Here is a 288,358-nt window from a genome sequence, read left to right as displayed (position 1 = left end):
AGGCTCATGCAATCGCATATTTCGCATTCTTCTTGGCCAGAACCTAGTCCTTTTTTGGATTGTATCACGTAGTAATGTGGTACCACACTGATAGAGTCGATTAATCCTGGTTTCGATCAATATTTTAGAGGATAACGCATGTTAGGTCTAGGTTAGGTCTGGGATTTGCCCTCATCAGGCTCATGCAATCGCATACTTCGCATTCTTGTTGGCCAGATCCTGGTCCTTTTCTGGATTGTATCGCGTAGTAATGTGGTACCACACTGAAAGAGACGATTAAGCCTTGTTACGATCAATATTTTAGAGGATAACGCATGCTAGGTCTGAGTTAGGTCTGGGATTTGCCATCATCAGGCTCATACCTTCGCATATTTCACATTCTTGTTGGCCAGATCCAGGTCTTCTTCTGGTTTGAATCACTTAGTAATGTGGTACCACACAGAAACAGTCAATTAAACCTGGCCACGATCAATATTTTGGAGGATAACGCATGCTAGGTATGAGTTAGGTCTGGGATTTGCCATCATCAGGCTCATACCTTCGCATATTTCGCATTCTTGTTGGCCAGATCCTGGTCCTTTTCTGGATTGTATCGCGTAGTAATGTGGTACCACACTGAAAGAGACGATTAAGCCTTGTTACGATCAATATTTTGGAGGATAACGCATGCTAGGTCTAGGTTAGGTCTGGGATTTGCCCTCATCAGACTCATACAATCGCATATTTCGCATTTTGTTGGCCAGATCCTGGTCTTCTTCTGGTATGAATCACGTCGTAATGTGGTACCACACAGAAGCAGTCAATTAAACCTGGCCACGATCAATATTTTGGAGGATAACGCATGCTAGGTCTGGGTTAGGTCTGGGATTTGCCCTCCTCAGACATATACATTCGCATATTTCACATACTTGTTAACCAGATCCTGGACTTCTTCTGGTTTGAATCACGTAGTATTGTGGTACCACACACAAACAGTCCATAAAACCTGGCCATGATAAATATTTTAGAGGATAACGCATGTTAGGTCAAGGTTAGGTCTGGGGTTTGCACTCATCAGGCTCATACAATCGCATATTTCGAATTTTGTTGGCAAGATCCTGGTCTTTTTCTGGATTGTATCACGTACTAATGTGGTACCACACTGAAAGTGTCGATTAAACCTGGTTTCGAACAATAATTTAGGGGATAACGCATGTTAGGTCTAGGTTAGGTCTGGGAGTTGCTCTCATCAGGCTCATACTTTCGCATATTTCGCATTCTTGTTGGCAAGATCCTGGTCTTTTTCTGGGTTGTATCACGTAGTAATGTGGTACCACACTGAAACAGTCGATTAAGCCTGGTCTCGATCAATATTTTAGAGGATAACGCCTGTTAGGTCTAGGTTAGATCTGGGATTTGCTCTCATCAGGCTCAAACTTTCGCATATTTCGCACACTAGTTGGCCAGATCCAGGGTTTTTTCTGGTTTGGATCAGGTCGTAATGTGGTACCACACTGGAGCAGTCGATTAAACCCGGTTTCGATGAATATTTTAGAGGATAACGCATGTTAGGTCTAGGTTACGTCTGGGATTTGCACTCATCAGGCTCATGCAATCGCATATTTCGGATTTTGTTGGCCAGATCCTGGTCTTCTTCTGGTTTGAATCACGTAGTATTGTGGTACCACGCAGAAACAGTCAATTACACCTGTCTACGATCACTATTTTAGAGGATAACGCATGTTAGGTCTAGGTTAGGTCTGAGATTTGCCCTCATCAGACTCATACAATCGCATATTTCACATACTTGTTAACCAGATCCTGGTCTTCCTCTGGTTTGAATCACGTAGTAATGTCGTACCACGCAGAAACAGTCAATTAAACCTGTCTACGATCAATATTTTAGAGGATAACGCATGCTAGGTCTGAGTTAGGTCTGGGATTTGCCATCATCAGGCTCATACCTTCGCATATTTCACATTCTTGTTGGCCAGATCCTGGTCTTCCTCTGGATTGAATCACGTAGTAATGTGGTACCACACAGAAACAGTCAATTAAACCTGGCCACGATCAATATTTTGGAGGATAACGCATGCTAGGCCTGGCTTAGGTCTGGGATTTGCCCTCATCAGACTCATACCATCGCATTTTTCACATACTTGTTAACCAGATCCTGGACTTCTTCTGGTTTGAGTCACGTAGTATTGTGGTACCACACAGAAACAGTCAATAAAACCTGGCCACGATAAATATTTTAGAGGATAACGCAGTTAGGTCTAGGTTAGGTCTGGGATTTGCCCTCATCAGGCTCATACTTTCGCATTCTTCACATACTTGTTGAACAGATCCTGGGTTTTTCTGGTTTGGATCACGTAGTAATGTGGTACCACACTGAAACAGTCGATTAAGCGTGGTATCGATCAGTATTTTAGAGGATAACGCATGTTAGGTCTGTGTTAGGTCTGGGACTTGCCCTCATCAGGCTCATACTTTCGCGTTCTTCACATACTTGTTGAACAGATTCTGGACTTCTTCTGGTTTGAATCACGTAGTATTGTGGTACCACACAGAAACAGTCAATAAAACCTGGCCACGATAAATATTTTAGAGGATAACGCATGTTAGGTCTAGGTTACGTGTGGGATTTGCACTCATCAGGCTCATACAATCGCATATTTCACATACTTGTTGGCCAGATCCTGGTTTTCTTCTGGTTTGAATCACGTAGTATTGTGGTACCACGCCGAAACAGTCAATTAAACCTGTCTATGATCAATATTTTAGAGGATAACGCATGCTAGGTCTGGGTTAGGTCTGGGATTTGCCCTCATCAGACTGATACAATCGCATATTTCACATACTTGTTAACCAGATCCTGGTCTTCCTCTGGTTTGAATCACGTAGTATTGTCGTACCACGCCGAAACAGTCAATTAAACCTGTCTACGATCAATATTTTAGAGGATAACGCATGCTAGGTCTGAGTTAGGTCTGGGATTAGCCATCATCAGGCTCATACCTTCGCATATTTCACATTCTTGTTGTCCAGATTCTGGTCTTCTTCTGGATTCAATCACCTAGTAATGTGGTACCACACACAAACAGTCAATTGAACCTGGCCACGATCAATATTATAGAGGATAACGCATGCTAGGTCTGGGTTAGGTCTGGGATTTGCCATCATCAGGCTCATACCTTCGCATATTTCGCATTTGGTTGGCCAGATCCTGGTCTTCTTCTGGTATGAATCACGTAGTAATGCGGTACCACACAGAACAGTCAATTAAACCTGGCCACGATCAATATTTTAGAGGATAACGCATTCTAGGTCTGGGTTAGGTCTGCGATTTGCCCTCATCAGGCTCATGCAATCGCATATTTCGCATTCTTCTTGGCCAGAACCTAGTCCTTTTCTGGATTGTATCACGTAGTAATGTGGTACCACACTGATAGAGTCGATTAATCCTGGTTTCGATCAATATTTTAGAGGATAACGCATGTTAGGTCTAGGTTAGGTCTGGGATTTGCCCTCATCAGGCTCATGCAATCGCATATTTCGCATTCTTGTTGGCCAGATCCTGGTCCTTTTCTGGATTGTATCGCGTAGTAATGTGGTACCACACTGAAAGAGACGATTAAGCCTTGTTACGATCAATATTTTAGAGGATAACGCATGCTAGGTCTAGGTTACGTGTGGGATTTGCACTCATCAGGCTCATACAATCGCATATTTCACATACTTGTTGGCCAGATCCTGGTTTTCTTCTGGTTTGAATCACGTAGTATTGTGGTACCACGCCGAAACAGTCAATTAAACCTGTCTATGATCAATATTGTAGAGGATAACGCATGCTAGGTCTGGGTTAGGTCTGGGATTTGCCCTCATCAGACTGATACAATCGCATATTTCACATACTTGTTAACCAGATCCTGGTCTTCCTCTGGTTTGAATCACGTAGTATTGTCGTACCACGCCGAAACAGTCAATTAAACCTGTCTACGATCAATATTTTAGAGGATAACGCATGCTAGGTCTGAGTTAGGTCTGGGATTAGCCATCATCAGGCTCATACCTTCGCATATTTCACATTCTTGTTGTCCAGATTCTGGTCTTCTTCTGGATTCAATCACCTAGTAATGTGGTACCACACACAAGCAGTCAATTAAACCTGGCCACGATCAATATTATAGAGGATAACGCATGCTAGGTCTGGGTTAGGTCTGGGATTTGCCATCATCAGGCTCATACCTTTGCATATTTCGCATTTGGTTGGCCAGATCCTGGTCTTCTTCTGGTCTGAATCACGTAGTAATGCGGTACCACACAGAACAGTCAATTAAACCTGGCCACGATCAATATTTTAGAGGATAACGCATTCTAGGTCTGGGTTAGGTCTGCGATTTGCACTCATCAGGCTCATGCAATCGCATATTTCGCATTCTTCTTGGCCAGAACCTAGTCCTTTTCTGGATTGTATCACGTAGTAATGTGGTACCACACTGATAGAGTCGATTAATCCTGGTTTCGATCAATATTTTAGAGGATAACGCATGTTAGGTCTAGGTTAGGTCTGCGATTTGCCCTCATCAGGCTCATGCAATCGCATATTTCGCATTCTTCTTGGCCAGAACCTAGTCCTTTTCTGGATTGTATCACGTAGTAATGTGGTACCACACTGAAACAGTCGATTAAGCGTGGTATCGATCAGTATTTTAGAGGATAACGCATGTTAGGTCTGTGTTAGGTCTGGGACTTGCCCTCATCAGGCTCATACTTTCGCGTTCTTCACATACTTGTTGAACAGATTCTGGACTTCTTCTGGTTTGAATCACGTAGTATTGTGGTACCACACAGAAACAGTCAATAAAACCTGGCCACGATAAATATTTTAGAGGATAACGCATGTTAGGTCTAGGTTACGTGTGGGATTTGCACTCATCAGGCTCATACAATCGCATATTTCACATACTTGTTGGCCAGATCCTGGTTTTCTTCTGGTTTGAATCACGTAGTATTGTGGTACCACGCCGAAACAGTCAATTAAACCTGTCTATGATCAATATTTTAGAGGATAACGCATGCTAGGTCTGGGTTAGGTCTGGGATTTGCCCTCATCAGACTGATACAATCGCATATTTCACATACTTGTTAACCAGATCCTGGTCTTCCTCTGGTTTGAAACACGTAGTATTGTCGTACCACGCCGAAACAGTCAATTAAACCTGTCTACGATCAATATTTTAGAGGATAACGCATGCTAGGTCTGAGTTAGGTCTGGGATTAGCCATCATCAGGCTCATACCTTCGCATATTTCACATTCTCGTTGTCCAGATTCTGGACTTCTTCTGGATTCAATCACCTAGTAATGTGGTACCACACACAAACAGTCAATTAAACCTGGCCACGATCAATATTATAGAGGATAACGCATGCTAGGTCTGGGTTAGGTCTGGGATTTGCCATCATCAGGCTCATACCTTCGCATATTTCGCATTTGGTTGGCCAGATCCTGGTCTTCTTCTGGTATGAATCACGTAGTAATGCGGTACCACACAGAACAGTCAATTAAACCTGGCCACGATCAATATTTTAGAGGATAACGCATTCTAGGTCTGGGTTAGGTCTGCGATTTGCCCTCATCAGGCTCATGCAATCGCATATTTCGCATTCTTCTTGGCCAGAACCTAGTCCTTTTCTGGATTGTATCACGTAGTAATGTGGTACCACACTGATAGAGTCGATTAATCCTGGTTTCGCTCAATATTTTAGAGGATAACGCATGTTAGGTCTAGGTTAGGTCTGGGATTTGCCCTCATCAGGCTCATGCAATCGCATATTTCGCATTCTTGTTGGCCAGATCCTGGTCCTTTTCTGGATTGTATCGCGTAGTAATGTGGTACCACACTGAAAGAGACGATTAAGCCTTGTTACGATCAATATTTTAGAGGATAACGCATGCTAGGTCTGAGTTAGGTCTGGGATTTGCCATCATCAGGCTCATACCTTCGCATATTTCACATTCATGTTGGCCAGATCCAGGTCTTCTTCTGGTTTGAATCACTTAGTAATGTGGTACCACACAGAAACAGTCAATTAAACCTGGCCACGATCAATATTTTGGAGGATAACGCATGCTAGGTATGAGTTAGGTCTGGGATTTGCCATCATCAGGCTCATAGCTTCGCATATTTCGCATTCTTGTTGGCCAGATCCTGGTCCTTTTCTGGATTGTATCGCGTAGTAATGTGGTACCACACTGAAAGAGACGATTAAGCCTTGTTACGATCAATATTTTGGAGGATAACGCATGCTACGTCTAGGTTAGGTCTGGGATTTGCCCTCATCAGACTCATACAATCGCATATTTCGCATTTTGTTGGCCAGATCCTGGTCTTCTTCTGGTATGAATCACGTCGTAATGTGGTACCACACAGAAGCAGTCAATTAAACCTGGCCACGATCAATATTTTGGAGGATAACGCATGCTAGGTCTGGGTTAGGTCTGGGATTTGCCCTCCTCAGACATATACATTCGCATATTTCACATACTTGTTAACCAGATCCTGGACTTCTTCTGGTTTGAATCACGTAGTATTGTGGTACCACACAGAAACAGTCCATAAAACCTGGCCATGATAAATATTTTAGAGGATAACGCATGTTAGGTCAAGGTTAGGTCTGGGGTTTGCACTCATCAGGCTCATACAATCGCATATTTCGAATTTTGTTGGCAAGATCCTGGTCTTTTTCTGGATTGTATCACGTAGTAATGTGGTACCACACTGAAAGTGTCGATTAAACCTGGTTTCGAACAATAATTTAGGGGATAACGCATGTTAGGTCTAGGTTAGGTCTGGGATTTGCACTTATCAGGCTCATACCATCGCATATTTCGAATTTTGTTGGCAAGATCCTGGTCTTTTTCTGGATTGTATCACGTAGTAATGTGGTACCACACAGAAACAGTCAATTAATCATGGCCACGATCAATATTTTAGAGGATAACGTATGCTAGGTCTGGGTTAAGTCTGGGATTTGCCCTCATCATACTGATACTTTCGCATTCTTCACATACTTGTTAAACAGATCCTGGGTTTTTTATGGTTTGGATAACGTAGTAATGTGGTACCACACTGAAACAGTCGATTAAGCCTGGTGTCGATCAATATTTTATAGGATAACGCATGTTAGGCCTAGTTTAGTTCTGGGAGTTGCTCTCATCAGGCTCATGCTTTCGCATATTTCGCATTCTTGTTGGCAAGATCCTGGTCTTTTTCTGGGTTGTATCACGTAGTAATGTGGTACCACACTGAAACAGTCGATTAAGCCTGGTCTCGATCAATATCTTAGAGTATAACGCCTGTTAGGTCTAGGTTAGATCTGGGATTTGCTCATATCAGGCTCAAACTTTCGCATATTTCGCACACTAGTTACCCAGATCCAGGGTTTTTTCTGGTTTGGATCACGTAGTATTGTGGTACCACGCAGAAACAGTCAATTAAACCTGTCTACGATCACTATATTAGAGGATAACGCATGTTAGGTCTAGGTTAGGTCTGGGATTTGCCCTCATCAGACTCATACAATCGCATATTTCACATACTTGTTAACCAGATCCTGGTCTTCCTCTGGTTTGAATCACGTAGTAATGTCGTACCACGCAGAAACAGTCAATTAAACCTGTCTACGATCATTATTTTAGAGGATAACGCATGCTAGGTCTGAGTTAGGTCTGGGATTTGCCATCATCAGGCTCATACCTTCGCATATTTCACATTCTTGTTGGCCAGATCCTGGACTTCTTCTGGTTTGAGTCACGTGGTATTGTGGTACCACACAGAAACAGTCAATTAAACCTGGCCACGATAAATATTCTAGAGGATGACGCATGTTAGGTCTAGGTTAGGTCTGGGATTTGCTCTCATCAGGCTTATACTTTCGCATATTTCGCACACTTGTTGGCCGGATCCTGGGTTTTTTTCTGGTTTGGATAAGGTAGTAATGTGGTACCACACTGAAAGAGTCGATTAAACCTGGTTTCGATCAATATTTTAGAGGATAACGCATGCTAGGCCTGGCGTAGGTCTGGGATTTGCCCTCATCAGACTCATACAATCGCATATTTCTCATTTTGTTGGCCTGATCCTGGTCTTCTTCTGGTATGAATCACGTAGTAATGTGGTACCACACAGAAACAGTCAATTGAACCTGGCCACGATCAATATTTTGGAGGATAACGCATGCTAGGTCTGGGTTAGGTCTGGGATTTGCCCTCCTCAGACTCATACAATCGCATATTTCACATACTTGTTAAACAGATCCTGGACTTCTTCTGGATTGAATCACGTAGTATTGTGGTACCACACAGAAACAGCCAATAAAACCTGGCCACGAAAAATATTTTAGTGGATAACGCATGTTAGGTCTCAGGTTAGGTCTGGGATTTGCTGTCATCAGGCTCATACTTTCGCATATTTCGCACACTAGTTGGCCAGATCCTGGGTTTTTCCTGGGTTGGATCAGGTAGTAATGTGGTACCACACTGGAACAGTCGTTTAAACCCGGTTTCGATGAATTTTTTAGAGGATAACGCATGTTAGGTCTAGGTTACGTCTGGGATTTGCACTCATCAGGCTCATACAATCGCATATTTCACATACTTGTTGGCCAGATCCTGGTCTTCTTCTGGTTTGAATCACGTAGTAATGTGGTACCACACAGAAACAGTCAATTAATCCTGGCCACGATCAATATTATAGAGGATGACGCATGTTAGGTCTAGGTTAGGTCTGGGATTTGCTCTCATCAGGCTTATACTTTCGCATATTTCGCACACATGTTGGCCAGATCCTGGGTTTTTTCTGGTTTGGATAAGGTAGTAATGTGGTACCACACTGGAACAGTCGATTAAACCCGGTTTCGATAAATACTTTAGAGGATAACGCATGCTAGGTCTGGGTTAGGACTGGGATTTGCCTTCATTTGGCTCATACTTTCGCATTCTTCACATACTTTTTGAGCAGATCCTAGGTTTTTTCTGGTTTGGATCACGTAGTAGTGTGGTACCACACTAATACAGTCGATTATGCCTGGTCTCGATCAGTAGTTTAGAGGATAACGCATGTTAGGTCTGTGTCAGGTCTGGGACTTGCCCTCATCAGGCTCATACTTTCGCATTCTTCACATACTTGTTGAACAGATCCTGGGTTTTTCTGGTTTGGATCACGTAGTAATGTGGTACCACACTGAAAAAGTCGATTAAGCCTGGTCTCGATCAATATTTTAGAGGATAACGCATGTTAGGTATAGGTTAGATCTGGGATTTGCTCTCATCAGGCTCATACTTTCGCATATTTCGCACACTAGTTGGCCAGATCCTGGGTTTTTCCAGGTTTGGATCAGGTAGTAATGTGGTACCACACTGAAACAGTCGATTAAGCCTGGTATCGATCAGTATTTTAGAGGATAATGCATGTTAGGTCTGTGTTAGGTCTGGGACTTGCCCTCATCAGGCTCATACTTTCGCGTTCTTCACATACTTGTTGAACAGATCCTGGACTTCTTCTGGTTTGAATCACGTAGTATTGTGGTACCACACAGAAACAGTCAATAAAACCTGGCCTCGATAAATATTTTAGAGGATGACGCATGTTAGGTCTAGGTTAGGTCTGGGATTTGCTCTCATCAGGCTTATACTTTCGCATATTTCGCACACTAGTTGGCCAGATCCTGGGTTTTTTCTGGTTTGGATCAGGTAGTAATGTGGTGCCACACTGGAGCAGTCGATTAAACCCGGTTTCGATGAATATTTTAGAGGATAACGCATGTTAGGTCTAGGTTACGTCTGGGATTTGCACACATCAGGCTCATACAATCGCATATTTCACATACTTGTTGGCCAGATCCTGGTCTTCTTCTGGTTTGAATCACGTAGTATTGTGGTACCACACAGAAACGGTCAATAAAACCTGGCCACGATAAATATTTTAGAGGATAACGCATGTTAGGTCTATGTTAGGTCTGGGATTTGCCCTCATCAGACTCATACTTTCGCATTCTTCACATACTTTTTGAGCAGATCCTAGGTTTTTTCTGGTTTGGATCACGTAGTAGTGTGGTACCACACTAATACAGTCGATTATGCCTGGTCTCGATCAGTAGTTTAGAGGATAACGCATGTTAGGTCTGTGTCAGGTCTGGGACTTGCCCTCATCAGGCTCATACTTTCGCATTCTTCACATACTTGTTGAACAGATCCTGGGTTTTTCTGGTTTGGACCACGTAGTAATGTGGTACCACACTGAAAAAGTCGATTAAGCCTGGTCTCGATCAATATTTTAGAGGATAACGCATGTTAGGTATAGGTTAGATCTGGGATTTGCTCTCATCAGGCTCATACTTTCGCATATTTCGCACACTAGTTGGCCAGATCCTGGGTTTTTCCAGGTTTGGATCAGGTAGTAATGTGGTACCACACTGGAACAGTCGATTAAACCCGGTTTCGATGACTATTTTAGAGGATAACGCATGTTAGGTCTAGGTTACGTCTGGGATTTGCACTCATCAGGCTCATACTTTCGCATATTTCACATTCTTGTTGGCCAGATCCTGGTCTTCTTCTGGTTTGAATCACTTAGTAATGTGGTACCACACAGAAACAGTCAATTAAACCTGGCCACGATCAATATTTTGGAGGATAACGAATGCTAGGTATGGGTTAGGTCTGGGATTTGCCATCATCAGGCTCATACCTTCGCATATTTCACATTCTTGTTGGCCAGATCCTGGTCTTCTTCTGGTTTGAATCACGTAGTAATGTGGTACCACACAGAAAGCGTCAATTAAACCTGGCCACGAGCAATAATTTAGAGGATAAGGCATGCTAGGTCTGGGTTAGGTCTGGGATTTGCCCTCATCAGACTCATACAATCGCATATTTCACATACTTGTTAACCAGATCCTGGACTTCTTCTGGTATGAATCACGTAGTAATGTGGTACTACACAGAAACAGTCAATAAAACCTGGCCACGATAAATATTTTAGAGGACAAGGCATGTTAGGTCTAGGTTAGGTCTGGGATTTGCCCTCATCAGACTCATACAATCGCATATTTCGCATTTTGTTGGCCAGATCCTGGTCTTCTTCTGGTATGAATAACGTCGTAATGTGGTACCACACAGAAACAGTCAATTAAACCTGGCCACGATCAATATTTTGGAGGATAACGCATGCAAGGTCTGGGTTAGGTCTGGGATTTGCCCTCCTCAGACACATACATTCGCATATTTCACATACTTGTTAACCAGATCCTGGACTTCTTCTGGTTTGAATCACGTAGTATTGTGGTACCACACAGAAACAGTCCATAAAACCTGGCCATGATAAATATTTTAGAGGATAACGCATGATAGGTCTGCGTTAGGTCTGGGACTTGCCCTTTGTCAGGCTCATACTTTCGCATTCTTCACATACTTGTTGGCCAGATCCTGGGTTTTTTCTGGTTTGAATCACGTAGTAATGTGGTACCACACAGAAACAGTCAATTAAACCTGGCCACGATCAATATTTTGAAGGATAACGCATGCTAGGTCTGGGTTAGGTCTGGGATTTGCCCTCCTCAGACACATACATTCGCATATTTCACATACTTGTTAACCAGATCCTGGACTTCTTCTGGTTTGAATCACGTAGTATTGTGGTACCACACAGAAACAGTCCATAAAACCTGGCCATGATAAATATTTTAGAGGATAACGCATGTTAGGTCTGCGTTAGGTCTGGGACTTGCCCTTTGTCAGGCTCATACTTTCGCATTCTTCACATACTTGTTGGCCACATCCTGGGTTTTTTCTGGTTTGAATCACGTAGTAATGTGGTACCATACAGAAACAGACAATTAAACCTGGCCACGATCAATATTTTAGAGGATAACGCATGCTAGGTCTGGGTTAGGTCTGGGATTTGCCCTCATCAGACTCGTACTTTCGCATTCTTCACATACTTGTTGGCCTGATCCTGGGTTTTTTTCTGGTTTGGATCAGGTAGCAATGTGGTACCACACTGGAATAGTCGATCAAACCCGGTTTCGATCAATATTTTAGAGGATAACGCATGCCAGTTCTGGGTTAGGTCTGGGATTTGCCATCATCAGGCTCATACTTTCGCATATTTCACATTCTTGTTGGCCAGATCCTGGTCTTCTTCTGGTTTGAATCACGTAGTAATGTGGTACCACACATAAACAGTCAATTAAACCTGGCCACGATCAATATTTTAGAGGATAACGCATGCTAGGTCTGGGTTAGGTTTGGGATTTGCCCTCATCAGACTCATACAATCGCATATTTCACATACTTGTTAACCAGATCCTGGACTTCTTCTGGTTTGAATCACGTAGTAATGTGGTACTTCACAGAAACAGTCAATAAAACCTGGCCACGATAAATATTTTAGAGGATAACGCATGTTAGGTCTAGGTTAGGTCTGGGATTTGCCCTCATCAGACTCATACTTTCGCATTCTTCACATACTTGTTGAACAGATCCCGGGTTTATTCTGGTTTGGATCACGTAGTAGTGTGGTACCACACTAAAACAGTCGATTATGCCTGGTCTCGATCAGTAGTTTAGAGGATAACGCATGTTAGATCTGTGTTAGGTCTGGGACTTGCCCTCATCAGGCTCATACTTTCGCGTTCTTCACATACTTGTTGAACAGATCCTGGACTTCTTGTCGTTTGAATCACGTAGTATTGTGGTACCACACAGAAACAGTCAATAAAACCTGGCCACAGTAAATATTTTAAAGGATGACGCATGTTAGGTCTAGGTTAGGTCTGGGATTTGCTCTCATCAGGCTTATAGTTTCGCATATTTCGCACACTTGTTGGCCAGATCCTGGGTTTTTTCTGGTTTGGATAAGGTAGTAATGTGGTACCACACTGGAACAGACGATTAAACCCGGTTTCGATAAATACTTTAGAGGATAACGCATGCTAGGTCTAGGTTAGATCTGGGATTTGCTCTCATCAGGCTCATACTTTCGCATATTTCGCACACTAGTTGGCCAGATCCTGGGTTTTTCCTGGTTTGGATCAGGTAGTAATGTGGTACCACACTGGAACAGTCGATTAAACCCGGTTTCGATGAATATTTTAGAGGATAACGCATGTCAGGTCTAGGTTACGTCTGGGATTTGCACTCATCAGGCTCATACAATCGCATATTTCACATACTTGTTGGCCAGATACTGGTCTTCTTCTGGTTTGAATCACGTAGTATTGTGGTACCACGCAGAAACAGTCAATTAAACCTGTCTACGATCAATATTTTAGAGGATAACGCATGCTAGGTCTGGGTTAGGTCTGGGATTTGCCATCATCAGGCTCATACTTTCGCATATTTCACATTCTTGTTGGCCAGATCCTGGTCTTCTTCTGGTTTGAATCACGTAGTAATGTGGTACCACACAGAAACAGTCAATTAAACCTGGCCACGATCAATATTTTAGAGGATAACGCATGCAAGGTCTGGGTTAGGTCTGGGATTTGCCCTCATCAGACTCATACAATCGCATATTTCACATACTTGTTAACCAGATCCTGGACTTCTTCTGGTTTGAATCACGTAGTAATGTGGTACTCCACAGAAACAGTCAATAAAACCTGGCCACGATAAATATTATAGAGGATAACGCACGTTAGGTCTAGGTTAGGTCTGGGATTTGCCCTCATCAGACTCATACTTTCGCATTCTTCACATACTTGTTGAACAGATCCCGGGTTTATTCTGGTTTGGATAACGTTGTAGTGTGGTACCACACTAAAACAGTCGATTATGCCTGGTCTCGATCAGTAGTTTAGAGGATAACGCATGTTAGGTCTGTGTCAGGTCTGGGACTTGCCCTCATCAGGCTCATACTTTCGCATTCTTCACATACTTGTTGAACAGATCCTGGGTTTTTCTGGTTTGGATCACGTAGTAATGTGGAACCACACTCAAACAGTCGATTAAGCCTGGTATCGATCAGTATTTTAGAGGATAACGCATGTTAGGTCTGTGTTAGGTCTGGGACTTGCCCTCATCAGGCTCATACAATCGCATATTTCGCATTTTGTTGGCAAGATCCTGGTCTTTTTCTGGGTTGGATAAGATAGTAATGTGGTACCACACTGGAACAGTCGATTAAACCCGGTTTCGATAAATACTTTAGAGGATAACGCATGCTAGGTCTGGGTTAGGACTGGGATTTGCCCTCATTTGGCTCATACTTTCGCATTCTCCACACACTTTTTGAGCAGGTCCTAGGTTTTTTCTGGTTTGGATCACGTAGTAGTGTGGTACCACACTGAAACATTCGATTAAGCCTGGTCTCGATCAATATTTTATAGGATAACTCATGTTAGGTCTAGGTTAGGTCTGGGACTTGCTCTCATCAGGCTCATACTTTCGCATATTTCGCATTCTTGTTGGCAAGATCCTGGTCTTCTTCCGGTTTGAATCACGTAGTATTGCGGTACCACACAGAAACAGTCAATAAAACCTGGCCACGATAAATATTTTAGAGGATAGCGCATGTTAGGTCTAGGTTAGGTCTGGGATTTGCCCTCATCAGACTCATACTTTCGCATATTTCGCACACTAGTTGGCCAGATCCCGGGTTTTTTCTGGTTTGGATCAGGTAGTAATGTGGTACCACACTGGAACAGTCGATTAAACCCGGTTTCGATAAATACTTTAGAGGATAACGCATGCTAGGTCTGGGTTAGGACCGGGATTTGCCCTCATTTGGCTCATACAATCGCATATTTCGCATTTTGTTGGCCAGATCCTGGTCTTCATTTTGGTTTGAATCACGTAGTAATGTGGTACCACACAGAAACAGTCAATTAAACCTGGCCACGATCAATATTTTGGAGGATAACGCATGCTAGACCTGGCTGAGGTCTGGGATTTGCCCTCATCAGACTCATACAATCGCATATTTCGCATTTTGTTGGCCAGATCCTGGTCTTCTTTTGGTATGAATCACGTAGTAATGTGGTACCACACAGAAATTGTCAATTAAACCTGGCCACGATCGATATTTTGGAAGATAACGCATGCTAGGTCTGGGTTAGGTCTGGGATTTGCCCTCCTCAGACTCATATAATCGCATATTTCACATACTTTTTAACCAGATCCTGGTCTTCTTCTGGTTTGAATCACGTAGTATTGTGGTACCACGCAGAAACAGTCAATTAAACCTGTCTACGATCAATATTTTAGAGGATAACGCATGCTAGGTCTGGGTTAGGTCTGGGATTTGCCATCATCAGGCTCATACTTTCGCATATTTCACATTCTTGTTGGCCAGATCCTGGTCTTCTTCTGGTTTGAATCACGTAGTAATGTGGTACCACACAGAAACAGTCAATTAATCCTGGCCACGATCAATATTATAGAGGATGACGCATGTTAGGTCTAGGTTAGGTCTGGGATTTGCTCTCATCAGGCTTATACTTTCGCATATTTCGCACACATGTTGGCCAGATCCTGGGTTTTTTCTGGTTTGGATAAGGTAGTAATGTGGTACCACACTGGAACAGTCGATTAAACCCGGTTTCGATAAATACTTTAGAGGATAACGCATGCTAGGTCTGGGTTAGGACTGGGATTTGCCTTCATTTGGCTCATACTTTCGCATTCTTCACATACTTTTTGAGCAGATCCTAGGTTTTTTCTGGTTTGGATCACGTAGTAATGTGGTACCACACTGAAACAGTCGATTAGACCTGGTTTCGATCAATATTTTAGGGGATAACGCAAATTAGGTCTAGGTTAGGTCTGGGATTTGCCCTCATCAGCCTCATACTTTCGCGTTCTTCACATACTTGTTGAACAGATCCTGGACTTCTTCTGGTTTGAATCACGTAGTATTGTGGTACAACACAGAAACAGTCAATAAAACCTGGCCACGATAAATATTTTAGAGGATGACGCATGTTAGGTCTAGGTTAGGTGGGGGATTTGCTCTCATCAGGCTTATACTTTCGCATATTTCGCACACTTGTTGGCCAGATCCTGGGTTTTTTCTGGTTTGGATAAGGTAGTAATGTGGTACCACACTGGAACAGTCGATTAAACCCGGTTTCGATAAATACTTTAGAGGATAACGCATGCTAGGTCTGGGTTAGGACTGGGATTTGCCTTCATTTGGCTCATACTTTCGCATTCTTCACATACTTTTTGAGCAGATCCTAGGTTTTTTCTGGTTTGGATCACGTAGTAATGTGGTACCACACTGAAGCAGTCGATTAGACCTGGTTTCGATCAATATTTTAGGGGATAACGCAAATTAGATCTAGGTTAGGTCTGGGATTTGCCCTCATCAGGCTCATGCAATCGCATATTTCGCATTCTTGTTGGCCAGATACTGTTCTTCTTCTGGTTTGAATCACGTAGTAATGTGGTACCACACAGAAACAGCCAATTAAACCTGGCCACGATCAATATTTTGGAGGATAACGCATGCTAGGCCTGGCGTAGGTCTGGGATTTGCCCTCATCAGACCCATACAATCGCATATTTCGCATTTTGTTGGCCAGATCCTGGTCTTCTTCTGGTATGAATCACGTAGTAATGTGGTACCACACAGAAACAGTCAATAAAACCTGGCCACGATAAATATTTTAGAGGATAACAGATGTTAGGTCTAGGTTAGGTCTGGGATTTGCCCTCATCAGGCTCATACTTTCGCATTCTTCACATACTTGTTGAACAGATCCTGGGTTTTATCTGGTTTGGATCACGTAGTATTGTGGTACCACACAGAAACAGTCAATAAAACCTGGCCACGATAAATATTTTAGAGGATGACGCATGTTAGGTCTAGGTTATGTCTGGGATTTGCTCTAATCAGACTTATACTTTCGCATATTTCGCACACTTGTTGGCCAGATCCTGGGTTTTTTCTGGTTTGGATATGGTAGTAATGTGGTACTACACTGGAACAGTCGATTAAACCCGGTTTCGATAAATACTTTAGAGGATAACGCATGCTAAGTCTGGGTTAGGACTGGGATTTGCCCTCATTTGGCTCATGCAATCGCATATTTCGCATTCTTGTTGGCCAGATCCTGGTCTTCTTCTGGTTTGAATCACGTAGTATTGTGGTACCACACAGAAACAGTCAATTAAACCTGGCCACGATCAATATTTTGCAGGATAACGCATGCCAGGCCTGGCTTAGGTCTGGGATTTGCCCTCCTCAGACTCATACAATCGCATATTTCACATACTTGTTAACCAGATCCTGGACATCTTCTGGTTTGAATCACGTAGTATTGTGATACCACACCGAAACAGTCAATAAAACCTGGCCACGATAAATATTTTAGAGGATAACGCATGTTAGGTCTAGGTTAGGTCTGGGATTTGCCCACATCAGACTCATACTTTCGCATTCTTCACATACTTGTTGAACAGATCCCGGGTTTTTTCTGGTTTGGATCACGTAGTAGTATGGTACCACACTAAAGCAGTCGATTATGCCTGGTCTCGATCAGTATTTTAGAGGATAACCCATGTTAGGTCTGTGTCAGGTCTGGAACTTGCCCTCATCAGGCTCATACTTTCGCATTCTTCACATACTTGTTGAACAGATCCTGGGTTTTTCTGGTTTGGATCACGTAGTAATGTGGTACCACACTGAAACAGTCAATAAAACCTGGCCACGATAAATATTTTAGAGGATGACGCATGTTAGGTCTAGGTTAGGTCTGGGATTTGCTCTCATCAGGCACATACTTTCGCATATTTCGCATTCATGTTGGCAAGATCCTGGTCTTTTTCTGGATTGTATCACGTAATAATGTGGTACCACACAGAAACAGTCAATTAAGCCTGGTCTCGATCAGTATTTTAGAGGATAACGCATGTCAGGTCTGGGTTAGGTCTGGGATTTGCCTTCATCAGGCTCATGCAATCGCATCTTTCGCATTTTTGTTGGCCAGAACCTGGTCCACTTCTGGTTTGAATCACGTAGTAATGTGGTACCACACAGAAACAGTCAATTAAAACTGGCCACGCTCAATATTTTAGAGGATATCGCATGCTAGGTCTGGGTTAGGTCTGGGATTTGTCGCCATCAGACTCATACAATCGCACATTTCGTATTTTGTTGGCCAGATCCTGGTCGTCTTCATGTTTGAATCACGTAGTATTGTGGTACCACACAGAAACAGTCAATTAAACCTGGCCACGATCAACATTTTAGAGGATAACGCATGTTAGGTCTAGGTTAGGTCTGGGATTTGCCCTTATCAGGCTCATGCAATCGCATATTTCGCATTTTGTTGGCCAGATCCTGGTCTTCTACTGGTATGAATCACGTAGTAATGTGGTACCACACAGAAACAGTCAATTAAACCTGGCCACGATCAATATTTTGGAGGATAACGCATGCTAGGTCTGGGCTAGGTCTGGGATTTGCCCTCCTCAGACTCATACAATCGCATATTTCACATACTTGTTAACCAGATCCTGGACTTCTTCTGGTTTGAATCACGTAGTATTGTGGTACCACACAGAAACAGAAAATTAAACCTGGCCACGATAAATATTTTAGAGGATAACGCATGTTAGGTCTAGGTTAGGACTGGGATTTGCCCTCATCAGACTCATACTCTCGCATTCTTCACATACTTGTTGAACAGATCCCGGGTTTTTTCTGGTATGGATCACGTAGTAATGTGGTACCACACTGAAACTGTCGATTAAGCCTGGTATCGATCAGTATTTTAGAGGATAACGCATGTTAGGTCTGTGTTAGGTCTGGGACTTGCCCTCATCAGGCTCATACTTTCGCATTGTTCACATACTTTTTGAGCAGATCCTAGGTTTTTTCTGGTTTGGATCACGTAGTAATGTGGTACCACACTGAAACAGTCGATTAAGCCTGGTATCGATCAGTATTTTAGAGGATAACGCATGTTAGGTCTGTGTTAGGTCTGGGACTTGCCCTCGTCAGGCTCATACTTCCGCGTTCTTCACATACTTTTTGAGCAGATCCTAGGTTTTTTCTGGTTTGGATCACGTAGTAATGTGGTACCACACTGAAACAGTCGATTAGAGCTGGTTTCGATCAATATTTTAGAGGATAACGCATGTTAGGTCTAGGTTAGGTCTGGAATATGCCCTCTTCAGGCTCATGCAATCGCATATTTCGCATTCTTGTTGGCCAGTTCCTGGCCTTCTTCTGGTTTGAATCACGTAGTAATGTGGTACCACACAGAAACAGTCAATTAAACCTGGCCACGATCAATAATTTGGAGGATAACGCATGCTAGGCCTGGCTTAGGTCTGGGATTTGCCCTCCTCAGACTCATACAATCGCATATTTCACATACTTGTTAACCAGATCCTGGACTTCTTCTGGTTTGAATCACGTAGTATCGTGGTACCACACCGAAACAGTCAATAAAACCTGGCCACGATAAATATTTTAGAGGATAACGCATGTTAGGTCTAGGTTAGGTCTGGGATTTGCCCTCATCAGACTCATACTTTCGCATTCTTCACATACTTGTTGAACAGATCCGGGGTTTTTTCTGGTTTGGATCACGTAGTAGTATGGTACCACACTAAAACAGTCGATTATGCCTGGTCTCGATCAGTATTTTAGAGGATAACCCATGTTAGGTCTGTGTCAGTTCTGGAACTTGCCCTCATCAGGCTCATACATTCGCATTCTTCACATACTTGTTGAACAGATCCTGGGTTTTTCTGATTTGGATCACGTAGTAATGTGGTACCACACCGAAACAGTCGATTAAGCCTGGCATCCATCAGTATTTTAGAGGATAACGCATGTTAGGTCTGTGTTAGGTCTGGGACTTGCCCTCATCAGGCTCATACTTTCGCGTTCTTCACATATTTGTTGAACAGATCCTGGACTTCTTCTGGTTTGAATCACGTAGTATTGTGGTACCACACAGAAACAGTCAATAAAACCTGGCCACGAAAAATATTTTAGACGATGACGCATGTTAGGTCTAGGTTAGGTCTGGGATTTGCTCTCATCAGGCTCATGCAATCGCATATTTCGCATTCTTGTTGGCCAGAACCTGGTCCTTTTCTGGATTGTATCACGTAGTAGTGTGGTACCACACAGAAACAGTCAATTAAGCCTGATCTCGATCAGTATTTTAGAGGATATCGCATGCTAGGTCTGGATTAGGTCTGGGATTTGCCCCCATCAGACTCATACAATCGCATATTTCGTATTTTGTTGGCCAGATCCTGGTCGTCTTCATGTTTGAATCACGTAGTATTGTGGTACCACACAGAAACAGTCAATTAAACCTGGCCACGATCAATATTTTAGAGGATAACGCATGTTAGGTCTAGGTTAGGTCTGGGATTTACCCTTATCAGGCTCATGCAATCGCATATTTCGCATTTTGTTGGCCAGACCCTGGTCTTCTTCTGGTATGAATCACGTAGTAATGTGGTACCACACAGAAACAGTCAATTAAACCTGGGCACGATCAACATTTTGGAGGATAACGCGTGCTAGGTCTGGGTTAGGTCTGGGATTTGCCCACCTCAGACTCATACAATCGCATATTTCACATACTTGTTAACCAGATCCTGGACTTCTTCTGGTTTGAATCACGTAGTATTGTGGTACCACACAGAAACAGTCAATAAAACCTGGCCACGATAAATATTTTAGAGGATGACGCATGTTAGGTCTAGGTTAGGTCTGGGATTTGCTCTCATCATGCTTATACTTTCGCATATTTCGCACACTTGTTGGCCAGATCCTGGACTTCTTCTGGTTTGAATCACGTAGTATCGTGGTACCACACCGAAACAGTCAATAAAACCTGGCCACGATTAATATTTTAGAGGATGACGCATGTTAGGTCTAGGTTAGGTCTGGGATTTGCTCTCATCAGGCTCATACTTTCGCATATTTCGCATTCTTGTTGGCAAGATCCTGGTCTTTTTCTGGATTGTATCACGTAATAATGTGGTACCACACAGAAACAGTCAATTAAGCCTGGTCTCGATCAGTATTTTAGAGGATAACGCATGTCAGGTCTGGGTTAGGTCTGGGATTTGCCCTCGTCAGACTCATGCAATCGCTAATTTCACATACTTGTTTGCCAGACCCTGGTCTTCTTCTGGTTTGAATCACGTAGTATTGTGGTACCACGCAGAAACAGTCAATTAAACCTGTCTACGATCAATATTTTAGAGGATAACGCATGCTAGGTCTGGGTCAGGTCTGGGATTTGCCCTCATCAGACTCATACAATCGCATATTTCACATACTTGTTGGCCAGATCCTGGTCTTCTTCATGTTTGAATCACGTAGTATAGTGGTACCACACAGAAACAGTTAATTAAACCTGGCCACGATCAATATTTTAGAGGATAACGCATGCTAGGCCTGGGTTAGGTCTGGGACTTGCCCTCATCAGGCTCATACTTTCGCATTCTTCACATACTTGTTGAACAGATCCTGGTCTTCTTCATGTTTGAATCACGTAGTATAGTGGTACCACACAGAAACAGTTAATTAAACCTGGCCACGATCAATATTTTAGAGGATAACGCATGCTAGGCCTGGGTTAGGTCTGGGACTTGCCCTCATCAGGCTCATACTTTCGCATTCTTCACATACTTGTTGAACAGATCCTGGGTTTTATCTGGTTTGGATCACGTAGTATTGTGGTACCACACAGAAACAGTCAATAAAACCTCGCCACGATAAATATTTTAGAGTATGACGCATGTTAGGTGTAGGTTAGGTCTGGGATTTGCTCTCATCAGACTTATACTTTCGCATATTTCGCATTCTTGTTGGCAAGATCCTGGTCTTTTTCTGGATTGTATCACGTAATAATGTGGTACCACACAGAAACATTCAATTAAGCCTGGTCTCGATCAGTATTTTACAGGATAACGCATGTCAGGTCTGGGTTAGGTCTGGGATTTGCCTTCATCAGGCTCATGCAATCGCATATTTCGCATTTTTATTGGCCAGAACCTGGTCCACTTCAGGTTTGAATCACGTAGTAATGTGGTACCACACAGAAACAGTCAATTAAAGCTGGCCACGATCAATATTTTAGAGGATATCGCATGCTAGGTCTGGGTTAGGTCTGGGATTTGCCCCCATCAGACTCATACAATCGCATATTTCGTATTTTGTTGGCCAGATCCTGGTCGTCTTCATGTTTGAATCACGTAGTATTGTGGTACCACACAGAAACAGTCAATTAAACCTGGCCTCGACCAATATTTTGGAGGATAACGCATGCTAGGCCTGGCTTAGGTCTGGGATTTGCCATCCTCAGACTCATACAATCGCATATATCACATACTTGTTAACCAGATCCTGGACTTCTTCTGGTTTGAATCACGTAGTATCGTGGTACCACACCGAAACAGTCAATAAAACCTGGCCACGATAAATATTTTAGAGGATAACGCATGTTAGGTCTAGGTTAGGTCTGGGATTTGCCTTCATCAGGTTCATACTTTCGCATTCTTCACATACTTGTTGAACAGATCCTGGGTTTTTCTGATTTGGATCAGGTAGTAATGTGGTACCACACTGAAACAGTCGATTAAGCCTGGTATCGATCAGTATTTTAGAGGATAACGCATGTTAGGTGTAGGTTAGGTCTGGGACTTGCCCTCGTCAGGCTCATACTTCCGCGTTCTTCACATATTTGTTGAACAGATCCTGGACTTCTTCTGGTTTGAATCACGTAGTATTGTGGTACCACACAGAAGCAGTCAATAAAACCTGGCCACGATAAATATTTTAGAGGATGACGCATGTTAGGTCTAGGTTAGGTCTGGGATTTGCTCTCATCAGGCTCATACTTTCGCATATTTCGCATTCTTGTTGGCAAGATCCTGGCCTTTTTCTGGATTGTATCACGTAATAATGTGGTACCACACAGAAACAGTCAATTAAGCCTGATCTCGATCAGTATTTTAGAGGATAACGCATGTCAGGTCTGGGTTAGGTCTGGGATTTGCCTTCATCAGGCTCATGCAATCGCATATTTCGCATTCTTGTTGGCCAGAACCTGGTCCTTTTCTGGATTGTATCACGTAGTAGTGTGGTACCACACTGAATGAGTCGATTATACCTGGTTTCGATCAATATTTTAGAGGATATCGCATGCTAGGTCTGAGTTAGGTCTGGGATTTGCCCTCATCAGACACATACCATCGCATATTTCGTATTTTGTTGGCCAGATCCTGGTCGTCTTCATGTTTGAATCACGTAGTATTGTGGTACCACACAGAAACAGTCAATTAAACCTGGCCACGATCAATATTTTAGAGGATAACGCATGCTAGGCCTGAGTTAGGTCAGGGATTTGCCCTCATCAGACTCATACCTTCGCATTCTTCACATACTTGTTGAACAGATCCTGGGTTTTTTCTAGTTTGGATCACATAGTAATGTGGTACCACACTGAAACAGTCGATTAAGCCTGGTCTCGATCAATATTTTAGAGGATAACGCATGTTAGGTCTAGGTCAGGTCTGGGATTTGCCCCCATCAGACTCATACAATCCCATATTTCGCATTTTGTTGGCCAGATCCTGGTCTTCTTCTGGTTTGAATCACGTAATAATGTGGTACCACCGAGGAACAGCCAATTAAACCTGGCCACGATCAATATTTTAGAGGATAACGCATGCTAGGTCTGGGTTAGATCTAGGATTTGCTCTCATCAGACTCATACAATCGCTAATTTCACATACTTGTTGGCCAGATCCTGGTCTTCTTCTGGTTTGAATCACGTAGCATTGTGGTACCACGCAGAAACAGTCAACTAAACCTGTCTACGACCAATATTTTAGAGGATAACGCATGCTAGGTCTGGGATAGGTCTGGGATTTGCCATCATCAGGCTCATACCTTCGCATATTTCACACTCTTGTTGGCCAGATCCTGGTCTTCTTCCAGTTTGAATCACGTAGTAATGTGGTACCACACAGAAACAGTTAATTAAACCTGGCCACGATAAATATTTTGGAGGATAACGCATGCTAGGCCTGGCTTAGGTCTGGGATTTGCCCTCATCAGACTCATACAATCCCATATTTCGCATTTTGTTGGCCAGATCCTGGTCTTCTTCTGGTTTGAATCACGTAGTAATGTGGTACCACCGAGGAACAGCCAATTAAACCTGGCCACGATCAATATTTTAGAGGATAACGCATGCTAGGTCTGGGTTAGATCTAGGATTTGCTCTCATCAGACTCATACAATCGCTAATTTCACATAATTGTTGGCCAGATCCTGGTCTTCTTCTGGGTTGTATCACGTAGTAATGTGGTACCACACTGAAACAGTCAATTAAACCTGGCCACGATCAATACTTTAGAGGATATCGCATGCTAGGTCTGGGTTAGGTCTGGAATTTGCCCACATCAGACTCATACAATCGCTAATTTCACATACTTGTTGGGCAGATCCTGGTCTTCTTCTGGTTTGAATCACGTAGCATTGTGGTACCACGCAGAAACAGTCAATTAAACCTGTCTACGACCAATATTTTAGAGGATAACGCATGCTAGGTCTGGGTTAGGTCTGGGATTTGCCCTCCTCAGACTCATACAATCGCATATATCACATACTTGTTAACCAGATCCTGGACTTCTTCTGGTTTGAATCACGTAGTATCGTGGTACCACACCGAAACAGTCAATAAAACCTGGCCACGATAAATATTTTAGAGGATAACGCATGTTAGGTCTAGGTTAGGTCTGGGATTTGCCTTCATCAGGCTCATACTTCCGCGTTCTTCACATATTTGTTGAACAGATCCTGGACTTCTTCTGGTTTGAATCACGTAGTATTGTGGTACCACACAGAAACAGTCAATAAAACCTGGCCACGATAAATATTTTAGAGGATGACGCATGTTAGGTCTAGGTTAGGTCTGGGATTTGCTCTCATCAGGCTCATACTTTCGCATATTTCGCATTCTTGTTGGCAAGATCCTGGCCTTTTTCTGGATTGTATCACGTAATAATGTGGTACCAAACAGAAACAGTCAATTAAGCCTGGTCTCGATCAGTATTTTAGAGGATAACGCATGTCAGGTCTGGGTTAGGTCTGGGATTTGCCTTCATCAGGCTCATGCAATCGCATATTTCGCATTCTTGTTGGCCAGAACCTGGTCCTTTTCTGGATTGTATCACGTAGTAGTGTGGTACCACACTGAATGAGTCGATTATACCTGGTTTCGATCAATATTTTAGAGGATAACGCATGTTAGGTCTGGGTTAGGTCTGGTATTTGCTCTCATCAGACTCATGCAATCGCATATTTCGCATTTTGTTGGCCAGATCCTGGTCCACTTCTGGTTTGAATCACGTAGTAATGTGGTACCACACAGAAACAGTCAATTAAAACTGGCCACGATCAATATTTTAGAGGATATCGCATGCTAGGTCTGAGTTAGGTCTGGGATTTGCCCTCATCAGACACATACCATCGCATATTTCGTATTTTGTTGGCCAGATCCTGGTCGTCTTCATGTTTGAATCACGTAGTATTGTGGCACCACACAGAGACAATAAATTAAACCTGGCCACGATCAATATTTTAGAGGATAACGCATGCTAGGCCTGAGTTAGGTCAGGGATTTGCCCTCATCAGACTCATACCTTCGCATTCTTCACATACTTGTTGAACAGATCCTGGGTTTTTTCTAGTTTGGATCACATAGTAATGTGGTACCACACTGAAACAGTCGATTAAGCCTGGTCTCGATCAATATTTTAGAGGATAACGCATGTTAGGTCTAGGTCAGGTCTGGGATTTGCCCCCATCAGACTCATACAATCGCTAATTTCACATACTTGCTGGCCAGATCCTGGTCTTCTTCTGGTTTGAATCACGTAGCATTGTGGTACCACGCAGAAACAGTCAACTAAACCTGTCTACGACCAATATTTTAGAGGATAACGCATGCTAGGTCTGGGATAGGTCTGGGATTTGCCCTCATCAGGCTCATACCTTCGCATATTTCACACTCTTGTTGGCCAGATCCTGGTCTTCTTCCAGTTTGAATCACGTAGTAATGTGGTACCACACAGAAACAGTTAATTAAACCTGGCCACGATAAATATTTTGGAGGATAACGCATGCTAGGCCTGGCTTAGGTCTGGGATTTGCCCTCATCAGACTCATACAATCCCATATTTCGCATTTTGTTGGCCAGATCCTGGTCTTCTTCTGGTTTGAATCACGTAGTAATGTGGTACCACCGAGGAACAGTCAATTAAACCTGGCCACGATCAATATTTTAGAGGATAACGCATGCTAGGTCTGGGTTAGATCTAGGATTTGCTCTCATCAGACTCATACAATCGCTAATTTCACATACTTGTTGGCCAGATCCTTGTCTTCTTCTGGGTTGTATCACGTAGTATCGTGGTACCACACCGAAACAGTCAATAAAACCTGGCCACGATAAATATTTTAGAGGATAACGCATGTTAGGTCTAGGTTAGGTCTGGGATTTGCCTTCATCAGGTTCATACTTTCGCATTCTTCACATACTTGTTGAACAGATCCTGGGTTTTTCTGATTTGGATCACGTAGTAATGTGGTACCACACTGAAACAGTCGATTAAGCCTGGTATCGATCAGTATTTTAGAGGATAACGCATGTTAGGTCTGTGTTAGGTCTGGGACTTGCCCTCGTCAGGCTCATACTTCCGCGTTCTTCACATATTTGTTGAACAGATCCTGGACTTCTTCTGGTTTGAATCACGTAGTATTGTGGTACCACACAGAAACAGTCAATAAAACCTGGCCACAATAAATATTTTAGAGGATGACGCATGTTAGGTCTAGGTTAGGTCTGGGATTTGCTCTCATCAGGCTCATACTTTCGCATATTTCGCATTCTTGTTGGCAAGATCCTGGCCTTTTTCTGGATTGTATCACGTAATAATGTGGTACCACACAGAAACAGTCAATTAAGCCTGGTCTCGATCAGTATTTTAGAGGATAACGCATGTCAGGTCTGGGTTAGGTCTGGGATTTGCTCTCATCAGGCTCATGCAATCGCATATTTCGCATTCTTGTTGGCCAGAACCTGGTCCTTTTCTGGATTGTATCACGTAGTAGTGTGGTACCACACTGAATGAGTCGATTAAACCTGGTTCCGATCAATATTTTAGAGGATAACGCATGTTAGGTCTGGGTTAGGTCTGGTATTTGCTCTCATCAGAGTCATGCAATCGCATATTTCGCATTTTGTTGGCCAGATCCTGGTCCACTTCTGGTTTGAATCACGTAGTATTGTGGTACCACACAGAAACAGTCAATTAAACCTGGCCACGATCAATATTTTAGAGGATAACGCATGCTAGGCCTGAGTTAGGTCAGGGATTTGCCCTCATCAGACTCATACCTTCGCATTCTTCACATACTTGTTGAACAGATCCTGGGTTTTTTCTAGTTTGGATCACATAGTAATGTGGTACCACACTGAAACAGTCGATTAAACCTGGCCGCGATCAATATTTTAGAGGATAACGCATGCTAGGTCTGGGTTAGGTCTGGGATTTGCCCTCATCAGACTCATACAATCGCATAGTTCGCATTTTGTTGGCCAGATCCTGGTCTTCTTCTGGTTTGAATCACGTAGTATTGTGGTACCACACAGAAACAGTCTATTTAACCTGGCCTCGATCAATATTTTAGAGGATAACGCATGCTAGGCCTGGGTTAGGTATGGGACTTGCAGTCATCAGGCTCATTCTTTCGCATTCTTCACATACTTGTTGAACAGATCCTGGTCTTCCTCTGGTTTGAATCACGTAGTAATGTGGTACCACACAGAAACAGTCAATTAAACCTGGCAACGATCAATATTTCAGAGGATAACGTATGCTAGGTCAGGGTTTGGTCTGGGATATGCCCTCATCAGACTGATACTTTCGCATTCTTCACATACTTGTTAAACAGATCCTGGGTTTTTTCCGGTTTGGATAACGTAGTAATGTGGTACCACACTGAAACAGTCGATTAAGCCTTGTCTCGATCAATATCTTAGAGGATAACGCATGTTAGGTCTAGGTCAGGTCTGGGACTTGCTCTCATCAGGCTCATACTTTCGCATATTTCGCATTCTTGTTGGCAAGATCCTGGCCTTTTTCTGGGTTGTATCACGTAGTAATGTGGTACCACACTGAAACAGTCAATTAAACCTGGCCACGATCAATACTTTAGAGGATATCGCATGCTAGGTCTGGGTTAGGTCTGGAATTTGCCCACATCAGACTCATACAATCGCTAATTTCACATACTTGTTGGGCAGATCCTGGTCTTCTTCTGGTTTGAATCACGTAGCATTGTGGTACCACGCAGAAACAGTCAATTAAACCTGTCTACGACCAATATTTTAGAGGCTAACGCATGCTAGGTCTGGGTTAGGTCTGGGATTTGCCCTCCTCAGACTCATACAATCGCATATATCACATACTTGTTAACCAGATCCTGGACTTCTTCTGGTTTGAATCACGTAGTATCGTGGTACCACACCGAAACAGTCAATAAAACCTGGCCACGATAAATATTTTAGAGGATAACGCATGTTAGGTCTAGGTTAGGTCTGGGATTTGCCTTCATCAGGTTCATACTTTCGCATTCTTCACATACTTGTTGAACAGATCCTGGGTTTTTCTGATTTGGATCACGTAGTAATGTGGTACCACACTGCAACAGTCGATTAAGCCTGGTATCGATCAGTATTTTAGAGGATAACGCATGTTAGGTCTGTGTTAGGTCTGGGACTTGCCCTCGTCAGGCTCATACTTCCGCGTTCTTCACATATTTGTTGAACAGATCCTGGACTTCTTCTGGTTTGAATCACGTAGTATTGTGGTACCACACAGAAACAGTCAATAAAACCTGGCCACAATAAATATTTTAGAGGATGACGCATGTTAGGTCTAGGTTAGGTCTGGGATTTGCTCTCATCAGGCTCATACTTTCGCATATTTCGCATTCTTGTTGGCAAGATCCTGGCCTTTTTCTGGATTGTATCACGTAATAATGTGGTACCACACAGAAACAGTCAATTAAACCTGGCCACGATCAATATTTTAGAGGATAACGCATGCTAGGTCTGGGTTAGATCTAGGATTTGCTCTCATCAGACTCATACAATCGCATATTTCACATACTTGTTGGCCAGATCCTGGTCTTCTTCATGTTTGAATCACGTAGTATAGTGGTACCACACAGAAACAGTCAATTAAACCTGGCCACAATCAATATTTTAGAGGATAACGCATGCTAGGCCTGGGTTAGGTCTGGGATTTGCCCTCATCAGACTCATACAATCGCATAGTTCGCATTTTGTTGGCCAGATCCTGGTCTTCTTCTGGTTTGAATCACGTAGTAATGTGGTACCACACAGAAACAGTCAATTAAACCTGGCAACGATCAATATTTCAGAGGATAACGTATGCTAGGTCTGGGTTTGGTCTGGGATATGCCCTCATCAGACTCATACAATCGCATAGTTCGCATTTTGTTGGCCAGATCCTGGTCTTCTTCTGGTTTGAATCACGTAGTAATGTGGTACCACACAGAAACAGTCAATTAAACCTGGCAACGATCAATATTTCAGAGGATAACGTATGCTAGGTCTGGGTTTGGTCTGGGATATGCCCTCATCAGACTGATACTTTCGCATTCTTCACATACTTGTTAAACAGATCCTGGGTTTTTTCTGGTTTGGATAACGTAGTAATGTGGTACCACACTGAAACAGTCGATTAAGCCTGGTCTCGATCAATATTTTAGAGGATAACGCATGTTAGGTCTAGGTCAGGTCTGGGACTTGCTCTCATCAGGCTCATATTTTCGCATATTTCGCATTCTTGTTGGCAAGATCCTGGTCTTTTTCTGGGTTGTATCACGTAGTAATGTGGTACCACACTGAAACAGTCAATTAAACCTGGCCACGATCAATACTTTAGAGGATATCGCATGCTAGGTCTGGGTTAGGTCTGGGATTTGCCCACATCAGACTCATACAATCGCTAATTTCACATACTTGTTGGGCAGATCCTGGTCTTCTTCTGGTTTGAATCACGTAGCATTGTGGTACCACGCAGAAACAGTCAATTAAACCTGTCTACGACCAATATTTTAGAGGATAACGCATGCTAGGTCTGGGTTAGGTCTGGGATTTGCCATCATCAGGCTCATACCTTCGCATATTTCACACTCTTGTTGGCCAGATCCTGGTCTTCTTCTGGTTTGAATCACGTAGTAATGTGGTACCACACAGAAACAGTTAATTAAACCTGGCCACGATCAATATTTTGGAGGATAACGCATGCTAGGCCTGCCTTAGGTCTGGGATTTGTCCTCATCAGACTCATACAATCGCATATTTCGCATTTTGTTGGCCAGATCCTGGTCTTCTTCTGGTTTGAATCACGTAGTAATGTGGTACCACAGAGGAACAGTCAATTAAACCTGGCCACGATCAATATTTTAGAGGATAACGCATGCTAGGTCTGGGTTAGATCTAGGATTTGCTCTCATCAGACTCATACAATCGCATATTTCTCATACTTGTTGGCCAGATCCTGGTCTTCTTCATGTTTGAATCACGTAGTATAGTGGTACCACACAGAAACAGTCAATTAAACCTGGCCACGATAAATATTTTAGAGGATGACGTATGTTATGTCTAGGTTAGGTCTGGGATTTGCTCTCATCAGGCTTATACTTTCGCATATTTCGCACACTTGTTGGCCAGATCCTGGTCTTCTTCATGTTTGAATCACGTAGTATAGTGGTACCACACAGAAACAGTCAATTAAACCTGGCCACAATCAATATTTTAGAGGATAACGCATGCTAGGCCTGGGTTAGGTCTGGGACTTGCCCTCATCAGGCTCATACTTTCGCATTCTTCACATGCTTGTTAATCAGATCCTGGGTTTTTTATGGTTTGGATAACGTAGTAATGTGGTACCACACTGAAACAGTCGATTAAGCCTGGTCTCGATCAATATTTTATAGGATAACGCATGTTAGGTCTAGGTTAGGTCTGGGACTTGCTCTCATCAGGCTCATACTTTCGCATATTTCGCATTCTTGTTGGCATGATCCTGGTCTTTTTCTGGGTTGTATCACGTATTAATGTGGTACCACACTGTAACAGTCGATTAAGCCTGGTCTGGATCAATATTTTAGAGGATAACGCCTGTTAGGTCTAGGTTAGATCTGGGATTTGCTCTCATCAGGCTCATACTTTCGCATATTTCACATTCTTGTTGGCCAGATCCTGGGTTTTTTCTGGTTTGGATAAGGTAGTAATGTGGAACCACACTGGAACAGTCGATTAAACCCGGTTTCGATAAATACTTTAGAGGATAACGCATGCTAGGTCTGGGTTAGGACTGGGATTTGCCCCCATTTGGCTCATACTTTCGCATTCTCCAGATACTTTTTGAGCAGATCCTAGGTTTTTTCTGGTTTGGATCACGTAGTAATGTGGTACCACACTGAAACACTCGATTAGACCTGGTACCGATCAATATTTTAGAGGATAACGCATGTTAGGTCTAGGTTAGGTCTGGGATTTGCCCTCATCAGGCTCATGCAATCGCATATTTCGCATTTTGTTGGCCAGATCCTGGTCTTCTTCTGGTATGAATCACGTAGTAATGTGGTACCACACAGAAACAGTCAATAAAACCTGGCCACGATAAATATTTTAGAGGATAACGCATGCTAGGTCTGGGTTAGGACTGGGATTTGCCCTCATCGGGCTCATGCAATCGCATATTTCGCATTCTTGTTGGCCAGATCCTGGTCTTCATTTTGGTTTGAATCACGTAGTAATGTGGTAGCACACAGAAACAGTCAATTAAACCTGGCCACGATCAATATTTTGGAGGATAACGCATGCTAGGCCTGGCTGAGGTCTGGGATGTGCCCTCATCAGACTCATACAATCGCATATTTCGCATTTTGTTGGCCAGATCCTGGTCTTCTTCGGGTATGAATCACGTAGTAATGTGGTACCACACAGAAACAGTCAATAAAACCTGGCCACGATAAATATTTTAGAGGATAACGCATGTTAGGTCTAGGTTAGATCTGGGATTTGCCCTCATCGGGCTCATGCAATCGCATATTTCGCATTCTTGTTGGCCAGATCCTGGTCTTCATTTTGGTTTGAATCACGTAGTAATGTGGTACCACACAGAAACTGTCAATTAAACTTGGCCACGATCAATATTTTATAGGATAACGCATGTTAGGTCTAGGTTAGGTCTGGGATTTGCCCTCATCAGACTCATACAATCGCATACTTCACATACTTGTTGGTCAGATCCTGGTCTTCTTCATGTTTGAATCACGTAGTAATGTGGTACCACACCGAAACAGTCAATAAAACCTGGCCACGATCAATGTTTTAGAGGATAACGCATGCTAGGCCTGGCTTAGGTCTGGGATTTGTCCTCATCAGACTCATACAATCGCATATTTCGCATTTTGTTGGCCAGATCCTGGTCTTCTTCATGTTTGAATCACGTAGTATAGTGGTACCACACAGAAACAGTCAACTAAACCTGGCCACAATCAATATTTTAGAGGATAACGCATGCTAGGTCTGGGTTAGGTCTGGGATTTGCCATCATCAGGCTCATACTTTCGCATATTTCACATTCTTGTTGGCCAGATCCTGGTCTTCTTCTGGTTTGAATCACGTAGTAATGTGGTACCACACATAAACAGTCAATTAAACCTGGCCACGATCAATATTATAGAGGATGACGCATGTTAGGTCTAGGTTAGGTCTGGGATTTGCTCTCATCAGGCTTATACTTTCGCATATTTCGCACACTTGTTGGCCAGATCCTGGGTTTTTTCTGGTTTGGATAAGGTAGTAATGTGGTACCACACTGGAACAGTCGATTAAACCCGGTTTCGATAAATACTTTAGAGGATAACGCATGCTAAGTCTGGGTTAGGACTGGGATTTGCCCTCATTTGGCTCATACTTTCGCATTCTTCGCATACTTTTTGAGCAGATCCTAGGTTTTTTCTGGTTTGGATCACGTAGTAATTTGGTACCACACTGAAACAGTCGATTAGACCTGGTATCGATCAATATTTTAGAGGATAACGGATGTTAGGTCTAGGTTTGGTCTGGGATTTGCCCTCATCAGACTCATACAATCGCATATTTCGCATTTTGTTGGCCAGATCCTGGTCTTCTTCTGGTATGAATCACGTAGTAATGTGGTACCACACAGAACCAGTCAATTAAACCTGGCCACGGTCAATATTTTGGAGGACAACGCATGTTAGGTCTGGGATTTGCCGTCATCAGGCTCATACAATCGCATATTTCACATACTTGTTAACCAGATCCTGGACTTCTTCTGGTTTGAATCACGTAGTATTGTGGTACCACACAGAAACAGTCAATTAAACCTGGCCACGATCAATATTTTGGAGGATAACGCATGCTAGGTCTGGGTTAGGTCTGGGATTTGCCCTCCTCAGACTCATACATTCGCATATTTCACATACTTGTTAACCAGATCCTGGACTTCTTCTGGTTTGAATCACGTAGTATTGTGGTACCACACAGAAACAGTCCATAAAACCTGGCCACGATAAATATTTTAGAGGATGACGCATGTTAGGTTTAGGTTAGGTCTGGGATTTGCCTTCATCAGACTCATACTTTCGCATTCTTCACATACTTGTTGAACAGATCCCGGGTTTTTTCTGGTTTGGATCACGTAGTAGTATGGTACCACACTAAAACAGTCGATTATGCCTGGTCTCGATCAGTATTTTAGAGGATAACGCATGTTAGGTCTGTGTCAGGTCTGGGACTTGCCCTCATCAGGCTCATACTTTCGCATTCTTCACATACTTGTTGAACAGATCCTGGGTTTTTCTGATTCGGATCACGTAGTAGTATGGTACCACACTAAAACAGTCGATTAAGCCTGGTACCGATCAGTATTTTAGGGGATAACGCATGTTAGGTCTGTGTTAGGTCTGGGATTTGCCCTCATCAGGCTCACACAATCGCATATTTCGCATTCATGTTGGCCAGATCCAGGTCTTCTTCTGGTTTGAATCACGTAGTATCGTGGTACCACACAGAAATTGTCAATTAAACCTGGCCACGATCAATATTTTGGAGGATGACGCATGCTAGGTCAGAGTTAGGTCTGGGACTTGCCCTCATCAGGCTCATAATGTCGCATTCTTCACATACTTTTTGGCCAGAAACTGGGTTTTTTCTGGTTTGGATCAGGTAGTAATGTGGTACCACACTGGAACAGTCGATTAAACCCAGTTTCGATCAATATTTTAGAGGATAACGCATGCTAGGTCTGAGTTAGGTCTGGGATTTGCCCTCATCAGGCTCATACTTTCGCATTCTTCACATACCTGTCGAACAGATCCTGGGTTTTTTCTGGTTTGGATCAGGTAGTAATATGGTACCACACTGGAACAGTCGATTAAACCCGGTTTCGATCAATACATTAGAGGATAACGCATGTTAGGTCTGGGTTAAGTCTGGTATTTGCCATCATCAGGCTCATACTCTCGCATTTCTCGCATTCTTGTTGGCCAGATCCTGGGCTTTGTATGGTTTGAATCACGTAGTATTGTGGTACCACAGAGAAATGGTCAATTAAACCTGGCCACGATCAATATTTTAGAGGATGACGCATGCTTCTCTTCTTCTGGTTTGAATCACGTAGTATTGTGGTACCACACAGAAATAGTCAATTAAACCTGGCCACGATCAATATTTTAGAGGATGACGCATGCTAGGTCTTAGTTAGGTCTGGGATTTGCCATCATCAGGCTCATACAATCGCATATTTCACATACTTGTTAACCAGATCCTGGACTTCTTCTGGTTTGAATCACGTAGTATTGTGGTACCACACAGAAACAGTCAATAAAACCTGGCCACGATAAATATTTTAGAGGATGACGCATGTTAGGTCTAGGTTAGGTCTGGGATTCGCTCCCATCAGGCTTATACTTTCGCATATTTCGCACACTTGTTGGCCAGATCCTGGGTTTTTTCTGGTTTGGATAAGGTAGTAATGTGGTATCACACTGGAACAGTCGATTAAACCCGGTCTCGATAAATACTTTAGAGGATAACGCATGCTAGGTCTGGGTTAGGACTGGGATTTGCCCTCATCGGGCTCATGCAATCGCATATTTCGCATTCTTGTTGGCCAGATCCTGGTCTTCATTTTGGTTTGAATCACGTAGTAATGTGGTAGCACACAGAAACAGTCAATTAAACCTGGCCACGATCAATATTTTGGAGGATAACGCATGCTAGGCCTGGCTGAGGTCTGGGATGTGCCCTCATCAGACTCATACAATCGCATATTTCGCATTTTGTTGGCCAGATCCTGGTCTTCTTCTGGTATGAATCACGTAGTAATGTGGTACCACACAGAAACAGTCAATAAAACCTGGCCACGATAAATATTTTAGAGGATAACGCATGCTAGGTCTGGGTTAGGACTGGGATTTGCCCTCATCGGGCTCATGCAATCGCATATTTCGCATTCTTGTTGGCCAGATCCTGGTCTTCATTTTGGTTTGAATCACGTAGTAATGTGGTAGCACACAGAAACAGTCAACTAAACCTGGCCACGATCAATATTTTGGAGGATAACGCATGCTAGGCCTGGCTGAGGTCTGGGATGTGCCCTCATCAGACTCATACAATCGCATATTTCGCATTTTGTTGGCCAGATCCTGGTCTTCTTCGGGTATGAATCACGTAGTAATGTGGTACCACACAGAAACAGTCAATAAAACCTGGCCACGATAAATATTTTAGAGGATAACGCATGTTAGGTCTAGGTTAGATCTGGGATTTGCCCTCATCGGGCTCATGCAATCGCATATTTCGCATTCTTGTTGGCCAGATCCTGGTCTTCATTTTGGTTTGAATCACGTAGTAATGTGGTACCACACAGAAACTGTCAATTAAACTTGGCCACGATCAATATTTTATAGGATAACGCATGTTAGGTCTAGGTTAGGTCTGGGATTTGCCCTCATCAGACTCATACAATCGCATACTTCACATACTTGTTGGTCAGATCCTGGTCTTCTTCATGTTTGAATCACGTAGTAATGTGGTACCACACCGAAACAGTCAATAAAACCTGGCCACGATCAATGTTTTAGAGGATAACGCATGCTAGGCCTGGCTTAGGTCTGGGATTTGTCCTCATCAGACTCATACAATCGCATATTTCGCATTTTGTTGGCCAGATCCTGGTCTTCTTCATGTTTGAATCACGTAGTATAGTGGTACCACACAGAAACAGTCAACTAAACCTGGCCACAATCAATATTTTAGAGGATAACGCATGCTAGGTCTGGGTTAGGTCTGGGATTTGCCATCATCGGGCTCATGCAATCGCATATTTCGCATTCTTGTTGGCCAGATCCTGGTCTTCATTTTGGTTTGAATCACGTAGTAATGTGGTAGCACACAGAAACAGTCAATTAAACCTGGCCACGATCAATATTTTGGAGGATAACGCATGCTAGGCCTGGCTGAGGTCTGGGATGTGCCCTCATCAGACTCATACAATCGCATATTTCGCATTTTGTTGGCCAGATCCTGGTCTTCTTCGGGTATGAATCACGTAGTAATGTGGTACCACACAGAAACAGTCAATAAAACCTGGCCACGATAAATATTTTAGAGGATAACGCATGTTAGGTCTAGGTTAGATCTGGGATTTGCCCTCATCGGGCTCATGCAATCGCATATTTCGCATTCTTGTTGGCCAGATCCTGGTCTTCATTTTGGTTTGAATCACGTAGTAATGTGGTACCACACAGAAACTGTCAATTAAACTTGGCCACGATCAATATTTTATAGGATAACGCATGTTAGGTCTAGGTTAGGTCTGGGATTTGCCCTCATCAGACTCATACAATCGCATACTTCACATACTTGTTGGTCAGATCCTGGTCTTCTTCATGTTTGAATCACGTAGTAATGTGGTACCACACCGAAACAGTCAATAAAACCTGGCCACGATCAATGTTTTAGAGGATAACGCATGCTAGGCCTGGCTTAGGTCTGGGATTTGTCCTCATCAGACTCATACAATCGCATATTTCGCATTTTGTTGGCCAGATCCTGGTCTTCTTCATGTTTGAATCACGTAGTATAGTGGTACCACACAGAAACAGTCAACTAAACCTGGCCACAATCAATATTTTAGAGGATAACGCATGCTAGGTCTGGGTTAGGTCTGGGATTTGCCATCATCAGGCTCATACTTTCGCATATTTCACATTCTTGTTGGCCAGATCCTGGTCTTCTTCAGGTTTGAATCACGTAGTAATGTGGTACCACACATAAACAGTCAATTAAACCTGGCCACGATCAATATTATAGAGGATGACGCATGTTAGGTCTAGGTTAGGTCTGGGATTTGCTCTCATCAGGCTTATACTTTCGCATATTTCGCACACTTGTTGGCCAGATCCTGGGTTTTTTCTGGTTTGGATAAGGTAGTAATGTGGTACCACACTGGAACAGTCGATTAAACCCGGTTTCGATAAATACTTTAGAGGATAACGCATGCTAAGTCTGGGTTAGGACTGGGATTTGCCCTCATTTGGCTCATACTTTCGCATTCTTCGCATACTTTTTGAGCAGATCCTAGGTTTTTTCTGGTTTGGATCACGTAGTAATTTGGTACCACACTGAAACAGTCGATTAGACCTGGTATCGATCAATATTTTAGAGGATAACGGATGTTAGGTCTAGGTTTGGTCTGGGATTTGCCCTCATCAGACTCATACAATCGCATATTTCGCATTTTGTTGGCCAGATCCTGGTCTTCTTCTGGTATGAATCACGTAGTAATGTGGTACCACACAGAACCAGTCAATTAAACCTGGCCACGGTCAATATTTTGGAGGACAACGCATGTTAGGTCTGGGATTTGCCGTCATCAGGCTCATACAATCGCATATTTCACATACTTGTTAACCAGATCCTGGACTTCTTCTGGTTTGAATCACGTAGTATTGTGGTACCACACAGAAACAGTCAATTAAACCTGGCCACGATCAATATTTTGGAGGATAACGCATGCTAGGTCTGGGTTAGGTCTGGGATTTGCCCTCCTCAGACTCATACATTCGCATATTTCACATACTTGTTAACCAGATCCTGGACTTCTTCTGGTTTGAATCACGTAGTATTGTGGTACCACACAGAAACAGTCCATAAAACCTGGCCACGATAAATATTTTAGAGGATGACGCATGTTAGGTTTAGGTTAGGTCTGGGATTTGCCCTCATCAGACTCATACTTTCGCATTCTTCACATACTTGTTGAACAGATCCCGGGTTTTTTCTGGTTTGGATCACGTAGTAGTATGGTACCACACTAAAACAGTCGATTATGCCTGGTCTCGATCAGTATTTTAGAGGATAACGCATGTTAGGTCTGTGTCAGGTCTGGGACTTGCCCTCATCAGGCTCATACTTTCGCATTCTTCACATACTTGTTGAACAGATCCTGGGTTTTTCTGATTCGGATCACGTAGTAGTATGGTACCACACTAAAACAGTCGATTAAGCCTGGTACCGATCAGTATTTTAGGGGATAACGCATGTTAGGTCTGTGTTAGGTCTGGGATTTGCCCTCATCAGGCTCACACAATCGCATATTTCGCATTCATGTTGGCCAGATCCAGGTCTTCTTCTGGTTTGAGTCACGTAGTATCGTGGTACCACACAGAAATTGTCAATTAAACCTGGCCACGATCAATATTTTGGAGGATGACGCATGCTAGGTCAGAGTTAGGTCTGGGACTTGCCCTCATCAGGCTCATAATGTCGCATTCTTCACATACTTTTTGGCCAGAAACTGGGTTTTTTCTGGTTTGGATCAGGTAGTAATGTGGTACCACACTGGAACAGTCGATTAAACCCAGTTTCGATCAATATTTTAGAGGATAACGCATGCTAGGTCTGAGTTAGGTCTGGGATTTGCCCTCATCAGGCTCATACTTTCGCATTCTTCACATACCTGTCGAACAGATCCTGGGTTTTTTCTGGTTTGGATCAGGTAGTAATATGGTACCACACTGGAACAGTCGATTAAACCCGGTTTCGATCAATACATTAGAGGATAACGCATGTTAGGTCTGGGTTAAGTCTGGTATTTGCCATCATCAGGCTCATACTCTCGCATTTCTCGCATTCTTGTTGGCCAGATCCTGGGCTTTGTATGGTTTGAATCACGTAGTATTGTGGTACCACAGAGAAATGGTCAATTAAACCTGGCCACGATCAATATTTTAGAGGATGACGCATGCTTCTCTTCTTCTGGTTTGAATCACGTAGTATTGTGGTACCACACAGAAATAGTCAATTAAACCTGGCCACGATCAATATTTTAGAGGATGACGCATGCTAGGTCTTAGTTAGGTCTGGGATTTGCCCTCATCAGGCTCACACAATCGCATATTTCGCATTCATGTTGGCCAGATCCTGGTCTTCTTCTGGTTTGAATCACGTAGTATCGTGGTACCACACAGAAATTGTCAATTAAACCTGGCCACGATCAATATTTTAGAGGATGACGCATGCTAGGTCTGAGTTAGGTCTGGGATTTGCCCACATCAGACTCATACTTTCGCATATTTCGCATACTTGTTGCCCAGATCCTGGGATTTTTCTGGTTTGGATCACGTAGTAATATGGTACCACACTAAAACAGTCGACTAAACCTGGTCTCGATCAATATTTTAGAGGATAATGCATGTTAGGTCTGGGTTAAGTCTGGTATTTGCCATCATCAGGTTCATACTCTCGCATTTCTCGCATACTTGTTGGCCAGACCCTGGGCTTTGTATGGTTTGAATCACGTAGTATTGTGGTACCACACAGACATGGTCAATTAAACCTGGCCACGATCAATATTTTAGAGGATGACGCATGCTTGGTCTGGGTTAGGTCTGGGATTTGCTCTCATCAGGCTCATACTTTCGCATTCTTCGCATCCCTATTGAACAGATCCTGGGTTATTTCTGGGTGGATCAGGTAGTAATATGGTACCGCACTGGAACAGTCGATTAAACCCGGTTTCGATGAATATTTTAGAGGATAACGCATGCTAGGTCTGAGTTAGGTCTGGGATTTGCCCTCATGAGACTCATACAATCGCATATTTCGCATTCATGTTGGGCAGATCCTGGCCTTCTTCTGGTTAGAATCACGTAGTATTGTGATGCCACACAGAAATAGTCAATTAAACCTGGCCACGATCAATATTTTACAGGATGACGCAAACTAGGTCCGGGTTAGGTCTGGGATTTGCCCTCATTAGGCTCATAATGTCGCATTCTTCACATACTTGTTGGTCAGATCCTGGGTTTTTTCTGGTTTGGATCACGTAGTGATATGGTACCACACTAAAACAGTCGACTAAGCCTGGTTTCGATCAATATTTTAGAGGATGACGCAAGTTAGGTCTGGGTTAAGTCTGGTATTTGCCATCATCAGGCTCATACTCTCGCATTTCTCGCATACTTGTTGGCCAGATCCTGGGCTTTGTATGGTTTGTATCACGTAGTAATGTGGTACCACACTGAAACAGTCGATTAAGCCTGGTCTCGGTCAATATTTTAGAGAATAACGCAAGCTAGGTCAGGGTTAGGTCTGGGATTTGCCCTCATCAGGCTCACACAATCGCATATTTCGCATACTTGTTGCCCAGATCCTGGGCTTTTTCTGGTTTGGATCACGTAGTAATATCGTACCACACTAAAACAGTCGACTAAACCTGGTTTCGATCAATATTTTAGAGGATAACGCATGTTAGGTCTGGGTTAGATCTGGGATTTGCTCTCATCAGGCTCATACTTTCGCATTCTTCACATACATGTTGAACAGATCCTGGTCTGCTTCTGGTTTGAATCACGTCGTAACGTGATACCACACAGAAGCAGTCGACTAAACCGGGTCTCGATCAATATTTCAGAGGATAACCCATGCTAGGTCTGGGTTAAGTCTGGGACTTGCCCTCATCAGGCTCATACTTTCGCATTTCTCGCATACATGTTGGCCAGATCCTGGGTTCCTTCTGGTTTGGATCAGGTAGTAATATGGTACCACACTGGAACAGTCAATTAAGCCTGGCCACGATCAATATTCTAGAGGATAACGCATGCTAGGTCTGGGTTAGATCTGGGGCTTCCCCTCATCAGGCTCATAATGTCGCATTCTTCACATACTTGTTGGTCAGATCCTGGGTTTTTTCTGGTTTGGATCACGTAGTGATATGGTACCACACTAAAACAGTCGACTAAACCTGGTTTCGATCAATATTTTAGAGGATAACGCAAGCTAGGTCTCGGTTAGGTCTGGGATTTGCCCACATCAGACTCATACAATCGCACTCTTCGCATACCTGTTGAACAGATCCTGGGTTATTTCTGGCTTGGGTCAGGTAGTAATATGGTGCCACACTGGAACAGTCGATTATACCCGGTTTCGATCAATATTTTAGAGAATAACGCAAGCTAGGTCAGGGTTACGTCTGGGATTTGCTCTCATCAGGCTCATAATGTCGCATTCTTCACATACTTGTTGGCCAGATCCTGGGTTTTTCTGGTTTGGATCAGGTAGTAATGTGGTACCACACTGGAACAGTCGATTAAACCTGGTTTCGATCAATATTTTAGAGGATAACGCAAGCTAGGTCTGGGTTAGATCAGGGATTTGCCCTCATCAGGCTCACACAATCGCATATCTCGCATTCATGTTGGCCAGATCCTGGTCTTCTTGTGGTTTGAATCACGTAGTATTGTGGTACCACACAGAAATAGTCAATTAAACCTGGCCACGATCAATATTTTAGAGGATGACGCATGCTAGGTCTGAGTTAGGTCTGGGATATGCCCTCATCAGGCCCATACTTTCTCATTCTTCACATACCTGTTGAACAGATCGTGGGTTTTTTCTGGTTTGGAACAGGTAGTAATATGGTACCACACTGGAACAGTCGATTAAACCCGGTTTCGACCAATATTTTAGAGGATAACGCTTGTTAGGTCTAGGTTAGGTTTGGGATTTGCTCTCATCAGGCTCATAATATCGCATTCTTCACATACTTGTTGGCGAGATCCTGGGTTTTTTCCGGTTTGGATCAGGTAGTAATATGGTACCACACTGGAACAGTCGATTAAACCTGGTTTCCATCAATATTTTAGAGAATAACGCAAGCTAGGTCAGGGTTAGGTCTGGGATTTGCCCTCATCAGGCTCACACAATCGCATATTTCGCATACTTGTTGCCCAGATCCTGGGCTTTTTCTGGTTTGGATCACGTAGTAACATGGTACCACACTAAAACAGTCGACTAAACCTGGTTACGATCAATATTTTAGAGGATAACGCATGTTAGGTCTGGGTTAAGACTGGTATTTGCCATCATCAGGCTCATACTCTCGCATTTCTCGCATACTTGTTGGCCAGATCCTGGTCTTCTTCTGGTTTGTATCACGTAGTAATGTGGTACCACACTGAAACAGTCGATTAAGCCTGGTCTCGATCAATATTTTAGAGGATGACGCATGCTAGGTCTGGGTTAGGTCTGGGATTTGCCCTCATCAGGCTCATACTTTCGCTTTCTTCACATACCTGTTGAACAAATCCTGGGTTTTTTCTTGTTTGGATCAGATAGTAATATGGTACCACACTGGAACAGTCGATTAAACCCGGTTTCGATCAATATTTTAGAGGATCACGCATGTTAGGTCTAGGTTAGGTCTGGGATTTGCTCTCATCAGGCTCATAATACCGCATTCTTCACATACCTGTTGAACAGATCCTGGGTTCTTTCTGGTTTGAATCACGCACTATTGTGGTACCACACAGAAATAGTCAATTAAACCTGGCCACGATCAATATTTTAGAGGATGACGCATGCTAGGTCTGGGTTAGGTCTGGGATTTGCCCTCATCAGGCTCATAATGTCGCATACTTCACATACTTGTTGGTCAGATCCTGGGTTTTTTCTGGTTTGGATCAGGTAGTAATATGGTACCACACTGGAACAGTCGATTAAACCCGGTTTCGATCAATATTTTAGAGGATAACGCATGCCTAGGTCTGAGTTACGTCTGGGATTTGCCCACATCAGGCTCATACAATCGCATATTTCGCATACTTGTTGCCCAGATCCTGGTCTTCTTCTGGTTTGAATCACATAGTATTGTGGTACCACACAGAAATAGTCAATTATACCTGACCACAATCAATATTTTAGAGGATGACGCATGCTAGGTCTGGGTTAGGTCTGGGATTTGCCCTCATCAGGCTCATAATGTCGCATTCTTCACATACTTGGTGGCCAGAACCTGGGTTTTGTATGGTTTGAATCACGTAGTATTGTGGTACCACACAGAAATAGTCAATTAAACCTGGCCACGATCAATATTTTAGAGGATGACGCATGCTAGGTCTGAGTTAGGTCTGGGATTTGCCCTCATGAGACTCATACAATCGCATATTTCGCATTCATGTTGGGCAGATCCTGGCCTTCTTCTGGTTTGAATCACGTAGTATTGTGATGCCACACAGAAATAGTCAATTAAACCTGGCCACGATCAATATTTTACAGGATGACGCAAACTAGGTCCGGGTTAGGTCTGGGATTTGCCCTCATCAGGCTCATAATGTCGCATTCTTCACATACTTGTTGGTCAGATCCTGGGTTGTTTCTGGTTTGGATCACGTAGTGATATGGTACCACACTAAAACAGTCGACTAAACCTGGTTTCGATCAATAGCTTAGAGGATACCGCATGTTAGGTCTGGGTTAAGTCTGGTATTTGCTCTCATCAGGCTCATACTTTCGCATTCTTCACATACCTGTTGAACAGATCCTGGGTTTTTTCTGGTATGGATCAGGTAGTAATATGGTACCACACTGGAACAGTCGATTAAACCCGGTTTCGATCAATATTTTAGAGGATAACGCATGCCTAGGTCTGAGTTAGGTCTGGGATTTGCCCACTTCAGGCTCATACAATCGCATATTTCGCATTCATGTTGGCCAGATCCTGGTCTTCTTCTGGTTTGAATCACATAGTATTGTGGTACCACACAGAAATAGTCAATTATACCTGACCACAATCAATATTTTAGAGGATGACGCATGCTAGGTCTGGGTTAGGTCTGGGACTTGCCCTCATCAGGCTCATAATGTCGCATTCTTCACATACTTGGTGGCCAGAACCTGGGTTTTGTATGGTTTGTACCACGTAGTATTGTGGTACCACACAGAAACTGTCAATTAAACCTGGCCACGGTCAATATTTTAGAGGATAACGCATGCTAGGTCTGGGTTAGGTCTGGGATTTGCCCTCATCAGGCTCATACTTTCGCATATCTCGCATACTTGTTGACAGATCCTGGGCTTTGTATGGTTTGTACCACGTAGTATTGTGGTACCACACAGAAACTGTCAATTACACCTGGCCACGGTCAATATTTTAGAGGATAACGCATGCTAGGTCTGGGTTAGGTCTGGGATTTCCTCTCATCAGGCTCATAATATCGTATTCTTCACATACTTGTTGGCCAGATCCTGGGTTTTTTGTGGTATGGATCAGATAGTAATGTGGTACCACACCGGAACAGTCGATTAAACCCGATTTCGATCACTATTTTAGAGGATAACGCATGCTAGGTCGAGGCTAGGTCTGGGATTTGCCCTCATCAGACTCAAAATTTCGCATTCTTCACATACTTGTTCAACAGATCCTGGTCTTCTTCTGGTGTGAATCACGTAGCAACGTGGTACCACACTGAAACAGTCAATTAAGCCTGGCCACGATCAATATTTTAGAGGATAACGCATGCTAGGTCTCGGTTAGGTCTGGGATTTGCCCACATCAGACTCATACAATCGCACTCTTCGCATACCTGTTGAACAGATCCTGGGTTATTTCTGGCTTGGGTCAGGTAGTAATATGGTGCCACACTGGAACAGTCGATTATACCCGGTTTCGATCAATATTTTAGAGAATAACGCAAGCTAGGTCAGGGTTAGGTCTGGGATTTGCTCTCATCAGGCTCATAATGTCGCATTCTTCACATACTTGTTGGCCAGATCCTGGGTTTTTCTGGTTTGGATCAGGTAGTAATGTGGTACCACACTGGAACAGTCGATTAAACCTGGTTTCGATCAATATTTTAGAGGATAACGCAAGCTAGGTCTGGGTTAGATCAGGGATTTGCCCTCATCAGGCTCACACAATCGCATATCTCGCATTCATGTTGGCCAGATCCTGGTCTTCTTCTGGTTTGAATCACGTAGTATTGTGGTACCACACAGAAATAGTCAATTAAACCTGGCCACGATCAATATTTTAGAGGATGACGCATGCTAGGTCTGAGTTAGGTCTGGGATATGCCCTCATCAGGCCCATACTTTCTCATTCTTCACATACCTGTTGAACAGATCGTGGGTTTTTTCTGGTTTGGAACAGGTAGTAATATGGTACCACACTGGAACAGTCGATTAACCCCGGTTTCGACCAATATTTTAGAGGATAACGCATGTTAGGTCTAGGTTAGGTTTGGGATTTGCTCTCATCAGGCTCATAATATCGCATTCTTCACATACTTGTTGGCGAGATCCTGGGTTTTTTCCGGTTTGGATCAGGTAGTAATATGGTACCACACTGGAACAGTCGATTAAACCTGGTTTCCATCAATATTTTAGAGAATAACGCAAGCTAGGTCAGGGTTAGGTCTGGGATTTGCCCTCATCAGGCTCACACAATCGCATATTTCGCATACTTGTTGCCCAGATCCTGGGCTTTTTCTGGTTTGGATCACGTAGTAACATGGTACCACACTAAAACAGTCGACTAAACCTGGTTACGATCAATATTTTAGAGGATAACGCATGTTAGGTCTGGGTTAAGACTGGTATTTGCCATCATCAGGCTCATACTCTCGCATTTCTCGCATACTTGTTGGCCAGATCCTGGTCTTCTTCTGGTTTGTATCACGTAGTAATGTGGTACCACACTGAAACAGTCGATTAAGCCTGGTCTCGATCAATATTTTAGAGGATGACGCATGCTAGGTCTGGGTTAGGTCTGGGATTTGCCCTCATCAGGCTCATACTTTCGCTTTCTTCACATACCTGTTGAACAAATCCTGGGTTTTTTCTTGTTTGGATCAGATAGTAATATGGTACCACACTGGAACAGTCGATTAAACCCGGTTTCGATCAATATTTTAGAGGATCACGCATGTTAGGTCTAGGTTAGGTCTGGGATTTGCTCTCATCAGGCTCATAATATCGCATTCTTCACATACCTGTTGAACAGATCCTGGGTTCTTTCTGGTTTGAATCACGCACTATTGTGGTACCACACAGAAATAGTCAATTAAACCTGGCCACGATCAATATTTTAGAGGATGACGCATGCTAGGTCTGGGTTAGGTCTGGGATTTGCCCTCATCAGGCTCATAATGTCGCATACTTCACATACTTGTTGGTCAGATCCTGGGTTTTTTCTGGTTTGGATCAGGTAGTAATATGGTACCACACTGGAACAGTCGATTAAACCCGGTTTCGATCACTATTTTAGAGGATAACGCATGCCTAGGTCTGAGTTACGTCTGGGATTTGCCCACATCAGGCTCATACAATCGCATATTTCGCATACTTGTTGCCCAGATCCTGGTCTTCTTCTGGTTTGAATCACATAGTATTGTGGTACCACACAGAAATAGTCAATTATACCTGACCACAATCAATATTTTAGAGGATGACGCATGCTAGGTCTGGGTTAGGTCTGGGATTTGCCCTCATCAGGCTCATAATGTCGCATTCTTCACATACTTGGTGGCCAGAACCTGGGTTTTGTATGGTTTGAATCACGTAGTATTGTGGTACCACACAGAAATAGTCAATTAAACCTGGCCACGATCAATATTTTAGAGGATGACGCATGCTAGGTCTGAGTTAGGTCTGGGATTTGCCCTCATGAGACTCATACAATCGCATATTTCGCATTCATGTTGGGCAGATCCTGGCCTTCTTCTGGTTTGAATCACGTAGTATTGTGATGCCACACAGAAATAGTCAATTAAACCTGGCCACGATCAATATTTTACAGGATGACGCAAACTAGGTCCGGGTTAGGTCTGGGATTTGCCCTCATCAGGCTCATAATGTCGCATTCTTCACATACTTGTTGGTCAGATCCTGGGTTGTTTCTGGTTTGGATCACGTAGTGATATGGTACCACACTAAAACAGTCGACTAAACCTGGTTTCGATCAATAGCTTAGAGGATACCGCATGTTAGGTCTGGGTTAAGTCTGGTATTTGCTCTCATCAGGCTCATACTTTCGCATTCTTCACATACCTGTTGAACAGATCCTGGGTTTTTTCTGGTATGGATCAGGTAGTAATATGGTACCACACTGGAACAGTCGATTAAACCCGGTTTCGATCAATATTTTAGAGGATAACGCATGCCTAGGTATGAGTTAGGTCTGGGATTTGCCCACTTCAGGCTCATACAATCGCATATTTCGCATTCATGTTGGCCAGATCCTGGTCTTCTTCTGGTTTGAATCACATAGTATTGTGGTACCACACAGAAATAGACAATTATACCTGACCACAATCAATATTTTAGAGGATGACGCATGCTAGGTCTGGGTTAGGTCTGGGACTTGCACTCATCAGGCGCATAATGTCGCATTCTTCACATACTTGGTGGCCAGAACCTGGGTTTTGTATGGTTTGTACCACGTAGTATTGTGGTACCACACAGAAACTGTCAATTAAACCTGGCCACGGTCAATATTTTAGAGGATAACGCATGCTAGGTCTGGGTTAGGTCTGGGATTTGCCCTCATCAGGCTCATACTTTCGCATTTCTCGCATACTTGTTGACAGATCCTGGGCTTTGTATGGTTTGTACCACGTAGTATTGTGGTACCACACAGAAACTGTCAATTAAACCTGGCCACGGTCAATATTTTAGAGGATAACGCATGCTAGGTCTGGGTTAGGTCTGGGATTTCCTCTCATCAGGCTCATAATATCGTATTCTTCACATACTTGTTGGCCAGATCCTGGGTTTTTTGTGGTATGGATCAGATAGTAATGTGGTACCACACCGGAACAGTCGATTAAACCCGATTTCGATCAATATTTTAGAGGATAACGCATGCTAGGTCGAGGCTAGGTCTGGGATTTGCCCTCATCAGACTCAAAATTTCGCATTCCTCACATACTTGTTCAACAGATCCTGGTCTTCTTCTGGTGTGAATCACGTAGCAACGTGGTACCACACTGAAACAGTCAATTAAGCCTGGCCACGATCAATATTTTAGAGGATAACGCATGCTAGGTCTGGGTTAGGTCTGGGACTTGCCCTCATCAGGCTCATAATGTCGCATTCTTCACATACTTGTTGGCCAGAACCTGGGTTTTTTGTGGTTTGGATCAGGTAGTAATGTGGTACCACATAGGAACAGTCGATTAAACCCGATTTCGATCAATATTTTAGAGGATAACGCATGCTAAGTCGAGGCTAGGTCTGGGATTTGCCGACATCAGACTCATACTTTCGCATATTTCGCATACTTGTTGGCCAGATCCTGGTCTTCTTCTGGTTTGTATCACGTAGTAATGTGGTACCACACTGAAACAGTCGATTAAGCCTGGTCTCGATCAATATTTTAGAGGATGACGCATGCTAGGTCTGGTTTAGGTCTGGGATTTGCCCTCATCAGGCTCATACTTTCGCTTTCTTCACATACCTGTTGAACAAATCCTGGGTTTTTTCTTGTTTGGATCAGATAGTAATATGGTACCACACTGGAACAGTCGATTAAACCCGGTTTCGATCAATATTTTAGAGGATCACGCATGTTAGTTCTAGGTTAGGTCTGGGATTTGCTCTCATCAGGCTCATAATGTCGCATACTTCACATACTTGTTGGTCAGATCCTGGGTTTTTTCTGGTTTGGATCAGGTAGTAATATGGTACCACACTGGAACAGTCGATTAAACCCGGTTTCGATCAATATTATAGAGGATAACGCATGCCTAGGTCTGAGTTAGGTCTGGGATTTGCCCACATCAGGCTCATACAATCGCATATTTCGCATACTTGTTGCCCAGATCCTGGGCTTTTTCTGGTTTGGATCACGTAGTAATGTGGTACCACACTGAAACAGTCGACTAAACCGGGTTTCGATCAATATTTTAGAGGATAACGCATGCTAGGTCTGGGTTAAGTCTGGTATTTGCCATCATCAGGCTCATACTTTCGCATTCTTCACATACATGTTGAACAGATCCTGGTCTGCTTCTGGTTTGAATCACGTCGTAACGTGATACCACACAGAAGCAGTCGACTAAACCGGGTCTCGATCAATATTTCAGAGGATAACCCATGCTAGGTCTGGGTTAAGTCTGGGACTTGCCCTCATCAGGCTCATACTTTCGCATTTCTCGCATACTTGTTGGCCAGACCCTGGGTTCTTTCTGGTTTGGATCAGGTAGTTTTGTGGTACCACACTGAAACAGTCGATTAAGCCTGGTCACGATCAATATTTTAGAGGATAACGCATGTTAGGTCTAGGTTAGGTCTGGGACTTGCCCTCATCAGGCTCATACTTTCGCATTTCTCGCATACTTGTTGGCCAGACCCTGGGTTCTTTCTGGTTTGGATCAGGTAGTTTTGTGGTACCACACTGAAACAGTCGATTAAGCCTGGTCACGATCAATATTTTAGAGGATAACGCATGTTAGGTCTAGGTTAGGTCTGGGACTTGCCCTCATCAGGCTCATAATGTCGCATTCTTCACATACTTGTTGGCCAGATCCTGGGTTTTTTCTGGTTTGGATCAGGTAGTAATGCGGTACCACACTGGAGCAGTCGACTAAACCCGGTTTCGATCAATATTTTACTGGATAACGCATGCTAGGTCTGGGTTAAGTCTGGGACTTGCCCTCATCAGGCTCATACTTTCGCATTTCTCGCATACTTGTAGGCCAGATCCTGGGTTCCTTCTGGTTTGGATCAGGTAGTAATGTGGTACCACACTGGAACAGTCGACTAAACCGGGTTTCGGTCAATATTTCAGAGGATAACGCATGCTAGGTCTGGGTTAAGTCTGGGACTTGCCCTCATCAGGCTCATACTTTCGCATTTCTCGCATACTTGTTGGCCAGATCCTGGGTTCCTTCTGGTTTGGATCAGGTAGTAATATGGTACCACACTGGAACAGTCAATTAAGCCTGGCCACGATCAATATTCTAGAGGATAACGCATGCTAGGTCTGGGTTAGATCTGGGGCTTCCCCTCATCAGGCTCATAATGTCGCATTCTTCACATACTTGTTGGTCAGATCCTGGGTTTTTTCTGGTTTGGATCACGTAGTGATATGGTACCACACTAAAACAGTCGACTAAACCTGGTTTCGATCAATATTTTAGAGGATAACGCAAGCTAGGTCTGGGTTAAGTCTGGTATTTGCCATCATCAGACTCATACTTTCGCATTCTTCACATACATGTTGAACAGATCCTGGTCTGCTTCTGGTTTGAATCACGTCGTAACGTGATACCACACAGAAGCAGTCGACTAAACCGGGTCTCGATCAATATTTCAGAGGATAACCCATGCTAGGTCTGGGTTAAGTCTGGGACTTGCCCTCATCAGGCTCATACTTTCGCATTTCTCGCATACTTGTAGGCCAGATCCTGGGTTCCTTCTGGTTTGGATCAGGTAGTAATATGGTACCACACTGGAACAGTCAATTAAGCCTGGCCACGATCAATATTCTAGAGGATAACGCATGCTAGGTCTGGGTTAGATCTGGGGCTTCCCCTCATCAGGCTCATACAATCGCATATTTCGCATACTTGTTGCCCAGATCCTGGGCTTTTTCTGGTTTGGATCACGTAGTAATGTGGTACCACACTGAAACAGTCGACTAAACCGGGTTTCGATCAATATTTTAGAGGATAACGCATGCTAGGTCTGGGTTAAGTCTGGTATTTGCCATCATCAGACTCATACTTTCGCATTCTTCACATACATGTTGAACAGATCCTGGTCTGCTTCTGGTTTGAATCACGTCGTAACGTGATACCACACAGAAGCAGTCGACTAAACCGGGTCTCGATCAATATTTCAGAGGATAACCCATGCTAGGTCTGGGTTAAGTCTGGGACTTGCCCTCATCAGGCTCATACTTTCGCATTTCTCGCATACTTGTTGGCCAGACCCTGGGTTCTTTCTGGTTTGGATCAGGTAGTTTTGTGGTACCACACTGAAACAGTCGATTAAGCCTGGTCTCGATCAATATTTTAGAGGATAACGCATGTTAGGTCTAGGTTAGGACTGGGATTTGCCCACATCAGACTCATACAATCGCACTCTTCGCATACCTGTTGAACAGATCCTGGGTTATTTCTGGTTTGGGTCAGGTAGTAATATGGTACCACACTGGAACAGTCGATTATACCCGGTTTCGATCAATATTTTAGAGAATAACGCAAGCTAGGTCAGGGTTAGGTCTGGGATTTGCTCTCATCAGGCTCTAAATGTCGCATTCTTCACATACTTGTTGGCCAGATCCTGGGTTTTTCTGGTTTGGATCAGGTAGTAATGTGGTACCACACTGGAACAGTCGATTAAACCTGGTTTCGATCAATATTTTAGAGGATAACGCAAGCTAGGTCTGGGTTAGATCAGGGATTTGCCCTCATCAGGCTCACACAATCGCATATCTCGCATTCATGTTGGCCAGATCCTGGTCTTCTTCTGGTTTGAATCACGTAGTATTGTGGTACCACACAGAAATAGTCAATTAAACCTGGCCAAGATCAATATTTTAGAGGATGACGCATGCTAGGTCTGAGTTAGGTCTGGGATATGCCCTCATGAGACTCATACAATCGCATATTTCGCATTCATGTTGGGCAGATCCTGGCCTTCTTCTGGTTTGAATCACGTAGTATTGTGATGCCACACAGAAATAGTCAATTAAACCTGGCCACGATCAATATTTTACAGGATGACGCAAACTAGGTCCGGGTTAGGTCTGGGATTTGCTCTCATCAGGCTCATAATGTCGCATTCTTCACATACTTGTTGGCCAGATCCTGGGTTTTTTCCGGTTTGGATCAGGTAGTAATATGGTACCACACTGGAACAGTCGATTAAACCTGGTTTCCATCAATATTTTAGAGAATAACGCAAGCTAGGTCAGGGTTAGGTCTGGGATTTGCCCTCATCAGGCTCACACAATCGCATTTCTCGCATACTTGTTGGCCAGATCCTGGGCTTTGTATGGTTTGTATCACGTAGTAATGTGGTACCACACTGAAACAGTCGATTAAACCTGGTCACGATCAATATTTTAGAGGATGACGCATGCTAGGTCTGGGTTAGGTCTGGGATTTGCCCTCATCAGGCTCATAATGTCGCATACTTCACATACTTGTTGGTCAGATCCTGGGTTTTTTCTGGTTTGGATCAGGTAGTAATATGGTACCACACTGGAACAGTCGATTAAACCCGGTTTCGATCAATATTTTAGAGGATAACGCATGCCTAGGTCTGAGTTAGGTCTGGGATTTGCCCACATCAGGCTCATACAATCGCATATTTCGCATACTTGTTGCCCAGATCCTGGGCTTTTTCTGGTTTGGATCACGTAGTAATATGGTACCACACTAAAACAGTCGACTAAACCTGGTTACGATCAATATTTTAGAGGATAACGCATGTTAGGTCTGGGTTAAGACTGGTATTTGCCATCATCAGGCTCATACTCTCGCATTTCTCGCATACTTGTTGGCCAGATCCTGGGCTTTGTATGGTTTGTACCACGTAGTATTGTGGTACCACACAGAAACTGTCAATTAAACCTGGCCACGGTCAATATTTTAGAGGATAACGCATGCTAGGTCTCAGTTAGGTCTGGGATTTGCCCTCATGAGACTCATACAATCGCATATTTCGCATTCATGTTGGGCAGATCCTGGCCTTCTTCTGGTTTGAATCACGTAGTATTGTGATGCCACACAGAAATAGTCAATTAAACCTGGCCACGATCAATATTTTACAGGATGACGCAAACTAGGTCCGGGTTAGGTCTGGGATTTGCCCTCATTAGGCTCATAATGTCGCATTCTTCACATACTTGTTGGTCAGATCCTGGGTTTTTTCTGGTTTGGATCACGTAGTGATATGGTACCACACTAAAACAGTCGACTAAGCCTGGTTTCGATCAATATTTTAGAGGATGACGCAAGTTAGGTCTGGGTTAAGTCTGGTACTTGCCATCATCAGGCTCATACTCTCGCATTTCTCGCATACTTGTTGGCCAGATCCTGGGCTTGGTATGGTTTGTATCACGTAGTAATGTGGTACCACACTGAAACAGTCGATTAAGCCTGGTCTCGCTCAATATTTTAGAGAATAACGCAAGCTAGGTCAGGGTTAGGTCTGGGATTTGCCCTCATCAGGCTCACACAATCGCATATTTCGCATACTTGTTGCCCAGATCCTGGGCTTTTTCTGGTTTGGATCACGTAGTAATATCGTACCACACTAAAACAGTCGACTAAACCTGGTTTCGATCAATATTTTAGAGGATAACGCAAGTTAGGTCTGGGTTAGGTCTGGGATTTGCCCTCATCAGGCTCATACTTTCGCATTCTTCACATACCTGTTGAACAGATCCTGGGTTTTTTCTGGTTTGTATCACGTAGTAATGTGGTACCACACTGAAACAGTCGACTAAACCGGGTTTCGACCAATATTTTAGAGGATAACGCATGCTAGGTCTGGGTTAAGTCTGGTATTTGCCATCATCAGACTCATACTTTCGCATTCTTCACATACATGTTGAACAGATCCTGGTCTGCTTCTGGTTTGAATCACGTCGTAACGTGATACCACACTGGAACAGTCAATTAAGCCTGGCCACGATCAATATTCTAGAGGATAACGCATGCTAGGTCTGGGTTAGATCTGGGGCTTCCCCTCATCAGGCTCATAATGTCGCATTCTTCACATACTTGTTGGTCAGATCCTGGGTTTTTTCTGGTTTGGATCACGTAGTGATATGGTACCACACTAAAACAGTCGACTAAACCTGGTTTCGATCAATATTTTAGAGGATAACGCAAGCTAGGTCTGGGTTAGGTCTGGGATTTGCCCACATCAGACTCATACAATCGCACTCTTCGCATACCTGTTGAACAGATCCTGGGTTATTTCTGGCTTGGGTCAGGTAGTAATATGGTGCCACACTGGAACAGTCGATTATACCCGGTTTCGATCAATATTTTAGAGAATAACGCAAGCTAGGTCAGGGTTAGGTCTGGGATTTGCTCCCATCAGGCTCATAATGTCGCATTCTTCACATACTTGTTGGCCAGATCCTGGGTTTTTCTGGTTTGGATCAGGTAGTAATGTGGTACCACACTGGAACAGTCGATTAAACCTGGTTTCGATCAATATTTTAGAGGATAACGCAAGCTAGGTCTGGGTTAGATCAGGGATTTGCCCTCATCAGGCTCACACAATCGCATTTCTCGCATACTTGTTGGCCAGATCCTGGTCTTCTTCTGGTTTGAATCACGTAGTATTGTGGTACCACACAGAAATAGTCAATTAAAACTGGCCACGATCAATATTTTAGAGGATGACGCATGCTAGGTCTAGGTTAGGTCTGGGATTTGCTCTCATCAGGCTCAGAATATCGCATTCTTCACATACCTGTTGAACAGATCCTGGGTTCTTTCTGGTTTGAATCACGCACTATTGTGGTACCACACAGAAATAGTCAATTAAACCTGGCCACGATCAATATTTTAGAGGATGACGCATGCTAGGTCTGGGTTAGGTCTGGGATTTGCCCTCATCAGGCTCATAATGTCGCATACTTCACATACTTGTTGGTCAGATCCTGGGTTTTTTCTGGTTTGGATCAGGTAGTAATATGTTACCACACTGGAACAGTCGATTAAACCCGGTTTCGATCAATATTTTAGAGGATAACGCATGCCTAGGTCTGAGTTAGGTCTGGGATTTGCCCACATCAGGCTCATACAATCGCATATTTCGCATACTTGTTGCCCAGATCCTGGGCTTTTTCTGGTTTGGATCACGTAGTAATAAGGTACCACACTAAAACAGTCGACTAAACCTGGTTACGATCAATATTTTAGAGGATAACGCATGTTAGGTCTGGGTTAAGACTGGTATTTGCCATCATCAGGCTCATACTCTCGCATTTCTCGCATACTTGTTGGCCAGATCCTGGGCTTTGTATGGTTTGTACCACGTAGTATTGTGGTACCACACAGAAACTGTCAATTAAACCTGGCCACGGTCAATATTTTAGTGGATAACGCATGCTAGGTCTGAGTTAGGTCTGGGATTTGCCCTCATGAGACTCATACAATCGCATATTTCGCATTCATGTTGGGTAGATCCTGGCCTTCTTCTGGTTTGAATCACGTAGTATTGTGATGCCACACAGAAATAGTCAATTAAACCTGGCCACGATCAATATTTTACAGGATGACGCAAACTAGGTCCGGGTTAGGTCTGGGATTTGCCCTCATCAGGCTCATAATGTCGCATTCTTCACATACCTGTTGAACAGATCCTGGTTTTTTTCTGGTTTGGATCAGGTAGTAATATGGTACCACACTGGAACAGTCAATTAAGCCTGGCCACGATCAATATTCTAGAGGATAACGCATGCTAGGTCTGGGTTAGGTCTGGGATTTCCTCTCATCAGGCTTATAATATCGTATTCTTCACATACTTGTTGGCCAGATCCTGGGTTTTTTGTGGTTTGGATCAGATAGTAATGTGGTACCACACTGGAACAGTCGATTAAACCCGATTTCGATCAATATTTTAGAGGATAACGCATGCCTAGGTCTGAGTTAGGTCTGGGATTTGCCCACATCAGGCTCATACAATCGCATATTTCGCATACTTGTTGCCCAGATCCTGGGCTTTTTCTGGTTTGGATCACGTAGTAATATGGTACCACACTAAAACAGTCGACTAAACCTGGTTACGATCAATATTTTAGAGGATAACGCATGCTAGGTCTGGGTTAGGTCTGGGACTTGCCCTCATCAGGCTCATAATGTTGCATTCTTCACATACTTGTTGGCCAGAACCTGGGTTTTTTGTGGTTTGGATCAGGTAGTAATGTGGTACCACACAGGAACAGTCGATTAAACCCGATTTCGATCAATATTTTAGAGGATAACGCATGCTAGGTCGAGGCTAGGTCTGGGATTTGCCGACATCAGACTCATACTTTCGCATATTTCGCATACTTGTTGGCCAGATCCTGGGTTTTTTCTGGTTTGAATCACGTAGTATTGTGGTACCACACAGAAACAGTCAATTAAACCTAGTTTCGATCAATATTTTAGAGGATAACGCATGTTAGGTCTAGGTTAGGTCTGGGATTTGTTCTCATCAGGCTCATAATGTCGCATTCTTCACATACTTGTTGGCCAGAACCTGGGTTTTTTCTGGTTTGGATCAGGTAGTAATGTGGTACCACACTGGAACAGTCGATTAAACCCGGTTTCGATCAATATTTTAGAGGATAACGCATGCTAGGTCTGGGTTAGGTCTGGCATCTGCCCTCATCAGGCTCATACAATCGCATATTTCGCATTCATGTTTGCCAGATCCTGGTCTTCTTCTGGTTTGGATCACGTAGTATTGTGGTACCACACTGGAAGAGTCGATTAAACCTGGTTTCGATCAATATTTTAGAGGATAACGCATGTTAGGTCTGGGTTAAGTCTGGTATTTGCCATCATGAGGCTCATACTTTCGCATTTCTCACATACTTGTTGGCCAGATCCTGGGCTTTGTATTGTTTGGATCACGTAGTAATGTGGTTACACACTGAACCAGTCGATTAAGCCTGGTCTCAATCAATATTTTAAAGGATAACGCATGCTAGGTCTGGGTTAAGTCTGGTATTTGCCATCATCAGACTCATACTTTCGCATTCTTCACATACCTGTTGAACAGATCCTGGGTTTTTTCTGGTTTGGATCAGGTAGTAATATGGTACCACCCTGGAACAGTCGATTAAACCCGGTTTCGAGCAATATTTTAGAGGATAACGCATGTTAGGTCTAGGTTAGGTCTGGGATTTGCTCTCATCAGGCTCATAATGTCGCATTCTTCACATACTTGTTGGCCAGAACCTGGGTTTTTTCTGGTTTGGATCAGGTAGTAATGTGGTACCACGCTGGAACAGTCGATTAAACCCGGTTTCGATCAATATTTTAGAGGATAACGCATGCTAGGTCGAGGCTAGGTCTGGGATTTGCCCAAATCAGACACATACTTTCGCATATTTCGCATACTTGTTGCACAGATCCTGGTCTTCTTCCGGTTTGAATCACGTAATATTGTGGTACCACACTGGAACAGTCGTCAAACCTGGTTTCGATCAATATTTTAGAGGATAACGCATGTTAGGTCTGGGTTAAGTCTGGTATTTGCCATCATCAGACTCATACTTTCGCATTCTTCACATACTTGTTGAACAGATCCTGGTCCTTTTCTGGATTCTATCACGTAGTAATGTGGTACCACACTGAAAGAGTCAATTAAATCTGGTTTCGATTAATAGTCTAGAAGATATCGCATGTCTGGCCTAGGTATGGTCTGGGATTTGCCTCATCAGGCTCATACAATCGCATATTTTGCATTCTTGTTGGCCAGAGCCTGGTCTTCTTCTGGTTTGAATCACGTAGTATTGTGGTACCACTCTGAAATAGTCACCTAAACCTGGCCACGATCAATATTTTAGAGGATGACGCATGCTAGGTCTGGGTTAGGTCTGGGATTTGCCCTCTTCAGGCTCATAATGTCGCATTCTTCACATACTTGTTGGCCAGATCCTGGGTTTTTTCTGGTTTGGATCAGGTAGTAATGTGGTACCACACTGGAACAGTCGATTAAACCCGGTATCGATCAATATTTTACAGGATAACGCATGTTAGGTCTAGGTTAGGTCTGGGATTTGCTCTCATCAGGCTCATAATATCGTACTCTTCACATACTTGTTGGCCAGATCCTGGGTTTTTTCTGGTTTGGATCAGGTAGTAATGTGGTACCACAGTGGAACAGTCGATTAAACCCGGCTTCGATCAATATTTTAGAGGATGACGCATGCTAGGTCTAGGTTAGGTCTGGGATTTGCCTCATCAGGCTCATACAATCGCATATTTCGCATTCTTGTTGGCCAGATCCTGGTCTTCTTCTGGTTTGAATCACGTAGTATTGTGGTACCACTTTGAAATAGTCACCTAAACCTGGCCACGATCAATATTTTAGAGGATGACGCATGCTAGGTCTGGGTTAGGTCTGGGATTTGCCCTCATCAGGCTCATAATGTCGCATTCTTCACATACTTGTTGGCCAGATCCTGGGTTTTTTCTGGTTTGGATCAGGTAGTAATGTGGTACCACACTGGAACAGTCGATTAAACCCGGTTTCGATCAATATTTTACAGGATAACGCTTGTTAGGTCTAGGCTAGGTCTGGGATTTGCTCCCATCAGGCTCACAATGTCGCATTCTACACATACTTGTAGGCCAGATCCTGGGTTTTTTCTAGTTTGTATCAGGTTGTAATGTGGTACCACACTGGAACAGTCGACTAAACCCGGTTTCGATCAATATTTTAGAGGATAACGCAAGCTAGGTCTGGGTTAGGTCTGGGATTTGCCCTCATCAGGCTCACACAATCGCATATTTCGCAGTCATGTTGGCCAGATCCTGATCTTCTTCTGGTTTGAATCACGTAGTATTGTGGTACCACACAGAAATAGTCAATTAAACCTGGCCACGATCAATAATTTAGAGGATGACGCATGCTAGGTCTGAGTTGGGTCTGGGATTTGCCCTCACCAGGCTAATACTTTCGCATTCTTCACATACCTGTTGTACAGATCCTGGGTTTTTTCTGGTTTGGATCAGGTAGTAATATGGTACCACACTGGAACAGTCGATTAAACCCGGTTTTGATCAATATTTTAGAGGATAACGCATGTTAGGTTTAGGTTAGGTCTGGGATTTGCACCCATCAGGCTCATAATGTCGCATTCTACACATACTTGTTGGCCAGATCCTGGGTTTTTTCTGGTTTGTATCAGGTAGTAATGTGGTACCACACAGAAGTAGTCAATTAAACCTGGCCACGATCAATATTTTAGAGGATGACGCATGCTAGGTCTGGCTCAGGTCTGGGATTTGCCCTCATCAGCCTCATAATTTCGCATTCTACACATACTTGTTGAACAGATCCTGGTCTTCTTCTGGTGTGAACCACGTAGCAACGTGGTACCACAGAGAAACAGTCAATTAAGCCTGGCCACGATTAATATTTTAGAGGATAACGCATGCTAGGTCTGGGTTAGATCTGGGACTTCCCCTCATCAGGCTCATAATGTCGCATTCTTCACATACTTGTTGAACAAATCCTGGGTTTTTTCTGGTTTGGATCAGATAGTGTTATGGTACCACACTGGAACAGTCGATTAAACCCGGTTTCGATCAATATTTTAGAGGATAACGCATGCTAGGTCTAGGCTAGGTCTGGGATTTGCCTCATCAGGCTCATACAATCGCATATTTCGCATTCTTGTTGGCCAGATCCTGGTCTTCTTCTGGTTTGAATCACGTAGTATTGTGGTACCACTCTGAAATAGTCAACTAAACCTGGCCACGGTCAATATTTTAGAGGATAACGCATGCTAGGTCTGGGTTAGGTCTGGGATTTGCCCTCATCAGACTCATACTCTCGCATTTCTCGCATACTTGTTGGCCAGATCCTGGGCTTTGTATGGTTCGTATCACGTAGTATTGTGGTACCACACAGAAATGGTCAATTAAACCTGGCCACGATCAATATTTTAGAGGATGACGCATGCTAGGTCTGGGTTAGGTCTGGGATTTGCCCTCATCAGGCTCATAATGTCGCATTCTTCACATACTTGTTGGCCAGATCCTGGGTTTTTTCTGGTTTGTATCAGGTAGTAATGTGGTACCACACAGAAGTAGTCAATTAAACCTGGCCACGATCAATATTTTAGAGGATGACGCATGCTAGGTCTGGGTTAGGTCTGGGATTTGCCCTCATCAGGCTCATAATGTCGCATTCTTCACATACTTGTTGGCCAGATCCTGGGTTTTTTCTGGTTTGGATCAGGTAGTAATATGGTACCACACTGGAACAGTCGATTAAACCCGGTTTCGATCAATATTTTAGAGGATAACGCATGCTAGGTCTAGGCTAGGTCTGGGATTTGCCTCATCAGGCTCATACAATCGCATATTTCGCATTCTTGTTGGCCAGATCCTGGTCTTCTTCTGGTTTGAATCACGTAGTATTGTGGTACCACTCTGAAATAGTCAACTAAACCTGGCCACGGTCAATATTTTAGAGGATAACGCATGCTAGGTCTGGGTTAGGTCTGGGATTTGCCCTCATCAAACTCATACTCTCGCATTTCTCTCATACTTGTTGGCCAGATCCTGGGCTTTGTATGGTTCGTATCACGTAGTAATGTGGTACCACACTGAAACAGTCGATTAAGCCTGGTCTCGATCAATATTTTAGAGGATAACGCATGTTAGGTCTAGGTTAGGTCTGGGATTTGTTCTCATCAGGCTCATAATGTCGCATTCTTCACATACTTGTTGGCCAGAACCTGGGTTTTTTCTGGTTTGGATCAGGTAGTAATGTGGTACCACACTGGAACAGTCGATTAAACCCGGTTTCGATCAATATTTTAGAGGATAACGCATGCTAGGTCTGGGTTAGGTCTGGCATCTGCCCTCATCAGGCTCATACAATCGCATATTTCGCATTCATGTTTACCAGATCCTGGTCTTCTTCTGGTTTGGATCACGTAGTATTGTGGTACCACACTGGAACAGTCGATTAAACCTGGTTTCGATCAATATTTTAGAGGATAACGCATGTTAGGTCTGGGTTAAGTCTGGTATTTGCCATCATGAGGCTCATACTTTCGCATTTCTCGCATACTTGTTGGCCAGATCCTGGGCTTTGTATTGTTTGGATCACGTAGTAATGTGGTTACACACTGAACCAGTCGATTAAGCCTGGTCTCAATCAATATTTTAAAGGATAACGCATGCTAGGTCTGGGTTAAGTCTGGTATTTGCCATCATCAGACTCATACTTTCGCATTCTTCACATACCTGTTGAACAGATCCTGGGTTTTTTCTGGTTTGGATCAGGTAGTAATATGGTACCACACTGGAACAGTCGATTAAACCCGGTTTCGATCAATATTTTAGAGGATAACGCATGCCAGGTCTGAGTTAGGTCTGGGATTTGCCCTCATCAGGCTCATACTTTCGCATTCTTCACATACCTGTTGAACAGATCCTGGGTTTTTTCTGGTTTGGATCAGGTAGTAATATGGTACCACACTGGAACAGTCGATTAAACCCGGTTTCGAGCAATATTTTAGAGGATAACGCATGCTAGGTCGAGGCTAGGTCTGGGATTTGCCCAAATCAGACTCATACTTTCGCATATTTCGCATACTTGTTGCACAGATCCTGGTCTTCTTCTGGTTTGAATCACGTAATATTGTGGTACCACACTGGAACAGTCGATTAAGCCTGGTCTCGATCAATATTTTAGAGGATAACGCATGTTAGGTCTAGGTTAGGTCTGGGATTTGCTCTCATCAGGCTCATAATGTCGCATTCTTCACATACTTGTTGGCCAGAACCTGGGTTTTTTCTGGTTTGGATCAGGTAGTAATGTGGTACCACACTGGAACAGTCGATTAAACCCGGTTTCGATCAATATTTTAGAGGATAACGCATGCTAGGTCGAGGCTAGGTCTGGGATTTGCCCAAATCAGACTCATACTTTCGCATATTTCGCATACTTGTTGCACAGATCCTGGTCTTCTTCTGGTTTGAATCACGTAATATTGTGGTACCACACTGGAACAGTCGATTAAGCCTGGTCTCGATCAATATTTTAGAGGATAACGCATGTTAGGTCTAGGTTAGGTCTGGGATTTGCTCTCATCAGGCTCATAATGTCGCATATTTCGCATACTTGTTGGCCAGATCCTGGTCTTCTTCTGGTTTGAATCACGTAGTATTGTGGTACCACTCTGAAATAGTCACGTAAACCTGGCCACGATCAATATTTTAGAGGATGACGCATGGTAGGTCTGGGTTAGGTCTGTGATTTGCCCTCATCAGGCTCATAATGTCGCATTCTTCACATACTTGTTGGCCAGATCCTGGGTTTTTTCTGGTTTGGATCAGGTAGTAATGTGGTACCACACTGGAACAGTCGATTAAACCCGGTTTCGATCAATATTTTACAGGATAACGCATGTTAGGTCTAGGTTAGGTCTGGGATTTGCTCTCATCAGGCTCATAATATCGTACTCTTCACATACTTGTTGGCCAGATCCTGGGTTTTTTCTGGTTTGGATCAGGTAGTAATGTGGTACCACAGAGGAACAGTCGATTAAACCCGGCTTCGATCAATATTTTAGAGGATAACGCATGCTAGGTCTAGGTTAGGTCTGGGATTTGCCTCATCAGGCTCATACAATCGCATATTTCGCATTCTTGTTGGCCAGATCCTGGTCTTCTTCTGGTTTGAATCACGTAGTATTGTGGTACCACTCTGAAATAGTCACCTAAACCTGGCCACGATCAATATTTTAGAGGATGACGCATGCTAGGTCTGGGTTAGGTCTGGGATTTGCCCTCATCAGGCTCATAATGTCGCATTCTTCACATACTTGTTGGCCAGATCCTGGGTTTTTTCTGGTTTGGATCAGGTAGTAATGTGGTACCACACTGGAACAGTCGATTAAACCCGGTTTCGATCAATATTTTACAGGATAACGCATGTTAGGTCTAGGTTAGGTCTGGGATTTGCTCTCATCAGGCTCATAATATCGTACTCTTCACATACCTGTTGAACAGATCCTGGGTTTTTTCTGGTTTGGATCAGGTAGTAATGTGGTACCACACTGGAACAGTCGATTAAACCCGGTTTCGATCAATATTTTACAGGATAACGCATGTTAGGTCTAGGTTAGGTCTGGGATTTGCCCTCATCAGACTCATACTCTCGCATTTCTCGCATACTTGTTGGCCAGATCCTGGGCTTTGTATGGTTCATATCACGTAGTAATGTGGTACCACACTGGAACAGTCGATTAAACCCGGTTTCGATCAATATTTTAGAGGATAACGCATGTTAGGTCTAGGTTAGGTCTGGGATTTGCTCTCATCAGGCTCATATTTTAGCATATTTCGCATACTTGTTGCCCAGATCCTGGGCTTTTTCTGGTTTGGATCACGTGATAATATGGTACCACACTAACACAGTCAATTAAACCTGGTTTCGATGAATACTTTAGGGGATAACGCATGTAAGGGCTATGTTAGGTCTGGTATTTGCCATCATCAGGCTCATACTTTCGCATTTCTCGCATACTTGTTGGCCAGATCCTGGGCTTTGTATGGTTTGGTTCACGTAGTAATGTGGTACCACACTGAAACAGTCGATTAAGCCTGGGCTCGATCGATATTTTGCGGGATAACACATGTTAGGTCTGGGTTTGGTCTGGGACTTGACGACATCGGACTCATGCTTTCGCATTCTTCAGATACTTTGTGAACAGATCCTGGGTTTTTTCTGATTTGTATCACGTAGTAATGTGGTACCACACTGAAAGTGTCAATTAAACCTGGTTTCGATTAATATTTTAGAAGGTAACGCATGTTAGGTTTAGGTTACGTCTGGGATTTGCCCTCATCAAGCTCATACAATCGCATATTTCGCATCCATGTGGTCCAGATCCTGGTCTTCTTCTGGTTTGGGTCACGTAGTATTGTGGTACCACTCAGAAATAGTCGATTAAACCAGGCCACGGTCAATATTTTAGAGGATAACGCATGTTAGGTCGAGGCTAGGTCTGGGATTTGCCCACATCGGACTCATAATGTCGCATTCTTCACATACTTGTTGAACAGATCCTGGGTTTTTTCTGGTTTGGATCAGGTAGTAATATGGTACCACACTGGAACAGTCGATTAACCCCGGTTTCGACAAATATTTTAGCGGATAACACATGTTAGGTCTAGGTTAGGTCTGGGATTTGCTCCCATCAGGCTCATAATGTCGCATTCTACACATACTTGTTGGCCAGATCCTGGGTTTTTTCTGGTTTGTATCAGGTAGTAATGTGGTACCACACTGGAACAGTCGACTAAACCCGGTTTCGATCAATATTTTAGAGGATAACGCAAGCTAGGTCTGGGTTAGGTCTGGGATTTGCCCTCATCAGGCTCACACAATCGCATATTTCGCAGTCATGTTGGCCAGATCCTGATCTTCTTCTGGTTTGAATCACGTAGTATTGTGGTACCACACAGAAATAGTCAATTAAACCTGGCCACGATCAATATTTTAGAGGATGACGCATGCTAGGTCTGAGTTGGGTCTGGGATTTGCCCTCATCAGGCTAATACTTTCGCATTCTTCACATACCTGTTGTACAGATCCTGGGTTTTTTCTGGTTTGGATCAGGTAGTAATATGGTACCACACTGGAACAGTCGATTAAACCCGGTTTTGATCAATATTTTAGAGGATAACGCATGTTAGGTTTAGGTTAGGTCTGGGATTTGCTCCCATCAGGCTCATAATGTCGCATTCTACACATACTTGTTGGCCAGATCCTGGGTTTTTTCTGGTTTGTATCAGGTAGTAATGTGGTACCACACAGAAGTAGTCAATTAAACCTGGCCACGATCAATATTTTAGAGGATGACGCATGCTAGGTCTGGCTTAGGTCTGGGATTTGCCCTCATCAGACTCATAATTTCGCATTCTACACATACTTTTTTTTTTTTTTTTTTTTTTTTTTTTTTTTGTCGTGGGGAAAATCTTCGAAAGACTCCCTCCCACCTCCTTGGGGAGAGGTGGGAGGGGTGTGTGGGATTCCCCGCGCCCGTACAACGACAGGCGCGGGACCTACCCACTAAAAACCCCACGGTGACCCTTCGGCACGCTTTGGGAGGATACCGGGAATCGCTCGAAGCATTCTTCCGGTATCCTCCCCGTGCCCGCGCTTTCGCGCCCATCCCCCGGGGGGACAATCGGTCCCACCAGTAGACACACTGCCTCATAGCGGCGGGACGGGGCCACTCCATCACGCCGCTATCCGTCCCGGGGCCGCGTTTAGTGGCGGCTGCGAGCCCCAACTCGCAACCGCCCGCGACCCCGTTTCCACCCCTCGGCGGCCGGGCGTTCATGGCCGCACCAGACCGCCGAGGGTGCCTCCCCTTGCGTTGGACCGGTAGGGGGAGGAACTCCTACCCCCAACCGGTCCGACCCGGCGCCGCCTGGCGGGAGGAGGGTCCCCTCAGGACCCCCCTCCCAGCCTAGGTCATCCGCCACGCCGAGGCGGCCGCCCGCGACGCCTCGCGACCGGGCGACGGCCTCGGGCCACCGCACGAGCGCGAGCTTCAGCGCGCCGCTGAAGCTCGCGCTCCCTCCCCGCGGCCTCCTTCTGCAACATTACGTTCTCGCAGAAGGAGGCCACGGCCCTCCACTTCTCCTCGCTGCCGAGCATGGCGCGCACCACGCCCGGCAGCGAGACATCCCGCCCGACAACGCCGACCAGGACACGGCGCTCCCCCTCCCACGCGGGGCATACCTCCAGGGTATGATCCGCCGTGTCCTGCTCCGCGTCGCAGTGGCAGCAACGCGCCGTCGGCTCCTTCCCTATCCGGCACAGGTATCTTCCGAAGCTGCCATGCCCGGAAAACACCTGTGCCAGCCGGTAGGTGAGGCTGCCATGGCCTCTGTCCAGCCACTCCTTCAGGAGCGGCCGAACAGCCCCGACAGTACGGTGCCCCGCGGTTGGCAGAGCCAGCCGCTCCTGCCACGCGAGCAACACGGACTGCCGGGCCTGGCGCTTCAAATCGCCCCAAGCAGGTTCCTGCCCGCCCGGGACCGCCCCCACCCCCGCGCGACGGTCGACGCGGTGCCGGTACATCACCGCGTGCGACCGCGCGAGCAGGTCCATGGGCGGCATCCCCGCTAGAACCGGCGCCGCCTCATGTGACATGGTCCGATACCCGCGGACGACCCTGAGCGCCATGCGCCTCTGCACCCGACGCAGCATAGTCATGCTGCGCCGGGAGGCAGCCAGGTCGTCCGCCCAGACGGGGGCCCCGTATAGGGCCACCGACTGGACCATTGCCACATAGAGGCGACGAACTCGGCCCGCCGGGCCCCCCAGGTTGGGCAGGATCCGGCCCAGAGCCGCAACCATCCTTTCCAACCGGGGGACCAGGCAGCGGAAATGCTTCTCGAAACGCCAGTGGCTATCGAGGATCAGCCCCAGATACCTGATCTGGGGCTTCACCTCGATGTCAGCCCCACCCACCCGAATCAGAGGGGGTGGCGGATCTTGCCGAGGTGAATGAAACGCAATCACCTCGGTCTTATGGACCGCCACCGTCATCCCCATCCCCCTGATCCGGTCGACGACGCGTTGCGACCCCTCCTCCGCGCGACGCATGGCCCTCCCCCAGTGCGCCCCGACGGCCAGCACCAGTGTGTCATCCGCATAACACACCGTGCTGACGCCGTCGGGGAGGCCGGCCCGCAACACCGAGTCGTACGCGATGTTCCACAGGAGTGGCCCGAGGACCGACCCCTGCGGAACACCGCAGTACACCTCCCTCCGCATATCACCATCCCGGACCGGATACTCGATCCACCTGCCGCGGAGATAATCCCCGACGACCGCCCTGAGACAAGGGGGGACTCGATGATATTCGAGCCCCCTCCTTATCTCTTCCCAGGGGAGGGTGTTAAAGGCATTGGCAATATCCAAGGATATTGCCAATGCCACCCCGCCCCGGGAGACGGCCGCCTCCGAGAGGGCCCTCACACGACCTATCGCGTCGATAGTCGATCGGCCCACCCGGAAACCGAACTGGCAGTCGGCCAGACCGGGATCACCCCGCGACAGGTGCTCGACGAGGCGGGCAGCAATCACACGCTCGAAGAGCTTGCCCACCTCGTCGAGGAGACAAATGGGCCGGTATGCGGAGGGAGACTCCGCGGGCCGTCCCTCCTTCCGGAGGAGGACCATCCTCGCCACCTTCCAACTGGGGGGGAATCGCCCGTCCCTCAGGCAGCGGTCGAACAACCGCCTGAGGTCGGCCCCAAGGACGCCTTGGGTCAAGACCCAAACCCGGCCGGGCACACCATCCGGACCCGGGGCCGTGTTACGAACCCCGAGCCGTCTGATGGCCGCTGCCAGCTCCTCCTGCGTGACCCCCAGCTCGGCCGTCCACTCCACTGGGACAGCCGCCGCCGCCGGAGGACGCGGTCCCCTCTCCCCAATTGGGAAGAGTGTATTGACCACGTCCTCCAGCAGCCGGGGGTCAAGACCCTCGGTGACGGGGGGCGCCCACGGGCGGAGCTTATTCAGCACCACTTTATATGGGCGCCCCCATGGATCGTCATCAAGGGTCTGGAGGAGCTCCTTCCATGCCTGGGTCTTGGCCCGTTTGATGGCGACCTGCAGAGCAACCCGCGCCACGCGGTATGCTCCATACAGGTCATCAGCTGCCCTCGCTCGCGCCACGCCGTCGCCTGTACGTTGACGACGGCGCGCGCGGGTGTACTGGCGTCGGGCGCGGACAGTCGCGACTCGCAACTCCGCGATCGCGTCCGACCACCAGTACACCGCCCGGCGAGGAGAAGCCCGCCCGACCCGAGGCATCGCCGCGTCGCAAATACCCGCGACCAATGCTCCGAGCCGGGCGACCTCCTCCTCTATGCTCGGCAACTCGGCCGCTCCCTGCGGCCAAGTTGCAGCGAGGGCAGCTGCCATCAGGGCGTCCTTGTCCAGGCGCCGAAGCGCCCAGCGGCGTGGTGGGGTGCCACGCAGGCGGCCGTGTCGGGATGCACTCGCGGCGGCAGAGACCTCCATCCGGATGTACCGGTGATCGGAGAGTGTCTCTGCCCCCGCGACCACGTGCCAACCCGACACCATGCGCACGGCGTTGGGGGTCGCGAATCCAACATCCACGATGGACCCCCCATATCGCCGCACGCATGTGTGCTCCGACCCCCGGTTCAATACCCGGAGGTCGAGCCCCGCCGCCCAATCGCCCAGGATCCCGCCGCGAACGGAGGTCCTGGGGGATCCCCAAGCCACCGACTTGGCATTAAAATCCCCCAGGACCAGCACCGGCCGGGCCGCGTAGCGCTGCACGCATGCCGCGACCTCGGCCAAGTACAGCTCGAACGCAGCGTGACCGCTACGGGGCGAAATGTAGCACCCCACCACAGCGACTCCCCCCCAGTCCACGGCGACGAATCCCCGACCGCGCTCCAACAAGGAGAACGGTGGGGACCCGTCGCCCCCTCCCCATACCGTCGCCACCAAGCCGTCCGCGTCGCCCACCCAATGAGGGTGATCAGGGACGCGGTACGGCTCGGCGGCGACCGCCAGGCCAACCCCCCACTCCGCGAGGACTTGGGACATCAAGTCCTGTGCCGCGCGGCAGTGGTTGAGGTTGGCCTGGAGGAGGAGGCGGGGCGGCATTAATTAATGGCCGCGCCAGCCTCCTCCCGGCCGTCCGTCCCCGTAGCACCGTCCACCTCCATGGAGGACGATGCCACCGCCCTCGGCACCGGAGCCGGTGCAGCCCGCCTCTTCCTCTCCTTCCGGGAGGGGGGGGAGCACTTCTTGCTCCCCACCCTGTGATCGGCTGGCCTCCCCATGTCCGCACACAGCGGGCAGTGGGGGGCCGCCGAGCACTGGCTCGCACGGTGCTCTTTGGCACCGCAGCGGTAACACTGACCGCTGCGGTCCACCGGCGAGGTGCACCACTGCCTCACGTGCCCCAATTCGAGGCAGCGGTGACACTGGAGCGGGCGCGGCGCGAGGATTTCCACTCGCGCCGAAACCCACCCCACCAACACCCTCCCGGATTCCGCGGCGGCGGAGAGGGGGCACCGGGCCCACACCGACCCGAGGCCGGAGGGCGACCTGCGGATCTCTCCGATCCGCAGGTCCTCCACAGGACAGTCCCCCGCCCTCGCAAGGGCACGGGACACATCCTGTGCGCTGACGGAGTCGTCCAGCCCACAAACGCGCATCTCCGTGCGCTTCGTGGGCCGGGCGACCCGGACACCTCGCTCGCCCAGCTGCTCCCGGAGCCTCTGGGCGAGACGATCCGCCTTCGCGCCGCCTTCTGCACCGGGGATCTCCAGCAAGAGACCCCCGGTCACGGCCCTCTTCGCCCTCACGGAGGCGATGCCCAGCTCTTCCAGGGAGATATTCTCCCTGGCGAGCCGCATCGCCTCCGCGAGGGTCAGGTCGCCCCCCTGCGCAACGGTCAGCGTCACCGCTGCCGTTTTTGGGGGACGACCTGGTCGTGCCTTCCCGACCTTCGCGGCCTTTACCTTGGCCGCCGGCGGCGGAGGCGGAGGCCGCGGTTGCGAGGCCTTCCTCGCCGCCCGCTTCGCCTTCCGCCCCACCACCTCACTCCACGCCACCCCCCCTTGGGAGGGTGCTGTGGAGGACGCGACCACCGCGACCACGGGTACACCACCCCCCTTGGGGGTCGCGACCCGGGGCCCTGGTGCCGCAACGCTGGGCGGAGCCTTCACTCCGCCCTTCTTTGCCTTCCCCGACTGTACCGGAACAGGTCGGGGAGGCACCGCCTTCCTGCTGACCGCTCTTCCGGCGAGGAGCTCCTCCCGGAAGGCGGCCAGCTTGCCATCAATCATGTCCCCAATCCTCCTCAGAAGATCGTCTTCTGAGGAGGACGGGGACTTCTTCACGGGCGGAGTGCGGGTGGAGGGCCCCGCGGTGCCCCGCACCACTGCCGCCGCACTCCGCTTATTTACCTCCGCCGAGGGACGCGGCGGTGGAGGAGGAGGGAGGATGGGAGGGAGGGCCGCGCTGTTCCACAGCGCCTCTGCCCTCCTCCTCCCCTGTCGCTCCTCCTCCAACAGGAGCTGCAGACGGGCGTTCCGCCCTCTGAGCTCCCGCGCCGCCTCCCTCATTTCCTCCGCCGCGGCCTTCAGGGCCTCCGCGCCACCGCTTTTCTGCCCCTTAAAGGCGCAGGCAGCGGCGACTTTCTCCACCCGCCTCAGGGACGAGGAGATCCTCTCCGATATCTCCTCGGTCACCTCGTCCCTGAGGCAACTCAGCCTCACCGACGGGCTCATCGCCCCGCCCACCTCGACGACGGCCTGCCCCGTCCTCTTCCTCTTAGAGCCTATGTGGCTCGTGCTGGAGGAGAAGGACGAGACCGACGCCGTCTCGTCGTCCTCCTCCACCCTCCACGAAGCCGGACCTGGCGCTGAGTGGGGCGCGAGCGCCGCCACCCTAACCCCAACCCCGTCTCCGTCCTCCCCAACCGACAAAACCCGCCCCATCCCCATTTTATTTTCTGTGTCCATAATAGTCCCACGAGATGGTCGGAAATAAAGGTCCACCCGGGCAGAGCCGCCTTACCCGGGTAAGCCTAATACTCCGGGGGTTCGGCAGGTTCCCCGGAGGTGGTCGCTTGGGATTGGGCCTTCTCCCCCAACCATGCATCCCATCGCCGCGCACCATAGCTTAGGATTGGAGGGCGATTTTATAGAGTCGCCATACTCGTGGCCCAGGCGGTTAAGCCAAGACCCCCGTTCCTCCTGCCGTCACGTACCATTCACAAAACCAATAGGGAATTGTGAATGGGTCGTTGTGACGACCAACAGGAGGCTTACGGTGTGTGTATGACTCGGGTACCCCGGGTTCGTTAAGCCCGTACTGCAGCTGAAAGGCTGGCAGCCCCTGAGGGAATTCTACACATACTTGTTGAACAGATCCTGGTCTTCTTCTGGTGTGAACCACGTAGCAACGTGGTACCACAGAGAAACAGTCAATTAAGCCTGGCCACGATTAATATTTTAGAGGATAACGCATGCTAGGTCTGGGTTAGATCTGGGACTTCCCCTCATCAGGCTCATAATGTCGCATTCTTCACATACTTGTTGAACAAATCCTGGGCTTTTTCTGGTTTGGATCACGTAGTAATTTGGTACCACACTAAAACAGTCGACTGAACCTGGGTTCGATCAATATTTTGGAGGGTAACGCATGCTAGGTCTGGGTTATGTCTGGTATTTGCCATCATCAGACTCATACTTTCGCATCCTTCACATACTTTTTGAACAGATCCTGGACCTTTCCTGGATTGTATCACGTAGTAATGTGGTACCACACTAAAACAGTCGACTAAACCTGGTTTGGATCAATAGTTTAGAGGATAACGCATGTTAGGTCTGGGTTAAGTCTGGTATTTGCCCTCATCAGGCTCATACTTTCGCATTCATCACATACTTGTTGAACAGATCCTGGTCTTCTTCTGGTTTGAATCACGTAGTAATGTGGTACCACACAGAAACAGTCAATTAAGCCTGGCCACGATCAATATTTTAGAGGATAACGCGTGCTAGGTCTGGGTTAGGTCCGGGATTTGCCCTCATCAGACTCATACTTTCGCATTCTTCAATTACTTGTTGAACAGGTCCTGGGTTTTATCTGGTTTGGATCAGGTAGTATTGTGGTACCACACTGGAACAGTCGATTAAACCTGGTTTCGATCAATATTATAGAGGATAACGCATGTAAGGTCTAGGTTAGGTATGGGATTCGCTCCCATCAGGCTCATACTTTCGCATATTTCGCATAGTTGTTGCCCAGATCCTGGGCTTTTTCTGGTTTGGATCACTTAGTATTATGGTACCACACTAAGACAGTCGACTAAACCTGGTTTCGATCAATATTTTACAGGATAACGCATGCTAGGTCTGGGTTAAGTCTGGTATTTGCCATCATGAGACTGATACTTTCGCATTCTTCACATACTTTTTGAGCAGATCCTGGTCCTTTTCTGGATTGTATCACGTAGTAATGTGGCACCACACAAAAAGAGTCAATTAAGCCTGGCCACAATCATTATCTTAGAGGATAACGCATGCTAGGTCTGGGTTAGGTCTGGGATTTGCCCTCATTTGACTCATACTTTCGCATTTTTAACAAACATGTTGACCAGAACGTGGGTTTTTTATGGTTTGGATCACGTAGTGATATGGTACCACAATGAAACAGTCAATTAATCCTAGTATCGATCAATATTTTAGAGGATAACACCGGTTTGGTCTGGGTTAGGTCTGAGTTATAACCGCATCAGACTCATACTTTCGCAATCTTCACATACTTTTTGACCAGATCCTGGGTTTTCTCTGGTTTGTATCACGTAGTAATGTGGTACCACACTGAAACAGTCAATTAAACCTAGTTTCGATCATTATTTTAGAGGATGACGCATGCTAGGTCTGTGTTAGGTCTGGGATTTGCCCTCATCAGACTCATACTCTCGCATTTCTCGCATAGTTGTTGGCCAGATCCTGGGCTTTGTATGGTTCATATCACGTAGTAATGTGGTACCACACTGGAACAGTCGATTAAACCCGGTTTCGATCAATATTTTAGAGGATAACGCATGTTAGGTCTAGGTTAGGTCTGGGATTTGCTCTCATCAGGCTCATATTTTAGCATATTTCGCATACTTGTTGCCCAGATCCTGGGCTTTTTCTGGTTTGGATCACGTGATAATATGGTACCACACTAACACAGTCAATTAAACCTGGTTTCGATGAATACTTTAGGGGATAACGCATGTAAGGGCTATGTTAGGTCTGGTATTTGCCATCATCAGGCTCATACTTTCGCATTTCTCGCATACTTGTTGGCCAGATCCTGGGCTTTGTATGGTTTGGTTCACGTAGTAATGTGGTACCACACTGAAACAGTCGATTAAGCCTGGGCTCGATCGATATTTTGCGGGATAACACATGTTAGGTCTGGGTTTGGTCTGGGACTTGACGACATCGGACTCATGCTTTCGCATTCTTCAGATACTTTGTGAACAGATCCTGGGTTTTTTCTGATTTGTATCACGTAGTAATGTGGTACCACACTGAAAGTGTCAATTAAACCTGGTTTCGATTAATATTTTAGAAGGTAACGCATGTTAGGTTTAGGTTACGTCTGGGATTTGCCCTCATCAAGCTCATACAATCGCATATTTCGCATCCATGTGGTCCAGATCCTGGTCTTCTTCTGGTTTGGGTCACGTAGTATTGTGGTACCACTCAGAAATAGTCGATTAAACCAGGCCACGGTCAATATTTTAGAGGATAACGCATGTTAGGTCGAGGCTAGGTCTGGTATTTGCCCACATCGGACTCATAATGTCGCATTCTTCACATACTTGTTGAACAGATCCTGGGTTTTTTCTGGTTTGGATCAGGTAGTAATATGGTACCACACTGGAACAGTCGATTAACCCCGGTTTCGACAAATATTTTAGAGGATAACGCATGCTAGGTCGAGGCTAGGTCTGGGATTTGCCGACATCAGACTCATACTTTCGCATATTTCGCGTACTTGTTGGCCAGATCCTGGGTTTTTTCTGGTTTGAATCACGTAGTATTGTGGTACCACACAGAAACAGTCAATTAAACCTAGTTTCGATCAATATTTTAGAGGATAACGCATGTTAGGTCTAGGTTAGGTCTGGGATTTGCTCTCATCAGGCTCATAATATCGTACTCTTCACATACTTGTTGGCCAGATCCTGGGTTTTTTCTGGTTTGGATCAGGTAGTAATGTGGTACCACAGTGGAACAGTCGATTAAACCCGGCTTCGATCAATATTTTAGAGGATGACGCATGCTAGGTCTAGGTTAGGTCTGGGATTTGCCTCATCAGGCTCATACAATCGCATATTTCGCATTCTTGTTGGCCAGATCCCGGTCTTCTTCTGGTTTGAATCACGTAGTATTGTGGTACCACTTTGAAATAGTCACCTAAACCTGGCCACGATCAATATTTTAGAGGATGACGCATGCTAGGTCTGGGTTAGGTCTGGGATTTGCCCTCATCAGGCTCATAATGTCGCATTCTTCACATACTTGTTGGCCAGATCCTGGGTTTTTTCTGGTTTGGATCAGGTAGTAATGTGGTACCACACTGGAACAGTCGATTAAACCCGGTTTCGATCAATATTTTACAGGATAACGCTTGTTAGGTCTAGGTTAGGTCTGGGATTTGCTCCCATCAGGCTCACAATGTCGCATTCTACACATACTTGTTGGCCAGATCCTGGGTTTTTTCTGGTTTGTATCAGGTTGTAATGTGGTACCACACTGGAACAGTCGACTAAACCCGGTTTCGATCAATATTTTAGAGGATAACGCAAGCTAGGTCTGGGTTAGGTCTGGGATTTGCCCTCATCAGGCTCACACAATCGCATATTTCGCAGTCATGTTGGCCAGATCCTGATCTTCTTCTGGTTTGAATCACGTAGTATTGTGGTACCACACAGAAATAGTCAATTAAACCTGGCCACGATCAATAATTTAGAGGATGACGCATGCTAGGTCTGAGTTGGGTCTGGGATTTGCCCTCACCAGGCTAATACTTTCGCATTCTTCACATACCTGTTGTACAGATCCTGGTCTTCTTCTGGTGTGAACCACGTAGCAACGTGGTACCACAGAGAAACAGTCAATTAAGCCTGGCCACGATTAATATTTTAGAGGATAACGCATGCTAGGTCTGGGTTAGATCTGGGACTTCCCCTCATCAGGCTCATAATGTCGCATTCTTCACATACTTGTTGAACAAATCCTGGGTTTTTTCTGGTTTGGATCAGATAGTGTTATGGTACCACACTGGAACAGTCGATTAAACCCGGTTTCGATCAATATTTTAGAGGATAACGCATGCTAGGTCTAGGCTAGGTCTGGGATTTGCCTCATCAGGCTCATACAATCGCATATTTCGCATTCTTGTTGGCCAGATCCTGGTCTTCTTCTGGTTTGAATCACGTAGTATTGTGGTACCACTCTGAAATAGTCAACTAAACCTGGCCACGGTCAATATTTTAGAGGATAACGCATGCTAGGTCTGGGTTAGGTCTGGGATTTGCCCTCATCAAACTCATACTCTCGCATTTCTCTCATACTTGTTGGCCAGATCCTGGGCTTTGTATGGTTCGTATCACGTAGTAATGTGGTACCACACTGAAACAGTCGATTAAGCCTGGTCTCGATCAATATTTTAGAGGATAACGCATGTTAGGTCTAGGTTAGGTCTGGGATTTGTTCTCATCAGGCTCATAATGTCGCATTCTTCACATACTTGTTGGCCAGAACCTGGGTTTTTTCTGGTTTGGATCAGGTAGTAATGTGGTACCACACTGGAACAGTCGATTAAACCCGGTTTCGATCAATATTTTAGAGGATAACGCATGCTAGGTCTGGGTTAGGTCTGGCATCTGCCCTCATCAGGCTCATACAATCGCATATTTCGCATTCATGTTTGCCAGATCCTGGTCTTCTTCTGGTTTGGATCACGTAGTATTGTGGTACCACACTGGAACAGTCGATTAAACCTGGTTTCGATCAATATTTTAGAGGATAACGCATGTTAGGTCTGGGTTAAGTCTGGTATTTGCCATCATGAGGCTCATACTTTCGCATTTCTCGCATACTTGTTGGCCAGATCCTGGGCTTTGTATTGTTTGGATCACGTAGTAATGTGGTTACACACTGAACCAGTCGATTAAGCCTGGTCTCAATCAATATTTTAAAGGATAACGCATGCTAGGTCTGGGTTAAGTCTGGTATTTGCCATCATCAGAATCATACTTTCGCATTCTTCACATACCTGTTGAACAGATCCTGGGTTTTTTCTGGTTTGGATCAGGTAGAAATGTGGTACCACACTGGAACTGTCGATTAAACCCGGTTTCGATCAATATTTTAGAGGATAACGCATGCTAGGTCGAGGCTAGGTCTGGGATTTGCCCAAATCAGACTCATACTTTCGCATATTTCGCATACTTGTTGCACAGATCCTGGTCTTCTTCTGGTTTGAATCACGTAATATTGTGGTACCACACTGGAACAGTCGATTAAGCCTGGTCTCGATCAATATTTTAGAGGATAACGCATGTTAGGTCTAGGTTAGGTCTGGGATTTGCTCTCATCAGGCTCATAATGTCGCATATTTCGCATACTTGTTGGCCAGATCCTGGTCTTCTTCTGGTTTGAATCACGTAGTATTGTGGTACCACTCTGAAATAGTCACCTAAACCTGGCCACGATCAATATTTTAGAGGATGACGCATGCTAGGTCTGGGTTAGGTCTGGGATTTGCCCTCATCAGGCTCATAATGTCGCATTCTTCACATACTTGTTGGCCAGATCCTGGGTTTTTTCTGGTTTGGATCAGGTAGTAATGTGGTACCACACTGGAACAGTCGATTAAACCCGGTTTCGATCAATATTTTACAGGATAACGCATGTTAGGTCTAGGTTAGGTCTGGGATTTGCTCTCATCAGGCTCATAATATCGTACTCTTCACATACTTGTTGGCCAGATCCTGGGTTTTTTCTGGTTTGGATCAGGTAGTAATGTGGTACCACAGTGGAACAGTCGATTAAACCCGGCTTCGATCAATATTTTAGAGGATAACGCATGCTAGGTCTAGGTTAGGTCTGGGATTTGCCTCATCAGGCTCATACAATCGCATATTTCGCATTCTTGTTGGCCAGATCCTGGTCTTCTTCTGGTTTGAATCACGTAGTATTGTGGTACCACTCTGAAATAGTCACCTAAACCTGGCCACGATCAATATTTTAGAGGATGACGCATGCTAGGTCTGGGTTAGGTCTGGGATTTGCCCTCATCAGGCTCATAATGTCGCATTCTTCACATACTTGTTGGCCAGATCCTGGGTTTTTTCTGGTTTGGATCAGGTAGTAATGTGGTACCACACTGGAACAGTCGATTAAACCCGGTTTCGATCAATATTTTACAGGATAACGCATGTTAGGTCTAGGTTAGGTCTGGGATTTGCTCTCATCAGGCTCATAATATCGTACTCTTCACATACCTGTTGAACAGATCCTGGGTTTTTTCTGGTTTGGATCAGGTAGTAATATGGTACCACACTGGAACAGTCGATTAAACCCGGTTTCGATCAATATTTTAGAGGATAACGCATGCCAGGTCTGAGTTAGGTCTGGGATTTGCCCTCATCAGACTCATACTCTCGCATTTCTCGCATACTTGTTGGCCAGATCCTGGGCTTTGTATGGTTCGTATCACGTAGTAATGTGGTACCACACTGAAACAGTCGATTAAGCCTGGTCTCGATCAATATTTTAGAGGATAACGCATGTTAGGTCTAGGTTAGGTCTGGGATTTGCTCTCATCAGGCTCATAATGTCGCATATTTCGCATACTTGTTGCCCAGATCCTGGTCTTCTTCTGGTTTGAATCACGTAGTATTGTGGTACCACACAGAAATAGTCAATTAAACCTGGCCACGATCAATATTTTAGAGGATGACGCATGCTAGGTCTGTGTTAGGTCTGGGATTTGCCCTCATCAGACTCATACTCTCGCATTTCTCGCATACTTGTTGGCCAGATCCTGGGCTTTGTATGGTTCATATCACGTAGTAATGTGGTACCACACTGGAACAGTCGATTAAACCCGGTTTCGATCAATATTTTAGAGGATAACGCATGTTAGGTCTAGGTTAGGTCTGGGATTTGCTCTCATCAGGCTCATATTTTAGCATATTTCGCATACTTGTTGCCCAGATCCTGGGCTTTTTCTGGTTTGGATCACGTGATAATATGGTACCACACTAACACAGTCAATTAAACCTGGTTTCGATGAATACTTTAGGGGATAACGCATGTAAGGGCTATGTTAGGTCTGGTATTTGCCATCATCAGGCTCATACTTTCGCATTTCTCGCATACTTGTTGGCCAGATCCTGGGCTTTGTATGGTTTGGTTCACGTAGTAATGTGGTACCACACTGAAACAGTCGATTAAGCCTGGGCTCGATCGATATTTTGCGGGATAACACATGTTAGGTCTGGGTTTGGTCTGGGACTTGACGACATCGGACTCATGCTTTCGCATTCTTCAGATACTTTGTGAACAGATCCTGGGTTTTTTCTGATTTGTATCACGTAGTAATGTGGTACCACACTGAAAGTGTCAATTAAACCTGGTTTCGATTAATATTTTAGAAGGTAACGCATGTTAGGTTTAGGTTACGTCTGGGATTTGCCCTCATCAAGCTCATACAATCGCATATTTCGCATCCATGTGGTCCAGATCCTGGTCTTCTTCTGGTTTGGGTCACGTAGTATTGTGGTACCACTCAGAAATAGTCGATTAAACCAGGCCACGGTCAATATTTTAGAGGATAACGCATGTTAGGTCGAGGCTAGGTCTGGGATTTGCCCACATCGGACTCATAATGTCGCATTCTTCACATACTTGTTGAACAGATCCTGGGTTTTTTCTGGTTTGGATCAGGTAGTAATATGGTACCACACTGGAACAGTCGATTAACCCCGGTTTCGACAAATATTTTAGCGGATAACACATGTTAGGTCTAGGTTAGGTCTGGGATTTGCTCCCATCAGGCTCATAATGTCGCATTCTACACATACTTGTTGGCCAGATCCTGGGTTTTTTCTGGTTTGTATCAGGTAGTAATGTGGTACCACACTGGAACAGTCGACTAAACCCGGTTTCGATCAATATTTTAGAGGATAACGCAAGCTAGGTCTGGGTTAGGTCTGGGATTTGCCCTCATCAGGCTCACACAATCGCATATTTCGCAGTCATGTTGGCCAGATCCTGATCTTCTTCTGGTTTGAATCACGTAGTATTGTGGTACCACACAGAAATAGTCAATTAAACCTGGCCACGATCAATATTTTAGAGGATGACGCATGCTAGGTCTGAGTTGGGTCTGGGACTTCCCCTCATCAGGCTCATAATGTCGCATTCTTCACATACTTGTTGAACAAATCCTGGGCTTATTCTGGTTTGGATCACGTAGTAATTTGGTACCACACTAAAACAGTCGACTGAACCTGGGTTCGATCAATATTTTGGAGGGTAACGCATGCTAGGTCTGGGTTATGTCTGGTATTTGCCATCATCAGACTCATACTTTCGCATCCTTCACATACTTTTTGAACAGATCCTGGACCTTTCCTGGATTGTATCACGTAGTAATGTGGTACCACACTAAAACAGTCGACTAAACCTGGTTTGGATCAATAGTTTAGAGGATAACGCATGTTAGGTCTGGGTTAAGTCTGGTATTTGCCCTCATCAGGCTCATACTTTCGCATTCATCACATACTTGTTGAACAGATCCTGGTCTTCTTCTGGTTTGAATCACGTAGTAATGTGGTACCACACAGAAACAGTCAATTAAGCCTGGCCACGATCAATATTTTAGAGGATAACGCGTGCTAGGTCTGGGTTAGGTCCGGGATTTGCCCTCATCAGACTCATACTTTCGCATTCTTCAATTACTTGTTGAACAGGTCCTGGGTTTTATCTGGTTTGGATCAGGTAGTATTGTGGTACCACACTGGAACAGTCGATTAAACCTGGTTTCGATCAATATTATAGAGGATAACGCATGTAAGGTCTAGGTTAGGTATGGGATTCGCTCCCATCAGGCTCATACTTTCGCATATTTCGCATAGTTGTTGCCCAGATCCTGGGCTTTTTCTGGTTTGGATCACTTAGTATTATGGTACCACACTAAGACAGTCGACTAAACCTGGTTTCGATCAATATTTTACAGGATAACGCATGCTAGGTCTGGGTTAAGTCTGGTATTTGCCATCATGAGACTGATACTTTCGCATTCTTCACATACTTTTTGAGCAGATCCTGGTCCTTTTCTGGATTGTATCACGTAGTAATGTGGCACCACACAAAAAGAGTCAATTAAGCCTGGCCACAATCATTATCTTAGAGGATAACGCATGCTAGGTCTGGGTTAGGTCTGGGATTTGCCCTCATTTGACTCATACTTTCGCATTTTTAACAAACATGTTGACCAGAACGTGGGTTTTTTATGGTTTGGATCACGTAGTGATATGGTACCACAATGAAACAGTCAATTAATCCTAGTATCGATCAATATTTTAGAGGATAACACCGGTTTGGTCTGGGTTAGGTCTGATTTATAACCGCATCAGACTCATACTTTCGCAATCTTCACATACTTTTTGACCAGATCCTGGGTTTTCTCTGGTTTGTATCACGTAGTAATGTGGTACCACACTGAAACAGTCAATTAAACCTAGTTTCGATCATTATTTTAGAGGATAACACAGGTTTTGTCTGGGTTAGGTCTGGGTTATGCCCGCATCAGACTCATACTTTCGCATTCTTCACATACTTGTTGAACAGATCCTGGTCTTCTTCTGATTTGAATCACGTAGCAACGTTGTACCACACAGAAACAGTCAATTAAACCTGGCCACGATCAATATTTCAGAGGATAACGCATGCTAGGTCTGGGTTAGGTCTGGGATTTGCCCTCATCAGGCACATACTTTCGCATTCTTCACATACCTATTCAACAGATCCTGGGTTTTTTCTGGTTTGGTTCAGGTAGTAATATGGTACCATACTGGAACAGTCGATTAAGCCTGGTTTCGATCAATATTTTAGAGGATGACGCATGTTAGGTCTGGGTTAGGTCTGGTATTTGCCATCATCATACTCATACTTTCGCATTTCTCGCATACTTGTTGGCTAGATCCTGGGCTTTGTATAGTTTGGATCACGTAGTAATGTGGTACCACACTGAAACAGTCAATGAAATCTAGTTTCGATCAATATTATAGAGGATAACCCCGGTCTGGTCTGGGTTAAGTCTGGGATTTGCCATCATTTGGCCCATAGATTCGCATTTTTCGAATACTTGTTGGCCAGATCCTGGGTTTTTTCTTGCTTGGATCAGGTAGTAATGTGGTACCACACAGGCACAGTCGATTAAATCTGGTTTCGATCAATATTTTAGAGGATAACGCATGTTCGGTCTGGGTTAGGTCTGGTATTTGCCATCATCATACTCATACTTTCGCATTTCTCGCATACTTGTTGGCTAGAACCTGGGCTTTGTATAGTTTGGATCACGTAGTAATGTGGTACCACACTGAAACAGTCAATGAAATCTAGTTTCGATCAATATTATAGAGGATAACCCCGGTCTGGTCTGGGTTAAGTCTGGGATTTGCCATCATTTGGCCCATAGATTCGCATTTTTCGAATACTTGTTGGCCAGATCCTGGGTTTTTTCTTGCTTAGATCAGGTAGTAATGTGATACCACACTGGCACAGTCGATTTAATCTGGTTTCGATCAATATTATAGAGGATAACGCATGCTATGTCTGGGTTAGGTCTGGGATTTGCCCTCATTTGGCTCATGCATACAAATTTTTCGCATACGAGTTGGCCAGAGCATGGGCTTTTTCTTGTCTGGATCATGTAGTAATGTGGTACCACACTGAAACTGTCGTTTAAACCTGGCCCCGATCAATATTTTAGAGGACAACGCATGTTAGGTCTGTGCTAGGTCTGAGATATGACCTCATCGGGCTCATACTTTCGCATTTTTAACATACATGTTGACCACATTGTGGGTTTTTTCTGGTTTGGATCACGTAGTAATGTGGTACTACACAAAAACAGTCGATTAAGCCTGGTGTCGATCACTATTTTAGAGGATAACGCATGTTAGATCTGGGTTAGGTCTGGGATTTGCCCTTATCAAGCTCATACTTTCGCACTCTTCACATACTTGTTGAACAGATCCTGGGTTTTTTCTGGTTTGGATCACATAGTAATGTGGTACCATATTGAAACAGTCGATTAAGCCTGGTCTCGATCAATATTTTAGAGGATAACGAATGTTAGATCTGGGTTAGGTCTGGGATTTGCTCCCATCAGGCTCATACTTTCGCATATTTCGCATACTTGTTGGCCAGATCCTGAGCTTTGTATGGTTTGGATCACGTAGTTATGTGGTACTGCACTGAAGCAGTCAATTAAGCCTGGTCTCGATCAATATTTTAGAGGATAACGCATCTTAGGTCTGGGCTATGTCTAGTATATGCCCTTATCAGGCTCATACTTTCGCATTTTTCGCATACTTGTTGGCAAGATCCTGAGCTTTGTATGGTTTGGATCACGTTGTAATGTGGTACCACACTGAAACAGTCGATTAAACCTGGCCACGATCAATATCTTAGAGGATAACACATGCTAGGTCTGGGTTAGGTCTGGGACTTGCCCTCATCAGGCTCATAATGTCGCATTCTTCACATACTTCTTCACAGAACCTGGGTTTTTTCTGGTTTGGATCAGGTAGTAATGTGGTACTACACTAAAACAGTCGATTAAGCCACGTCTCGATCAATATTTTAGAGGATAACGCATGTTAGGTCTGGCTTAAGTCTGGTATTTGCCATCATCAGGCTTATACTTTCGCATTTCTTGCATACTTGTTAACCAGATCCTGGGCTTTGTATGGTTTGGATCACGTAGTAATCTGGTACCACACCGAAACAGTCAATTAAGCCTGGTTTCGATCAATATTTGAGAGGAGAGCGCATGTTTGGTCTAGGCTACGTCTGGGATTTGCCCTCATCAGGCTCATACAATAGCATATTTGGCATTCTTGTTGGCCAGATCCTGGTCTTCTTCTGGTTTGATTCACGTAGTGTTGTGGTAACACACAGAAACAGTCAATTAAGCCTGGTCTCGAACAATATTTAGAGGATAACGCATGTTAGGTCTGGCTTAAGTCTGGTATTTGCCATCATCAGGCTTATACTTTCGCATTTCTTGCATACTTGTTAACCAGATCCTGGGCTTTGTATGGTTTGGATCATGTAGTAATGTGGTACCACACTGAAACTGTCGTTTAAACCTGGTCCCGATCAATATTTTAGAGGATAACGCATGTTAGGTCTGGCTTAAGTCTGGTATTTGCTTCATCAGGCTCATACTTTCGCATTTCTTGCATACTTCTTAACCAGATCCTGGGCTTTGTATGGTTTGGATCACGTAGTGATCTGGTACCACACCGAAACAGTCAATTAAGCCTGGTCTCGATCAATATTTTAGAGGATAGCGCATGTTTGGTCTAGGCTAGGTCTGGGATTTGCTCTCATCAGGCTCATACAATCGCATATTTGGCATTCTTGTTGGCCAGATCCTGGTCTTCTCCTGGTTTGAATCACGTAGTATTGTGGTAACACACAGAAACACTCGATTAAGCCCTGTCTCGAACAATATTTTAGAGGATAACGCATGTTAGGTCTGGCTTAAGTCTGGTATTTGCCATCATCAGGCTCATACTTTCGCATTTCTTGCATACTTGTTAACCAGATCCTGGGCTTTGTATGGTTTGGATCACGTAGTAATCTGGTACCACACCGAAACAGTCAATTAAGCCTGGTTTCGATCAATATTTGAGAGGAGAGCGCATGTTTGGTCTAGGCTACGTCTGGGATTTGCGCTCATCAGGCTCATACTTTCGCCTTTTTCACTTACTTGTTGGGCCGAACCTGGGCTTTTTCTGGTTTGTATCACGAAGTAATGTGGTACCACACTGAAAGAGTCGATTTAACCTGGTTTCGATCAATATTTTAGAGCATAACACCGGTTTGGTCTGGGTTTGGTCTGGGTTATGCCCGCATCAGACACATACTTTCGCAATCTTCACATACTTTTTGAGCAGATCCTGGGTTTTTTCTGACTTGTATCACGTAGTAATGTGGTACCACACTAAAACAGTCGATTAAACGTGGTTGCGATCAATATTTTAGAGGATAACGCATGTTAGATCTGGGTTAGGTCTGGGACTTGCCCTCATCGGTCTCATACTTTCACATTCTTCACATACTTGTTGAACAGATCCTGGGTCTTTTCTGGTTTGGATCACGTAGTAATGTGGTACTACACTGCAGCAGTCGATTAAACCTGGTTTGGATCAATATTTTAGAGGATAGCGCATGTTAGGACTAGGCTAGGTCTGGGATTTGACCTCATCAGGCTCATATAGTCGCATATTTCGCATTCTTGTGGGCCAGATCCCGGTCTTCTTCTGGTTTGGATCACGTAGTATTGTGGTAACACACAGAGACAGTTGATTAAGCCGTGTCTCGAAAAATATTTTAGAGGATAACGCATGTTATGTCTGGGTTAGGTCTGGGACTTGCCCTCATCAGGCTCATACTTTCGCTTTCTTCACATACTTGTTGAGCAGATCCTGGGTTTTTTCTGGTTTGTATCACGTAGTAATGTGGTACCACACTGAAACTGTCGATTAAGCCACGTCTCGATCAATATTTTAGAGGATAACGCATGTTAGGTCTGGGTTAACTCTGGTATTTGCCATCATCAGGCTCATACTTTCGCATTTCTTGCATACTTGTTAACCAGATCCTGGGCTTTGTATGGTTTGGATCACGTAGTGATCTGGTACCACACCGAAACAGTTAATTAAGCCTGGTCTCGATCAATATTTTAGAGGATAGCGCATGTTTGGTCTAGGCTAGGTCTGGGATTTGCCCTCATCAGGCTCATACAATCGCATATTTGGCATTCTTGTTGGCCAGATCCTGGTCTTCTTCTGGTTTGAATCACGTAGTATTGTGGTAACACACAGAAACACTCGATTAAGCCGTGTCTCGAACAATATTTTAGAGGATAAGGCATGTTAGGTCTGGGTTAGGTCTGGGTTATGCCCGCATCAGGCTCATACTTTCGCTTCCTTCATATACTTGTTGAGCAGATCCTGGGGTTTTTCTTATTTGAATCACGTAGTAATGTGGTACCACACTGAAAGAGTCGATTAAACCTGGTTGCGATCAATATTTTAGAGGATAGCACATGTTAGGTCTAGGCTAGGTCTGGGATTTGCCCTCATCAGGCTCATACAATCGCATATTTCGCACTCTTGTTGGCCAGATCCCGGTCTTCTTCTGGTTCGAATCACGTAGTATTGTGGTAACACACAGAAACAGTCGATTAAGCCTGGTCTCGATCAATATTACAGAGGATAACGCATGTTAGGTCTGGGTTAGGACTGGGACTTGCCCTCATCAGGCTCATACTTTCGCCTTTTTCACTTACTTGTTGGGCCGAACCTGGGGTTTTTCTGGTTTGTATCACGAAGTAATGTGGTACCACACTGAAAGAGTCGATTAAACCTGGTTTCGATCAATATTTTAGAGGATAACGCATGCTAGGTCTGGGTTAGGTCTGGGATTTGCCCTCATTTGGCTCAAACATTCGCATATCTAACAAACATTTTGACCAGATCGTGGGTTTTTTCTGGTTTGTATCACGTAGTAATGTGGTACCACACTGACAGAGTCGATTAAACCTGGTTGCGATCAATATTTTAGAGGATAGCGCATGTTAGGTCTAGGCTATGTCTGGGATTTGCCCTCATCAGGCTCATACAATTGCATATTTCGCATTCTTGTTGGCCAGATCCCGGTCTTCTTCTGGTTTGGATCACGTAGTATTGTGGTAACACACAGAAACAGTCGATTAAGTCTGGTCTCGATCAATATTTTAGAAGATACCGCATGTTTGGTCTGGGTTAGGTCTGGGTTATGCCCGCATCAGACACATTCTTTCGCAATCTTCAGATACTTCTTGAGCAGATCCTGGGTTTTTTCTGATTTGTATCACGTAGTAATGTGGTACCACCCTAAAACAGTCGATTAAACCTGGTTGCGATCAATATTTTAGAGGATAACGCATGTTAGGTCTAGGTTAGGTCTGGGATTTGCCCTCATCAGGCTCATGCAAGCGCATATTTCGTATTCTTGTTGGCCAGATCCTGGTCTTTTTCTGGATTGTAGCACGTACTAATGTGGTACCACACAGAAACAATCGACCAAGCCTGGTCTCGATCAATATTTTAGAGGATAACGCATGTTAGGTCTAGGTTAGGGCTGGGATTTGCCCTCATCTGGCTCATGCTTTCGATTTTTCATACTTGTTTGTGAGATCCTGGGTTTTTTCTGGTTAGGAAAACGAGGTACTACGGTACCTCACTGTCACAGTAAATTGAACCTGGTTCCGGTCGATATTTTGCCGGATAACACCGGTTAGGGCTGGGTTATGTCTGGGTTATATCCGTGTGTGGTTGATGCTATTTCGTTTTTCGCATACTTGTTGGCTAGATCATGTGTTTTCTCTGTATTCAATAACATAATAATGTGGTACCACACTGAAACTGTCGACTAAACCTGCCCTCGATCAATATTTTAGAGGATAACTGATATCAGGTCTGGGTTAGGTTTGGGATTTGCCCACATCTGGCTCGTACTTTCGCATTTTTCGCATATTTGTTGGCCAGATCCTGGGCTATCTCTGATATGGACCACGTAGTAATGTGGTGCCACACTGAAACAGTCGATTAATCCTGGTCTCGATCAATATTTTACAGGGTAACGCGTGTTAGGTCTGGGTTCGGTCTGGGATTTGCCCTCATCTGGCTCGTACTTTCGCAGTTTTCGCAGACTTGTTGGCCAGATCCTGGGTTTTCTCTGTATTCAATAACATACTAATGTGGTACCACACTAAACCGGTCGACTAAACCTGTACTCGATCAATATTTTAGAGGATAACGGACGTTAGGTCTGGGTTAGGTTTGGGATTTGCCCTCATCAGGCTCATACTTTCGCATTTTTCGAATACTTGTTTGCCAGATACTAGGCTTTCTCTGTTTTAGATAGCGTAGTATTGTGGTACCACACTGAAACAGTCGATTACAGCTGGTCTCGATCAATAGTTTAGTGGGAAACGCAAGTTAGGTCTGTGTTAGGTCTGGGTATTTGCCCTCATCTGGCTCGTACAGTCGCATTTTTCGCATACTTGTTGGCCAGATCCTGGGCCTTTTTCTAGTTAGGAAAATGTGGTACTGCGGTACCACACTGAAACAGTGGATTAATCCTGGTCTCGATCAATATTTTAGATAATGACGCCGGTTACGGCTTGGTTAGGTCTGGGATTTGCCCTCATCAGGCTTATACTTTCGCATTTTTCATATACTTATTTTCCAGACCCTGGGTTTTTCCTGGTTTGGATCACGTACTAATGTGGTACCACACTGAAGCAGTCGTTGTAACCTGGGTTCGATAAATATTTTAGAGGGTAACGCGTGTTAGGTCTGGGTTTGGTCTGGGATTTGCCCTCAGCTGAGTCATACTTTCGCCTTTTTCGAATACTAGTTGGCCCGATCCTGGGCTATCTCTGATTTGGACAACGTAGTAATGTGGTGCCACACTGAAACAGTCGATTAATCCTGGTTTCGATCAATATTTTGGAGGATAACGCATGTTAGGTCTGTGTTAGGTTTGGGATTTGCCCTCATCTGGCTCGTACTTTCGCAGTTTTCGCAGACTTGTTGGCCATATCCTGGGTTTTCTCTGTTTTCAATAACGCACTATCGTGGTACCACCCAAAAACGGTCGACTATACCTGGTTTCTATCAATATTTTAGAGGATAACACATGTTAGGTCTGGGTTAGGTCTGGGATTTGCCCTCATCAGGCTTATACTTTCGCATTTTTCATATACTTATTTTCCAGACCCTGGGTTTTTCCTGGTTTGGATCACGTACTAATGTGGTACCACACTGAAGCAGTCGTTGTAACCTGGGTTCGATAAATATTTTAGAGGGTAACGCGTGTTAGGTCTGGGTTTGGTCTGGGATTTGCCCTCATCTGAGTCATATCTTCGCCTTTTTCGAATACTAGTTGGCCCGATCCTGGGCTATCTCTGATTTGGACAACGTAGTAATGTGTTGCCGCACTGAAACAGTCGATTAATCCTGGTTTCGATCAATATTTTAGAGGATAACGCAAGTTAGGTCTAGGTTAGGTCTGGGATTTGCTCTCATCAGGCTCATACTTTCGCATTCTTCACATACCTGTTGAACAGACCCTGGGTTTTTTCTGGTTTGGATCAGGTAGCAATATGATACCACACTGGAACAGTCGATTAAACCCGGTTTCGATCATTATTTTAGAGGATAACGCATGTTAGGTCTAGGTTAGGTCTGGGATTTGCTCTCATCAGGCTCATAATATCGCATTCTTCACATACTTGTTGGCCAGATCCTGAGTTTTTTCCGGTTTGGATCAGGTGGTAATGTGGTACCACACTGGAACAGAAGATTAAACCCGGTTTCGTTCAATATTTTAGAGGATAACGCAAGCTAGGTCTGGGTTAGGTCTGAGATTTGCCCACATCAGGCTCATACAATCGCATATTTCGCATTCATGTTGGCCAGATCCTGGTCTTCTTCAGGTTTGAATCACATAGTATTGTGGTACCACACAGAAATAGTCAATTAAACCTGGCCGCGATCAATATTTTAGAGGATGACGCATGCTAGGTCTGAGTTAGGTCTGGGATTTGCCCTCATCAGGCTCATACTTTCGCATTCTTCACATACCTGTTGAACAGATCCTGGGTTTTTTCTGGTTTGGATGAGGTAGTAATATGGTACCACACTGGAACATTCGATTAAACCCGGTTTCGATCAATATTTTAGAGGATAACGCAAGTTAGGTCTGGGTTAGGTCTGGGATTTGCTCTCATCAGGCTCATACTTTCGCATTTTTCACATACCTGTTGAACAGATCCTGGGTTTTTTCTGGTTTGGATCAGGTAGTCATATGGCACCACACTGGGACAGTCGATTAAATCCGGTTTAGATCAATATCTTAGAGGATAACTCATGCTAGGTCTGAGTTAGGTCTGGGATTCGCCCTCATCAGGCTCATACTTTCGCATTCTTCACATACCTGTTGAACAGATCCTGGGTTTTTTCTGGTTTGGATCAGGTAGTAATATGGTACCACACTGGAACAGTCGATTTAACCCGGTTTCGATCAATATTTTAGAGGATAACGCATGCTAGGTCGAGGCTAGGTCTGGGATTTGCCCTCATCAGACTCATACAATCGCATATTTCGCATTCTTGTTGGCTAGATCCCGGTCTTCTACTGGTTTGAATAACGTGGTATTGTGGTAACACACAGAAACAGTCGATTAAGCCTGGTCTCGATCAATATTTCAGAGGATAACGCATGTTAGGTGTGGGTTAGGTCTGGGACTTGCCCTCATCAGGCTCATACTTTCGCATTTTTCATATTTTTATTTTCCAGACCCTGGGTTTTTCCTGGTTTGGATCACGTACTAATGTGGTACCACACTGAAGCAGTCGTTGTAACCTGGGTTCGATAAATATTTTAGAGGGTAACGCGTGTTAGGTCTGGGTTTGGTCTGGGATTTGCCCTCATCTGAGTCATACTTTCGCATTTTTCACATATTTATTGTCCAGACCCTGGGTTTTTCCTGGTTTGCATCAGGTAGTAATGTGGTACCACACTGAAACAATCGACCAAGCCTGGTCTCGATCAATATTTTAGAGGATAACGCATGTTAGGTCTGGGTTAGGTTTGGGATTTGCCCTCATCTGGCTCGTACTTTCGCAGTTTTCGCATACTTGTTGGCCAGATCCTGGGCTTTTTCAGGTTTTGACCGCGTAGTAATGTGGTACCACATTGAAACAGTCGATTAATCCTGGTTTCGATCAATATTTTAGAGGATAACGCATGTTAGGTCTGGGTTAGGTTTCGGATTGGCCCTCATCTGGCTCATACTTTCGCAGTTTTCGCAGACTTGTTGGCCAGATCCTGGGTTTTCTCTGTTTTCAATAACGCACTAACGTGGTACCACCCAAAAACGGTCGACTATACCTGGTTTCTATCAATATTTTAGAGGATAACGCATGTTAGGTCTGGGTTAGGTCTGGGATTTGCCCTCATCAGGCTTATTCTTTCGCATTTTTCATATACTCATTTTCCAGACCCTGGGTTTTTCCTGGTTTGGATCACGTACTAATGTGGTACCACACTGAAGCAGTCGATTAAACCTGGTTTCGATAAATATTTTAGGGGATAACGCATGTAAGGGCTATGGTAGGTCTGGGTTTTGCCCTCATCTGAGTCATATTTTCGCATTTTTCGCATACTTGTTGGCCAGATCCTGGGCTATCTCTGATTTGGACAACGTTGTAATGTGGTGCCACACTGAAACAGTCGATTAATCCTGGTTTCGATCAATATTTTAGACGATAACGCATGCTAGGTCTGGGTTAGGTTTGGGATTTGCCCTCATCTGGCTCGTACTTTCACAGTTTTCGCATACTTGTTGGCCAGATCCTGGGCTTTTTCAGGTTTTGACCGCGTAGTAATGTGGTACCACACTGGAACATTCGATTAAACCCGGTTTCGATCAATATTTTAGAGGATAACGCAAGTTAGGTCTGGGTTAGGTCTGGGATTTGCTCTCATCAGGCTCATACTTTCGCATTTTTCACATACCTGTTGAACAGATCCTGGGCTTTTTCAGGCTTTGACCGCGTAGTAATGTGGTACCACATTGAAACAGTCGACTAAACCAGGTTTCGATCTATATTTTAGAGGATAATGCATGTTAGGTCTGGGTTAAGTCTGGTATTTGCCATCATCAGGCTCATAATCTCGCATTTCTCGCATACTTGTTGGCCAGATCCTGGGCTTTGTATGGTTTGAATCACGTAGTATTGTGGTACCACACAGAAATGGTCAATTAAACCTGGCCACGATCAATATTTTAGAGGATGACGCATGCTTGGTCTGGGTTAGGTCTGGGATTTGCCCTCATCAGGCCCATACTTTCGCATTCTTCGCATACCTGTTGAACAGATCCTGGGTTATTTCTGGGTGGATCGGGTAGTAATATGGTACCACACTGGAACAGTCGATTAAACCCGGTTTCGGTCAATTTTTTAGAGTATAACGCATGTTAGGTCTAGGTTAGGTCTGGGATTTGCTCTCATCGGGCTCATAATGTCGCATTCTTCACATACTTGTTGGCCAGATCCTGGGTTTTTTCTGGTTTGTATCAGGTAGTAATGTGGTACCACACTGGAACAGTCGATTAAACCCGGTTTCGATCAATATTTTAGAGGATAACGCAAGCTAGGTCTGGGTTAGGTCTGGGATTTGCCCTCATCAGGCTCACACAATCGCATATTTCGCATTCATGTTGGCCAGATCCTGGTCTTCTTCTGGTTTGAATCACGTAGTATTGTGGTACCACACAGAAATAGTCAATTAAACCTGGCCACGATCAATATTTTAGAGGATGACACATGCTAGGTCTGAGTTAGGTCTGGGATTTGCCCTCATCACGCTAATACTTTCGCATTCTTCACATACCTGTTGAACAGATCCTGGGTTTTTTCTGGTTTGGATCAGGTAGTAATATGGTACCACACTGGAACGGTCGATTAAACCCGGTTTCGATCAATATTTTAAAGGGTAACGCAAGTTAGGTCTGGGTTAGGTCTGAGATTTGCCCACATCAGGCTCATACAATCGCGTATTTCGCATTCATGTTGGCCAGATCCTGGTCTTCTTCTGGTTTGAATCACATAGTATTGTGGTACCACACAGAAATAGTCAATTAAACCTGGCCGCGATCAATATTTTGGAGGATGACGCATCCTAGGTCTGGGTTAGGTCTGGGACTTGCCCTCATCAGGCTCATAATGTCGCATTCTTCACATACTTCTTCACAGAACCTGGGTTTTTTCTGGTTTGGATCAGGTAGTAATGTGGTACCACACTGGAACAGTCGATTAAACCCGGTTTCGATCAATATTTTAGAGGATAACGCATGCTAGGTCTGAGTTAGGTCTGGGATTTGCCCTCATCAGGCTCATACTTTCGCATTCTTCACATACCTGTTGAACAGATCCTGGGTTTTTTCTGGTTTGGATCAGGTAGTAATATGGTACCACACTGGAACAGTCGATTAAACCCGGTTTCGACCAATACATTAGAGGATAACGCATGTTAGGTCTGGGTTAAGTCTGGTATTTGCCATCATCAGGCTCATACTCTCGCATTTCTCGCATACTTGTTGGCCAGATCCTGGGCTTTGTATGGTTTGAATCACGTAGTATTGTGGTACCACACAGAAATGGTCAATTAAACCTGGCCACGATCAATATTCTAGAGGATGACGCATGCTTCTCCTCTTCTGGTTTGAATCATGTAGTATTGTGGTACCACACAGAAATAGTCAATTAAACCTGGTCACGATCAATATTTTAGAGTATGACGCATGTTAGGTCTAGGTTAGGTCTGGGATTTGCTCTCATCAGGCTCATAATGTCGCATTCTTCACATACTTGTTGGCCAGATCCTGGGTTTTTTCTGGTTTGTATCAGGTAGTAATGTGGTACCACACTGGAACAGTTGATTAAACCCGGTTTCGATCAATATTTTAGAGGATAACGCAAGCTAGGTCTGGGTTACGTCTGGGATTTGCCCTCATCAGGCTCATACAATCGCGTATTTCGCATTCATGTTGGCCAGATCCTGGTCTTCTTCTGGTTTGAATCACATAGTATTGTGGTACCACACAGAAATAGTCAATTAAACCTGGCCGCGATCAATATTTTAGAGGATGACGCATGCTAGGTCTGGGTTAGGTCTGGGACTTGCCCTCATCAGGCTCATAATGTCGCATTCTTCACATACTTCTTCACAGAACCTAGGTTTTTTCTGGTTTGGATCAAGTAGTAATGTGGTACCACACTGGAACAGTCGATTAAACCCGGTTTCGATCAATATTTTAGAGGCGAACGCAAGTTAGGTCTAGGTTAGGTCTGGGATTTGCTCTCATCAGGCTCATAATGTCGCATTCTTCACATACTTGTTGGCCAGAACCTGGGTTTTTTCTGGTTTGGATCAGGTAGTAATATGGTACCACACTAACACAGTCGGCTAAACCTGGTTTCGATGAATATTTCAGAGGATAACGCATGTTAGGTCTGGGTTAAGTCTGGTATTTGCCATCATCAGGCTCATACTCTCGCATTTCTCGCATACTTGTTGGCCAGATCCTGGGATTTGTATAGTTTGAACCACGTAGTATTGTGGTACCACACAGAAATGGTCAATTAAACGTGGCCACGATCAATATTTTAGAGGATGACGCATGCTTCTCTTCTTCTGGTTTGAATCACGTAGTATTGTGGTACCACACAGAAATAGTCAATTAAACCTGGTCACGATCAATATTTTAGAGTATGACGCATGTTAGGTCTAGGTTAGGTCTGGGATTTGCTCTCATCAGGCTCATAATGTCGCATTCTTCACATACTTGTTGCCCAGATTCTGGGCTTTTTCTGGTTTGGATCACGTAGTAATATGGTACCACACTAAAACAGTCGACTAAACCTGGTTTCGATGAATATTTCAGAGGATAACGCATGTTAGGTCTGGGTTAAGTCTGGTATTTGCCATCATCAGGCTCATACTCTCGCATTTCTCGCATACTTGTTGGCCAGATCCTGGGATTTGTATGGTTTGAACCACGTAGTATTGTGGTACCACACAGAAATGGTCAATTAAACGTGGCCACGATCAATATTTTAGAGGATGACGCATGCTTCTCTTCTTCTGGTTTGAATCACGTAGTATTGTGGTACCACACAGAAATAGTCAATTAAACCTGGCCACGATCAATATTTTAGAGGATGACGCATGCTAGGTCTGAGTTAGGTCTGGGATTTGCCCTCATCAGGCTAATACTTTCGCATTCTTCACATACCTGTTGAACAGATCCTGGGTTTTTTCTGGTTTGGATCAGGTAGTAATATGGTACCACAATGAAACAGTCGATTAAACCCGGTTTCGATCAATATTTTAGAGTATAACGCAAGTTAGGTCTAGGTTAGGTCTGGGATTTGCTCTCATCAGGCTCATAATGTCGCATTCTTCACATACTTGTTGGCCAGAACCTGGGTTTTTTCTGGTTTGGATCAGGTAGTAATGTGGTACCACACTAGAACAGTCGATTAAACCCGGTTTCGATCAATATTTTAGGGGATAACGCATGCTAGGTCGAGGCTAGGTCTGGGATTTGCCCACATCAGACTCATACTTTCGCATATTTCGCATACTTGTTGCCCAGATCCTGGGCTTTTTCTGGTTTGGATCACGTAGTAATATGGTACCACACTAACACAGTCGGCTAAACCTGGTTTCGATCAATATTTTAGAGGATAACGCATGTTAGGTCTGGGTTAAGTCTGGTATTTGCCATCATCAGGCTCATACTCTCGCATTTTTCGCATACTTGTTGGCCAGAACCTGGGCTTTGTATGGTTTGAATCACGTAGTATTGTGGTACCACACAGAAACAGTCAACTAAACCTGGCCGCGATCAATATTTTTGTGGATAACGCATGCTAGGTCGGGGTTAGACCTGGGACTTCCCCTCATCAGGCTCATAATGTCGCATTCTTCACAAACTTGTTGAACAGATCCTGGGCTTTTTCTGGTTTGGATCACGTAGTAATTTGGTACCACACTAAAACAGTCGGCTAAACCTGGTTTCGATCAATATTTTAGAGGATAACGCATGTTAGGTCTGGGTTAAGTCTGGTTTTTGCCATCATCAGGCTCATACTTTCGCATTTCTCGCATACTTTTTGGCCAGATCCTGGGCTTTGTATGGTTTGGATCACTTAGTAATATGGTACAACACTGGAACAGTCGATTAAACCCGGTTTCGATCAATATCTTAGAGGATAACGCATGTTATGTCTAGGTTATGTGTGGGATTTGCTCTCATCAGGCTCATAATGTCGCATTCTTCATATACATGTTGGCCAGAACCTGGGTTTTTTCTGGTTTGGATCAGGTAGTAATGTGGTACCACACTGGAACAGTCGATTAAACCCGGTTTCGATCAATAGTCTAGAGGATAACGCATGCTAGGTCTGGGTTTGGTCTGGGACTTTTTTTTTTTTTTTTTTTTTTTTTTTTTTTTTTTTGTCGTGGGGAAAATCTTCGAAAGACTCCCTCCCGCCTCCTTGGGGAGAGGTGGGAGGGGTGTGTGGGATTCCCCGCGCCCGTACAACGACAGGCGCGGGACCTACCCACTAAAAACCCCACGGTGACCCTTCAGCACGCTTTGGGAGGATACCGGGAATCGCTCGAAGCATTCTTCCGGTATCCTCCCCGTGCCCGCGCTTTCGCGCCCATCCCCCGGGGGGACAATCGGTCCCCCCAGTAGACACACTGCCTCATAGCGGCGGGACGGGGCCACTCCATCCCGCCGCTATCCGTCCCGGGGCCGCGTTTAGTGGCGGCTGCGAGCCCCAACTCGCAACCGCCCGCGACCCCGTTTGCACCCCTCGGCGGCCGGGCGTTCATGGCCGCACCAGACCGCCGAGGGTGCCTCCCCTTGCGTCGGACCGGTAGGGGGAGGCACTCCTACCCCCAACCGGTCCGACCCGGCGCCGCCTGGCGGGAGGAGGGTCCCCTCAGGACCCCCCTCCCAGCCTAGGTCATCCGCCACGCCGAGGCGGCCGCCCGCGACGCCTCGCGACCGGGCGACGACCTCGGGCCACCGCACGAGCGCGAGCTTCAGCGCGCCGCTGAAGCTCGCGCTCCCTCCCCGCGGCCTCCTTCTGCAACATTACGTTCTCGCAGAAGGAGGCCACGGCCCTCCACTTCTCCTCGCTGCCGAGCATGGCGCGCACCACGCCCGGCAGCGAGACATCCCGCCCGACAACGCCGACCAGGACACGGCGCTCCCCCTCCCACGCGGGGCATACCTCCAGGGTATGATCCGCCGTGTCCTGCTCAGCGTCGCAGTGGCAGCAACGCGCCGTCGGCTCCTTCCCTATCCGGCACAGGTATCTTCCGAAGCTGCCATGCCCGGAAAATACCTGTGCCAGCCGGTAGGTGAGGCTGCCATGGCCTCTGTCCAGCCACTCCTTCAGGAGCGGCCGAACAGCCCCGACAGTCCGGTGCCCCGCGGTTGGCAGAGCCAGCCGCTCCTGCCACGCGAGCAACACGGACTGCCGGGCCTGGCGCTTCAAATCGCCCCAAGCAGGTTCCTGCCCGCCCGGGACCGCCCCCACCCCCGCGCGACGGTCGACGCGGTGCCGGTACATCAACGCGTGCGACCGCGCGAGCAGGTCCATGGGCGGCATCCCCGCTAGAACCGTCGCCGCCTCATGTGACATGGTCCGATACCCGCGGACGACCCTGAGCGCCATGCGCCTCTGCACCCGACGCAGCATAGTCATGCTGCGCCGGGAGGCAGCCAGGTCGTCCGCCCAGACGGGGGCCCCGTATAGGGCCACCGACTGGACCATTGCCACATAGAGGCGACGAACTCGGCCCGCCGGGCCCCCCAGATTGGGCAGGATCCGGCCCAGAGCCGCAACCATCCTTTCCAACCGGGGGACCAGGCAGCGGAAATGCTTCTCGAAACGCCAGTGGCTATCGAGGATCAGCCCCAGATACCTGATCTGGGGCTTCACCTCGATGTCAGCCCCACCCACCCGAATCAGAGGGGGTGGCGGATCCTGCCGAGGTGAATGAAACGCAATCACCTCGGTCTTATGGACCGCCACCGTCATCCCCATCCCCCTGATCCGGTCGACGACGCGTTGCGACCCCTCCTCCGCGCGACGCATGGCCCTCCCCCAGTGCGCCCCGACGGCCAGCACCAGTGTGTCATCCGCATAACACACCGTGCTGACGCCGTCGGGGAGGCCGGCCCGCAACACCGAGTCGTACGCGATGTTCCACAGGAGTGGCCCGAGGACCGACCCCTGCGGAACACCGCAGTACACCTCCCTCCGCATATCACCATCCCGGCCCGGATACTCGATCCACCTGCCGCGGAGATAATCCCCGACGACCGCCCTGAGACAAGGGGGGACTCGATGATATTCGAGCCCCCTCCTTATCTCTTCCCAGGGGAGGGTGTTAAAGGCATTGGCAATATCCAAGGATATTGCCAATGCCACCCCTCCCCGGGAGACGGCCGCCTCCGAGAGGGCCCTCACACGACCTATCGCGCCGATAGTCGATCGGCCCCCCCGGAAACCGAATTGGCAGTCGGCCAGACCGGGATCACCCCGCGACAGGTGCTCGACGAGGCGGGCAGCAATCACACGCTCGAAGAGCTTGCCCACCTCGTCGAGGAGACAAATGGGCCGGTATGCGGAGGGAGACTCCGCGGGCCGACCCTCCTTCCGGAGGAGGACCATCCTCGCCACCTTCCAACTGGGGGGGAATCGCCCGTCCCTCAGGCAGCGGTCGAACAACCGCCTGAGGTCGGCCCCAAGGACGCCCTGGGTCAAGACCCAAACCCGGCCGGGCACACCATCCGGACCCGGGGCCGTGTTACGAACCCCGAGCCGTCTGATGGCCGCTGCCAGCTCCTCCTGCGTGACCCCCAGCTCGGCCGTCCACTCCACTGGGACAGCCGCCGCCGCCGGAGGACGCGGTCCCCTCTCCCCAATTGGGAAGAGTGTATTGACCACGTCCTCCAGCAGCCGGGGGTCAAGACCCTCGGTGACGGGGGGCGCCCACGGGCGGAGCTTATTCAGCACCACCTTATATGGGCGCCCCCATGGATCGTCATCAAGGGTCTGGAGGATTGGTCTGGGACTTGCCCTCATCAGGCTCATAATGTCGCATTCTTCACATACTTGTTGGTCAGATCCTGGGTTTTTTCTGGTTTGGATCAGGTAGTATTGTGGTACCACACTGGAACAGTCGATTAAACCCGGTTTCGATCAATATTTTAGAGGATAACGCATGTTAGGTCTAGGTTAGGTCTGGGATTTGCTCTCATCAGGCTCATAATGTCGCATTCTTCACATACTTGTTGGCCAGAACCTGGGTTTTTTCTGGTTTGGAACAGGTAGTAATGTGGTACCACACAGAAATAGTCAATTAAATCTGGTTTCGATCAATATTTTAGAGGATAACGCGTGTTACGTCTGGGTTAAGTCTGATATTTGCCATCATCAGGCTCATACTCTCGCATTTCTCGCATACTTGTTGGCCAGATCCTGGGCTTTGTATGGTTTGAATCACGTAGTATTGTGGTACCACACAGAAATGGTCAATTAAACCTGGCCACGATCAATATTTTAGAGGATGACGCATGCTTCTCCTCTTCTGGTTTGAATCACGTAGTATTGTGGTACCACACAGAAATAGTCAATTAAACCTGGCCACGATCAATATTTTAGAGTATGACACATGTTAGGTCTAGGTTAGGTCTGGGATTTGCTCTCATCAGGCTCATAATGTCGCATTCTTCACATACCTGTTGAGCAGATCCTGGGCTTTTTCTGGTTTGGATCACGTAGTAATATGGTACCACACTAACACAGTCGGCTAAACCTGGTTTCGATCAATATTTTAGAGGATAACGCATGTTAGGTCTGGGTTAAGTCTGGTATTTGCCATCATCAGGCTCATACTCTCGCATTTTTCGCATACTTGTTGGCCAGAACCTGGGCTTTGTATAGTTTGAATCACGTAGTATTGTGGTACCACACAGAAACAGTCAACTAAACCTGGCCGCGATCAATATTTTAGTGGATAACGCATGTTAGGTCTGGGTTAAGTCAAGTTTTTGCCATCATCAGGCTCATACTTTCGCATTTCTCGCATACTTTTTGGCCAGATCCTGGGCTTTGTATGGTTTGGATCACATAGTAATATGGTACCACACTGGAACAGTCGATTAAACCCGGTTTCGATCAATATCTTAGATGATAACGCATGTTATGTCTAGGTTATGTGTGGGATTTGCTCTCATCAGGCTCATAATGTCGCATTCTTCATATACATGTTGGCCAGAACCTGGGTTTTTTCTGGTTTGGATTAGGTAGTAATGTGGTACCACACTGGAACAGTCGATTAAACCCGGTTTCGATCAATATTCTAGAGGATAACGCATGCTAGGTCTGGGTTAGGTCTGGGATTTGCTCTCATCAGGCTCATACTTTCGCATTCTTCACATACCTGTTGAGCAGATCCTGGGTTTTTTCTGGTTTGGATCAGGTAGTAATATGGTACCACACTGGAACAGTCGATTAAACCCGGTTTCGATCAGTATTTTAGAGGATAACGCATGTTAGGTCTAGGTTAGGTCTGGGATTTGCTCTCATCAGGCTCATAATGTCGCATTCTTCACATACTTGTTGGCCAGAACCTGGGTTTTTTCTGGTTTGGATCAGGTAGTAATGTGGTACCATACTGGAACGGTCGATTAAACCCGGTTTCGATCAATATTCTAGAGGATAACGCATGCTAGGTCTGGGTTAGGTCTGGGATTTGCCGTCATCAGGCTCATACCTTCGCATATTTCACATTCTTGTTGGCCAGATCCTGGTCTTCTTCTGGTTTGAATCACGTAGTATTGTGGTACCACACAGAAACAGTCAATGAAACCTGGCCACGATCACTATTTTAGAGGATAACGCATGCTAGGCCTGGGTTACGTCTGGGATATGCACTCATCAGGCTCATACAATCGCATATTTCACATACTTGTTGGCCAGATCCTGGCCTTCTTCTGGTTTGAATCACGTAGTATTGTGGTACCACGCAGAGACAGTCAATTAAACCTGTCTACGATCAATATTGTGGAGGATAACGCATGCTAGGCCTAGCTTAGGGCTGGGATTTGCCCTCATCAGACTCATACAATCGCATATTTCGCATTTTGTTGGCCAGATCCTGGTCTTCTTCTGGTGTGAATCACGTAGTAGTGTGGTACCACAAAGAAACAGTCAATTAAACCTGGCCACGATCAATATTTTAGAGGATAACGCATGCTAGGTCTGGGTTAGGTCTGCGATTTGCCCTCATCAGACACATACAATCGCATATTTCGGATTTTGTTGGCCAGATCCTGGTCTTCTTCACGTTTGAATCACGTAGTATTGTGGTACCACACAGAAACAGTCAATTAAACCTGGCCACGATCAATATTTTAGAGGATAACGCATGCTAGGTCTGGGTTAGGTCTGGGATTTGCCCTCATAGGGCCCATACAATCGCATATTTCGCATTCTTGTTGGCCTGATCCTGGTCCTCTTCTGGTTTGAATCACGTAGTATTGTTGCACCACACAGAAATAATCGATTAAACCTGGCCACGATCAATATTTTAGAGGATAACGCATGCTAGGTATGGGTTAGGTCTTGGATTTGCCCTCATCAGACTCATACTTTCGCATTCTTCACATACTTGTTGAACAGATCCTGAGTTTCTACTGGTTTGGATCACGTAGTAATGTGGTACCACACTGAAACAGTCGATTAAGTCTGGTCTCGATCGATATTTTAGAGGATAGCGCATGTTAGGTCTAGGCTAGTTCTGGGATTTGCCCTCATCAGGCTCATACAATCGCATATTTCGCATTCTTGTTGGCCAGAACTTGGTCTTCTCCTGGTTTGAATCACGTAGTATTGTGGTACCACACAGAAACAGTCAATTAAACCTGGCCACGATCCATATTTTAGAGGATAACGCATCCTAGGTCTGGGTTAGTTCTGGGATTTGCCCTCATCAGACTCATACTTTCGCATTCTTCACATACTTGTTGAACAGATCCTGGGTTTTTTCTGATTTGGATCACGTAGTAATGTGGTATCACACTGAAACAGTCGATTAAGCGTGGTCCCGATCAGTATATTAGAGGATAACGCATGTTAGGTCTGTGTTAGTTCTGGTACTTGCCCTCATCAGACTCATACTTTCGCATTCTTCACATACTTGTTGAACGGATCCTGGGTTTTTTCTGGTTTGGATCACGTAGTAATGTGGTATCACACTGAAACAGTCGATTAAGCCTGGTCCCGATCAGTATATTAGAGGATAACGCATGTTAGGTCTGTGTTAGTTCTGGTACTTGCCCTCATCAGACTCATACTTTCGCATTCTTCACATACTTGTTGAACGGATCCTGGGTTTTTTCTGGTTTGGATCACGTAGTAATGTGGTACCACACTGAAACAGTCGATTAAGCCTGGTCTCGATCCATATTTTAGAGGATAACGCATGCTAGGTCAGGGTTAGTTCTGGGAATTGCCCTCATAGGACTCATACAATCGCATATTTCGCATTCTTGTTGACCAGATCCTGGTCTTCTTCTGGTTTGAATCACGTAGTATTGTGGTACCACACAGAAACAGTCAATTAAACCTGGCCACGATCAATATTTTGGAGGATAACGCATGCTAGGTCTGGGTTAGGTCTGGGATTTGCCCTCATCAGGCTCATACAATCGCATATTTCGCATTCTTGTTGGCCAGAACTTGGTCTTCTCCTCGTTTGAATCACGTAGTATTGTGGTACCACACAGAAACAGTCAATTAAACCTGGCCACGATCCATATTTTAGAGGATAACGCATTTTAGGTCTGGGTTAGTTCTGGGATTTGCCCTCATCAGACTCATACTTTCGCATTCTTCACATACTTGTTGAACGGATCCTGGGTTTTTTCTGGTTTGGATCACGTAGTAATGTGGTACCACACTGAAACAGTCGATTAAGCCTGGTCTCGATCAGTATATTAGAGGATAACGCATGTTAGGTCTGTGTTAGTTCTGGTACTTGCCCTCATCAGACTCATACTTTCGCATTCTTCACATACTTGTTGAACAGATCCTGAGTTTCTTCTGGTTTAGATCACGTAGTAATGTGGTACTACACATAAAACAGTCGATTAAGCCTCGTCTCGACCAATATTTTAGGGGATAACGGATGTTAGGTCTGAGTTAGGTCTGGGATTTGCCCTCATCCGGCTCATACGTTCGCATTCTTCACATACTTTTTGAACAGCTCCCGGGATTTTTCTAGTTTGGATCACGTAGTAATGTGGTACCACACTGAAAGAGTCAATTAAACCTGGTTTCGATCAATATTTTAGAGGATAACGCATGTTAGGTCTAAGTTACGTCTGGGATTTGCCCTCTTTACGCTCATGCAATCCAAAATTTCGCATTCTTGTTGGCCAGATCCTGGTCGTTTTCTGGATTGTATCACGTAGTAATGTGGTACCACACTGAAAGAGTCGATTAAACCTGGTTTCGATCAATATTTTAGAGGATAACTCATGTTAGGTCTAGGTTAGGTCTGGGATTTGCCCTCACGAGGGTCATGCAATCGCATATTTCGCATTCTTGTTTGCCAGATCCTGGTCCTTTTCTGGACTCTATCGCGTAGTAATGTGGTACTACACTGAAAGAGGCGATTAAACCTGGTTACGATCAATATTTTAGAGGATAACGCATGTTAGGTCTAGGTTAGGTCTGGGATTTGCCCTCATCAGGCTCATGCAATCCAATATTTCACATTCTTGTTGGCCAGATCCTGGTCTTCTTCTGGTTTGAATCACGTAGTATTGTGGTACCACACAGAAACAGTCAATTTAATCTGGCCACGATCCATATTTTAGCGGATAATGCATGCTAGGTCTGGGTTAGGTCTGGGATTTGCCCTCATCAGACTCATACTTTCGCATTCTTCACATACTTGGTGAACAGCTCCCGGGATTTTTCTAGTTTGGATCACGTAGTAATGTGGTACCACACTAGAACAGTCGATTAAACCCGGTTTCGATCAATATTTTAGGGGATAACGCATGCTAGGTCGAGGCTAGGTCTGGGATTTGCCCACATCAGACTCATACAATCGCGTATTTCGCATTCGTGTTGGCCAGAACCTGGTTCTTTTCTGGATTGTATCGCGTAGTAATGTGGTACCACACTGAAAGAGTCGATTAAATCTGGTTACGATCAATATTTTAGAGGATAACGCATGCTAGGTCTGGGTTAGGTCGGGGATTTGCCCTCATTTGGCTCATACAATCGCATATATCTCATTCTTATTGGCCAGATCCTGGTCTTCTTCTGGTTTGAATCACGTAGTAATGTGGTACCACACAGAAACAGTCAATTAAACCTGGCCACAATCAATATTTTAGAGGATAACGCATGCTAGGTCTGGGTTAGGTCTGGGATTTGCCCTCATCAGGCTCATACAATCGCATATATCGCATTTTGTTGGGCAGATTCTGGTCTTCTTCATGTTTGAATCACGTAGTATTGTGGTACCACACAGAAACAGTCAATTAAACCTGGCCACGATCAATATTTTAGAGGACGACGCATGCTAGGCCTGGGTTAGGTCTGGGACTTGCCCTCATCAGGCTCATACTTTCGCATTCTTCACATACTTGTTGAACAGATCCTGGGTTTTTTCTGGTTTGGATCACGTAATATTGTGGTACCACACAGAAATAGTCAATTAAACCTGGCCACGATCAATATATTAGAGGACGACGCATGCTAGGCCTGGGTTAGGTCTGGGATTTGCCCTCATCAGGCTTACACTTTTTTTTTTTTTTTTTTTTTTTTGTCGTGGGGAAAATCTTCGGAAGACTCCCTCCCACCTCCTTGGGGAGAGGTGGGAGGGGTGTGTGGGATTCCCCGCGCCCGTACAACGACAGGCGCGGGACCTACCCACTAAAAACCCCACGGTGACCCTTCGGCACGCTTTGGGAGGATACCGGGAATCGCTCGAAGCATTCTTCCGGTATCCTCCCCGTGCCCGCGCTATCGCGCCCATCCCCCGGGATCAGGCTTACACTTTCGTATATTTCGCATTTTGTTGGGCAGATCCCGGTCTTCTTCATGTTTGAATCACGTAGTATTGTGGTACCGCACAGAAACAGTCAATTAAACCTGGCCACGATCAATATTTTAGAGGATAACGCATGTTAGGTCTAGGTTAGGTCTGGGATTTGCCCTCATCATGCTCATGCAATCGCATATTTCGCATTCTTGTTGGCCAGAACCTGGTCCTCTTCTGGATTGCATCGCGTAGTAATGTGGTACCACACTGCAAGTGCCGATTAAACCTGGTTTCGATCAATATTTTAGAGGATAACGCATGTTAGGTCTAGGTTAGGTCTGGGATTTGCACTCATCAGGCTCATACAATCGCATGGTTCACATTCTTGTTGGCCAGATCCTGGTCTTCTTCTGGTTTGAATCACGTAGTATTGTGGTACCACACAGAAACAGTCAATTAAACCTGGATACGATCAATATTTTAGAGGATGACGCATGCTAGGCCTGTGTTAGGTCTGGGACTTGCCCTCATCAGGCTCATACTTTCGCATTCTTCACATACTTGTTGAACAGATCCTGGGTTTTTTCTGGTTTGGATCACGTAGTAATGTGGTACCACACTGAAACAGTGGATTAAACCCGGTTTCGATCAATATTTTAGAGGATAACGCAAGTTAGGTCTGGGTTAGGTCTGGGATTTGCCCACATCAGGCTCATACAATCGCGTATTTCGCATTCTTGTTGGCCAGATCCTGGTCTTCTTCTGGTTTGAATCACATAGTATTGTGGTACCACACAGAAATAGTCAACTAAACCTGGCCGCGATCAATATTTTGGAGGATGACGCATGCTAGGTCTGGGTTAGGTCTGGGACTTGCCCTCATCAGGCTCATAATGTCGCATTCTTCTCATACTTCTTCACAGATCCTGGGTTTTTTCTGGTTTGGATCAGATAGTAATATGGTACCACACTGGAACAGTCGATTAAACCCGGTTTCGATCAATACCTTAGAGGATATCGCATGTTAGGTCTGGGTTAAGTCTGGTATTTGCCATCATCAGGCTCATACTCTCGCATTTCTCGCATACTTGTTGGCCAGATCCTGGGCTATGTATGGCTTGAATCACGTAGTATTGTGGTACCACACAGAAATGGTCAATTAAACCTGGCCACGATCAATATTTTAGAGGATGACGCATGCTTCTCCTCTTCTGGTTTGAATCACGTAGTATTGTGGTACCACACAGAAATAGTCAATTAAACCTGGCCACGATCAATATTTTAGAGTATGACGCATGTTAGGTCTAGGTTAGGTCTGGGATTTGCTCTCATCAGGCTCATAATGTCGCATTCTTCACATACTTGTTGGCCAGATCCTGGGTTTTTTCTGGTTTGTATCAGGTAGTAATGTGGTACCACACTGGAACAGTGGATTAAACCCGGTTTCGATCAATATTTTAGAAGATAACGCAAGCTAGGTCTGGGTTAGGTCTGGGATTTGCCCTCATCAGGCTCATACAATCGCGTATTTCGCATTCATGTTGGCCAGATCCTGGTCTTCTTCTGGTTTGAATCACATAGTATTGTGGTACCACACAGAAATAGTCAATTAAACCTGGCCACGATCAATATTTTAGAGTATGACGCATGTTAGGTCTAGGTTAGGTCTGGGATTTGCTCTCATCAGGCTCATAATGTCGCATTCTTCACATACTTGTTGGCCAGATCCTGGGTTTTTTCTGGTTTGTATCAGGTAGTAATGTGGTACCACACTCGAACAGTTGATTAAACCCGGTTTCGATCAATATTTTAGAAGATAACGCAAGCTAGGTCTGGGTTAGGTCTGGGATTTGCCCTCATCAGGCTCATACAATCGCGTATTTCGCATTCATGTTGGCCAGATCCTGGTCTTCCTCTGGTTTGAATCACATAGTATTGTGGTACCACACAGAAATAGTCAATTAAACCTGGCCGCGATCAATATTTTAGAGGATGACGCATGCTAGGTCTGGGTTAGGTCTGGGACTTGCCCTCATCAGGCTCATAATGTCGCATTCTTCACATACTTCTTCACAGAACCTGGGTTTTTTCTGGTTTGGATCAGGTAGTAATGTGGTACCACACTGGAACAGTCGATTAAACCCGGTTTCGATCAATATTTTAGAGGATAACGCATGCTAGGTCTGAGTTAGGTCTGGGATTTGCCCTCATCAGGCTCATAATTTCGCATTCTTCACATACCTGTTGAACAGATCCTGGGTTTTTTCTGGTTTGGATCAGGTAGTAATATGGTACCACACTGGAACAGTCGATTAAACCCGGTTTCGATCAATACATTAGAGGATAACGCATGTTAGGTCTGGGTTAAGTCTGGTATTTGCCATCATCAGGCTCATACTCTTGCATTTCTCGCATACTTGTTGGCCAGATCCTGGGCTTTGTATGGTTTGAATCACGTAGTATTGTGGTACCACACAGAAATGGTCAATTAAACCTGGCCACGATCAATATTTTAGAGGATGGCGCATGCTTCTCCTCTTCTGGTTTGAATCACGTAGTATTGTGGTACCACACAGAAATAGTCAATTAGACCAGGCCACGATCAATATTTTAGAGTATGACGCATGTTAGGTCTAGGTTAGGTCTGGGATTTGCTCTCATCAGGCTCATAATGTCGCATTCTTCACATACTTGTTGGCCAGATCCTGGGTTTTTTCTGGTTTGTATCAGGTAGTAATGTGGTACCACACTGGAACAGTTGATTAAACCCGGTTTCGATCAATATTTTAGAGGATAACGCAAGCTAAGTCTGGGTTAGGTCTGGGATTTGCCCTCATCAGGCTCATACAATCGCGTATTTCGCATTCATGTTGGCCAGATCCTGGCCTTCTTCTGGTTTGAATCACATAGTATTGTGGTACCACACAGAAATAGTCAATTAAACCTGGCCGCGATCAATATTTTAGAGGATGACGCATGCTAGGTCTGGGTTAGGTCTGGGACTTGCCCTCATCAGGCTCATAATGTCGCATTCTTCACATACTTCTTCACAGAACCTGGGTTTTTTCTGGTTTGGATCAGGTAGTAATGTGGTACCACACTGGAACAGTCGATTGAACCCGGTTTCGATCAATATTTTAGAGGAGAACGCATGCTAGGTCGAGGCTGGGTCTGGGATTTGCCCACATCAGACTCATACTTTCGCATATTTCGCATACTTGTTGCCCAGATCCTGGGCTTTTTCTGGTTTGGATCACGTAGTAATATGGTACCACAGTAAAACAGTCGACTAAACCTGGTTTCGATGAATATTTCAGAGGATAACGCATGTTAGGGCTGGGTTAAGTCTGGTATTTGCCATCATCAGGCTCATACTCTCGCATTTCTCGCATACTTGTTGGCCAGATCCTGGGATTTGTATGGTTTGAACCACGTAGTATTGTGGTACCACACAGAAATGGTCAATTAAACGTGGCCACGATCAATATTTTAGAGGATGACACATGCTTCTCTTCTTCTGGTTTGAATCACGTAGTATTGTGGTACCACACAGAAATAGTCAATTAAACCTGGCCACGATCAATATTTTAGAGGATGACGCATGCTGGGTCTGAGTTAGGTCTGGGATTTGCCCTCATCAGGCTAATACTTTCGCATTCTTCACATACCTGTTGAACAGATCCTGGGTTTTTTCTGGTTTGGATCAGGTAGTAATATGGTACCACACTGGAACAGTCGATTAAACCCGGTTTCGATCAATATTTTAGGGGATAACGCATGCTAGGTCGAGGCTAGGTCTGGGATTTGCCCACATCAGACTCATACTTTCGCATATTTCGCATACTTGTTGCCCAGATCCTGGGCTTTTTCTGGTTTGGATCAAGTAGTAATATGGTACCACACTAACACAGTCGGCAAAACCTGGTTTTGATCAATATTTTAGAGGATAACGCATGTTAGGTCTGGGTTAAGTCTGGTATTTGCCATCATCAGGCTCATACTCTCGCATTTTTCGCATACTTTTTGGCCAGATCCTGGGCTTTGTATGGTTTGGATCACTTAGTAATATGGTACCGCACTGGAACAGTCGATTAAACCCGGTTTCGATCAATATCTTAGAGGAGTTCGCATGTTATGTCTAGGTTATGTGTGGGATTTGCTCTCATCAGGCTCATAATGTCGCATTCTTCATATACATGTTGGCCAGAACCTGGGTTTTTTCTGGTTTGGATCAGGTAGTAATGTGGTACCACACTGGAACAGTCGATTAAACCCGGTTTCGATCAATATTTTAGAGGATCACGCATGTTAGGTCTAGGTTAGGTCTGGGATTTGCTCTCATCAGGCGCATAATGTCGCATTCTTCACATACTTGTTGGCCAGAACCTGGGTTTTTTCTGGTTTGGATCAGGTAGTAATGTGGTGCCACACTAGAACAGTCGATTAAACCCGGTTTCGATCAATATTTTAGAGGATAACGCATACTAGGTCGAGGCTAGGTCTGGGATTTGCCCACATCAGACTCATACTTTCGCATATTTCGCATACTTGTTGCCCAGATCCTGGGCTTTTTCTGGTTTGGATCACGTAGTAATATGGTACCACACTAACACAGTCGACTAAACCTGGTTTCGATCAATATTTTAGAGGATAACGCATGTTAGGTCTGGGTTAAGTCTGGTATTTGCCATCATCAAGCTCATACTCTCGCATTTCTCGCATACTTGTTGGCCAGATCCTGGGCTTTGTATGGTTTGAATCACGTAGTATTGTGGTACCACACAGAAATGGTCAATTAAACCTGGCCACGATCAATATTTTAGAGGATGACGCATGCTTCTCCTCTTCCGGTTTGAATCACGTAGTATTGTGGTACCACACAGAAATAGTCAATTAAACCTGGCCACGATCAATATTTTAGAGTATGACGCATGTTAGGTCTAGGTTAGGTCTGGGATTTGCTCTCATCAGGCTCATAATGTCGCATTCTTCACATACCTGTTGAGCAGATCCTGGGTTTTTTCTGGTTTGGATCAGGTAGTAATGTGGTACCACACTGGAACAGTGGATTAAACCCGGTTTCGATCAATATTTTAGAAGATAACGCAAGCTAGGTCTGGGTTAGGTCTGGGATTTGCCCTCATCAGGCTCATACAATCGCGTATTTCGCATTCATGTTGGCCAGATCCTGGTCTTCTTCTGGTTTGAATCACATAGTATTGTGGTACCACACAGAAATAGTCAATTAAACCTGGCCACGATCAATATTTTAGAGTATGACGCATGTTAGGTCTAGGTTAGGTCTGGGATTTGCTCTCATCAGGCTCATAATGTCGCATTCTTCACATACTTGTTGGCCAGATCCTGGGTTTTTTCTGGTTTGTATCAGGTAGTAATGTGGTACCACACTCGAACAGTTGATTAAACCCGGTTTCGATCAATATTTTAGAAGATAACGCAAGCTAGGTCTGGGTTAGGTCTGGGATTTGCCCTCATCAGGCTCATACAATCGCGTATTTCGCATTCATGTTGGCCAGATCCTGGTCTTCCTCTGGTTTGAATCACATAGTATTGTGGTACCACACAGAAATAGTCAATTAAACCTGGCCGCGATCAATATTTTAGAGGATGACGCATGCTAGGTCTGGGTTAGGTCTGGGACTTGCCCTCATCAGGCTCATAATGTCGCATTCTTCACATACTTCTTCACAGAACCTGGGTTTTTTCTGGTTTGGATCAGGTAGTAATGTGGTACCACACTGGAACAGTCGATTAAACCCGGTTTCGATCAATATTTTAGAGGATAACGCATGCTAGGTCTGAGTTAGGTCTGGGATTTGCCCTCATCAGGCTCATAATTTCGCATTCTTCACATACCTGTTGAACAGATCCTGGGTTTTTTCTGGTTTGGATCAGGTAGTAATATGGTACCACACTGGAACAGTCGATTAAACCCGGTTTCGATCAATACATTAGAGGATAACGCATGTTAGGTCTGGGTTAAGTCTGGTATTTGCCATCATCAGGCTCATACTCTTGCATTTCTCGCATACTTGTTGGCCAGATCCTGGGCTTTGTATGGTTTGAATCACGTAGTATTGTGGTACCACACAGAAATGGTCAATTAAACCTGGCCACGATCAATATTTTAGAGGATGGCGCATGCTTCTCCTCTTCTGGTTTGAATCACGTAGTATTGTGGTACCACACAGAAATAGTCAATTAGACCAGGCCACGATCAATATTTTAGAGTATGACGCATGTTAGGTCTAGGTTAGGTCTGGGATTTGCTCTCATCAGGCTCATAATGTCGCATTCTTCACATACTTGTTGGCCAGATCCTGGGTTTTTTCTGGTTTGTATCAGGTAGTAATGTGGTACCACACTGGAACAGTTGATTAAACCCGGTTTCGATCAATATTTTAGAGGATAACGCAAGCTAAGTCTGGGTTAGGTCTGGGATTTGCCCTCATCAGGCTCATACAATCGCGTATTTCGCATTCATGTTGGCCAGATCCTGGCCTTCTTCTGGTTTGAATCACATAGTATTGTGGTACCACACAGAAATAGTCAATTAAACCTGGCCGCGATCAATATTTTAGAGGATGACGCATGCTAGGTCTGGGTTAGGTCTGGGACTTGCCCTCATCAGGCTCATAATGTCGCATTCTTCACATACTTCTTCACAGAACCTGGGTTTTTTCTGGTTTGGATCAGGTAGTAATGTGGTACCACACTGGAACAGTCGATTGAACCCGGTTTCGATCAATATTTTAGAGGAGAACGCATGCTAGGTCGAGGCTGGGTCTGGGATTTGCCCACATCAGACTCATACTTTCGCATATTTCGCATACTTGTTGCCCAGATCCTGGGCTTTTTCTGGTTTGGATCACGTAGTAATATGGTACCACAGTAAAACAGTCGACTAAACCTGGTTTCGATGAATATTTCAGAGGATAACGCATGTTAGGGCTGGGTTAAGTCTGGTATTTGCCATCATCAGGCTCATACTCTCGCATTTCTCGCATACTTGTTGGCCAGATCCTGGGATTTGTATGGTTTGAACCACGTAGTATTGTGGTACCACACAGAAATGGTCAATTAAACGTGGCCACGATCAATATTTTAGAGGATGACACATGCTTCTCTTCTTCTGGTTTGAATCACGTAGTATTGTGGTACCACACAGAAATAGTCAATTAAACCTGGCCACGATCAATATTTTAGAGGATGACGCATGCTGGGTCTGAGTTAGGTCTGGGATTTGCCCTCATCAGGCTAATACTTTCGCATTCTTCACATACCTGTTGAACAGATCCTGGGTTTTTTCTGGTTTGGATCAGGTAGTAATATGGTACCACACTGGAACAGTCGATTAAACCCGGTTTCGATCAATATTTTAGGGGATAACGCATGCTAGGTCGAGGCTAGGTCTGGGATTTGCCCACATCAGACTCATACTTTCGCATATTTCGCATACTTGTTGCCCAGATCCTGGGCTTTTTCTGGTTTGGATCAAGTAGTAATATGGTACCACACTAACACAGTCGGCAAAACCTGGTTTTGATCAATATTTTAGAGGATAACGCATGTTAGGTCTGGGTTAAGTCTGGTATTTGCCATCATCAGGCTCATACTCTCGCATTTTTCGCATACTTTTTGGCCAGATCCTGGGCTTTGTATGGTTTGGATCACTTAGTAATATGGTACCGCACTGGAACAGTCGATTAAACCCGGTTTCGATCAATATCTTAGAGGAGTTCGCATGTTATGTCTAGGTTATGTGTGGGATTTGCTCTCATCAGGCTCATAATGTCGCATTCTTCATATACATGTTGGCCAGAACCTGGGTTTTTTCTGGTTTGGATCAGGTAGTAATGTGGTACCACACTGGAACAGTCGATTAAACCCGGTTTCGATCAATATTTTAGAGGATCACGCATGTTAGGTCTAGGTTAGGTCTGGGATTTGCTCTCATCAGGCGCATAATGTCGCATTCTTCACATACTTGTTGGCCAGAACCTGGGTTTTTTCTGGTTTGGATCAGGTAGTAATGTGGTGCCACACTAGAACAGTCGATTAAACCCGGTTTCGATCAATATTTTAGAGGATAACGCATACTAGGTCGAGGCTAGGTCTGGGATTTGCCCACATCAGACTCATACTTTCGCATATTTCGCATACTTGTTGCCCAGATCCTGGGCTTTTTCTGGTTTGGATCACGTAGTAATATGGTACCACACTAACACAGTCGACTAAACCTGGTTTCGATCAATATTTTAGAGGATAACGCATGTTAGGTCTGGGTTAAGTCTGGTATTTGCCATCATCAAGCTCATACTCTCGCATTTCTCGCATACTTGTTGGCCAGATCCTGGGCTTTGTATGGTTTGAATCACGTAGTATTGTGGTACCACACAGAAATGGTCAATTAAACCTGGCCACGATCAATATTTTAGAGGATGACGCATGCTTCTCCTCTTCCGGTTTGAATCACGTAGTATTGTGGTACCACACAGAAATAGTCAATTAAACCTGGCCACGATCAATATTTTAGAGTATGACGCATGTTAGGTCTAGGTTAGGTCTGGGATTTGCTCTCATCAGGCTCATAATGTCGCATTCTTCACATACCTGTTGAGCAGATCCTGGGTTTTTTCTGGTTTGGATCAGGTAGTAATATGGTACACACTGGAACAGTCGATTAAACCCGGTTACAATCAATATTTTAGATGATAACGCATGTTAGGTCTAGGTTAGGTCTGGGATTTGCTCTCATCAGGCTCATAATGTCGCATTCTTCACATACATGTTGGCCAGAACCTGGGTTTTTTCTGGTTTGGATCAGGTAGTAATGTGGTACCACACTAGAACAGTCGATTAAACCCGGTTTCGATCAATATTTTAGAGGATAAGGCATGCTAGGACGAAGCTAGGTCTGGGATTTGCCCACATCAGACTCATACTTTCGCATATTTCGCATACTTATTGCCCAGATCCTGGGCTTTTTCTGGTTTGGATCACGTAGTAATATGGTACCACACTAACACAGTCGGCTAAACCTGGTTTCGATCAATATTTTAGAGGATAACGCATGTTAGGTCTGGGTTAAGTCTGGTATTTGCCATCATCAGGCTCATACTCTAGCATTTCTCGCATACTTTTTGGCCAGATCCTGGGCTTTGTATGGTTTGGATCACTTAGTAATATGGTACCACACTGGAACAGTCGATTAAACCCGGTTTCGATCAATATCTCAGAGGATAACGCATGTTATGTCTAGGTTATGTGTGGGATTTGCTCTCATGAGGCTCATAATGTCGCATTCTTCATATACATGTTGGCCAGAACCTGGGTTTTTTCTGGTTTGGATCAGGTAGTAATGTGGTACCACACTGGAACAGTCGATTAAACCCGGTTTCGATCAATATTCTAGAGGATAACGCATGCTAGGTCTGGGTTAGGTCTGGGATTTGCTCTCATCAGGCTCATACTTTCGCATTCTTCACATACCTGTTGAGCAGATCCTGGGTTTTTTCTGGTTTGGATCAGGTAGTAATATGGTACCACACTGGAACAGTCGATTAAACCCGGTTTCGATCAGTATTTTAGAGGATAACGCATGTTAGGTCTAGGTTAGGTCTGGGATTTGCTCTCATCAGGCTCATAATGTCGCATTCTTCACATACTTGTTGGCCAGAACCTGGGATTTTTCTGGTTTGGATCAGGTAGTAATGTGGTACCATACTGGAACGGTCGATTAAACCCGGTTTCGATCAATATTTTAGAGGATAACGCATACTAGGTCGAGGCTAGGTCTGGGATTTGCCCACATCAGACTCATACTTTCGCATATTTCGCATACTTGTTGCCCAGATCCTGGGCTTTTTCTGGTTTGGATCGCGTAGTAATATGGTACCACACTAACACAGTCGACTAAACCTGGTTTCGTTCAATATTTTAGAGGATAACGCATGTTAGGTCTGGGTTAAGTCTGGTATTTGCCATCATCAGGCTCATACTCTCGCATTTCTCGCATACTTGTTGGCCAGATCCTGGGCTTTGTATGGTTTGAATCACGTAGTATTGTGGTACCACACAGAAATGGTCAATTAAACCTGGCCACGATCAATATTTTAGAGGATGACGCATGCTTCTCCTCTTCTGGTTTGAATCACGTAGTATTGTGGTACCACACAGAAATAGTCAATTAAACCTGGCCACGATCAATATTTTAGAGTATGACGCATGTTAGGTCTAGGTTAGGTCTGGGATTTGCTCTCATCAGGCTCATAATGTCGCATTCTTCACATACCTGTTGAGCAGATCCTGGGTTTTTTCTGGTTTGGATCAGGTAGTAATATGGTACCACACTGGAACAGTCGATTAAACCCGGTTTCGATCAATATTTTAGATGATAACGCATGTTAGGTCTAGGTTAGGTCTGGGATTTGCTCTCATCAGGCTCATAATGTCGCATTCTTCACATACATGTTGGCCAGAACCTGGGTTTTTTCTGGTTTGGATCAGGTAGTAATGTGGTACCACACTAGAACAGTCGATTAAACCCGGTTTCGATCAATATTTTAGAGGATAAGGCATGCTAGGACGAAGCTAGGTCTGGGATTTGCCCACATCAGACTCATACTTTCGCATATTTCGCATACTTGTTGCCCAGATCCTGGGCTTTTTCTGGTTTGGATCACGTAGTAATATGGTACCACACTAACACAGTCGGCTAAACCTGGTTTCGATCAATATTTTAGAGGATAACGCATGTTAGGTCTGGGTTAAGTCTGGTATTTGCCATCATCAGGCTCATACTCTCGCATTTTTCGCATACTTGTTGGCCAGAACCTGGGCTTTGTATGGTTTGAATCACGTAGTATTGTGGTACCACACAGAAACAGTCAACTAAACCTGGCCGCGATCAATATTTTAGTGGATAACGCATGTTAGGTCTGGGTTAAGTCTGGTTTTTGCCATCATCAGGCTCATACTTTCGCATTTCTCGCATACTTTTTGGCCAGATCCTGGGCTTTGTATGGTTTGGATCACTTAGTAATATGGTACCACACTGGAACAGTCGATTAAACCCGGTTTCGATCAATATCTCAGAGGATAACGCATGTTATGTCTAGGTTATGTGTGGGATTTGCTCCCATCAGGCTCATAATGTCGCATTCTTCATATACATGTTGGCCAGAACCTGGGTTTCTTCTGGTTTGGATCAGGTAGTAATGTGGTACCACACTGGAACAGTCGATTAAACCCGGTTTCGATCAATATTCTAGAGGATAACGCATGCTAGGTCTGGGATAGGTCTGGGATTTGCTCTCATCAGGCTCATACTTTCGCATTCTTCACATACCTGTTGAGCAGATCCTGGGTTTTTTCTGGTTTGGATCAGGTAGTAATATGGTACCACACTGGAACAGTCGATTAAACCCGGTTTCGATCAGTATTTTAGAGGATAACGCATGTTAGGTCTAGGTTAGGTCTGGGATTTGCTCTCATCAGGCTCATAATGTCGCATTCTTCACATACTTGTTGGCCAGAACCTGGGTTTTTTCTGGTTTGGATCAGGTAGTAATGTGGTACCATACTGGAACGGTCGATTAAACCCGGTTTCGATCAGTATTTTAGAGGATAACGCATGTTAGGTCTAGGTTAGGTCTGGGATTTGCTCTCATCAGGCTCATAATGTCGCATTCTTCACATACTTGTTGCCCAGAACCTGGGTTTTTTCTGGTCTGGATCAGGTAGTAATGTGGTACCATACTGGAACGGTCGATTAAACCCGGTTTCGATCAATATTTTAGAGGATAACGCATGCTAGGTCGAGGCTAGGTCTGGGATTTGCCCACGTCAGACTCATACTTTCGCATATTTCACATACTTGTTGCGCAGATCATGGGCTTTTTCTGGTTTGGGTCACGTAGTAATATGGTACCGCACTTAAACAGTCGACTAAACCAGGTTTCGATCAATATTTTAGAGGATAATGCATGTTAGGTCTGGGTTAAGTCTGGTATTTGCCATCATCAGGCTCATAATCTCGCATTTCTCGCATACTTGTTGGCCAGATCCTGGGCTGTGTATGGTTTGAATCACGTAGTATTGTGGTACCACACAGAAATGGTCAATTAAACCTGGCCACGATCAATATTTTAGAGGATGACGCATGCTTGGTCTGGGTTAGGTCTGGGATTTGCCCTCATCAGGCTCATACTTTCGCATTCTTCGCATACCTGTTGAACAGATCCTGGGTTATTTCTGGGTGGATCGGGTAGTAATATGGTACCACACTGGAACAGTCGATTAAACCCGGTTTCGGTCAATATTTTAGAGTATAACGCATGTTAGGTCTAGGTTAGGTCTGGGATTTGCTCTCATCGGGCTCATAATGTCGCATTCTTCACATACTTGTTGGCCAGATCCTGGGTTTTTTCTGGTTTGTATCAGGTAGTAATGTGGTACCACACTGGAACAGTCGATTAAACCCGGTTTCGATCAATATTTTAGAGGATAACGCAAGCTAGGTCTGGGTTAGGTCTGGGATTTGCCCTCATCAGGCTCACACATTCGCATATTTCGCATTCATGTTGGCCAGATCCTGGTCTTCTTCTGGTTTGAATCACGTAGTATTGTGGTACCACACAGAGATAGTCAATTAAACCTGGCCACGATCAATATTTTAGAGGATGACACATGCTAGGTCTGAGTTAGGTCTGGGATTTGCCCTCATCACGCTAATACTTTCGCATTCTTCACATACCAGTTGAACAGATCCTGGGTTTTTTCTGGATTGGATCAGGTAGTTATATGGTACCACACTGGAACGGTCGATTAAACCCGGTTTCGATCAATATTTTAGAGGATAACGCAAGTTAGGTCTGGGTTAGGTCTGAGATTTGCCCACATCAGGCTCATACAATCGCGTATTTCGCATTCATGTTGGCCAGATCCTGGTCTTCTTCTGGTTTGAATCACATAGTATTGTGGTACCACACAGAAATAGTCAATTAAACCTGGCCGCGATCAATATTTTGGAGGATGACGCATCCTAGGTCTGGGTTAGGTCTGGGACTTGCCCTCATCAGGCTCATAATGTCGCATTCTTCACATACTTCTTCACAGAACCAGGGTTTTTTCTGGTTTGGATCAGGTAGTAATGTGGTACCACACTGGAACAGTCGATTAAACCCGGTTTCGATCAATATTTTAGAGGATAACGCATGCTAGGTCTGGGTTAAGTCTGGTATTTGCCATCATCAGGCTTATACTCTTGCATTTCTCGCATACTTGTTGGCCAGATCCTGGGCTTTGTATGGTTTGAATCACGTAGTATTGTGGTACCACACAGAAATGGTCAATTAAACCTGGCCACGATCAATATTTTAGAGGATGGCGCATGCTTCTCCTCTTCTGGTTTGAATCACGTAGTATTGTGGTACCACACAGAAATAGTCAATTAAACCAGGCCACGATCAATATTTTAGAGTATGACGCATGTTAGGTCTAGGTTAGGTCTGGGATTTGCTCTCATCAGGCTCATAATGTCGCATTCTTCACATACTTGTTGGCCAGATCCTGGGTTTTTTCTGGTTTGTATCAGGTAGTAATGTGGTACCACATTGGAACATTTGATTAAACCCGATTTCGATCAATATTTTAGAGGATAACGCAAGCTAAGTCTGGGTTAGGTCTGGGATTTGCCCTCATCAGGCTCATACAATCGCGTATTTCGCATTCATGTTGGCCAGATCCTGGCCTTCTTCTGGTTTGAATCACATAGTATTGTGGTACCACACAGAAATAGTCAATTAAACCTGGCCGCGATCAATATTTTAGAGGATGACGCATGCTAGGTCTGGGTTAGGTCTGGGACTTGCCCTCATCAGGCTCATAATGTCGCATTCTTCACATACTTCTTCACAGAACCTGGGTTTTTTCTGGTTTGGATCAGGTAGTAATGTGGTACCACACTGGAACAGTCGATTAAACCCGGTTTCGATCAATATTTTAGAGGAGAACGCATGCTAGGTCGAGGCTGGGTCTGGGATTTGCCCACATCAGACTCATACTTTCGCATATTTCGCATACTTGTTGCCCAGATCCTGGGCTTTTTCTGGTTTGGATCACGTAGTAATATGGTACCACACTAACACAGTCGGCTAAACCTGGTTACGATCAATATTTTAGAGGATAACGCATGTTAGGTCTAGGTTAGGTCTGGGATTTGCCCTCATCAGGCTCATGCAATCGCATATTTCACATTCTTGTTGGCCAGATCCTGGTCTTCTTCTGGTTTGAATCACGTAGTATTGTGGTACCACACAGAAACAGTCAATTTAATCTGGCCACGATCCATATTTTAGCGGATAATGCATCCTAGGTCTGGGTTAGGTCTGGGATTTGCCCTCATCAGACTCATACTTTCGCATTCTTCACATACTTGGTGAACAGATCCTGGGTTTTTTCTGGTTTGGATCAGGTAGTAATGTGGTACCACACTGGAACAGTCGATTAAACCCGGTTTCGATCAATATTTTAGAGGATAACGCATGCTAGGTCTTGGTTAGGTCTGGGTTTTGCCGTCATTTGGCTCATACTTTTGCATTCTTCACATACTTTTTGAGCAGATCCTGGGTTTTTTCTGGTTTGGATCACATGGTAATGTGGTACCACACTGAAACAGTCGATTAAACCTGGTTTCGATCAATATTTTAAAGGATAACGCATGTTTGGTCTGAGTTAGGTCTGGGATTTGCCCTCTTTACGCTCATGCAATCCAATATTTCGCATTCTTGTTGGCCAGATCCTGGGCTTTTTCTGGTTTGGATAAGGTAGTAATATGGTACCACACAAAAACAGTCGTCTAAACCTGGTTTCGTTCTATATTTTAGAGGATAAGGCATGTAAGGGCTGGGCTAGGTCTGGGATTTGTCATCATCAGGCTCATACTTTCGCATTCTTCACATACTAGTTGAACCGCTCCCGGGTTTTTTCTAGTTTGGATCACGTAGTAATGTGGTACTACACTGAAACAGTCGATTAAGCCTGGTCTCGATCAATGTTTTAGAGGATAACGCATGTTAGGTCTAGGTTAGGACTGGGACTTGCCCTCATTTGGCTCATACTTTCGCATTTCTAACAAATATGCTGACAAGATCGTGGGTTTTTTTCTGGTTTGGATCACGTAGTAATGTGGTAACACACAGAAACAGCCAATTAAACCTGGCCACAATCAATATTTTAGAGGATAACGCATGCTAGGTCTGGGTTAGGTCTGGGATTTGCCCTCATCAGGCTCATACTTTCGGGTTCTTCACATACTTGTTGAACATATCCTGGACTCCTTCTGGTTTGAATCACGTAGTATTGTGGTACCACACAGAAACAGTCAATTAAACCTGGCCACGATCAATATTTTAGAGGACGACGCATGCTAGGCCTGGGTTAGGTCTGGGATTTGCCCTCATCAGGCTTACACTTTCGTATATTTCGCATTTTGTTGGGCAGATCCTGGTCTTCTTCGTGTTTGAATCACGTAGTATTGTGGTACCACACAGAAACAGTCAATTAAACCTGGCCACGATCAATATTTTAGAGGATAACGCATGTTAGGTCTAGGTTAGGTCTGGGATTTGCCCTCATCATGCTCATGCAATCGCATATTTCGCATTCTTGTTGGCCAGAACCTGGTCCTCTTCTGGATTGTATCACGTAGTAATGTGGTACCACACTGCAAGTGCTGATTAAACCTGGTTTCGATCAATATTTTAGAGGATAACGCATGTTAGGTCTAGGTTAGGTCTGGGATTTGCACTCATCAGGCTCATACAATCGCATGGTTCACATTCTTGCTGGCCAGATCCTGGTCTTCTTCTGGTTTGAATCACGTAGTATTGTGGTACCACACAGAAACAGTCAATTAAACCTGGATACGATCAATATTTTAGAGGATGACGCATGCTAGGCCTGTGTTAGGTCTGGGACTTGCCCTCATCAGGCTCATACTTTCGCATTCTTCACATACTTCTTGAACAGATCCCGGGTTTTTTCTGGTTTGGATCACGTAGTAATGTGGTACCACACTGAAACAGTCGATTAAGCCTGGTATCGATCAGTATTTTAGAGGATAACGCATGTTTAGTCTAGGTTAGGTCTGGGATTTGCCCTCATCAGGCTCATGCAATCGCATATTTCGCATTCTTGTTGGCCAGAACCTGGTCCTCTTCTGGATTGTATCACGTAGCAATGTGGTACCACACTGAAAGTGTCGATTAAACCTGGTTTCGATCAATATTTTAGAGGATAACGCATGTTAGGTCTAGGTTAGGTCTGGGATTTGCACTCATCAGGCTCATACAATCGCATATTTCACATTCTTGTTGGCCAGATCCTGGTCTTCTTCTGGTTTGAATCACGTAGTAATGTGGTACCACACAGAAACAGTCAATTAAACCAGGCCACGATCAATATTTTAGAGGATAACGCATGCTAGGTCTGGGTTAGGTCTGGGATTTGACCTCATCAGACTCATACAATCGCATTTCTCCCATAATTCTTGGCCAGATCCTGGGTTTTTTCGGGTTTGGGGCAGGTAGTAATTTGGTACCACACTGAAACAATCGATTTAGCCTGGTCTCGATCAATATTTTAGAGGATAACACATGTTAGGTCTGGGTTAAGTCTGGGATTTGCCATCATCAGGCTCATACTTTCGCATATCTCCCATACTTGTTGAACAGATGCTGGGTTTTGTGTGGTTTGAATCACGTAGTACTGTGTTGCCACACTGAAAGAGTCGATTAAACCTGATTTCGAACAATATTTTACAGGGCGACGCATGTTAAGTCTAGGCAAGGTCTGGGATTTGCCCTCATCAGGCTCATACGTTCGCATTCTTCACATACTTTTTGAACAGATCCCGGGATTTTTCTAGTTTGGATCACGTAGTAATGTGGTACTACACTGAAACAATCGATTAAGCCTGGTCTCGATCAATGTTTTAGAGGACAACGCATGTTAGGTCTGGGTTAGATCTGGGACTTGCCCTCATCAGGCTCATACTATCGCATTCTTCACATACTTGTTGAACCGATCCTGGGTGTTTTCTGGTTTGGATCACGTACTAATGTGATACTACACTAAAACAGCCGATGAAGCCTGGTCTCGACCAAAATTTTAGAGCATAGCGTATGTTAGGTCTGGGTTACATTTGGGACTTGCCCTCATCAGGCTCATGCAATCGCATATTTCGCATTCTTGTTGGCCAGATCCTGGTCTTCTTCTGGTTTGGATCGCGTAGTATTGTGGTACCACACAGAAACAGTCAATTAAACCTGGCCACGATCAAGAGTTTAGAGGATAACGCATGCTAGGTCTGGGTAAGTCTCGGATTTGACCTCATCAGACTCATACTTTCGCATTCTACACATACTTGTTGAACAGATCACGGGTTTTTTCTGGTTTGGATCACATAGTAATGTGGTACCACACTGAAACTGTCTATTGAACTTGGTTTCGATCAATATTTTAGAGGATACGCATGTTAGGTCTAAGTTAGGTCTGGGATTTGCCCTCTTTACGCTCATGCAATCCAATATTTCGCATTCTTGTTGGCCAGATCCTGGTCCTTTTCTGGATTGTATCACGTAGTAATGTGGTACCACACTGAAAGAGTCGATTAAACCTGGTTTCGATCAATATTTTAGAGGATAACGCATGTTAGGTCTAGGTTAGGTCTGAGATTTGCCCTCATCAGACTCATACTTTCGCAATCCTCACATACTTGTTGAACAGATCGTGGGTTTTTTCTGGTTTGGATCACGTAGTAATGTGGTACTACACTGAAACAGTCGATTAAGCCTGGTCTCGATCAATGTTTTAGAGGACAACGCATGTGAGGTCTGGGTTAGGTCTGGGTTTTGCCGTCATTTGGCTCATACTTTCGCATTCTTAACATACTTTTTGAGCAGATCCTAGGTTCATTCTGGTTTGGATCACGTAGTAATGTGGTACCACATTGAAACAGTCGATTAGACCAGGTTTCGATCAATATTTTAGAGGATAACGCATGTTAGGTCTAGGTTAGGTCTGGGATTTGCCCTCATCAGGCTCATGCAATCGCATATTCGCATTCGTGTTGGCCAGAACCTGGTCCTTTTCTGGATTGTATCGCGTAGTAATGTGGTACCACACTGAAAGAGTCGATTAAACCTGGTTACGATCAATATTTTAGAGGATAACGCATGCTAGGTCTGGGTTAGGTCGGGGATTTGCCCTCATTTGGCTCATACAATCGCATATATCACATTCTTGTTGGCCAGATCCTGGTCTTCTTCTGGTTTGAATCACATAGTAATGTGGTACCACACAGAAACAGTCAATTAAACCTGGCCACGATCAATATTTTAGAGGACGACGCATGCTAGGCCTGGGTTAGGTCTGGGACTTGCCCTCATCAGGCTCATACTTTCGCATTCTTCACATACTTGTGGAACAGATCCTGGGTTTTTTCTGGTTTGGATCACGTAATATTGTGGTACCACACAGAAATAGTCAATTAAACCTGGCCACGATCAATATTTTAGAGGACGACGCATGCTAGGCCTGGGTTAGGTCTGGGATTTGCCCTCATCAGGCTTACACTTTCGTATATTTCGCATTTTGTTGGGCAGATCCTGGTCTTCTTCATGTTTGAATCACGTAGTATTGTGGTACCACACAGAAACAGTCAATTAAACCTGGCCACGATCAATATTTTAGAGGATAACGCATGTTAGGTCTAGGTTAGGTCTGGGATTTGCCCTCATCATGCTCATGCAATCGCATATTTCGCATTCTTGTTGGCCAGAACCTGGTCCTCTTCTGGATTGTATCACGTAGTAATGTGGTACCACACTGCAAGTGCCGATTAAACCTGGTTTCGATCAATATTTTAGAGGATAACGCATGCTAGGTCTAGGTTAGGTCTGGGATTTGCACTCATCAGGCTCATACAATCGCATGGTTCACATTCTTGTTGGCCAGATCCTGGTCTTCCTCTGGTTTGAATCACGTAGTATTGTGGTACCACACAGAAACAGTCAATTAAACCTGGATACGATCAATATTTTAGAGGATGACGCATGCTAGGCCTGTGTTAGGTCTGGGACTTGCCCTCATCAGGCTCATACTTTCGCATTCTTCACATACTTCTTGAACAGATCCTGGGTTTTTTCTGGTTTGGATCACGTAGTAATGTGGTACCACACTGAAACAGTCGATTAAGCCTGGTATCGATCAGTATTTTAGAGGATAACGCATGTTTGGTCTAGGTTAGGTCTGGGATTTGCCCTCATCAGGCTCATGCAATCGCATATTTCGCATTCTTGTTGGCCAGAACCTGGTCCTCTTCTGGATTGTATCACGTAGTAATGTGGTACCACACTGAAAGTGTCGATTAAACCTGGTTTCGATCAATATTTTAGAGGATAACGCATGATAGGTCTAGGTTAGGTCTGGGATTTGCACTCATCAGGCTCATACAATCGCATATTTCACATTCTTGTTGGCCAGATCCTGGTCTTCTTCTGGTTTGAATCACGTAGTAATGTGGTACCACACAGAAACAGTCAATTAAACCTGGCCACGATCAATATTTTAGAGGATAACGCATGCTAGGTCTGGGTTAGGTCTGGGATTTGCCCTCATCATGCTCATGCAATCGCATATTTCGCATTCTTGTTGGCCAGAACCTGGTCCTCTTCTGGATTGTATCACGTAGTAATGTGGTACCACACTGCAAGTGCTGATTAAACCTGGTTTCGATCAATATTTTAGAGGATAACGCATGATAGGTCTAGGTTAGGTCTGGGATTTGCACTCATCAGGCTCATACAATCGCATATTTCACATTCTTGTTGGCCAGATCCTGGTCTTCTTCTGGTTTGAATCACGTAGTAATGTGGTACCACACAGAAACAGTCAATTAAACCTGGCCACGATCAATATTTCAGAGGATAACGCATGCTAGGTCTGGGTTAGGTCTGGGATTTGCCCTCATCATGCTCATGCAATCGCATATTTCGCATTCTTGTTGGCCAGAACCTGGTCCTCTTCTGGATTGTATCACGTAGTAATGTGGTACCACACTGCAAGTGCTGATTAAACCTGGTTTCGATCAATATTTTAGAGGATAACGCATGTTAGGTCTAGGTTAGGTCTGGGATTTGCACTCATCAGGCTCATACAATCGCATGGTTCACATTCTTGTTGGCCAGATCCTGGTCTTCTTCTGGTTTGAATCACGTAGTATTGTGGTACCACACAGAAACAGTCAATTAAACCTGGATACGATCAATATTTTAGAGGATGACGCATGCTAGGCCTGTGTTAGGTCTGGGACTTGCCCTCATTTGGCTCATACTTTCGCATTCTTCACATACTTTTTGAGCAGATCGTAGGTTTTTTCTGGTTTGGATCACGTAGTAGTGTGGCACCACACTGAAAGTGTCGATTAAACCTGGTTTCGATCAATATTTTAGAGGATAACGCATGTTAGGCCTAGGTTAGGTCTGGGATTTGCACTCATCAGGCTCATACAATCGCATATTTCACATTCTTGTTGGCCAGATCCTGGACTTCTTCTGGGTTGAATCACGTAGTAATGTGGTACCACACAGAAACAGTCAATTAAACCTGGCCACGAACAATATTTTAGAGGATAACGCATGCTAGGACTAGGTTAGGTCTGGGATTTGCCCTCATCAGGCTCATGCAATCGCATATTTCGCATTCTTGTTGGCCAGTACCTGGTCCTTTTCTGGATTGTGTCACGTAGTAATGTGGTACCACACTGAAAGTGTCGATTAGACCTCGTTTCGATCAATATTTTAGAGGATAACGTATGTTAGGCCTAGGTTAGGTCTGGGATTTGCACTCATCAGGCTCATACAATCGCATATTTCACATTCTTGTTGGCCAGATCTTGGTCTTCTTCTGGTTTGAATCACGTAGTAATGTGGTACCACACAGAAACAGGCAATTGAACCTGGCCACGATCAATATTTTAGAGGATGACGCATGCTAGGTCTGCGTTAGGCCTGGGACTTGCTCTCATCAGGCTCATACTTTCGCATATTTCGCATTCTTGTTGGCAAGATCCTGGTCTTTTTCTGGATTGTATCACGTAGTAATGTGGTACCACACAGAAACAGTCAATAAAACCTGGCCACGATAAATATTTTGGAGGATAACCCATGCTAGGCCTGGGTTAGGTCTGGGATTTGCCATCATCAGGCTCATACTTTCGCATATTTCACATTCTTGTTGGCCAGATCCTGGGTTTTATCTCGTTTGGATCACGTATTAATGTGGTACCACACAGAAACAGTCAATAAAACCTGGCCACGATAAATATTTTAGAGGATAACGCATGCTAGGCCTGCGTTAGGTCTGGGACTTGCCCTCATCAGGCTCATACTTTCGCATATTTCACATTCTTGTTGGCCAGATCCTGGTCTTCTTCTGGTTTGAATCACGTAGTAATGTGGTACCACACAGAAACAGTCAATTAAGCCTGGCCGCGATCAATATTTTAGAGGATAACGTATGCTAGGTCTGGGTTAGGTCTGGGACTTGCCCTCATCAGGCTCATACTTTCGCATTCTTCACATACTTGTTAAACAGATCCTGGGTTTTTTATGGTTTGGATAACGTAGTAATGTGGTACCACACTGAAACAGTCGATTAAGCCTGGTCTCGATCAATATTTTAGAGGATAACGCATGCTAGGCCTGGGTTAGGTATGGGACTTGCTCTCATCATACTCATACCTTCGCATATTTCACATTCTTGTTGGCCAGATCCTGGTCTTCATCTGGTTTGAATCACCTAGCATTGTGGTACCACACAGAAACAGTCAATGAAACCTGGCCACGATCAATATTTTAGAGGATAACGCATGCTAGGCCTGGGTTACGTCTGGGATTTGCACTCATCAGGCTCATACAATCGCATATTTCACATACTTGTTGGCCAGATCCTGGTCTTCATCTGGATGAATCACGTAGTATTGTGGTACCACACAGAAACAGTCAATGAAACCTGGCCACGATCAATATTTTAGAGGATAACGCATGCTAGGCCTGGGTTACGTCTGGGATTTGCACTCATCAGGCTCATACAATCGCATATTTCACATGCTTGTTGGCCAGATCCTGGTCTTCTTCTGGTTTGAATCACGTAGTATTGTGGTACCACACAGAAACAGTCAATATAACCTGGCCACGATAAATATTTTAGAGGATAACGCATGTTAGGTCTAGGTTAGGTCTGGGATTTGCACTCATCAGGCTCATACAATCGCATATATCGCATTTTGTTGGGCAGATTCTGGTCTTTTTCTGGATTGTATCAGGTAGTAATGTGGTACCACACAGAAACAGTCAATTAATCCTGGCCACGATCAATATTTTAGAGGATAACGTATGCTAGGTCTGGGTTAGGTCTGGGATTTGCCCTCATCATACTGATACTTTCGCATTCTTCACATACTTGTTAAACAGATCCTGGGTTTTTTATGGTTTGGGTAACGTAGTAATGTGGTACCACACTGAAACAGTCGATTAAGCCTGGTCTCGATCAATATTTTATAGGATAACGCATGTTAGGTCTAGGTTAGGTCTGGGATTTGCCCTCATCATACTGATACTTTCGCATTCTTCACATACTTGTTAAACAGATCCTGGGTTTTTTATGGTTTGGATAACGTAGTAATGTGGTACCACACTGAAACAGTCGATTAAGCCCGGTCTCGATCAATATTTTATACGATAACGCATGTTAGGTCTAGGTTAGGTCTGGGAGTTGCTCTCATCAGGCTCATACTTTCGCATATTTCGCACACTAGTTGGCCAGATCCTGGGTTTTTTCTGGTTTGGATCAGGTAGTAATGTGTTACCACACTGGAGCAGTTGATTAAACCCGGTTTCGATGAATATTTTAGAGGATAACGCGTGTTAGGTCTAGGTTACGTCTGGGATTTGCACTCATCAGGCTCATACAATCGCATATTTCACATACTTGTTGGCCAGATCCTGGTCTTCTTCTGGTTTGAATCACGTAGTATTGTGGTACCACGCAGAAACAGTCAATTAAACCTGTCTATGATCAATATTTTAGAGGATAACGCATGCTAGGTCTGGGTTAGGTCTGGGATTTGCCCTCATCAGACTCATACAATCGCATATTTCACATACTTGTTAACCAGATCCTGGTCTTCCCCTGGTTTGAATCACGTAGTATTGTCGTACCACGCAGAAACAGTCAATTAAACCTGTCTACGATCAATATTTTAGAGGGTAACGCATGCTAGGTCTGAGTTAGGTCTGGGAATTGCCATCATCAGGCTCATACCTTCGTAAATTTCACATTCTTGTTGGCCAGATCCTGGTCTTCTTCTGGATTGAATCACGTAGTAATGTGGTACCACACAGAAACAGTCAATTAAACCTGGCCACGATCAATATTTTGGAGGATAACGCATGCTAGGCCTGGCGTAGGTCTGGGATTTGCCCTCATCAGACTCATACAATCGCATATTTCGCATTTTGTTGGCCAGATCCTGGTCTTCTTCTGGTATGAATCACGTAGTAATATGGTACCACACCGAAACAGTCAATTAAACCTGGCCACGATCAACATTTTGGAGGATAACGCATGCTAGGTCTGGGTTAGGTCTGGGATTTGCACTCATCAGGCTCATACAATCGCATATTTCGAACTTTGTTGGCAAGATCCTGGTCTTTTTCTGGATTGTATCACGTAGTAATGTGGTACCACACAGAAACAGTCAATTAATCCTGGCCACGATCAATATTTTAGAGGATAACGTATGCTAGGTCTGGGTTAGGTCTGGGATTTGCCCTCATCATACTGATACTTTCGCATTCCTCACATACTTGTTAAACAGATCCTGGGTTTTTTATGGTTTGGATAACGTAGTAATGTGGTACCACACTGAAACAGTCGATTAAGCCTGGTCTCGATCAATATTTTATAGGATAACGCATGTTAGGTCTAGGTTAGGTCTGGGATTTGCCCTCATCATACTGATACTTTCGCATTCTTCACATACTTGTTAAACAGATCCTGGGTTTTTTATGGTTTGGATAACGTAGTAATGTGGTACCACACTGAAACAGTCGATTAAGCCCGGTCTCGATCAATATTTTATACGATAACGCATGTTAGGTCTAGGTTAGGTCTGGGAGTTGCTCTCATCAGGCTCATACTTTCGCATATTTCGCATTCTTGTTGGCAAGATCCTGGTCTTTTTCTTGGTTGTATCACGTAGTATTGTGGTACCACACAGAAACAGTCAATAAAACCTGGCCACGATAAATATTTTAGAGGATAACGCGTGTTAGGTCTAGGTTACGTCTGGGATTTGCACTCATCAGGCTCATACAATCGCATATTTCACATACTTGTTGGCCAGATCCTGGTCTTCTTCTGGTTTGAATCACGTAGTATTGTGGTACCACGCAGAAACAGTCAATTAAACCTGTCTATGATCAATATTTTAGAGGATAACGCATGCTAGGTCTGGGTTAGGTCTGGGATTTGCCCTCATCAGACTCATACAATCGCATATTTCACATACTTGTTAACCAGATCCTGGTCTTCCCCTGGTTTGAATCACGTAGTATTGTCGTACCACGCAGAAACAGTCAATTAAACCTGTCTACGATCAATATTTTAGAGGGTAACGCATGCTAGGTCTGAGTTAGGTCTGGGAATTGCCATCATCAGGCTCATACCTTCGTAAATTTCACATTCTTGTTGGCCAGATCCTGGTCTTCTTCTGGATTGAATCACGTAGTAATGTGGTACCACACAGAAACAGTCAATTAAACCTGGCCACGATCAATATTTTGGAGGATAACGCATGCTAGGCCTGGCGTAGGTCTGGGATTTGCCCTCATCAGACTCATACAATCGCATATTTCGCATTTTGTTGGCCAGATCCTGGTCTTCTTCTGGTATGAATCACGTAGTAATATGGTACCACACCGAAACAGTCAATTAAACCTGGCCACGATCAACATTTTGGAGGATAACGCATGCTAGGTCTGGGTTAGGTCTGGGATTTGCACTCATCAGGCTCATACAATCGCATATTTCGAACTTTGTTGGCAAGATCCTGGTCTTTTTCTGGATTGTATCACGTAGTAATGTGGTACCACACAGAAACAGTCAATTAATCCTGGCCACGATCAATATTTTAGAGGATAACGTATGCTAGGTCTGGGTTAGGTCTGGGATTTGCCCTCATCATACTGATACTTTCGCATTCCTCACATACTTGTTAAACAGATCCTGGGTTTTTTATGGTTTGGATAACGTAGTAATGTGGTACCACACTGAAACAGTCGATTAAGCCTGGTCTCGATCAATATTTTATAGGATAACGCATGTTAGGTCTAGGTTAGGTCTGGGAGTTGCTCTCATCAGGCTCATACTTTCGCATATTTCGCATTCTTGTTGGCAAGATCCTGGTCTTTTTCTGGGTTGTACCACGTAGTATTGTGGTACCACACAGTAACAGTCAATAAAACCTGGCCACGATAAATATTTTAGAGGATAACGCATGTTAGGTCTAGGTTAGGTCTGGGATTTGCACTCATCAGACTCATACAATTGCATATTTCGCATTTTGTTGGCCAGATCCTGGTCTTCTTCTGGTTTGAATCACTTAGTAATGTGGTACCACACAGAAACAGCCAATTAAACCTGGCCACGACCAATATTTTAGAGGATAACGCATGCTAGGTCTGTGTCAGGTCTGGGACTTGCCCTCATCAGGCTCATACTTTCGCATTCTTCACATACTTATTGAACAGATCCTGGGTTTTTCTGGTTTGGATCACGTAGTAATGTGGTACCACATTGAAACAGTCGATTAAGCCTGGTATCGATCAGTATTTTAGAGGATAACGCATGTTAGGTCTGCGTTAGGTCTGGGACTTGCCCTCATCAGGCTCATACTTTCGCGTTCTTCACATACTTGTTGAACAGATCCTGGACTTCTTCTGGTTTGAATCACGTAGTATTGTGGTACCACACAGAAACAGTCAATAAAACCTGGCCACGATAAATATTTTAGAGGATGACGCATGTTAGGTCAAGGTTAGGTCTGGGATTTGCACTCATCAGGCTCATACAATCGCATATTTCGAATTTTGTTGGCAAGATCCTGGTCTTTTTCTGGATTGTATCACGTAGTAATGTGGTACCACACAGAAACAGTCAATTAATCCTGGCCACGATCAATATTTTAGAGGATAACGTATGCTAGGTCTGGGTTAGGTCTGGGATTTGCCCTCATCATACTGATACTTTCGCATTCTTCACATACTTGTTAAACAGATCCTGGGTTTTTTATGGTTTGGATAACGTAGTAATGTGGTACCACACTGAAACAGTCGATTAAGCCTGGTCTCGATCAATATTTTATAGGATAACGCATGTTAGGTCTAGGTTAGGTCTGGGAGTTGCTCTCATCAGGCTCATACTTTCGCATATTTCGCATTCTTGTTGGCAAGATCCTGGTCTTTTTCTTGGTTGTATCACGTAGTATTGTGGTACCACACAGAAACAGTCAATAAAACCTGGCCACGATAAATATTTTAGAGGATAACGCATGTTAGGTCTAGGTTAGGTCTGGGATTTGCACTCATCAGACTCATACAATTGCATATTTCGCATTTTGTTGGCCAGATCCTGGTCTTCTTCTGGTTTGAATCACTTAGTAATGTGGTACCACACAGAAACAGCCAATTAAACCTGGTCACGACCAATATTTTAGAGGATAACGCATGCTAGGTCTGTGTCAGGTCTGGGACTTGCCCTCATCAGGCTCATACTTTCGCATTCTTCACATACTTATTGAACAGATCCTGGGTTTTTCTGGTTTGGATCACGTAGTAATGTGGTACCACATTGAAACAGTCGATTAAGCCTGGTATCGATCAGTATTTTAGAGGATAACGCATGTTAGGTCTGCGTTAGGTCTGGGACTTGCACTCATCAGGCTCACACTTTCGCGTTCTTCACATACTTGTTGAACAGATCCTGGACTTCTTCTGGTTTGAATCACGCAGTATTGTGGTACCACACAGAAACAGTCAATAAAACCTGGCCACGATAAATATTTTAGAGGATGACGCATGTTAGGTCAAGGTTAGGTCTGGGATAGCACTCATCAGGCTCATACAATCGCATATTTCGAATTTTGTTGGCAAGATCCTGGTCTTTTTCTGGATTGTATCACGTAGTAATGTGGTACCACACAGAAACAGTCAATTAATCCTGGCCACGATCAATATTTTAGAGGATAACGTATGCTAGGTCTGGGTTAGGTCTGGGATTTGCCCTCATCATACTGATACTTTCGCATTCTTCACATACTTGTTAAACAGATCCTGGGTTTTTTATGGTTTGGATAAGGTAGTAATGTGGTACCACACTGAAACAGTCGATTAAGCCTGGTCTCGATCAATATTTTATAGGATAACACATGTTAGGTCTAGGTTAGGTCTGGGAGTTGCTCTCATCAGGCTCATACTTTCGCATATTTCGCATTCTTGTTGGCAAGATCCTGGTCTTTTTCTTGGTTGTATCACGTAGTATTGTGGTACCACACAGAAACAGTCAATAAAACCTGGCCGCGATAAATATTTTAGAGGATAGCGCATGTTAGGTCTAGGTTAGGTCTGGGATATGCCATCATCAGGCTCATACCTTCGCATATTTCACATTCTTGTTGGCCAGATCCTGGTCTTCTTCTGGATTGAATCACGTAGTAATGTGGTACCATACAGAAACAGTCGATTATGCCTGGTCTCGATCAGTAGTTTAGAGGATAACGCATGTTAGGTCTGTGTCAGGTCTGGGACTTGCCCTCATCAGGCTCATACTTTCGCATTCTTCACATACTTGTTGAACAGATCCTGGGTTTTTCTGGTTTGGATCACGTAGTAATGTGGTACCACACTGAAACAGTCGATTAAGCCTGGTATCGATCAGTATTTTAGAGGATAACGCATGTTAGGTCTGTGTTAGGTCTGGGACTCGCCCTCATCAGGCTCATACTTTCGCGTTCTTCACATACTTGTTGAACAGATCCTGGACTTCTTCTGGTTTGAATCACGTAGTATTGTGGTACCACACAGAAACAGTCAATAAAACCTGGCCACGATAAATATTTTAGAGGATGACGCATGTTAGGTCTAGGTTAGGTCTGGGATTTGCTCTCATCAGGCTTATACTTTCGCATATTTCGCACACTTGTTGGCCAGATCCTGGGTTTTTTCTGGTTTGGATAAGGCAGTAATGTGGTACCACACTGGAACAGTCGATGATACCCGGTTTCGATAAATACTTTAGGGGATAACACATTCTAGGTCTGTGTCAGGTCTGGGACTTGCCCTCATCAGGCTCATACTTTCGCATTCTTCACATACTTATTGAACAGATCCTGGGTTTTTCTGGTTTGGATCACGTAGTAATGTGGTACCACATTGAAACAGTCGATTAAGCCTGGTATCGATCAGTATTTTAGAGGATAACGCATGTTAGGTCTGCGTTAGGTCTGGGATTTGCACTCATCAGGGTCATACAATCGCATATTTCGAATTTTGTTGGCAAGATCCTGGTCTTTTTCTGGATTGTATCACGTAGTAACGTGGTTCCACTCAGAAACAGTCAATTAATCCTGGCCGCGATCAATATTTTAGAGGATAACGCATGTTAGGTCTAGGTTAGGTCTGGGATTTGCCCTCATCAGACACATACTTTCACACTCTTCACATACTTGTTGAACAGATCCCGGGTTTTTTCTGGTTTGGATCACGAAGTAGTATGGTACCACACTAAAACAGTCGATTATGCCTGGTCTCGATCAGTATTTCAGAGGATAACGCATGTTAGGTCTGTGTCAGGTCTGGGACTTGCCCTCATCAGGCTCATACTTTCGCATTCTTCACATACTTGTTGAACAGATCCTGGGTTTTTATGGTTTGGATCACGTAGTAATGTGGTACCACACTGAAACAGTCGATTAAGCCTGGTATCGATCAGTATTTTAGAGGATAACGCATGTTAGGTCTGTGTTAGGTCTGGGACTTGCCCTCATCAGGCTCATACTTTCGCGTTCTTCACATACTTGTTGAACAGATCCTGGACTTCTTCTGGTTTGAATCACGTAGTATTGTGGTACCACACAGAAACAGTCAATAAAACCTGGCCACGATAAATATTTTAGAGGATGACGCATGTTAGGTCAAGGTTAGGTCTGGGATTTGCACTCATAAGGCTCATACAATCGTATATTTCGAATTTTGTTGGCAAGATCCTGGTCTTTTTCTGGATTGCATCTCGTAGTAATGTGGTACCACACAGAAACAGTCAATTAATCCTGGCCACGATCAATATTTTAGAGGATAACGTATGCTAGGTCTGGGTTAGGTCTGAGATTTGCCCTCATCATACTGATACTTTCGCATTCTTCACATACTTGTTAAACAGATCCTGGGTTTTTTATGGTTTGGATAACGTAGTAATGTGGTACCACACTGAAACAGTCGATTAAGCCTGGTCTCGATCAATAGTTTATAGGATAACGCATGTTAGGTCTAGGTTAGGTCTGGGAGTTGCTCTCATCAGGCTCATGCTTTCGCATATTTCGCATTCTTGTTGGCAAGATCATGGTCTTTTTCTGGGTTGTATCACGTAGTATTGTGGTACCACACAGAAACAGTCAATTAAACCTGTCTACGAGCAACATTTTAGAGGATAACGCATGCTAGGTCTGGGTTAGGTCTGGGATTTGCCATCATCAGGCTCATACCTTCGCATATTTCACATTCTTGTTGCCCAGATCCTGGTCTTCATCTGGTTTGAATCACGTAGTATTGTGGTACCACACAGAAACAGTCAATGAAACCTGGCCACGATCAATATTTAAGAGGATAACGCATGCTAGGCCTGGGTTACGTCTGGGATTTGCACTCAACAGGCTCATACAATCGCATATTTCACATACTTGTTGGCCAGATCCTGGTCTTCTTCTGGTTTGAATCACGTAGTATTGTGGTACCACGCAGAAACAGTCAATTAAACCTGTCTACGAGCAACATTTTAGAGAATAACGCATGCTAGGTCTGGGTTAGGTCTGGGATTTGCCATCATCAGGCTCATACCTTCGCATGTTTCACATTCTTGTTGGCCAGATCCTGGTCTTCTTCTGGTTTGAATCACGTAGTAATGTGGTACCACACAGGAACAGTCAATTAAACCTGGCCACGATCAATATTTTGGAGGATAACGCATGCTAGGTCAGGGTTAGGTCTGGGATTTGCCCTCCTCAGACTCATACAATCGCATATTTCACATACTTGTTAACCAGATCCTGGACTTCTTCTGGTTTGAATCACGTAGTATTGTGGTACCACACAGAAACAGTCAATAAAACCTGGCCACGATAAATATTTTAGAGGATAACGCATGTTAGGTCTAGGTTAGGTCTGGGATTTGCACTCATCAGACTCATACAATCGCATATTTCGAATTTTGTTGCCAAGATCCTGGTCTTTTTCTGAATTGTATCACGTAGTAATGTGGTACCACACAGAAACAGTCAATTAATCCTGGCCACGATCAATATTTTAGAGGATAACGTATGCTAGGTCTGGGTTAGGTCTGGGATTTGCCCTCATCATACTGATACTTTCGCATTCTTCACATACTTGTTAAACAGATCCTGGGTTTTTTATGGTTTGGATAACGTAGTAATGTGGTACCACACTGAAACAGTCGATTAAGCCTGGTCTCGATCAATATTTTATACGATAACGCATGTTAGGTCTAGGTTAGGTCTGGGAGTTGCTCTCATCAGGCTCGTACTTTCGCATATTTCGCACACTAGTTGGCCAGATCCTGGGCTCTTTCTGGTTTGCATCAGGTAGTAATGTGTTACCACACTGGAGCAGTCGATTAAACCCGGTTTCGATGAATATTTTAGAGGATAACGCATGTTAGGTCTAGGTTACGTCTGGGATTTGCACTCATCAGGCTCATACAATCGCATATTTCACATACTTGTTGGCCAGATCCTGGTCTTCTTCTGGTTTGAATCACGTAGTAATGTGGTACCACACAGGAACAGTCAATTAAACCTGGCCACGATCAATATTTTGGAGGATAACGCATGCTAGGTCTGGGTTAGGTCTGGGATTTGGCCTCCTCAGACTCATACAATCGCATATTTCACATACTTGTTAACCAGATCCTGGACTTCTTCTGGTTTGAATCACGTAGTATTGTGGTACCACACAGAAACAGTCAATAAAACCTGGCCACGATAAATATTTTAGAGGATAACGCATGTTAGGTCTAGGTTAGGTCTGGGATTTGCACTCATCAGGGTCATACAATCGCATATTTCGAATTTTGTTGGCAAGATCCTGGTCTTTTTCTGGATTGTATCACGTAGTAACGTGGTTCCACCCAGAAACAGTCAATTAATCCTGGCCGCGATCAATATTTTAGAGGATAACGCATGTTAGGTCTAGGTTAGGTCTGGGATTTGCCCTCATCAGACACATACTTTCACATTCTTCACATACTTGTTGAACAGATGCCGGGTTTTTTCTGGTTTGGATCACGTAGTAGTATGGTACCACACTAAAACAGTCGATTATGCCTGGTCTCGATCAGTATTTCAGAGGATAACGCATGTTAGGTCTGTGTCAGGTCTGGGACTTGCCCTCATCAGGCTCATACTTTCGCATTCTTCACATACTTGTTGAACAGATCCTGGGTTTTTCTGGTTTGGATCACGTAGTAATGTGGTACCACACTGAAACAGTCGATTAAGCCTGGTATCGATCAGTATTTTAGAGGATAACGCATGTTAGGTCTGTGTTAGGTCTGGGACTTGCCCTCATCAGGCTCATACTTTCGCGTTCTTCACATACTTGTTGAACAGATCCTGGACTTCTTCTGGTTTGAATCACGTAGTATTGTGGTACCACACAGAAACAGTCAATAAAACCTGGCCACGATAAATATTTTAGAGGATGACGCATGTTAGGTCAAGGTTAGGTCTGGGATTTGCACTCATAAGGCTCATACAATCGTATATTTCGAATTTTGTTGGCAAGATCCTGGTCTTTTTCTGGATTGCATATCGTAGTAATGTGGTACCACACAGAAACAGTCAATTAATCCTGGCCACGATCAATATTTTAGAGGATAACGTATGCTAGGTCTGGGTTAGGTCTGGGATTTGCCCTCATCATACTGATACTTTCGCATTCTTCACATACTTGTTCAACAGATCCTGGGTTTTTTATGGATTGGATAACGTAGTAATGTGGTACCACACTGAAACAGTCGATTAAGCCTGGTCTCGATCAATATTTTATAGGATAACGCATGTTAGGTCTAGGTTAGGTCTGGGAGTTGCTCTCATCAGGCTCATGCTTTCGCATATTTCGCATTCTTGTTGGCAAGATCATGGTCTTTTTCTGGGTTGTATCACGTAGTATTGTGGTACCACACAGAAACAGTCAATTAAACCTGTCTACGAGCAACATTTTAGAGGATAACGCATGCTAGGTCTGGGTTAGGTCTGGGATTTGCCATCATCAGGCTCATACCTTCGCATATTTCACATTCTTGTTGCCCAGATCCTGGTCTTCATCTGGTTTGAATCACGTAGTATTGTGGTACCACACAGAAACAGTCAATGAAACCTGGCCACGATCAATATTTTAGAGGATAACGCATGCTAGGCCTGGGTTACGTCTGGGATTTGCACTCAACAGGCTCATACAATCGCATATTTCACATACTTGTTGGCCAGATCCTGGTCTTCTTCTGGTTTGAATCACGTAGTATTGTGGTACCACGCAGAAACAGTCAATTAAACCTGTCTACGAGCAACATTTTAGAGAATAACGCATGCTAGGTCTGGGTTAGGTCTGGGATTTGCCATCATCAGGCTCATACCTTCGCATGTTTCACATTCTTGTTGGCCAGATCCTGGTCTTCTTCTGGTTTGAATCACGTAGTATTGTGGTACCACACAGAAACAGTCAATAAAACCTGGCCACGATAAATATTTTAGAGGATAACGCATGTTAGGTCTAGGTTTGGTCTGGGATTTGCACTCATCAGACTCATACAATCGCATATTTCGAATTTTGTTGCCAAGATCCTGGTCTTTTTCTGGATTGTATCACGTAGTAATGTGGTACCACACAGAAACAGTCAATTAATCCTGGCCACGATCAATATTTTAGAGGATAACGTATGCTAGGTCTGGGTTAGGTCTGGGATTTGCCCTCATCATACTGATACTTTCGCATTCTTCACATACTTGTTAAACAGATCCTGGGTTTTTTATGGTTTGGATAACGTAGTAATGTGGTACCACACTGAAACAGTCGATTAAGCCTGGTCTCGATCAATATTTTATAGGATAACGCATGTTAGGTCTAGGTTAGGTCTGGGAGTTGCTCTCATCAGGCTCATACTTTCGCATATTTCGCATTCTTGTTGGCAAGATCCTGGTCTTTTTCTGGGTTGTACCACGTAGTATTGTGGTACCACACAGTAACAGTCAATAAAACCTGGCCACGATAAATATTTTAGAGGATAACGCATGTTAGGCCTAGGTTAGGTCTGGGATTTGCACTCATCAGACTCATACAATTGCATATTTCGCATTTTGTTGGCCAGATCCTGGTCTTCTTCTGGTTTGAATCACTTAGTAATGTGGTACCACACAGAAACAGCCAATTAAACCTGGCCACGACCAATATTTTAGAGGATAACGCATGCTAGGTCTGTGTCAGGTCTGGGACTTGCCCTCATCAGGCTCATACTTTCGCATTCTTCACATACTTATTGAACAGATCCTGGGTTTTTCTGGTTTGGATCACGTAGTAATGTGGTACCACATTGAAACAGTCGATTAAGCCTGGTATCGATCAGTATTTTAGAGGATAACGCATGTTAGGTCTGCGTTAGGTCTGGGACTTGCCCTCATCAGGCTCATACTTTCGCGTTCTTCACATACTTGTTGAACAGATCCTGGACTTCTTCTGGTTTGAATCACGTAGTAATGTGGTACCACACTGAAACAGTCGATTAAGCCTGGTCTCGATCAATATTTTATAGGATAACGCATGTTAGGTGTAGGTTAGGTCTGGGAGTTGCTCTCATCAGGCTCATACTTTCGCATATTTCGCATTCTTGTTGGCAAGATCCTGGTCTTTTTCTTGGTTGTATCACGTAGTATTGTGGTACCACACAGAAACAGTCAATAAAACCTGGCCACGATAAATATTTTAGAGGATGGCGCATGTTAGGTCTAGGTTAGGTCTGGGATATGCCATCATCAGGCTCATACCTTCGCATATTTCACATTCTTGTTGGCCAGATCCTGGTCTTCTTCTGGATTGAATCACGTAGTAATGTGGTACCATACAGAAACAGTCGATTATGCCTGGTCTCGATCAGTAGTTTAGAGGATAACGCATGTTAGGTCTGTGTCAGGTCTGGGACTTGCCCTCATCAGGCTCATACTTTCGCATTCTTCACATACTTGTTGAACAGATCCTGGGTTTTTCTGGTTTGGATCACGTAGTAATGTGGTACCACACTGAAACAGTCGATTAAGCCTGGTATCGATCAGTATTTTAGAGGATAACGCATGTTAGGTCTGTGTCAGGTCTGGGACTTGCCCTCATCAGGCTCATACTTTCGCATTCTTCACATACTTGTTGAACAGATCCTGGGTTTTTATGGTTTGGATCACGTAGTAATGTGGTACCACACTGAAACAGTCGATTAAGCCTGGTATCGATCAGTATTTTAGAGGATAACGCATGTTAGGTCTGTGTTAGGTCTGGGACTTGCCCTCATCAGGCTCATACTTTCGCGTTCTTCACATACTTGTTGAACAGATCCTGGACTTCTTCCGGTTTGAATCACGTAGTATTGTGGTACCACACAGAAACAGTCAATAAAACCTGGCCACGATAAATATTTTAGAGGATGACGCATGTTAGGTCAAGGTTAGGTCTGGGATTTGCACTCATAAGGCTCATACAATCGTATATTTCGAATTTTGTTGGCAAGATCCTGGTCTTTTTCTGGATTGCATCTCGTAGTAATGTGGTACCACACAGAAACAGTCAAGTAATCCTGGCCACGATCAATATTTTAGAGGATAACGTATGCTAGGTCTGGGTTAGGTCTGGGATTTGCCCTCATCATACTGATACTTTCGCATTCTTCACATACTTGTTAAACAGATCCTGGGTTTTTTATGGTTTGGATAACGTAGTAATGTGGTACCACACTGAAACAGTCGATTAAGCCTGGTCTCGATCAATATTTTATAGGATAACGCATGTTAGGTCTAGGTTAGGTCTGGGAGTTGCTCTCATCAGGCTCATACTTTCGCATATTTCGCATTCTTGTTGGCAAGATCCTGGTCTTTTTCTTGGTTGTATCACGTAGTATTGTGGTACCACACAGAAACAGTCAATAAAACCTGGCCACGATAAATATTTTAGAGGATAACGCATGTTAGGTCTAGGTTAGGTCTGGGATTTGCACTCATCAGACTCATACAATTGCATATTTCGCATTTTGTTGGCCAGATCCTGGTCTTCTTCTGGTTTGAATCACTTAGTAATGTGGTACCACACAGAAACAGCCAATTAAACCTGGTCACGACCAATATTTTAGAGGATAACGCATGCTAGGTCTGTGTCAGGTCTGGGACTTGCCCTCATCAGGCTCATACTTTCGCATTCTTCACATACTTATTGAACAGATCCTGGGTTTTTCTGGTTTGGATCACGTAGTAATGTGGTACCACATTGAAACAGTCGATTAAGCCTGGTATCGATCAGTATTTTAGAGGATAACGCATGTTAGGTCTGCGTTAGGTCTGGGACTTGCACTCATCAGGCTCACACTTTCGCGTTCTTCACATACTTGTTGAACAGATCCTGGACTTCTTCTGGTTTGAATCACGCAGTATTGTGGTACCACACAGAAACAGTCAATAAAACCTGGCCACGATAAATATTTTAGAGGATGACGCATGTTAGGTCAAGGTTAGGTCTGGGATAGCACTCATCAGGCTCATACAATCGCATATTTCGAATTTTGTTGGCAAGATCCTGGTCTTTTTCTGGATTGTATCACGTAGTAATGTGGTACCACACAGAAACAGTCAATTAATCCTGGCCACGATCAATATTTTAGAGGATAACGTATGCTAGGTCTGGGTTAGGTCTGGGATTTGCCCTCATCATACTGATACTTTCGCATTCTTCACATACTTGTTAAACAGATCCTGGGTTTTTTATGGTTTGGATAAGGTAGTAATGTGGTACCACACTGAAACAGTCGATTAAGCCTGGTCTCGATCAATATTTTATAGGATAACACATGTTAGGTCTAGGTTAGGTCTGGGAGTTGCTCTCATCAGGCTCATACTTTCGCATATTTCGCATTCTTGTTGGCAAGATCCTGGTCTTTTTCTTGGTTGTATCACGTAGTATTGTGGTACCACACAGAAACAGTCAATAAAACCTGGCCGCGATAAATATTTTAGAGGATAGCGCATGTTAGGTCTAGGTTAGGTCTGGGATATGCCATCATCAGGCTCATACCTTCGCATATTTCACATTCTTGTTGGCCAGATCCTGGTCTTCTTCTGGATTGAATCACGTAGTAATGTGGTACCATACAGAAACAGTCGATTATGCCTGGTCTCGATCAGTAGTTTAGAGGATAACGCATGTTAGGTCTGTGTCAGGTCTGGGACTTGCCCTCATCAGGCTCATACTTTCGCATTCTTCACATACTTGTTGAACAGATCCTGGGTTTTTCTGGTTTGGATCACGTAGTAATGTGGTACCACACTGAAACAGTCGATTAAGCCTGGTATCGATCAGTATTTTAGAGGATAACGCATGTTAGGTCTGTGTTAGGTCTGGGACTCGCCCTCATCAGGCTCATACTTTCGCGTTCTTCACATACTTGTTGAACAGATCCTGGACTTCTTCTGGTTTGAATCACGTAGTATTGTGGTACCACACAGAAACAGTCAATAAAACCTGGCCACGATAAATATTTTAGAGGATGACGCATGTTAGGTCTAGGTTAGGTCTGGGATTTGCTCTCATCAGGCTTATACTTTCGCATATTTCGCACACTTGTTGGCCAGATCCTGGGTTTTTTCTGGTTTGGATAAGGCAGTAATGTGGTACCACACTGGAACAGTCGATGATACCCGGTTTCGATAAATACTTTAGGGGATAACACATTCTAGGTCTGTGTCAGGTCTGGGACTTGCCCTCATCAGGCTCATACTTTCGCATTCTTCACATACTTATTGAACAGATCCTGGGTTTTTCTGGTTTGGATCACGTAGTAATGTGGTACCACATTGAAACAGTCGATTAAGCCTGGTATCGATCAGTATTTTAGAGGATAACGCATGTTAGGTCTGCGTTAGGTCTGGGATTTGCACTCATCAGGGTCATACAATCGCATATTTCGAATTTTGTTGGCAAGATCCTGGTCTTTTTCTGGATTGTATCACGTAGTAACGTGGTTCCACTCAGAAACAGTCAATTAATCCTGGCCGCGATCAATATTTTAGAGGATAACGCATGTTAGGTCTAGGTTAGGTCTGGGATTTGCCCTCATCAGACACATACTTTCACACTCTTCACATACTTGTTGAACAGATCCCGGGTTTTTTCTGGTTTGGATCACGAAGTAGTATGGTACCACACTAAAACAGTCGATTATGCCTGGTCTCGATCAGTATTTCAGAGGATAACGCATGTTAGGTCTGTGTCAGGTCTGGGACTTGCCCTCATCAGGCTCATACTTTCGCATTCTTCACATACTTGTTGAACAGATCCTGGGTTTTTATGGTTTGGATCACGTAGTAATGTGGTACCACACTGAAACAGTCGATTAAGCCTGGTATCGATCAGTATTTTAGAGGATAACGCATGTTAGGTCTGTGTTAGGTCTGGGACTTGCCCTCATCAGGCTCATACTTTCGCGTTCTTCACATACTTGTTGAACAGATCCTGGACTTCTTCTGGTTTGAATCACGTAGTATTGTGGTACCACACAGAAACAGTCAATAAAACCTGGCCACGATAAATATTTTAGAGGATGACGCATGTTAGGTCAAGGTTAGGTCTGGGATTTGCACTCATAAGGCTCATACAATCGTATATTTCGAATTTTGTTGGCAAGATCCTGGTCTTTTTCTGGATTGCATCTCGTAGTAATGTGGTACCACACAGAAACAGTCAATTAATCCTGGCCACGATCAATATTTTAGAGGATAACGTATGCTAGGTCTGGGTTAGGTCTGAGATTTGCCCTCATCATACTGATACTTTCGCATTCTTCACATACTTGTTAAACAGATCCTGGGTTTTTTATGGTTTGGATAACGTAGTAATGTGGTACCACACTGAAACAGTCGATTAAGCCTGGTCTCGATCAATAGTTTATAGGATAACGCATGTTAGGTCTAGGTTAGGTCTGGGAGTTGCTCTCATCAGGCTCATGCTTTCGCATATTTCGCATTCTTGTTGGCAAGATCATGGTCTTTTTCTGGGTTGTATCACGTAGTATTGTGGTACCACACAGAAACAGTCAATTAAACCTGTCTACGAGCAACATTTTAGAGGATAACGCATGCTAGGTCTGGGTTAGGTCTGGGATTTGCCATCATCAGGCTCATACCTTCGCATATTTCACATTCTTGTTGCCCAGATCCTGGTCTTCATCTGGTTTGAATCACGTAGTATTGTGGTACCACACAGAAACAGTCAATGAAACCTGGCCACGATCAATATTTAAGAGGATAACGCATGCTAGGCCTGGGTTACGTCTGGGATTTGCACTCAACAGGCTCATACAATCGCATATTTCACATACTTGTTGGCCAGATCCTGGTCTTCTTCTGGTTTGAATCACGTAGTATTGTGGTACCACGCAGAAACAGTCAATTAAACCTGTCTACGAGCAACATTTTAGAGAATAACGCATGCTAGGTCTGGGTTAGGTCTGGGATTTGCCATCATCAGGCTCATACCTTCGCATGTTTCACATTCTTGTTGGCCAGATCCTGGTCTTCTTCTGGTTTGAATCACGTAGTAATGTGGTACCACACAGGAACAGTCAATTAAACCTGGCCACGATCAATATTTTGGAGGATAACGCATGCTAGGTCAGGGTTAGGTCTGGGATTTGCCCTCCTCAGACTCATACAATCGCATATTTCACATACTTGTTAACCAGATCCTGGACTTCTTCTGGTTTGAATCACGTAGTATTGTGGTACCACACAGAAACAGTCAATAAAACCTGGCCACGATAAATATTTTAGAGGATAACGCATGTTAGGTCTAGGTTAGGTCTGGGATTTGCACTCATCAGACTCATACAATCGCATATTTCGAATTTTGTTGCCAAGATCCTGGTCTTTTTCTGAATTGTATCACGTAGTAATGTGGTACCACACAGAAACAGTCAATTAATCCTGGCCACGATCAATATTTTAGAGGATAACGTATGCTAGGTCTGGGTTAGGTCTGGGATTTGCCCTCATCATACTGATACTTTCGCATTCTTCACATACTTGTTAAACAGATCCTGGGTTTTTTATGGTTTGGATAACGTAGTAATGTGGTACCACACTGAAACAGTCGATTAAGCCTGGTCTCGATCAATATTTTATACGATAACGCATGTTAGGTCTAGGTTAGGTCTGGGAGTTGCTCTCATCAGGCTCGTACTTTCGCATATTTCGCACACTAGTTGGCCAGATCCTGGGCTCTTTCTGGTTTGCATCAGGTAGTAATGTGTTACCACACTGGAGCAGTCGATTAAACCCGGTTTCGATGAATATTTTAGAGGATAACGCATGTTAGGTCTAGGTTACGTCTGGGATTTGCACTCATCAGGCTCATACAATCGCATATTTCACATACTTGTTGGCCAGATCCTGGTCTTCTTCTGGTTTGAATCACGTAGTAATGTGGTACCACACAGGAACAGTCAATTAAACCTGGCCACGATCAATATTTTGGAGGATAACGCATGCTAGGTCTGGGTTAGGTCTGGGATTTGGCCTCCTCAGACTCATACAATCGCATATTTCACATACTTGTTAACCAGATCCTGGACTTCTTCTGGTTTGAATCACGTAGTATTGTGGTACCACACAGAAACAGTCAATAAAACCTGGCCACGATAAATATTTTAGAGGATAACGCATGTTAGGTCTAGGTTAGGTCTGGGATTTGCACTCATCAGGGTCATACAATCGCATATTTCGAATTTTGTTGGCAAGATCCTGGTCTTTTTCTGGATTGTATCACGTAGTAACGTGGTTCCACCCAGAAACAGTCAATTAATCCTGGCCGCGATCAATATTTTAGAGGATAACGCATGTTAGGTCTAGGTTAGGTCTGGGATTTGCCCTCATCAGACACATACTTTCACATTCTTCACATACTTGTTGAACAGATGCCGGGTTTTTTCTGGTTTGGATCACGTAGTAGTATGGTACCACACTAAAACAGTCGATTATGCCTGGTCTCGATCAGTATTTCAGAGGATAACGCATGTTAGGTCTGTGTCAGGTCTGGGACTTGCCCTCATCAGGCTCATACTTTCGCATTCTTCACATACTTGTTGAACAGATCCTGGGTTTTTCTGGTTTGGATCACGTAGTAATGTGGTACCACACTGAAACAGTCGATTAAGCCTGGTATCGATCAGTATTTTAGAGGATAACGCATGTTAGGTCTGTGTTAGGTCTGGGACTTGCCCTCATCAGGCTCATACTTTCGCGTTCTTCACATACTTGTTGAACAGATCCTGGACTTCTTCTGGTTTGAATCACGTAGTATTGTGGTACCACACAGAAACAGTCAATAAAACCTGGCCACGATAAATATTTTAGAGGATGACGCATGTTAGGTCAAGGTTAGGTCTGGGATTTGCACTCATAAGGCTCATACAATCGTATATTTCGAATTTTGTTGGCAAGATCCTGGTCTTTTTCTGGATTGCATATCGTAGTAATGTGGTACCACACAGAAACAGTCAATTAATCCTGGCCACGATCAATATTTTAGAGGATAACGTATGCTAGGTCTGGGTTAGGTCTGGGATTTGCCCTCATCATACTGATACTTTCGCATTCTTCACATACTTGTTCAACAGATCCTGGGTTTTTTATGGATTGGATAACGTAGTAATGTGGTACCACACTGAAACAGTCGATTAAGCCTGGTCTCGATCAATATTTTATAGGATAACGCATGTTAGGTCTAGGTTAGGTCTGGGAGTTGCTCTCATCAGGCTCATGCTTTCGCATATTTCGCATTCTTGTTGGCAAGATCATGGTCTTTTTCTGGGTTGTATCACGTAGTATTGTGGTACCACACAGAAACAGTCAATTAAACCTGTCTACGAGCAACATTTTAGAGGATAACGCATGCTAGGTCTGGGTTAGGTCTGGGATTTGCCATCATCAGGCTCATACCTTCGCATATTTCACATTCTTGTTGCCCAGATCCTGGTCTTCATCTGGTTTGAATCACGTAGTATTGTGGTACCACACAGAAACAGTCAATGAAACCTGGCCACGATCAATATTTTAGAGGATAACGCATGCTAGGCCTGGGTTACGTCTGGGATTTGCACTCAACAGGCTCATACAATCGCATATTTCACATACTTGTTGGCCAGATCCTGGTCTTCTTCTGGTTTGAATCACGTAGTATTGTGGTACCACGCAGAAACAGTCAATTAAACCTGTCTACGAGCAACATTTTAGAGAATAACGCATGCTAGGTCTGGGTTAGGTCTGGGATTTGCCATCATCAGGCTCATACCTTCGCATGTTTCACATTCTTGTTGGCCAGATCCTGGTCTTCTTCTGGTTTGAATCACGTAGTATTGTGGTACCACACAGAAACAGTCAATAAAACCTGGCCACGATAAATATTTTAGAGGATAACGCATGTTAGGTCTAGGTTTGGTCTGGGATTTGCACTCATCAGACTCATACAATCGCATATTTCGAATTTTGTTGCCAAGATCCTGGTCTTTTTCTGGATTGTATCACGTAGTAATGTGGTACCACACAGAAACAGTCAATTAATCCTGGCCACGATCAATATTTTAGAGGATAACGTATGCTAGGTCTGGGTTAGGTCTGGGATTTGCCCTCATCATACTGATACTTTCGCATTCTTCACATACTTGTTAAACAGATCCTGGGTTTTTTATGGTTTGGATAACGTAGTAATGTGGTACCACACTGAAACAGTCGATTAAGCCTGGTCTCGATCAATATTTTATAGGATAACGCATGTTAGGTCTAGGTTAGGTCTGGGAGTTGCTCTCATCAGGCTCATACTTTCGCATATTTCGCATTCTTGTTGGCAAGATCCTGGTCTTTTTCTGGGTTGTACCACGTAGTATTGTGGTACCACACAGTAACAGTCAATAAAACCTGGCCACGATAAATATTTTAGAGGATAACGCATGTTAGGCCTAGGTTAGGTCTGGGATTTGCACTCATCAGACTCATACAATTGCATATTTCGCATTTTGTTGGCCAGATCCTGGTCTTCTTCTGGTTTGAATCACTTAGTAATGTGGTACCACACAGAAACAGCCAATTAAACCTGGCCACGACCAATATTTTAGAGGATAACGCATGCTAGGTCTGTGTCAGGTCTGGGACTTGCCCTCATCAGGCTCATACTTTCGCATTCTTCACATACTTATTGAACAGATCCTGGGTTTTTCTGGTTTGGATCACGTAGTAATGTGGTACCACATTGAAACAGTCGATTAAGCCTGGTATCGATCAGTATTTTAGAGGATAACGCATGTTAGGTCTGCGTTAGGTCTGGGACTTGCCCTCATCAGGCTCATACTTTCGCGTTCTTCACATACTTGTTGAACAGATCCTGGACTTCTTCTGGTTTGAATCACGTAGTAATGTGGTACCACACTGAAACAGTCGATTAAGCCTGGTCTCGATCAATATTTTATAGGATAACGCATGTTAGGTGTAGGTTAGGTCTGGGAGTTGCTCTCATCAGGCTCATACTTTCGCATATTTCGCATTCTTGTTGGCAAGATCCTGGTCTTTTTCTTGGTTGTATCACGTAGTATTGTGGTACCACACAGAAACAGTCAATAAAACCTGGCCACGATAAATATTTTAGAGGATGGCGCATGTTAGGTCTAGGTTAGGTCTGGGATATGCCATCATCAGGCTCATACCTTCGCATATTTCACATTCTTGTTGGCCAGATCCTGGTCTTCTTCTGGATTGAATCACGTAGTAATGTGGTACCATACAGAAACAGTCGATTATGCCTGGTCTCGATCAGTAGTTTAGAGGATAACGCATGTTAGGTCTGTGTCAGGTCTGGGACTTGCCCTCATCAGGCTCATACTTTCGCATTCTTCACATACTTGTTGAACAGATCCTGGGTTTTTCTGGTTTGGATCACGTAGTAATGTGGTACCACACTGAAACAGTCGATTAAGCCTGGTATCGATCAGTATTTTAGAGGATAACGCATGTTAGGTCTGTGTCAGGTCTGGGACTTGCCCTCATCAGGCTCATACTTTCGCATTCTTCACATACTTGTTGAACAGATCCTGGGTTTTTATGGTTTGGATCACGTAGTAATGTGGTACCACACTGAAACAGTCGATTAAGCCTGGTATCGATCAGTATTTTAGAGGATAACGCATGTTAGGTCTGTGTTAGGTCTGGGACTTGCCCTCATCAGGCTCATACTTTCGCGTTCTTCACATACTTGTTGAACAGATCCTGGACTTCTTCCGGTTTGAATCACGTAGTATTGTGGTACCACACAGAAACAGTCAATAAAACCTGGCCACGATAAATATTTTAGAGGATGACGCATGTTAGGTCAAGGTTAGGTCTGGGATTTGCACTCATAAGGCTCATACAATCGTATATTTCGAATTTTGTTGGCAAGATCCTGGTCTTTTTCTGGATTGCATCTCGTAGTAATGTGGTACCACACAGAAACAGTCAAGTAATCCTGGCCACGATCAATATTTTAGAGGATAACGTATGCTAGGTCTGGGTTAGGTCTGGGATTTGCCCTCATCATACTGATACTTTCGCATTCTTCACATACTTGTTAAACAGATCCTGGGTTTTTTATGGTTTGGATAACGTAGTAATGTGGTACCACACTGAAACAGTCGATTAAGCCTGGTCTCGATCAATATTTTATAGGATAACGCATGTTAGGTCTAGGTTAGGTCTGGGAGTTGCTCTCATCAGGCTCATGCTTTCGCATATTTCGCATTCTTGTTGGCAAGATCATGGTCTTTTTCTGGGTTGTATCACGTAGTATTGTGGTACCACACAGAAACAGTCAATGAAACCTGTCTACGAGCAACATTTTAGAGGATAACGCATGCTAGGTCTGGGTTAGGTCTGGGATTTGCCATCATCAGGCTCATACCTTCGCATTTTTCACATTCTTGTTGCCCAGATCCTGGTCTTCATCTGGTTTGAATCACGTAGTATTGTGGTACCACACAGAAACAGTCAATGAAACCTGGCCACGATCAATATTTTAGAGGATAACGCATGCTAGGCCTGGGTTACGTCTGGGATTTGCACTCAACAGGCTCATACAATCGCATATTTCACATGCTTGTTGGCCAGATCCTGGTCTTCTTCTGGTTTGAATCACGTAGTATTGTGGTACCACGCAGAAACAGTCAATTAAACCTGTCTACGAGCAACATTTTAGAGAATAACGCATGCTAGGTCTGGGTTAGGTCTGGGATTTGCCATCATCAGGCTCATACCTTCGCATGTTTCACATTCTTGTTGGCCAGATCCTGGTCCTCTGCTGGTTTGAATCACGTAGTAATGTGGTACCACACAGGAACAGTCAATTAAACCTGGCCACGATCAATATTTTGGAGGATAACGCATGCTAGGTCTGGGTTAGGTCTGGGATTTGCCCTCCTCAGACTCATACAATCGCATATTTCACATACTTGTTAACCAGATCCTGGACTTCTTCTGGTTTGAATCACGTAGTATTGTGGTACCACACAGAAACAGTCAATAAAACCTGGCCACGATAAATATTTTAGAGGATAACGCATGTTAGGTCTAGGTTAGGTCTGGGACTTGCCCTCATCAGGCTCATACTTTCGCGTTCTTCACATACTTGTTGAACAGATCCTGGACTTCTTCTGGTTTGAATCACGTAGTATTGTGGTACCACACAGAAACAGTCAATAAAACCTGGCCACGATAAATATTTTAGAGGATGACGCATGTTAGGTCAAGGTTAGGTCTGGGATTTGCACACATAAGGCTCATACAATCGTATATTTCGAATTTTGTTGGCAAGATCCTGGTCTTTTTCTGGATTGCATCTCGTAGTAATGTGGTACCACACAGAAACAGTCAATTAATCCTGGCCACGATCAATATTTTAGAGGATAACGTATGCTAGGTCTGGGTTAGGTCTGGGATTTGCCCTCATCATACTGATACTTTCGCATTCTTCACATACTTGTTAAACAGATCCTGGGTTTTTTATGGTTTGGATAACGTAGTAATGTGGTACCACACTGAAACAGTCGATTAAGCCTGGTCTCGATCAATATTTTATAGGATAACGCATGTTAGGTCTAGGTTAGGTCTGGGAGTTGCTCTCATCAGGCTCATGCTTTCGCATATTTCGCATTCTTGTTGGCAAGATCATGGTCTTTTTCTGGGTTGTATCACGTAGTATTGTGGTACCACACAGAAACAGTCAATTAAACCTGTCTACGAGCAACATTTTAGATGATAACGCATGCTAGGTCTGGGTTAGGTCTGGGATTTGCCATCATCAGGCTCATACCTTCGCATATTTCACATTCTTGTTGCCCAGATCCTGGTCTTCATCTGGTTTGAATCACGTAGTATTGTGGTACCACACAGAAACAGTCAATGAAACCTGGCCACGATCAATATTTTAGAGGATAACGCATGCTAGGCCTGGGTTACGTCTGGGATTTGTACTCAACAGGCTCATACAATCGCATATTTCACATACTTGTTAACCAGATCCTGGACTTCTTCTGGTTTGAATCACGTAGTATTGTGGTACCACACAGAAACAGTCAATAAAACCTGGCCACGATAAATATTTTAGAGGATAACGCATGTTAGGTCTAGGTTAGGTCTGGGATTTGCACTCATCAGGCTCATACAATCGCATATATCGCATTTTGTTGGGCAGATTCTGGTCTTTTTCTGGATTGTATCAGGTAGTAATGTGGTACCACACAGAAACAGTCAATTAATCCTGGCCACGATCAATATTTTAGAGGATAACGTATGCTAGGTCTGGGTTAGGTCTGGGATTTGCCCTCATCATACTGATACTTTCGCATTCTTCACATACTTGTTAAACAGATCCTGGGTTTTTTATGGTTTGGGTAACGTAGTAATGTGGTACCACACTGAAACAGTCGATTAAGCCTGGTCTCGATCAATATTTTATAGGATAACGCATGTTAGGTCTAGGTTAGGTCTGGGAGTTGCTCTCATCAGGCTAATACTTTCGCATATTTCGCATTCTTGTTGGCAAGATCCTGGTCTTTTTCTGGGTTGTATCACGTAGTATTGTGGTACCACACAGAAACAGTCAATAAAACCTGGCCACGATAAATATTTTAGAGGATGACGCATGTTAGGTCTACGTTAGGTCTGGGATTTGCCATCATCAGGCTCATACCTTCGCATATTTCACATTCTTGTTGGCCAGATCCTGGTCTTCTTCTGGATTGAATCACGTAGTAATGTGGTACCATACAGAAACAGTCAATTAAACCTGTCCACGATCAATATTTTGGAGGATAACGCATGCTAGGTCTGGGTTAGGTCAGGAATTTGCCCTCATCAGACTCATACAATCGCATATTTCACATACTTGTTAACCAGATCCTGGACTTCTTCTGGTTTGAATCACGTAGTAATGTGGTACTACACAGAAACAGTCAATAAAACCTGGCCACGATAAGAACTTTAGAGGATAACGCATGTTAGGTCTATGTTAGGTCTGGGATTTGCCCTCATCAGACTCATACTTTCGCATTCCTCACGTACTTGTTGAACAGATCCCGGGTTTTCTCTGGTTTGGATCACGTAGTAGTGTGGTACCACACTAAAACAGTCGATTAAGCCTGGTCTCGATCAGTAGTTTAGAGGATAACGCATGTTAGGTCTGTGTCAGGTCTGGGACTTGCCCTCATCAGCCTCATACTTTCGCATTCTTCACATACTTCTTGAACAGATCCTGGGTTTTTCTGGTTTGGATCACGTAGTAATGTGGTACCACACTGAAACAGTCGATTAAGCCTGGTATCGATCAGTATTTTAGAGGATAACGCATGTTAGGTCTGTGTTAGGTCTGGGACTCGCCCTCATCAGGCTCATACTTTCGCGTTCTTCACATACTTGTTGAACAGATCCTGGACTTCTTCTGGTTTGAATCACGTAGTATTGTGGTACCACACAGAAACAGTCAATAAAACCTGGCCACGATAAATATTTTAGAGGATGACGCATGCCAGGCCTGGCTTAGGTCTGGGATTTGCCCTCATCAGACTTATACAATCGCATATTTCGCATTTTGTTGGCCAGATCCTGGTCTTCTTCTGGTATGAATCACGTAGTTATGTGGTACCACACAGAAACAGTCAATTAAACCTGGCCACGATCAATATTTTGGAGGATAACGCATGCTAGGTCTGGGTTAGGTCTGGGATTTGCGCTCCTCAGAGTCATACAATCGCATATTTCACATACTTGTTAACCAGATCCTGGACTTCTTCTGGTTTGAATCACGTAGTATTGTGGTACCACACAGAAACAGTCAATAAAACCTGGCCACGATAAATATTTTAGAGGATAACGCATGTTAGGTCTAGGTTAGGTCTGGGATTTGCACTCATCAGGGTCATACAATCGCATATTTCTAATTTTGTTGGCAAGATCCTGGTCTTTTTCTGGATTGTATCACGTAGTAACGTGGTACCAAACAGAAACTGTCAATTAATCCTGGCTACGATAAATATTTTAGAGGATAACGCATGTTAGGTCTAGGTTAGGTCTGGGATTTGCCCTCATCAGACACATACTTTCGCATTCTTCACATACTTGTTGAACAGATCCCGGGTTTTTTCTGGTTTGGATCACGTAGTAGTATGGTACCACACTAAAACAGTCGATTATGCCTGGTCTCGATCAGTATTTTAGAGGATAACGCATGTTAGGTCTGTGTCAGGTCTGGGACTTGCCCTCATCAGGCTCATACTTTCGCATTCTTCACATACTTGTTAAACAGATCCTGGGTTTTTTATGGTTTGGATAACGTAGAAATGTGGTACCACACTGAAACAGTCGATTAAGCCTTGTCTCGATCAATATTTTATAGGATAACGCATGTTAGGTCTAGGTTAGGTCTGCGAGTTGCTCTCATCAGGCTCATACTTTCGCATATTTCGCATTCTTGTTGGCAAGATCCTGGTCTTTTTCTGGGTTGTATCACGTAGTATCGTGGTGCCACACAGAAACAGTCAATAAAACCTGGCCACGATAAATATTTTAGAGGGTAACGCATGTTGGGTCTAGGTTAGGTCTGGGATTTGCACTCATCAGACTCATACAATTGCATATTTCGCATTTTGTTGGTCAGATCCTGGTCTTCTTCTGGTTTGAATCACTTAGTAATGTGGTACCACACAGAAACAGCCAATTAAACCTGGCCACGATCAATATTTTAGAGGATAACGCATGCTAGGTCTGAGTTAGGTCTGGGATTTGCCATCATCAGGCTCATACCTTCGCATATTTCACATTCTTGTTGGCCAGATCCTGGACTTCTTCTGGTTTGAATCACGTAGTATTGTGGTACCACACAGAAACAGTCAATAAAACCTGGCTACGATAAATATTTTAGAGGATAACGCATGTTGGGTCTAGGTTAGGTCTGGGATTTGCCCTCATCAGACACATACTTTCGCATTCTTCACATACTTGTTGAACAGATCCCGGGTTTTTTCTGGTTTGGATCACGTAGTAGTATGGTACCACACAAAAACAGTCGATTATGCCTGGTCTCGATCAGTATTTTAGAGGATAACGCATGTTAGGTCTGTGTCAGGTCTGGGACTTGCCCTCATCAGGCTCATACTTTCGCATTCTTCACATACTTGTCGAACAGATCCTGGGTTTTTCTGGTTTGGATCACGTAGTAATGTGGTACCACACTGAAACAGTCGATTAAGCCTGGTATCGATCAGTATTTTAGAGGATAACGCATGTTAGGTCTGTGTTAGGTCTGGGACTTGCCCTCATCAGGCTCATTCTTTCGCGTTCTTCACATACTTGTTGAACAGATCCTGGACTTCTTCTGGTTTGAATCACGTAGTATTGTGGTACCACACAGAAACAGTCAATAAAACCTGGCCACGATAAATATTTTAGAGGATGACGCATGTTAGGTCTAGGTTTGGTCTGGGATTTGCTCTCATCAGGCTTATACTTTCGCATATTTCGCATTCTTGTTGGCCAGATCCTGGTCTTCTTCTGGTTTGAATCACGTAGTAATGTGGTACCACACAGAAACAGTCAATTAAACCTGGCCACGATCAATATTTTGGAGGATAACGCATGCTAGGCCTGGCTTAGGTCTGGGATTTGCCCTCATCAGACTCATACAATCGCATATTTCGCATTTTGTTGGCCAGAACCTGGTCTTCTTCTGGTATGAATCACGTGGTAATGTGGTACCACACAGAAACAGTCAATTAAACCTGGCCACGATCAATATTTTGGAGGATAACGCATGCTAGGTCTGGGTTAGGTCTGGGATTTGCCCTCCTCAGACTCATACAATCGCATATTTCACATACTTGTTAACCAGATCCTGGACTTCTTCTGGTTTGAATCACGTAGTATTGTGGTACCACACAGAAACAGTCAATAAAACCTGGCCACGATAAATATTTTAGAGGATGACGCATGTTAGGTCTAGGTTTGGTCTGGGATTTGCTCTCATCAGGCTTATACTTTCGCATATTTCGCATTCTTGTTGGCCAGATCCTGGTCTTCTTCTGGTTTGAATCACGTAGTAATGTGGTACCACACAGAAACAGTCAATTAAACCTGGCCACGATCAATATTTTGGAGGATAACGCATGCTAGGCCTGGCTTAGGTCTGGGATTTGCCCTCATCAGACTCATACAATCGCATATTTCGCATTTTGTTGGCCAGAACCTGGTCTTCTTCTGGTATGAATCACGTGGTAATGTGGTACCACACAGAAACAGTCAATTAAACCTGGCCACGATCAATATTTTGGAGGATAACGCATGCTAGGTCTGGGTTAGGTCTGGGATTTGCCCTCCTCAGACTCATACAATCGCATATTTCACATACTTGTTAACCAGATCCTGGACTTCTTCTGGTTTGAATCACGTAGTATTGTGGTACCACACAGAAACAGTCAATAAATCCTGGCCACGATCAATATTTTAGAGGATAACGCATGTTAGGTCTAGGTTAGGTCTGGGATTTGCACTCATCAGGGTCATACAATCGCATATTTCGAATTTTGTTGGCAAGATCCTGGTCTTTTTCTGGATTGTATCACGTAGTAACGTGGTACCACACAGAAACAGTCAATTAATCCTGGCCGCGATCAATATTTTAGTGGATAACGCATGTTAGGCCTAGGTTAGGTCTGGGATTTGCCCTCATCAGACACATACTTTCGCATTCTTCACATACTTGTTGAACAGATCCCGGGTTTTTTCTGGTTTGGATCACGTAGTAATGTGGTACCACACTGAAACAGTCGATTAAGCCTGGTCTCGATCAATATTTTATAGGATAACGCATGTTAGGTCTAGGCTAGGTCTGGGAGTTGCTCTCATCAGGCTCATACTTTCGCATATTTCGCATTCTTGTTGGCAAGATCCTGGTCTTTTTCTGGGTTGTATCACGTAGTATTGTGGTACCACACAGAAACAGTCAATTAAACCTGTCTACGAGCAACATTTTAGAGGATAACGCATGCTAGGTCTGGGTTAGGTCTGGGATTTGCCATCATCAGGCTCATACCTTCGCATATTTCACATTCTTGTTGGCCAGATCCTGGTCTTCATCTGGTTTGAATCACGTAGTATTGTGGTACCACACAGAAACAGTCAATGAAACCTGGCCACGATAAATATTTTAGAGGATAACGCATGCTAGGCCTAGGTTACGTCTGGGATTTGCACTCATCAGGCTCATACAATCGCATATTTCACATACTTGTTAACCAGATCCTGGACTTCTTCTGGTTTGAATCACGTAGTATTGTGGTACCACACAGAAACAGTCAATAAAACCTGGCCACGATAAATATTTTAGAGGATAACGCATGTTAGGTCTAGGTTAGGTCTGGGATTTGCACTCATCAGGCTCATACAATCGCATATTTCGAATTTTGATGGCAAGATCCTGGTCTTTTTCTCGATTGTATCACGTAGTAATGTGGTACCACACAGAAACAGTCAATTAATCCTGGCCACGATCAATATTTTAGAGGATAACGTATGCTAGGTCTGGGTTAGGTCTGGGATTTGCCCTCATCATACTGATACTTTCGCATTCTTCACATACTTGTTGAACAGATCCCGGGTTTTTTCTGGTTTGGATCACGTAGTAGTATGGTACCGCACTAAAACAGTCGATTATGCCTGGTCTCGATCAGTATTTCAGAGGATAACGCATGTTAGGTCTGTGTCAGGTCTGGGACTTGCCCCCATCAGGCTCATACTTTCGCATTCTTCACATACTTGTTGAACAGATCCTGGGTTTTTCTGGTTTGGATCACGTAGTAATGTGGTACCACACTGAAACTGTCGATTAAGCCTGGTATCGATCAGTATTTTAGAGGATAACGCATGTTAGGTCTGTGTTAGGTCTGGGACTTGCCCTCATCAGGCTCATACTTTCGCGTTCTTCACATACTTGTTGAACAGATCCTGGACTTCTTCTGGTTTGAATCACGTAGTATTGTGGTACCACACAGAAACAGTCAATAAATCCTGGCCACGATCAATATTTTAGAGGATAACGCATGTTAGGTCTAGGTTAGGTCTGGGATTTGCACTCATCAGGGTCATACAATCGCATATTTCGAATTTTGTTGGCAAGATCCTGGTCTTTTTCTGGATTGTATCACGTAGTAACGTGGTACCACACAGAAACAGTCAATTAATCCTGGCCGCGATCAATATTTTAGTGGATAACGCATGTTAGGCCTAGGTTAGGTCTGGGATTTGCCCTCATCAGACACATACTTTCGCATTCTTCACATACTTGTTGAACAGATCCCGGGTTTTTTCTGGTTTGGATCACGTAGTAATGTGGTACCACACTGAAACAGTCGATTAAGCCTGGTCTCGATCAATATTTTATAGGATAACGCATGTTAGGTCTAGGCTAGGTCTGGGAGTTGCTCTCATGAGGCTCATACTTTCGCATATTTCGCATTCTTGTTGGCAAGATCCTGGTCTTTTTCTGGGTTGTATCACGTAGTATTGTGGTACCACACAGAAACAGTCAATTAAACCTGTCTACGAGCAACATTTTAGAGGATAACGCATGCTAGGTCTGGGTTAGGTCTGGGATTTGCCATCATCAGGCTCATACCTTCGCATATTTCACATTCTTGTTGGCCAGATCCTGGTCTTCATCTGGTTTGAATCACGTAGTATTGTGGTACCACGCAGAAACAGTCAATTAAACCTGTCTACGAGCAACATTTTAGAGAATAACGCATGCTAGGTCTGGGTTAGGTCTGGGAGTTGCTCTCATCAGGCTCATACTTTCGCATATTTCGCACACTAGTTGGCCAGATCCTGGGTTTTTTCTGGTTTGGATCAGGTAGTAATGTGTTACCACACTGGAGCAGTCAATTAAACCTGGCCACGATCAATATTTTGGAGTATAACGCATGCTAGGTCTGGGTTAGGTCTGGGATTTGCCCTCCTCAGACTCAAACAATCGCATATTTCGCATTCTTGTTGAACAGATCCTGGACTTCTTCTGGTTTGAATCACGTAGTATTGTGGTACCACACAGAAACAGTCAATAAAACCTGGCCACGATAAATATTTTAGAGGACAACGCATGTTAGGTCTAGGTTAGGTCTGGGATTTGCACTCATCAGACTCATACAATTGCATATTTCGCATTTTGTTGGCCAGATCCTGGTCTTCTTCTGGTTTGAATCACTTAGTAATGTGGTACAACACAGAAACAGCCAATTAAACCTGGCCACGATCAATATTTTAGAGGATAACGCATGCTAGGTCTGGGTTAGGTCTGGGATTTGCCATCATCAGGCTCATACCTTCGCATATTTCACATTCTTGTTGCCCAGATCCTGGTCTTCATCTGGTTTGAATCACGTAGTATTGTGGTACCACACAGAAACAGTCAATGAAACCTGGCCACGATCAATATTTTAGAGGATAACGCATGCTAGACCTGGGTTACGTCTGGGATTTGCACTCAACAGGCTCATACAATCGCATATTTCACATACTTGTTGGCCAGATCCTGGTCTTCTTCTGGTTTGAATCACGTAGTATTGTGGTACCACGCAGAAACAGTCAATTAAACCTGTTTACGAGCAACATTTTAGAGAATAACGCATGCTAGGTCTGGGTTAGGTCTGGGATTTGCCATCATCAGGCTCATACCTTCGCATATTTCACATTCTTGTTGGCCAGATCCTGGTCTTCTTCTGGTTTGAATCACGTAGTAATGTCGTACCACACAGGAACAGTCAATTAAACCTGGCCACGATCAATATTTTGGAGGATAACGCATGCTAGGTCTGGGTTAGGTCTGGGATTTGCCCTCCTCAGACTCATACAATCGCATATTTCACATACTTGTTAACCAGATCCTGGACTTCTTCTGGTTTGAATCACGTAGTATTGTGGTACCACACAGAAACAGTCAATAAAACCTGGCCACGATAAATATTTTAGAGGATAACGCATGTTAGGTCTAGGTTAGGTCTGGGATTTGCACTCACCAGACTCATACAATCGCATATTTCGAATTTTGTTGCCAAGATCCTGGTCTTTTTCTGGATTGTATCACGTAGTAATGTGGTACCACACAGAAACAGTCAATTAATCCTGGCCACGATCAATATTTTAGAGGATAACGTATGCTAGGTCTGGGTTAGGTCTGGGATTTGCCCTCATCATACTGATACTTTCGCATTCTTCACATACTTGTTAAACAGATCCTGGGTTTTTTATGGTTGTGGATAACGTAGTAATGTGGTACCACACTGAAACAGTCGATTAAGCCTGGTCTCGATCAATATTTTATACGATAACGCATGTTAGGTCTAGGTTACGTCTGGGATTTGCACTCATCAGGCTCATACAATCGCATATTTCACATACTTGTTGGCCAGATCCTGGTCTTCTTCTGGTTTGAATCACGTAGTATTGTGGTACCACGCAGAAACAGTCAATTAAACCTGTCTATGATCAATATTTTAGAGGATAACGCATGCTAGGGTAAGGTCTGGGATTTGCCCTCATCAGACTCATACAATCGCATATTTCACATACTTGTTAACCAGATCCTGGTCTTCCTCTGGTTTGAATCACGTAATAATGTGGTACCACACAGAAACAGTCAATTAAACCTGGCCACGATCAATATTTTGGAGGATGACGCTTGTTAGGTCTAGGTTAGGTCTGGGATTTGCTCTCATCAGGCTTATACTTTCGCATATTTCGCATACTTGTTGGCCAGATCCTGGGTTTTTTCTGGTTTGGATAAGGTAGTAATGTTGTACCACACTGGAACAGTCAATAAAACCTGGCCACGATATATATTTTAGAGGATAACGCATGTTAGGTCTAGGTTAGGTCTGGGATTTGTCCTCATCAGACACATACTTTCGCATTCTTCACATACTTGTTGAACAGATCCCGGGTTTTTTCTGGTTTGGATCACGTAGTAGTATGGTACCACACTAAAACAGTCGATTATGCCTGGTCTCGATTTGTATTTTAGAGGATAACGCATGTTAGTTCTGTGTCAGGTCTGGGACTTGCCCTCATCAGGCTCATACTTTCGCATTCATCACATACTTGTTGAACAGATCCTGGGTTTTTCCGGTTTGGATCACGTAGTAATGTGGTACCACACTGAAACAGTCGATTAAGCCTGGTATCGGTCAGTATTTTAGAGGATAACGCATGTTAGGTCTGTGTTAGGTCTGGGACTTGCCCTCATCAGGCTCATACTTTCGCGTTCTTCACATACTTGTTGAACAGATCCTGGACTTCTTCTGGTTTGAATCACGTAGTATTGTGGTACCACACAGAAACAGTCAATAAAACCTGGCCACGATAAATATTTTAGAGGATGACGCATGTTATGTCTAGGTTAGGTCTGGGAGTTGCTCTCATCAGGCTCATACTTTCGCATATTTCGCATTCTTGTTGGCAAGATCCTGATCTTTTTCTGGGTTGTATCACGTAGTATTGTGGTACCACACAGAAACAGTCAATAAAACCTGGAAACGATAAATATTTTAGAGGATGACGCATGTTAGGTCTAGGTTAGGTCTGGGATTTGCCATCATCAGGCTCATACCTTCGCATATTTCACATTCTTGTTGGCCAGATCCTGGTCTTCTTCTGGATTGAATCACGTAGTAATGTGGTACCATACAGAAACAGTCAATTAAACCTGTCCACGATCAATATTTTGGAGGATAACGCATGCTAGGTCTGGGTTAGGTCAGGAATTTGCCCTCATCAGACTCATACAATCGCATACTTCACATACTTGTTAACCAGATCCTGGACTTCTTCTGGTTTGAATCACGTAGTAATGTGGTCCTACACAGAAACAGTCAATAAAACCTGGCCACGATAAATACTTTAGAGGATAACGCATGTTAGGTCTAGGTTAGGTCTGGGATTTGCCCTCATCAGACTCATACTTTCGCATTCCTCACATACTTGTTGAACAGATCCCGGGTTTTCTCTGGTTTGGATCACGTAGTAGTGTGGTACCACACTAAAACAGTCGATTAAGCCTGGTCTCGATCAGTATTTTAGAGGATAACGCATGTTAGGTCTGTGTCAGGTCTGGGACTTGCCCTCATCAGGCTCATACTTTCGCATTCTTCACATACTTGTTAAACAGATCCTGTGTTTTTTATGGTTTGGATAACGTAGAAATGTGGTACCACACTGAAACAGTCGATTAAGCCTTGTCTCGATCAATATTTTATAGGATAACGCATGTTAGGTCTAGGTTAGGTCTGGGAGTTGCTCTCATCAGGCTCATACTTTCGCATATTTCGCATGCTTGTTGGCAATATCCTGGTCTTTTTCTGGGTTGTATCACGTAGTATCGTGGTGCCACACAGAAACAGTCAATAAAACCTGGCCACGATAAATATTTTAGAGGATAACGCATGTTAGGTCTAGGTTAGGTCTGGGATTTGCACTCATCAGGCTCATACCTTCGCATATTTCACATTCTTGTTGGCCAGATCCTGGACTTCTTCTGGTTTGAATCACGTAGTATTGTGGTACCACACAGAAACAGTGAATAAAACCTGGCTACGATAAATATTTTAGAGGATAACGCATGTTGGGTCTAGGTTAGGTCTGGGATTTCCCCTCATCAGACACATACTTTCGCATTCTTCACATACTTGTTGAACAGATCCCGGGTTTTTTCTGGTTTGGATCACGTAGTAGTATGGTACCACACAAAAACAGTCGATTATGCCTGGTCTCGATCAGTATTTTAGAGGATAACGCATGTTAGGTCTGTGTCAGGTCTGGGACTTGCCCTCATCAGGCTCATACTTTCGCATTCTTCACATACTTGTTGAACAGATCCTGGGTTTTTCTGGTTTGGGTCACGTAGTAATGTGGTACCACACTGAAACAGTCGATTAAGCCTGGTATCGATCAGTATTTTAGAGGATAACGCATGTTAGGTCTGTGTTAGGTCTGGGACTTGCCCTCATCAGGCTCATACTTTCGCATTGTTCACATACTTCTTGAACAGATCCTGGGTTTTTTCTGGTTTGGATCACGTAGTAATGTGGTACCACACTGAAACAGTCGATTAAGCCTGGTATCGATCAGTATTTTAGAGGATAACGCATGTTTGGTCTAGGTTAGGTCTGGGATTTGCCCTCATCAGGCTCATGCAATCGCATATTTCGCATTCTTGTTGAACAGATCCTGGACTTCTTCTGGTTTGAATCACGTAGTATTGTGGTACCACACAGAAACAGTCAATAAAACCTGGCCACGATAAATATTTTAGAGGATGACGCATGTTAGGTCAAGGTTAGGACTGGGATTTGCACTCATCAGGCTCATACAATCGCATATTTCGAATTTTGTTGGCAAGATCCGGGTCTTTTTCTGGATTGTATCACGTAGTAATGTGGAACCACACAGAAACAGTCAATTAATCCTGGCCACGATCAATATTTTAGAGGATAACATATGCTAGGTCTGGGTTAGGTCTGGGATTTGCCCTCATCAGACTCATACTTTCGCATATTTCGCATTCTTGTTGGCAAGATCTTGGTCTTTTTCTGGGTTGTATCACGTAGTATTGTGGTACCACACAGAAACAGTCAATAAAACCTGGCCGCGATAAATATTTTAGAGGATGACGCATGCTAGGTCTAGGTTAGGTCTGGGATTTGCCATCATCAGGCTCATACCTTCGCATATTTCACATTCTTGTTGGCCAGATCCTGGTCTTCTTCTGGATTGAATCACGTAGTAATGTGGTACCATACAGAAACAGTCAATTAAACCTGTCCACGATAAATACTTTAGAGGATAACGCATGTCAGGTCTAGGTTAGGTCCGGGATTTGCCCTCATCAGACTCATACTTTCGCATACCTCACATACTTGTTGAACAGATCCCGGGTTTTTTCTGGTTTGGATCACGTAGTAGTGTGGTACCACACTAAAACAGTCGATTATGCCTGGTCTCGATCAGTATTTCAGAGGGTAACGCATGTTAGGTCTGTGTCAGGTCTGGGACTTGCCCTCATCAGGCTCATACTTTCGCATTCTTCACATACTTGTTGAACAGATCCTGGGTTTTTCTGGTTTGGATCACGTAGTAATGTGGTACCACACTGAAACAGTCGATTAAGCCTGGTATCGATCAGTATTTTAGAGGATAACGCATGTTAGGTCTGTGTTAGGTCTGGGACTCGCCCTCATCAGGCTCATACTTTCGCGTTCTTCACATACTTGTTGAACAGATCCTGGACTTCTTCTGGTTTGAATCACGTAGTATTGTGGTACCACACAGAAACAGTCAATAAAACCTGGCCACGATAAATATTTTAGAGGATGACGCATGTTATGTCTAGGTTAGGTCTGGGATTTGCCATCATCAGGCTCATACCTTCGCATATTTCACATTCTTGTTGGCCAGATCCTGGTCTTCTTCTGGATTGAATCACGTAGTAATGTGGTACCATACAGAAACAGTCAATTAAACCTGTCCACGATCAATATTTTGGAGGATAACGCATGCTAGGTCTGGGTTAGGTCAGGAATTTGCCCTCATCAGACTCATACAATCGCATACTTCACATACTTGTTAACCAGATCCTGGACTTCTTCTGGTTTGAATCACGTAGTAATGTGGTCCTACACAGAAACAGTCAATAAAACCTGGCCACGATAAATACTTTAGAGGATAACGCATGTTAGGTCTAGGTTAGGTCTGGGATTTGCCCTCATCAGACTCATACTTTCGCATTCCTCACATACTTGTTGAACAGATCCCGGGTTTTCTCTGGTTTGGATCACGTAGTAGTGTGGTACCACACTAAAACAGTCGATTAAGCCTGGTCTCGATCAGTATTTTAGAGGATAACGCATGTTAGGTCTGTGTCAGGTCTGGGACTTGCCCTCATCAGGCTCATACTTTCGCATTCTTCACATACTTGTTAAACAGATCCTGTGTTTTTTATGGTTTGGATAACGTAGAAATGTGGTACCACACTGAAACAGTCGATTAAGCCTTGTCTCGATCAATATTTTATAGGATAACGCATGTTAGGTCTAGGTTAGGTCTGGGAGTTGCTCTCATCAGGCTCATACTTTCGCATATTTCGCATTCTTGTTGGCAATATCCTGGTCTTTTTCTGGGTTGTATCACGTAGTATCGTGGTGCCACACAGAAACAGTCAATAAAACCTGGCCACGATAAATATTTTAGAGGATAACGCATGTTAGGTCTAGGTTAGGTCTGGGATTTGCACTCATCAGACTCATACAATTGCATATTTCGCATTTTGTTGGCCAGATCCTGGTCTTCTTCTGGTTTGAATCACTTAGTAATGTGGTACCACACAGAAACAGCCAATTAAACCTGGCCACGATCAATATTTTAGAGGATAACGCATGCTAGGTCTGAGTTAGGTCTGGGATTTGCCAACATCAGGCTCATACCTTCGCATATTTCACATTCTTGTTGGCCAGATCCTGGACTTCTTCTGGTTTGAATCACGTAGTATTGTGGTACCACACAGAAACAGTGAATAAAACCTGGCTACGATAAATATTTTAGAGGATAACGCATGTTGGGTCTAGGTTAGGTCTGGGATTTCCCCTCATCAGACACATACTTTCGCATTCTTCACATACTTGTTGAACAGATCCCGGGTTTTTTCTGGTTTGGATCACGTAGTAGTATGGTACCACACAAAAACAGTCGATTATGCCTGGTCTCGATCAGTATTTTAGAGGATAACGCATGTTAGGTCTGTGTCAGGTCTGGGACTTGCCCTCATCAGGCTCATACTTTCGCATTCTTCACATACTTGTTGAACAGATCCTGGGTTTTTCTGGTTTGGATCACGTAGTAATGTGGTACCACACTGAAACAGTCGATTAAGCCTGGTATCGATCAGTATTTTAGAGGATAACGCATGTTAGGTCTGTGTTAGGTCTGGGACTTGCCCTCATCAGGCTCATACTTTCGCATTCTTCACATACTTCTTGAACAGATCCTGGGTTTTTTCTGGTTTGGATCACGTAGTAATGTGGTACCACACTGAAACAGTCGATTAAGCCTGGTATCGATCAGTATTTTAGAGGATAACGCATGTTTGGTCTAGGTTAGGTCTGGGATTTGCCCTCATCAGGCTCATGCAATCGCATATTTCGCATTCTTGTTGAACAGATCCTGGACTTCTTCTGGTTTGAATCACGTAGTATTGTGGTACCACACAGAAACAGTCAATAAAACCTGGCCACGATAAATATTTTAGAGGATGACGCATGTTAGGTCAAGGTTAGGACTGGGATTTGCACTCATCAGGCTCATACAATCGCATATTTCGAATTTTGTTGGCAAGATCCGGGTCTTTTTCTGGATTGTATCACGTAGTAATGTGGAACCACACAGAAACAGTCAATTAATCCTGGCCACGATCAATATTTTAGAGGATAACATATGCTAGGTCTGGGTTAGGTCTGGGATTTGCCCTCATCAGACTCATACTTTCGCATATTTCGCATTCTTGTTGGCAAGATCTTGGTCTTTTTCTGGGTTGTATCACGTAGTATTGTGGTACCACACAGAAACAGTCAATAAAACCTGGCCGCGATAAATATTTTAGAGGATGACGCATGCTAGGTCTAGGTTAGGTCTGGGATTTGCCATCATCAGGCTCATACCTTCGCATATTTCACATTCTTGTTGGCCAGATCCTGGTCTTCTTCTGGATTGAATCACGTAGTAATGTGGTACCATACAGAAACAGTCAATTAAACCTGTCCACGATAAATACTTTAGAGGATAACGCATGTCAGGTCTAGGTTAGGTCCGGGATTTGCCCTCATCAGACTCATACTTTCGCATTCCTCACATACTTGTTGAACAGATCCCGGGTTTTTTCTGGTTTGGATCACGTAGTAGTGTGGTACCACACTAAAACAGTCGATTATGCCTGGTCTCGATCAGTATTTCAGAGGGTAACGCATGTTAGGTCTGTGTCAGGTCTGGGACTTGCCCTCATCAGGCTCATACTTTCGCATTCTTCACATACTTGTTGAACAGATCCTGGGTTTTTCTGGTTTGGATCACGTAGTAATGTGGTACCACACTGAAACAGTCGATTAAGCCTGGTATCGATCAGTATTTTAGAGGATAACGCATGTTAGGTCTGTGTTAGGTCTGGGACTCGCCCGCATCAGGCTCATACTTTCGCGTTCTTCACATACTTCTGGAACAGATCCTGGACTTCTTCTGGTTTGAATCACGTAGTATTGTGGTACCACACAGAAACAGTCAATAAAACCTGGCCACGATAAATATTTTAGAGGATGACGCATGTTAGGTCTAGGTTTGGTCTGGGATTTGCTCTCATCAGGCTTATACTTTCGCATATTTCGCATTCTTGTTGGCCAGATCCTGGTCTTCTTCTGGTTTGAATCACGTAGTAATGTGGTACCACACAGAAACAGTCAATTAAACCTGGCCACGATCAATATTTTGGAGGATAACGCATGCTAGGCCTGGCTTAGGTCTGGGATTTGCCCTCATCAGACTCATACAATCGCATATTTCGCATTTTGTTGGCCAGAACCTGGTCTTCTTCTGGTATGAATCACGTGGTAATGTGGTACCACACAGAAACAGTCAATTAAACCTGGCCACGATCAATATTTTGGAGGATAACGCATGCTAGGTCTGGGTTAGGTCTGGGATTTGCCCTCCTCAGACTCATACAATCGCATATTTCACATACTTGTTAACCAGATCCTGGACTTCTTCTGGTTTGAATTACGTAGTATTGTGGTACCACACAGAAACAGTCAATAAATCCTGGCCACGATCAATATTTTAGAGGATAACGCATGTTAGGTCTAGGTTAGGTCTGGGATTTGCACTCATCAGGGTCATACAATCGCATATTTCGAATTTTGTTGGCAAGATCCTGGTCTTTTTCTGGGTTGTATCACGTAGTAACGTGGTACCACACAGAAACAGTCAATTAATCCTGGCCGCGATCAATATTTTAGTGGATAACGCATGTTAGGCCTAGGTTAGGTCTGGGATTTGCCCTCATCAGACACATACTTTCGCATTCTTCACATACTTGTTGAACAGATCCCGGGTTTTTTCTGGTTTGGATCACGTAGTAATGTGGTACCACACTGAAACAGTCGATTAAGCCTGGTCTCGATCAATATTTTAGAGGATAACGCATGCTAGGTCTGGGTTAGGTCTGGGATTTGCCATCATCAGGCTCATACCTTCGCATATTTCACATTCTTGTTGGCCAGATCCTGGTCTTCATCTGGTTTGAATCACGTAGTATTGTGGTACCACACAGAAACAGTCAATGAAACCTGGCCACAATAAATATTTTAGAGGATAACGCATGCTAGGCCTGGGTTACGTCTGGGATTTGCACTCATCAGGCTCATACAATCGCATATTTCACATACTTGTTGGCCAGATCCTGGTCTTCTTCTGGTTTGAATCACGTAGTATTGTGGTACCACGCAGAAACAGTCAATTAAACCTGTCTACGAGCAACATTTTAGAGAATAACGCATGCTAGGTCTGGGTTAGGTCTGGGAGTTGCTCTCATCAGGCTCATACTTTCGCATATTTCGCACACTAGTTGGCCAGATCCTGGGTTTTTTCTGGTTTGGATCAGGTAGTAATGTGTTACCTCACTGGAGCAGTCAATTAAACCTGGCCACGATCAATATTTTGGAGTATAACGCATGCTATGTCTGGGTTAGGTCTGGGATTTGCCCTCATCAGGCTCATACTTTCGCGTTCTTCACATACTTGTTGAACAGATCCTGGACTTCTTCTGGTTTGAATCACGTAGTATTGTGGTACCACACAGAAACAGTCAATAAAACCTGGCCACGATAAATATTTTAGAGGATGACGCATGTTAGGTCTAGGTTTGGTCTGGGATTTGCTCTCATCAGGCTTATACTTTCGCATATTTCGCATTCTTGTTGGCCAGATCCTGGTCTTTTTCTGGATTGTATCACGTAGTAATGTGGTACCACACAGAAACAGTCAATTAATCCTGGCCACGATCAATATTTTAGAGGATAACGTATGCTAGGTCTGGGTTAGGTCTGGGATTTGCCCTCATCATACTGATACTTTCGCATTCTTCACATACTTGTTAAACAGATCCTGGGTTTTTTATGGTGTGGATAACGTAGTAATGTGGTACCACACTGAAACAGTCGATTAAGCCTGGTCTCGATCAATATTTTAGAGGATAACGCATGCTAGGCCTGGGTTACGTCTGGGATTTGCACTCAACAGGCTCATACAATCGCATATTTCACATGCTTGTTGGCAAGATCCTGGTCTTTTTCTGGGTTGTATCACGTAGTATTGTGGTACCACACAGAAACAGTCAATAAAACCTGGCCACGATAAATATTTTAGAGGATAACGCATGTTAGGTCTAGGTTAGGTCTGGGATTTGCACTCATCAGACTCATACAATTGCATATTTCGCATTTTGTTGGCCAGATCCTGGTCTTCTTCTGGGTTGAATCACTTAGTAATGTGGTACCACACAGAAACGGCCAATTAAACCTGGCCACGATCAATATTTTAGAGGATAACGCATGCTAGGTCTGAGTTAGGTCTGGGATTTGCCATCATCAGGCTCATACCTTCGCATATTTCACATTCTTGTTGGCCAGATCCTGGACTTCTTCTGGTTTGAATCACGTAGTATTGTGGTACCACACAGAAACAGTCAATAAAACCTGGCTACGATAAATATTTTAGAGGATAACGCATGTTAGGTCTAGGTTAGGTCTGGGATTTGCCCTCATCAGACACATACTTTTTTTTTTTTTTTTTTTTTTTTTTTTTTTTTTTGTCGTGGGGAAAATCTTCGAAAGACTCCCTCCCACCTCCTTGGGGAGAGGTGGGAGGGGTGTGTGGGATTCCCCGCGCCCGTGCAACGACAGGCGCGGGACCTACCCACTAAAAACCCCACGGTGACCCTTCGGCACGCTTTGGGAGGATACCGGGAATCGCTCGAAGCATTCTTCCGGTATCCTCCCCGTGCCCGTGCTTTCGCACCCATCCCCCGGGGGGACAATCGGTCCCCCCAGTAGACACACTGCCTCATAGCGGCGGGACGGGGCCACTCCATCCCGCCGCTATCCGTCCCGGGGCCGCGTTTAGTGGCGGCTGCGAGCCCCAACTCGCAACCGCCCGCGACCCCGTTTCCACCCCTCGGCGGCCGGGCGTTCATGGCCGCACCAGACCGCCGAGGGTGCCTCCCCTTGCGTCGGACCGGTAGGGGGAGGCACTCCTACCCCCAACCGGTCCGACCCGGCGCCGCCTGGCGGGAGGAGGGTCCCCTCAGGACCCCCCTCCCAGCCTAGGTCATCCGCCACGCCGAGGCGGCCGCCCGCGACGCCTCGCGACCGGGCGACGACTTCGGGCCACCGCACGAGCGCGAGCTTCTGCGCGCCGCTGAAGCTCGCGCTCCCTCCCCGCGGCCTCCTTCTGCAACATTACGTTCTCGCAGAAGGAGGCCACGGCCCTCCACTTCTCCTCGCTGCCGAGCATGGCGCGCACCACGCCCGGCAGCGAGACATCCCGCCCGACGACGCCGACCAGGACACGGCGCTCCCCCTCCCACGCGGGGCATACCTCCAGGGTATGATCCGCCGTGTCCTGCTCAGCGTCGCAGTGGCAGCAACGCGCCGTCGGCTCCTTCCCTATCCGGCACAGGTATCTTCCGAAGCTGCCATGCCCGGAAAATACCTGTGCCATCCGGTAGGTGAGGCTGCCATGGCCTCTGTCCAGCCACTCCTTCAGGAGTGGCCGAACAGCCCCGACAGTCCGGTGCCCCGCGGTTGGCAGAGCCAGCCGCTCCTGCCACGCGAGCAACACGGACTGCCGGGCCTGGCGCTTCAAATCGCCCCAAGCAGGTTCCTGCCCGCCCGGGACCGCCCCCACCCCAGCGCGACGGTCGACGCGGTGCCGGTACATCACCGCGTGCGACCGCGCGAGCAGGTCCATGGGCGGCATCCCCGCTAGAACCGTCGCCGCCTCATGTGACATGGTCCGATACCCGCGGACGACCCTGAGCGCCATGCGCCTCTGCACCCGACGCAGAATAGTCATGCTGCGCCGGGAGGCAGCCAGGTCGTCCGCCCAGACGGGGGCCCCGTATAGGGCCACCGACTGGACCATTGCCACATAGAGGCGACGAACTCGGCCCGCCGGGCCCCCCAGGTTGGGCAGGATCCGGCCGAGAGCCGCAACCATACTTTCCAACCGGGGGACCAGGCAGCGGAAATGCTTCTCGAAACGCCAGTGGCTATCGAGGATCAGCCCCAGATACCTGATCTGGGGCTTCACCTCGATGTCAGCCCCACCCACCCGAATCAGAGGGGGTGGCGGATCCTGCCGAGGTGAATGAAACGCAATCACCTCGGTCTTATGGACCGCCACCGTCATCCCCATCCCCCTGATCCGGTCGACGACGCGTTGCGACCCCTCCTCCGCGCGACGCATGGCCCTCCCCCAGTGCGCCCCGACGGCCAGCACCAGTGTGTCATCCGCATAACACACCGTGCTGACGCCGTCGGGGAGGCCGGCCCGCAACACCGAGTCGTACGCGATGTTCCACAGGAGTGGCCCGAGGACCGACCCCTGCGGAACACCGCAGTACACCTCCCTCCGCATATCACCATCCCGGCCGGGATACTCGATCCACCTGCCGCGGAGATAATCCCCGACGACCGCCCTGAGACAAGGGGGGACTCGATGATATTCGAGCCCCCTCCTTATCTCTTCCCAGGGGAGGGTGTTAAAGGCATTGGCAATATCCAAGGATATTGCCAATGCCACCCCTCCCCGGGAGACGGCCGCCTCCGAGAGGGCCCTCACACGACGTATCGCGTCGATAGTCGATCGGCCCCCCCGGAAACCGAACTGGCAGTCGGCCAGACCGGGATCACCCCGCGACAGGTGCTCGACGAGGCGGGCAGCAATCACACGCTCGAAGAGCTTGCCCACCTCGTCGAGGAGACAAATGGGCCGGTATCCGGAGGGAGACTCCGCGGGCCGACCCTCCTTCCGGAGGAGGACCATCCTCGCCACCTTCCAACTGGGGGGGAATCGCCCGTCCCTCAGGCAGCGGTCGAACAACCGCCTGAGGTCGGCCCCAAGGACGCCCTGGGTCAAGACCCAAACCCGGCCGGGCACACCATCCGGACCCGGGGCCGTGTTACGAACCCCGAGCCGTCTGATGGCCGCTGCCAGCTCCTCCTGCGTGACCCCCAGCTCGGCCGTCCACTCCACTGGGACAGCCGCCGCCGCCGGAGGACGCGGTTCCCTCTCCCCAATTGGGAAGAGTGTATTGACCACGTCCTCCAGCAGCCGGGGGTCAAGACCCTCGGTGACGGGGGGCGCCCACGGGCGGAGCTTATTCAGCACCACCTTATATGGGCGCCCCCATGGATCGTCATCAAGGGTCTGGAGGAGCTCCTTCCATGCCTGGGTCTTGGCACGTTTGATGGCGACCTGCAGAGCAACCCGCGCCACGCGGTATGCTCCATACAGGTCATCAGTTGCCCTCGCTCGCGCCACGCCGTCGCCTGTACGTTGATGACGGCGCGCGCGGGTGTACTGGCGTCGGGCGCGGACAGTCGCGACTCGCAACTCCGCGATCGCGTCCGACCACCAGTACACCGCCCGGCGAGGAGAAGCCCGCCCGACCCGGGGCATCGCCGCGTCGCAAATACCCGCGACCAATGCTCCGAGCCGGGCGACCTCCTCCTCTATGCTCGGCAACTCGGCCGCTCCCTGCGGCCAAGTTGCAGCGAGGGCAGCTGCCATCAGGGCGTCCTTGTCCAGGCGCCGAAGCGCCCAGCGGCGTGGTGGGGTGCCACGCAGGCGGCCGTGTCGGGATGCACTCGCGGCGGCAGAGACCTCCATCCGGATGTACCGGTGATCGGAGAGTGTCTCTGCCCCCGCGACCACGTGCCAACCCGACACCATGCGCACGGCGTTGGGGGTCGCGAATCCAACATCCACGATGGACCCCCCATATCGCCGCACGCATGTGTGCTCCGACCCCCGGTTCAATACCCGGAGGTCGAGCCCCGCCGCCCAATCGCCCAGGATCCCGCCGCGAACGGAGGTCCTGGGGGATCCCCAAGCCACCGACTTGGCATTAAAATCCCCCAGGACCAGCACCGGCCGGGCCGCGTAGCGCTGCACGCATGCCGCGACCTCGGCCAAGTACAGCTCGAACGCAGCGTGACCGCTACGGGGCGAAATGTAGCACCCCACCACAGCGACTCCCCCCCAGTCCACGGCGACGAATCCCCGACCGCGCTCCAACAAGGAGAACGGTGGGGACCCGTCGCCCCCTCCCCATACCGTCGCCACCAAGCCGTCCTCGTCGCCCACCCAATGAGGGTGATCAGGGACGCGGTACGGCTCGGCGGCGACCGCCAGGCCAACCCCCCACTCCGCGAGGACTTGGGACATCAAGTCCTGTGCCGCGCGGCAGTGGTTGAGGTTGGCCTGGAGGAGGAGGCGGGGCGGCATTAATTAATGGCCGCGCCAGCCTCCTCCCGGCCGTCCGTCCCCGTAGCACCGTCCACCTCCATGGAGGACGATGCCACCGCCCTCGGCACCGGAGCCGGTGCAGCCCGCCTCTTCCTCTCCTTCCGGGAGGGGGGGGGAGCACTTCTTGCTCCCCACCCTGTGATCGGCTGGCCTCCCCATGTCCGCACACAGCGGGCAGTGGGGGGCCGCCGTGCACTGGCTCGCACGGTGCTCTTTGGCACCGCAGCGGTAACACTGACCGCTGCGGTCCACCGGCGAGGTGCACCACTGCCTCACGTGCCCCAATTCGAGGCAGCGGTGACACTGGAGCGGGCGCGGCGCGAGGATTTCCACTCGCGCCGAAACCCACCCCACCAACACCCTCCCGGATTCCGCCACCTTACGGGCGGCGGAGAGGGGGCACCGGGCCCACACCGACCCGAGGCCGGAGGGCGACCTGCGGATCTCTCCGATCCGCAGGTCCTCCACAGGACAGTCCCCCGCCCTCGCAAGGGCACGGGACACATCCTGTGCGCTGACCGAGTCGTCCAGCCCACAAACGCGCATCTCCGTGCGCTTCGTGGGCCGGGCGACCCGGACACCTCGCTCGCCCAGCTGCTCCCGGAGCCTCTGGGCGAGACGATCCGCCTTCGCGCCGCCTTCTGCACCGGGGATCTCCAGCAAGAGACCCCCGGTCACGGCCCTCTTCGCCCTCACGGAGGCGATGCCCAGCTCTCCCAGGGAGATATTCTCCCTGGCGAGCCGCATCGCCTCCGCGAGGGTCAGGTCGCCCCCCTGCGCAACGGTCAGCGTCACCGCTGCCGTTTTTGGGGGACGACCTGGTCGTGCCTTCCCGACCTTCGCGGCCTTTACCTTGGCCGCCGCCGGCGGAGGCGGAGGCTGCGGTTGCGAGGCCTTCCTCGCCGCCCGCTTCGCCTTCCGCCCCACCACCTCACTCCACGCCACCCCCCCTTGGGAGGGTGCTGTGGAGGACGCGACCACGGGTACACCACCCCCCTTGGGGGTCACGACCCGGGGCCCTGGTGCCGCTACGCTGGGCGGAGCCTTCACTCCGCCCTTCTTTGCCTTCCCCGACTGTACCGGAACAGGTCGGGGAGGCACCGCCTTCCTGCTGACCGCTCTTCCGGCGAGGAGCTCCTCCCGGAAGGCGGCCAGCTTGCCATCAATCATGTCCCCAATCCTCCTCAGAAGATCGTCTTCTGAGGAGGACGGGGACTTCTTCACGGGCGGAGTGCGGGTGGAGGGGCCCGCGGTGCCCCGCACCACTGCCGCCGCACTCCGCTTATTTACCTCCGCCGAGGGACGCGGCGGTGGAGGAGGAGGGAGGATGGGAGGGAGGGCCGCGCTGTTCCACAGCGCCTCTGCCCTCCTCCTCCCCTGTCGCTCCTCCTCCAACAGGAGCTGCAGACGGGCGTTCCGCCCCCTGAGCTCCCGCGCCGCCTCCCTCATTTCCTCCGCCGCGGCCCTCAGGGCCTCCGCGCCACCGCTTTTCTGCCCCTTAAAGGCGCAGGCAGCGGCGACTTTCTCCACCCGCCTCAGGGACGAGGAGATCCTCTCCGATATCTCCTCGGTCACCTCGTCCCTGAGGCAACTCAGCCTCACCGACGGGCTCATCGCCCCGCCCACCTCGACGACGGCCTGCCCCGCCCTCTTCCTCTTAGAGCCTATGAGGCTCCTGGTGGAGGAGAAGGACGAGACTGACGCAGTCTCGTCGTCCTCCTCCACCTTCCACGAAGCCGGGCCAGGCGCTGGAGGCGGCGCGAGCGCCGTCACTCCAGTCCCAACACCGCCTTCGTCCTCCCCCTCTGACTTACCCCGTCCCATCCCCGTTTTAATATTGAACTCCATAACATTCCCACGAGCAGGTCGGAAGAAAAGGTCCGCCCGGGCAGAGCCGCCTTACCCGGGTAAGCCTATATACTCCGGGGGTTCGGCAGGTTCCCCGGAGGTGGTCGCTTGGGATTGGGCCTTCTCCCCCAACCATGCATCCCATCGCCGCGCACCATAGCTTAGGATTGGAGGGCGATTTTATAGAGTCGCCATACTCGTGGCCCAGGCGGTTAAGCCAAGACCCCCGTTCCTCCTGCCGTCACGTACCATTCACAAAACCAATAGGGAATTGTGAATGGGTCGTTGTGACGACCAACAGGAGGCTTACGGTGTGTGTATGACTCGGGTACCCCGGGTTCGTTAAGCCCGTACTGCAGCTGAAAGGCTGGCAGCCCCTGAGGGAATCAGACACATACTTTCGCATTCTTCACATACTTGTTGAACAGATCCCGGGTTTTTTCTGGTTTGGATCACGTAGTAGTATGGTACCACACTAAAACAGTCGATTATGCCTGGTCTCGATCAGTATTTTAGAGGATAACGCATGTTAGGTCTGAGTTAGGTCTGGGACTTGCCCTCATCAGGCTCATACTTTCGCATTCTTCACATACTTCTTGAACAGATCCTGGGTTTTTTCTGGTTTGGATCACGTAGTAATGTGGTACCACACTGAAACAGTCGATTAAGCCTGGTATCGATCAGTATTTTAGAGGATAACGCATGTTTGGTCTAGGTTAGGTCTGGGATTTGCCCTCATCAGGCTCATGCAATCGCATATTTCGCATTCTTGTTGAACAGATCCTGGACTTCTTCTGGTTTGAATCACGTAGTATTGTGGTACCACACAGAAACAGTCAATAAAACCTGGCCACGATAAATATTTTAGAGGATGACGCATGTTAGGTCAAGGTTAGGACTGGGATTTGCACTCATCAGGCTCATACAATCGCATATTTCGAATTTTGTTGGCAAGATCCGGGTCTTTTTCTGGATTGTATCACGTAGTAATGTGGAACCACACAGAAACAGTCAATTAATCCTGGCCACGATCAATATTTTAGAGGATAACATATGCTGGGTCTGGGTTAGGTCTGGGATTTGCCCTCATCAGACTCATACAATCGCATATTTCGCATTTTGTTGGCCAGAACCTGGTCTTCTTCTGGTATGAATCACGTGGTAATGTGGTACCACACAGAAACAGTCAATTAAACCTGGCCACGATCAATATTTTGGAGGATAACGCATGTCAGGTCTAGGTTAGGTCCGGGATTTGCCCTCATCAGACTCATACTTTCGCATATTTCGCATTCTTGTTGGCAAGATCTTGGTCTTTTTCTGGGTTGTATCACGTAGTATTGTGGTACCACACAGAAACAGTCAATAAAACCTGGCCGCGATAAATATTTTAGAGGATGACGCATGCTAGGTCTAGGTTAGGTCTGGGATTTGCCATCATCAGGCTCATACCTTCGCATATTTCACATTCTTGTTGGCCAGATCCTGGTCTTCTTCTGGTTTGAATCACGTAGTATTGTGGTACCACACAGAAACAGTCAATAAAACCTGGCTACGATAAATATTTTAGAGGATAACGCATGTTAGGTCTAGGTTAGGTCTGGGATTTGCCCTCATCAGACACATACTTTCGCATTCTTCACATACTTGTTGAACAGATCCCGGGTTTTTTCTGGTTTGGATCACGTAGTAGTATGGTACCACACTAAAACAGTCGATTATGCCTGGTCTCGATCAGTATTTTAGAGGATAACGCATGTTAGGTCTGTGTTAGGTCTGGGACTTGCCCTCATCAGGCTCATACTTTCGCATTCTTCACATACTTCTTGAACAGATCCTGGGTTTTTTCTGGTTTGGATCACGTAGTAATGTGGTACCACACTGAAACAGTCGATTAAGCCTGGTATCGATCAGTATTTTAGAGGATAACGCATGTTTGGTCTAGGTTAGGTCTGGGATTTGCCCTCATCAGGCTCATGCAATCGCATATTTCGCATTCTTGTTGAACAGATCCTGGACTTCTTCTGGTTTGAATCACGTAGTATTGTGGTACCACACAGAAACAGTCAATAAAACCTGGCCACGATAAATATTTTAGAGGATGACGCATGTTAGGTCAAGGTTAGGACTGGGATTTGCACTCATCAGGCTCATACAATCGCATATTTCGAATTTTGTTGGCAAGATCCGGGTCTTTTTCTGGATTGTATCACGTAGTAATGTGGAACCACACAGAAACAGTCAATTAATCCTGGCCACGATCAATATTTTAGAGGATAACATATGCTAGGTCTGGGTTAGGTCTGGGATTTGCCCTCATCAGACTCATACAATCGCATATTTCGCATTTTGTTGGCCAGAACCTGGTCTTCTTCTGGTATGAATCACGTGGTAATGTGGTACCACACAGAAACAGTCAATTAAACCTGGCCACGATCAATATTTTGGAGGATAACGCATGTCAGGTCTAGGTTAGGTCCGGGATTTGCCCTCATCAGACTCATACTTTCGCATATTTCGCATTCTTGTTGGCAAGATCTTGGTCTTTTTCTGGGTTGTATCACGTAGTATTGTGGTACCACACAGAAACAGTCAATAAAACCTGGCCGCGATAAATATTTTAGAGGATGACGCATGCTAGGTCTAGGTTAGGTCTGGGATTTGCCATCATCAGGCTCATACCTTCGCATATTTCACATTCTTGTTGGCCAGATCCTGGTCTTCTTCTGGATTGAATCACGTAGTAATGTGGTACCATACAGAAACAGTCAATTAAACCTGTCCACGATAAATACTTTAGAGGATAACGCATGTCAGGTCTAGGTTAGGTCCGGGATTTGCCCTCATCAGACTCATACTTTCGCATTCCTCACATACTTGTTGAACAGATCCCGGGTTTTTTCTGGTTTGGATCACGTAGTAGTGTGGTACCACACTAAAACAGTCGATTATGCCTGGTCTCGATCAGTATTTCAGAGGGTAACGCATGTTAGGTCTGTGTCAGGTCTGGGACTTGCCCTCATCAGGCTCATACTTTCGCATTCTTCACATACTTGTTGAACAGATCCTGTGTTTTTCTGGTTTGTATCACGTAGTAATGTGGTACCACACTGAAACAGTCGATTAAGCCTGGTATCGATCAGTATTTTAGAGGATAACGCATGTTAGGTCTGTGTTAGGTCTGGGACTCGCCCTCATCAAGCTCATACTTTCGCGTTCTTCACATACTTGTTGAACAGATCCTGGACTTCTTCTGGTTTGAATCACGTAGTATTGTGGTACCACACAGAAACAGTCAATAAAACCTGGCCACGATGAATATTTTAGAGGATGACGCATGTTAGGTCTAGGTTTGGTCTGGGATTTGCTCTCATCAGGCTTATACTTTCGCATATTTCGCATTCTTGTTGGCCAGATCCTGGTCTTCTTCTGGTTTGAATCACGTAGTAATGTGGTACCACACAGAAACAGTCAATTAAACCTGGCCACGATCAATATTTTGGAGGATAACGCATGCTAGGCCTGGCTTAGGTCTGGGATTTGCCCTCATCAGACTCATACAATCGCATATTTCGCATTTTGTTGGCCAGAACCTGGTCTTCTTCTGGTATGAATCACGTGGTAATGTGGTACCACACAGAAACAGTCAATTAAACCTGGCCACGATCAATATTTTGGAGGATAACGCATGCTAGGTCTGGGTTAGGTCTGGGATTTGCCCTCCTCAGACTCATACAATCGCATATTTCACATACTTGTTAACCAGATCCTGGACTTCTTCTGGTTTGAATTACGTAGTATTGTGGTACCACACAGAAACAGTCAATAAATCCTGGCCACGATCAATATTTTAGAGGATAACGCATGTTAGGTCTAGGTTAGGTCTGGGATTTGCACTCATCAGGGTCATACAATCGCATATTTCGAATTTTGTTGGCAAGATCCTGGTCTTTTTCTGGATTGTATCACGTAGTAACGTGGTACCACACAGAAACAGTCAATTAATCCTGGCCGCGATCAATATTTTAGTGGATAACGCATGTTAGGCCTAGGTTAGGTCTGGGATTTGCCCTCATCAGACACATACTTTCGCATTCTTCACATACTTGTTGAACAGATCCCGGGTTTTTTCTGGTTTGGATCACGTAGTAATGTGGTACCACACTGAAACAGTCGATTAAGCCTGGTCTCGATCAATATTTTAGAGGATAACGCATGCTAGGTCTGGGTTAGGTCTGGGATTTGCCATCATCAGGCTCATACCTTCGCATATTTCACATTCTTGTTGGCCAGATCCTGGTCTTCATCTGGTTTGAATCACGTAGTATTGTGGTACCACACAGAAACAGTCAATGAAACCTGGCCACGATAAATATATTAGAGGATAACGCATGCTAGGCCTGGGTTACGTCTGGGATTTGCACTCATCAGGCTCATACAATCGCATATTTCACATACTTGTTGGCCAGATCCTGGTCTTCTTCTGGTTTGAATCACGTAGTATTGTGGTACCACGCAGAAACAGTCAATTAAACCTGTCTACGAGCAACATTTTAGAGAATAACGCATGCTAGGTCTGGGTTAGGTCTGGGAGTTGCTCTCATCAGGCTCATACTTTCGCATATTTCGCACACTAGTTGGCCAGATCCTGGGTTTTTTCTGGTTTGGATCAGGTAGTAATGTGTTACCACACTGGAGCAGTCAATTAAACCTGGCCACGATCAATATTTTGGAGTATAACGCATGCTATGTCTGGGTTAGGTCTGGGATTTGCCCTCATCAGGCTCATACTTTCGCGTTCTTCACATACTTGTTGAACAGATCCTGGACTTCTTCTGGTTTGAATCACGTAGTATTGTGGTACCACACAGAAACAGTCAATAAAACCTGGCCACGATAAATATTTTAGAGGATGACGCATGTTAGGTCTAGGTTTGGTCTGGGAGTTGCTCTCATCAGGCTCATACTTTCGCATATTTCGCATTCTTGTTGGCAAGATCCTGGTCTTTTTCTGGGTTGTATCACGTAGTATTGTGGTACCACACAGAAACAGTCAATAAAACCTGGCCACGATAAATATTTTAGAGGATAACGCATGTTAGGTCTAGGTTAGGTCTGGGATTTGCACTCATCAGACTCATACAATTGCATATTTCGCATTTTGTTGGCCAGATCCTGGACTTCTTCTGGGTTGAATCACTTAGTAATGTGGTACCACACAGAAACGGCCAATTAAACCTGGCCACGATCAATATTTTAGAGGATAACGCATGCTAGGTCTGAGTTAGGTCTGGGATTTGCCATCATCAGGCTCATACCTTCGCATATTTCACATTCTTGTTGGCCCGATCCTGGACTTCTTCTGGTTTGAATCACGTAGTATTGTGGTACCACACAGAAACAGTCAATAAAACCTGGCTACGATAAATATTTTAGAGGATAACGCATGTTAGGTCTAGGTTAGGTCTGGGATTTGCCCTCATCAGACACATACTTTCGCATTCTTCACATACTTGTTGAACAGATCCCGGGTTTTTTCTGGTTTGGATCACGTAGTAGTATGGTACCACACTAAAACAGTCGATTATGCCTGGTCTCGATCAGTATTTTAGAGGATAACGCATGTTAGGTCTGTGTTAGGTCTGGGACTTGCCCTCATCAGGCTCATACTTTCGCATTCTTCACATACTTCTTGAACAGATCCTGGGTTTTTTCTGGTTTGGATCACGTAGTAATGTGGTACCACACTGAAACAGTCGATTAAGCCTGGTATCGATCAGTATTTTAGAGGATAACGCATGTTTGGTCTAGGTTAGGTCTGGGATTTGCCCTCATCAGGCTCATGCAATCGCATATTTCGCATTCTTGTTGAACAGATCCTGGACTTCTTCTGGTTTGAATCACGTAGTATTGTGGTACCACACAGAAACAGTCAATAAAACCTGGCCACGATAAATATTTTAGAGGATGACGCATGTTAGGTCAAGGTTAGGACTGGGATTTGCACTCATCAGGCTCATACAATCGCATATTTCGAATTTTGTTGGCAAGATCCGGGTCTTTCTCTGGATTGTATCACGTAGTAATGTGGAACCACACAGAAACAGTCAATTAATCCTGGCCACGATCAATATTTTAGAGGATAACATATGCTAGGTCTGGGTTAGGTCTGGGATTTGCCCTCATCAGACTCATACAATCGCATATTTCGCATTTTGTTGGCCAGAACCTGGTCTTCTTCTGGTATGAATCACGTGGTAATGTGGTACCACACAGAAACAGTCAATTAAACCTGGCCACGATCAATATTTTGGAGGATAACGCATGTCAGGTCTAGGTTAGGTCCGGGATTTGCCCTCATCAGACTCATACTTTCGCATATTTCGCATTCTTGTTGGCAAGATCTTGGTCTTTTTCTGGGTTGTATCACGTAGTATTGTGGTACCACACAGAAACAGTCAATAAAACCTGGCCGCGATAAATATTTTAGAGGATGACGCATGCTAGGTCTAGGTTAGGTCTGGGATTTGCCATCATCAGGCTCATACCTTCGCATATTTCACATTCTTGTTGGCCAGATCCTGGTCTTCTTCTGGATTGAATCACGTAGTAATGTGGTACCATACAGAAACAGTCAATTAAACCTGTCGACGATAAATACTTTAGAGGATAACGCATGTCAGGTCTAGGTTAGGTCCGGGATTTGCCCTCATCAGACTCATACTTTCGCATTCCTCACATACTTGTTGAACAGATCCCGGGTTTTTTCTGGTTTGGATCACGTAGTAGTGTGGTACCACACTAAAACAGTCGATTATGCCTGGTCTCGATCAGTATTTCAGAGGGTAACGCATGTTAGGTCTGTGTCAGGTCTGGGACTTGCCCTCATCAGACACATACTTTCGCATTCTTCACATACTTGTTGATCAGATCCTGGGATTTTCTGGTTTGGATCACGTAGTAATGTGGTACCACACTGAAACAGTCGATTAAGCCTGGTATCGATCAGTATTTTAGAGGATAACGCATGTTAGGTCTGTGTTAGGTCTGGGACTCGCCCTCATCAGGCTCATACTTTCGCGTTCTTCACATACTTGTTGAACAGATCCTGGACTTCTTCAGGTTTGAATCACGTAGTATTGTGGTACCACACAGAAACAGTCAATAAAACCTGGCCACGATAAATATTTTAGAGGGTGACGCATGTAAGGTCTAGGTTAGGTTTGGGATTTGCTCTCATCAGGCTTATACTTTCGCACATTTCGCACACTTGTTGGCCAGATCCTGGGTTTTTTCTGGTTTGGATAAGGTAGTAATGTGGTACCACACTGGAACAGTCGATTAAACCCGGCTTCGATCAATATTTTGGAGGATAACGCATGCTAGGCCTGGCTTAGGTCTGGGATTTGCCCTCATCAGACTCATACAATCGCATATTTCGCATTTTGTTGGCCAGATCCTGGTCTTGTTCTGGTATGAATCACGTAGTAATGTGGTACCACACAGAAACAGTCAATTAAACCTGGCCACGATCAATATTTTGGAGGATAACGCATGCTAGGCCTGGCTTAGGTCTGGGATTTGCCCTCATCAGACTCATACAATCGCATATTTCGCATTTTGTTGGCCAGATCCTGGTCTTCTTCTGGTATGAATCACGTAGTAATGTGGTACCACACAGAAACAGTCAATTAAACCTGGCCACGATCAATATTTTGGAGGATAACGCATGCTAGGTCTGGGTTAGGTCTGGGATTTGCCCTCCTCAGACTCATACAATCGCATATTTCACATACTTGTTGGCCAGATCCTGGTCTTCTTCTGGTTTGAATCACGTAGTAATGTGGTACCACACAGAAACAGTCAATTAAACCTGGCCACGATCAATATTTTGGAGGATAACGCATGCTAGGCCTGGCTTAGGTCTGGGATTTGCCCTCATCAGACTCATACAATCGCATATTTCACATACTTGTTAACCAGATCCTGGACTTCTTCTGGTTTGAATCACGTAGTATTGTGGTACCACACAGAAACAGTCAATAAAACCTGGCCACGATAAATATTTTAGAGTATAACGCATGTTAGGTCTAGGTTAGGTCTGGGATTTGCACTCATCAGGGTCATACAATCGCATATTTCGAATTTTGTTGGCAAGATGCTCGTCTTTTTCTGGATTGCATCACGTAGTAACGTGGTACCACACAGAAACAGTCAATTAATCCTGGCCGCGATCAATATTTTAGAGGATAACGCATGTTAGGCCTAGGTTAGGTCTGGGATTTGCCATCATCAGACACATACTTTCGCATTCTTCACATACTTGTTGAACAGATCCCGGGTTTTTTCTGGTTTGGATCACGTAGTAGTATGGTACCACACTAAAACAGTCGATTCAGCCTGGTCTCGATCAGTATTTCAGAGGATAACGCATGTTAGGTCTGTGTCAGGTCTGGGACTTGCCCTCATCAGGCTCATACTCTCGCATTCTTCACATACTTGTTGAACAGATCGTGGGTTTTTCTGGTTTGGATCACGTAGTAATGTGGTACCACACTGAAACAGTCGATTAAGCCTGGTATCGATCAGTATTTTAGAGCATAACGCATGTTAGGTCTGTGTTAGGTCTGGGACTTGCCCTCATCAGGCTCATACTTTCGCGTTCTTCACATACTTGTTGAACAGATCCTGGACTTCTTCTGGTTTGAATCACGTAGTATTGTGGTACCACACAGAAACAGTCAATAAAACCTGGCCACGATAAATATTTTAGAGGATGACGCATGTTAGGTCAAGGTTAGGTCTGGGATTTGCACTCATAAGGCTCATACAATCGCATATTTCGAATTTTGTTGGCAAGATCCTGGTCTTTTTCTGGATTGCATCTCGTAGTAATGTGGTACCACACAGAAACAGTCAATTAATCCTGGCCACGATCAATATTTTAGAGGATAACGTATGCTAGGTCTGGGTTAGGTCTGGGATTTGCCCTCATCATACTGATACTTTCGCATTCTTCACATACTTGTTAAACAGATCCTGGGTTTTTTATGGTTTGGATAACGTAGTAATGTGGTACCACACTGAAACAGTCGAGTAAGCCTGGTCTCGATCAATATTTTATAGGATAACGCATGTTAGGTCTAGGTTAGGTCTGGGAGATGCTCTCATCAGGCTCATACTTTCGCATATTTCGCATTCTTATTGGCCAGATCCTGGTCTTCATCTGGTTTGAATCACGTAGTATTGTGGTACCACACAGAAACAGTCAATGAAACCTGTCTATGATCAATATTTTAGAGGATAACGCATGCTAGGTCTGGGTTAGGTCTGGGACTTGCCCTCATCAGACTCATACAATCGCATATTTCACATACTTGGTAACCAGATCCTGGTCTTCCTCTGGTTTGAATCACGTAGTATTGTCGTACCACGCAGAAACAGACAATTAAACCTGTCTACGATCAATATTTTAGAGGATAACGCATGCTAGGTCTGAGTTAGGTCTGGGATTTGCCATCATCAGGCTCATACCTTCGCATATTTCACATTCTTGTTGGCCAGATCCTTGTCTTCTTCTGGATTGAATCACGTAGTATTGTGGTACCACACAGAAACAGTCAATTAAACCTGGCCACGATCAATATTTTGGAGGAAAACGCATGGTAGGCCTGGCGTAGGTCTGGGATTTGCCCTCATCAGACTCATACAATCGCATATTTCGAATTTTGTTGGCAAGATCCTGGTCTTTTTCTGGATTGTATCACGTAGTAATGTGGTACCTCACAGAAACAGTCAATTAATCCTGGCCACGATCAATATTTTAGAGGATAACGTATGCTAGGTCTGGGTTAGGTTTGGGATTTGCCCTCATCATACTGATACTTTCGCATTCTTCACATACTTGTTAAACAGATCCTGGGTTTTTTATGGTATGGATAACGTAGTAATGTGGTACCACACTGAAACAGTCGATTAAGCCTGGTCTCGATCAATATTTTATAGGATAACGCATGTTAGGTCTAGGTTAGGTCTGGGAGTTGCTCTCATCAGGCTCATACTTTCGCATATTTCGCATTCTTGTTGGCAAGATCCTGGTCTTTTTCTGGGTTGTATCACGTAGTATTGTGGTACCACACAGAAACAGTCAATAAAACCTGGCCACGATAAATATTTTACAGGATAACGCATGTTAGGTCTAGGTTAGGTCTGGGATTTGCACTCATCAGACTCATACAATTGCATATTTCGCATTTTGTTGGCCAGATCCTGGTCTTCTTCTGGTTTGAATCACTTAGTAATGTGGTACCACACAGAAACAGCCAATTAAACCTGGCCACGATCAATATTTTAGAGGATAACGCATGCTAGGTCTGAGTTAGGTCTGGGATTTGCCATCATCAGGCTCATACCTCTGCATATTTCACATTCTTGTTGGCCAGATCTTGGACTTCTTCTGGTTTGAATCACGTAGTATTGTGGTACCACACAGAAACAGTCAATAAAACCTGGCCACGATAAATATTTTAGAGGATGACGCATGTAAGGTCTAGGTTAGGTCTGGGATTTGCTCTCATCAGACTCATACTTTCGCATTCCTCACATACTTGTTGAACAGATCCCGGGTTTTTTCTGGTTTGGATCACGTAGTAGTGTGGTACCACACTAAAACAGTCGATTATGCCTGGTCTCGATCAGTAGTTTAGACGATAACGCATGTTAGGTCTGTGTCAGGTCTGGGACTCGCCCTCATCAGGCTCATACTTTCGCGTTCTTCACATACTTGTTGAACAGATCCTGGACTTCTTCTGGTTTGAATCACGTAGTATTGTGGTACCACACAGAAACAGTCAATAAAACCTGGCCACGATAAATATTTTAGAGGATGACGCATGTTAGGTCTGTGTTAGGTCTGGGACTCGCCCTCATCAGGCTCATACTTTCGCGTTCTTCACATACTTGTTGAACAGATCCTGGACTTCTTCTGGTTTGGATAAGGTAGTAATGTGGTACCACACTGGAACAGTCGATTAAACCCGGTTTCGATAAATACTTTAGATGATAACACATCCTAGGTCTGGGTTAGGAGTGGGATTTGCGCTCATTTGGCTCATACTTTCGCATATTTCGCATTCTTGTTGGCCAGATCCTGGTCTTCTTCTGGTTTGAATCACGTAGTAATGTGGTACCACACAGAAACAGTCAATTAAACCTGGCCACGATCAATATTTTGGAGGATAAGGCATGCTAGGCCTGGCTTAGGTCTGGGATTTGCCCTCATCAGACACATACAATAACATATTTCGCATTTTGTTGGCCAGATCCTGGTCTTCTTCTGGTTTGAATCACGTAGTATTGTGGTACCACGCAGACACAGTCAATTAAACCTGTCTATGATCAATATTTTAGAGGATAACGCATGCTAGGTCTGGGTTAGGTCTGGGATTTGCCCTCATCAGACTCCTACAATCGCATATTTCACATACTTGTTAACCAGATCCGGGTCTTCCTCTGGTTTGAATCACGTAGTATTGTCGTACCATGCAGAAACAGTCTATTAAACCTGTCTACGATAAATATTTTAGAGGATAACGCATGCTAGGTCTGAGTTAGGTCTGGGATTTGCCATCATCAGGCTCATACCTTCGCATATTTCACATTCTTGTTGGCCAGATCCTGGGCTTCATCTGGATTGAATCACGTAGTAATGTGGTACCACACAGAAACAGTCAATTAAATCTGGCCACGATCAATATTTAGGAGGATAACGCATGCTAGGCCTGGCGTAGGTCTGGGATTTGCCCTCATCAGACTCATACAATCGCATATTTCGCATTTTGTTGGCCAGATCCTGGTCTTCTTCTGGTATGAATCACGTAGTAATGTGGTACCACACAGAAACAGTCAATTAAACCTGTCCACGATCAATATTTTGGAGGATAACGCATGCTAGGTCTGGGTTAGGTCTGGGATTTGTCCTCATCAGACTCATACAATCGCATATTTCACATACTTGTTAACCAGATCCTGGACTTCATCTGGTTTGAATCACGTAGTATTGTGGTACCACACAGAAACAGTTAATAAAACCTGGCCACGATAAATATTTTAGAGGATAACGCATGTTAGGTCTATGTTAGGTCTGGGATTTGCCCTCATCAGACTCATACTTTCGCATTCTTCACATACTTGTTGAAGAGATCCCGGGTTTTTTCTGGTTTGGATCACGTAGTATTGCGGTACCACACAGAAACAGTCAATAAAACCTGGCCACGGTAAATATTTTAGAGGATGACGCATGTTAGGTCTAGGTTAGGTCTGGGATTTGCTCTCATCAGGCTTATACTTTCGCATATTTCGCACACTTGTTGGCCAGATCCTGGGTTTTTTCTGGTTTGGATAAGGTAGTAATGTGGTACCACACTGGAACAGTCGATTAAACCCGGTTTCGATAAATACTTTAGAGGATAACGCATGCTAGGTCTGTGTTAGGACTAGGATTTGCCCTCATTTGGCTCATACTTTCGCATTCTTCGTATACTTTTTGAGCAGATCCTAGATTTTTTCTGGTTTGGATCACGTAGTAATGTGGTACCACACTGAAACAGTCAATAAAACCTGGCTACGATAAATATTTTAGAGGATAACGCATGTTAGGTCTAGGTTAGGTCTGGGATTTGCCTTCATCAGACACATACTTTCGCATTCTTCACATACTTGTTGAACAGATCCCGGGTTTTTTCTGGTTTGGATCACGTAGTAGTATGGTACCACACTAAAACAGTCGATTATGCCTGGTCTCGATTTGTATTTTAGAGGATAACGCATGTTAGTTCTGTGTCAGGTCTGGGACTTGCCCTCATCAGGCTCATACTTTCGCATTCATCACATACTTGTTGAACAGATCCCGGGTTTTTGCTGGTTTGGATCACGTAGTAGTGTGGTACCACACTAAAACAGTCGATTATGCCTGGTCTCGATCAGTATTTTAGAGAATAACGCATGTTAGGTCTGTGTCAGGTCTGGGACTTGCCCTCATCAGGCTCATACTTTCGCATATTTCACATTCTTGTTGGCCAGATCCTGGTCTTCTTCTGGTTTGAATCACGTAGAAATGTGGTACTACACAGAAACTGTCAATAAAACCTGGCCACGATAAATATTTTAGAGGATAACGCATGTTAGGTCTAGGTTAGGTCCGGGATTTGCACTCATCAGACTCATACAATCGCATATTTCGCATTTTGTTGGCCAGATCCTGGTCTTCCTCTGGTTTGAATCACGTAGTATTGTGGTAGCACACAGAAACAGTCAATAAAACCTGGCCACGATAAATACTTTAGAGGATAATGCATGTTAGGTCTAGGTTAGGTCTGGGATTTGCCCTCATCAGACACATACATTAGCATTCTTCACATACTTGTTGAACAGATCCCGGGTTTTTGCTGGTTTGGATCACGTAGTAGTGTGGTACCACACTAAAACAGTCGATTATGCCTGGTCTCGATCAGTATTTTAGAGAATAACGCATGTTAGGTCTGTGTCAGGTCTGGGACTTTTTTTTTTTTTTTTTTTTTTTTTTTTGTCGTGGGGAAAATCTTCGAAAGACTCCCTCCCACCTCCTTGGGGAGAGGTGGGAGGGGTGTGTGGGATTCCCCGCGCCCGTACAACGACAGGCGCGGGACCTACCCACTAAAAACCCCACGGTGACCCTTCGGCACGCTTTGGGAGGATACCGGGAATCGCTCGAAGCATTCTTCCGGTATCCTCCCCGTGCCCGCGCTTTCGCGCCCATCCCCCGGGGGGACAATCGGTCCCCCCAGTAGACACACTGCCTCATAGCGGCGGGACGGGGCCACTCCATCCTGCCGCTATCCGTCCCGGGGCCGCGTTTAGTGGCGGCTGCGAGCCCCAACTCGCAACCGCCCGCGACCCCGTTTCCACCCCTCGGCGGCCGGGCGTTCATGGCCGCACCAGACCGCCGAGGGTGCCTCCCCTTGCGTCGGACCGGTAGGGGGAGGCACTCCTACCCCCAACCGGTCCGACCCGGCGCCGCCTGGCGGGAGGAGGGTCCCCTCAGGACCCCCCTCCCAGCCTAGGTCATCCGCCACGCCGAGGCTGCCGCCCGCGACGCCTCGCGACCGGACGACGACCTCGGGCCACCGCACGAGCGCGAGCTTCAGCGCGCCGCTGAAGCTCGCGCTCCCTCCCCGCGGCCTCCTTCTGCAACATTACATTCTCGCAGAAGGAGGCCACGGCCCTCCACTTCTCCTCGCTGCCGAGCATGGCGCGCACCACGCCCGGCAGCGAGACATCCCGCCCGACGACGCCGACCAGGACACGGCGCTCCCCCTCCCACGCGGGGCATACCTCCAGGGTATGATCCGCCGTGTCCTGCTCAGCGTCGCAGTGGCAGCAACGCGCCGTCGGCTCCTTCCCTATCCGGCACAGGTATCTTCCGAAGCTGCCATGCCCGGAAAATACCTGTGCCAGCCGGTAGGTGAGGCTGCCATGGCCTCTGTCCAGCCACTCCTTCAGGAGCGGCCGAACAGCCCCGACAGTCCGGTGCCCCGCGGTTGGCAGAGCCAGCCGCTCCTGCCACGCGAGCAACACGGACTGCCGGGCCTGGCGCTTCAAATCGCCCCAAGCAGGTTCCTGCCCGCCCGGGACCGCCCCCACCCCCGCGCGACGGTCGACGCGGTGCCGGTACATCGCCGCGTGCGACCGCGCGAGCAGGTCCATGGGCGGCATCCCCGCTAGAACCGTCGCCGCCTCATGTGACATGGTCCGATACCCGCGGACGACCCTGAGCGCCATGCGCCTCTGCACCCGACGCAGCATAGTCATGCTGCGCCGGGAGGCAGCCAGGTCGTCCGCCCAGACGGGGGCCCCGTATAGGGCCACCGACTGGACCATTGCCACATAGAGGCGACGAACTCGGCCCGCCGGGCCCCCCAGGTTGGGCAGGATCCGGCCCAGAGCCGCAACCATCCTTTCCAACCGGGGGACCAGGCAGCGGAAATGCTTCTCGAAACGCCAGTGGCTATCGAGGATCAGCCCCAGATACCTGATCTGGGGCTTCACCTCGATGTCAGCCCCACCCACCCGAATCAGAGGGGGTGGCGGATCCTGCCGAGGTGAATGAAACGCAATCACCTCGGTCTTATGGACCGCCACCGTCATCCCCATCCCCCTGATCCGGTCGACGACGCGTTGCGACCCCTCCTCCGCGCGACGCATGGCGCTCCCCCAGTGCGCCCCGACGGCCTGCACCAGTGTGTCATCCGCATAACACACCGTGCTGACGCCGTCGGGGAGGCCGGCCCGCAACACCGAGTCGTACGCGATGTTCCACAGGAGTGGCCCGAGGACCGACCCCTGCGGAACACCGCAGTACACCTCCCTCCGCATATCACCATCCCGGCCCGGATACTCGATCCACCTGCCGCGGAGATAATCCCCGACGACCGCCCTGAGACAAGAGGGGACTCGATGATATTCGAGCCCCCTCCTTATCTCTTCCCAGGGGAGGGTGTTAAAGGCATTGGCAATATCCAAGGATATTGCCAATGCCACCCCTCCCCGGGAGACGGCCGCCTCCGAGAGGGCCCTCACACGACCTATCGCGTCGATAGTCGATCGGCCCCCCCGGAAACCGAACTGGCAGTCGGCCAGACCGGGATCACCCCGCGACAGGTGCTCGACGAGGCGGGCAGCAATCACACGCTCGAAGAGCTTGCCCACCTCGTCGAGGAGACAAATGGGCCGGTATGCGGAGGGAGACTCCGCGGGCCGACCCTCCTTCCGGAGGAGGACCATCCTCGCCACCTTCCAACTGGGGGGGAATCGCCCGTCCCTCAGGCAGCGGTCGAACAACCGCCTGAGGTCGGCCCCAAGGACGCCCTGGGTCAAGACCCAAAACCGGCCGGGCACACCATCCGGACCCGGGGCCGTGTTACGAACCCCGAGCCGTCTGATGGCCGCTGCCAGCTCCTCCTGCGTGACCCCCAGCTCGGCCGTCCACTCCACTGGGACAGCCGCCGCCGCCGGAGGACGCGGTCCCCTCTCCCCAATTGGGAAGAGTGTATTGACCACGTCCTCCAGCAGCCGGGGGTCAAGACCCTCGGTGACGGGGGGCGCCCACGGGCGGAGCTTATTCAGCACCACCTTATATGGGCGCCCCCATGGATCGTCATCAAGGGTCTGGAGGAGCTCCTTCCCAGGTCTGGGACTTGCCCTCATCAGGCTCATACTATCGCATTCTTCACATACTTGTTGAACAGATCCTGGGTTTTTCTGGTTTGGATCACGTAGTAATGTGGTACCACACTGAAACAGTCGATTCGGCCTGGTATCGATCAGTATTTTAGAGGATAACGCATGTTAGGTCTGTGTTAGGTCTGGGACTTGTCCTCATCAGGCTCATACTTTCGCGTTCTTCACATACTTGTTGAACAGATCCTGGACTTCTTCTGGTTTGAATCACGTAGTATTGTGGTACCACACAGAAACAGTCAATAAAACCTGGCCACGATAAATATTTTAGAGGATGACGCATGTTAGGTCTAGGTTAGGTCTGGGATTTGCACTCATCAGGCTATTACAATCGCATATTTCGAATTTTGTTGGCAAGATCCTGGTCTTTTTCTGGATTGTATCACGTAGTAATGTGGTACCACACAGAAACAGTCAATTAATCCTGGCCACGATCAATATTTTAGAGGATAACGTATGCTAGGTCTGGGTTAGGTCTGGGATTTGCCCTCATCATACTGATACTTTCGCATTCTTCACATACTTGTTAAACAGATCCTGGGTTTTTTATGGTTTGGATAACGTAGTAATGTGGTACCACATAGAAACAGTCAATTAAACCTGGCCACGATCAATATTTTGGAGGATAACGCATGCTAGGTCTGGGTTAGGTCTGGGATTTGCCCTCGTCAGACTCATACAATCGCATATTTCACATACTTGTTAACCAGATCCTGGACTTCTTCTGGTTTGAATCACGTAGTATTGTGGTACCACACAGAAACAGTCAATAAAACCTGGCCACGATAAATATTTTAGAGGATAACGCATGTTAGGTCTAGGTTAGGTCTGGGATTTGCACTCATCAGGCTCATACAATCGCATATTTCGAATTTTGTTGGCAAGATCCTGGTCTTTTTCTGGATTGTATCACGTAGTAAGGTGGTACCACACAGAAACAGTCAATTAATCCTGACCACGATCAATATTTTAGAGGATAACGTATGCTAGGTCTGGGTTAGGTCTGGGATTTTCCATCTACAGGCTCATACTTTCGCATATTTCACATTCTTGTTGCCCAGATCCTGGTCTTCTTCTGGTTTGAATCACGTAGTAATGTGGTACTACACAGAAACTGTCAATAAAACCTGGCCACGATCAATATTTTGGAGGATAACGCATGCTAGGCCTGGCGTAGGTCTGGGATTTGCCCTCATCAGACTCATACAATCGCATATTTCGCATTTTGTTGGCCAGATCCTGGTCTTCTTCTGGTATGAATCACGTAGTAATGTGGTACCACACAGAAACAGTCAATTAAACCTGTCCACGATCAATATTTTGGAGGATAACGCATGCTAGGTCTGGGTTAGGTCTGGGATTTGCCCTCATCAGACTCATACAATCGCATATTTCACATACTTGTTAACCAGATCCTGGACTTCTTCTGGTTTGAATCACGTAGTATTGTGGTACCACACAGAAACAGTCAATAAAACCTGGCCACGATAAATATTTTAGAGGATAACGCATGTTAGGTCTATGTTAGGTCTGGGATTTGCCCTCATCAGACTCATACTTTCGCATTCTTCACATACTTGTTGAACAGATCCCGGGTTTTTTCTGGCTTGGATCACGTAGTAGTGTGGTACCACACTAAAACAGTCGATTATGCCTGGTTCCGATCAGTAGTTTAGAGGATAACGCATGTTAGGTCTGTGTCAGGTCTGGGACTTGCCCTCATCAGGCTCATACTTTCGCATTCGTCACATACTTGTTGAACAGATCCTGGGTTTCTCTGGTTTGGATCACGTAGTATTGCGGTACCACACAGAAACAGTCAATAAAACCTGGCCACGATAAATATTTTAGAGGATGACGCTTGTTTGGTCTAGGTTAGGTCTGGGATTTGCTCTCATCAGGCTTATACTTTCGCATATTTCGCATACTTGTTGGCCAGATCCTGGGTTTTTTCTGGTTTGGATAAGGTAGTAATGTGGTACCACACTGGAACAGTCGATTAAACCCGGTTTCGATAAATACTTTAGAGGATAACGCATGCTAGGTCTGTGTTAGGACTGGGATTTGCCCTCATTTGGCTCATACTTTCGCATTCTTCGTATACTTTTTGAGCAGATCCGAGATTTTTTCTGGTTTCGATCACGTAGTAATGTGGTACCACACTGAAACAGTCGATTAGACCTGGTATCGATCAATATTTTAGAGCATAACACATGTTAGGTCTAGGTTAGGTCTGGGATTTGCCCCCATCAGGCTCATGCAATCGCATATTTCGCATTCTTGTTGGCCAGATCCTGGTCTTCTTCTGGTTTGAATCACGTAGTAATGTGGTACCACACAGAAACAGTCAATTAAACCTGGCCACAATCAATATTTTAGAGGATAACGCATGCTAGGTCTGTGTTATCCCTGGGATTTTCCATCATCAGGCTCATACTTTCGCATATTTCACATTCTTGTTGGCCAGATCCTGGACTTCTTCTGGTTTGAATCACGTAGTATTGTGGTACCACACAGAAACAGTCAAAAAATCCTGGCTACGATAAATATTTTAGAGGATAACGCATGTTAGGTCTAGGTTAGGTCTGGGATTTGCCCTCATCAGACACATACTTTCGCATTCTTCACATACTTGTTGAACAGATCCCGGGTTTTTTCTGGTTTGGATCACGTAGTAGTATGGTACCACACTAAAACAGTCGATTATGCCTGGTCACGATCAGTATTTTAGAGGATAACGCATGTTAGTTCTGTGTTAGGTCTGGGACTTGCCCTCATCAGGCTCATACCTTCGCATTCTTCAAATACTTGTTGATCAGATCCTGGGTTTTTCTGGTTTGGATCACGTAGTAATGTGGTACCACACTGAAACAGTCGATTAAGCCTGGTATCGATCAGTATTTTAGAGGATAACGCATGTTAGGTCTGTGTTAGGTCTGGGACTCGCCCTCATCAGGCTCATGCTTTCGCGTTCTTCACATACTTGTTGAACAGATCCTGGACTTCTTCTGGTTTGAATCACGTAGTATTGTGGTACCACACAGAAACAGTCAATAAAACCTGGCCACGATAAATATTTTAGAGGATGACGCATGTAAGGTCTCGGTTAGGTCTGGGATTTGCTCTCATCAGACTTATACTTTCGCATATTTCGCACACTTGCTGGCCAGATCCTGGGTTTTTTCTGGTTTGGATAAGGTAGTAATGTGGTACCACACTGGAACAGTCAATTAAACCTGTCCACGATCAATATTTTGGAGGATAACGCATGCTAGGTCTGGGTTAGGTCTGGGATTTGCCCTCATCAGACTCATACAATCGCATATTTCACATACTTGTTAACCAGATCCTGGACTTCTTCTGGTTTAAATCACGTAGTAATGTGGTACTACACAGAAACAGTCAATGAAACCTGGCCACGATAAATACTTTAGAGGATAACGCATGTTAGGTCTAGGTTAGGTCTGGGATTTGCCCTCATCAGACTCATAGTTTCGCATTCCTCACATACTTGTTGAACAGATCCCGGGTTTTTTCTGGTTTGGATCACGTAGTAGTGTGGTACCACACTAAAACAGTCGATTATGCCTGGTCTCGATCAGTAGTTTAGACGATAACGCATGTTAGGTCTGTGTCAGGTCTGGGACTCGCCCTCATCAGGCTCATACTTTCGCGTTCTTCACATACATGTTGAACAGATCCTGGACTTCTTCTGGTTTGAATCACGTAGAATTGTGGTACCACACAGAAACAGTCAATAAAACCTGGCCACGATAAATATTTTAGAGGATGACGCATGTTAGGTCTGTGTTAGGTCTGGGGCTCGCCCTCATCAGGCTCATACTTTCGCGTTCTTCACATACTTGTTGAACAGATCCTGGACTTCTTCTGGTTTGGATAAGGTAGTAATGTGGTACCACACTGGAACAGTCGATTAAACCCGGTTTCGATAAATACTTTAGATGATAACACATCCTAGGTCTGGGTTAGGAGTGGGATTTGCCCTCATTTGGCTCATACTTTCGCATATTTCGCATTCTTGTTGGCCAGATCCTGGTCTTCTTCTGGTTTGAATCACGTAGTAATGTGGTACCACACAGAAACAGTCAATTAAACCTGGCCACGATCAATATTTTGGAGGATAAGGCATGCTAGGCCTGGCTTAGGTCTGGGATTTGCCCTCATCAGACACATACAATAACATATTTCGCATTTTGTTGGCCAGATCCTGGTCTTCTTCTGGTTTGAATCACGTAGCATTGTGGTACCACGCAGACACAGTCAATTAAACCTGTCTATGATCAATATTTTAGAGGATAACGCATGCTAGGTCTGGGTTAGGTCTGGGATTTGCCCTCATCAGACTCCTACAATCGCATGTTTCACATACTTGTTAACCAGATCCTGGTCTTCCTCTGGTTTGAATCACGTAGTATTGTCGTACCACGCAGAAACAGTCTATTAAACCTGTATACGATAAATACTTTAGAGGATAACGCATGCTAGGTCTGAGTTAGGTCTGGGATTTGCCATCATCAGGCTCATACCTTCGCATATTTCACATTCTTGTTGGCCAGATCCTGGGCTTCATCTGGATTGAATCACGTAGTAATGTGGTACCACACATAAACAGTCAATTAAACCTGGCCACGATCAATATTTTGGAGGATAACGCATGCTAGGCCTGGCGTAGGTCTGGGATTTGCCCTCATCAGACTCATACAATCGCATATTTCGCATTTTGTTGGCCAGATCCTGGTCTTCTTCTTGTATGAATCACGTAGTAATGTGGTACCACACAGAAACAGTCAATTAAACCTGTCCACGATCAATATTTTGGAGGATAACGCATGCTAGGTCTGGGTTAGGTCTGGGATTTGTCCTCATCAGACTCATACAATCGCATATTTCACATACTTGTTAACCAGATCCTGGACTTCTTCTGGTTTGAATCACGTAGTATTGTGGTACCACACAGAAACGGTCAATAAAACCTGGCCACGATAAATATTTTAGAGGATAACGCATGTTAGGTCTATGTTAGGTCTGGGATTTGCCCTCATCAGACTCATACTTTCGCATTCTTCATATACTTGTTGAACAGATCCCGGGTTTTTTCTGGTTTGGATCACGTAGTATTGCGGTACCACACAGAAACAGTCAATAAAACCTGGCCACGATAAATATTTTAGAGGATGACGCATGTTAGGTCTAGGTTAGGTCTGGGATATGCTCTCATCAGGCTTATACTTTCGCATACTTCGCACACTTGTTGGCCAGATCCTGGGTTTTTTCTGGTTTGGATAAGGTAGTAATGTGGTACCACACTGGAACAGTCGATTAAACCCGGTTTCGATAAATACTTTAGAGGATAACGCATGCTAGGTCTGTGTTAGGACTGAGATTTGCCCTCATTTGGCTCATACTTTCGCATTCTTCGTATACTTTTTGAACAGATCCTGGGTTTCTCTGGTTTGGATCACGTAGTATTGCGGTACCACACAGAAACAGTCAATAAAACCTGACCACGATAAATATTTTAGAGGATGACGCATGTTAGGTCTAGGTTAGGTCTGGGATTTGCTCTCATCAGGCTTATACTTTCGCATATTTCGCACACTTGTTGGCCAGATCCTGGGTTTTTTCTGGTTTGGATAAGGTAGTAATGTGGTACCACACTGGAACAGTCGATTAAACCCGGTTTCGATAAATACTTTAGACGATAACGCATGCTAGGTCTGTGTTAGGACTGGGATTTGCCCTCATTTGGCTCATACTTTCGCATTCTTCGTATACTTTTTGAGCAGATCCTAGATTTTTTCTGGTTTGGATCACGTAGTAATGTGGTACCACACTGGAACAGTCGATTAAACCCGGTTTCGATAAATACTTTAGATGATAACACATTCTAGGTCTGGGTTAGGAGTGGGATTTGCCCTCATTTGGCTCATACTTTCGCATATTTCGCATTCTTGTGGGCCAGATCCTGGTCTTCTTCTGGTTTGAATCACGTAGTAATGTGGTACCACACAGAAACAGTCAATTAAACCTGGCCACGATGAATATTTTGGAGGATAACGCATGCTAGGCCTGGCTTAGGTCTGGGATTTGCCCTCATCAGACTCATACAATCGCATATTTCGCATTTTGTTGGCCAGATCCTGGTCTTCTTTTGGTATGAATCACGTAGTAATGTGGTACCACACAGAAACAGTCAATTAAACCTGGCCACGATCAATATTTTGGAGGATAACGCATGCTAGGTCTGGGTTAGGTCTGGGATTTGCCCTCATCATACTGATACTTTCGCATTCTTCAGATACTTGTTAAACAGATCCTGGGTTTTTTATGGTTTGGAAAACGTAGTAATGTGGTACCACACTGAAACAGTCGATTAAGCCTGGTCTCGATCAATATTTTATACGATAACGCATGTTAGGTCTAGGTTAGGTCTGGGAGTTGCTCTCATCAGGCTCATACTTTCGCATATTTCGAATTCTTGTTGGCAAGATCCTGGTCTTTTTCTGGGTTGTATCACGTAGTAATGTGGTACCACACAGAAACAGTCGATTAAACCCGGTTTCGATGAATATTTTAGAGGGTAACGCATGTTAGGTCTAGGTTACGTCTGGGATTTGCACTCATCAGGCTCATACAATCGCATATTTCACATACTTGTTGGCCAGATCCTGGTCTTCTTTTGGTATGCATCACGTAGTAATGTGGTACCACACAGAAACAGTCAATTAAACCTGGCCACGATCAATATTTTGGAGGATAACGCATGCTAGGTCTGGGTTAGGTCTGGGATTTGCCCTCCTCAGACTCATACAATCGCATATTTCACATACTTGTTAACCAGATCCTGGACTTCTTCTGGATTGAATCACGTAGTATTGTGGTACCACACAGAAACAGTCAATAAAACCTGGCCACGATAAATATTTTAGAGGATAACGCATGTTAGGTCTAGGTTAGGTCTGGGATTTGCACTCATCAGGGTCATACAATCGCATATTTCGAATTTTGTTGGCAAGATCCTGGTCTTTTTCTGGGTTGTATCACGTAGTAATGTGGTACCACACAGAAACAGTCGATTAAACCCGGTTTCGATGAATATTTTAGAGGGTAACGCATGTTAGGTCTAGGTTACGTCTGGGATTTGCACTCATCAGGCTCATACAATCGCATATTTCACATACTTGTTGGCCAGATCCTGGTCTTCTTCTGGTTTGAATCACGTAGTATTGTGGTACCACGCAGACACAGTCAATTAAACCTGTCTATGATCAATATTTTAGAGGATAACGCATGCTAGGTCTGGGTTAGGTCTGGGATTTGCCCTCATCAGACTCCTACAATCGCATATTTCACATACTTGTTAACCAGATCCTGGTCTTCCTCTGGTTTGAATCACGTAGTATTGTCGTACCACGCAGAAACAGTCAATTAAACCTGTCTACGATAAATATTTTAGAGGATAACGCATGCTAGGTCTGAGTTAGGTCTGGGATTTGCCATCATCAGGCTCATACCTTCGCATATTTCACATTCTTGTTGGCAAGATCCTGGGCTTCTTCTGGATTGAATCACGTAGTAATGTGGTACCACACAGAAACAGTCAATTAATCCTGGCCACGATCAATATTTTAGAGGATAACGTTTGCTAGGTCTGGGTTAGGTCTGGGATTTGCCCTCATCGTACTGATACTTTCGCATATTTCGCACACTTGTTGGCCAGATCCTGGGTTTTTTCTGGTATGGATAAGGTAGTAATGTGGTACCACACTGGAACAGTCGATTAAACCCGGTTTCGATAAATACTTTAGAGGATAACGCATGCTAGGTCTGTGTTTGGACTGGGATTTGCCCTCATTTGGCTCATACTTTCGCATTCTTCGTATACTTTTTGAACAGATCCTGGGTTTGTCTGGTTTGGATCACGTAGTATTGCGGTACCACGCCGAAACAGTCAATAAAACCTGGCCACGATAAATATTTTAGAGGATGACGCATGTTAGGTCTATGTTAGGTCTGGGATTTGCTCTCACCAGGCTTATACTTTCGCATATTTCGCACACTTGTTGGCCAGATCCTGGGTTTTTTCTGGTTTGGATAAGGTAGTAATGTGGTACCACACTGGAACAGTCGATTAAACCCGGTTTCGATAAATACTTTAGAGGATAACGCATGCTAGGTCTGTGTTAGGACTGGGACTTGCCCTCATTTGGCTCATACTTTCGCATTCTTCGTATACTTTTTGAGCAGATCCTAGATTTTTTCTGGTTTGGATCACGTAGTAATGTGGTACCACACTGAAACAGTCGATTAGACCTGGTATCGATCAATATTTTAGAGCATAGCACATGTTAGGTCTAGGTTAGGTCTGGGATTTGCCCTCATCAGGCTCATGCAATCGCATATTTCGCATTCTTGTTGGCCAGATCCTGGTCTTCTTCTGGTTTGAATCACGTAGTATTGTGGTACCACACAGAAACAGTCAATAAAACCTGGCCACGATAAATATTTTAGAGGATAATGCATGTTAGGTCTAGGTTAGGTCTGGGATTTGCCCTCATCAGACACATACTTCAGCATTCTTCACATACTTGTTAAACAGATCCCGGGTTTTTGCTGGTTTGGATCACGTAGTAGTGTGGTACCACACTAAAACAGTCGATTATGCCTGGTCTCGATCAGTATTTTAGAGGATAACGCATGTTAGGTCTAGGTTAGGTCTGGGATTTGCACTCATCAGGCTATTACAATCGCATATTTCGAATTTTGTTGGCAAGATCCTGGTCTTTTTCTGGATTGTATCACGTAGTAATGTGGTACCACACAGAAACAGTCAATTAATCCTGGCCACGATCAATATTTTAGAGGATGACGTATGCAAGGTCTGGGTTAGGTCTGGGATTTGCCCTCATCATACTGATACTTTCGCATTCTTCACATACTTGTTAAACAGATCCTGGGTTTTTTATGGTTTGGATAACGTAGTAATGTGGTACCACATAGAAACAGTCAATTAAACCTGGCCACGATCAATATTTTGGAGGATAACGCATGCTAGGTCTGGGTTAGGTCTGGGATTTGCCCTCGTCAGACTCATACAATCGCATATTTCACATACTTGTTAACCAGATCCTGGACTTCTTCTGGTTTGAATCACGTAGTATTGTGGTACCACACAGAAACAGTCAATAAAACCTGGCCACGATAAATATTTTAGAGGATAACGCATGTTAGGTCTAGGTTAGGTCTGGGATTTGCACTCATCAGGCACATACAATCGCATATTTCGAATTTTGTTGGCAAGATCCTGATCTTTTTCTGGATTGTATCACGTAGTAAGGTGGTACCACACAGAAACAGTCGATTAAGCCTGGTATCGATCAATATTTTAGAGGATAACGTATGCTAGGTCTGGGTTAGGTCTGGGATTTTCCATCATCAGGCTCATACTTTCGCATATTTCACATTCTTGTTGGCCAGATCCTGGTCTTCTTCTGGTTTGAATCACGTAGTAATGTGGTACTACACAGAAACTGTCAATAAAACCTGGCCACGATCAATATTTTGGAGGATAACGCATGCTAGGCCTGGCGTAGGTCTGGGATTTGCCCTCATCAGACTCATACAATCGCATATTTCGCATTTTGTTGGCCAGATCCTGGTCTTCCTCTGGTATGAATCACGTAGTAATGTGGTACCACACAGAAACAGTCAATTAAACCTGTCCACGATCAATATTTTGGAGGATAACGCATGCTAGGTCTGGGTTAGGTCTGGGATTTGCCCTCATCAGACTCATACAATCGCATATTTCACATACTTGTTAACCAGATCCGGGACTTCTTCTGGTTTGAATCACGTAGTATTGTGGTACCACACAGAAACAGTCAATAAAACCTGGCCACGATAAATATTTTAGAGGATAACGCATGTTAGGTCTATGTTAGGTCTGGGATTTGCCCTCATCAGACTCATACTTTCGCATTCTTCACATACTTGTTGAACAGATCCCGGGTTTTTTCTGGTTTGGATAAGGTAGTAATGTGGTACCACACTGGAACAGTCGATTAAACCCGGTTTCGATAAATACTTTAGACGATAACGCATGCTAGGTCTGTGTTAGGACTGGGATTTGCCCTCATTTGGCTCATACTTTCGCATTCTTCGTATACTTTTTGAGCAGATCCTAGATTTTTTCTGGTTTGGATCACGTAGTAATGTGGTACCACACTGGAACAGTCGATTAAACCCGGTTTCGATAAATACTTTAGATGATAACACATTCTAGGTCTGGGTTAGGAGTGGGATTTGCCCTCATTTGGCTCATACTTTCGCATATTTCGCATTCTTGTGGGCCAGATCCTGGTCTTCTTCTGGTTTGAATCACGTAGTAATGTGGTACCACACAGAAACAGTCAATTAAACCTGGCCACGATGAATATTTTGGAGGATAACGCATGCTAGGCCTGGCTTAGGTCTGGGATTTGCCCTCATCAGACTCATACAATCGCATATTTCGCATTTTGTTGGCCAGATCCTGGTCTTCTTTTGGTATGAATCACGTAGTAATGTGGTACCACACAGAAACAGTCAATTAAACCTGGCCACGATCAATATTTTGGAGGATAACGCATGCTAGGTCTGGGTTAGGTCTGGGATTTGCCCTCATCATACTGATACTTTCGCATTCTTCAGATACTTGTTAAACAGATCCTGGGTTTTTTATGGTTTGGAAAACGTAGTAATGTGGTACCACACTGAAACAGTCGATTAAGCCTGGTCTCGATCAATATTTTATACGATAACGCATGTTAGGTCTAGGTTAGGTCTGGGAGTTGCTCTCATCAGGCTCATACTTTCGCATATTTCGAATTCTTGTTGGCAAGATCCTGGTCTTTTTCTGGGTTGTATCACGTAGTAATGTGGTACCACACAGAAACAGTCGATTAAACCCGGTTTCGATGAATATTTTAGAGGGTAACGCATGTTAGGTCTAGGTTACGTCTGGGATTTGCACTCATCAGGCTCATACAATCGCATATTTCACATACTTGTTGGCCAGATCCTGGTCTTCTTTTGGTATGCATCACGTAGTAATGTGGTACCACACAGAAACAGTCAATTAAACCTGGCCACGATCAATATTTTGGAGGATAACGCATGCTAGGTCTGGGTTAGGTCTGGGATTTGCCCTCCTCAGACTCATACAATCGCATATTTCACATACTTGTTAACCAGATCCTGGACTTCTTCTGGATTGAATCACGTAGTATTGTGGTACCACACAGAAACAGTCAATAAAACCTGGCCACGATAAATATTTTAGAGGATAACGCATGTTAGGTCTAGGTTAGGTCTGGGATTTGCACTCATCAGGGTCATACAATCGCATATTTCGAATTTTGTTGGCAAGATCCTGGTCTTTTTCTGGGTTGTATCACGTAGTAATGTGGTACCACACAGAAACAGTCGATTAAACCCGGTTTCGATGAATATTTTAGAGGGTAACGCATGTTAGGTCTAGGTTACGTCTGGGATTTGCACTCATCAGGCTCATACAATCGCATATTTCACATACTTGTTGGCCAGATCCTGGTCTTCTTCTGGTTTGAATCACGTAGTATTGTGGTACCACGCAGACACAGTCAATTAAACCTGTCTATGATCAATATTTTAGAGGATAACGCATGCTAGGTCTGGGTTAGGTCTGGGATTTGCCCTCATCAGACTCCTACAATCGCATATTTCACATACTTGTTAACCAGATCCTGGTCTTCCTCTGGTTTGAATCACGTAGTATTGTCGTACCACGCAGAAACAGTCAATTAAACCTGTCTACGATAAATATTTTAGAGGATAACGCATGCTAGGTCTGAGTTAGGTCTGGGATTTGCCATCATCAGGCTCATACCTTCGCATATTTCACATTCTTGTTGGCAAGATCCTGGGCTTCTTCTGGATTGAATCACGTAGTAATGTGGTACCACACAGAAACAGTCAATTAATCCTGGCCACGATCAATATTTTAGAGGATAACGTTTGCTAGGTCTGGGTTAGGTCTGGGATTTGCCCTCATCGTACTGATACTTTCGCATATTTCGCACACTTGTTGGCCAGATCCTGGGTTTTTTCTGGTATGGATAAGGTAGTAATGTGGTACCACACTGGAACAGTCGATTAAACCCGGTTTCGATAAATACTTTAGAGGATAACGCATGCTAGGTCTGTGTTTGGACTGGGATTTGCCCTCATTTGGCTCATACTTTCGCATTCTTCGTATACTTTTTGAACAGATCCTGGGTTTGTCTGGTTTGGATCACGTAGTATTGCGGTACCACGCCGAAACAGTCAATAAAACCTGGCCACGATAAATATTTTAGAGGATGACGCATGTTAGGTCTATGTTAGGTCTGGGATTTGCTCTCACCAGGCTTATACTTTCGCATATTTCGCACACTTGTTGGCCAGATCCTGGGTTTTTTCTGGTTTGGATAAGGTAGTAATGTGGTACCACACTGGAACAGTCGATTAAACCCGGTTTCGATAAATACTTTAGAGGATAACGCATGCTAGGTCTGTGTTAGGACTGGGACTTGCCCTCATTTGGCTCATACTTTCGCATTCTTCGTATACTTTTTGAGCAGATCCTAGATTTTTTCTGGTTTGGATCACGTAGTAATGTGGTACCACACTGAAACAGTCGATTAGACCTGGTATCGATCAATATTTTAGAGCATAGCACATGTTAGGTCTAGGTTAGGTCTGGGATTTGCCCTCATCAGGCTCATGCAATCGCATATTTCGCATTCTTGTTGGCCAGATCCTGGTCTTCTTCTGGTTTGAATCACGTAGTATTGTGGTACCACACAGAAACAGTCAATAAAACCTGGCCACGATAAATATTTTAGAGGATAATGCATGTTAGGTCTAGGTTAGGTCTGGGATTTGCCCTCATCAGACACATACTTCAGCATTCTTCACATACTTGTTAAACAGATCCCGGGTTTTTGCTGGTTTGGATCACGTAGTAGTGTGGTACCACACTAAAACAGTCGATTATGCCTGGTCTCGATCAGTATTTTAGAGGATAACGCATGTTAGGTCTAGGTTAGGTCTGGGATTTGCACTCATCAGGCTATTACAATCGCATATTTCGAATTTTGTTGGCAAGATCCTGGTCTTTTTCTGGATTGTATCACGTAGTAATGTGGTACCACACAGAAACAGTCAATTAATCCTGGCCACGATCAATATTTTAGAGGATGACGTATGCAAGGTCTGGGTTAGGTCTGGGATTTGCCCTCATCATACTGATACTTTCGCATTCTTCACATACTTGTTAAACAGATCCTGGGTTTTTTATGGTTTGGATAACGTAGTAATGTGGTACCACATAGAAACAGTCAATTAAACCTGGCCACGATCAATATTTTGGAGGATAACGCATGCTAGGTCTGGGTTAGGTCTGGGATTTGCCCTCGTCAGACTCATACAATCGCATATTTCACATACTTGTTAACCAGATCCTGGACTTCTTCTGGTTTGAATCACGTAGTATTGTGGTACCACACAGAAACAGTCAATAAAACCTGGCCACGATAAATATTTTAGAGGATAACGCATGTTAGGTCTAGGTTAGGTCTGGGATTTGCACTCATCAGGCACATACAATCGCATATTTCGAATTTTGTTGGCAAGATCCTGATCTTTTTCTGGATTGTATCACGTAGTAAGGTGGTACCACACAGAAACAGTCGATTAAGCCTGGTATCGATCAATATTTTAGAGGATAACGTATGCTAGGTCTGGGTTAGGTCTGGGATTTTCCATCATCAGGCTCATACTTTCGCATATTTCACATTCTTGTTGGCCAGATCCTGGTCTTCTTCTGGTTTGAATCACGTAGTAATGTGGTACTACACAGAAACTGTCAATAAAACCTGGCCACGATCAATATTTTGGAGGATAACGCATGCTAGGCCTGGCGTAGGTCTGGGATTTGCCCTCATCAGACTCATACAATCGCATATTTCGCATTTTGTTGGCCAGATCCTGGTCTTCCTCTGGTATGAATCACGTAGTAATGTGGTACCACACAGAAACAGTCAATTAAACCTGTCCACGATCAATATTTTGGAGGATAACGCATGCTAGGTCTGGGTTAGGTCTGGGATTTGCCCTCATCAGACTCATACAATCGCATATTTCACATACTTGTTAACCAGATCCGGGACTTCTTCTGGTTTGAATCACGTAGTATTGTGGTACCACACAGAAACAGTCAATAAAACCTGGCCACGATAAATATTTTAGAGGATAACGCATGTTAGGTCTATGTTAGGTCTGGGATTTGCCCTCATCAGACTCATACTTTCGCATTCTTCACATACTTGTTGAACAGATCCCGGGTTTTTTCTGGTTTGGATCACGTAGTAGTGTGGTACCACTCTAAAACAGTCGATTATGCCTGGTTCCGATCAGTAGTTTAGAGGATAACGCATGTTAGGTCTGTGTCAGGTCTGGGACTTGCCCTCATCAGGCTCATACTTTCGCATTCGTCACATACTTGTTGAACAAATCCTGGGTTTCTCTGGTTTGGATCACGTAGTATTGCGGTACCACACAGAAACAGTCAATAAAACCTGGCCACGATAAATATTTTAGAGGATGACGCATGTTAGGTCTAGGTTAGGTCTGGGATTTGCTCTCATCAGGCTTATACTTTCGCATATTTCGCACACTTGTTGGCCAGATCCTGGGTTTTTTCTGGTTTGGATAAGGTAGTAATGTGGTACCACACTGGAACAGTCGATTAAACCCGGTTTCGATAAATACTTTTGAGGATAACGCATGCTAGGTCTGTGTTAGGACTGGGATTTGCCCTCATTTGGCTCATACTTTCGCATTCGTCGTATACTTTTGAGCAGATCCTAGATTTTTTCTGGTTTGGATCACGTAGTAATGTGGTACCACACTGAAACAGTCGATTAGACCTGGTATCGATTAATATTTTAGAGCATAACACATGTTAGGTCTAGGTTAGGTCTGGGATTTGCCCTCATCAGGCTCATGCAATCGCATATTTCGCATTCTTGTTGGCCAGATCCTGGTCTTCTTCTGGTTTGAATCACGTAGTAATGTGGTACCACACAGAAACAGTCAATTAAACCTGGCCACAATCAATATTTTGGAGGATAACGCATGCTAGGTCTGGGTTAGGTCTGGGATTTGCCCTCGTCAGACTCATACAATCGCATATTTCACATACTTGTTAACCAGATCCTGGACTTCTTCTGGTTTGAATCACGTAGTATTGTGGTACCACACAGAAACAGTCAATTAATCCTGGCTACGATCAATATTTTAGAGGATGACGTATGCAAGGTCTGGGTTAGGTCTGGGATTTGCCCTCATCATACTGATACTTTCGCATTCTTCACACACTTGTTAAACAGATCCTGGGTTTTTTATGGTTTGGATAACGTAGTAATGTGGTACCACATAGAAACAGTCAATTAAACCTGGCCACGATCAATATTTTGGAGGATAACGCATGCTAGGTCTGGGGTAGGTCTGTGATTTGCCCTCGTCAGACTCATACAATCGCATATTTCACATACTTGTTAACCAGATCCTGGACTTCTTCTGGTTTGAATCACGTAGTATTGTGGTACCACACAGAAACAGTCAATAAAACCTGGCCACGATAAATATTTTAGAGGATAACGCATGTTAGGTCTAGGTTAGGTCTGGGATTTGCACTCATCAGGCACATACAATCGCATATTTCGAATTTTGTTGGCAAGATCCTGATCTTTTTCTGGATTGTATCACGTAGTAAGGTGGTACCACACAGAAACAGTCGATTAAGCCTGGTATCGATCAATATTTTAGAGGATAACGTATGCTAGGTCTGGGTTAGGTCTGGGATTTTCCATCATCAGGCTCATACTTTCGCATATTTCACATTCTTGTTGGCCAGATCCTGGTCTTCTTCTGGTTTGAATCACGTAGTAATGTGGTACTACACAGAAACTGTCAATAAAACCTGGCCACGATCAATATTTTGGAGGATAACGCATGCTAGGTCTGGGTTAGGTCTGGGATTTTCCATCATCAGGCACATACTTTCGCATATTTCACATTCTTGTTGGCCAGATCCTGGTCTTCTTCTGGTATGAATCACGTAGAAATGTGGTACTACACAGAAACTGTCAATAAAACCTGGCCACGATAAATATTTTAGAGGATAACGCATGTTAGGTCTAGGTTAGGTCTGGGATTTGCACTCATCAGACTCATACAATCGTATATTTCGCATTTTGTTGGCCAGATCCTGGTCTTCTTCTGGTTTGAATCACGTAGTATTGTGGTACCACACAGAAACAGTCAATTAATCCTGGCCACGATCAATATTTTAGAGGATAACGTTTGCTAGGTCTGGGTTAGGTCTGGGATTTGCCCTCATCATACTGATACTTTCGCATATTTCGCACACTTGTTGGCCAGATCCTGGGTTTTTTCTGGTATGGATAAGGTAGTAATGTGGTACCACACTGGAACAGTCGATTAAACCCGGTTTCGATAAATACTTTAGAGGATAACGCATGCTAGGTCTGTGTTTGGACTGGGATTTGCCCTCATTTGGCTCATACTTTCGCATTCTTCGTATACTTTTTGAACAGATCCTGGGTTTGTCTGGTTTGGATCACGTAGTATTGCGGTACCACACCGAAACAGTCAATAAAACCTGGCCACGATAAATATTTTAGAGGATGACGCATGTTAGGTCTAGGTTAGGTCTGGGATTTGCTCTCACCAGGCTTATACTTTCGCATATTTCGCACACTTGTTGGCCAGATCCTGGGTTTTTTCTGGTTTGGATAAGGTAGTAATGTGGTACCACACTGGAACAGTCGATTAAACCCGGTTTCGATAAATACTTTAGAGGATAACGCATGCTAGGTCTGTGTTAGGACTGGGACTTGCCCTCATTTGGCTCATACTTTCGCATTCTTCGTATACTTTTTGAGCAGATCCTAGATTTTTTCTGGTTTGGATCACGTAGTAATGTGGTACCACACTGAAACAGTCGATTAGACCTGGTATCGATCAATATTTTAGAGCATAACACATGTTAGGTCTAGGTTAGGTCTGGGATTTGCCCTCATCAGGCTCATGCAATCGCATATTTCGCATTCTTGTTGGCCAGATCCTGGTCTTCTTCTGGTTTGAATCACGTAGTATTGTGGTACCACACAGAAACAGTCAATAAAACCTGGCCACGATAAATATTTTAGAGGATAATGCATGTTAGGTCTAGGTTAGGTCTGGGATTTGCCCTCATCAGACACATACTTCAGCATTCTTCACATACTTGTTGAACAGATCCCGGGTTTTTGCTGGTTTGGATCACGTAGTAGTGTGGTACCACACTAAAACAGTCGATTATGCCTGGTCTCGATCAGTATTTTAGAGGATAACGCATGTTAGGTCTAGGTTAGGTCTGGGATTTGCACTCATCAGGCTATTACAATCGCATATTTCGAATTTTGTTGGCAAGATCCTGGTCTTTTTCTGGATTGTATCACGTAGTAATGTGGTACCACACAGAAACAGTCAATTAATCCTGGCCACGATCAATATTTTAGAGGATGACGTATGCAAGGTCTGGGTTAGGTCTGGGATTTGCCCTCATCATACTGATACTTTCGCATTCTTCACATACTTGTTAAACAGATCCTGGGTTTTTTATGGTTTGGATAACGTAGTAATGTGGTACCACATAGAAACAGTCAATTAAACCTGGCCACGATCAATATTTTGGAGGATAACGCATGCTAGGTCTGGGTTAGGTCTGGGATTTGCCCTCGTCAGACTCATACAATCGCATATTTCACATACTTGTTAACCAGATCCTGGACTTCTTCTGGTTTGAATGACGTAGTATTGTGGTACCACACAGAAACAGTCAATAAAACCTGGCCACGATAAATATTTTAGAGGATAACGCATGTTAGGTCTAGGTTAGGTCTGGGATTTGCACTCATCAGGCACATACAATCGCATATTTCGAATTTTGTTGGCAAGATCCTGATCTTTTTCTGGATTGTATCACGTAGTAAGGTGGTACCACACAGAAACAGTCGATTAAGCCTGGTATCGATCAATATTTTAGAGGATAACGTATGCTAGGTCTGGGTTAGGTCTGGGATTTTCCATCATCAGGCTCATACTTTCGCATATTTCACATTCTTGTTGGCCAGATCCTGGTCTTCTTCTGGTTTGAATCACGTAGTAATGTGGTACTACACAGAAACTGTCAATAAAACCTGGCCACGATCAATATTTTGGAGGATAACGCATGCTAGGCCTGGCGTAGGTCTGGGATTTGCCCTCATCAGACTCATACAATCGCATATTTCGCATTTTGTTGGCCAGATCCTGGTCTTCCTCTGGTATGAATCACGTAGTAATGTGGTACCACACAGAAACAGTCAATTAAACCTGTCCACGATCAATATTTTGGAGGATAACGCATGCTAGGTCTGGGTTAGGTCTGGGATTTGCCCTCATCAGACTCATACAATCGCATATTTCACATACTTGTTAACCAGATCCGGGACTTCTTCTGGTTTGAATCACGTAGTATTGTGGTACCACACAGAAACAGTCAATAAAACCTGGCCACGATAAATATTTTAGAGGATAACGCATGTTAGGTCTATGTTAGGTCTGGGATTTGCCCTCATCAGACTCATACTTTCGCATTCTTCACATATTTGTTGAACAGATCCCGGGTTTTTTCTGGTTTGGATCACGTAGTAGTGTGGTACCACTCTAAAACAGTCGATTATGCCTGGTTCCGATCAGTAGTTTAGAGGATAACGCATGTTAGGTCTGTGTCAGGTCTGGGACTTGCCCTCATCAGGCTCATACTTTCGCATTCGTCACATACTTGTTGAACAAATCCTGGGTTTCTCTGGTTTGGATCACGTAGTATTGCGGTACCACACAGAAACAGTCAATAAAACCTGGCCACGATAAATATTTTAGAGGATGACGCATGTTAGGTCTAGGTTAGGTCTGGGATTTGCTCTCATCAGGCTTATACTTTCGCATATTTCGCACACTTGTTGGCCAGATCCTGGGTTTTTTCTGGTTTGGATAAGGTAGTAATGTGGTACCACACTGGAACAGTCGATTAAACCCGGTTTCGATAAATACTTTTGAGGATAACGCATGCTAGGTCTGTGTTAGGACTGGGATTTGCCCTCATTTGGCTCATACTTTCGCATTCGTCGTATACTTTTGAGCAGATCCTAGATTTTTTCTGGTTTGGATCACGTAGTAATGTGGTACCACACTGAAACAGTCGATTAGACCTGGTATCGATTAATATTTTAGAGCATAACACATGTTAGGTCTAGGTTAGGTCTGGGATTTGCCCTCATCAGGCTCATGCAATCGCATATTTCGCATTCTTGTTGGCCAGATCCTGGTCTTCTTCTGGTTTGAATCACGTAGTAATGTGGTACCACACAGAAACAGTCAATTAAACCTGGCCACAATCAATATTTTGGAGGATAACGCATGCTAGGTCTGGGTTAGGTCTGGGATTTGCCCTCGTCAGACTCATACAATCGCATATTTCACATACTTGTTAACCAGATCCTGGACTTCTTCTGGTTTGAATCACGTAGTATTGTGGTACCACACAGAAACAGTCAATTAATCCTGGCCACGATCAATATTTTAGAGGATGACGTATGCAAGGTCTGGGTTAGGTCTGGGATTTGCCCTCATCATACTGATACTTTCGCATTCTTCACACACTTGTTAAACAGATCCTGGGTTTTTTATGGTTTGGATAACGTAGTAATGTGGTACCACATAGAAACAGTCAATTAAACCTGGCCACGATCAATATTTTGGAGGATAACGCATGCTAGGTCTGGGTTAGGTCTGGGATTTGCCCTCGTCAGACTCATACAATCGCATATTTCACATACTTGTTAACCAGATCCTGGACTTCTTCTGGTTTGAATCACGTAGTATTGTGGTACCACACAGAAACAGTCAATAAAACCTGGCCACGATAAATATTTTAGAGGATAACGCATGTTAGGTCTAGGTTAGGTCTGGGATTTGCACTCATCAGGCACATACAATCGCATATTTCGAATTTTGTTGGCAAGATCCTGATCTTTTTCTGGATTGTATCACGTAGTAAGGTGGTACCACACAGAAAAAGTCGATTAAGCCTGGTATCGATCAATATTTTAGAGGATAACGTATGCTAGGTCTGGGTTAGGTCTGGGATTTTCCATCATCAGGCTCCTACTTTCGCATATTTCGCAGACTAGTTGGCCAGATCCTGGGTTTTTTCTGGTTTGGATCAGGTAGTAATGTGTTACCACACTGGAGCAGTCGATTAAACCCGGTTTCGATGAATATTTTAGAGGATAACGCATGTTAGGTCTAGGTTACGTGTGGGATTTGCACTCATCAGGCTCATACAATCGCATATTTCACATACTTGTTGGCCAGATCCTGGTTTTCTTCTGGTTTGAATCACGTAGTATTGTGGTACCATGCCGAAACAGTCAATTAAACCTGTCTATGATCAATATTTTAGAGGATAACGCATGCTAGGTCTGGGTTAGGTCTGGGATTTGCCCTCATCAGACTTATACAATCGCATATTTCACATACTTGTTAACCAGATCCTGGTCTTCCTCTGGTTTGAATCACGTAGTATTGTCGTACCACGCCGAAACAGTCAATTAAACCTGTCTACGAACAATATTTTAGAGGATAACGCATGCTAGGTCTGAGTTAGGTCTGGGATTAGCCATCATCAGGCTCATACCTTCGCATATTTCACATTCTTGTTGGCCAGATTCTGGTCTTCTTCTGGATTGAATCACGTAGTAATGTGGTACCACACAGAAACAGTCAATTAAACCTGGCCACGATCAATATTTTAGAGGATAACGCATGCGAGGTCTGGGTTAGGTCTGGGATTTGCTATCATCAGGCTCATACCTTCGCATATTTCGGATTTTGTTGGCCAGATCCTGGTCTTCTTCTGGTTTGAATCACGTAGTATTGTGGTACCACACAGAAACAGTCCATAAAACCTGGCCATGATAAATATTTTAGAGGATAACGCATGTTAGGTCTAGGTTAGGTCTGCGGTTTGCACTCATCAGGCTCATACAATCGCATATTTCGAATTTTGTTGGCAAGATCCTGGTCTTTTTCTGGACTGTATCACGTAGTAATGTGGTACCACACTGAAAGTGTCGATTAAACCTGGTTTCGATCTATAATTTAGAGGATAACGCATGTTAGGTCTAGGTTAGGTCTGGGATTTGCACTTATCAGGCTCATACAATCGCATATTTCGAATTTTGTTGGCAAGATCCTGGTCTTTTTCTGGATTGTATCACGTAGTAATGTGGTACCACACAGAAACAGTCTATAAAACCTGGCCACGATAAATATTTTAGAGGATAACGCATGTTAGGTCTAGGTTAGGTCTGGGATTTGCCCTCATCATACTGATACTTTCGCATTCTTCACATACTTGTTAAACAGATCCTGGGTTTTTTAAGGTTTGGATAACGTAGTAATGTGGTACCACACTGAAACAGTCGATTAAGCCTGGTCTCGATCAATATTTTATACGATAACGCATGTTAGGTCTAGGTTAGGTCTGGGAGTTGCTCTCATCAGGCTCATACTTTCGCATATTACGCATTCTTGTTGGCAAGATCCTGGTCTTTTTCTGGGTTGTACCACGTAGTAATGTGGTACCACACTGAAACAGTCGATTAAGCCTGGTCTCGATCAGTATTTTAGAGGATAACGCCTGTTAGGTCTAGGTTAGATCTGGGCTTTGCACTCATCAGGCTCCTACTTTCGCATATTTCGCACACTAGTTGGCCAGATCCTGGGTTTTTTCTGGTTTGGATCAGGTAGTTCTGTGTTACCACAATGGAGCAGTCGATTAAACTCGGTTTCGATGAATATTTTAGAGGATAACGCATGTTAGGTCTAGGTTACGTGTGGGATTTGCACTCATCAGGCTCATACAATCGCATATTTCACATACTTGTTGGCCAGATCCTGGTTTTCTTCTGGTTTGAATCACGTAGTATTGTGGTACCACGCCGAAACAGTCAATTAAACCTGTCTATGATCAATATTTTAGAGGATAACGCATGCTAGGTCTGGGTTAGGTCTGGGATTTGCCCTCATCAGACTCATACAATCGCATATTTCACATACTTGTTAACCAGATCCTGGTCTTCCTCTGGTTTGAATCACGTAGTATTGTCGAACCACGCCGAAACAGTCAATTAAACCTGTCTACGATCAATATTTTAGAGGTTAACGCATGCTAGGTCTGAGTTAGGTCTGGGATTAGCCATCATCAGGCTCATACCTTCGCATATTTCACATTCTTGTTGGCCAGATTCTGGTCTTCTTCTGGATTCAATCACGTAGTAATGTGGTACCACACAGAAACAGTCAATTAAACCTGGCCACGATCAATATTATAGAGGATAACGCATGGTTGGTCTGGGTTAGGTCTGGGATTTGCCATCATCAGGCTCATACCTTCGCATATTCCGCATTTTGTTGGCCAGATCCTGGTCTTCTTCTGGTATGAATCACGTAGTAATGCGGTACCACACAGAACAGTCAATTAAACCTGGCCACCATCAATATTTTAGAGGATAACGCATTCTAGGTCTGGGTTAGGTCTGCGATTTGCCCTCATCAGGCTCATGCAATCGCATATTTCGCATTCTTCTTGGCCAGAACCTAGTCCTTTTCTGGATTGTATCACGTAGTAATGTGGTACCACACTGAAAGAGTCGATTAATCCTGGTTTCGATCAATATTTTAGAGGATAACGCATGTTAGGTCTAGGTTAGGTCTGGGATTTGCCCTCATCAGGCTCATGCAATCGCATATTTCACATTCTTGTTGGCCAGATCCTGGTCTTCTTCTGGTTTGAATCACGTAGTAATGTGGTACCACACAGAAACAGTCAATTAAACCTGGCCACGATCAATATTTTGGAGGATAACGCATGGTTGGTCTGGGTTAGGTCTGGGATTTGCCATCATCAGGCTCATACCTTCGCATATTCCGCATTTTGTTGGCCAGATCCTGGTCTTCTTCTGGTATGAATCACGTAGTAATGCGGTACCACACAGAACAGTCAATTAAACCTGGCCACCATCAATATTTTAGAGGATAACGCATTCTAGGTCTGGGTTAGGTCTGCGATTTGCCCTCATCAGGCTCATGCAATCGCATATTTCGCATTCTTCTTGGCCAGAACCTAGTCCTTTTCTGGATTGTATCACGTAGTAATGTGGTACCACACTGAAAGAGTCGATTAATCCTGGTTTCGATCAATATTTTAGAGGATAACGCATGTTAGGTCTAGGTTAGGTCTGGGATTTGCCCTCATCAGGCTCATGCAATCGCATATTTCACATTCTTGTTGGCCAGATCCTGGTCTTCTTCTGGTTTGAATCACGTAGTAATGTGGTACCACACAGAAACAGTCAATTAAACCTGGCCACGATCAATATTTTGGAGGATAACGCATGCTAGGTATGGGTTAGGTCTGGGATTTGCCCTCCTCAGACACATACATTCGCATATTTCACATACTTGTTAACCAGATCCTGGACTTCTTCTGGTTTGAATCACGTAGTATTGTGGTACCACACAGAAACAGTCCATAAAACCTGGCCGTGATAAATATTTTAGAGGATAACGCATGTTAGGTCTAGGTTAGGTCTGGGGTTTGCACTCATCAGGCTCATACAATCGCATATTTCGAATTTTGTTGGCAAGATCCTGGTCTTTTTCTGGATTGTATCACGTAGTAATGTGGTACCACACTGAAAGTGTCGATTAAACCTGGTTTCGATCAATAATTTAGAGGATAACGCATGTTAGGTCTAGGTTAGGTCTGGGATTTGCACTTATCAGGCTCATACAATCGCATATTTCGAATTTTGTTGGCAAGATCCTGGTCTTTTTCTGGATTGTATCACGTAGTAATGTGGTACCACACAGAAACAGCAATTAATCATGGCCACGATCAATATTTTAGAGGATAACGTATGCTAGGTCTGGGTTAAGTCTGGGATTTGCCCTCATCATACTGATACTTTCGCATTCTTCACATACTTGTTAAACAGATCCTGGGTTTTTTATGGTTTGGATAACGTAGTAATGTGGTACCACACTGAAACAGTCGATTAAGCCTGGTGTCGATCAATATTTTATAGGATAACGCATGTTAGGTCTAGTTTAGGTCTGGGAGTTGCTCTCATCAGGCTCATACTTTCGCATATTTCGCATTCTTGTTGGCAAGATCCTGGTCTTTTTCTGGGTTGTATCACGTAGTAATGTGGTACCACACTGAAACAGTCGATTAAGCCTGGTCTCGATCAATATTTTAGAGGATAACGCCTGTTAGGTCTAGGTTAGATCTGGGATTTGCTCTCAACAGGCTCAAACTTTCGCATATTTCGCACACTAGTTGGCCAGATCCAGGGTTTTTTCTGGTTTGGATCACGTAGTATTGTGGTACCACGCAGAAACAGTCAATTAAACCTGTCTACGATCACTATTTTAGAGGATAACGCATGTTAGGTCTAGGTTAGGTCTGGGATTTGCCCTCATCAGACTCATACAATCGCATATTTCACATACTTGTTAACCAGATCCTGGTCTTCCTCTGGTTTGAATCACGTAGTAATGTCGTACCACGCAGAAACAGTCAATTAAACCTGTCTACGATCAATATTTTAGAGGATAACGCATGCTAGGTCTGAGTTAGGTCTGGGATTTGCCATCATCAGGCTCATACCTTCGCATATTTCACATTCTTGTTGGCCAGATCCTGGTCTTCCTCTGGATTGAATCACGTAGTAATGTGGTACCACACAGAAACAGTCAATTAAACCTGGCCACGATCAATATTTTGGAGGATAACGCATGCTAGGCCTGGCTTAGGTCTGGGATTTGCCCTCATCAGACTCATACAATCGCATATTTCACATACTTGTTAACCAGATCCTGGACTTCTTCTGGTTTGAGTCACGTAGTATTGTGGTACCACACAGAAACAGTCAATAAAACCTGGCCACGATAAATATTCTAGAGGATGACGCATGTTAGGTCTAGGTTAGGTCTGGGATTTGCTCTCATCAGGCTTATACTTTCGCATATTTCGCACACTTGTTGGCCGGATCCTGGGTTTTTTCTGGTTTGGATAAGGTAGTAATGTGGTACCACACTGAAAGAGTCGATTAAACCTGGTTTCGATCAATATTTTAGAGGATAACGCATGCTAGGCCTGGCTTAGGTCTGGGATTTGCCCTCATCAGACTCATACAATCGCATATTTCTCATTTTGTTGGCCAGATCCTGGTCTTCTTCTGGTATGAATCACGTAGTAATGTGGTACCACACAGAAACAGTCAATTAAACCTGGCCACGATCAATATTTTGGAGGATAACGCAAGCTAGGTCAAGGTTACGTCTGGGATTTGCACTCATCAGGCTCATACAATCGCATATTTCACATACTTGTTGGCCAGATCCTGGTCTTCTTCTGGTTTGAATCACGTAGTATTGTGGTACCACGCAGAAACAGTCAATTAAACCTGTCTACGATCAATATTTTAGAGGATAACGCATGCTAGGTCTGGGTTAGGTCTGGGATTTGCCATCATCAGGCTCATACTTTCGCATATTTCACATTCTTGTTGGCCAGATCCTGGTCTTCTTCTGGTTTGAATCACGTAGTAATGTGGTACCACACAGAAACAGTCAATTAAACCTGGGGACGATCAATATTATAGAGGATAACGCAAGCTAGGACTGGGTTAGGTCTGGGATTTGCACTCATCAGACTCATACAATCGCATATTTCACATACTAGTTAACCAGATCCTGGTCTTCCTCTGGTTTGAATCACGTAGTATTGTAGTACCACGCAGAAACAGTCAATTAAACCTGTCTACGATCAATATTTTAGAGGATAACGCATGCTAGGTCTGAGTTAGGTCTGGGATTTACCATCATCAGGCTCATACCTTCGCATATTTCACATTCTTGTTGGCCAGATTCTGGTCTTCTTCTGGATTGAATCACGTAGTAATGTGGTACCACACAGAAACAGTCAATGAAACCTGGCCACGATAAATATTTAAGAGGATAATGCATGTTAGGTCTAGGTTAGGTCTGGGATTTGCCCTCATCAGACACATACTTCAGCATTCTTCACATACTTGTTGAACAGATCCCGGGTTTTTGCTGGTTTGGATCACGTAGTAGTGTGGTACCACACTAAAACAGTCGATTATGCCTGGTCTCGATCAGTATTTTAGAGGATAACGCATGTTAGGTCTGTGTCAGGTCTGGGACTTGCCCTCATCAGGCTCATACTTTCGCGTTCTTCACATACTTGTTGAACAGATCCTGGACTTCTTCTGGTTTGAATCACGTAGTATTGTGGTACCACACAGAAACAGTCAATAAAACCTGGCTGCGATAAATATTTTAGAGGATAACGCATGTTAGGTCTAGGGTAGGTCTGGGATTTGCACTCATCAGACTCATACAATCGCATATTTCGCATTTTGTTGGCCAGATCCTGGTCTTTTTCTGGGTTGTACCACGTAGTAATGTGGTACCACACTGGAGCAGTCGATTAAACCCGGTTTCGATGAATATTTTAGAGGATAACGCATGTTAGGTCTAGGTTACGTGTGGTATTTGCACTCATCAGGCTCATACAATCGCATATTTCACATACTTGTTGGCCAGATCCTGGTTTTCTTCTGGTTTGAATCACGTAGTATTGTCGTACCACGCCGAAACAGTCAATTAAACCTGTCTACGATCAATATTTTAGAGGATAACGCATGCTAGGTCTGAGTTAGGTCTGGGATTTGCCCTCATCAGACTCATACAATCGCATATTTCACATACTTGTTAACCAGATCCTGGACTTCTTCTGGTTTGAATCACGTAGTAATGTGGTACTACACAGAAATAGTCAATAAAACCTGGCCACGATAAATATTTTAGAGGACAACGCATGTTAGGTCTAGGTCAGGTCTGGGATTTGCCCTCATCAGACTCATACAATCGCATATTTCGCATTTTGTTGGCCAGATCCTGGTCTTCTACTGGTATGAATCACGTAGTAATGTGGTACCACACAGAAACAGTCAATTAAACCTGGCCACGAGCAATAATTTAGAGGATAAGGCATGCTAGGTCTGGGTTAGGTTTGGGATTTGCCCTCATCAGACTCATACAATCGCATATTTCACATACTTGTTAACCAGATCCTGGACTTCTTCTGGTTTGAATCACGTAGTATTGTGGTACCACACAGAAACAGTCCATAAAACCTGGCCATGATAAATATTTTAGAGGATAACGCATGTTAGGTCTAGGTTAGGTCTGGGGTTTGCACTCATCAGGCTCATACAATCGCATTTTTCGAATTTTGTTGGCAAGATCCTGGTCTTTTTCTGGATTGTATCACGTAGTAATGTGGTACCACACTGAAAGTGTCGATTAAACCTGGTTTCGATCAATAATTTAGAGGATAACGCATGTTAGGTCTAGGTTAGGTCTGGGATTTGCACTTATCAGGCTCATACAATCGCATATTTCGAATTTTGTTGGCAAGATCCTGGTCTTTTTCTGGATTGTATCACGTAGTAATGTGGTACCACACAGAAACAGTCAATTAATCATGGCCACGATCAATATTTTAGAGGATAACGTATGCTAGGTCTGGGTTAAGTCTGGGATTTGCCCTCATCATACTGATACTTTCGCATTCTTCACATACTTGTTGAACAGATCCTGGGTTTTTTATGGTTTGGATAATGTAGTAATGTGGTACCACACTGAAACAGTCGATTAAGCCTGGTGTCGATCGATATTTTATAGGATAACGCATGTTAGGACTAGTTTAGGTCTGGGAGTTGCTCTCATCAGGCTCATACTTTCGCATATTTCGCATTCTTGTTGGCAAGATCCTGGTCTTTTTCTGGGTTGTATCACGTAGTAATGTGGTACCACACTGAAACAGTCGATTAAGCCTGGTCTCGATCAATATTTTAGAGGATAACGCCTGTTAGGTCTAGGTTAGATCTGGGATTTGCTCTCATCAGGCTCAAACTTTCGCATATTTCGCACACTAGTTGGCCAGATCCAGGGTTTTTTCTGGTTTGGATCAGGTCGTAATGTGGTACCACACTGGAGCAGTCGATTAAACCTGGTTTCGATGAATATTTTAGAGGATAACGCATGTTAGGTCTAGGTTACGTCTGGGATTTTCCATCATCAGGCTCATACTTTCGCATATTTCACATTCTTGTTGGCCAGATCCTGGTCTTCTTCTGGTTTGAATCACGTAGTAATGTGGTACTACACAGAAACTGTCAATAAAACCTGGCCACGATCAATATTTTGGAGGATAACGCATGCTAGGTCTGGGTTAGGTCTGGGATTTTCCATCATCAGGCACATACTTTCGCATATTTCACATTCTTGTTGGCCAGATCCTGGTCTTCTTCTGGTATGAATCACGTAGTAATGTGGTACTACACAGAAACTGTCAATAAAACCTGGCCACGATAAATATTTTAGAGGATAACGCATGTTAGGTCTAGGTTAGGTCTGGGATTTGCACTCATCAGACTCATACAATCGCATATTTCGCATTTTGTTGGCCAGATCCTGGTCTTCTTCTGGTTTGAATCACGTAGTATTGTGGTACCACACAGAAACAGTCAATAAAACCTGGCCACGATAAATATTTTAGAGGATAACGCATGCTAGGTCTGGGTTAGGTCTGGGATTTGCCCTCATCAGACACATACTTCAGCATTCTTCACATACTTGTTGAACAGATCCCGGGTTTTTGCTGGTTTGGATCACGTAGTAGTGTGGTACCACACTAAAACAGTCGATTATGCCTGGTCTCGATCAATATTTTAGAGGATAACGCCTGTTAGGTCTAGGTTAGATCTGGGATTTGCACTCATCAGGCTCCTACTTTCGCATATTTCGCAGACTAGTTGGCCAGATCCTGGGTTTTTTCTGGTTTGGATCAGGTAGTAATGTGTTACCACACTGGAGCAGTCGATTAAACCCGGTTTCGATGAATATTTTAGAGGATAACGCATGTTAGGTCTAGGTTACGTGTGGGATTTGCACTCATCAGGCTCATACAATCGCATATTTCACATACTTGTTGGCCAGATCCTGGTTTTCTTCTGGTTTGAATCACGTAGTATTGTGGTACCATGCCGAAACAGTCAATTAAACCTGTCTATGATCAATATTTTAGAGGATAACGCATGCTAGGTCTGGGTTAGGTCTGGGATTTGCCCTCATCAGACTTATACAATCGCATATTTCACATACTTGTTAACCAGATCCTGGTCTTCCTCTGGTTTGAATCACGTAGTATTGTCGTACCACGCCGAAACAGTCAATTAAACCTGTCTACGAACAATATTTTAGAGGATAACGCATGCTAGGTCTGAGTTAGGTCTGGGATTAGCCATCATCAGGCTCATACCTTCGCATATTTCACATTCTTGTTGGCCAGATTCTGGTCTTCTTCTGGATTGAATCACGTAGTAATGTGGTACCACACAGAAACAGTCAATTAAACCTGGCCACGATCAATATTTTAGAGGATAACGCATGCGAGGTCTGGGTTAGGTCTGGGATTTGCTATCATCAGGCTCATACCTTCGCATATTTCGGATTTTGTTGGCCAGATCCTGGTCTTCTTCTGGTTTGAATCACGTAGTATTGTGGTACCACACAGAAACAGTCCATAAAACCTGGCCATGATAAATATTTTAGAGGATAACGCATGTTAGGTCTAGGTGAGGTCTGGGGTTTGCACTCATCAGGCTCATACAATCGCATATTTCGAATTTTGTTGGCAAGATCCTGGTCTTTTTCTGGACTGTATCACGTAGTAATGTGGTGCCACACTGAAAGTGTCGATTAAACCTGGTTTCGATCTATAATTTAGAGGATAACGCATGTTAGGTCTAGGTTAGGTCTGGAATTTGCACTTATCAGGCTCATACAATCGCATATTTCGAATTTTGTTGGCAAGATCCTGGTCTTTTTCTGGATTGTATCACGTAGTAATGTGGTACCACACAGAAACAGTCTATAAAACCTGGCCACGATAAATATTTTAGAGGATAACGCATGTTAGGTCTAGGTTAGGTCTGGGATTTGCCCTCATCAGACTCATACTTTCGCATTCTTCACATACTTGTTGAACAGATCCCGGGTTTTTTCTGGTTTGGATCACGTAGTAGTGTGGTACCACACTAAAACAGTCGATTATGCCTGGTTCCGATCAGTATTTTAGAGGATAACGCATGTTAGGTCTGTGTCAGGTCTGGGACTTGCCCTCATCAGGCTCATACTTTCGCATTCTTCACATACTTTTTGAACAGATCCTGGGTTTTTCTGGTTTGGATCACGTAGTAATGTGGTACCACACTGAAACAGTCGATTAAGCCTGGTATCGATCAGTATTTTAGAGGATAACGCATGTTAGGTCTGTGTTAGGTCTGGGACTTGCCCTCATCAGGCTCATACTTTCGCGTTCTTCACATACTTGTTGAACAGATTCTGGACTTCTTCTGGTTTGAATCACGTAGTATTGTGGTACCACAAAGAAACAGTCAATAAAACCTGGCCACGATAAATATTTTAGAGGATAACGCATGTTAGGTCTAGGTTAGGTCTGCGATTTGCCCTCATCATACTGATACTTTCGCATTCTTCACATACTTGTTAAACAGATCCTGGGTTTTTTAAGGTTTGGATAACGTAGTAATGTGGAACCACACTGAAACAGTCGATTAAGCCTGGTCTCGATCAATATTTTAGAGGATAACGCCTGTTAGGTCTAGGTTAGATCTGGGCTTTGCACTCATCAAGCTCCTACTTTCGCATATTTCGCACACTAGTTGGCCAGATCCTGGGTTTTTTCCGGTTTGGATCAGGTAGTACTGTGTTACCACAATGGAGCAGTCGATTAAACCCGGTTTCGATGAATATTTTAGAGGATAACGCATGTTAGGTCTAGGTTACGTGTGGGATTTGCACTCATCAGGCTCATACAATCGCATATTTCACATACTTGTTGGCCAGATCCTGGTTTTCTTCTGGTTTGAATCACGTAGTATTGTCGTACCACGCCGAAACAGTCAATTAAACCTGTCTACGATCAATATTTTAGAGGATAACGCATGCTAGGTCTGAGTTAGGTCTGGGATTTGCCCTCATCAGACTCATACAATCGCATATTTCACATACTTGTTAACCAGATCCTGGACTTCTTCTGGTTTGAATCACGTAGTAATGTGGTACTACACAGAAATAGTCAATAAAACCTGGCCACGATAAATATTTTAGAGGACAACGCATGTTAGGTCTAGGTCAGGTCTGGGATTTGCCCTCATCAGACTCATACAATCGCATATTTCGCATTTTGTTGGCCAGATCCTGGTCTTCTACTGGTATGAATCACGTAGTAATGTGGTACCACACAGAAACAGTCAATTAAACCTGGCCACGAGCAATAATTTAGAGGATAAGGCATGCTAGGTCTGGGTTAGGTTTGGGATTTGCCCTCATCAGACTCATACAATCGCATATTTCACATACTTGTTAACCAGATCCTGGACTTCTTCTGGTTTGAATCACGTAGTATTGTGGTACCACACAGAAACAGTCCATAAAACCTGGCCATGATAAATATTTTAGAGGATAACGCATGTTAGGTCTAGGTTAGGTCTGGGGTTTGCACTCATCAGGCTCATACAATCGCATTTTTCGAATTTTGTTGGCAAGATCCTGGTCTTTTTCTGGATTGTATCACGTAGTAATGTGGTACCACACTGAAAGTGTCGATTAAACCTGGTTTCGATCAATAATTTAGAGGATAACGCATGTTAGGTCTAGGTTAGGTCTGGGATTTGCACTTATCAGGCTCATACAATCGCATATTTCGAATTTTGTTGGCAAGATCCTGGTCTTTTTCTGGATTGTATCACGTAGTAATGTGGTACCACACAGAAACAGTCAATTAATCATGGCCACGATCAATATTTTAGAGGATAACGTATGCTAGGTCTGGGTTAAGTCTGGGATTTGCCCTCATCATACTGATACTTTCGCATTCTTCACATACTTGTTGAACAGATCCTGGGTTTTTTATGGTTTGGATAATGTAGTAATGTGGTACCACACTGAAACAGTCGATTAAGCCTGGTGTCGATCGATATTTTATAGGATAACGCATGTTAGGACTAGTTTAGGTCTGGGAGTTGCTCTCATCAGGCTCATACTTTCGCATATTTCGCATTCTTGTTGGCAAGATCCTGGTCTTTTTCTGGGTTGTATCACGTAGTAATGTGGTACCACACTGAAACAGTCGATTAAGCCTGGTCTCGATCAATATTTTAGAGGATAACGCCTGTTAGGTCTAGGTTAGATCTGGGATTTGCTCTCATCAGGCTCAAACTTTCGCATATTTCGCACACTAGTTGGCCAGATCCAGGGTTTTTTCTGGTTTGGATCAGGTCGTAATGTGGTACCACACTGGAGCAGTCGATTAAACCTGGTTTCGATGAATATTTTAGAGGATAACGCATGTTAGGTCTAGGTTACGTCTGGGATTTTCCATCATCAGGCTCATACTTTCGCATATTTCACATTCTTGTTGGCCAGATCCTGGTCTTCTTCTGGTTTGAATCACGTAGTAATGTGGTACTACACAGAAACTGTCAATAAAACCTGGCCACGATCAATATTTTGGAGGATAACGCATGCTAGGTCTGGGTTAGGTCTGGGATTTTCCATCATCAGGCACATACTTTCGCATATTTCACATTCTTGTTGGCCAGATCCTGGTCTTCTTCTGGTATGAATCACGTAGTAATGTGGTACTACACAGAAACTGTCAATAAAACCTGGCCACGATAAATATTTTAGAGGATAACGCATGTTAGGTCTAGGTTAGGTCTGGGATTTGCACTCATCAGACTCATACAATCGCATATTTCGCATTTTGTTGGCCAGATCCTGGTCTTCTTCTGGTTTGAATCACGTAGTATTGTGGTACCACACAGAAACAGTCAATAAAACCTGGCCACGATAAATATTTTAGAGGATAACGCATGCTAGGTCTGGGTTAGGTCTGGGATTTGCCCTCATCAGACACATACTTCAGCATTCTTCACATACTTGTTGAACAGATCCCGGGTTTTTGCTGGTTTGGATCACGTAGTAGTGTGGTACCACACTAAAACAGTCGATTATGCCTGGTCTCGATCAATATTTTAGAGGATAACGCCTGTTAGGTCTAGGTTAGATCTGGGATTTGCACTCATCAGGCTCCTACTTTCGCATATTTCGCAGACTAGTTGGCCAGATCCTGGGTTTTTTCTGGTTTGGATCAGGTAGTAATGTGTTACCACACTGGAGCAGTCGATTAAACCCGGTTTCGATGAATATTTTAGAGGATAACGCATGTTAGGTCTAGGTTACGTGTGGGATTTGCACTCATCAGGCTCATACAATCGCATATTTCACATACTTGTTGGCCAGATCCTGGTTTTCTTCTGGTTTGAATCACGTAGTATTGTGGTACCATGCCGAAACAGTCAATTAAACCTGTCTATGATCAATATTTTAGAGGATAACGCATGCTAGGTCTGGGTTAGGTCTGGGATTTGCCCTCATCAGACTTATACAATCGCATATTTCACATACTTGTTAACCAGATCCTGGTCTTCCTCTGGTTTGAATCACGTAGTATTGTCGTACCACGCCGAAACAGTCAATTAAACCTGTCTACGAACAATATTTTAGAGGATAACGCATGCTAGGTCTGAGTTAGGTCTGGGATTAGCCATCATCAGGCTCATACCTTCGCATATTTCACATTCTTGTTGGCCAGATTCTGGTCTTCTTCTGGATTGAATCACGTAGTAATGTGGTACCACACAGAAACAGTCAATTAAACCTGGCCACGATCAATATTTTAGAGGATAACGCATGCGAGGTCTGGGTTAGGTCTGGGATTTGCTATCATCAGGCTCATACCTTCGCATATTTCACATACTTGTTAACCAGATCCTGGACTTCTTCTGGTTTGAATCACGTAGTATTGTGGTACCACACAGAAACAGTCCATAAAACCTGGCCATGATAAATATTTTAGAGGATAACGCATGTTAGGTCTAGGTGAGGTCTGGGGTTTGCACTCATCAGGCTCATACAATCGCATATTTCGAATTTTGTTGGCAAGATCCTGGTCTTTTTCTGGACTGTATCACGTAGTAATGTGGTGCCACACTGAAAGTGTCGATTAAACCTGGTTTCGATCTATAATTTAGAGGATAACGCATGTTAGGTCTAGGTTAGGTCTGGAATTTGCACTTATCAGGCTCATACAATCGCATATTTCGAATTTTGTTGGCAAGATCCTGGTCTTTTTCTGGATTGTATCACGTAGTAATGTGGTACCACACAGAAACAGTCTATAAAACCTGGCCACGATAAATATTTTAGAGGATAACGCATGTTAGGTCTAGGTTAGGTCTGGGATTTGCCCTCATCAGACTCATACTTTCGCATTCTTCACATACTTGTTGAACAGATCCCGGGTTTTTTCTGGTTTGGATCACGTAGTAGTGTGGTACCACACTAAAACAGTCGATTATGCCTGGTTCCGATCAGTATTTTAGAGGATAACGCATGTTAGGTCTGTGTCAGGTCTGGGACTTGCCCTCATCAGGCTCATACTTTCGCATTCTTCACATACTTTTTGAACAGATCCTGGGTTTTTCTGGTTTGGATCACGTAGTAATGTGGTACCACACTGAAACAGTCGATTAAGCCTGGTATCGATCAGTATTTTAGAGGATAACGCATGTTAGGTCTGTGTTAGGTCTGGGACTTGCCCTCATCAGGCTCATACTTTCGCGTTCTTCACATACTTGTTGAACAGATTCTGGACTTCTTCTGGTTTGAATCACGTAGTATTGTGGTACCACAAAGAAACAGTCAATAAAACCTGGCCACGATAAATATTTTAGAGGATAACGCATGTTAGGTCTAGGTTAGGTCTGCGATTTGCCCTCATCATACTGATACTTTCGCATTCTTCACATACTTGTTAAACAGATCCTGGGTTTTTTAAGGTTTGGATAACGTAGTAATGTGGAACCACACTGAAACAGTCGATTAAGCCTGGTCTCGATCAATATTTTATACGATAACGCATGTTAGGTCTAGGTTAGGTCTGGGAGTTGCTCTCATCAGGCTCATACTTTCGCATATTACGCATTCTTGTTGGCAAGATCCTGGTCTTTTTCTGGGTTGTACCACGTAGTAATGTGGTACCACACTGAAACAGTCGATTAAGCCTGGTCTCGATCAATATTTTAGAGGATAACGCCTGTTAGGTCTAGGTTAGATCTGGGCTTTGCACTCATCAAGCTCCTACTTTCGCATATTTCGCACACTAGTTGGCCAGATCCTGGGTTTTTTCCGGTTTGGATCAGGTAGTACTGTGTTACCACAATGGAGCAGTCGATTAAACCCGGTTTCGATGAATATTTTAGAGGATAACGCATGTTAGGTCTAGGTTACGTGTGGGATTTGCACTCATCAGGCTCATACAATCGCATATTTCACATACTTGTTGGCCAGATCCTGGTTTTCTTCTGGTTTGAATCACGTAGTATTGTGGTACCACGCCGAAACAGTCAATTAAACCTGTCTATGATCAATATTTTAGAGGATAACGCATGCTAGGTCTGGGTTAGGTCTGGGATTTGCCCTCATCAGACTCATACAATCGCATATTTCACATACTTGTTAACCAGATCCTGGTCTTCCTCTGGTTTGAATCACGTAGTATTGTCGAACCACGCCGAAACAGTCAATTAAACCTGCCTACGATCAATATTTTAGAGGTTAACGCATGCTAGGTCTGAGTTAGGTCTGGGATTAGCCATCATCAGGCTCATACCTTCGCATATTTCACATTCTTGTTGGCCAGATTCTGGTCTTCTTCTGGATTCAATCACGTAGTAATGTGGTACCACACAGAAACAGTCAATTAAACCTGGCCACGATCAATATTATAGAGGATAACGCATGGTTGGTCTGGGTTAGGTCTGGGATTTGCCATCATCAGGCTCATACCTTCGCATATTTCGCATTTTGTTGGCCAGATCCTGGTCTTCTTCTGGTATGAATCACGTAGTAATGCGGTACCACACAGAACAGTCAATTAAACCTGGCCACGATCAATATTTTAGAGGATAACGCATTCTAGGTCTGGGTTAGGTCTGCGATTTGCCCTCATCAGGCTCATGCAATCGCATATTTCGCATTCTTCTTGGCCAGAACCTAGTCCTTTTCTGGATTGTATCACGTAGTAATGTGGTACCACACTGAAAGAGTCGATTAATCCTGGTTTCGATCAATATTTTAGAGGATAACGCATGTTAGGTCTAGGTTAGGTCTGGGATTTGCCCTCATCAGGCTCATGCAATCGCATATTTCACATTCTTGTTGGCCAGATCCTGGTCTTCTTCTGGTTTGAATCACGTAGTAATGTGGTACCACACAGAAACAGTCAATTAAACCTGGCCACGATCAATATTTTGGAGGATAACGCATGCTAGGTATGGGTTAGGTCTGGGATTTGCCCTCCTCAGACACATACATTCGCATATTTCACATACTTGTTAACCAGATCCTGGACTTCTTCTGGTTTGAATCACGTAGTATTGTGGTACCACACAGAAACAGTCCATAAAACCTGGCCATGATAAATATTTTAGAGGATAACGCATGTTAGGTCTAGGTTAGGTCTGGGGTTTGCACTCATCAGGCTCATACAATCGCATATTTCGAATTTTGTTGGCAAGATCCTGGTCTTTTTCTGGATTGTATCACGTAGTAATGTGGTACCACACTGAAAGTGTCGATTAAACCTGGTTTCGATCAATAATTTAGAGGATAACGCATGTTGGGTCTAGGTTAGGTCTGGGATTTGCACTTATCAGGCTCATACAATCGCATATTTCGAATTTTGTTGGCAAGATCCTGGTCTTTTTCTGGATTGTATCACGTAGTAATGTGGTACCACACAGAAACAGTCAATTAATCATGGCCACGATCAATATTTTAGAGGATAACGTATGCTAGGTCTGGGTTAAGTCTGGGATTTGCCCTCATCATACTGATACTTTCGCATTCTTCACATACTTGTTAAACAGATCCTGGGTTTTTTATGGTTTGGATAACGTAGTAATGTGGTACCACACTGAAACAGTCGATTAAGCCTGGTCTCGATCAATACTTTAGAGGATAACGCCTGTTAGGTCTAGGTTAGATCTGGGATTTGCTCTCAACAGGCTCAAACTTTCGCATATTTCGCACACTAGTTGGCCAGATCCAGGGTTTTTTCTGGTTTGGATCACGTAGTATTGTGGTACCACGCAGAAACAGTCAATTAAACCTGTCTACGATCACTATTTTAGAGGATAACGCATGTTAGGTCTAGGTTAGGTCTGGGATTTGCCCTCATCAGACTCATACAATCGCATATTTCACATACTTGTTAACCAGATCCTGGTCTTCCTCTGGTTTGAATCACGTAGTAATGTCGTACCACGCAGAAACAGTCAATTAAACCTGTCTACGATCAATATTTTAGAGGATAACGCATGCTAGGTCTGAGTTAGGTCTGGGATTTGCCATCATCAGGCTCATACCTTCGCATATTTCACATTCTTGTTGGCCAGATCCTGGTCTTCCTCTGGATTGAATCACGTAGTAATGTGGTACCACACAGAAACAGTCAATTAAACCTGGCCACGATCAATATTTTGGAGGATAACGCATGCTAGGCCTGGCTTAGGTCTGGGATTTGCCCTCATCAGACTCATACAATCGCATATTTCACATACTTGTTAACCAGATCCTGGACTTCTTCTTTGGTTGAGTCACGTAGTATTGTGGTACCACACAGAAGCAGTCAATAAAACCTGGCCACGATAAATATTCTAGAGGATGACGCATGTTAGGTCTAGGTTAGGTCTGGGATTTGCTCTCATCAGGCTTATACTTTCGCATATTTCGCACACTTGTGAGCCGGATCCTGGGTTTTTTCTGGTTTGGATAAGGTAGTAATGTGGTACCACACTGAAAGAGTCGATTAAACCTGGTTTCGATCAATATTTTAGAGGATAACGCATGCTAGGCCTGGCTTAGGTCTGGGATTTGCCCTCATCAGACTCGTACAATCGCATATTTCTCATTTTGTTGGCCAGATCCTGGTCTTCTTCTGGTATGAATCACGTAGTAATGTGGTACCACACAGAAACAGTCAATTAAACCTGGCCACGATCAATATTTTGGAGGATAACGCATGCTAGGTCTAGGTTACGTCTGGGATTTGCACTCATCAGGCTCATACAATCGCATATTTCACATACTTGTTGGCCAGATCCTGGTCTTCTTCTGGTTTGAATCACGTAGTATTGTGGTACCACGCAGAAACAGTCAATTAAACCTGTCTACGATCAATATTTTAGAGGATAACGCATTCTAGGTCTGGGTTAGGTCTGGGATTTGCCATCATCAGGCTCATACTTTCGCATATTTCACATTCTTGTTGGCCAGATCCTGGTCTTCTTCTGGTTTGAATCACGTAGTAATGTGGTACCACACAGAAACAGTCAATTAAACCTGGCCACGATCAATATTATAGAGGATAACGCAAGCTAGGACTGGGTTAGGTCTGGGATTTGCACTCATCAGACTCATACAATCGCATATTTCGCATTTTGTTGGCCAGATCCTGGTCTTCTTCAGGTTTGAATCACTTAGTAATGTGGTACCACACAGAAACAGACAATTAAACCTGGCCACGATCAATATTTTAGAGGATAACGCATTCTAGGTCTGGGTTAGGTCCGGGATTTGCCCTCATCAGACTCATACAATCGCATATTTCACGTACTAGTTAACCAGATCCTGGTCTTCCTCTGGTTTGAACCACGTAGTATTGTAGTACCACGCAGAAACAGTCAATTAAACCTGTCTACGATCAATATTTTAGAGGATAACGCATGCTAGGTCTGAGTTAGGTCTGGGATTTACCATCATCACGCTCATACCTTCGCATATTTCACATACTTGTTAACCAGATCCTGGTCTTCCTCTGGTTTGAATCACGTAGTATTGTCGTACCACGCCGAAACAGTCAATTAAACCTGTCTACGAACAATATTTTAGAGGATAACGCATGCTAGGTCTGAGTTAGGTCTGGGATTAGCCATCATCAGGCTCATACCTTCGCATATTTCACATTCTTGTTGGCCAGATTCTGGTCTTCTTCTGGATTGAATCACGTAGTAATGTGGTACCACACAGAAACAGTCAATTAAACCTGGCCACGATCAATATTTTAGAGGATAACGCATGCGAGGTCTGGGTTAGGTCTGGGATTTGCTATCATCAGGCTCATACCTTCGCATATTTCGGATTTTGTTGGCCAGATCCTGGTCTTCTTCTGGTTTGAATCACGTAGTATTGTGGTACCACACAGAAACGGTCCATAAAACCTGGCCATGATAAATATTTTAGAGGATAACGCATGTTAGGTCTAGGTTAGGTCTGGGGTTTGCACTCATCAGGCTCATACAATCGCATATTTCGAATTTTGTTGGCAAGATCCTGGTCTTTTTCTGGACTGTATCACGTAGTAATGTGGTGCCACACTGAAAGTGTCGATTAAACCTGGTTTCGATCTATAATTTAGAGGATAACGCATGTTAGGTCTAGGTTAGGTCTGGAATTTGCACTTATCAGGCTCATACAATCGCATATTTCGAATTTTGTTGGCAAGATCCTGGTCTTTTTCTGGATTGTATCACGTAGTAATGTGGTACCACACAGAAACAGTCTATAAAACCTGGCCACGATAAATATTTTAGAGGATAACGCATGTTAGGTCTAGGTTAGGTCTGGGATTTGCCCTCATCAGACTCATACTTTCGCATTCTTCACATACTTGTTGAACAGATCCCGGGTTTTTTCTGGTTTGGATCACGTAGTAGTGTGGTACCACACTAAAACAGTCGATTATGCCTGGTTCCGATCAGTATTTTAGAGGATAACGCATGTTAGGTCTGTGTCAGGTCTGGGACTTGCCCTCATCAGGCTCATACTTTCGCATTCTTCACATACTTTTTGAACAGATCCTGGGTTTTTCTGGTTTGGATCACGTAGTAATGTGGTACCACACTGAAACAGTCGATTAAGCCTGGTATCGATCAGTATTTTAGAGGATAACGCATGTTAGGTCTGTGTTAGGTCTGGGACTTGCCCTCATCAGGCTCATACTTTCGCGTTCTTCACATACTTGTTGAACAGATTCTGGACTTCTTCTGGTTTGAATCACGTAGTATTGTGGTACCACAAAGAAACAGTCAATAAAACCTGGCCACGATAAATATTTTAGAGGATAACGCATGTTAGGTCTAGGTTAGGTCTGCGATTTGCCCTCATCATACTGATACTTTCGCATTCTTCACATACTTGTTAAACAGATCCTGGGTTTTTTAAGGTTTGGATAACGTAGTAATGTGGAACCACACTGAAACAGTCGATTAAGCCTGGTCTCGATCAATATTTTATACGATAACGCATGTTAGGTCTAGGTTAGGTCTGGGAGTTGCTCTCATCAGGCTCATACTTTCGCATATTACGCATTCTTGTTGGCAAGATCCTGGTCTTTTTCTGGGTTGTACCACGTAGTAATGTGGTACCACACTGAAACAGTCGATTAAGCCTGGTCTCGATCAATATTTTAGAGGATAACGCCTGTTAGGTCTAGGTTAGATCTGGGCTTTGCACTCATCAAGCTCCTACTTTCGCATATTTCGCACACTAGTTGGCCAGATCCTGGGTTTTTTCCGGTTTGGATCAGGTAGTACTGTGTTACCACAATGGAGCAGTCGATTAAACCCGGTTTCGATGAATATTTTAGAGGATAACGCATGTTAGGTCTAGGTTACGTGTGGGATTTGCACTCATCAGGCTCATACAATCGCATATTTCACATACTTGTTGGCCAGATCCTGGTCTTCCTCTGGTTTGAATCACGTAGTATTGTCGAACCACGCCGAAACAGTCAATTAAACCTGCCTACGATCAATATTTTAGAGGTTAACGCATGTTAGGTCTAGTTTAGGTCTGGGAGTTGCTCTCATCAGGCTCATACTTTCGCATATTTCGCATTCTTGTTGGCAAGATCCTGGTCTTTTTCTGGGTTGTATCACGTAGAAATGTGGTACCACACTGAAACAGTCGATTAAGCCTGGTCTCGATCAATATTTTAGAGGATAACGCCTGTTAGGTCTAGGTTAGATCTGGGATTTGCTCTCAACAGGCTCAAACTTTCGCATATTTCGCACACTAGTTGGCCAGATCCAGGGTTTTTTCTGGTTTGGATCACGTAGTATTGTGGTACCACGCAGAAACAGTCAATTAAACCTGTCTACGATCACTATTTTAGAGGATAACGCATGTTAGGTCTAGGTTAGGTCTGGGATTTGCCCTCATCAGACTCATACAATCGCATATTTCACATACTTGTTAACCAGATCCTGGTCTTCCTCTGGTTTGAATCACGTAGTAATGTCGTACCACGCAGAAACAGTCAATTAAACCTGTCTACGATCAATATATTAGAGGATAACGCATGCTAGGTCTGAGTTAGGTCTGGGATTTGCCATCATCAGGCTCATACCTTCGCATATTTCACATTCTTGTTGGCCAGATCCTGGTCTTCCTCTGGATTGAATCACGTAGTAATGTGGTACCACACAGAAACAGTCAATTAAACCTGGCCACGATCAATATTTTGGAGGATAACGCATGCTAGGCCTGGCTTAGGTCTGGGATTTGCCCTCATCAGACTCATACAATCGCATATTTCACATACTTGTTAACCAGATCCTGGACTTCTTCTGGTTTGAGTCACGTAGTATTGTGGTACCACACAGAAGCAGTCAATAAAACCTGGCCACGATAAATATTCTAGAGGATGACGCATGTTAGGTCTAGGTTAGGTCTGGGATTTGCTCTCATCAGGCTTATACTTTCGCATATTTCGCACACTTGTGAGCCGGATCCTGGGTTTTTTCTGGTTTGGATAAGGTAGTAATGTGGTACCACACTGAAAGAGTCGATTAAACCTGGTTTCGATCAATATTTTAGAGGATAACGCATGCTAGGCCTGGCTTAGGTCTGGGATTTGCCCTCATCAGACTCATACAATCGCATATTTCTCATTTTGTTGGCCAGATCCTGGTCTTCTTCTGGTATGAATCACGTAGTAATGTGGTACCACACAGAAACAGTCAATTAAACCTGGCCACGATCAATATTTTGGAGGATAACGCATGCTAGGTCTAGGTTACGTCTGGGATTTGCACTCATCAGGCTCATACAATCGCATATTTCACATACTTGTTGGCCAGATCCTGGTCTTCTTCTGGTTTGAATCACGTAGTATTGTGGTACCACGCAGAAACAGTCAATTAAACCTGTCTACGATCAATATTTTAGAGGATAACGCATTCTAGGTCTGGGTTAGGTCTGGGATTTGCCATCATCAGGCTCATACTTTCGCATATTTCACATTCTTGTTGGCCAGATCCTGGTCTTCTTCTGGTTTGAATCACGTAGTAATGTGGTACCACACAGAAACAGTCAATTAAACCTGGCCACGATCAATATTATAGAGGATAACGCAAGCTAGGACTGGGTTAGGTCTGGGATTTGCACTCATCAGACTCATACAATCGCATATTTCGCATTTTGTTGGCCAGATCCTGGTCTTCTTCAGGTTTGAATCACTTAGTAATGTGGTACCACACAGAAACAGACAATTAAACCTGGCCACGATCAATATTTTAGAGGATAACGCATTCTAGGTCTGGGTTAGGTCCGGGATTTGCCCTCATCAGACTCATACAATCGCATATTTCACGTACTAGTTAACCAGATCCTGGTCTTCCTCTGGTTTGAACCACGTAGTATTGTAGTACCACGCAGAAACAGTCAATTAAACCTGTCTACGATCAATATTTTAGAGGATAACGCATGCTAGGTCTGAGTTAGGTCTGGGATTTACCATCATCACGCTCATACCTTCGCATATTTCACATTCTTGTTGGCCAGATTCTGGTCTTCTTCTGGATTGAATCACGTAGTAATGTGGTACCACACAGAAACAGTCAATTAAACCTGGCCACGATCAATATTTTGGAGGATAACGCATGCTAGGCCTGGCTTAGGTCTGGGATTTGCCCTCATCAGACTCATACAATCGCATATTTCACATACTTGTTAACCAGATCCTGGACTTCTTCTGGTTTGAGTCACGTAGTATTGTGGTACCACACAGAAGCAGTCAATAAAACCTGGCCACGATAAATATTCTAGAGGATGACGCATGTTAGGTCTAGGTTAGGTCTGGGATTTGCTCTCATCAGGCTTATACTTTCGCATATTTCGCACACTTGTGAGCCGGATCCTGGGTTTTTTCTGGTTTGGATAAGGTAGTAATGTGGTACCACACTGAAAGAGTCGATTAAACCTGGTTTCGATCAATATTTTAGAGGATAACGCATGCTAGGCCTGGCTTAGGTCTGGGATTTGCCCTCATCAGACTCATACAATCGCATATTTCTCATTTTGTTGGCCAGATCCTGGTCTTCTTCTGGTATGAATCACGTAGTAATGTGGTACCACACAGAAACAGTCAATTAAACCTGGCCACGATCAATATTTTGGAGGATAACGCATGCTAGGTCTAGGTTACGTCTGGGATTTGCACTCATCAGGCTCATACAATCGCATATTTCACATACTTGTTGGCCAGATCCTGGTCTTCTTCTGGTTTGAATCACGTAGTATTGTGGTACCACGCAGAAACAGTCAATTAAACCTGTCTACGATCAATATTTTAGAGGATAACGCATTCTAGGTCTGGGTTAGGTCTGGGATTTGCCATCATCAGGCTCATACTTTCGCATATTTCACATTCTTGTTGGCCAGATCCTGGTCTTCTTCTGGTTTGAATCACGTAGTAATGTGGTACCACACAGAAACAGTCAATTAAACCTGGCCACGATCAATATTATAGAGGATAACGCAAGCTAGGACTGGGTTAGGTCTGGGATTTGCACTCATCAGACTCATACAATCGCATATTTCGCATTTTGTTGGCCAGATCCTGGTCTTCTTCAGGTTTGAATCACTTAGTAATGTGGTACCACACAGAAACAGACAATTAAACCTGGCCACGATCAATATTTTAGAGGATAACGCATTCTAGGTCTGGGTTAGGTCCGGGATTTGCCCTCATCAGACTCATACAATCGCATATTTCACGTACTAGTTAACCAGATCCTGGTCTTCCTCTGGTTTGAACCACGTAGTATTGTAGTACCACGCAGAAACAGTCAATTAAACCTGTCTACGATCAATATTTTAGAGGATAACGCATGCTAGGTCTGAGTTAGGTCTGGGATTTACCATCATCACGCTCATACCTTCGCATATTTCACATTCTTGTTGGCCAGATTCTGGTCTTCTTCTGGATTGAATCACGTAGTAATGTGGTACCACACAGAAACAGTCAATGAAACCTGGCCACGATAAATATTTAAGAGGATAATGCATGTTAGGTCTAGGTTAGGTCTGGGATTTGCCCTCATCAGACACATACTTCAGCATTCTTCACATACTTGTTGAACAGATCCCGGGTTTTTGCTGGTTTGGATCACGTAGTAGTGTGGTACCACACTAAAACAGTCGATTATGCCTGGTCTCGATCAGTATTTTAGAGGATAACGCATGTTAGGTCTGTGTCAGGTCTGGGACTTGCCCTCATCAGGCTCATACTTTCGCGTTCTTCACATACTTGTTGAACAGATCCTGGACTTCTTCTGGTTTGAATCACGTAGTATTGTGGTACCACACAGAAACAGTCAATAAAACCTGGCTGCGATAAATATTTTAGAGGATAACGCATGTTAGGTCTAGGGTAGGTCTGGGATTTGCACTCATCAGACTCATACAATCGCATATTTCGCATTTTGTTGGCCAGATCCTGGTCTTTTTCTGGGTTGTACCACGTAGTAATGTGGTACCACACTGGAGCAGTCGATTAAACCCGGTTTCGATGAATATTTTAGAGGATAACGCATGTTAGGTCTAGGTTACGTGTGGGATTTGCACTCATCAGGCTCATACAATCGCATATTTCACATACTTGTTGGCCAGATCCTGGTTTTCTTCTGGTTTGAATCACGTAGTATTGTCGTACCACGCCGAAACAGTCAATTAAACCTGTCTACGATCAATATTTTAGAGGATAACGCATGCTAGGTCTGAGTTAGGTCTGGGATTTGCCCTCATCAGACTCATACAATCGCATATTTCGCATACTTGTTAACCAGATCCTGGACTTCTTCTGGTTTGAATCACGTAGTAATGTGGTACTACACAGAAATAGTCAATAAAACCTGGCCACGATAAATATTTTAGAGGACAACGCATGTTAGGTCTAGGTCAGGTCTGGGATTTGCCCTCATCAGACTCATACAATCGCATATTTCGCATTTTGTTGGCCAGATCCTGGTCTTCTTCTGGTATGAATCACGTAGTAATGTGGTACCACACAGAAACAGTCAATTAAACCTGGCCACGAGCAATAATTTAGAGGATAAGGCATGCTAGGTCTGGGTTAGGTCTGGGATTTGCCCTCATCAGACTCATACAATCGCATATTTTACATACTTGTTAACCAGAGCCTGGACTTCTTCTGGTTTGAATCACGTAGTATTGTGGTACCACACAGAAGCAGTCCATAAAACCTGGCCATGATAAATATTTTAGAGGATAACGCATGTTAGGTCTAGGTTAGGACTGGGGTTTGCACTCATCAGGCTCATACAATCGCATATTTCGAATTTTGTTGGCAAGATCCTGGTCTTTTTCTGGATTGTATCACGTAGTAATGTGGTACCACACTGAAAGTGTCGATTAAACCTGGTTTCGATCAATAATTTAGAGGATAACGCATGTTAGGTCTTGGTTAGGTCTGGGATTTGCATTTATCAGGCTCATACAATCGCATATTTCGAATTTTGTTGGCAAGATCCTGGTCTTTTTCTGGATTGTATCACGTAGTAATGTGGTACCACACAGAAACAGTCAATTAATCATGGCCACGATCAATATTTTAGAGGATAACGTATGCTAGGTCTGGGTTAAGTCTGGGATTTGCCCTCATCATACTGATACTTTCGCATTCTTCACATACTTGTTGAACAGATCCTGGGTTTTTTATGGTTTGGATAATGTAGTAATGTGGTACCACACTGAAACAGTCGATTAAGCCTGGTGTCGATCGATATTTTATAGGATAACGCATGTTAGGTCTAGTTTAGGTCTGGGAGTTGCTCTCATCAGGCTCATACTTTCGCATATTTCGCATTCTTGTTGGCAAGATCCTGGTCTTTTTCTGGGTTGTATCACGTAGTAATGTGGTACCACACTGAAACAGTCGATTAAGCCTGGTCTCGATCAATATTTTAGAGGATAACGCCTGTTAGGTCTAGGTTAGATCTGGGATTTGCTCTCATCAGGCTCAAACTTTCGCATATTTCGCACACTAGTTGGCCAGATCCAGGGTTTTTTCTGGTTTGGATCAGGTCGTAATGTGGTACCACACTGGAGCAGTCGATTAAACCCGGTTTCGATGAATATTTTAGAGGATAACGCATGTTAGGTCTAGGTTACGTCTGGGATTTGCACTCATCAGGCTCATGCAATCGCATATTTCGGATTTTGTTGGCCAGATCCTGGTCTTCTTCTGGTTTGAATCACGTAGTATTGTGGTACCACGCAGAAACAGTCAATTACACCTGTCTACGATCACTATTTTAGAGGATAACGCATGTTAGGTCTAGGTTAGGTCTGAGATTTGCCCTCATCAGACTCATACAATCGCATATTTCACATACTTGTTAACCAGATCCTGGTCTTCCTCTGGTTTGAATCACGTAGTAATGTCGTACCACGCAGAAACAGTCAATTAAACCTGTCTACGATCAATATTTTAGAGGATAACGCATGCTAGGTCTGAGTTAGGTCTGGGATTTGCCATCATCAGGCTCATACCTTCGCATATTTCACATTCTTGTTGGCCAGATCCTGGTCTTCCTCTGGATTGAATCACGTAGTAATGTGGTACCACACAGAAACAGTCAATTAAACCTGGCCACGATCAATATTTTGGAGGATAACGCATGCTAGGCCTGGCTTAGGTCTGGGATTTGCCCTCATCAGACTCATACCATCGCATTTTTCACATACTTGTTAACCAGATCCTGGACTTCTTCTGGTTTGAGTCACGTAGTATTGTGGTACCACACAGAAACAGTCAATAAAACCTGGCCACGATAAATATTTTAGAGGATAACGCAGTTAGGTCTAGGTTAGGTCTGGGATTTGCCCTCATCAGGCTCATACTTTCGCATTCTTCACATACTTGTTGAACAGATCCTGGGTTTTTCTGGTTTGGATCACGTAGTAATGTGGTACCACACTGAAACAGTCGATTAAGCCTGGTATCGATCAGTATTTTAGAGGATAACGCATGTAAGGTCTGTGTTAGGTCTGGGACTTGCCCTCATCAGGCTCATACTTTCGCGTTCTTCACATACTTGTTGAACAGATTCTGGACTTCTTCTGGTTTGAATCACGTAGTATTGTGGTACCACACAGAAACAGTCAATAAAACCTGGCCACGATAAATATTTTAGAGGATAACGCATGTTAGGTCTAGGTTAGGTCTGGGATTTGCCCTCATCATACTGATACTTTCGCATTCTTCACATACTTGTTAAACAGATCCTGGGTTTTTTAAGGTTTGGATAACGTAGTAATGTGGTACCACACTGAAACAGTCGATTAAGCCTGGTCTCGATCAATATTTTATACGATAACGCATGTTAGGTCTAGGTTAGGTCTGGGAGTTGCTCTCATCAGGCTCATACTTTCGCATATTTCGCATTCTTGTTGGCAAGATCCTGGTCTTTTTCTGGGTTGTACCACGTAGTAATGTGGTACCACACTGAAACAGTCGATTAAGCCTGGTCTCGATCAATATTTTAGAGGATAACGCCTGTTAGGTCTAGGTTAGATCTGGGATTTGCACTCATCAGGCTCCTACTTTCGCATATTTCGCACACTAGTTGGCCAGATCCTGGGTTTTTTCTGGTTTGGATCAGGTAGTAATGTGTTACCACACTGGAGCAGTCGATTAAACCCGGTTTCGATGAATATTTTAGAGGATAACGCATGTTAGGTCTAGGTTACGTGTGGGATTTGCACTCATCAGGCTCATACAATCGCATATTTCACATACTTGTTGGCCAGATCCTGGTTTTCTTCTGGTTTGAATCACGTAGTATTGTGGTACCACGCCGAAACAGTCAATTAAACCTGTCTATGATCAATATTTTAGAGGATAACGCATGCTAGGTCTGAGTTAGGTCTGGGATTAGCCATCATCAGGCTCATACCTTCGCATATTTCACATTCTTGTTGTCCAGATTCTGGTCTTCTTCTGGATTCAATCTCCTAGTAATGTGGTACCACACAGAAACAGTCAATTAAACCTGGCCACGATCAATATTATAGAGGATAACGCATGCTAGGTCTGGGTTAGGTCTGGGATTTGCCATCATCAGGCTCATACCTTCGCATATTTCGCATTTGGTTGGCCAGATCCTGGTCTTCTTCTGGTATGAATCACGTAGTAATGCGGTACCACACAGAACAGTCAATTAAACCTGGCCACGATCAATATTTTAGAGGATAACGCATTCTAGGTCTGGGTTAGGTCTGCGATTTGCCCTCATCAGGCTCATGCAATCGCATATTTCGCATTCTTCTTGGCCAGAACCTAGTCCTTTTCTGGATTGTATCACGTAGTAATGTGGTACCACACTGAAAGAGACGATTAAGCCTTGTTACGATCAATATTTTAGAGGATAACGCATGCTAGGTCTGAGTTAGGTCTGGGATTTGCCATCATCAGGCTCATACCTTCGCATATTTCGCATTCTTGTTGGCCAGATCCTGGTCCTTTTCTGGATTGTATCGCGTAGTAATGTGGTACCACACTGAAAGAGACGATTAAGCCTTGCTACGATCAATATTTTGGAGGATAACGCATGCTAGGTCTAGGTTAGGTCTGGGATTTGCCCTCATCAGACTCATACAATCGCATATTTCGCATTTTGTTGGCCAGATCCTGGTCTTCTTCTGGTATGAATCACGTCGTAATGTGGTACCACACAGAAACAGTCAATTAAACCTGGCCACGATCAATATTTTGGAGGATAACGCATGCTAGGTCTGGGTTAGGTCTGGGATTTGCCCTCCTCAGACATATACATTCGCATATTTCACATACTTGTTAACCAGATCCTGGACTTCTTCTGGTTTGAATCACGTAGTATTGTGGTACCACACAGAAACAGTCCATAAAACCTGGCCATGATAAATATTTTAGAGGATAACGCATGTTAGGTCAAGGTTAGGTCTGGGGTTTGCACTCATCAGGCTCATACAATCGCATATTTCGAATTTTGTTGGCAAGATCCTGGTCTTTTTCTGGATTGTATCACGTAGTAATATGGTACCACACTGAAAGTGTCGATTAAACCTGGTTTCGAACAATAATTTAGGGGATAACGCATGTTAGGTCTAGGTTAGGTCTGGGATTTGCACTTATCAGGCTCATACCATCGCATATTTCGAATTTTGTTGGCAAGATCCTGGTCTTTTTCTGGATTGTATCACGTAGTAATGTGGTACCACACAGAAACAGTCAATTAATCATGGCCACGATCAATATTTTAGAGGATAACGTATGCTAGGTCTGGGTTAAGTCTGGGATTTGCCCTCATCATACTGATACTTTCGCATTCTTCACATACTTGTTAAACAGATCCTGGGTTTTTTATGGTTTGGATAACGTAGTAATGTGGTACCACACTGAAACAGTCGATTAAGCCTGGTGTCGATCAATATTTTATAGGATAACGCATGTTAGGTCTAGTTTAGTTCTGGGAGTTGCTCTCATCAGGCTCATACTTTCGCATATTTCGCATTCTTGTTGGCAAGATCCTGGTCTTTTTCTGGGTTGTATCACGTAGTAATGTGGTACCACACTGAAACAGTCGATTAAGCCTGGTCTCGATCAATATCTTAGAGTATAACGCCTGTTAGGTCTAGGTTAGATCTGGGATTTGCTCTCATCAGGCTCAAACTTTCGCATATTTCGCACACTAGTTACCCAGATCCAGGGTTTTTTCTGGTTTGGATCACGTAGTATTGTGGTACCACGCAGAAACAGTCAATTAAACCTGTCTACGATCACTATTTTAGAGGATAACGCATGTTAGGTCTAGGTTAGGTCTGGGATTTGCCCTCATCAGACTCATACAATCGCATATTTCACATACTTGTTAACCAGATCCTGGTCTTCCTCTGGTTTGAATCACGTAGTAATGTCGTACCACGCAGAAACAGTCAATTAAACCTGTCTACGATCATTATTTTAGAGGATAACGCATGCTAGGTCTGAGTTAGGTCTGGGATTTGCCATCATCAGGCTCATACCTTCGCATATTTCACATTCTTGTTGGCCAGATCCTGGTCTTCCTCTGGATTGAATCACGTAGTAATGTGGTACCACACAGAAACAGTCAATTAAACCTGGCCACGATCAATATTTTGGAGGATAACGCATGCTAGGCCTGGCTTAGGTCTGGGATTTGCCCTCATCAGACTCATACAATCGCATATTTCACATACTTGTTAACCAGATCCTGGACTTCTTCAGGTTTGAGTCACGTAGTATTGTGGTACCACACAGAAACAGTCAATTAAACCTGGCCACGATAAATATTCTAGAGGATGACGCATGTTAGGTCTAGGTTAGGTCTGGGATTTGCTCTCATCAGGCTTATACTTTCGCATATTTCGCACACTTGTTGGCCGGATCCTGGGTTTTTTTCTGGTTTGGATAAGGTAGTAATGTGGTACCACACTGAAAGAGTCGATTAAACCTGGTTTCGATCAATATTTTAGAGGATAACGCATGCTAGGCCTGGCTTAGGTCTGGGATTTGCCCTCATCAGACTCATACAATCGCATATTTCACATACTTGTTAACCAGATCCTGGACTTCTTCTGGTTTGAATCACGTAGTATTGTGGTACCACACAGAAACAGCCAATAAAACCTGGCCATGAAAAATATTTTAGTGGATAACGCATGTTAGGTCTCAGGTTAGGTCTGGGATTTGCTGTCATCAGGCTCATACTTTCGCATATTTCGCACACTAGTTGGCCAGATCCTGGGTTTTTCCTGGGTTGGATCAGGTAGTAATGTGGTACCACACTGGAACAGTCGATTAAACCCGGTTTCGATGAATTTTTTAGAGGATAACGCATGTTAGGTCTAGGTTACGTCTGGGATTTGCACTCATCAGGCTCATACAATCGCATATTTCACATACTTGTTGGCCAGATCCTGGTCTTCTTCTGGTTTGAATCACGTAGTAATGTGGTACCACACAGAAACAGTCAATTAAACCTGTCTACGATCAATATTTTAGAGGATAACGCATGCTAGGTCTGAGTTAGGTCTGGGATTTGCCCTCATCAGACACATACTCTCGCATTCTTCACATTCTTGTTGGCCAGATCCTGGTCTTCTTCTGGTTTGAATCACGTAGTAATGTGGTACCACACAGAAACAGTCAATTAAACCTGGCCACGATCAATATTATAGAGGATAACGCAAGCTAGGACTGGGTTAGGTCTGGGATTTGCCCTCATCAGACTCATACAATCGCATATTTCGCATTTTGTTGGCCAGATCCTGGTCTTCTTCAGGTTTGAATCACTTAGTAATGTGGTACCACACAGAAACAGACAATTAAACCTGTCTACGATCAATATTTTAGAGGATAACGCATGCTAGGTCTGAGTTAGGTCTGGGATTTGCCCTCATCAGACACATACTCTCGCATTCTTCACATACTTGTTGGCCAGATCCTGGACTTCTTCTGGTTTGAATCACGTAGTATAGTGGTACCACACAGAAACAGTCAATAAAACCTGGCCACGATAAATATTTTAGAGGATAACGCATGTTAGGTCTAGGTTAGGTCTGGGATTTGCCCTCATCAGACACATACTTTCGCATTCTTCACATACTTGTTGAACAGATCCCGGGTTTTTTCTGGTTTGGCTGACGTAGTAGTATGGTACCACACTAAAACAGTCGTTTATGCCTGGTCTCGATCAGTATTTTAGAGGATAACGCATGTTAGGTCTGTGTCAGGTCTGGGACTGGCCCTCATCAGGCTCATACTTTCGCATTCTTCACATACTTGTTGAACAGATCCTGGGTTTTTCTGGTTTGGATCACGTAGTAATGTGGTACCACACTGAAACAGTCGATTAAGCCTGGTATCGATCAGTATTTTAGAGGATAACGCATGTTAGGTCTGTGTTAGGTCTGGGACTTGCCCTCATCAGGCTCATACTTTCGCGTTCTTCACATACTTGTTGAACAGATCCTGGACTTCTTCTGGTTTGAATCACGTAGTATTGTGGTACCACACAGAAACAGTCAATAAAACCTGGCCTCGATAAATATTTTAGAGGATGACGCATGTTAGGTCTAGGTTAGGTCTGGGATTTGCTCTCATCAGGCTTATACTTTCGCATATTTCGCACACTTGTTTGCCAGATCCTGGGTTTTTTCTGGTTTGGATAAGGTAGTAATGTGGTACCACACTGGAACAGTCGATTAAACCCGGTTTCGATAAATACTTTAGAGGATAACGCATGCTAGGTCTGGGTTAGGACTGGGATTTGCCCTCATTTGGCTCATACTTTCGCATTCTTTACATACTTTTTGAGCAGATCCTAGGTTTTTTCTGGGTTGTATCACGTAGTAATGTGGTACCACACTGAAACAGTCGATTAAGCCTGGTCTCGATCAATATTTTAGAGGATAACGCCTGTAGGTCTAGGTTAGATCTGGGATTTGCTCTCATCAGGCACATACTTTCGCATATTTCGCACACTAGTTGGCCAGATCCTGGGTTTTTTCTGGTTTGGATCAGGTAGTAATGTGGTACCACACTGGAGCAGTCGATTAAACCCGGTTTCGATGAATATTTTAGAGGATAACGCATGTTAGGTCTAGGTTACGTCTGGGATTTGCACACATCAGGCTCATACAATCGCATATTTCACATACTTGTTGGCCAGATCCTGGTCTTCTTCTGGTTTGAATCACGTAGTATTGTGGTACCACACAGAAACGGTCAATAAAACCTGGCCACGATAAATATTTTAGAGGATAACGCATGTTAGGTCTATGTTAGGTCTGGGATTTGCCCTCATCAGACTCATACTTTCGCATTCTTCACATACTTTTTGAGCAGATCCCAGGTTTTTTCTGGTTTGGATCACGTAGTAGTGTGGTACCACACTAATACAGTCAATTAAACCTGGCCACGATCAATATTTTGGAGGATAACGCATGCTAGGTCTGGGTTAGGTCTGGGATTTGCCCTCATCAGACTCATACAATCGCATATTTCACATACTTGTTAACAAGATCCTGGACTTCTTCTGGTTTGAATCACGTAGTAATGTGGTACTACACAGAAACGGTCAATAAAACCTGGCCACGATAAATATTTTAGAGGACAACGCATGTTAGGTCTAGGTTAGGTCTGGGATTTGCCCTCATCAGACTCATACAATCCCATATTTCGCATTTTGTTGGCCAGATCCTGGTCTTCTTCTGGTATGAATAACGTCGTAATGTGGTACCACACAGAAACAGTCAATTAAACCTGGCCACGATCAATATTTTGGAGGATAACGCATGCAAGGTCTGGGTTAGGTCTGGGATTTGCCCTCCTCAGACACATACATTCGCATATTTCACATACTTGTTAACCAGATCCTGGACTTCTTCTGGTTTGAATCACGTAGTATTGTGGTACCACACAGAAACAGTCCATAAAACCTGGCCATGATAAATATTTTAGAGGATAACGCATGTTAGGTCTGCGTTAGGTCTGGGACTTGCCCTTTGTCAGGCTCATACTTTCGCATTCTTCACATACTTGTTGGCCAGATCCTGGGTTTTTTCTGGTTTGAATCACGTAGTAATGTGGTACCACACAGAAACAGTCAATTAAACCTGGCCACGATCAATATTTTGGAGGATAACGCATGCTAGGTCTGGGTTAGGTCTGGGATTTGCCCTCCTCAGACACATACATTCGCATATTTCACATACTTGTTAACCAGATCCTGGACTTCTTCTGGTTTGAATCACGTAGTATTGTGGTACCACACAGAAACAGTCCATAAAACCTGGCCATGATAAATATTTTAGAGGATAACGCATGTTAGGTCTGCGTTAGGTCTGGGACTTGCCCTTTGTCAGGCTCATACTTTCGCATTCTTCACATACTTGTTGAACAGATCCCGGGTTTTTTCTGGTTTGGATCACGTAGTAGTGTGGTACCACACTAAAACAGTCGATTATGCCTGGTTCCGATCAGTATTTTAGAGGATAACGCATGTTAGGTCTGTGTCAGGTCTGGGACTTGCCCTCATCAGGCTCATACTTTCGCATTCTTCACATACTTTTTGAACAGATCCTGGGTTTTTCTGGTTTGGATCACGTAGTAATGTGGTACCACACTGAAACAGTCGATTAAGCCTGGTATCGATCAGTATTTTAGAGGATAACGCATGTTAGGTCTGTGTTAGGTCTGGGACTTGCCCTCATCAGGCTCATACTTTCGCGTTCTTCACATACTTGTTGAACAGATTCTGGACTTCTTCTGGTTTGAATCACGTAGTATTGTGGTACCACAAAGAAACAGTCAATAAAACCTGGCCACGATAAATATTTTAGAGGATAACGCATGTTAGGTCTAGGTTAGGTCTGCGATTTGCCCTCATCATACTGATACTTTCGCATTCTTCACATACTTGTTAAACAGATCCTGGGTTTTTTAAGGTTTGGATAACGTAGTAATGTGGAACCACACTGAAACAGTCGATTAAGCCTGGTCTCGATCAATATTTTATACGATAACGCATGTTAGGTCTAGGTTAGGTCTGGGAGTTGCTCTCATCAGGCTCATACTTTCGCATATTACGCATTCTTGTTGGCAAGATCCTGGTCTTTTTCTGGGTTGTACCACGTAGTAATGTGGTACCACACTGAAACAGTCGATTAAGCCTGGTCTCGATCAATATTTTAGAGGATAACGCCTGTTAGGTCTAGGTTAGATCTGGGCTTTGCACTCATCAAGCTCCTACTTTCGCATATTTCGCACACTAGTTGGCCAGATCCTGGGTTTTTTCCGGTTTGGATCAGGTAGTACTGTGTTACCACAATGGAGCAGTCGATTAAACCCGGTTTCGATGAATATTTTAGAGGATAACGCATGTTAGGTCTAGGTTACGTGTGGGATTTGCACTCATCAGGCTCATACAATCGCATATTTCACATACTTGTTGGCCAGATCCTGGTCTTCCTCTGGTTTGAATCACGTAGTATTGTCGAACCACGCCGAAACAGTCAATTAAACCTGCCTACGATCAATATTTTAGAGGTTAACGCATGTTAGGTCTAGTTTAGGTCTGGGAGTTGCTCTCATCAGGCTCATACTTTCGCATATTTCGCATTCTTGTTGGCAAGATCCTGGTCTTTTTCTGGGTTGTATCACGTAGAAATGTGGTACCACACTGAAACAGTCGATTAAGCCTGGTCTCGATCAATATTTTAGAGGATAACGCCTGTTAGGTCTAGGTTAGATCTGGGATTTGCTCTCAACAGGCTCAAACTTTCGCATATTTCGCACACTAGTTGGCCAGATCCAGGGTTTTTTCTGGTTTGGATCACGTAGTATTGTGGTACCACGCAGAAACAGTCAATTAAACCTGTCTACGATCACTATTTTAGAGGATAACGCATGTTAGGTCTAGGTTAGGTCTGGGATTTGCCCTCATCAGACTCATACAATCGCATATTTCACATACTTGTTAACCAGATCCTGGTCTTCCTCTGGTTTGAATCACGTAGTAATGTCGTACCACGCAGAAACAGTCAATTAAACCTGTCTACGATCAATATATTAGAGGATAACGCATGCTAGGTCTGAGTTAGGTCTGGGATTTGCCATCATCAGGCTCATACCTTCGCATATTTCACATTCTTGTTGGCCAGATCCTGGTCTTCCTCTGGATTGAATCACGTAGTAATGTGGTACCACACAGAAACAGTCAATTAAACCTGGCCACGATCAATATTTTGGAGGATAACGCATGCTAGGCCTGGCTTAGGTCTGGGATTTGCCCTCATCAGACTCATACAATCGCATATTTCACATACTTGTTAACCAGATCCTGGACTTCTTCTGGTTTGAGTCACGTAGTATTGTGGTACCACACAGAAGCAGTCAATAAAACCTGGCCACGATAAATATTCTAGAGGATGACGCATGTTAGGTCTAGGTTAGGTCTGGGATTTGCTCTCATCAGGCTTATACTTTCGCATATTTCGCACACTTGTGAGCCGGATCCTGGGTTTTTTCTGGTTTGGATAAGGTAGTAATGTGGTACCACACTGAAAGAGTCGATTAAACCTGGTTTCGATCAATATTTTAGAGGATAACGCATGCTAGGCCTGGCTTAGGTCTGGGATTTGCCCTCATCAGACTCATACAATCGCATATTTCTCATTTTGTTGGCCAGATCCTGGTCTTCTTCTGGTATGAATCACGTAGTAATGTGGTACCACACAGAAACAGTCAATTAAACCTGGCCACGATCAATATTTTGGAGGATAACGCATGCTAGGTCTAGGTTACGTCTGGGATTTGCACTCATCAGGCTCATACAATCGCATATTTCACATACTTGTTGGCCAGATCCTGGTCTTCTTCTGGTTTGAATCACGTAGTATTGTGGTACCACGCAGAAACAGTCAATTAAACCTGTCTACGATCAATATTTTAGAGGATAACGCATTCTAGGTCTGGGTTAGGTCTGGGATTTGCCATCATCAGGCTCATACTTTCGCATATTTCACATTCTTGTTGGCCAGATCCTGGTCTTCTTCTGGTTTGAATCACGTAGTAATGTGGTACCACACAGAAACAGTCAATTAAACCTGGCCACGATCAATATTATAGAGGATAACGCAAGCTAGGACTGGGTTAGGTCTGGGATTTGCACTCATCAGACTCATACAATCGCATATTTCGCATTTTGTTGGCCAGATCCTGGTCTTCTTCAGGTTTGAATCACTTAGTAATGTGGTACCACACAGAAACAGACAATTAAACCTGGCCACGATCAATATTTTAGAGGATAACGCATTCTAGGTCTGGGTTAGGTCCGGGATTTGCCCTCATCAGACTCATACAATCGCATATTTCACGTACTAGTTAACCAGATCCTGGTCTTCCTCTGGTTTGAACCACGTAGTATTGTAGTACCACGCAGAAACAGTCAATTAAACCTGTCTACGATCAATATTTTAGAGGATAACGCATGCTAGGTCTGAGTTAGGTCTGGGATTTACCATCATCACGCTCATACCTTCGCATATTTCACATTCTTGTTGGCCAGATTCTGGTCTTCTTCTGGATTGAATCACGTAGTAATGTGGTACCACACAGAAACAGTCAATTAAACCTGGCCACGATCAATATTTTGGAGGATAACGCATGCTAGGCCTGGCTTAGGTCTGGGATTTGCCCTCATCAGACTCATACAATCGCATATTTCACATACTTGTTAACCAGATCCTGGACTTCTTCTGGTTTGAGTCACGTAGTATTGTGGTACCACACAGAAGCAGTCAATAAAACCTGGCCACGATAAATATTCTAGAGGATGACGCATGTTAGGTCTAGGTTAGGTCTGGGATTTGCTCTCATCAGGCTTATACTTTCGCATATTTCGCAGACTTGTGAGCCGGATCCTGGGTTTTTTCTGGTTTGGATAAGGTAGTAATGTGGTACCACACTGAAAGAGTCGATTAAACCTGGTTTCGATCAATATTTTAGAGGATAACGCATGCTAGGCCTGGCTTAGGTCTGGGATTTGCCCTCATCAGACTCATACAATCGCATATTTCTCATTTTGTTGGCCAGATCCTGGTCTTCTTCTGGTATGAATCACGTAGTAATGTGGTACCACACAGAAACAGTCAATTAAACCTGGCCACGATCAATATTTTGGAGGATAACGCATGCTAGGTCTAGGTTACGTCTGGGATTTGCACTCATCAGGCTCATACAATCGCATATTTCACATACTTGTTGGCCAGATCCTGGTCTTCTTCTGGTTTGAATCACGTAGTATTGTGGTACCACGCAGAAACAGTCAATTAAACCTGTCTACGATCAATATTTTAGAGGATAACGCATTCTAGGTCTGGGTTAGGTCTGGGATTTGCCATCATCAGGCTCATACTTTCGCATATTTCACATTCTTGTTGGCCAGATCCTGGTCTTCTTCTGGTTTGAATCACGTAGTAATGTGGTACCACACAGAAACAGTCAATTAAACCTGGCCACGATCAATATTATAGAGGATAACGCAAGCTAGGACTGGGTTAGGTCTGGGATTTGCACTCATCAGACTCATACAATCGCATATTTCGCATTTTGTTGGCCAGATCCTGGTCTTCTTCAGGTTTGAATCACTTAGTAATGTGGTACCACACAGAAACAGACAATTAAACCTGGCCACGATCAATATTTTAGAGGATAACGCATTCTAGGTCTGGGTTAGGTCCGGGATTTGCCCTCATCAGACTCATACAATCGCATATTTCACGTACTAGTTAACCAGATCCTGGTCTTCCTCTGGTTTGAACCACGTAGTATTGTAGTACCACGCAGAAACAGTCAATTAAACCTGTCTACGATCAATATTTTAGAGGATAACGCATGCTAGGTCTGAGTTAGGTCTGGGATTTACCATCATCACGCTCATACCTTCGCATATTTCACATTCTTGTTGGCCAGATTCTGGTCTTCTTCTGGATTGAATCACGTAGTAATGTGGTACCACACAGAAACAGTCAATGAAACCTGGCCACGATAAATATTTAAGAGGATAATGCATGTTAGGTCTAGGTTAGGTCTGGGATTTGCCCTCATCAGACACATACTTCAGCATTCTTCACATACTTGTTGAACAGATCCCGGGTTTTTGCTGGTTTGGATCACGTAGTAGTGTGGTACCACACTAAAACAGTCGATTATGCCTGGTCTCGATCAGTATTTTAGAGGATAACGCATGTTAGGTCTGTGTCAGGTCTGGGACTTGCCCTCATCAGGCTCATACTTTCGCGTTCTTCACATACTTGTTGAACAGATCCTGGACTTCTTCTGGTTTGAATCACGTAGTATTGTGGTACCACACAGAAACAGTCAATAAAACCTGGCTGCGATAAATATTTTAGAGGATAACGCATGTTAGGTCTAGGGTAGGTCTGGGATTTGCACTCATCAGACTCATACAATCGCATATTTCGCATTTTGTTGGCCAGATCCTGGTCTTTTTCTGGGTTGTACCACGTAGTAATGTGGTACCACACTGGAGCAGTCGATTAAACCCGGTTTCGATGAATATTTTAGAGGATAACGCATGTTAGGTCTAGGTTACGTGTGGGATTTGCACTCATCAGGCTCATACAATCGCATATTTCACATACTTGTTGGCCAGATCCTGGTTTTCTTCTGGTTTGAATCACGTAGTATTGTCGTACCACGCCGAAACAGTCAATTAAACCTGTCTACGATCAATATTTTAGAGGATAACGCATGCTAGGTCTGAGTTAGGTCTGGGATTTGCCCTCATCAGACTCATACAATCGCATATTTCGCATACTTGTTAACCAGATCCTGGACTTCTTCTGGTTTGAATCACGTAGTAATGTGGTACTACACAGAAATAGTCAATAAAACCTGGCCACGATAAATATTTTAGAGGACAACGCATGTTAGGTCTAGGTCAGGTCTGGGATTTGCCCTCATCAGACTCATACAATCGCATATTTCGCATTTTGTTGGCCAGATCCTGGTCTTCTTCTGGTATGAATCACGTAGTAATGTGGTACCACACAGAAACAGTCAATTAAACCTGGCCACGAGCAATAATTTAGAGGATAAGGCATGCTAGGTCTGGGTTAGGTCTGGGATTTGCCCTCATCAGACTCATACAATCGCATATTTTACATACTTGTTAACCAGAGCCTGGACTTCTTCTGGTTTGAATCACGTAGTATTGTGGTACCACACAGAAGCAGTCCATAAAACCTGGCCATGATAAATATTTTAGAGGATAACGCATGTTAGGTCTAGGTTAGGACTGGGGTTTGCACTCATCAGGCTCATACAATCGCATATTTCGAATTTTGTTGGCAAGATCCTGGTCTTTTTCTGGATTGTATCACGTAGTAATGTGGTACCACACTGAAAGTGTCGATTAAACCTGGTTTCGATCAATAATTTAGAGGATAACGCATGTTAGGTCTTGGTTAGGTCTGGGATTTGCATTTATCAGGCTCATACAATCGCATATTTCGAATTTTGTTGGCAAGATCCTGGTCTTTTTCTGGATTGTATCACGTAGTAATGTGGTACCACACAGAAACAGTCAATTAATCATGGCCACGATCAATATTTTAGAGGATAACGTATGCTAGGTCTGGGTTAAGTCTGGGATTTGCCCTCATCATACTGATACTTTCGCATTCTTCACATACTTGTTGAACAGATCCTGGGTTTTTTATGGTTTGGATAATGTAGTAATGTGGTACCACACTGAAACAGTCGATTAAGCCTGGTGTCGATCGATATTTTATAGGATAACGCATGTTAGGTCTAGTTTAGGTCTGGGAGTTGCTCTCATCAGGCTCATACTTTCGCATATTTCGCATTCTTGTTGGCAAGATCCTGGTCTTTTTCTGGGTTGTATCACGTAGTAATGTGGTACCACACTGAAACAGTCGATTAAGCCTGGTCTCGATCAATATTTTAGAGGATAACGCCTGTTAGGTCTAGGTTAGATCTGGGATTTGCTCTCATCAGGCTCAAACTTTCGCATATTTCGCACACTAGTTGGCCAGATCCAGGGTTTTTTCTGGTTTGGATCAGGTCGTAATGTGGTACCACACTGGAGCAGTCGATTAAACCCGGTTTCGATGAATATTTTAGAGGATAACGCATGTTAGGTCTAGGTTACGTCTGGGATTTGCACTCATCAGGCTCATGCAATCGCATATTTCGGATTTTGTTGGCCAGATCCTGGTCTTCTTCTGGTTTGAATCACGTAGTATTGTGGTACCACGCAGAAACAGTCAATTACACCTGTCTACGATCACTATTTTAGAGGATAACGCATGTTAGGTCTAGGTTAGGTCTGAGATTTGCCCTCATCAGACTCATACAATCGCATATTTCACATACTTGTTAACCAGATCCTGGTCTTCCTCTGGTTTGAATCACGTAGTAATGTCGTACCACGCAGAAACAGTCAATTAAACCTGTCTACGATCAATATTTTAGAGGATAACGCATGCTAGGTCTGAGTTAGGTCTGGGATTTGCCATCATCAGGCTCATACCTTCGCATATTTCACATTCTTGTTGGCCAGATCCTGGTCTTCCTCTGGATTGAATCACGTAGTAATGTGGTACCACACAGAAACAGTCAATTAAACCTGGCCACGATCAATATTTTGGAGGATAACGCATGCTAGGCCTGGCTTAGGTCTGGGATTTGCCCTCATCAGACTCATACCATCGCATTTTTCACATACTTGTTAACCAGATCCTGGACTTCTTCTGGTTTGAGTCACGTAGTATTGTGGTACCACACAGAAACAGTCAATAAAACCTGGCCACGATAAATATTTTAGAGGATAACGCAGTTAGGTCTAGGTTAGGTCTGGGATTTGCCCTCATCAGGCTCATACTTTCGCATTCTTCACATACTTGTTGAACAGATCCTGGGTTTTTCTGGTTTGGATCACGTAGTAATGTGGTACCACACTGAAACAGTCGATTAAGCCTGGTATCGATCAGTATTTTAGAGGATAACGCATGTAAGGTCTGTGTTAGGTCTGGGACTTGCCCTCATCAGGCTCATACTTTCGCGTTCTTCACATACTTGTTGAACAGATTCTGGACTTCTTCTGGTTTGAATCACGTAGTATTGTGGTACCACACAGAAACAGTCAATAAAACCTGGCCACGATAAATATTTTAGAGGATAACGCATGTTAGGTCTAGGTTAGGTCTGGGATTTGCCCTCATCATACTGATACTTTCGCATTCTTCACATACTTGTTAAACAGATCCTGGGTTTTTTAAGGTTTGGATAACGTAGTAATGTGGTACCACACTGAAACAGTCGATTAAGCCTGGTCTCGATCAATATTTTATACGATAACGCATGTTAGGTCTAGGTTAGGTCTGGGAGTTGCTCTCATCAGGCTCATACTTTCGCATATTTCGCATTCTTGTTGGCAAGATCCTGGTCTTTTTCTGGGTTGTACCACGTAGTAATGTGGTACCACACTGAAACAGTCGATTAAGCCTGGTCTCGATCAATATTTTAGAGGATAACGCCTGTTAGGTCTAGGTTAGATCTGGGATTTGCACTCATCAGGCTCCTACTTTCGCATATTTCGCACACTAGTTGGCCAGATCCTGGGTTTTTTCTGGTTTGGATCAGGTAGTAATGTGTTACCACACTGGAGCAGTCGATTAAACCCGGTTTCGATGAATATTTTAGAGGATAACGCATGTTAGGTCTAGGTTACGTGTGGGATTTGCACTCATCAGGCTCATACAATCGCATATTTCACATACTTGTTGGCCAGATCCTGGTTTTCTTCTGGTTTGAATCACGTAGTATTGTGGTACCACGCCGAAACAGTCAATTAAACCTGTCTATGATCAATATTTTAGAGGATAACGCATGCTAGGTCTGAGTTAGGTCTGGGATTAGCCATCATCAGGCTCATACCTTCGCATATTTCACATTCTTGTTGTCCAGATTCTGGTCTTCTTCTGGATTCAATCTCCTAGTAATGTGGTACCACACAGAAACAGTCAATTAAACCTGGCCACGATCAATATTATAGAGGATAACGCATGCTAGGTCTGGGTTAGGTCTGGGATTTGCCATCATCAGGCTCATACCTTCGCATATTTCGCATTTGGTTGGCCAGATCCTGGTCTTCTTCTGGTATGAATCACGTAGTAATGCGGTACCACACAGAACAGTCAATTAAACCTGGCCACGATCAATATTTTAGAGGATAACGCATTCTAGGTCTGGGTTAGGTCTGCGATTTGCCCTCATCAGGCTCATGCAATCGCATATTTCGCATTCTTCTTGGCCAGAACCTAGTCCTTTTCTGGATTGTATCACGTAGTAATGTGGTACCACACTGAAAGAGACGATTAAGCCTTGTTACGATCAATATTTTAGAGGATAACGCATGCTAGGTCTGAGTTAGGTCTGGGATTTGCCATCATCAGGCTCATACCTTCGCATATTTCGCATTCTTGTTGGCCAGATCCTGGTCCTTTTCTGGATTGTATCGCGTAGTAATGTGGTACCACACTGAAAGAGACGATTAAGCCTTGCTACGATCAATATTTTGGAGGATAACGCATGCTAGGTCTAGGTTAGGTCTGGGATTTGCCCTCATCAGACTCATACAATCGCATATTTCGCATTTTGTTGGCCAGATCCTGGTCTTCTTCTGGTATGAATCACGTCGTAATGTGGTACCACACAGAAACAGTCAATTAAACCTGGCCACGATCAATATTTTGGAGGATAACGCATGCTAGGTCTGGGTTAGGTCTGGGATTTGCCCTCCTCAGACATATACATTCGCATATTTCACATACTTGTTAACCAGATCCTGGACTTCTTCTGGTTTGAATCACGTAGTATTGTGGTACCACACAGAAACAGTCCATAAAACCTGGCCATGATAAATATTTTAGAGGATAACGCATGTTAGGTCAAGGTTAGGTCTGGGGTTTGCACTCATCAGGCTCATACAATCGCATATTTCGAATTTTGTTGGCAAGATCCTGGTCTTTTTCTGGATTGTATCACGTAGTAATATGGTACCACACTGAAAGTGTCGATTAAACCTGGTTTCGAACAATAATTTAGGGGATAACGCATGTTAGGTCTAGGTTAGGTCTGGGATTTGCACTTATCAGGCTCATACCATCGCATATTTCGAATTTTGTTGGCAAGATCCTGGTCTTTTTCTGGATTGTATCACGTAGTAATGTGGTACCACACAGAAACAGTCAATTAATCATGGCCACGATCAATATTTTAGAGGATAACGTATGCTAGGTCTGGGTTAAGTCTGGGATTTGCCCTCATCATACTGATACTTTCGCATTCTTCACATACTTGTTAAACAGATCCTGGGTTTTTTATGGTTTGGATAACGTAGTAATGTGGTACCACACTGAAACAGTCGATTAAGCCTGGTGTCGATCAATATTTTATAGGATAACGCATGTTAGGTCTAGTTTAGTTCTGGGAGTTGCTCTCATCAGGCTCATACTTTCGCATATTTCGCATTCTTGTTGGCAAGATCCTGGTCTTTTTCTGGGTTGTATCACGTAGTAATGTGGTACCACACTGAAACAGTCGATTAAGCCTGGTCTCGATCAATATCTTAGAGTATAACGCCTGTTAGGTCTAGGTTAGATCTGGGATTTGCTCTCATCAGGCTCAAACTTTCGCATATTTCGCACACTAGTTACCCAGATCCAGGGTTTTTTCTGGTTTGGATCACGTAGTATTGTGGTACCACGCAGAAACAGTCAATTAAACCTGTCTACGATCACTATTTTAGAGGATAACGCATGTTAGGTCTAGGTTAGGTCTGGGATTTGCCCTCATCAGACTCATACAATCGCATATTTCACATACTTGTTAACCAGATCCTGGTCTTCCTCTGGTTTGAATCACGTAGTAATGTCGTACCACGCAGAAACAGTCAATTAAACCTGTCTACGATCATTATTTTAGAGGATAACGCATGCTAGGTCTGAGTTAGGTCTGGGATTTGCCATCATCAGGCTCATACCTTCGCATATTTCACATTCTTGTTGGCCAGATCCTGGTCTTCCTCTGGATTGAATCACGTAGTAATGTGGTACCACACAGAAACAGTCAATTAAACCTGGCCACGATCAATATTTTGGAGGATAACGCATGCTAGGCCTGGCTTAGGTCTGGGATTTGCCCTCATCAGACTCATACAATCGCATATTTCACATACTTGTTAACCAGATCCTGGACTTCTTCAGGTTTGAGTCACGTAGTATTGTGGTACCACACAGAAACAGTCAATTAAACCTGGCCACGATAAATATTCTAGAGGATGACGCATGTTAGGTCTAGGTTAGGTCTGGGATTTGCTCTCATCAGGCTTATACTTTCGCATATTTCGCACACTTGTTGGCCGGATCCTGGGTTTTTTTCTGGTTTGGATAAGGTAGTAATGTGGTACCACACTGAAAGAGTCGATTAAACCTGGTTTCGATCAATATTTTAGAGGATAACGCATGCTAGGCCTGGCTTAGGTCTGGGATTTGCCCTCATCAGACTCATACAATCGCATATTTCACATACTTGTTAACCAGATCCTGGACTTCTTCTGGTTTGAATCACGTAGTATTGTGGTACCACACAGAAACAGCCAATAAAACCTGGCCATGAAAAATATTTTAGTGGATAACGCATGTTAGGTCTCAGGTTAGGTCTGGGATTTGCTGTCATCAGGCTCATACTTTCGCATATTTCGCACACTAGTTGGCCAGATCCTGGGTTTTTCCTGGGTTGGATCAGGTAGTAATGTGGTACCACACTGGAACAGTCGATTAAACCCGGTTTCGATGAATTTTTTAGAGGATAACGCATGTTAGGTCTAGGTTACGTCTGGGATTTGCACTCATCAGGCTCATACAATCGCATATTTCACATACTTGTTGGCCAGATCCTGGTCTTCTTCTGGTTTGAATCACGTAGTAATGTGGTACCACACAGAAACAGTCAATTAAACCTGTCTACGATCAATATTTTAGAGGATAACGCATGCTAGGTCTGAGTTAGGTCTGGGATTTGCCCTCATCAGACACATACTCTCGCATTCTTCACATTCTTGTTGGCCAGATCCTGGTCTTCTTCTGGTTTGAATCACGTAGTAATGTGGTACCACACAGAAACAGTCAATTAAACCTGGCCACGATCAATATTATAGAGGATAACGCAAGCTAGGACTGGGTTAGGTCTGGGATTTGCCCTCATCAGACTCATACAATCGCATATTTCGCATTTTGTTGGCCAGATCCTGGTCTTCTTCAGGTTTGAATCACTTAGTAATGTGGTACCACACAGAAACAGACAATTAAACCTGTCTACGATCAATATTTTAGAGGATAACGCATGCTAGGTCTGAGTTAGGTCTGGGATTTGCCCTCATCAGACACATACTCTCGCATTCTTCACATACTTGTTGGCCAGATCCTGGACTTCTTCTGGTTTGAATCACGTAGTATAGTGGTACCACACAGAAACAGTCAATAAAACCTGGCCACGATAAATATTTTAGAGGATAACGCATGTTAGGTCTAGGTTAGGTCTGGGATTTGCCCTCATCAGACACATACTTTCGCATTCTTCACATACTTGTTGAACAGATCCCGGGTTTTTTCTGGTTTGGCTGACGTAGTAGTATGGTACCACACTAAAACAGTCGTTTATGCCTGGTCTCGATCAGTATTTTAGAGGATAACGCATGTTAGGTCTGTGTCAGGTCTGGGACTGGCCCTCATCAGGCTCATACTTTCGCATTCTTCACATACTTGTTGAACAGATCCTGGGTTTTTCTGGTTTGGATCACGTAGTAATGTGGTACCACACTGAAACAGTCGATTAAGCCTGGTATCGATCAGTATTTTAGAGGATAACGCATGTTAGGTCTGTGTTAGGTCTGGGACTTGCCCTCATCAGGCTCATACTTTCGCGTTCTTCACATACTTGTTGAACAGATCCTGGACTTCTTCTGGTTTGAATCACGTAGTATTGTGGTACCACACAGAAACAGTCAATAAAACCTGGCCTCGATAAATATTTTAGAGGATGACGCATGTTAGGTCTAGGTTAGGTCTGGGATTTGCTCTCATCAGGCTTATACTTTCGCATATTTCGCACACTTGTTTGCCAGATCCTGGGTTTTTTCTGGTTTGGATAAGGTAGTAATGTGGTACCACACTGGAACAGTCGATTAAACCCGGTTTCGATAAATACTTTAGAGGATAACGCATGCTAGGTCTGGGTTAGGACTGGGATTTGCCCTCATTTGGCTCATACTTTCGCATTCTTTACATACTTTTTGAGCAGATCCTAGGTTTTTTCTGGGTTGTATCACGTAGTAATGTGGTACCACACTGAAACAGTCGATTAAGCCTGGTCTCGATCAATATTTTAGAGGATAACGCCTGTAGGTCTAGGTTAGATCTGGGATTTGCTCTCATCAGGCACATACTTTCGCATATTTCGCACACTAGTTGGCCAGATCCTGGGTTTTTTCTGGTTTGGATCAGGTAGTAATGTGGTACCACACTGGAGCAGTCGATTAAACCCGGTTTCGATGAATATTTTAGAGGATAACGCATGTTAGGTCTAGGTTACGTCTGGGATTTGCACACATCAGGCTCATACAATCGCATATTTCACATACTTGTTGGCCAGATCCTGGTCTTCTTCTGGTTTGAATCACGTAGTATTGTGGTACCACACAGAAACGGTCAATAAAACCTGGCCACGATAAATATTTTAGAGGATAACGCATGTTAGGTCTATGTTAGGTCTGGGATTTGCCCTCATCAGACTCATACTTTCGCATTCTTCACATACTTTTTGAGCAGATCCTAGGTTTTTTCTGGTTTGGATCACGTAGTAGTGTGGTACCACACTAATACAGTCAATTAAACCTGGCCACGATCAATATTTTGGAGGATAACGCATGCTAGGTCTGGGTTAGGTCTGGGATTTGCCCTCATCAGACTCATACAATCGCATATTTCACATACTTGTTAACCAGATCCTGGACTTCTTCTGGTTTGAATCACGTAGTAATGTGGTACTACACAGAAACGGTCAATAAAACCTGGCCACGATAAATATTTTAGAGGACAACGCATGTTAGGTCTAGGTTAGGTCTGGGATTTGCCCTCATCAGACTCATACAATCCCATATTTCGCATTTTGTTGGCCAGATCCTGGTCTTCTTCTGGTATGAATAACGTCGTAATGTGGTACCACACAGAAACAGTCAATTAAACCTGGCCACGATCAATATTTTGGAGGATAACGCATGCAAGGTCTGGGTTAGGTCTGGGATTTGCCCTCCTCAGACACATACATTCGCATATTTCACATACTTGTTAACCAGATCCTGGACTTCTTCTGGTTTGAATCACGTAGTATTGTGGTACCACACAGAAACAGTCCATAAAACCTGGCCATGATAAATATTTTAGAGGATAACGCATGTTAGGTCTGCGTTAGGTCTGGGACTTGCCCTTTGTCAGGCTCATACTTTCGCATTCTTCACATACTTGTTGGCCAGATCCTGGGTTTTTTCTGGTTTGAATCACGTAGTAATGTGGTACCACACGGAAACAGTCAATTAAACCTGGCCACGATCAATATTTTGGAGGATAACGCATGCTAGGTCTGGGTTAGGTCTGGGATTTGCCCTCCTCAGACACATACATTCGCATATTTCACATACTTGTTAACCAGATCCTGGACTTCTTCTGGTTTGAATCACGTAGTATTGTGGTACCACACAGAAACAGTCCATAAAACCTGGCCATGATAAATATTTTAGAGGATAACGCATGTTAGGTCTGCGTTGGGTCTGGGACTAGCCCTTTGTCAGGCTCATACTTTCGCATTCTTCACATACTTGTTGGCCAGATCCTGGGTTTTTTCTGGTTTGAATCACGTAGTAATGTGGTACCATACAGAAACAGACAATTAAACCTGGCCACGATCAATATTTTAGAGGATAACGCATGCTAGGTCTGGGATAGGTCTGGGATTTGCCCTCATCAGACTCGTACTTTCGCATTCTTCACATACTTGTTGGCCTGATCCTGGGTTTTTTTCTGGTTTGGATCAGGTAGCAATGTGGTACCACACTGGAATAGTCGATCAAACCCGGTTTCGATCAATATTTTAGAGGATAACGCATGCCAGTTCTGGGTTAGGTCTGGGATTTGCCATCATCAGGCTCATACTTTCGCATATTTCACATTCTTGTTGGCCAGATCCTGGTCTTCTTCTGGTTTGAATCACGTAGTAATGTGGTACCACACATAAGCAGTCAATTAAACCTGGCCACGATCAATATTTTAGAGGATAACGCATGCTAGGTCTGGGTTAGGTTTGGGATTTGCCCTCATCAGACTCATACAATCGCATATTTCACATACTTGTTAACCAGATCCTGGACTTCTTCTGGTTTGAATCACGTAGTAATGTGGTACTTCACAGAAACAGTCAATAAAACCTGGCCACGATAAATATTTTAGAGGATAACGCATGTTAGGTCTAGGTTAGGTCTGGGATTTGCCCTCATCAGACTCATACTTTCGCATTCTTCACATACTTGTTGAACAGATCCCGGGTTTATTCTGGTTTGGATCACGTAGTAGTGTGGTACCACACTAAAACAGTCGATTATGCCTGGTCTCGATCAGTAGTTTAGAGGATAACGCATGTTAGATCTGTGTTAGGTCTGGGACTTGCCCTCATCAGGCTCATACTTTCGCGTTCTTCACATACTTGTTGAACAGATCCTGGACTTCTTGTCGTTTGAATCACGTAGTATTGTGGTACCACACAGAAACAGTCAATAAAACCTGGCCACAGTAAATATTTTAAAGGATGACGCATGTTAGGTCTAGGTTAGGTCTGGGATTTGCTCTCATCAGGCTTATAGTTTCGCATATTTCGCACACTTGTTGGCCAGATCCTGGGTTTTTTCTGGTTTGGATAAGGTAGTAATGTGGTACCACACTGGAACAGACGATTAAACCCGGTTTCGATAAATACTTTAGAGGATAACGCATGCTAGGTCTAGGTTAGATCTGGGATTTGCTCTCATCAGGCTCATACTTTCGCATATTTCGCACACTAGTTGGCCAGATCCTGGGTTTTTCCTGGTTTGGATCAGGTAGTAATGTGGTACCACACTGGAACAGTCGATTAAACCCGGTTTCGATAAATACTTTAGAGGATAACGCATGCTAGGTCTGGGTTAGGACTGGGATTTGCCCTCATTTGGCTCATGCAATCGCATATTTCGCATTCTTGTTGGCCAGATCCTGGTCTTCTTCTGGTATGAATCACGTAGTAATGTGGTACCACACAGAAACAGTCAATTAAACCTGGCCGCGATCAATATTTTGGAGGATAACGCATGCGAGGCCTGGCTTAGATCTGGGATTTGCCCTCCTCAGACTCATACAATCACATATTTCACATACTTGTTAACCAGACCCTGGACTTCTTCTGGTTTGAATCACGTAGTATTGTGATACCACGCCGAAACAGTCAATAAAACCTGGCCACGATAAATATTTTAGAGGATAACGCATGTTAGGTCTAGGTTAGGTCTGGGATTTGCCCTCATCAGACTCATACTTTCGCATTCTTCACATACTTGTTGAACAGATCCCGGGTTTTTTCTGGTTTGGATCACGTAGTATTGTGGTACCACACAGAAACAGTCAATTAAACCTGGCCACGATCAATATTTTGCAGGATAACGCATGCTAGGCCTGGCTTAGGTCTGGGATTTGCCCTCCTCAGACTCATACAATCGCATATTTCACATACTTGTTAACCAGATCCTGGACATCTTCTGGTTTGAATCACGTAGTATTGTGATACCACACCGAAACAGTCAATAAAACCTGGCCACGACAAATATTTTAGAGGATAACGCATGTTAGGTCTAGGTTAGGTCTGGGATATGCCCTCATCAGGCTCATGCAATCGCATATTTCGCATTCTTGTTGGCCAGATCCTGGTCTTCTTCTGGTTTGAATCACGTAGTATTGTGGTACCACACAGAAACAGTCAATTAAACCTGGCCACGATCAATATTTTGCAGGATAACGCATGCTAGGCCTGGCTTAGGTCTGGGATTTGCCCTCCTCAGACTCATACAATCGCATATTTCACATACTTGTTAACCAGATCCTGGACATCTTCTGGTTTGAATCACGTAGTATTGTGATACCACACCGAAACAGTCAATAAAACCTGGCCACGACAAATATTTTAGAGGATAACGCATGTTAGGTCTAGGTTAGGTCTGGGATTTGCCCACATCAGACTCATACTTTCGCATTCTTCACATACTTGTTGAACAGATCCCGGGTTTTTTCTGGTTTGGATCACGTAGTAGTATGGTACCACACTAAAGCAGTCGATTATGCCTGGTCTCGATCAGTATTTTAGAGGATAACCCATGTTAGGTCTGTGTCAGGTCTGGAACTTGCCCTCATCAGGCACATACTTTCGCATTCTTCACATACTTGTTGAACAGATCCTGGGTTTTTCTGGTTTGGATCACGTAGTAATGTGGTACCACACTGAAACAGTCAATAAAACCTGGCCACGATAAATATTTTAGAGGATGACGCATTTTAGGTCTAGGTTAGGTCTGGGATTTGCTCTCATCAGGCACATACTTTCGCATATTTCGCATTCATGTTGGCAAGATCCTGGTCTTTTTCTGGATTGTATCACGTAATAATGTGGTACCACACAGAAACAGTCAATTAAGCCTGGTCTCGATCAGTATTTTAGAGGATAACGCATGTCAGGTCTGGGTTAGGTCTGGGATTTGCATTCATCAGGCTCATGCAATCGCATCTTTCGCATTTTTGTTGGCCAGAACCTGGTCCACTTCTGGTTTGAATCACATAGTAATGTGGTACCACACAGAAACAGTCAATTAAAACTGGCCACGCTCAATATTTTAGAGGATATCGCATGCTAGGTCTGGGTTAGGTCTGGGATTTGTCGCCATCAGACTCATACAATCGCACATTTCGTATTTTGTTGGCCAGATCCTGGTCGTCTTCATGTTTGAATCACGTAGTATTGTGGTACCACACAGAAACAGTCAATTAAACCTGGCCACGATCAACATTTTAGAGGATAACGCATGTTAGGTCTAGGTTAGGTCTGGGATTTGCCCTTATCAGGCTCATGCAATCGCATATTTCGCATTTTGTTGGCCAGATCCTGGTCTTCTACTGGTATGAATCACGTAGTAATGTGGTACCACACAGAAACAGTCAATTAAACCTGGCCACGATCAATATTTTGGAGGATAACGCATGCTAGGTCTGGGCTAGGTCTGGGATTTGCCCTCCTCAGACTCATACAATCGCATATTTCACATACTTGTTAACCAGATCCTGGACTTCTTCTGGTTTGAATCACGTAGTATTGTGGTACCACACAGAAACAGAAAATTAAACCTGGCCACGATAAATATTTTAGAGGATAACGCATGTTAGGTCTAGGTTAGGACTGGGATTTGCCCTCATCAGACTCATACTCTCGCATTCTTCACATACTTGTTGAACAGATCCCGGGTTTTTTCTGGTATGGATCACGTAGTAGTATGGTACCACACTAAAACAGTCGATTATGCCTGGTCTCGATCAGTATTTTAGAGGATAACGTATGTTTGGTCTGTGTCAGGTCTGGGACTTGCCCTCATCAGGCTCATACTTTCGCGTTCTTCACATATTTGTTGAACAGATCCTGGACTTCTTCTGGTTTGAATCACGTAGTATTGTGGTACCACACAGAAACAGTCAATAAAACCTGGCCACGATAAATATTTTAGAGGATGACGCATGTTAGGTCTAGGTTAGGTCTGGGATTTGCTCTCATAATGCTTATACTTTCGCATATTTCGCACACTTGTTGGCCAGATCCTGGTTTTTTTCTGGTTTGGATAAGGTAGTAATGTGGTACCACACTGGAACAGTCGATTAAACCCGGTTTCGATAAATACTTTAGAGGATAACGCATGCTAGGTCTGGGTTAGGACTGGGATTTGCCCTCATTTGGCTCATACTTTCGCATTGTTCACATACTTTTTGAGCAGATCCTAGGTTTTTTCTGGTTTGGATCACGTAGTAATGTGGTACCACACTGAAACAGTCGATTAGAGCTGGTTTCGATCAATATTTTAGAGGATAACGCATGTTAGGTCTAGGTTAGGTCTGGAATATGCCCTCTTCAGGCTCATGCAATCGCATATTTCGCATTCTTGTTGGCCACTTCCTGGTCTTCTTCTGGTTTGAATCACGTAGTAATGTGGTACCACACAGAAACAGTCAATTAAACCTGGCCACGATCAATAATTTGGAGGATAACGCATGCTAGGCCTGGCTTAGGTCTGGGATTTGCCCTCCTCAGACTCATACAATCGCATATTTCACATACTTGTTAACCAGATCCTGGACTTCTTCTGGTTTGAATCACGTAGTATCGTGGTACCACACCGAAACAGTCAATAAAACCTGGCCACGATAAATATTTTAGAGGATAACGCATGTTAGGTCTAGGTTAGGTCTGGGATTTGCCCTCATCAGACTCATACTTTCGCATTCTTCACATACTTGTTGAACAGATCCGGGGTTTTTTCTGGTTTGGATCACGTAGTAGTATGGTACCACACTAAAACAGTCGATTATGCCTGGTCTCGATCAGTATTTTAGAGGATAACCCATGTTAGGTCTGTGTCAGTTCTGGAACTTGCCCTCATCAGGCTCATACATTCGCATTCTTCACATACTTGTTGAACAGATCCTGGGTTTTTCTGATTTGGATCACGTAGTAATGTGGTACCGCACTGAAACAGTCGATTAAGCCTGGCATCCATCAGTATTTTAGAGGATAACGCATGTTAGGTCTGTGTTAGGTCTGGGACTTGCCCTCATCAGGCTCATACTTTCGCGTTCTTCACATATTTGTTGAACAGATCCTGGACTTCTTCTGGTTTGAATCACGTAGTATTGTGGTACCACACAGAAACAGTCAATAAAACCTGGCCACGAAAAATATTTTAGACGATGACGCATGTTAGGTCTAGGTTAGGTCTGGGATTTGCTCTCATCAGGCTCATGCAATCGCATATTTCGCATTCTTGTTGGCCAGAACCTGGTCCTTTTCTGGATTGTATCACGTAGTAGTGTGGTACCACACAGAAACAGTCAATTAAGCCTGATCTCGATCAGTATTTTAGAGGATAACGCATGTTAGGTCTGTGTTAGGTCTGGGACTTGCCCTCATCAGGCTCATACTTTCGCGTTCTTCACATATTTGTTGAACAGATCCTGGACTTCTTCTGGTTTGAATCACGTAGTATTGTGGTACAACACAGAAACAGTCAATAAAACCTGGCCACGATAAATATTTTAGAGGATAACGCATGTTAGGTCTAGGTTAGGTCTGGGATTTGCCCTCATCAGGCTCATACTTTCGCATTCTTCACATACTTGTTGAACAGATCCTGGGTTTTTTCTGGTTTGGATAAGGTAGTAATGTGGTACCACACTGGAACAGTCGATTAAACCCGGTTTCGATAAATACTTTAGAGGATAACGCATGCTAGGTCTGGGTTAGGACTGGGATTTGCCTTCATTTGGCTCATACTTTCGCATTCTTCACATACTTTTTGAGCAGATCCTAGGTTTTTTCTGGTTTGGATCACGTAGTAATGTGGTACCACACTGAAACAGTCGATTAGACCTGGTTTCGATCAATATTTTAGGGGATAACGCAAATTAGGTCTAGGTTAGGTCTGGGATTTGCCCTCATCAGGCTCATACCTTCGCGTTCTTCACATACTTGTTGAACAGATCCTGGACTTCTTCTAGTTTGAATCACGTAGTATTGCGGTACAACACAGAAACAGTCAATAAAACCTGGCCACGATAAATATTTTAGAGGATGACGCATGTTAGGTCTAGGTTAGGTGGGGGATTTGCTCTCATCAGGCTTATACTTTCGCATATTTCGCACACTTGTTGGCCAGATCCTGGGTTTTTTCTGGTTTGGATCACGTAGTAATGTGGTACCACACTGAAACAGTCGATTAGACCTGGTTTCGATCAATATTTTAGGGGATAACGCAAATTAGGTCTAGGTTAGGACTGGGATTTGCCTTCATTTGGCTCATACTTTCGCATTCTTCACATACTTTTTAAGCAGATCCTAGGTTTTTTCTGGTTTGGATCACGTAGTAATGTGGTACCACACTGAAACAGTCGATTAGACCTGGTTTCGATCAATATTTTAGGGGATAACGCAAATTAGATCTAGGTTCGGTCTGGGATTTGCCCTCATCAGGCTCATGCAATCGTATATTTCGCATTCTTGTTGGCCAGATACTGGTCTTCTTCTGGTTTGAATCACGTAGTAATGTGGTACCACACAGAAACAGCCAATTAAACCTGGCCACGATCAATATTTTGGAGGATAACGCATGCTAGGCCTGGCGTAGGTCTCGGATTTGCCCTCATCAGACTCATACAATCGCATATTTCGCATTTTGTTGGCCAGATCCTGGTCTTCTTCTGGTATGAATCACGTAGTAATGTGGTACCACACAGAAACAGTCAATAAAACCTGGCCACGATAAATATTTTAGAGGATAACGCATGTTAGGTCTAGGTTAGGTCTGGGATTTGCCCTCATCAGGCTCATACTTTCGCATTCTTCACATACTTGTTGAACAGATCCTGGGTTTTATCTGGTTTGGATCACGTAGTATTGTGGTACCACACAGAAACAGTCAAGAAAACCTGGCCACGATAAATATTTTAGAGGATGACGCATGTTAGGTCTAGGTTAGGTCTGGGATTTGCTCTCATCAGACTTATACTTTCGCATATTTCGCACACTTGTTGGCCAGATCCTGGGTTTTTTCTGGTTTGGATAAGGTAGTAATGTGGTACCACACTGGAACAGTCGATTAAACCCCGGTTTCGATAAATACTTTAGAGGATAACGCATGCTAGGTCTGGGTTAGGACTGGGATTTGCCCTCATTTGGCTCATGCAATCGCATATTTCGCATACTTGTTGAACAGATCCCGGGTTTTTTCTGGTTTGGATCACGTAGTAATGTGGTACCACACTGAAACAGTCGATTAGACCTGGTTTCGATCAATATTTTAGAGGATAACGCATGTTAGGTCTAGGTTAGGTCTGGGATATGCCCTCATCAGGCTCATGCAATCGCATATTTCGCATTCTTGTTGGCCAGATCCTGGTCTTCTTCTGGTTTGAATCACGTAGTAATGTGGTACCACACAGAAACAGTCAATTAAACCTGGCCGCGATCAATATTTTGGAGGATAACGCATGCTAGGCCTGGCTTAGGTCTGGGATTTGCCCTCCTCAGACTCATACAATCGCATATTTCACATACTTGTTAACCAGATCCTGGACATCTTCTGGTTTGAATCACGTAGTATTGTGATACCACACCGAAACAGTCAATAAAACCTGGCCACGATAAATATTTTAGAGGATAACGCATGTTAGGTCTAGGTTAGGTCTGGGATTTGCCCTCATCAGACTCATACTTTCGCATTCTTCACATACTTGTTGAACAGATCCCGGGTTTTTTCTGGTTTGGATCACGTAGTAGTATGGTACCACACTAAAGCAGTCGATTATGCCTGGTCTCGATCAGTATTTTAGAGGATAACCCATGTTAGGTCTGTGTCAGGTCTGGAACTTGCCCTCATCAGGCTCATACTTTCGCATTCTTCACATACTTGTTGAACAGATCCTAGGTTTTTCTGGTTTGGATCACGTAGTAATGTGGTACCACACTGAAACAGTCAATAAAACCTGGCCACGATAAATATTTTAGAGGATGACGCATGTTAGGTCTAGGTTAGGTCTGGGATTTGCTCTCATCAGGCACATACTTTCGCATATTTCGCATTCTTGTTGGCAAGATCCTGGTCTTTTTCTGGATTGTATCACGTAATAATGTGGTACCACACAGAAACAGCCAATTAAGCCTGGTCTCGATCAGTATTTTAGAGGATAACGCATGTCAGGTCTGGGTTAGGTCTGGGATTTGCCTTCATCAGGCTCATGCAATCGCATCTTTCGCATTTTTGTTGGCCAGAACCTGGTCCACTTCTGGTTTGAATCACGTAGTAATGTGGTACCACACAGAAACAGTCAATTAAAACTGGCCACGATCAATATTTTAGAGGATATCGCATGCTAGGTCTGGGTTAGGTCTGGGATTCGTCCCCATCAGACTCATACAATCGCATATTTCGTATTTTGTTGGCCAGATCCTGGTCGTCTTCATGTTTGAATCACGTAGTATTGTGGTACCACACAGAAACAGTCAATTTAACCTGGACACGATCAATATTTTAGAGGATAACGCATGTTAGGTCTAGGTTAGGTCTGGGATTTGCCCTTATCAGGCTCATGCAATCGCATATTTCGCATTTTGTTGGCCAGATCCTGGTCTTCTTCTAGTATGAATCACGTAGTAGTGTGGTACCACACAGAAACAGTCAATTAAACCTGGCCACGATCAATATTTTGGAGGATAACGCATGCTAGGTATGGGTTAGGTCTGGGATTTGCCCTCCTCAGACGCATACAATCGTATATTTCACATACTTGTTAACCTGATCCTGGACTTCTTCTGGTTTGAATCACGTAGTATTGTGATACCACACCGAAACAGTCAATAAAACCTGGCCACGATAAATATTTTAGAGGATAACGCATGTTAGGTCTAGGTTAGGTCTGAGATTTGCCCTCATCAGACTCATACTTTCGCATTCTTCACATACTTGTTGAACAGATCCCGGGTTTTTTCTGGTTTGGATCACGTAGTAATGTGGTACCACACTGAAACAGTCGATTAAACCCCGGTTTCGATAAATACTTTAGAGGATAACGCATGCTAGGTCTGGGTTAGGACTGGGATTTGCCCTCATTTGGCTCATGCAATCGCATATTTCGCATACTTGTTGAACAGATCCCGGGTTTTTTCTGGTTTGGATCACGTAGTAATGTGGTACCACACTGAAACAGTCGATTAGACCTGGTTTCGATCAATATTTTAGAGGATAACGCATGTTAGGTCTAGGTTAGGTCTGGGATATGCCCTCATCAGGCTCATGCAATCGCATATTTCGCATTCTTGTTGGCCAGATCCTGGTCTTCTTCTGGTTTGAATCACGTAGTAATGTGGTACCACACAGAAACAGTCAATTAAACCTGGCCGCGATCAATATTTTGGAGGATAACGCATGCTAGGCCTGGCTTAGGTCTGGGATTTGCCCTCCTCAGACTCATACAATCGCATATTTCACATACTTGTTAACCAGATCCTGGACATCTTCTGGTTTGAATCACGTAGTATTGTGATACCACACCGAAACAGTCAATAAAACCTGGCCACGATAAATATTTTAGAGGATAACGCATGTTAGGTCTAGGTTAGGTCTGGGATTTGCCCTCATCAGACTCATACTTTCGCATTCTTCACATACTTGTTGAACAGATCCCGGGTTTTTTCTGGTTTGGATCACGTAGTAGTATGGTACCACACTAAAGCAGTCGATTATGCCTGGTCTCGATCAGTATTTTAGAGGATAACCCATGTTAGGTCTGTGTCAGGTCTGGAACTTGCCCTCATCAGGCTCATACTTTCGCATTCTTCACATACTTGTTGAACAGATCCTAGGTTTTTCTGGTTTGGATCACGTAGTAATGTGGTACCACACTGAAACAGTCAATAAAACCTGGCCACGATAAATATTTTAGAGGATGACGCATGTTAGGTCTAGGTTAGGTCTGGGATTTGCTCTCATCAGGCACATACTTTCGCATATTTCGCATTCTTGTTGGCAAGATCCTGGTCTTTTTCTGGATTGTATCACGTAATAATGTGGTACCACACAGAAACAGCCAATTAAGCCTGGTCTCGATCAGTATTTTAGAGGATAACGCATGTCAGGTCTGGGTTAGGTCTGGGATTTGCCTTCATCAGGCTCATGCAATCGCATCTTTCGCATTTTTGTTGGCCAGAACCTGGTCCACTTCTGGTTTGAATCACGTAGTAATGTGGTACCACACAGAAACAGTCAATTAAAACTGGCCACGATCAATATTTTAGAGGATATCGCATGCTAGGTCTGGGTTAGGTCTGGGATTCGTCCCCATCAGACTCATACAATCGCATATTTCGTATTTTGTTGGCCAGATCCTGGTCGTCTTCATGTTTGAATCACGTAGTATTGTGGTACCACACAGAAACAGTCAATTTAACCTGGACACGATCAATATTTTAGAGGATAACGCATGTTAGGTCTAGGTTAGGTCTGGGATTTGCCCTTATCAGGCTCATGCAATCGCATATTTCGCATTTTGTTGGCCAGATCCTGGTCTTCTTCTAGTATGAATCACGTAGTAGTGTGGTACCACACAGAAACAGTCAATTAAACCTGGCCACGATCAATATTTTGGACGATAACGCATGCTAGGTATGGGTTAGGTCTGGGATTTGCCCTCCTCAGACGCATACAATCGTATATTTCACATACTTGTTAACCTGATCCTGGACTTCTTCTGGTTTGAATCACGTAGTATTGTGATACCACACCGAAACAGTCAATAAAACCTGGCCACGATAAATATTTTAGAGGATAACGCATGTTAGGTCTAGGTTAGGTCTGAGATTTGCCCTCATCAGACTCATACTTTCGCATTCTTCACATACTTGTTGAACAGATCCCGGGTTTTTTCTGGTTTGGATCACGTAGTAATGTGGTACCACACTGAAACAGTCGATTAGACCTGGTTTCGATCAATATTTTAGAGGATAACGCATGTTAGGTCTAGGTTAGGTCTGGGATATGCCCTCATCAGGTTCATGCAATCGCATATTTCGCATTCTTGTTGGCCAGATCCTGATCTTCTTCTGGTTTGAATCACGTAGTAATGTGGTACCACACCGAAACAGTCAATAAAACCTGGCCACGATAAATATTTTAGAGGATAACGCATGTTAGGTCTAGGTTAGGTCTGAGATTTGCCCTCATCAGACTCATACTTTCGCATTCTTCACATACTTGTTGAACAGATCCCGGGTTTTTTCTGGTTTGGATCACGTAGTAATGTGGTACCACACTGAAACAGTCGATTAGACCTGGTTTCGATCAATATTTTAGAGGATAACGCATGTTAGGTCTATGTTAGGTCTGGGATTTGCCCTCATCAGACTCATACTTTCGCATTCTTCACATACTTGTTGAACAGATCCCGGGTTTTTTCTGGTTTGGATCACGTAGTAGTATGGTACCACACTAAAACAGTCGATTATGCCTGGTCTCGATCAGTATTTTAGAGGATAACCCATGTTAGGTCTGTGTCAGGTCTGGAACTTGCCCTCATCAGGCTCATACTTTCGCATTCTTCACATACTTGTTGAACAGATCCTGGGTTTTTCTGGTTTGGATCACGTAGTAAAGTGGTACCACACTGAAACTGACGATTAAGCCTGGTATCGATCAGTATTTTAGAGGATAACGCATGTTAGGTCTGTGTTAGGTCTGGGACTTGCCCTCATCAGACTCATACTTTCGCGTTCTTCACATACTTGTTGAACAGATCCTGGACTTCTTCTGATTTGAATCACGTAGTATTGTGGTACCACACAGAAACAGTCAATAAAACCTGGCCACGATAAATATTATAGAGGATGACGCATGTTAGGTCTAGGTTAGGTCTGGGATTTGCTCTCATCAGGCACATACTTTCGCATATTTCGCATTCTTGTTGGCAAGATCCTGGTCTTTTTCTGGATTGTATCACGTAATAATGTGGTACCACACAGAAACAGTCCATTAAGCCTGGTCTCGATCAGTATTTTAGAGGATAACGCATGTCAGGTCTGGGTTAGGTCTGGGATTTGCCTTCATCAGGCTCATGCAATCGCATATTTCGCATTTTTGTTGGCCAGAACTTGGTCCACTTCTGGTTTGAATCACGTAGTAATGTGGTACCACACAGAAACAGTCAATTAAAACTGGCCACGATCAATATTTTAGAGGATATCGCATGCTAGGTCTGGGTTAGGTCTGGGATTTGCCCCCATCAGACTCATACAATCGCATATTTCGTATTTTGTTGGCCAGATCCTGGTCGTCTTCATGTCTGAATCACGTAGTATTGTGGTATCACACAGAAACAGTCAATTAAACCTGGCCACGATCAATATTTTAGAGGATAACGCATGTTAGGTCTAGGTTAGGTCTGGGATTTGCCCTTATCAGGCTCATGCAATCGCATATTTCGCATTTTGTTGGCCAGATCCTGGTCTTCTTCTGGTATGAATCACGTAGTAATGTGGTACCACACAGAAACAGTCAGTTAAACCTGGCCACGATCAATATTTTGGAGGATAACGCATGCTAGGTCTGGGTTAGGTCTGGGATTTGCCCTCCTCAGACTCATACAATCGCATATTTCACATACTTGTTAACCAGATCCTGGAATTCTTCTGGTTTGAATCACGTAGTATTGTGGTACCACACAGAAACAGAAAATTAAACCTGGCCACGATAAGTATTTTAGAGGATAACGCATGTTAGGTCTAGGTTAGGTCTGGGATTTGCCCTCATCAGACTCATACTTTCGCATTCTTCACATACTTGTTGAACAGATCCCGGGTTTTTTCTGGTTTGGATCACGTAGTAGTATGGTACCACACTAAAACAGTCGATTATGCCTGGTCTCGATCAGTATTTTAGAGGATAACGCATGTTTGGTCTGTGTCAGGTCTGGGACTTGCCCTCATCAGGCTCATACTTTCGCGTTCTTCACATATTTGTTGAACAGATCCTGGACTTCTTCTGGTTTGAATCACGTAGTATTGTGGTACCACACAGAAACAGTCAATAAAACCTGGCCACGAAAAATATTTTAGAGGATGACGCATGTTAGGTCTAGGTTAGGTCTGGGATTTGCTCTCATCAGGCTCATGCAATCGCATATTTCGCATTCTTGTTGGCCAGAACCTGGTCCTTTTCTGGATTGTATCACGTAGTAGTGTGGTACCACACAGAAACAGTCAATTAAGCCTGGTCTCGATCAGTATTTTAGAGGATATCGCATGCTAGGTCTGGGTTAGGTCTGGGATTTGCCCCCATCAGACTCATACAATCGCATATTTCACATACTTGTTAACCAGATCCTGGACATCTTCTGGTTTGAATCACGTAGAATCGTGGTACCACACCGAAACAGTCAATAAAACCTGGCCACGATAAATATTTTAGAGGACAACGCACGTTAGGTCTAGGTTAGGTCTGGGATTTGCCCTCATCAGGCTCATACTTTCGCATTCTTCACATACTTGTTGAACAGATCCTGGGTTTTTCTGATTTGGATCACGTAGTAATGTGGTACCACACAGAAACAGTCAATTAAACCTGGGCACGGTCGTTATTTTGGAGGATAACGCATGCTAGGTCTGGGTTAGGTCTGGGATTTGCCCACCTCAGACTCATACAATCGCATATTTCACATACTTGTTAACCAGATCCTGGACTTCTTCTGGTTTGAATCACGTAGTATTGTGGTACCACACAGAAACAGTCAATAAAACCTGGCCACGATAAATATTTTAGAGGATGACGCATGTTAGGTCTAGGTTAGGTGGGGGATTTGCTCTCATCAGGCTTATACCTTCGCATATTTCGCACACTTGTTGGCCAGATCCTGGGTTTTTTCTGGTTTGGATAAGGTAGTAATGTGGTACCACACTGGAACAGTCGATTAAACCCGGTTTCGATAAATACTTTAGAGGATAACGCATGCTAGGTCTGGGTTAGGACTGGGATTTGCCTTCATTTGGCTCATACTTTCGCATTGTTCACATACTTTTTGAGCAGATCCTAGGTTTTTTCTGGTTTGGATCACGTAGTAATGTGGTAACACACTGAAGCAGTCGATTAGACCTGGTTTCGATCAATATTTTAGAGCATAACGCATGTTAGGTCTAGGTTAGGTCTGGGATATGCCCTCTTCAGGCTCATGCAATCGCATATTTCGCATTCTTGTTGGCCAGTTCCTGGTCTTCTTCTGGTTTGAATCACGTAGTAATGCGGTACCACACAGAAACAGTCAATTAAACCTGGCCACGATCAATATTTTGGAGGATAACGCATGCTAGGCCTGGCTTAGGTCTGGGATTTGCCCTCCTCAGACTCATACAATCGCATATTTCACATACTTGTTAACCAGATCCTGGACATCTTCTGGTTTGAATCACGTAGAATCGTGGTACCACACCGAAACAGTCAATAAAACCTGGCCACGATAAATATTTTAGAGGACAACGCATGTTAGGTCTAGGTTAGGTCTGGGATTTGCCCTCATCAGGCTCATACTTTCGCATTCTTCACATACTTGTTGAACAGATCCTGGGTTTTTCTGATTTGGATCACGTAGTAATGTGGTACCACACTGAAACAGTCGATTAAGCCTGGTATCGATCAGTATTTTAGAGGATAACGCATGTTAGGTCTGTGTTAGGTCTGGGACTTGCCCTCATCAGGCTCATACTTTCGCGTTCTTCACATATTTGTTGAACAGATCCTGGACTTCTTCTTGTTTGAATCACGTAGTATTGTGGTACCACACAGAAACAGTCAATAAAACCCGGCCACGATAAATATTTTAGAGGATGACGCATGTTAGGTCTAGGTTAGGTCTGGGATTTGCTCTCATCAGGCTCATACTTTCGCATATTTCGCATTCTTGTTGGCAAGATCCTGGTCTTTTTCTGGATTGTATCACGTAATAATGTGGTACCACACAGAAACAGTCAATTAAGCCTGGTCTCGATCAGTATTTTAGAGGATAACGCATGTCAGGTCCGGGTTAGGTCTGGGATTTGCCCTCATCAGACTCATACAATCGCATATTTCGCATTTTGTTGGCCAGATCCTGGTCTTCTTCTGGTTTGAATCACGTAGTATCGTGGTACCACACCGAAACAGTCAATAAAACCTGGCCACGATAAATATTTTAGAGGATAACGCATGTTAGGTCTAGGTTAGATCTGGGATTTGCCCTCATCAGGCTCATACTTTCGCATTCTTCACATACTTGTTGAACAGATCCTGGGTTTTTCTGATTTAATCACGTAGTAATGTGGTACCACACTGAAACAGTCGATTAAGCCTGGTATCGATCAGTATTTTAGAGGATAACGCATGCTAGGCCTGGGTTAGGTCTGGGACTTGCCCTCATCAGGCTCATACTTTCGCATTCTTCACATACTTGTTGAACAGATCCTGAGTTTTATCTGGTTTGGATCACGTAGTATTGTGGTACCACACAGAAACAGTCAATAAAACCTGGCCACGATAAATATTTTAGAGGATGACGCATGTTAGGTCTAGGTTAGGTCTAGGATTTGCTCTCATCAGACTTATACTTTCGCATATTTCGCACACTTGTTGGACAGAGCCTGGGTTTTTTCTGGTTTGGATAAGGTAGTAATGTGGTACCACACTGGAACAGTCGATTAAACCCGGTTTCGATAAATACTTTAGAGGATAACGCATGCTAGGTCTGGGTTAGGACTGGGATTTGCCCTCATTTGGCTCATGCAATCGCATATTTCGCATTCTTGTTGGCCAGATCCTGGTCTTCTTCTGGTTTGAATCACGTAGTAATGTGGTACCATCCAGAAACAGTCAATTAAACCTGGCCACGATCAGTATTTTAGAGGATAACCCATGTCAGGTCTGTGTCAGGTCCGGAACTTGCCCTCATCAGGCTCATTCTTTCGCATTCTTCACATACTTGTTGAACAGATCCTGGGTTTTTCTGGTTTGGATCACGTAGTAATGTGGTACCTCACTGAAACAGTCGATTAAGCCTGGTATCGATCAGTATTTTAGAAGATAACGCATGTTAGGTCTGTGTTAGGTCTGGGACTTGCCCTCATCAGGCTCACACTTTCGCGTTCTTCACATATTTGATGAACAGATCCTGGACTTCTTCTGGTTTGAATCACGTAGTTTTGTGGTACCACACAGAAACAGTCAATAAAACCTGGCCACGATAAATATTATAGAGGATGACGCATGTTAGGTCTAGGTTAGGTCTGGGATTTGCTCTCATCAGGCACATACTTTCGCATATTTCGCATTCTTGTTGGCAAGATCCTGGTCTTTTTCTGGATTGTATCACGTAATAATGTGGTACCACACAGAAACAGTCAATTAAGCCTGGCCACGATCAATATTTTAGAGGATATCGCATGCTAGGTCTGGGTTAGGTCTGGGATTTGCCCTCCTCAGACTCATACAATCGCATATATCACATACTTGTTAACCAGATCCTGGACTTCTTCTGGTTTGAATCATGTAGTATCGTGGTACCACACCGAAACAGTCAATAAAACCTGGCCACGATAAATATTTTAGAGGATGACGCATGTTAGGTCTAGGTTAGGTCTGGGATTTGCCCTCCTCAGACTCATACAATCGCATATATCACATACTTGTTAACCAGATCCTGGACTTCTTCTGGTTTGAATCATGTAGTATCGTGGTACCACACCGAAACAGTCAATAAAACCTGGCCACGATAAATATTTTAGAGGATGACGCATGTTAGGTCTAGGTTAGGTCTGGGATTTGCCCTCCTCAGACTCATACAATCGCATATATCACATACTTGTTAACCAGATCCTGGACTTCTTCTGGTTTGAATCATGTAGTATCGTGGTACCACACCGAAACAGTCAATAAAACCTGGCCACGATAAATATTTTAGAGGATGACGCATGTTAGGTCTGGGTTAGGTCTGGGATTTGCCATCATCAGACTCATACAATCGCATATTTCGCATTTTGTTGGCCAGATCCTGCTCTTCTTCTGGTTTGAATCACGTAGTAATGTGGTACCACACTGAAACAGTCAATTAAACCTGGCCACGAAAAATATTTTAGAGGATAACGCATGCTAGGTCTGGGTTAGGTCTGGGATTTGCCCTCATCAGACTCATACAATCGCATATTTCGCATTTTGTTGGCCAGATCCTGGTCCACTTCTGGTTTGAATCACGTAGTGATGTGGTACCACACAGAAACGGTCAATTAAAACTGGCCACGATCAATATTTTAGAGGATATCGCATGCTAGGTCTGGGTTAGGTCTGGGATTTGCCATCATCAGACTCATACAATCGCATATTTCGCATTTTGTTGGCCAGATCCTGCTCTTCTTCTGGTTCGAATCACGTAGTAATGTGGTACCACACTGAAACAGTCAATTAAACCTGGCCACGAACAATATTTTAGAGGATAACGCATGCTAGGTCTGGGTTAGGTCTGGGATTTGCCCTCATCAGACTCATACAATCGCATATTTCGCATTTTGTTGGCCAGATCCTGGTCTTCTTCTGGTTTGAATTACGTAATAATGTGGTACCACACAGAAACAGTCAATTAAACCTGGCCACGATCAATATTTTAGAGGATAACGCATGCTAGGCCTGGGTTAGGTCTGGGATTTGCCCTCATCAGACTCATACAATCGCATAGTTCGCATTTTGTTGGCCAGATCCTGGTCTTCTTCTGGTTTGAATCACGTAGTATAGTGGTACCACACAGAAACAGTCAATTAAACCTGGCCACGATCAATATTTTAGAGGATAACGCATGCTAGGTCTGGGTTAGGTCTGGGATTTGCCCTCATCAGACTCATACAATCGCATATTTCACATACTTGTTGGTCAGATCCTGGTCTTCTTCTGGTTTGAATCACGTAGTATTGTGGTACCACGCAGAAACAGTCAATTAAACCTGTCTACGATCAATATTTTAGAGGATAACGCATGCTAGGTCTGGGTTAGGTCTGGGATTTGCAATCATCAGGCTCATACTTTCGCATATTTCACATTCTTGTTGGCCAGATCCTGGTCTTCTTCACGTTTGAATCACGCAGTATTGTGGTACCACACAGAAACAGTCTATTAAACCTGGCCACGATCAATATTTTAGAGGATAACGCATGTCAGGTCTGGGTTAGGTCTGGGATTTGCCCTCATCAGACTCATGCAATCGCTAATTTCACATACTTGTTTGCCAGATCCTGGTCTTCTTCTGGTTTGAATCACGTAGTATTGTGGCACCACGCAGAAACAGTCAATTAAACCTGTCTACGATCAATATTTTAGAGGATAACGCATGCTAGGCCTGGGTTAGGTTTGGGACTTGCAGTCATCAGGCTCATTCTTTCGCATTCTTCACATACTTGTTGAACACATCCTGGGTTTCTTCTGGTTCGAATCAGGTAGTAATGTGGTACCACACAGAAACAGTCAATTAAACCTGGCCACGAACAATATTTTAGAGGAATATGCATGCTAGGTCTGGGTTAGGTCTGGGATTTGCCCTCATCAGACTCATACAATCGCATAGTTCGCATTTTGTTGGCCAGATCCTGGTCTTCTTCTGGATTGAATCATGTAGTAATGTGGTACCTCACAGAAACAGTCAATTAAACCTGGCCACGATCAATATTTTAGAGGATAACGCATGCTAGGTCTGGGTTATGTCTGGGATTTGCCCTCATCAGACTCATACAATCGCATATTTCACATACTTGTTGGCCAGATCCTGGCCTTCTTCATGTTTGAATCACGTAGTATAGTGGTACCACACAGAAACAGTCAATTAACCCTGGCCACGAACAATATTTTAGAGGATAACGCATGCTAGGCCTGGGTTAGGTCTGGGACTTGCCCTCATCAGGCTCATACTTTCGCATTCTTCACATACTTGTTGAACAGATCCTGGGTTTTATCTGGTTTGGATCACGTAGTAATGTGGTACCACACTGAAACAGACGATTAAACCTGGCCACGATCAATATTTTAGAGGAATACGCATGCTAGGTCTGGGTTAGGTCTGGGATTTGCCCTCATCAGACTCATACTTTCGCATATTTCGCATTCTTGTTGGCAAGATCCTGGTCTTTTTCTGGATTGTATCACGTAATAATGTGCTACCACACAGAAACAGTCAATTAAGCCTGGTCTCGATCAGTATTTTAGAGGATAACGCATGTCAGGTCTGGGTTAGGTCTGGGATTTGCCCTCATCAGACTCATGCAATCGCTAATTTCACATACTTGTTTGCCAGATCCTGGTCTTCTTCTGGTTTGAATCACGTAGTATTGTGGTACCACGCAGAAACAGTCAATTAAACTTGTCTACGATCAATATTTTAGAGGACAACGCATGCTAGGTCTGGGTCAGGTCTGGAATTTGCCCTCATCAGACTCATACAATCGCATATTTCGCATTTTGTTGGCCAGATCCTGGTCTTCTTCTGGTTTGAATCACGTAGTAATGTGGTACCACAGAGAAAGAGTCAATTACACCTGGCCACGATCAATATTTTAGAGGATAACGCATGCTAGGTCTGGGTTAGGTCCGGGATTTGCTCTCTTCAGGCTCATACAATCGCATATTTCACATACTTGTTGGCCAGATTCTGGTCTTCTTCATGTTTGAATCACGTAGTATAGTGGTACCACACAGAAACAGTTAATTAAACCTGGCCACGATCAATATTTTAGAGGATAACGCATGCTAGGCCTGGGTTAGGTCTGGGACTTGCCCTCATCAGGCTCATACTTTCGCATTCTTCACATACTTGTTGAACAGATCCTGGGTTTTATCTGGTTTGGATCACGTAGTATTGTGGTACCACACAGAAACAGTCAATAAAACCTGGCCACGATAAATATTTTAGAGGATGACGCATGTTAGGTCTAGGTTAGGTCTAGGATTTGCTCTCATCAGACTTATACTTTCGCATATTTCGCACACTTGTTGGACAGAGCCTGGGTTTTTTCTGGTTTGGATAAGGTAGTAATGTGGTACCACACTGGAACAGTCGATTAAACCCGGTTTCGATAAATACTTTAGAGGATAACGCATGCTAGGTCTGGGTTAGGACTGGGATTTGCCCTCATTTGGCTCATGCAATCGCATATTTCGCATTCTTGTTGGCCAGATCCTGGTCTTCTTCTGGTTTGAATCACGTAGTAATGTGGTACCATCCAGAAACAGTCAATTAAGCCTGGCCACGATCAATATTTTGGAGGATAACGCATGCTAGGCCTGGAGTAGGTCTGGGATTTGCCCGCATCAGACTCATACAATCGCATATTTCGCATTTTGTTGGTCAGATCCTGGTCTTCTTCTGGTATGAATCACGTAGTAATGTGGTACCACACAGAAACAGTCAATTAAACCTGGCCACGATCAATATTTTAGAGGGTAACGCATGCTGGGCCTGGGTTAGGTCTGGGACTTGCCCTCATCAGGCTCATACTTTCGCATTCTTCACATACTTGTTGAACAGATCCCGGGTTTTTTCTGGTTTGGATCACGTAGTAGTATGGTACCACACTAAAACAGTCGATTATGCCTGGTCTCGATCAGTATTTTAGAGGATAACCCATGTCAGGTCTGTGTCAGGTCTGGAACTTGCCCTCATCAGGCTCATTCTTTCGCATCCTTCACATACTTGTTGAACAGATCCTGGGTTTTTCTGGTTTGGATCACGTAGTAATGTGGTACCACACTGAAACAGTCGATTAAGCCTGGTATCGATCAGTATTTTAGAGGATAACGCATGTTAGGTCTGTGTTAGGTCTGGGACTTGCCCTCATCAGACTCATACTTTCGCGTTCTTCACACACTTGTTGAACAGATCCTGGACTTCTCCTGATTTGAATCACGTAGTATTGAGGTACCACACAGAAACAGTCAATAAAACCTGGCCACGATAACTATTATAGAGGATGACGCATGTTAGGTCTAGGTTAGGTCTGGGATTTGCTCTCATCAGGCACATACTTTCGCATATTTCGCATTCTTGTTGGCAAGATCCTGGTCTTTTTCTGGATTGTATCACGTAATAATGTGGTACCACACAGAAACAGTCAATAAAGCCTGGTCTCGATCAGTATTTTACAGGATAACGCATGTCAGGTCTGGGTTAGGTCTGGGATTTGCCTTCATCAGGCTCATGCAATCGCATATTTCGCATTTTTGTTGGCCAGAACCTGGTCCACTTCTGGTTTGAATCACGTAGTATTGTGGTACCGCACAGAAACAGTCAATTAAACCTGGCCACGATCAATATTTTAGAGGATAACGCATGCTGGGCCTGGGTTAGGTCTGGGACTTGCCCTCATCAGGCTCATACTTTCGCATTCTTCACATACTTGTTGAACAGATCCCGGGTTTTTTCTGGTTTGGATCACGTAGTAGTATGGTACCACACTAAAACAGTCGATTATGCCTGGTCTCGATCAGTATTTTAGAGGATAACCCATGTCAGGTCTGTGTCAGGTCTGGAACTTGCCCTCATCAGGCTCATACTTTCGCGTTCTTCACATACTTGTTGAACAGATCCTGGACTTCTCCTGATTTGAATCACGTAGTATTGAGGTACCACACAGAAACAGTCAATAAAACCTGGCCACGATCAGTATTTTGGAGGATAACGCATGCTAGGCCTGGCTTAGGTCTGGGATTTGCCCTCCTCAGACTCATACAATCGCATATTTCACATACTTGTTAACCAGATCCTGGACTTCTTCTGGTTTGAATCACGTAGTATCGTGGTACCACACCGAAACATTCAATAAAACCTGGCCACGATAAATATTTTAGAGGATAACGCATGTTAGGTCTAGGTTAGGTCTGGGATTTGCCCTCATCAGACTCATACTTTCGCATTCTTCACATACTTGTTGAACAGATCCGGGGTTTTTTCTGGTTTGGATCGTAGTAGTATGGTACCACACTAAAACAGTCGATTATGCCTGGTCTCGATCAGTATTTTAGAGGATAACCCATGTTAGGTCTGTGTCAGTTCTGGAACTTGCCCTCATCAGGCTCATACTTTTTTTTTTTTTTTTTTTTTTTTTGTCGTGGGGAAAATCTTCGAAAGACTCCCTCCCACCTCCTTGGGGAGAGGTGGGAGGGGTGTGTGGGATTCCCCGCGCCCGTACAACGACAGGCGCGGGACCTACCCACTAAAAACCCCACGGTGACCCTTCGGCACGCTTTGGGAGGATACCGGGAATCGCTCGAAGCATTCTTCCGGTATCCTCCCCGTGCCCGCGCTTTCGCGACCATCCCCCGGGGGGACAATCGGTCCCCCCAGTAGACTCACTGCCTCATAGCGGCGGGACGGGGCCACTCCATCCCGCCGCTATCCGTCCCGGGGCCGCGTTTAGTGGCGGCTGCGAGCCCCAACTCGCAACCGCCCGCGACCCCGTTTCCACCCCTCGGCGGCCGGGCGTTCATGGCCGCACCAGACCGCCGAGGGTGCCTCCCCTTGCGTCGGACCGGTACGGGGAGGCACTCCTACCCCCAACCGGTCCGACCCGGCGCCGCCTGGCGGGAGGAGGGTCCCCTCAGGACCCCCCTCCCAGCCTAGGTCATCCGCCACGCCGAGGCGGCCGCCCGCGACGCCTCGCGACCGGGCGACGACCTCGGGCCACCGCACGAGCGCGAGCTTCAGCGCGCCGCTGAAGCTCGCGCTCCCTCCCCGCGGCCTCCTTCTGCAACATTACGTTCTCGCAGAAGGAGGCCACGGCCCTCCACTTCTCCTCGCTGTCGAGCATGGCGCGCACCACGCCCGGCAGCGAGACATCCCGCCCGACGACGCCGACCAGGACACGGCGCTCCCCCTCCCACGCGGGGCATACCTCCAGGGTATGATCCGCCGTGTCCTGCTCAGCGTCGCAGTGGCAGCAACGCGCCGTCGGCTCCTTCCCTATCCGGCACAGGTATCTTCCGAAGCTGCCATGCCCGGAAAATACCTGTGCCAGCCGGTAGGTGAGGCTGCCATGGCCTCTGTCCAGCCACTCCTTCAGGAGTGGCCGAACAGCCCCGACAGTCCGGTGCCCCGCGGTTGGCAGAGCCAGCCGCTCCTGCCACGCGAGCAACACGGACTGCCGGGCCTGGCGCTTCAAATCGCCCCAAGCAGGTTCCTGCCCGCCCGGGACCGCCCCCACCCCCGCGCGACGGTCGACGCGGTGCCGGTACATCACCGCGTGCGACCGCGCGAGCAGGTCCATGGGCGGCATCCCCGCTAGAACCGTCGCCGCCTCATGTGACATGGTCCGATACCCGCGGACGACCCTGAGCGCCATGCGCCTCTGCACCCGACGCAGCATAGTCATGCTGCGCCGGGAGGCAGCCAGGTCGTCCGCCCAGACGGGGGCCCCGTATAGGGCCACCGACTGGACCATTGCCACATAGAGGCGACGAACTCGGCCCGCCGGGCCCCCCAGGTTGGGCAGGATCCGGCCCAGAGCCGCAACCATCCTTTCCAACCGGGGGACCAGGCAGCGGAAATGCTTCTCGAAGCGCCAGTGGCTATCGAGGATCAGCCCCAGATACCTGATCTGGGGCTTCACCTCGATGTCAGCCCCACCCACCCGAATCAGAGGGGGTGGCTGATCCTGCCGAGGTGAATGAAACGCAATCACCTCGGTCTTATGGACCGCCACCGTCATCCCCATCCCCCTGATCCGGTCGACGACGCGTTGCGACCCCTCCTCCGCGCGACGCATGGCCCTCCCCCAGTGCGCCCCGACGGCCAGCACCAGTGTGTCATCCGCATAACACACCGTGCTGACGCCGTCGGGGAGGCCGGCCCGCAACACCGAGTCGTACGCGATGTTCCACAGGAGTGGCCCGAGGACCGACCCCTGCGGAACACCGCAGTACACCTCCCTCCGCATATCACCATCCCGGCCCGGATACTCGATCCACCTGCCGCGGAGATAATCCCCGACGACCGCCCTGAGACAAGGGGGGACCCGATGATATTCGAGCCCCCTCCTTATCTCTTCCCAGGGGAGGGTGTTAAAGGCATTGGCAATATCCAAGGATATTGCCAATGCCACTCCTCCCCGGGAGACGGCCGCCTCCGAGAGGGCCCTCACACGACCTATCGCGTCGATAGTCGATCGGCCCCCCCGGAAACCGAACTGGCAGTCGGCCAGACCGGGATCACCCCGCGACAGGTGCTCGACGAGGCGGGCAGCAATCACACGCTCGAAGAGCTTGCCCACCTCGTCGAGGAGACAAATGGGCCGGTATGCGGAGGGAGACTCCGCGGGCCGACCCTCCTTCCGGAGGAGGACCATCCTCGCCACCTTCCAACTGGGGGGGAATCGCCCGTCCCTCAGGCAGCGGTCGAACAACCGCCTGAGGTCGGCCCCAAGGACGCCCTGGGTCAAGACCCAAACCCGGCCGGGCACACCATCCGGACCCGGGGCCGTGTTACGAACCCCGAGCCGTCTGATGGCCGCTGCCAGCTCCTCCTGCGTGACCCCCAGCTCGGCCGTCCACTCCACTGGGACAGCCGCCGCCGCCGGAGGACGCGGTCCCCTCTCCCCAATTGGGAAGAGTGTATTGACCACGTCCTCCAGCAGCCGGGGGTCAAGACCCTCGGTGACGGGGGGCGCCCACGGGCGGAGCTTATTCAGCACCACCTTATATGGGCGCCCCCATGGATCGTCATCAAGGGTCTGGAGGAGCTCCTTCCATGCCTGGGTCTTGGCCCGTTTGATGGCGACCTGCAGAGCAACCCGCGCCACGCGGTATGCTCCATACAGGTCATCAGCTGCCCTCGCTCGCGCCACGCCGTCGCCTGTACGTTGACGACGGCGCGCGCGGGTGTACTGGCGCCGGGCGCGGACAGTCGCGACTCGCAACTCCGCGATCGCGTCCGACCACCAGTACACCGCCCGGCGAGGAGAAGCCCGCCCGACCCGAGGCATCGCCGCGTCGCAAATACCCGCGACCAATGCTCCGAGCCGGGCGACCTCCTCCTCTATGCTCGGCAACTCGGCCGCTCCCTGCGGCCAAGTTGCAGCGTGGGCAGCTGCCATCAGGGCGTCCTTGTCCAGGCGCCGAAGCGCCCAGCGGCGTGGTGGGGTGCCACGCAGGCGGCCGTGTCGGGATGCACTCGCGGCGGCAGAGACCTCCATCCGGATGTACCGGTGATCGGAGAGTGTCTCTGCCCCCGCGACCACGTGCCAACCCGACACCATGCGCACGGCGTTGGGGGTCGCGAATCCAACATCCACGATGGACCCCCCATATCGCCGCACGCATGTGTGCTCCGACCCCCGGTTCAATACCCGGAGGTCGAGCCCCGCCGCCCAATCGCCCAGGATCCCGCCGCGAACGGAGGTCCTGGGGGATCCCCAAGCCACCGACTTGGCATTAAAATCCCCCAGGACCAGCACCGGCCGGGCCGCGTAGCGCTGCACGCATGCCGCGACCTCGGCCAAGTACAGCTCGAACGCAGCGTGACCGCTACGGGGCGAAATGTAGCACCCCACCACAGCGACTCCCCCCCAGTCCACGGCGACGAATCCCCGACCGCGCTCCAACAAGGAGAACGGTGGGGACCCGTCGCCCCCTCCCCATACCGTCGCCACCAAGCCGTCCGCGTCGCCCACCCAATGAGGGTGATCAGGGACGCGGTACGGCTCGGCGGCAACCGCCAGGCCAACCCCCCACTCCGCGAGGACTTGGGACATCAAGTCCTGTGCCGCGCGGCAGTGGTTGAGGTTGGCCTGGAGGAGGAGGCGGGGCGGCATTAATTAATGGCCGCGCCAGCCTCCTCCCGGCCGTCCGTCCCCGTAGCACCGTCCACCTCCATGGAGGACGATGCCACCGCCCTCGGCACCGGAGCCGGTGCAGCCCGCCTCTTCCTCTCCTTCCGGGAGGGGGGGGAGCACTTCTTGCTCCCCACCCTGTGATCGGCTGGCCTCCCCATGTCCGCACACAGCGGGCAGTGGGGGGCCGCCGAGCACTGGCTCGCACGGTGCTCTTTGGCACCGCAGCGGTAACACTGACCGCTGCGGTCCACCGGCGAGGTGCACCACTGCCTCACGTGCCCCAATTCGAGGCAGCGGTGACACTGGAGCGGGCGCGGCGCGAGGATTTCTACTCGCGCCGAAACCCACCCCACCAACACCCTCCCGGATTCCGCCACCTTACGGGCGGCGGAGAGGGGGCACCGGGCCCACACCGACCCGAGGCCGGAGGGCGACCTGCGGATCTCTCCGATCCGCAGGTCCTCCACAGGACAGTCCCCCGCCCTCGCAAGGGCACGGCACACATCCTGTGCGCTGACCGAGTCGTCCAGCCCACAAATGCGCATCTCCGTGCGCTTCGTGGGCCGGGCGACCCGGACACCTCGCTCGCCCAGCTGCTCCCGGAGCCTCTGGGCGAGACGATCCGCCTTCGCGCCGCCTTCTGCACCGGGGATCTCCAGCAAGAGACCCCCGGTCACGGCCCTCTTCGCCCTCACGGAGGCGATGCCCAGCTCTTCCAGGGAGATATTCTCCCTGGCGAGCCGCATCGCCTCCGCGAGGGTCAGGTCGCCCCCCTGCGCAACGGTCAGCGTCACCGCTGCCGTTTTTGGGGGACGACCTGGTCGTGCCTTCCCGACCTTCGCGGCCTTTACCTTGGCCGCCGCCGGCGGAGGCGGAGGCTGCGGTTGCGAGGCCTTCCTCGCAGCCCGCTTCGCCTTGCGCCCCACCACCTCACTCCACGCCACCCCCCCTTGGGAGGGTGCTGTGGAGGACGCGACCACCGCGACCACGGGTACACCACCCCCCTTGGGGGTCGCGACCCGGGGCCCTGGTGGCGCAACGCTGGGCGGAGCCTTCACTCCGCCCTTCTTTGCCTTCCCCGACTGTACCGGAACAGTTCGGGGAGGCACCGCCTTCCTGCTGACCGCTCTTCCGGCGAGGAGCTCCTCCCGGAAGGCGGCCAGCTTGCCATCAATCATGTCCCCAATCCTCCTCAGAAGATCGTCTTCTGAGGAGGACGGGGACTTCTTCACGGGCGGAGTGCGGGTGGAGGGGCCCGCGGTGCCCCGCACCACTGCCGCCGCACTCCGCTTATTCACCTCCGCTGAGGGACGCGGCGGTGGAGGAGGAGGGAGGATGGGAGGGAGGGCCGCGCTGTTCCACAGCGCCTCTGCCCTCCTCCTCCCCTGTCGCTCCTCCTCCAACAGGAGCTGCAGACGGGCGTTCCGCCCTCTGAGCTCCCGCGCCGCCTCCCTCATTTCCTCCGCCGCGGCCTTCAGGGCCTCCGCGCCACCGCTTTTCTGCCCCTTAAAGGCGCAGGCAGCGGCGACTTTCTCCACCCGCCTCAGGGACGAGGAGATCCTCTCCGATATCTCCTCGGTCACCTCGTCCCTGAGGCAACTCAGCCTCACCGACGGGCTCATCGCCCCGCCCACCTCGACGACGGCCTGCCCCGCCCTCTTCCTCTTAGAGCCTATGAGGCTCCTGGTGGAGGAGAAGGACGAGACTGACGCAGTCTCGTCGTCCTCCTCCACCTTCCACGAAGCCGGGCCAGGCGCTGGAGGCGGCGCGAGCGCCGTCACTCCAGTCCCAACACCGCCTTCGTCCTCCCCCTCTGACTTACCCCGTCCCATCCCCGTTTTAATATTGAACTCCATAATATTCCCACGAGCAGGTCGGAAGAAAAGGTCCGCCCGGGCAGAGCCGCCTTACCCGGGTAAGCCTATATACTCCGGGGGTTCGGCAGGTTCCCCGGAGGTGGTCGCTTGGGATTGGGCCTTCTCCCCCAACCATGCATCCCATCGCCGCGCACCATAGCTTAGGATTGGAGGGCGATTTTATAGAGTCGCCATACTCGTGGCCCAGGCGGTTAAGCCAAGACCCCCGTTCCTCCTGCCGTCACGTACCATTCACAAAACCAATAGGGAATTGTGAATGGGTCGTTGTGACGACCAACAGGAGGCTTACGGTGTGTGTATGACTCGGGTACCCCGGGTTCGTTAAGCCCGTACTGCAGCTGAAAGGCTGGCAGCCCCTGAGGGAATCAGGCTCATACTTTCGCATTCTTCACATACTTGTTGAACAGATCCTGGGTTTTTCTGATGTGGATCACGTAGTAATGTGGTACCACACTGAAACAGTCGATTAAGCCTGGCATCGATCAGTATTTTAGAGGATAACGCATGTTAGGTCTGTGTTAGGTCTGGGACTTGCCCTCATCAGGCTCACACTTTCGCGTTCTTCACATATTTGTTGAACAGATCCTGGACTTCTTCTGGTTTGAATCACGTAGTATTGTGGTACCACACAGAAACAGTCAATTAAGCCTGGCCACGATCAATATTTTAGAGGATATCGCATGCTAGGTCTGGGTTAGGTCTGGGATTTGCCCTCCTCAGACTCATACAATCGCATATATCACATACTTGTTAACCAGATCCTGGACTTCTTCTGGTTTGAATCATGTAGTATCGTGGTACCACACCGAAACAGTCAATAAAACCTGGCAACGATAAATATTTTAGAGGATGACGCATGTTAGGTCTAGGTTAGGTCTGGGATTTGCCCTCCTCAGACTCATACAATCGCATATATCACATACTTGTTAACCAGATCCTGGACTTCTTCTGGTTTGAATCATGTAGTATCGTGGTACCACACCGAAACAGTCAATAAAACCTGGCCACGATAAATATTTTAGAGGATGACGCATGTTAGGTCTGGGTTAGGTCTGGGATTTGCCATCATCAGACTCATACAATCTCATATTTCGCATTTTGTTGGCCAGATCCTGCTCTTCTTCTGGTTTGAATCACGTAGTAATGTGGTACCACACTGAAACAGTCAATTAAACCTGGCCACGAACAATATTTTAGAGGATAACGCATGCTAGGTCTGGGTTAGGTCTGGGATTTGCCCTCATCAGACTCATACAATCGCATATTTCGCATTTTGTTGGCCAGATCCTGCTCTTCTTCTGGTTCGAATCACGTAGTAATGTGGTACCACACTGAAACAGTCAATTGAACCTGGCCACGAACAATATTTTAGAGGATAACGCA

This window comes from Colletes latitarsis, chromosome 14 (genome assembly GCF_051014445.1).
Source record: "Colletes latitarsis isolate SP2378_abdomen chromosome 14, iyColLati1, whole genome shotgun sequence".
NCBI lineage: Eukaryota > Metazoa > Arthropoda > Insecta > Hymenoptera > Colletidae > Colletes > Colletes latitarsis.
Note: the sequence above shows the minus strand (reverse complement) of the source record.